A 250,628-nucleotide genomic window follows, 5' to 3' on the forward strand; every position below is an offset into this window, starting at 1 on the left:
GACTCTTAGATTGCACAAATGACCCCTAGCGTATTATTCTACAATAATACGTGGTTTGTTATTTGTCATAACATGAACCGCTAACAGAAGGTCTCTATGACCGCCAGCTAAAAAAGCATCGTCTGAACGACAAAAATTGTTAAAGTGGATATTTAAATTGTCTTTCCATTACGACAGAAAACTACCTTCTTAGTTCCCTCGGTTTATTAGATAACAGCCAAATAATTTTGAAAATCCGTAATATTCATGATTCAATATCTCGACAATGAGCGCTTGAAATCACATTTTTCTTTTCTTTATTTTCAACGTTAAATTCTGTAAAATATAGTTTTCCAAGAAAGTTTTTGTTTATTGCTACAGTAGTCAGTCACCTTAAAATATGAAATTTGTATATTGTGTTGTTCAGTTATTTGTTGTTCTCTCATTGATTTGTTGGATCTCAATATACCTGTTAAAAAAGCACCGTCTCAGACGATATTTCTCTTCAAGTTTTAAGTGTGCATTTCCAAATATTTGACAGAACGCATGTTTTTTTTACGCACGTGTCTATTGTGTTTAGGTTAGATATTAATTAATCGTTACAGTGTACCTGTTATAAAAAATTATTAAACTAATTAATAATTCATGAGGAAAACACAACAGAAATCACGACCGTGAAGAGTTTTGTAAATCAGATACAGAATCCTGTTCATTTGCATAAACTTTAAGATGGATTTTCTTGGGCAAATTCACTTTTATCTTGAAAATTTTAGCGAAACACAAAGGAACTAACCTAGACGTTTGATAAGTAATCTACAGTATGAGTGTCCGTGTTGTATCCAATATACAAACTCGAGGCGTAGCCGAGAGTTTGTATATCGGATACAACACGGCCACTCATACTGTATATATTACTTAAAGAGTTTTCCATCTTGTTTATCGCGAACGTGAAAGTTAACGTCAAATGACGAGATAATTTTTTTTATGATGGGTAAAAGGGAATCCCAAAAATCTCGAAGTTATACGAAAGATTATTTGTTTTTGATGAGTGTGTTTGCAAAAGGTCAATAAAAGTGAAATACGGAAACAGGGTCTTATCTGCCCATTGCGGGGAAAAAAGTAATGCCAAATCTGTCTAAAAAGGCAGAGTGTAAACTACAAGAAGGAAAAATATATTGCCTTCTCTTTTTATTACAGCTATATAGGACTTTATGTCCGTCTAACTTACGCACGACTCTTTAAGCATATTTTTCAATAAATAATTTTGTTAGAATTATTATAAAATACAAGAATTAAAATCATTATTGATTTCTTAGCGTAATAGTCCCCTTCACGGTTCCCTGCGCCATATTGAAAGGTAGCCGGGCCTTTATATATATATATATACCTATATATATTTCAGTTATTTGTTTTCGCGTGAGTATAAAACAAGGGTTTCATCTTGCCTGTAAATCAAAAATCGCCCTGAAAAATCTTCGAATTTTTAAAACGATTTTTTTTTCGACTCTCCATTGCGACAAAAAACCATCTGCTTCAGTTATCGTATAGACTTGCCTAGATCCCTGTGGTTATTGGTTCATAGACAATTTTTTTTCGAAATATCAAGTACATTCCTTCCTACACAAAACCTAACAAGCGAAATTCTAATTTGACCTGCGAGTTAGCCGTGCCCTGGCTTTGATCAGCAGAGACGCTGTTTCAGGGTATTGATAAAATTTGAGTTTTTTTTTTTTTTGTACAAATGATTAATTTTTGGTTTTGATTAGAATGCATTGCGAATTCACAAAAATTAGATAGTGTACTGACCGCCCAGTACTGACCGGAAGATTAATTGAAACAAGACAATAAACATGCTTGACATTGATCAATTTATTCAATAATTATGAACTTCTTTATTTAATAGAGGTTTTGCACCATTACGTGACGGTAGCCATGTTAGATGGCAGGAACAATACAATCGTTTTACATGAGAAAGAATTCAGTTCCCGAGAGCACAGAGATTTTATTGTTCTCCCATCTAACCATAGGCACCGGCACATGATGGTGCAAAACCTCTATACCAAGCATATCCGGCGATTATAGGTTGGAGCGTTACAAGTATTAGTTTCAACACGGGACCACACTGTTAGTCCAATATTACTTCTCTGCTCCAGAGATAGCAAGTTTTAACACGGGAGCACATTGTTAGACTAGTTCAATGTTCCTTCTTTACTCCAAAGATAGCATTTGTTTAGTGGATTCATTGGGCTGTTTTTCTTGCACTTGAATGTATTGGCGAACTCACATGAATTTGCCAACGGACCAATAACCCTGGTGAAGAAGAGAACATGTGTCTTTTAAATAGGACTCTTTTTTAGCAAGCTGGTGCTGCTTAATAGGACGGATGGTCGCCTTCGAGGTTCATTGCACTATTAATTCCCCCAACACATGACAGTAAATACAAAAACAATAGTGTGTGGAATAATGGCGTATAGCATAGATACTGTACTCCAGTAAAGGTCATGTACAAACATTTAGATCCACTGCCTGGCAACGAGAGATCCGAATCCAAGTCCAATCCAATCCCGGCCCAAACAACGGTTTCGGCAGCGCGAGGTCACATGTAAAAGGTCCTTATTATATTTAGGGTTACCATTGTAGTGACGTTCAAACAGGGGGCACAAGTATAGTTCTGTGAGTCTATGGGGCAAAGGATGACCTGAATAGTGTGCTTCCTTACCCATCCTTTTATTTTACATCATTAATTTAAATAGTTGGATTTACATTATTTATTAGTCAAAACTGTCCTCTATATGCAGTATTCTGTATAGGTGATCACGAATTACGACAAAAGCTGATAAACTGTCACATATAGCTACGAAATTCTCTTCAAATATGGTACTCTATCTCACTTAAGTTATTTTAAGACCCTGTGTGTTTATCTAGCCGAGGCTTGAGCCACAACCTCACGAACAAAAGTACGATGCTCAACCAATAGTGCAAACCGAGCGGAGGTAAATTTACTGATTATTCAAATAATGAACAGACCTGAATTTGTCATCTGGATGAGATCCACTAAGACTCATCTGTTCTCTGCGTGTAAGGGTAGATGAACTACATCTGTTCTGAATAAAGCAATATAAAAATGGGCAAGTCATTGAGTATCTTCTAATACTAGTCTCAGAAAAGTACTGATAAAGAAATGAAGCCTGTACATTAAAGAGGGTCGAAAATAAAAGTAGAAAAACCTTTATGAACTCATGTCCTCAAAGAGAGAGTGCTGCCATAGGTACCGACAGAGAAGTACTCTTTAAATACTCCCCTTCACAGTTCCATCTTGAAAGGTAACCGTGCCTTTGCATCGAAGCGAGACGAACGGTGAGCTTGTAATGATAGAGACTTTTTTTAAACAACTTGAACAATTATTTACATGTGTCTATCATTGCAAGCTCACCGTTCGTCTCGCTTCGATCACAGGCACGGTTACCTTTCAAAATGGCGCAGGGAACTGTGAAGGGGAGTATTGAACAATGTTGTATTTACAAACAGGAATACGCTTTACTAACCTGAGCAAATCCAATGTAGAAGAGCTGCTCATTAGTGAAATTCAGTCCTGGTAGCAGCCATGCCTCACTGGGATTTTGCTTTACCCAGTTGTAATAATCCTGAATAATATATACCAATTAAAAACGGGTACGAACAAAACCCACTAAAGGCAGAAAAATGAATTACCACATCTACAAAAGAACATTTATTCATCATACTTGTTGTAAAATATGGCAAGATTTTTATGACCTTTCTCACGTGGTAAGTAAGTATGGATTTTTTAACCGTTAAAATCGAGGCCGATACTTATCAGGGGCTCATCGTAAGTTGCTCGGCGCAGAAAACTGGGGTTAAAGGAGTATTTCGTGATCACTGACCCCGTGCGTCCCTGCTCCCCGAACAAGGGACGCATGATGTTCTATTTCAACACTTTATATTGTTATTAAACAAATTCATTTGTCTTACCTTGAGTGCTATCTTTAAAGCACCGTTGTCTGTAACAGTTTCATCAGCTGTATCTTTTACCCTGATCTAACAACAAAATATTTATTGTTATCATGGTTACAAATACATATTATTACTTAAAAGATTGATGGCTAGCTGGTTTAAATGTCTCGATTAATTCTTACACATCATTTTCCTAAAATACTGTACACGGAGTGTTTTATTTTCTACTACCTATAGACCCCTTCTTCCAGCGCTTTGGAATGCAGCTCAACCTGGGGGACAAAACAATAAGTTCCAATTCTAGGATTTTTTTTGTCCCCTAGATGGAGTTGCTTTGACGTCACCATGCAAGGGGTCTATAGGCACCAAATTCTAAAACGGACTCCAGCGACGAGTAATAGATTGCTTTCAAAATATGGCTTACTGCTCTAAATATTATCGTTTAATCCCTATTTTCCTATGTACATCATTATTTAAAGGTTAGAGACACAACTCGTTTGAAATCTTCCATTAACTCTTACAGGCCATTTTCCTAATATCTTGTACGCGGAGTATTGCTCTTCGTAGCATTTCACTCTTTTATTAAACCCTTTAAGAGATTTTCTTGACCACCAGTTTCTAGTTTTTCCTTCCTGGTCATAGGGTCTACCTGTGGGGAAAAAAATGAAAAAATTCATGATCTCTACTTTGAAAACAGCTATTTGTAAAACTTTACCTGTCGGATTTAAAATCCATTTTCAAGCTAAAAAATAAATAAATAAAAATAAATAAAAATTAAATTCCGATTTTTCGTACAGAGGAAATGAATTTGTATGGCAAATTTGAAGGTAATCGTATTGTTAACGTTCGTTGTACACCTATTTTGTTTGGATGTTTTTTTCTACAAAAACAAATTAAATTATCCGTGGAGAATAATTGCATGCTTTTGATTAGTTTTAATCGAGAATGTTTTAATTGGGGTCGACGATGAAAGACTTACCGGCAGGGCTAAAACCATGCATGATTTCGTGAGCAACAACTGAACCTAAGTTGCCCAAGTTGTAAGCTCTGTAATAATAATGATAATATTTCAATCTTTAAACTAAATATTAACTAAATTAAGCTGAAATTGTATTAAAGAAAAAGTATATAGTTAAGTTCCTTTGGCTGTGATGAAATTTATTATTCTTAAAAATTGACTTTGGACGGTAGATTAGATGACTTTATAGAGCTACTGTTACTGTTTTAAAGCCTTGCTAATCGATTTCACCTTGAAGTCCCAAAGATCATTCCAAGTTGTGAAGTTTGTAAAGACTTCCGGAACCACTTTTCAATCAGCGCTTAACAAGGGCGGATCCAGAAAAAAAATTAGGGGGGGGGGGACTAATTAAGTTTCTTCCGCCAACACAACAGAAAACAATATAAAAAGCATCGTTTTTTTTTCTGCTGAAGGGGGGGCTTCAGCCCTCCTTTGCCCTCCCCTGGATCCGCCCTTGCTTAAAAGTAATTCAATTCTCATTGTCTGCACAAAGTAATGGTAAAACGCTAGGGCGAGGGTTTGAATTGAAATTCAAGACCGAGGACCGAGTTACCTTACCTTAGGAACTTATTAGGAAAGAAGAATGGCGGCTGAAGAATAACTGCTGGGAGAGCTTTATTGAGCAAAAAAAGAAAATATTTCAGTGTAAATTCAATTTTTAAAAATTAGATTAGATATTACTCACTCAATGTATTTGTCAATATATCGTATTGGGCATTGTTGTTGAGAGGAGATGCACGCCATCTGAAAAAATGTTATCACAAAGCATATTTTTGGCAATCCCCAAATCTTTATGAACAACTAAAAAAAAAAAATACTCGTATATTTATATTTCACATAATGTATATAACATAGTCATTTGCCTCTATTGGAATTTAAAATTGCTTGTAAACAATGTTAAAAGCTGATGCACCTCCAGTTTTCTAAATTAAAAACCATGCATCCTTCGGCCACCCTCCCATCATCCCACGCGGTATTATATGATCTGTCCTTAATAAGCTGTTGTACTTACATCGTAAGATCTATAGGCTTCATGAATTTTTTGAGCATTTGTTGACGTTCTTGCTTTAAGATAGACACTTTGTTTTTGAAATATGTTCCTCTTGTGATTTTTAGCTGGCAAAGGAAAAAGGTGTCTCTATTGACTCTTCATATAAGATGGACACTTTGGTTTTTGAAATATGTTTACCTTCTGATTTTTTTTTTCTGTAAAGGAAAATGGTTTGATGCGCTGCGTGGTGCCGGATCCTCTTCTAGCTCACGGCTGGACGCGTGCGTTTGAGATGGTGATTTTTAGCCAATCAAATATAATCATACCACTTAGATTCGAGTGTGAGGTTCACGATTGGCTAATATTCTAGCTTGCATTTTTGAGGGAGAAATAGACTTTCCACTTAAAAAATCCGTGAAAGGATTTTTTGAACATAAGTGCAAACCAAACAAATAACTTTAAAATGGTAGCTACAGTTGCTAAAACAATAATTTTAGTAAACTTTAAACTTTAATCCGAGCTCAGACTGAATTCAAATCCGCAACGTTCGTTTCATTAATGAAAGCTTCAAAGCAGGATGGAAATCAAACTTCGAATAATGAAATGGAACCTTGATAGGAACGCATGAGCTGGTTTGACTGTGTGTAAGAGAGAAAAGCCATTAAAGCACGCGTTCGTTCGGTTCAATCCAAGAGAATAAAATGTACTTACACCTCTGTACTTTTCGAATATCTTAGAGAGTTTTTTGCTGTCCATCATGTAAGCAGGAAAGCCGATCTTTGCTTTCACGGCGTCAATCTGTAAACGAAAAATGCACGGATCCTCACAGATTGAGCCCTGAAACAACCCATGGTGGAGCGATCTCAGTCAGGACACGGCTTCTCACAGAAACCTGAACTGACAATCTCAGGACTGATTTAAGTGAGGGCATGGCCAGGAGGGAGGGGGCGTCTCTATCGTTTCTGGCCTCGCTGGTCTGGACAGCGTTGTTCTCATAAATTTAGCACGACACTACTATAGCGTTCGTTGTCTTTCAAACCCCAAAAACTTTGAAGGTATCGATATGGAGTTTCAGAAGACAAATGTTCTATTTTGAGGTTGATTTTGATGCTATTTTAAAAATAAGACATTGAAGCTAGACGGCCATTCACAATAGTCCCCTTCACAGTTCCCTGCGCCATCTTGAAAGGTTACCGTGCCTTTGCATTGAAGCGAGACGAACGGTGAGCTTGCAATGATAGATACCTTTATTTAACACCTTGGGCAATTATTAACAGGTCCCTATCATTGCAAGCTCACCGTTCGTCTCGCTACGATGCAAAGGCACGGCTACCTTTCAAGATGGCGCAGGGAACTGTGAAGGGGACTATTGTACAGAGTGCTGAAGACATCTTTCTTAGTTTATGCTCCTAAATCATCGAAGATATCTGTAGAATAACTCGTAAAACATTCTACAATAAGTAAACTTTGTGTTGATGCTAAAACAAGACAGATAATCCTCGTAATAAGAGTATTTTGACCCTTTAAATTCCGGGCAACATTTTGAAAATCAGAGAGCTGGAACTGAGAGACATCATAAACATAAACAACACTGTTCCAGCAATTTTCCCTAGAGACGGCCCCCTCCTTCCGGTGACTGGCTACTGTGCACACAGATCATTGTTCCACTTCATACGGTATTACGTTACTTACCTTTTGCAATACTTCACTTCTAGTGCCATTATCTAGCCATGTAAGTGAGTTGACGTTATCTTTAAAAGCTTGAATCGCTCCACTAAAGATCCTTTTAGTCTTTATACATAAAATGTAGTATTTTAGACATGACTAAATAAAACGAGTCAGAATGAGTTATGAGTCTAAGGCTCATCTGCGTGGTATAAAAAATTGCTTAGCATATATGGTTTTAAAACAAATCCAAAAAATAGGCGCTCAATAAGCGCATGTGGTTTCTGCCATAAGAAATTATTGTCATACAGGAAAGGAATGGAAGTTGGTAGCTGACTATTGAGATATATGAAGGATATATAGGTAAATGAAATAGCGGTGTTGCTGAAAAAAATATAAATGTTGAAAGTAAAGGTTTCAGTATAGGTCTTTATTAAATGTTGATATTGATTAATTTGGGCTTCCTGTGTTATGCCGATTCATTTTGTGCAACTGTTGCGTGACAAATTGGCGATCATATTTTGAGGAACGTTTTTCCGGGACGTTTTCCTCGTTTTCTCGATGAAAAAGCCACAATGTTCTCCCAGACTTAGACCAATTTTCCCTTGAGGTCTCTTCTACTTCATATGGGAATCTGTTTTGGCGATTAACAGGTATAAGTTATGAAAATATGTGCTTTAGTTATTTACTTGATAGTTTATACGTGTCAAAGCAGCTTGATCTGGGGGACAAGACAAAATAATTTCAATTTCCTGAGAATTGGAACCTATTGTTTTGTCCCCAGATTGAGCTGCATTCCAAAGTGCTGCACAGGTCTATATCATCGCGGCTTTTATTATTACTCTTCTGTGCAATGTGCTAGAATGCTAATCACTTACCATTCTAGTTTTACTTGTAAGTTGTGCATAGTGTTCCTTAATATATGCAACTGCTATTACATCACCAAAAGATTTTTCAGTTTGACCAACACATTTTTTCGAAAGCTCTTCGTCAGATGTAGTACCCGTTGTTGCTTGATTGTACTCTAGCTGAGCCTTCCTGAAACTAGCAGAAAGCCAGTTGACTTCGGTTCTTATCACGAACCATACCATATAATTGGCCAGTACCCTGAAAACAAAACAAAACGAGATGAATCAAGCTACTTTCATGTCACTGCTTCAAATAAGATAGTAATAATAATTCAAAATTTCGGGGCGGATTCAGATTTTTATCGAGGGGGTTTCCATTGTCATTAGTCTGTAATTAGCTCGGTGTCGTATGTGAGTTGAGTTGTTTGTTGGTTCTCTCCTGTGCTTTGAGGGTTTTTCTCCGCGTTCTCCGGTTTTCCTCCCTCCGCAAAAGCCAATTTCTAAATTCCAATTCTATCTTGGGCTTTTACCTAACATGGATCTGAGGGTTCCGTTCGTGATTGTCCCACTCTGTGATCACAGCCAAAACTGGTAGATTAGATTAACGTCATCATGGCCCGAAACCCTGTATTTTATAACGCATCGTATTTCTCAATTAAGCCTCCGAGGGCTTATTATTTTTAAATGCCTTTGAACAACAGGTAGTTCATTAGAAGGAGGTCTTAATTAGAGGCTTTTTTTATAAAAAATATTATTCATAATCCCAACAGGGAAAACGCAGACTTTCAGAGGACTGCCAAGGGAAAAGCTCAAAGGACCAAAATGTTTCTTAGGGTTCTTAGAGATTAGGGCATACTTTAGATAAATGAGGCTAATTTTGGCGCTTCAGTTTGGGAGCTTATCAGATGAGGAGGGGGGGAGGGGGGGGGGGGGCTTATTAGAGGTTTGGGGCTTAATAGAAAAAAGACGGCATGAATGTTGGTTGTTATTATTCTCTTTGGGGATACAGTACAACCCTGTATTGGGCTCTAATTCTATCAACATTATGGAGCGTACCTCTTAGGTGTTTTCTGTACTATTTTCATAGCCTTCTTTAGGTAGGACAGCGCAGGCCCATAAATTAGCTCGCTTTCATTAATCGTAGATGATGATGGTGATGCATACAGAACATTAAAGTAATTAATCCAGTCGAACTAAAAGAAATTATAAAATAACTGTTCTAATTCTAGTGTTCTGATTGGTTGGCATAGTATGTGGTAGTATGACGTATGTATGAAAACGGTGGTCCACTTTAGCTCGATCACGTTTTCCCATTTCAGTCCACATGCCGGCATCGTTTTACTTTACCCAGAAATAAAGAAAAATCAAGATTTTTTATCCGGAGCTAAGATTTTTTCCAGGTTCTTAAATTTAAATTTATTATTCGAAATTTCAGTAACTTTCCGGATATTGTTTTTAGAGCTCTTCAAAAAAACCTTAAACTTTTTCATTATTTGGATAGGTTGTATTTACGACAAAGCAGACTTCAGTTATTAGGAATAGAGGCCAGGACTAAACCACAAATTACCTCAGGCACTTCTCGTTGAAGTTCAATAAGAGTTATATTGTTGTTAAGGAATTTGTCTATTTCTCCACTTGTTAAAGATACCTAAAAACATAAGACAAAATATGAGTGTAAATTCGACTAGAAACCTACACAATTTTGCACCTTTCTGCTTCAACCATAAAGATGAGGTATTAATGATCATAAAAACGTCACTCACGTCTGCAAGCTGGGCTTCAAAACTAATCAACTCGTCTACTTTCTTGGCTGTGGTGTTGACGTTACCACCCAACAAATCCACCACATCAATGATCAGCTCTCTGTATGCTGACATTGCCTAGAAAGAAATATTCCGTAAAAATTGATTGTAGAAAATGAAGGAGAAGTAACACATTTTGTTATCACATTAACAAGAAAAGTATTTTACCTTTGATGATAGATTAAGGTATTCTTCTTTCTTTAGGGCTGGTCCAGCTTGAAGAATCTACGGGATCAGAGGAATAAACTACTAATCAATCATTAATTAAACTATTTACAAGAAAAAGAAAACAATATAGCAGCACGATTGAGGACGTTTACGGATACAATCTTTGAAATTTTCAGCTTTTATATTCATTTTGGTTAGCAGTAAAAGGTTATAGACATTTGATATTCCAACTCATAAATACGATACTTACAGCGAGAGCTTTCTTAGTTTTATTGTTTTCGTCTGGTATGCCTCCCGTCAAAAACAGAGGCCCGTCCTTGATAATTTTATGAATAGAAAGAAGGGTTTTGTTAAAATCCCACGTATCCTCGTCCCAGTCTCCACTCATGTCCCAGCCTCCCAACTCTCTAATACGTTCCCTCAGAGGTGCGGCACCAAGATTGTCAATGGCCTTTAAGTTCATGCATGACTTGTACAAATCGGATGGCATTTTCTGTATTGTTTTACTTATTCCGCTGACTTCTTTCGTTGAGTTTTCTAATTTCAATTTTTTGTATTCGTTCATTTTCAAATGTGCCACATCAAAAAGAGACAAATAAGAGTAGCCGCTTGGTAATGGGTTGATAAACGACCAGCTCCCACAAGCGTACTCATAAAAGTCATCGCAAGGGTGTACATTCAGGTTCATCGAACTTTTGATTAGTTTGGCTGCCTTAATACATTCCGTGGTGTTACAAACCCTGCTAGATTGGGTGCTAGTTTGGCCTGTTGTCTTGACATATCTTGGTGATCGATTCTTGTTGAAACCTCGATCACGAGTACCCATCTGGTTCTGACTTGCTGCTACGTGGATCATGGATATCACCAGTAAGACTGCTAAGAAACGGGGACCATGGATTAACGACCATCTCTTGTTTTCTTGTCTCCCACCGCTGCCACCATTCGTCATTCTTCCCATCACGAATACACAATTTTTTGCTGCGTGTCTGTTATGATAGTTGCTGTTCTCATCAAAGAGTATTACCAGAACTGTAGGCTGTTTGATCTAGTTGATGTTTAAATAAGCCTTTTTTAATTAATTACGTCTTTTTCTCTACCGGTAAAACAAACCTGTCTTATTCTACCTGTTCTTAAGTACTTTTCATTTTTCTCGAATTCGATCATTCGAAGTAACTTGTCATAGTATCTTTTGATTGTTGTATTCTAATCTATGAAACGGCACTACATTTTGGTTTAGTTCTTGATTTTTCTTGGCGTAAATCCTTCATTAACCCTTCCTGGCCACTTATTTGTTTCATGCACATTTAATGGGGCTTTTGGATTTTGAGAAACTCAGTAGGATGTAACCTATCAAAATGTAATATGATTTGATAACTTTCTTTAATAATTTTAATAATATATGAGCTACATTGCTGTTTTTCGTGTGTAGTGTTCGTTCTGACAAATCTGAACTTTCAAGAAATTAATACCAGTATCAGTAAAATCAATATAATTGTAGTGTCAGTACAAATGCAGTGTTACGTATTCCTTAGTTGAGAAAAGGAAGGAGGACGACTCAATAAATGTCTTTCTGTAAGGAAGGGGCCGGCTTAGAGAGATTGGGATCTTAAAAGAGGATTTGTGTTTTTGAAAATCTCCTGTATACCAGTGATGCCATTATTTATCTTTTTGATTTTTTTATTGCATAGAAAACTTAAACAGTTTTATTAACACTCACTTGATTCCTCAATGAATTATATTAAAACCAAAATTTTTTGAATGATCAAATAACTAAATTTTTTTCAAAATTTTCTCCCTGATTTAATTGATATAAAACGTTTGAGTTATTGTTCGTTACGTGAGACCAACACAAGGCTAAGATCTCATCGATCCTACCTGTTAATCCTCAGTAACAATATAGTCTAAGTACTAGACATGGTGTCCAAATTTCTTCTTCATATGTAAAGCACCTTGTTCCCTGTCTTTGACTTGTATTCACTGTCAGTTATGTTACACTTTAATTTCCCTTTAAGTATACCTGTTAACAAAACGCACTTCAAGGTTTCACAACAACGTTTCGTGAAAATATTGTTTGTCTTTCCTTCGACACATAAAACTTCAGCTGTTCCAAAACGACCATATTAGATCATTGTCTATTAGTTTTAAATGATCAAAATACGCCTCACGCTACACTACTTACAAAATACATTTCATAAAGTTTCCTTCTTGCTTGAGATTGAAATAAACTGTTTCAGTTATCTGTCATTGCTTGAGGTAAACATAATTATCTCATCAGTCTTACTATAAAAAGCATCGTCTTGGCGACAAATCTTCTTGATATATATTTCTAAGTACTTATACAGTATGAGTGGCCGTGTTGTATCAGATATACAAACTCGAGGCGTAGCCTAGCGTTTGTATATCGGATACAACACTGAAACGAATACTGTAGATTGCTTGTCAAACGTCTAGGTTAGTTCCTTTGTGTTTCACTAACATTTTCAAAATTAAAAGTGAACCTGGCCAAGAAAATCCAACTTAAAGTTTATGCAAATGAACACAATTTTGTATCAGATTTACAACACTCTTCACGGTCGTGATTTCTGTTGTGTTTTCTTCATGAAGTATTTTAAAATGAGTTTGACAATAGAAAACTATCATCTGTCCTGGGCGAGCCTAGATCCATCGGTTCCATATATTAGATCATAGCCAAACATTTGGAAAATCAAATAGACAATTCAAAAAACTTTCTAGCATTGAGTTAGTTAGATGTTGTTTCGGTGAGATAACAGAAAGATATCATTTAGTTTTTCTGGAATTGATGAAGGGACTGGAAACGAGTGTAAAAATATAAATTTAATTAAAAAAACAAACCCCATCAAATGAACTATCATACTAAAGTCATCAATCTTATCGATTTTTAAAATGTTTGGGCAATTACTGATCATTTCTTAATTAGATTAATAGCGGAGTTGATAATTTTTTAAATATATTTACATGTTGAGGTTGATTCAGATAAGGAATAGTAATAATAATAATAATAATAATGATAATAATAATAATAATGATAATAATAATAATAATGATAATAATAATAATAATGATAATAATAATAATAATAATAATATTAATAATTTCAAATATTGATACTAAATAGATAACAATCTTTTTTAAAAAAACCTAAAAAACATAGATTATAAACATCACGATAATAATGATATTAAAAGTCCTAGTGCTAAAAGTTAGCGCGGCAATTATCGAGTTCAAAGTCAGTTTCTTGTACACGATAATATTCAAAGCAAATGAGGGAAAATATGAAATTGGTAAGGATTAATTTGAAGGTAACGCGGGGAATGGCCATGGTACGTGTGGAGGGGCGGTGTTGATATGATGTACCAGAAAATAATTTGCTTGAAAGTTTGTATGATGAGCTCATGTGTGTAGGTAGAACCGAAAGTGTATGGGTGTTAGACTTAGCGCCCTATCTTGGACCTATCGTCAGGGGCGAAGATGCAAGATAGCGCGAAGGAAATCGATTCTTAGGCCCAAGAGCTTTACCCTACACGTTGCATAAATACAAAATAAAGGAAGTAAGGGACGTCTAGCCAATTGCGAAAGGGGTAATTTAGAGGATCAGCAGTTTTGGTAATGTTGGCAGTGATATTCGACTGTAGGAGTACCTCGTGTGTTGAACGGCTTGTGGAGATGCACTTGGTAATGGTGGTTGTGATAGAGAAGGTGAAGAGAACCAATTCGTAGAAGTTCTGGAGAATTATTGGTGCAGTGCTTGTGTACTATTACAATGACGAAAGGCGTGGATCTTGTGTATAACTGATGGAGATAGCAGTTATATTGAATATTTGGTATAGCAATGGGTGGCGTTCGCGGCTAACGCGTCGTCTTTCACCGCTGTGAGTCCAACGGGTCGGGTCGCTGGTTCGAGCCCTGCGGTCGCCACATTTGAATTGAATTTGTTTGATGTGTTGTTCGAATTCTCACCTATGCTACGAGGGTTTTATCCGGGTTCTCCGGTTTCCTCCCTCCGTAAAAATCAACATGTGAGTTGAGCGTTGTGTGAATTAGAACATTGAATGTAGTGGTAGTACGTCCCAAGGGCCACTTTCCCTTTGGGTTGTTCTGATCAACCATGAGAACGACGTCGTCTACAGCTAGGTTTCTTCGCTTGTCCATCCACTTGCTGCGAGTATTCAAGATAGTCAAATACTCCTTCATTCATCTTCTCCACGCTTGAGCCGTTAAGTCCTGGATGAAACGCCACCGTTTCCTTAGGTTAAACGCCAACTCCTCTGTTCCTTGAGGGGCAAGTTCACCTCCCGCTTGACCGTTAATGAAGTGGTTGGGGGTAAGTGAAGGTTCATCACTCGGATCATTACTTGGATACGTCAGCGGACGCGCATTCATCAGACCTTCAACTTCAACAATCGCTGTGTGTAGCTCTTCATCAGTTATCCCAGCGTTTCCCAGAATAGGCTTCAAAGAGCTCTTGGCTGACTTTATCAAGGCTTCGAACACTCCGCCATGGTGAGATCCTGTAGGTGGGTTGAATCTCCATTTTATCCACTCGTTGGTGGCTTTGTCTGTGATCTTCTGTTGGTCTAGCTCTGCTACAAGTTGACGTAGTTCGTTGTCAGCAGCAGTGAAATTTGTGCCATTATCACTTATCATTTCCTCGGGCTTGCCTCGTCTCGCTATCATTCTTGACAGAGCGTTCAGGAAGCTGTCCGTATCGAGACTATAAGCTATTTCTAAATGAACTGCACGTGTAGCAGCACAAGTAAAAAGGCACAAGTATCTCTTTGCGGTAACTCTTCGGGTAAGTTTGGTCACTAATGGTCCTGCATAGTCAACACAACGACGTGCAAAACATCTCATCGAGACTCGCAGTCTAGCTTTTGGCAACGGTGCCATAATCTGCTGGCCTGTTCGTTTCCTTCTTATTTTGCAGAGATTACACTCGCGTTCTGATCTTTTCACTTCTTCTCTCCCATTCACCACCCAGTACTTTTGTCGAAGCTCTGCAAACACACAGTTAACACCTCTGCTGTGGTTCCCTCTTCTGTGGACGTGGGAAACGATGAGCTGACTGACAGGATGTCCTTTCGGTAGGATAGCAGGATGTTTCGTGTCGTATGGTAACTGAGCCTTCTCAAGCCTTCCGCCGACTCTGATGATATTCTCTTGGTCCAGAAATGGTGTGAGTTTATTGATATAACTACGCTTTGGGACGTCCTTTCCTTTCTTAAGAGCATCTAGTTCTTCTGAATATCCTTCTGCTTGTGCCTGTCGAAGCCAGTACTTCTCTGCTGAGCGCTAACTCTTCCTTCTCTAAGCTGCACGCTACTGGGACGTCCTGCGGTGCCTTGACTTTACATCTTGTTGGTCCGGGGTGACGCCTCTCTTTTGGAACGTTGAATCCAGCACATCGTCCTTATACATCTTGGATAGCACAACAGCTGCTGCTAGCGGGAATTCCATTTTGAACCTTTCAGCGTGACTTCGCACCACTAGCTGTGCAAGATATGGCGATGCACGATCTCCAAACGTTAACCTCACAGCTTAATTCGTGGACATCAATAGGTCTAGTTTGGTCTAGGTAACTCCAAAGAAATCGGTGAAATCGACGTTCCTGATCTGCTAATACTAGTTGTGAGAACATCTCCTTGATGTCAGCGACTATTGCTACTGTGCTTTCTCGAAAACAAAGCAATATCTCCATCACATCTTTCTGAAGCTTTGGCCCTGTTAGCATTGCGTCATTCAAGGACGTTGCTTGTTCCCTTGCTGCAGAATCAAATATTATGCGCACCTTTGTCGTCTGTTTGTCTTCCCGAATCACCGGGAAGTGAGGAAGGTACCAGGCTGGTCCCACTCCCTGAGACTGAAAAACGAGCTTCCTAACGTATCCTTTCTCGATGTTAGCGTTCATAACTTCCTTGTATCGTTCAGCTACTTCTGGTACTTTTAACAATTTCTTCTCTAACGCAACAAGTCTCTCTTCAGCTCTCATACGATTGCCAGGTAAACTAGGTGTAGCCTCCTTCCAAGGGATAGCTATCTCATAACGATCACCGTAATACTTCAATGACTTTTGTGCCTTTTTTACAGCCAATATCTCTTGTTCGTTCAGCTCCTCTACTTCCTTGGATTGGACTCCGAGCAGATCATCTTCCCATATTCGGCGTAAGTCTTCATATAGACAGACATTCGCAGTCACTTGGGCTCTGTAGGATCTTGCGTATGCGGTATGTTCCTGGCTTTGAACTTCTGGCAGTCTACCTACACATGTCCATCCTAGCGGCGTTTTTCTTGCCGCAGGATGACCTGGCTCACCGATCCTTTCTTCCAGCGATAGAGTTAACTCTGCGTTGTCAGCCCCTATCAGCCCCTATCACGACGTTTCTTCCTGGTAACTTTGGGAAGGAAATATCTCTCAGATGATCCCACTTCTCATTGTGGCGATTCCACTCTGGTATTTGGAGTCCCTTACACATCTCTTTCAGGGTCCATGCGCAAATGGTAGCCTTCTTTTATTCATCTACGCTCTCGATGTCGACAGTAACTTCATGACCTTTTAAGTCAACGTCAGTATCGGTTAGAGTTGATATCTTTAAACGCTTTTCTTTAGTCTGTAATCCGAGCGCAACAGCAACGTCGTAGCGTAGATAAGTGGTGTCTGATCCGTCGTCCAGAAACGCATTCACTTGCATTCTTCTTCCATCGTTGCCGTGAAGCCACACAGGGACGGTACGCAGCAGCAACGCACCAGGCGCTGTGGAGTTCTTTTCGGTGGTGTACTTGGACGTGTAGCCTTGCTTTTGCTCAACCTTCGTTCCTGTTTCCGGTTCTTGCGGTTTCTCAAAATGCAAGTGAAAATGATGGGTGCCTTGACAGCCATTCAAATTACAACTGGTCTTACTCCTACAGTCCTTTCCTCTATGGCCAGTATTTAAGCAGCGGTAACAAAGGTTCAACTCCGAGATTCGTTGTTTCAAATTATTCAGGACAGTTCGGCTTCCATATTGCTCGATCAAATTTCTTGCTTTGTTGCTTTTTCGAGTAATTCCACCTTTCAACGTAGCTCTTCTCTTCTTCAGACGATTTAATTTCTCAGACGACTGTGAATCCATCACTAGATCCGGCTCGAAGGACCAAAGATGATTGACAAACAAACGACGACTCTCCTCCCTCTCCAGGCTTTTCTCTACCTACAAAACACAGGGTTCCCTATTCGGAATCTTATACGCACAAACAGTTTCCTTTTAGGCTGTACAGGTTACGTTGTGCGCCCTATACAGGTCATAGACTTTTTGCATCTATACGTTAGTACTGCACATAATAATATTAATATTAATAATAATAATGTGCAAACTTTATTATATTTTCCAAATTCAATCGTTCTCGCTATATATAGGCAATTTACAATCAGCTACTTGAATCTTTTACACATAAGTAAATGAAAAATACTAAAAGCATTAATTATACATTTTTCAAAAATAATAATGATAATAATAATAATAATATATAATAATAATATATAATAATAATAATATATAATAATAATAATATATAATAATAATAATATATAATAATAATAATGATAATAATAATGATAATAATGATAATATTAATAATAATAATAATATTGAAGGGGTTTTTACTGATTCACAGATCACGTGTTTCATAGTCAATTGTTATTGGTCGGTGAAACAATTAGCGGCGGCGTGTTGACCTGAGGGGGGAGGGTACGATGAGGCTTTTGCAACGACAGTAAAAATCCGTTGCAAGACTTCTGGCCGAGAGCACTGGCGAACTAAAGATAGCCTTGGCAAAAAGTTGCTTTAAAAATGGATAGCGTTTAATATAGCTGAATGGAGGTCAATGGTTTGGATGTATGAGGTGTCGGACTAAGGCTCTGTAAAGGAATTGTTGGCACATTTTGAGGGTTCGAGCGGGCTTCATGAGTGTGCAACCTTTCCTTATCAGTAAAGTACGTGGAATATTCCACTAAGAAACTCGCTCAATATTGATGCAAATGGCTTGAAACTTCACAGAGACCAAAAAGAAAACATAAGACGCAAGGTAAGAACTTTATTTGTATGAGTTTTTGAATTTTATTTTTTACTGTACTTTACGATAAATCCACACTAATATAGCCAGCTTGGGCTACCTGTGAGCCAAACTTTTCCCTGCTAGCAGAGCCTATTTTCTTTTGTTTTGGTTGAGAGAGAAAAATAGACTCTGCCGATGTAGGACGTTATTTCTGTCGCGCATGCGTGGCGTAACTTAGCAACGCTGTCGTGATTTTGACAGCCGCTCTCGTCAAACAATGTTTGGCGCCACGGTGTGTTACATTTGCTCATGCGCACTACATGTAATCGGTTGAAACCGGTTTTAAAACTGGTTTTGTTCGTCCACGATCGTGGACGGCGGTGTATCAAAGGAAACGTTCTACATCGGCAGTCTCCTTCCTCCCAGTCTGAAAGAAGGGAGAGAAAGAGAAGAGAGGCTCTGCTAGCAGGGAAGCCAAACGTGAGCTCAAAACAAATACGCTATGAGCTTTTTATGTAAAGAGAATCAATAGTTATATTCATTACCTTTAAATTTAAAGAAAGGTAGACCAGTTAGTTGTCCTTTAGTCTGATCAGAATGCTTGCAATTTTTACCAAATTTTCACCAATTTGACGTCATCAGCGTGCTCCAAACGATTGCTAAATACATTCTTCTTCAAAGATGCACAAACAATCAGAGCGCGCGTTATATCTTAGTTGTATATGTTGTAAACCAAAATATTATTACCGAAAAATCGAATTTTATGCGTCAACTACCACAGCGATTAGCTTTTGGCGATCAACGCAAACCATAGTTATTAAAAGTGATGCAAACGGTCATCAAATTGTGAGTTCTTCCCGGAGATACTCCCTCGCTTTTGCCGCGGCTTTCAAAGTCTACAACGCTGTCCTCCCCCGAGAAGCAACAAAATTCGAACCATAAAACACCACGACGCTGGGCAACTTTTACTTCGTATTTCTTCTATGTGATCATTCACTCGATCGAAGACTACGGCACTTCGAAATTTTATATATAGTGATATAGACCCTCAGGATCTAAGTCATACATAATAGCATGAACTAAATCCCTGGGAACGTTCAAGTTATGCTCTTGTCTTACTTTCTTTTGCATGGTCCTGTGTCCCAGCAGTAGTTTTCCAGGGCCGTGTAACTCCTGTTGAACTGCGTTCCTCACTTTGTCAACAGACACGTTCTTATCGCTGTAAAAAATTTCGAATTGCCGTAGTCTTCGTTCGAGTGATCGGATACTCCAACTATAAAGGGGGTAGTCTCTTATCATAAAGCTGAGAATTTCCTCTCTGGTCACTCATTTGTGTGACATATTTTCTCAGATCTTCTTCAAGATCAGAATCGTCTTTCCAAGCTTCCTTGCGAAAGGAAAACATCTTGGAAAACACCGGAGCCCCAACTGCATAGGATCATATCACATTGCATCATGGGATACTGTGGCAGCCATAGGCCATTGTCAAATTCATTTTAATTCCGCTTTTATTTGAACTATTTGAATCTCTATTTTTATTTCAATTTAACAACATATTCAGCTTTGATTTTCTTTTCATTAAACCTTGTATTTTGTTTTCATTTTGATTTTGTTTTATATTGAATTTATGAAGAATTTATAAATTGTTTCAATTCACTTTGCTTTTCAAACTGATTTCATTGTATTTTATATATCTTAGGTGAAAAATTCATGTGGCAGCTATCGGCCACCATATTGCTGTCCTTCTCGTTGAAGAGTATTACCAGAACTGTTATGCTGTCTGATCCACTTTGCGTTCCGACAAAGGAAGCTTATTCATTAATTACGTAATGTTCTTTACCTGTAAATCAGACGCGTAGCATATCGGAAATACCCGTTGTTGTCTTATTGAACACAAGACTAGCGTCTGGTTTATCATTTCTTTGACCGTTCTTCTTATCATGGTATAGTTTATGTAAATTATACTTGACTGTTATTCATTTTCAAGCCGCAATACTTTCGTTACGGTTGTAACTATTGCGGACCATTACAACTACCGACAAGGTTACGTATCCCACTTGATTCAAAGTATTTCGTGATATTTCATTGTATACCAGTCATGCGATTATTTTAGTCTTGTCATCTGTCATCTTCCGTCTGTCATTTTGTGATTTAAATGCACCGCTTGTACTGCTTCATTGGAGCTCGATAGCATAAGAATAGGTTAAACGTAATTTGAGGACTCTAAATGTAGCAAAAACTAAAGAACGTGTCAGTTACGTCTAGAACTACTTGTAGTAAGGCACCACCCATAAAAATAAGTGGTATTGAGCAAATATCGTCTTTGGAATTGTTAGGTGTGACTTTCCCTGAAAAATCTATTCTTATAATTGGAATTTGCATTTTCAAATTTTAATAAGGCAACTAAAAGAATATCCGAATGTAAGAATATAAAGCTAATGGATATGTCCCACACATGATTTACCACATGATCTACACGTAATCTATCTTTATAGACAGTAGTTGCTTTTTTACGCAACTTGGTTTTCAACTCTATATAGTTTGTTTGCAATATTTTAATAATATTTTATAATTCAGATATTTTGAGCACATGCAATAAAACCATGAAATAAAAATATATTTGATAATGAAAAAAAGGACCTATTTAGTGACTATAATAGTTGCTATCACTAGACTATTCTAGAATATTGGAGGTTTTGCGCCATCACGTGTGGGCAGCCATGTTAGATGGCAGAAACAAGACAATCATTTTGCATGAGAAAGAATCCGATTCCCAAGAGCAAAGGGATTTTATTGTTCTGTCATCTAGCCACAGGCAGTCCAAGCTGTATCATGGGCTTGGACACGCGATGGTCAAAATACACAAGATACCGTTTGTGTCTTTTGTGTTATGAAAGTTATGGTGGAGTGATAGCAACTATTAGTCACTCCTAAACGTCTACTATTTGTCAGTATCAACTTTGTTTTTATTTTATGCTGTTACTGCATGCGCTCTATTTATTATTTTACTATTTACTAATTGTAGGAATTTTAGGTTATATTGATGTATATTGTAAACTTTATTAAAAGTTGATAAATATTCTAAATCGGCTCGAACCTTCAGGAATTGCAGCCGTCAACGAAATATGTGTAAAAATTAATTTCCGTCACGTGATACACAAGCATTGACATTATTTAACAGCTGGAACCCTATAGAAAGACGGCAAAGGTCTCTTGAGTAAAATCTTGTAAACCATTGGTCTCGTTTAACATATCAAGCTCATGTTTCTGTGTCAAAACTTGATTAGCGAAAGTAAAAAACTATTTTTGGAAAAGTGCTAAATATGTTTAATGAAGATAAACGTGTTGTTTACCAAGGACACTTTAATCATTTATCATGTCTTGTATTATTAATTAATTGGCTTTAAGAAGTTTTATCACGGAGACGGTGCCCTTTTAACAGGTAGAATAGAATTCTTGTGGTAGCCTTAGGCAACGACAAATGACTGAATTGATGTTTATCAAATTGAAAAATAAATCGTTCAAAACTATTTGATCTATTAATAAACCTAAGAAAGAAATCTAGGACATAGGGGAAAATAATGACGTATTACAAAATGACAGATGGAAAGTGACAGACTAAAATGATCGCATGACTGGTAATTGAGATGTTCTCATAAATAGTTTGAATCAAGAGGAATACGTAACCTTGTCGTTACATGGCCAGCAATGGTTACAATGGGAGCAATAAATATTGCTTAACAATTACATCGGACTAAAATACACAAACCCCTTTACATGTAGAGAAAAGTCCAAGAATAGAAATCGAAAGTTAGTGTTTAATAAGACAGCAGCAGGTAATTCCAACAAAGAAAACACAAATCGAAAACTGAAATCAATGGAATTTGAAAAAATGAAGAGTTCGTAAAAAATATTTTGAACAGGCAGATACGTGTCTGATTTACGGGTAGAAAACATCACGTAACTAAGAAATTGCTATGTTTATATAAGCTCAACTTAATCGGGCAGCCTGCAGTTCTGGTAACACACACTGATGAGAAGGGCAGCTATTATCATAACAGACACGCTGCAGCAATCAGTTTAGTCGTGATGGGAAGAATGATGAATAGTGGCAGCGGTGGGAGACAAGAAAACAAGCGATGGTCGTTAATCCAACATCCTCGTTTCTTGACAATCTTACTGATGATATCCATGATCCACGTAGCAGCAAGTCAGAACAAGATGAGTACTCTTGATCAAGGTTTGAACAAGATTCGATCACCAAGATATGTCAAGACAGCAGGCAAAACCAACACCCAATCTAGCAGGGTTTGTAACACCACGGAATGTATTAAGGCAGCCAAACGAATCAAAAGTTCGATGAATCTGACGGTAGACCCTTGTGATGACTTCTATGGGTACGCTTGTGGGAAATGGCTGTTGAACAATCGTTTACCGTCTTATTTTAGCCATGTTAAATCATATTCTGATTACAACCTGGCGACGTATAAGAGATTTGAACAAATGAAGAGGATATTAGAAAATGAATTTGAAGTCAGAGGAGCGAGCAATGAAGTACAAGAAATGCCATTAAATTTGTATAAATCCTGCATGAACTTAACGACCATTGACAACCTCGATGGCGCACCTCTGAGGGAACGTATTAGGGAGTTGGGAGGTTGGAGCTTGACTGGAGACTTCGACGAGGATACGTGGGAATTTAACAAAACCCTTATTTCTATTCATAAAATGGTCAATAAAGGGCCATTGTTTACAGTGAGCCTAGTACCAAACAGACACGATAGGACGAAGAAAGTTATCCAAGTAAGTACCTTATCATGAGTACCTTATCTATCTCTATCTCTATCTCAATCTCTATCTCTATCTCTATCTCTATCTCTATCTCTATCTCAATCTCTATCTCTATCTCTATCTCAATCTCTATCTCTATCTCTATCTCTATCTCTATCTCTATCTCTATCTCTATCTCTATCTCTATCTCTATCTCTATCTCTATCTCTATCTCTATCTCTATCTCTATCTCTATCTCTATCTCTATCTCTATCTCTATCTCTATCTCTATCTCTATCTCTATCTCTATCTCTATCTCTATCTCTATCTCTATCTCTATCTCTATCTCTATCTCTATCTCTAGCTCTCTATCTCTATCTCTATCTCTATCTCTATCTCTATCTCTATCTCCTATCTCTATCTCTATCTTCTATCTCTATCTCTATCTCTATCTCTATCTCTATCTCGATCTCTTCTCTATCTCTATCTCTATCTCTATCTCTATCTCTATCTCTATCTCTATCTCTATCTCTATCTCTATCTCTATCTCTATCTCTATCTCTATCTCTATCTCTATCTCTATCTCCTATCTCTATCTCTTATCTCTATCTCTATCTCTATCCTATCTCATCTTATCTCTATCTCTATCTCTATCTTATCTCTATCTCCTATCTCTATCTCTATCTCTATCATCTATCCTATCCTAATCTCTATCTCTCTCTATCTCTTCTCTACTATCTCTTCTATCTCTATCTCTATCTCTATCTATCTCTATCTCTATCTCTATCTCTTATCCTCTATCTCTATCTCTCCTCTATCTCTATCTCTATCTCTAAGGGCCGGTTTGGACGGTACGATTTTCGCCTACAACTATCGTATACAACACGCTCGCGCCATCCCACAACTCGAGTCGTAGCGTGTAAATCAAGCCTACAACTCGCCTGCGACAGACGCGAGCGTGTTGTATACAATGGTTGTAGGCGAAAATCGTACCGTCTAAATCGGCCCTTAACCAACTACACCATCGGGACGCTGGAAACGCAGTTGAACTAGAAAGTGATTTGTTGGTACCGTGAGTTTTCTCAGGCTTTTCTCTCTTTCAGATTTACATCTAGAGAAGGCCCATAACTTCTCATGCATTAGCCTGCGTTGCCAGCGTTCTGCGGGTTTATAGCGCCGGCAACGCCTGGGCTACTATTCTATCAATTTCTTCCTAAGAATATACATGTATACGGAAGTAAATAATCTAATGATTGCTCTCAAACTGTAGATTGATCGAGCCAGACCATCCATACCAATCGAGGAATATCAAAAACCAAGATCAAAGGTACATACTCAAGTTTAAAATAAATATGATTTACGTTTGTAATATACTAAAATGTTAATTAGGTTCTTTCCTTTGCTATGAACATTTCTTACTTATGAATATTTTCTTTCTAGAAATTATCAGAATTAAGACATCTAATCATTTTTACCGTGACTGTTGTGCTGGGTGCTGATACCAATACCACTATCGCAAAAGTAGACGAGATGTTACGTTTTGAAGGCCAACTTGCAAACGTAAGAGCCGTTGTTTTGTGATGACTTAATCCATTGTCTTTCTGGTTGAGTCAAAATAGCCACAAAAATTGCTTATGTTCCTAGTTCAAACCCAGCTTACATTTTATGATTTTCCTATTATCTTTCTGGTTAAAAAAAAAACAAAAAAAAAACAAAACAAAAAAACAAAACAAAAACAAAAACAAAAACAAAAACAAAAAAAACAAAACAACAACAACAAAAAACAAAAAACAAAAAACAACAACAACAAAAAAAGGCATATCATTGGTTTAAGTTTATTTCTAATGGAAGTTGTGTTCATGTATATCTTCTGTTTCATGCTTGATAGGTATCTTTACTGGACGACTTATTTCAACCAGGCCCCGTTTTTAACACCAGTCTTCTATATTTTCAGCATATGGTGCCTCAGGTAAGATAACTAAGGTTAATTTAGAACAAACTGTTGTTTGCTTAATTGTTTGTGAATAAATAGCCTCTTCAGGTGACATAGATGTCTCAGCAATGAATTGGCACTCAAAACAGTTACCGATCTTTTGTGCTTATTGACGTCTTTTTGTCTGCAGAGTCAAAAGACATTGTTAAAAAATGTCTAACCCGAACGATAAAACTAATGAAAACAGAAATGGCCCATTTTGTGGACTCTGCTTCTTTTTCGCCTGAGTTCAAAGGGTTTCTGGTTTTGATTTGATTATTTCATAATATATGTCAGCTTAAAAAAATGGAACGCTTTAAAAATATTTTACCGTTAAATGTTCTTCATATCTATATTCTTCGTTAAATGTTCTAAATTCAGTAAACAAAGTATATATTTTTATTTATTATTTAATCATTTATTTATTTATGCAATGTTTTCAAAATTAAAAACCTGAGCTCTTAACAGAAACAAGTTCGAAGACTAATTTTTATGAATTACTCCGCGGATACAAACTGTTTTCTAACTCTTCCAACTAGTTATGGTAAATCGCTAAATTATCAAGCCCTATCACTACGTACAAAAAAAGTTTCAAAAAAATGCACTAGAAATTTCGTTGCCGAGCCAGAAATGTCAAAAGAACTTTTTCTGAAAAACTCATGCATTCATTATTTCGTTGCTTGGTGCTTCAAACCCACCTTTAACTTTGCTAATATATTCCACCACAAAATTTGATAGCACACGGAATCATATAGAGGTTTTTTATTGCCTCCTCCACAAACAATAAGCCGAATTGATTAAATAATAAATGAAAAAGGAATGTTTTGCTCAAGAAAGTGGACGTTTGTGGGGAGGAAACATTGCATCAAAGACACTTAAACGTCTGCGTAGGAGGCTATTGATGGTTTTCAACCATGCCCAAGAGAATTAAATAACAAAAGACACGGCGGCCATGTTGGAGGATATAACAAAATAATTCATTGACAATTTTTTGTTAAAGTCCTCCAACATGGCGACGTGAAAACCATCAATTGTAAAGACAGTAATGACGCTATAATACAAATGCTTACTGTATTTCAGCTTCATAATAATAACATCATTTTGTGTGTATTTTTTTAGTTCGACTGGATTGGTTACTTCAACGAACTGTTTAAACCATTGTGGATTCCTAAATCAGAAATACTCTACCCGAAAACACTTGTCTACCTAAGAAGAGCGTTGAGAATAATACAGAACACGCCAAAAAGGTAGAGTACACAACAAGTTCTATTTATGATAATAACACAAGGTTTGCAACTGCAGCCTGATTGCAGACTATCAGTAAGTTTCTATTTTGTTTTCAGCGTACTAGCCAATTATATGGTATGGTACGTCTTAAGAAGCGAGGTCAAGTGGCTTTCGGTAAAATACTATGAAGCAATGAAGGGTATTAAAGTGCCAAAACAGATTCGTTTCCATTCTTGTGTTTATTCATCTGAGACGTCTTTTGGTGATTTGCTAATGGTTGCATACATCAACGACAACCATACACAACTTGTAAGGTCGAAAAACATGGTAAGTGGTTATATAAAATTCTGGTAGAATTCTGAAAGTAAATGCAATGAAATCGAATAGTTCCCACCGCCATTTTAAAGCACCTCATGAGTAAACACGTAAAGGTCATTTATGACTTTATTTTTGGATTCCTGATTTCATTATTCGATTTGAACATCAAGTAGCCTTTATAACAACTACGAGAAATATCATATTTCTTATTTTCCTACGTCCAATTATTAAAGTTAATATTCATTTAAATATGCGTTGTGGTTTTAGCTTAATTAATTTTTCGCGTGATTGATTTTTCCGACACGTATTTTTCGCGTCCATTTATTAATTTCGCCTTGTTAATGTCGTGAAATTAATGTCTCGAAAATTTCATGTACTGAATGAGGTATTAAAACAACTAGAGAAAATAGTCAAAATTCGGAGCTAATATACAATTCTTTTTACGAAAATAAATAAACTATAAAACAAGTAGATACAATTTTTTAAATAAAAGTTGAATCTGACCTTATAAAAATCAGAAATTTATGAAAAAAATATGTGTAATTTATTAAAAAGAGATTTCTTTTGTAAATTTTAGAATGCCTCTAAAGAGATCAAATCAGTTATTTAGCACTCATCGGAGAACATCTTTAAATTTTTATGATCATTTTGTTAATGCTGCAGTACGTATTAAGACATAATTATTGCTACAAGCCTTTTCCCTACCAATTCTCAACTATATATTCATTTCATTTTGCAAATGAGTTTCGAGCCGACCGTTGAGCTCTTGAGCCACCTTTCAAGTTTCAAGTTCATTAAAACATATCATTAGTTAAATTTTTCATTTCATCTTCGATGAGAGATTGAATTTGATAGACAAATGTAACTATAAAACTGGTTAAAATCCTGACTCGGGTCCTGACTTTAATGTTAGTTTGACTCGCATCTTGTTGCACATGTCGTCCTACTAAATGTCTTTGATTCAGTGGAAAAGGGAATTACAATTTTTTTTTTTGCTACAGACTTTCTTTCTCGTAGTAAATGTATAGGTAACTTTATTTGTGTTTCTTTGTAATGTCAGTAAATTAAATCGAGCATCTTGATCTGCGAAGTAAAAAGTCTCATTTAAGTAGCTTACAATGCCTTTAATACCTTCTAGGACCTCTAGGAAACTGTTTTCCACGTTTAAAAAGCCTTGTTTATTCCATTTACGTTCTCAAAATGGCGAAATAAACTGTAAATATTGATATGCACTATTTTAAAGGCAAAGATCATGGCAAACGAAGAAATTCAAGCTTTTGGAGAAAACGTCAAAGAACTGACTTGGTTAGATAATGCCGCTAAAAGTGAAGCAATTCAAAAGGTAGGTAACAAAAGCCAAACCTATATTCAACACTTAAATTAATGGATGATGATTTGAACATATTAAATGTGCATTTTCTTCCATCTCCTCACCCCCCCCCCCCCCCCCCACCATGATGCTGATGATCATGACATCATCACTTTGTTGTCTCATTCCTCCTCCTCGCGCTGTGAGCTAGACGTTTCCTGCCGCATATGAGACCAGATCGAACCAGATCCTGAGTTCCAGTGTTCGATAAAACTCAATTCTTTTAATTGTTTATTTTTTCTTTCTTTTTACAGATTAATGCCATGGCTATCCATGTCGCCTTTCCAGATTATATGTTGAACAGCACAAAACTCGCTATCTTATTCGAAAAGTACAGAGGCGTAAGTACATATTGAATAACAAGATAATTTCATGAGATATGATTGGTCGATTTGCGGTCCACAACTTATACGCTACGTACAGTAAAATGAAACGGTTAGCCGTCTGATGATCTTTTTTTTAAAAAAAATGAAAAATATTTATAAAAAATATTTCAGGATAAAAATTTGAAAACGAATCATAAGGCCTTGATAAATTTTGAGTAGCTCACAAGAAGCGCAGTAAGGAAGTACTTGATTTTCATTTCAGTTGAGTATTTTGAAGTCTTGTTAAAAGCGTTTATAATGTTGACAATTTGACGACTGCGTTTTCTTCTGAAGTTCACATTGAGTTGGTTGAGGCCATCGCTTGCTAGTTATGCATTTTTTGCTTTACAATTACATGTTTTGCAGGAAAAAAGCCCCATTTTTGGTAAGAGTTTTTTCCCCAAAAAAACTTTAAACTAGCTAAATTTATTCAAAATGAATCTACAACCTCTCTTTCTGGGCAAACCAAACCTGGATATTTGCCATATAATAACTATATTATTTTGGAACGTGCTCTATGCGCTTGGTCCATAAGGCAGCAATGTAATATAATTAGTTTACAAGGTAGCGTACCTGTAGGATAATTATAATTCTCTGAATATAATGCGCAGCACCAGAGATGCATTTTTCGATATTTTTCGCGACAGTCACACTACACCAGCTACGAACTTATTTCCAGGATACAGAATATATGCTTTTCGGTGCCTTGCCTCCAAGATTTGAGCACATACTTGGTAGCCCTTGGAAAGCAGCCATGACTCTCGAGTATTGTGTTGAGAGACGTTATGCGACTAGGCAGATACATTCATTAATAATGAATCCCGCAGTGTCGAGGATTATACGAAGGAAAACTCGGCTCATAACTTACGGTACAGACCTCGCACTCGGTTACTAAGAGCTATATATTGGTGTTATTGTGGTATATAATCAATCAAACACTCAATAGAGACGACATCTTCCATTACCAGCTAAACATCACAGCAGAAACCTATTACAAAAACAAAGTGTCCATCAAGAAACGACTCAGGCAACACGAAATCAAAGACTTCAGAAAGCCCATAGATAGTGCATTGTAAGTAAAACCGGGTAAATATCTAAAACGTAGGTATTCAGTATCCAGAGTAACCTGCGTGTGTTATCACAGCCTATATATTTTAGACTATGATGGGCTGATATCCGAATGTATCTTAAGGTGAACGAACTTTAAACTTTAACTTTAATTGTTTCGAAATTGCACTCACCCCTAACTCATTACTTTTCTTACTTGTTCTTCATAAAGGTAATATAGTTATATGCTATAATATTCTAAAAATATTATATGATTTGAGGTTAGCTGAGCGTATACTGCTACTGCTACTGCTACTGCTACTGCTACTGCTACTGCTACTGCTACTGCTACTGCTACTGCTACTGCTTGTGCTAATGCTACTGCTACTGCTACTGCTACTGCTACTGCTACTGCTACTGCTACTGCTACTGCTACTGCTACTGCTACTGCTACTGCTACTGCTACTGCTACTGCTACTGCTACTGCTACTGCTACTGCTACTGCTACTGCTACTGCTACTGCTACTGCTACTGCTACTGCTACTGCTGATCATGATCATGATCATCTACAAGTGAGCTTGAAGGCCAGGAGTAGCATTACAGTAGCCAATCACAATGTAGGGCAGCAAATACGTGCACATCTACGTGCACATCTTCGCAGAAAATGGAAAAAGGGAAGGGGCTTTCATTTCTTTTTTTTCTCCCCCCCCCCCCCCCCCACAAATTGAAAGGATGTTTTAAGTAATAAATGGATGCTAACAAAGCCGTACTTTTTTTCTATTCCATTTTGCATGTTTATGTGTTTGAGCTGGTTCATACATACCAAAAGCACGTTCCGTGAAAACGTTTCTACTTTTTTTTTTCCAGATGGAAATTTCCTCCTCCCCAAGCACTTACCTGGTACTTTGTCGACAGCAATTCATTATGTAATTATTTTTTAAAATAAAAACCTATCAACCATTAAATGTCATCAAATATTTTAATTTCTTTACCAAAAAATCATTATGTATTACACTTTAAAAAACCGTTTACATCATTCTAAATTTATATTGAAATATCCACTGATCAAGTATTTTTTTAAATGAAGATGTTTCAGAAGAATATGTTCGCCCACCACTCTTCTATCATAACGAATTTCTAAGGCAAGTAGCAAGTTTAATTCTTATATTATTTGAAATACAAGATGCTATTAAAATGTAATCTATGTAATCTTAGCATTCGCACCCACTCTTTCCGTTTGTTACTTTGATCTTGTTTTTTGTGATCAATACAACAAACGGCAAGAGTGTACGGGGGCAACTTTGACGCACTGGAGTAGAGTGAAATTTAAACTGCATCCGGTTTCTTAAAAAAATCTTAGATTATACATGTGCGCGCGATATTAAGAAATTTCTCTTTCTTATTTATGCTCTCTTGTTAAATATGCATAGTAGTTTTGTACATTTATTGCTTGCATGATAAAATACTGCATTAAATCACAGATAATGCGAACACATTAGACACTGGTTTTAATTAGGCTAGGTGTCTCTGTGCTTATAAGAGACACTTTTGTAGAGATGTTCCGGTGCAATCTCAGATTTCCTTCAGTGGAAAGACGTTCGACTTGAACACTTTATGAATTTAGTATTCATTATAAAATTATGAGCGTTCTATGTTAGGAATCCAAGTATTATCGTTCCACATGCTCTTACATAGTCCAGAATGCAAAGTCTCTAAGAATAATAATCGTTTGTAGAAGTCTTTTCCTTTTCTATTACCAGCAAGTGTTCGTTAGCGCACGTTCTGATTCTATCAACTTGAGCAAAATAAATAAATAAAATGAGCAGGTCCTACGTACAAACACTATTGCACCCTTGTATGTTGAATTTAACAATAGATGTTAATCTGCAATGTTTCTTATATACACACAGAGCTTATAACTTTGGGATATTTGGTTCTACTGCTGGTCACTTGGCGACGAAAGCTCTTAGCGCAGATGGTAAGTCAATTGAAAGTCAATTGAATAGATACTGTTGCTTTAAAAAAAATGTTTAGGAATTTTATTTTCAATATTTCTCATCAGGACATAAACATATGGTTGGATTATTTTACAACATTGCCAAACAAAGAACAAATCTCACAAAACCTACTATATTTTACAATTATTTTGTTGTGTTCCTGAGAAGAACGTTTGGCATCGGAATAGAATAGAAAAGTTGTATACCAATGTAAACATATTGAAATATGCGACACGAGACCTTGATCTCATTTATAGCGGAGCTCCCACTCGGGCCGAGGGCCCACGCGAGCGGAACACCATATATAACGAAAAATGGTAGCCCACCGAGTTGATTTTTCATGGCTTTCATACGTACGTACATACGTCCGTGTACCCAACACAGGGATCCCGCTTGATGTGTTTAATGCTGGATGGAATATAAAACGGAGTGCATATTACAACAAATATTCGCCCTTTATTCATCTTAATAAATCTTTTCGGTTGTCTTTGACCAACTATCGTATGTTTTTTTCTTCAAGAAAAATTCAACTTCGTTCGCCTCCTATCCCGGGGTCCCATCGGCAAACCAAAGAAGACTTTCATTCAATTGGTGTTAGTGTTGCTGTAGGGGACAATCGTTGTGTATGTGTGTGTGTGTAGCACCGGCCTTAGCACCAAATTATCTAAAATAAATAAAAAATTATTATATATCTTTCATGGTGTTGAGTTGTGTACAAAATTCCTAGGCGGGAGATTATCCTTGCGCAAATAAAACGATGTAATGCATTTCACTGCATGGTTTTTATTATGAGAGACATTATCTTCATCTCGAATAAAACATAATTGAAGATTTCCCCCCAAATTTCTTTTTCGCCTTTCAGATTCATTCAAATTGGGCTCAAAAGTGACTTGCATATAGGGAGTTCCGCTTTCAGGGAGTGCCTAAATATATATGTATATATATTTAGTAACCACATAATAAAACAAAGTTTTTTTTAAAGATGTATAGATTACTAAAGGTAGAGATTTAATAATGTGATGCATGTCTTTGTTTCACAGGTAAATATTTTGACAAGGATAGAAAAAGAAGAAATTGGTGGTCACAACAATCGCATCAAGAATTTGATGAAAGACTACGTTGCTACGTAAAGCAATACTCCGCGTACAAGACATTAGGAAAATGGCCAGTAAGAATTAATGGAAGAATTCACACGAGTTGTACCTCAAACCTATGAATAATAATGTGTATCGACAGTCTTGCTAACTATTATATGTTATGTTATTAGATCAACGGGGAAAAAACAGTTAACGAGAATATTGCAGACAACGACGGTCTAAAATTAACTATCAAGGTATATATTGCAAATGCATTTGTTGTAAAACAGAATCCATCGAAGAAATAGGCGTTTCTAGTCGGGAAACGATGTAGTCCTCCTCGCAACCGCTATTAGTGTCATCACGCAGAGAAAGCGTGTTGCGCAAAAACACTGATAGCGGCTGCGAGGGAGACTAGGGATGAGAGCGCAGACAAGGCAATATGACCAATTTTCTTCGCCCCAGTTTTTTGTGTAAAACTCAAGGGCACTGGGGCACTTGAATATTTTGGAATTTTCTAAATATTTTTTCGGTTTATCATATCAATTGTTTTATATAATATTTGTTTACTTATCTTGAATTGTCCTGCCAATCGGTTGAAGTTCGGAGACAAAATCTCGTGACTTCTTCAAGTAATTCTTTTAAGTGACGTCCACCAAAACTCCATTTTTTGTTTGTGATGGATGTCAAGTGGAAAAATGCACCCCCTTTATATATTAAGATGTGCCTTGTACCCTTGTTCAAAACAAGTCATTTATTTAATGAAAACCACGAACAATGTTTTATCTTGTAATATTATTTTGGTTAAAATGTTAACCCAGCAATTTGTACTGGTTTGTAATTAGTAAATATTTTTCAGGCGTATTACAACTGGGCAAAGCGAAATCCCAATGAAATGTGGCTGCTACCTGGACTGAATTTCACCAATGAACAGCTGGTTTACATTGGATTTGCTCAGGTTAGTGACACATTGCCATTTTTGGACATGGGCCCTACTCATTTTATTCAATTTAACAGATCAAAAACATTTTTCCGTGTTTGGTACTCTGATCAAAACACGCGGGATGTTGAGAGAATACGAGAGGAGCGTAGGAAACCACGACGCGTAGCGGAGTGGTTTCCAGCTTCTCGAGTGTTCTCCCAACATCCCAAGTGTTTTGATCAGAGTATCATACACGGAAAACTGTTTTTGATCTGTTTTATAAAATGACAAACGCGAGAAAAGATGGAAGAAACCCAAAGCCTACGTAAATCTCCCTACGTGCCGTCGCGATAGATTAAAATCTGACAGTTGCGATACTCGCACGCGCTAAAATGACGATAGCGTGTTTTGATACTCTCATCAAACATGTTTTTCGACCAATCATAGCGCGCGTAGTATCCCAATAAATCGTTATAAATATGGCACGGTTAGTGTGAATATCGGCCCTAGCATGAAAGTTTTTTTTGCTGTGGCTTCCGGTATCTTCTTTTGAACTAAAATGTCTGTTTTCACCTCTGATTAACTTTTTTTCTCTTTGTGGGACACGAGTTAATAACATCGCCCCCTTAATTTGTTTAAAAAAACACATTTTTGTTACTAGTACAGTAGTTAAACGATACATTTGATTTGTCCAATATTTTATTTTAATTGCCACACAAGGGTCATTGTGGTTACACCCCCCCTCAAGATCAATACCATAGGAAGGACTCGAGACATGGAGATAGAAAGTTCAGGTTTGTTAATTATTAGTAAAACAGAAAAGGAATTAAGAAATTCAGAGCAAAAAACAAAACAAAACAAAACAAAACAAAACAAAACAAAACAAAACAAAACAAAACAAAACAAAACAAAACAAAACAAAACAAAACAAAACAAACAAAACAAAACAAAACAAAACAAAACAAACAAAACAAAACAAAACAAAACAAAACAAAACAAAACAAAACAAAACAAACAAAACAAAACAAAACAAAACAAAACAAAACAAAACAAACAAAACAAAACAAAACAAAACAAAACAAAACAAAACAAAACAAAACAAAACAAACAAACAAACAAAACAAAACAAAACAAAACAAAACAAAACAAAACAAAACAAAACAAAACAAAACAAAACAAAACAAACAAAACAAAACAAACAAAACAAACAAAACAAAACAAAACAAACAAACAAAACAAACAAACAAAACAAAACAAAACAAAACAAAACAAAACAAAACCAAAAACCAAAAACCAAAAACCAAAAACGAAACGAAACGAAACGAAAACGAAAACGAAAACATAAACATAAACAAACAAAAATTTAAAGAATGCACACTTTCAACAATACAAATACTGACTTTGAAATTTCACTGACTCTCAACAGAGCAAATGAATATTCTGCACGAGATTGAGACCAATCCTGGCCGACAGTGAACTCGAAACTGTCGTATTACATCCGTTTACTGACAACTTTGGATCAAATAAGAAAAAATAGAGCATGCAAAGCTTATAAAGCACGCGGGAATTGGCAAAATACGTGTAGCGGAGTAAAATAAAAATTTTTTAACTTTTATGAAATACAAAATTAGCAACCATTATTTTGGAATAGAAAGAGAATGTGCATGCTTTGTACTCCCATAAAACAAACGTTCCCACCCATTCAGAAAGCGAGACTCACAACAAATATCTTACAACACATTATCTTGAACGTTTACTCATGTTTACAGGGTTATTGGAACGTTGGCAAATTCTATTGAGTTCGCCAATGCATTCAACTGCAAAATAAACAGCACGATGAATCCAATCAAGAAATGTCATCTCTATAGTAAAGATGGACCATTGGACTAACAGTACGGTCTCTTGTTAAAGCTACCGTCGATTGTTAAGGCGTTCCAACCTGTAATCGCCGGATATGCTTTGTATCAAACACAGAAGAGTCCATGATGATTGAATAAAAAGATGAACGTCTTCAAAACCTGCCTATTGTATTGTTTCTATTGACCTATCAATTACATTTATCTCTTGGTGTTTTCGGTATACAAGAGAAAATGAACAAAGAGAAGGAATCCCCCGTGACCCCATCATGTGCACACTTTGATACTATTTTTAGAATCATTGATGCTATTTTTAACACGTTACCATACCCGCGCGATAATCATGCTTGCGTTTAACGCCTCGTTTTGCAAGACTGGAAGCCGCCTACCCTCAAGAAATCAACCAATCAGGTTCTTCGCTCAAAATACCTCCAAGCTAAAAATAGCATCAAACTGTGCACATGATGGTTACAAGGGTATATACGTATGATTCCTTCTCTTAGTTCACATTCTCTTGCGGTATATCTATATTATAATACGCTATCAAGTCCCCCGTCTGTACTGAAACATTTCGCTATATGGTTCTTCACTATCCAACCGTTCATACCAATGCCTGTTTATATCAGTAACATGTAATATTGTGGTGCCTGCTTGACATCGTGAGTGAGCGATCGATCGAAAGACACGTAAGCTCAAGTATAGCTTAGATGAATTGGAACAAAGTTATTTTGAAGATGGTGTAAAGGCCAGGCTACCAAGTTACTTTTCCTCCAACCGCTTAACTTAGAGTAAAAACCCATGCTTCACTTTGTTCCAATTCATCTCAGGTGTAATGTATAAAATTTCTTGGTCGAGCAAATTTGGTGTGCAAGTAGTACTGTTTTACTGTTGCCACGTGCACCATAAAAGATGTACGCATGCTAAGCATTGACCATTACTTAATCTATAAAGGCATTTCAACGAGATACCCTCGTTCGATAACCAATACAGCAGTTATAGTTATTTAGAGCTTCAAAGTTAACCTACTCTTAAAACGTAAGAAAAACTCTTTAGATATTCTAATATTTTCCATATATATTTAAGAAATAAAACAGCTTTTTCCGTGCTCTGTGCAGTAATAAAGCACGCAGGAAGTGAAGTAAGCACGAAAGAAGTGTAAGGAGAAGCACAGGGTGATCTTTTTTTGACATTCATGCTCCAGATTAATTAGTGTCCACTTTGCTACTGTCTTGAATACCAGAACAACCAGCTTCAATTTCATCCTCCTCATTGACGCTTCAAACGCGTTCAATGCCTTGAATAGAGCTGTTGCTCTGCATAATATCAGAGTACTCTGCCCCACCATAGCAACCTACGCAATAAACACATACTGAGAACCAGCGCGACTATTCATCACCGGAGGAAGAGAATTGAATTCAGCAGAAGGTACCACGCAAGGTGACCCTCTGGCCATGGGCCTCTACGCAATCAGCCTTCAGCCATTGATCATGCATCTACAAGGGCGGATTCAAGGGGGGAGGGGGTTGGTCAAAGGGGGACTGAACCCCCCTTCAGCAAAAAAAAAAAAAAAAAAAAAAAAAAAGCACAAAACAAAACTGAAGAAATAGATGCTTTTTTATTGTTTTCCGTTGTATTTTTCCTCAACTAGCCCCCCCCCCCCCTAAAATTTTGGCTGCATCCGCCCTCGATCTAAATATCTCTAGCTCTGTGCAACAATGTTGGTTTGCTGATGATGCGAGTGGAGCTGGGCCGCGGTGGTGGGATGCATTGACTGAGGCTGGACCGCAGACTTAGGATACTATCCTGATGCAAAGAAATGCTGGTTGATCATAAAACTAAGACAAATAATGTATGTTGTTTTTGGGTAAAAAGCTATAGTTTCTCGACGTTTTGTTGATCAACATATTGTTAAGTTTCTTACAGAAAGAGCTTTCTTGGTTATATCCTTGCTGTCCTCTACTACTTCCAAAAAAAGCAGGCCCTCCATAGGCAGCTTTATGAATAGAAAGAAGGGTCTTCTCAAAATCCCACATATCTTCGTTCCAGTTTCCAATCATATTCCATCCTCCTAATTCCACAATACGTTCCCTCAAAGGTGCGTCACCAAGATTTTCAATGGCCGTTAAGTTTATGCACGATTTATACAAATCTGATGGCATATCCTCTACTTCTCTGCTCATTCCGTTGACTTCTTTTTTTTATTGATATATTTTTTTATTTTTTATTTTTGCTGAGCCTGTGGGCACAGTACATTTGTTTTTGGTGAGTTAGGTATGATCGGAATTTAGTGTTACGAATGCCATTGGTGGACCTCGTCATGATTGACATTGGTGAAACACGAGGTGAAAATGCACGTTGAGATCTGTATGATCGGGACACGGAGGAGGTGAAGAGGTTGAACATATGTGGTTTTCGTGGTAAGAGTGCCTTAATCCAACTTACTTTAAACTTAATTTGGTAGTATTCTAATCAGATAATTAGAAGCTGGAGCTAAATTAGAAACTTTAAGTGCGATTTTTGTTTTTTGATACAACTCGAATTAGTTACGTAAACAAAAGATTGTAAATGGACAGGACAGGAATTGCTACTGCGTCATTGATGTAAAATAGTACTCGCACGAGTTTTATATTATTTTATTAGCAAGAAAAATGATATTTGGTTTGATTAGCAAAACATATTTATTTATAGTCGAATATTTTTATGACAAAAACGTATTTCATGCCGTAAGCTTGAATGGGGGCGGGCCAGGAATTTCTACTGCGTCATTGATCTAAAATAGTACTACTATTGGTATTTACTAAAACAAGGAACGACCTAAAACCACCTGAAACCACCTAAAACGACCTGAAACGACCTGAAACGACCTGAAACCATCTTGAAACCACCTGAAACCAGCCAAAACATTGAATCTCCATCGAGTTTGTCGTCCAGTTTGTGTATTTTATTGACTTTTATCGATCGAATCAGTTGATCATAGCTAGGAACAGTTGATCATAGGTAGGGACGGTTGATCATAGCTAGGAACAGGTAATCATAGCAAGGGAGAGGTGAAGTATAAGTGTGGAATACTTCTATGGGAGACTATACGTATGAGCGACTATATGACATTCTACTATGAAGTACATCCCTTCCAAGGAAAACAAACACTTAATCGATCGATAAAAGTCAATAAAATACACAAACTGGACGACAAACTCGATGGAGATTCAATGTTTTGGCTGGTTTCAGGTGGTTTCAAGATGGTTTCAGGTCGTTTCAGGTGGTTTCAGGTCGTTTTAGGTGGTTTCAGGTGGTTTCAGGCCGTTCCTTGTTTTAGTAGCAGTACCCGCACGAGTTATATGTTATTACCCGCACGAGTTATGTTATATCAGCAATATACCTCAAAGGCTATTCAATATTTTGCCCTTTTACAAAGGCTGCTTGGTTCGGATGAATTAATTCTGGTAGTAATTTCATCATTCTTTCACTGAGTGCTTTACTACATACCTTTACGTCAACGTTTATGAGACTAATTGGACGCCAGTTTTCTATAAATCTCAGAACATCTTTGTCAGGTTTTTCTAATAGCGTCACGATTACTTGTCTTTGAGTTGTAGTTAAGAAGCCTTTTTCAAAACTATAATTAAAAGAATTTACCATTTCCTGGCCCAGTTCTTTCCAAAAACATATATAAAATTCCTTTGGTAGTCCATTATTGCCAGGAGTTTTATTGTTTGCCATTTTTTTTCAAACTTTCATAACATTCTCCTGTTGTTAGATAACCTTCTACTTTTTTTCTATCTTCCTCATTTAATGTCTTTGTTGTTTTAACACTATCTATAAAATCAAAACATTCCTTCTCAGTAAACCTGTTTTTCCTTTCGTAAATTTTTTGATAAAAAACTCTTAATTTTTCTAGTATAATCTTTTCACTAGATACTTCTTCTCCATCATCTATCATTTTACGTATATGTGTCTTCGATTTCCTATGCTTTTCTAAGTTCAGGAAAAATTTGTTACTCTTTTCACCTTGCTCAAACCAAGTCACTTTTGATCTTATAATTAACCCCTCCGGGATATAATTGCTGTAATCATTTATTTGATTTTTAATATTTTCATATTCCCTTACTAATGTTTCATTCTTAAACCAATTTTCTTTCTTTTCGATTTGTTCTATTTGCGTGCACTTCTAAGTCCTTGTACTCTGATCGCAGACATTTTGTTTTAGCTTTTGAAAAAGCAATTGAAACTTTTCTAACTTCATACTTTATTAACTCCCATCTCAGGTTGGGGTTCGTATAATACTATTTTCAAACATATCCTGTTTAGTTTTAAGTATAACATCCTTGACTTTCTTTACATAATTTTCATCATTTAGTAAAGACGTATTCATTTTCCAGAAAGATGGTCCATATCTAGTTTCAGGCAATGATGATAATTTCATGAATAGTGTTGAGTAATCAGTTGCTGGAGCAATAGTTTTTTTTATTTTTTCTACTGATGGTTGAAGATAGTCCGAAATAAAAAAATAATCTAATCTACGATACAATCTCTGCTGTTTATGTGTAGCTGTACCCTGTGCATGACCACTCCAAGTGAATCGTTTTGCTTCAGGATTTCTTAACCGCCAAATATCATATAAATCAAGACTTTGTTTTACTGTTTGCAAGTGTTCAATAGATCGATTTTTCAATTTCGGATTCCCACCGACCGTTTCTAATTTTAATTCAATTACGAAATTAAAATCACCTCCCCAAACAATCGCTATATTACTATCTAATTCGAATTTTTCGAGTTTTTCCACAATAGGTCAGGTCAGGTTTTCGAACTTGCTACTGGTACCATGTAACCCAGTACTACCTGCCACATGGACGGGTCGTCGGCGTCTAAACCGGCTCCCCCACTGGCTATCCAGTGAGGAGGGTGGCTTGACACCCAGCAGGATTAAAAATAAGACCTGTCAAAGGGTGGAGGAGCTCGTAGGAGCCAACAGCCATCAAGCAAACGTCTTCTCGGACGTAAAACCGGAGGTCCCGTCTGCTTGCACTTGACCCTCGATAAAGTGGACGTAAAAGATCCTGTTGTATTTTTCGCAAGAGTAGGGGATTGTTACCCGATACAACAGTCTGACCTTTAGCCGTGGTTTCGTCGTGCGTGTGTGTTTATTTGTTTTATTTTCGTATCATTTATTTATTTATATTTTTTCCCTGTGGTATGGGTTGTGTAGCGGCAGCCACAGGCGCCAAGCAAAGCTCACAGCCTACCACAGTAATTTGTGGTTTTTCTTTTTGTTTAAAGCGCCTAGAGCAGATTTGGATAGGCGCTATATAAATATTATTATGTTTTTAAATAGACCGACTTGTTCTTTCTCTATGTTTGGAAAATATGAGTTTATTAATAAAAACTCTTGTCCTTGTATTATGATTTTTAAAATGATAAAACGTCCTTCACTATCTATCTCCCTTTCTATGATATTATAATCTATTTTTGACCCCAGTAAGATAGCCACACCTTTGCTATGGCGAGATCCGTGTGAAAATACTATTTCTCCATTATAGCGATTTTTCCATTGGCATTCAATTTCTACTGAACTATACGTTTCCTTGATAAGATATATACCATTTTCACCTCCATGAGTCTTTAGCCAATTAAAGATTTTTTTGCACTTTTTAGGGTCTCCAATTCCACGGACATTAAGTGATATCATATTACAGTTAATGCCTGTGTGCATCATCCTCCTTTTTTAAGAATAAGACCCTAATGTATAACAACATATAACAATGTATAACAATTATTCTATCATATATACACTCCTTTCTACCACTTCTTTCTCTTTTACTCCGACGAAGGACTAGCGTCCGAAACGTCAGTAAGTTTTTTCATCTTTTCACGGTGTATAATTTACCTTTTCATCATTACTATAACAATAGCAAGATACGAGAAGACAAAATAAAAGTAGCCGTATTGTTTGGTACAAAAAAGATTGAAAATCCAATTTGAAAAACTATCAACAACACTAACACGTAATACACATACAAAACAAAACGAATCAATAAAACACTTAACAAACATATTGTCAAAACTATCAAAGGACCAGCGAGATAAAGCCAAAAATTCCAGGTCTACTTCTGCATATTTAAATTTTTGGAGTAAGACAGATTCGGTTGACTTCTATAGTTCCATTTTCTAAGATACCTTTTTTATATTCATCTGTTTTCAACTGGACTTTATGAAGGACATGATAATAAGTATAGTCTGGTGGTAAGAGATTTTTCTTGACCATAGCCCACAAGCGTACTCATAAAAGTCATCGCAAGGGTGCATATTCAGGTTCATCGAACTTTTGATTTGTTCGGCTGCCTCAATACATTCCTTGGTGTAACAAACCCTGCTAGAATGAGTGGTGGTTTTGCCTGCTGTCTTGGCATGTCTTTAGGATCAAATCTTGTTCAAACCTTGATCAAGAGTACTCATCTTGTTCTGACTTGCTGATACGTGGATCATGGATATCATCAGTAAGATTGTCAAGAAAGGAGGACCATGGATTAACGACCATCTCTTGTTTTCTTGTCTCCCACCGCTGCCACCATTCATCCCTCTCGGAGCTAACTTAAGAATGCGTTCTTAAACCCTCGTTCTTCGTACTTGACAATATCTAGAGACACTTTTATTGGTTATTTCCTATGCATCTGCTTCTGTGGTCATCATTACGTGGGGTTCATTGAATGAAACAATAATTCGCCACCAGCATTAAAATATTTCCTTCAGCGACCGAACGTTAACTCAGACTTTTTAATTGTTTATTATTTTAGTCATGTTTATTTTACTCTATTTTGTGTTTTGAATGAAGCACCGTAGCTCTAATATATTATCAACTGATTCATTTACTATTGATTTATGAACTATTACGAATAAATTTTGATATAAGAAATGTTATAAAATCCAACTGTAGTAGGTGTACAATTTTTCATAAACCTGTAAGTCAATACAGTCAACTCACGTCTTGCGGACACATCGCCGTACAGTACCGACTGAGTAAGGTGATAATAATCCCTTCTGAGTTTAAAAAACAAAAATAAACACGAGCTGAACATAAGAAATTTAATTAAGGCAACAAATTTGAGGTCATCATCTAAACGTTTGCCGGTTTCTCCGACATTGGGTTTTTGACATTCAAAGATAATCATAAATCCTGATTTCAAATATTGTAATTTTCATTTTACAATGCATAATGTAAACACCTTATACTAACTTTTCTGGCAGATTTTGTAGACCAAAATTTGTACCAGTTGTACAAGCTAAACACCTGTCAAAAAACGTTGTCGGTTTCTGAAATCGGACAAAATCTTAGACGAGTATAACGTTACATATTGTAAATTATAAAATAACTAAGATATAACGCGCGCTCTGATTGGTCAATTACCGTTTTATATAACTCAGCATAGATCGTGAGGAAATGACGTCTGCAACGCAAGGGATGTTTTATTATTTCTTTTGAGTTAATCGTTAGTTATATCTTAGTTGCCTACGGCTCGTGCTTCTCCTAGCACTTCTCTCGGACTCACGCAATTTCCCGCGTGTTTGTATATAACTCAACATAGCACGCGCGCTCGTTTTTTTTTTCTTCATGATTCACATTTTCATTTCAGATTGGAATATGTAACGTGACTTAGAGTTAGAGATGTGGTTTTCCGTGTTTTAGCCAGAAAACACAAAAGCAAGCAAGTATGGTTTAGTCTTTGATTAAGATATTGAATCGACGTTTTTTTGAAATAGATGTATACCTGTACGTCGACTTACTTGTGTTAACTGTTGTGTTTTGGTTAAATTCGAAACCGCTGTTTCAATGTAAATGAGTTTACAAAGGAATCTGTTGGTTTTAGTGAATAAAGCCTCTGAGTAAAGCTACCGATGCCAAATTCATTTAAACTGACTATTTATTCATCTGCAGTCGTCGTTATATTTATAGGACTAGCTACTATTATACGGTGGGTTTTATTTTTCACAAAGCGGAGTGAAACAACGTGGCACCAACTTAGTTTTTAAGTCTATATTTTAAATTTCTTCATTTTATATTTATTTTGTTATATTATATATTATTATATAAAATAAAGCTATTGATATTTATCATATAATTATCCATGAAATACCTATCGTTCTCCTTTTCGAAAAACTGATATTTTCACATGTGAAAATAACATGTTATTTTCAAATGTGAAAATATCGTTACCATGTGTATTTAAGCTATTAGTTTATAAATAAAAACTCTTTTTTGATAATAAAAAGCTTGTTAAGTTGATTTTATGGAAAATTATATAATAAACAGAATATTACATGGGCGCTTGGAGATGCGAAATTTATCTTCTCGTGTTGAAAATCTCTCACTTGTTCGCTGCGCTCACTCGTGAGAGATCTTTTCGACACTCGAAGATAAAATTCGTATCTCCGCGCGCCCATGTAATATCCTCTATTTATTATATAAAATAAAGCTATTGATATTGATATTGATATTTATTCAATATTTTCCAAAAGATTGTTTATATATATTTTTATTATATTTGAAATGAAGTAGGCGTTTTCGTTTTGCTTCATGCTTAGAAGGCTCCAGGTCAAAATAAGGAAATAGTTCTCTTGAAAAAATAACAACCCATATCAGAAAAAATCCGTTCCGTTCGAAAGTTTTAACATAAGGCATGCGACTAGAACGACCCTTTTTGATTCCAAAGTGCACATTTCTTCAAAGGCATTATTGGACGTTTTTCTCACACTTGAACGCGTTGGCAACTCCCAAACTAACACTCACAAACTAACTCAAGAATGGGTTTAGAATGGACTGATCAACGCGTGATCATAATGAAGACGAACACAAAACAGGTACATCTGAAGATTTTCGATAAAACGATTCTTGTCTCATAAATAGATATGTGATATTATTATTCAAATTGTTAATTTTTTTCCGCCGTTTTGATTGGACTACGAATAATAGTCTTGTCAACATAGCAGGCTCGCTTCCCTGAACTGTAAGAAAATGACTTGGCACGTTTGATAGACAGCAAACAAGCCAAAACACAACAATACCACACACACACACACAAAGCATGTACAAAAAAAAAAAAAAAAAAATCCCAATAATCGAAAATATTTATAGTTATATATATATATATATATATATGGACAATATTTAAGCAGAGATGCCCAGTTCGGCATAGCTGGATTATATGGGGCATATATATATATATATATATATATATATATACATATACATATACATATACATATACATGTACATGTACATGTACATGTACATGTACATGTACATATACATATACATATATATATATATATTGAAACAGAAAATGTTTGCGTTTACAACATATATGTGTATTTTGTTTGTCCCACTGTTCTGCTTGTTTTAAAATTGAAAACAATAGACATTAGCACAGGTAACCCGGTAATAACCCGAGTTAGGAGAGAAATGAGGGTTTAAAATAATACTACTAAATTATAGCAAAAAAGGCAAACGTTCGAGCAAGGTTTAAATTTTCATGTTGTAATGTCATACTTTCTGACAATGAACACTCGGATTTCAATAATTTGTAGAATGGTATAAAAATATTTGTGAAATTCAATTCAAACTCCAAAAATGCTTAGCGCCAGTTATTTTGTCAGCTTATGCCTCACGCGCCGCGTTCACCGTTCAGCTGGTAATTATGAAGACGTAAGTCTCTTTCCGCCAAGGACATTATTTAACATTTACTTTACGAACTCTATTCTTACATGAGCTAATCACTTTCGAATGTTTACCTCACAAGAATGGATGCAAACTCACAAGAATTAATGTACATATCACCCTATGAACCCGGGGGGGGGGGGGGGGGGGTACTCCCCTATATTTGCTATACGGGTATGTGCCGCCCTATACACCTATGCCGCCCTTCCACCTGGAAGTCTTTGAAACAACTTTTTAATGTAGGCAAAGCAAAAAATGCAAACTCCTGTCGAGCAAACGAAAAGGACTTATTTAATCACTTCAAGACGCTTAATAGCTCCCAGACATCTGCAGTAAATACTACGGAGACCTTAGAACAGTCGCAAAGTCAAGGGGAATTAGATTTTTCCATTACAGATCAAGAAGTATATGAAGTTCTAAGTAACCTAAAGAAACATAAAGCTCCCGGCCCTGATAATATTCCAAATGAGCTATTGATAACGGGAAAGGAAGCACTAAAAGGACACCTAACGGTAATTTTCAATAAAATCCTAGACAACGGAAAGTTTCCCTCTTCATGGAATCTAGGATATATTGTTCCATTGCATAAAAAGGACGATCCAACGAAAGCTGAAAATTACCGTGGAATAACACTCCTTTCTGCAATTGGCAAAGATTTTACGGCAATACTTAACAAACGGCTCTATGATTACCTAACTACGAATAATATAATTAAACAGGAACAGGGTGGGTTTAGAAAAAAGCACGGAACAACAGATAGTATTTTTATTCTGAAATCCGTAATCGATAAATATGTTAAAAGTAAGCCACGGAAGAAAAATAATTTCCTTTTTTCCTGCTTTGTAGATTTTCAAAAAGCGTTTGACTGCATCCCAAGGAAAAAATTAATGGCAAAACTTGAAAATGTTGGTATAAATGGAAATTTTCTAAGAGTGATACAATCGATGTACTCCACTGATCAATCAGCAATCAAAGTAAATGGACACATTTCTCCGACATTTTCCTGTTATATGGGTGTTAAACAAGGCTGTATGCTGAGACCTACGTTATTTAATTTATATCTTCACGATCTGCCTGACTCATTAAATTCGTGTAACAACAATGATGTAATGTTGAATGGCAAACCGATTAGTACTCTTTTATATGCAGATGACCTGGTTCTGTTCTCTAAATCTGCTAAAGGGCTTCAGAAATATCTCGACAAGCTAGAGGCATTTTGTGAACAATCAGGCTTAACAGTTAATATAACAAAGACAAAAGTGATGGTTTTCAATAATACAGGGAAGACAATGAATAACTTCCAATTCTATTTGAACAAATCTAAACTAGAAAACGTTAAATCATATAAATATTTAGGATTAAATTTTACAACCTTTGGAAACTTTAAGTTTGCAAAACAAGAATTAAAAAAAGCTGCATTAAAGGCACTATTTCAGATGAAAAAACAAATGGGTGAATTTTTCACATCCAATATCAAATTAACTATAAAACTGTTTGACTCGCTTGTTACACCAATACTTCTATACGCAAGTGAGATATGGGGTATCGAAACATTAAGCACCAAAGACCAAGAGCCCATGGAACTTGTTCATTTGAAATTTTGCAAAATGCTCCTCAAGGTGACAAAGAATGCTAGTAACCTTGCATGCAGAGCTGAGTTAGGAAGGTTTCCGCTAAAATGCAAAGCATGCAGTAAAAGCTTTAAATTCTGGCATAAAATTATAAAGTCGGAACTACACCCAAAAAAACTTTCAGCCGAAGTCTACCAAGATATTAAAAAATGAAACTAAAAAAGCCTTTTGGAGCATAAAAATTAAAACTACTTTAGAACAACTCGGATTGGGGATAATTTGGATGAAACAAAATGAACTTTCTCCAAGATGGTATGAATATGGAAAAATAATAACCCAAAGAATATATGACATTGAGAGGCAAATTTTATGGAGTAATCTCCACAATGATGAAAGGAAAGACGACAGACATAAAAATAAACTCAGAGTCTTTCGTCAGTTCAAAACGGATTATAACTTTGAAGAATATTTAAGTCAAGTCACCAATATTAAGCACAGAGTGGCGCTTACAAAATTAAGAATTAGTAACCATAAGCTTGAAGTAGAAACGGGGAGGTATAAGAGGCCTTATCTCATTTACGATGAAAGGATTTGCCCAGTGTGTAAGTCGGGAGTAGAAAACGAAAAACACTTTCTAGTTTGGTGTCCACTATATGACTCTCATAGAAACGACTTAAGAGAGTTCATAGAAAAAAACACCAGCATTAATTTCAACAATATGAGCGCTGACAGTCGTTTTATGTTCTTAATCAATTCAAAATCAGCGTCTCTACAAAGAGCCATATCAGCATACATTCATCAATGTATGCTGATACGTGAAAATGAATTAAGAAAATTACTTAATACATAGTATATATATATACCTATAATATATTTGGAATCAAACACTCATGTACTATTAGTATAAGGTGCCAAATAAAATTGTATTGTATATTGTATTGTAGGGTATGGTTTTTCGGCTTTTGGGTCTGAGGTAGGGTATCATTTTTTGACATTCTGTCTGGGATAGGGTATTATTTTTGTCTGGGATAGGGTTAAGATTTGGTCGTTTTTGTCTGGCGAATAGGCTACGCTTTCTGCCGGCACAAAAACAATAAAAACGTTAGTAAATATTGATTGCAATCTATTGAATAACCGTCTTTTCCGTCTTTTAGTCTGGGATAGGGTGTACAATTCTTAGTTTTAGTCTGGGGTAGGGTGTACAATTCTTAGTTTTAGTCTGGGGTAGGGTATGTAAAATCGAAATTTTAGGTCTGGGATAGGGTCAGAGTTTTGAGGTCCTGGCGGCACACCCCTACCCAAGTTGGGGTGGTAGTACCCCCCCCCTCCGGGCCTATGAATTCCAAGATAAAATATCGGGAAGTCAATTAAAACAACTCTATTTTTGACACTGATCATTTTATTCAATAATAATCATGCATGAACGTCTGTGTTTAATATGTTAATAATTGCGGTTAGTTTTATTAACAAGTAACCCTTCTGTTAGAACAACGGTCCTTCTTTACTCCAGAGATAGCATTTCTTGACTGGATTCATTGGGCTGTTTATTTTGCACTTGAATGCATTGGCGAACTCGCACGAATTTGCCAACGTACCAATAATTCTGCCAAGAATGAACAAATGGTCATGAAAACATACTGTTGATGCCAGTTGTCAGTAGGGTAAATTTGAGTTAATGAGCAAACCTGAATTTCTCGTCTGCATGACTTGCATCTAGACTATTGAAATGTCGCGTTTCAAGGGTAGCGGAACTACAAAATGTCTGCGTAAAGCAATAAAAAAGAGAAAATCAGTGAGACACAGAATCATACATAAAACAATACGCTGCCGCCAATCAGATAATAGAAAGGTACCGACCAATTTATTTGATTGACAGAAGTGTATTGCCCAATTTCCCTGTCGCGGCTGTTGTCTCGATCAGCACGTAGCAGTGAAAAGAGTGGTAAGATGTTTATTGATATATATATATATATATATATATATTTGTTTGAGAAGAAAAAGTCAAGACAACATTTTTCCCGACAAGCCTGTTTCGTGAATTGCTTCACTCTTCAGGGGATTTAAATCCCCTGAAGAGTGAAGCAATTCACGAAACAGGCTTGTCGGGAAAAATGTTGTCTTGACTTTTTCTTCTCAAACAAATATTCTGCTCTACTTCTATCGATGTATTGAGCACTATTTTACGGAAAATTGATTCACAGATTTCTTATATATATATATATATATATATATATATATATATAGTAAAGATTGGATTAAAGACGAGACATGTTCACTGTAACTCCGAGTTTCGTGCTTACGCACTCATCAGACAGACTTTAATGAAACATATTCCTATTACTGTGATATTTATATACAAGAGGTGTAATGATTATTTACAAAAGAAGATATAACTAGCTAAAAACTAGTGTGAGCTGCGTCGGTGTTTCTAATGAAACAGTAATGATGAAAAGGTAAATTATACACCGTGAAAAGATGAAAAAACTTACTTTTTTCATCTTTTCACGGTGTATAATTTACCTTTTCATCATTACTATTTACAAAAGAAGTATTGTTCGGAAAGGAGTTAATTAGCTAGGCCTGGATTTCTATTGTTCATCAGATAGAACTTGTTTTCATGTCGGCATTTGGAGATCAATTCGGATCGCTTGTTTAAAAGAGTGTCGCTGTTTGCTTTGATGATAAGTAGCTTTTCTGTTAAGCACAGGTCACACCTCTTAGAAATGTTGCTGTATGGTCTGGCTGAAGTGATGATTGTCCATTCTATGTTGTAGTCTTTGTTGTTATCTTTAAGGTCCCAGATGTATTTAGAAAGTTCGGTGCTTTTAGCGTATTTTCTATTTCGCAGAGATAGTTTGTGCTGAGTGTATCGTTGTTTGAATGTTCCTTCTGTCAGGCCAATGTAGTTTTTCCCAGTAGTGTCCTCGTTTGTTGTGACATGAGCGTTGTAGATGATGCTGGAGGAGAGGCAGTTGTTGTTTAGAGGGCATTGATCTTTTTTACGGCAGTTGCTACGGCAACTGAAAAAGCTACTTATCATCAAAGCAAACAGCGACACTCTTTTAAACAAGCGATCCGAATTGATCTCCAAATGCCGACATGAAAACAAGTTCTATCTGATGAACAATAGAAATCCAGGCCTAGCTAATTAACTCCTTTCCGAACAATACTTCTTTTGTAAATAATCATTACACCTCTTGTATATAAATATCACAGTAATAGGAATATGTTTCATTAAAGTCTGTCTGATGAGTGCGTAAGCACGAAACTCGGAGTTACAGTGAACATGTCTCGTCTTTAATCCAATCTTTACTATATATCTATTGCTCTGCATCCCTACGCATCGAGCACTGTTTCAACAGTATAGACCACATTACATACTTTGTTTATATATATATATATATATATATATATATATATATATATATATATATAGCATATACCAACTTGCGTACTTCCTAAGAACGCGCGCTTATTGGTCAATTGGAGGTGAATATTTTACGATATTCACCTCTGAATCTCGGAATATTGAGTCTGCAACAAAATGTCATCTGCCGGCAATCGTGAAAAATGAAAGTAAATGCCATTCCTATCAATACTAAAAAGGCAACGAAGTATGGCCTAAAAGTTTTGCAAAACGTTTCGCGTGAATTTATCACGCAAACTAAAAGATTCTGTTTGTTTGTTTTTATTGAATTATTGTATATAAAAATAAGTTACTCTGTACACAAGTTGGTATATGCTAAAACAATTATTCGCTTCAGGCTCAGTGAACATGGAGAATATTTACCTCGCCCCTCGAAGACTCGCGTCTCGGTAAATATTCCCTGATATTCAGTTCGCCTTCGGCGAATAATTGCTAAATATTGTATTTCAACTGCACTATTGAATGACTATTCTTTGACTAGTTTATTTTTACTCCCCTACCAGCCAGCCCATGGAGGGTCAGAAAAAATACCTCTGCTTGCTTTGTAGACAAACCGAAAGGGGCACTAGGACGAAAATCGCTCCCAAATTTAAAGTCTTTCATTCGAGCTGGAACCTTGCTGAAATAATCTTGAAAACATTAATAACTCGCTGAAACATCTTTCTTATATTCGAAAGGAAAGGGACAACATTTTAGGACAGTTTTATTTTTGGAGCAATATTCGTCAAGTGACCAACAACTGGAAAAAAAAAACGATGAATCTACAAGTATTCTTCAAGAATAGACGTATTTAAGAGCAGTTTTTTTCTAAGAAAATCGACAGTTTGGAGCAGTGGAAAAGTTTTTTTCGACTTCTCTCAGGAGTTGCATTGTGTTGTATTGATTTGCGAATCCATGAGTTAGAAATAAAACGAACTGCAAAAAAGTGAAAAGTCAACGGAAAAAACGTTGACACTTACCTGAGCAAATCCTATGTAAAAGAGCTGTTCGTTGGTAAAATTCAGTCCTGGTAGCCGCCACGTGTCGAATCCAGTAGCGTGTCGATCTGCCCAATCGTAATACAACTGAAATTGGGGAAAAAGGGGAAAAAATGCACCACAAAGTTTATCCTACCTTCTGTAAAAATTGTAATAAAGTAAGATACTTTTTTTTAAAGTGGCATCGAAGCCATTTACAGTCAAACCACCTCAATTCAAAAGCCAAGCATATACGCAGCTGGAATGGAAGAGCAACTTTTTGTGCAAGAAATATGTGATATTAATGACTTACCTTCTGTTTCTGCTATAAAGAGCCTGCGAGCCAAGTTAGTCGAATTTTTGAACTATTATTGTTTTTTTTGGATATTGAAGATTCGTTTCCAATAACAAATGTTCGATTTAAATAATGAAATCAAACTGAATCCAAAAATAAAGTAAAATATTTGCAAACATATCAGAGGTTTCTAGCGAAACTCGTATATTGGAGGACTGAGTCGAAACCTGAATATCATGTATTTAAAGCGACACCATGAATATCTCAATTTCCCGCAAGTTATTTTTCAGTATTCATTAGTGCTGCACTTGTCGAGGCTAACCTGTAATATAAAACTAACAAAACCGTCCTTGTTTTAATTTTATACGAAGCTACTGAAAAAATTAACTTAAAGGTATAAAAAAAGGTATAAAACTTTTGGGGAAGTTAAGATTTTTTAGCCGGTCTCCCCAGTCCCTTTACTCAATATGAAACTCAGTACACATTCTTCTCCACATGTCCCCACGCCCCCAACATGTAACGGATACATGTCCTATCTTTTGAGTAGATGAAATTATCCAACTAACCGCAAATACTTTTGTAATACCTTTAGCGCTATTTTTAAAGAGCCGTCGTCGGCGACATTCTCTTCAGCTGTATCTTTTCCATTAATCTAATAATATAACATTTATTATCATTGTTAACCATGGTTATTAATTAGGCAAATACTAATGCTCACGCTCACGCTCACGCTCACGCTCACGCTCACGCTCACGCTCACCCTGATGCTGATGCTGATGCTGATGCTAGAGTGCAAACAATCCGTGAAACACTAATTACTAAATAGTACAAAAGAGTGCTAATTAAACAATAGAAAACAATGGAATTTGTATGAAATTGTGCTATTTAGTATTACTAAAGTTTCACGGATTTGCTTTGAGTTAAAATTAAGAGAAAAACCAATACCAGCACTAGAAAGAGCACCTTTACTTTAGTATAATCATCATCATCATCTGATCATCAAAAGTGTCATCATCATCATTATCATCAACATAATCATCACCATTATCATCATCAGCATCATTATCATCACCATAATCATCATCATCATCATCATCATCGTCTGATTCAACTAGCTATTCGTTAAAGCCCAGCTCGTGTGAATTCGTTCATAATCCTTACCGGCCATTTTCCTAATATCTTGTACGCGGAAAATTGTGTTTCGTAGCAATCTACTCTTTTATAAAATTCTTGAACCGATTTTTTTGACCACCAATTTCTAGTTTTTCCATCCTTGTCGAAGGATCTACCTGCATGAAAAAACACACAGCATCATTATCTCCACCAAGATGAAATATATATTTAAACCATAAATACAACGGTACATTAAGTCATACAGTCGTAAATTTGGGTGCGACTTGCACCCCCACCCTCCCTCTCTCACTTTCTTTTCTCTCTTCCAATCTCTTTTTGGTAGACAAACCGATAACGCCCCTTTTTCCTAATAGTGCGATTCTAAACGTTTCTCCCAGAAAAATAACAATAACAAAATAAATCATCTTTTGGTGTTGCAAATTGTGCGTTCTGTTTGGCAATGTTATGGGGAGAAGAAAGGCCCTGCATAAGATTACTCTTTTCTGATTGTACCTGATCATTGAACTGTTGTTCTGATATTACTGTTGCTAAAAGGTTTCCAAAGCGACGACAGTGCCCTGTTAAATCGAATCAGTTTCAAGACTTACCGAGTTTACCAAAACCATGCATCACTTCGTGTGCAATAACCGAACCAAAGCTGCCTAAGCTATAAGCTCTGTAAGAATATAGACAATTATTAGTTTTGAAATGGTGGCTTAATGAAGTTTTTTATTTGTGCTGGGTGCGCCAGTAAATGCTTGATTGCTTTCCGAAAATTTAACATGTAATTTAATTCACTTTTTTTTCCAGCTTTACGCTCGCGGTCTTTACAGACTGTGGTGAAATGGCCACATAAGAATGGTAGACAATCAGATTTTACTACTGTTTTCATTCCTATGCGCTGATCAATACAATAATCGCGAAAGGGAAATGGGACAATGCACTGTCGTCAATCAAAGTATCATTGATTTTTTTCCCCTAATGTCAATCTCAATTAAAATATGTTTATCTCTCCAATCCGTTTCAATTCGTAGTGAGTTAAGGTGACTGCCTACTTTTGGAAATTGATTTAAACTTTTTTTTAAATTTCGATTTTCCGAATTGAAATTTAATGCTGATTCCAAATCTGGAAAGAAAAATAGGGTGTCCCGAGCTCGTTTTCGAGATGATCAGTATTTAATGAAAGCCTAGGCACGAGCTTTTGGAATAAAAATTGCGCCACCGGAAGTGATTAGAAAAAAATTAAGATCGATCCATAAGATAATAGTTATTTGCAGACTATATGATTTGCACGAATGAAGGCTAGTCAATCATTCTACAATAATATATGGATATTTTCGACAAAAAGACAAAGAGATACATTGATACATTCATATTTTGTAGTTTCGGTGCTCTTAAAAAATCTCATAAAGTTCGAACAAAAATCCCTACAAAAATCTATTTTTTCATGAGTTGTGATTTAAACTTTTCCTAAAATGTTGATATAACCTAGATTTTTTAGGAGTTTTTTCGAATGATATATTAAAAAATAGAGAGTCCCGTGCAAAGTTTGAGGGTTTTGCCCTGTTGAAGCTCAAAACGCGTATGGTTCTTCAATAAAATCTTGTAGATTTTCAGCGGTTTTTGAGCGCGCGCACATCGTGGGCTCAAATCGAACGTTCAAAAGTAGGCAGCCACCTTAAGGCTATTTAGGTAATATAAGGCTAAGACATAAGGTAGTCTTTTTAAGGCGATATATGTAACAAAAGAATGTTGGAGTCTAGGGCGATCAGGGCGATATAAGCCGCGATCTTATTCGGCGATCTAACGCAGGATAAGAATCCAGGGTAGCATTACACATATATAAAATAAACATAAAGACACATGAATACAGAAAAGGTTTTATTTCATTTATATTTTCTTAGCTAACCTTAGCAATTCGTCAGGAAAGAAGATTGGTGGCTGAAGAATGGCTGCTGGAATTGCTTTATTCAACAAAGACACGACATTAATCAGTGGATCTTGAAAAGTTACTTTAGATGTAAACTTTATTTAACTGGTGTATATTACTTACAGACTATATTTAACGATAAATCGTAAGCTGCATTTCCGTCAAGAGGAGACATAAACCATCTAAAAAAAATATCATGCATTTATTTTATACATAACCAGTGTACGATGCAAAGTACATTATCTTTCCCTCTAGTACCTCGATAGCATTAATAGTATAACATAAACTGATACATCTTATAAGAGGTGGGGATTAGATGATTCGAAAATCCATTCAATTTGAAACTCTTTAGTCAATTTAATCAAATTAGTCAAATACCGCCCTGCTTTGATATCAAAGATTGTCCCATTAGTTTGGTTGAACAATGTTTCGAAACAAAACACTAAGAGGGATTAAGTAGGGTTAAATAGAATAAACATAACTAGCGAAATATTTATCGGAAATACTCGATCGTGAAGCGAACCCTTATTTCTTAGCTGAGCAATATTTGCAAGACATTCGTAATCGTGTCGTAATAGCTTGGAGAATTTTCGATAGTTATCGGAAAGAGTTCAAATTTTTTGTCTCCTCCCCTCTAGAGTTCTTTTCGGTCTCCAAAAGCATTTCCTCTAGGGTAATAGAGTGTCAAAAATTCAATGTCGCAAATACCAATTGTACAGTAAAGAATGTAATTGTCAAAATACAGAACCGCTTCTGCCACCTGTCATTGACCTACACTGGGACAAAATGAATCAAAATAATTTCATACGAAATCGACGCTAACCCTTTAAAACAGAGATGATATTCTTCCGAAATATGTCAATAGCTTTTGTACTCACATTGAATTGTCTAAGGGCTTTCTGAAGTCCGCAAGCATTCGATGCTGGCTGTGCTTGAAGATAGATATTTTGTTTTTGAAATATGTTTGAATTTCGATGGTTTGCTAGAAATAGAAGATGGGTCTCTACTGAGTCTTTAATTGATAAACCACCACAACTACACCAAGGTCATGTACTTACGCCTCTGTACTTTTCGAATAACTTAGCGATTTTTGTGCTGTTCAACATGTAATCAGGAAAGCCAACAAAGATACCCATGGCGTCAGCCTGTAAAACAGGAAAAAACTTGAATTGTATTAAACCCTGAAATGATATATGTTGGGAAAAGGCTAGCTCACAGATCGAAAAGGGAGAGAGTGAAAAAGTGGTGATTTATCGATCATTATCAGTGCGAGTGGTCAAGGTTAACTATGGTGTGGTATGGGAGAACAAATTTGAAATAAAATGTTTTTTTTTTATTTCGCTATGAGGCATGTAACAACCGAGCTGGGCCTAGGGAAGGCACACGCATTATCTAATTAAAAACAACATTTGATTTCAAGGTAGACTTTAACGGTAAATTGCCCCTTTTTCAAACCCCGTGGTGGACACACATTAATGTCATTGCTCAGCTAAAAGCACTTTCCAATCACACACGCGAAATCGAATTTGCAGTCGCAACGAACTTCAAATTGTTGGAAGTCAATCAGCTGTAGTGCGTTTACACAACATTTCAACAACAAGTCTTCTTTAACTTGAAACTTCATATTTTTCACAATGTCATGGAAATACTTTGATTGAAGTCCACCAAAGCCCTATTTATTGAGACAGAATGACATGATTTTGCGCATAGGATTGGGAAGCGTTGTAAGCCGGATCTTTAAGTGACCTACCTTTTCAAGTACTGCTCGTTTAGTGGCGTTATCTAACCAGGTCACACTGGAAATGACGTTTTCTTTAAATGCTTGAATCGTGTCATTAAACATTTCTTTCGCCTTTAACATAAAATAGTCGAAATATATAATATAATAGCGAGCCTTTTGCCCGCGCGAGCGGAGCACCATACAAAAACTTGTAACCCATCGAGTTGAATTTTCATTGCTTGATGACGTCACTTCCATCCGTTCGTACGTTCGTACGTCCGTGTATATGCCAACAGACTCCCGCCGCTTCATTCAAAACAAAACTCGTGAATGCACAGAAAACGTTATATAAACATCGCTTTGGAGTTTTGGACAAATTTTGGACAAAGAAAAAACAGCATAAAGCATTTCTATGTATTCAAATATGGATTAGAAGTGTTCTTCAATTTTTCCTTTTAGTTTGCCTCCCATCTGGTCCTATCAGCAAATTAAATTAATTGTGCTTTTAATAGTTCTAATATTTTTTAAAAGATAATGTATTTAAATGTTGAATAAAATATAACAAGTTTTGACACGGGAAAACGTGTCAAATGTGCTGTGCACATTGGGTACTTTGAATAGAGTACAAGACTATTTGGGATTTAGTCATTGTAAGACAAAAGAAAGTCCGTGGATTCGGTTTGAATATTTTTTACGGTCAAATTGAACCAGCATAAACGAGTCTTGTTCGCAAACCCCAAAGCAAGCCTCCGTCTCTCTGAGAACCAGTGTTATGGTGGCTCCATCGGCTCAAAAACACCACACAAAACATTATTGAACAGAAGATTCTCCATCTACAGAAAAAGTTTGGTCTCCAAAAAAATTTACCTCAGAATACCCTGCGAGCAGAGTCTCCTTTACCTTCCCCCGAGTGAGAGAAAGGAAAGAAGACCCTTTCCTTTCTCTCACTCGGGGGAAGGTAAAGGAGACTTTGCTCGCAGGGTAACCTCAGAATGGAAATAGTACGAAAAACGTATCTCTTTCCCTACACTTCTGCCCAAACAATATGGCGTCGGAAACCGTGAAAGGAATTATAAATAAACTAATATAAAACTCGTGTGAGTACTCTTTTATGTAAATTACGACGCAGTAAATTCCTCGTCCACCCACTCGTTGAAGGTTTCGGCATGAAAATCCCTTTTTCACAAAAATATTCGACTAGAAATAGATACGTTTAGCTAACCAAAACAAAAATTATTGCTTTAGTTAATACAATAACATATAACTCGTGCGGGTACTGTTACTAAAACAAGGAACGGCCTGAAACCACCTGAAACCACCTAAAACGACCTGAAACGACCTGAAACGACCTGAAACGACCTGAAACGACCTGAAACGACCTGAAACCATCTTGAAACCACCTGAAACCAGCCGAAACATTGAATCTCCATCGAGTTTGTCGTCCAGTTTGTGTATTTTATTGACTTTTATCGATCGATCAAGTGTTTGTTTTCCTTGGAAGGGATGTATTTCATGGTAGAATGTTATATAGTCGCTACGTATACTCTCCCATAGAAGTATTCCACACTTATACCTCACCTCTCCCTCGCTACGATTACCTGTTCCTAGCTATGATCAACCGTCCCTACCTATGATCAACTGTTCCTAGCTATGATCAACTGTCACTAGCTATGATCAACTATCCCTAGCTTTTTTCACCATTCTCTACTAATGGTTTCCTGTACCTATATATAGATTAACTTCCCCTTGTATAGTTTAATGAACTTAAAAACTTGCAGGCAACATGGCTGAATTACGTTATGGAGGGGCTTATCCAGGATCTGTCATGTGGGGGGGGGGGGGGGGGGGGGGTGGGCGTGGGGGTCACAACATACCAAATTGTCACTATGACATCATATCACATACTGCATCAACGGTCAGATGATTTATCTTTGGCTTTGAAAATGGGGTCACAGGCACCCCTGAACCCCCTAGATACGCCAATGTTAAGTTAAACAAATTTACACGTTAAAGTAAAAAAATGTTCAAATTGTAATCATAGCTAGGGACAGTTGATGACAGCTAGGGATAGTTGAAAATAGCTAGGGACAGTTGATGACAGCTAGGAGCAGTTGAAAATAGCAAAAGATAGTTGAAAATAGCTAGGGATAGTTGATCATAGCTAAGGGATAGTTGATCATAGCTAGTGACAGTTGATCATAGCTAGGAACAGTTGATCATAGGTAGGGACGGTTGATCATAGCTAGGAACAGGTAATCATAGCAAGGGAAAAGTGAGGTATAAGTGTGGAATACTTCTATGGGAGACTATACGTATGAGCGACTATATGACATTCTACCATGAAGTACATCCCTTCCAAGGAAAACAAACACTCGATCGATCGATAACAGTCAATAAAATACACAAACTGGACGACAAACTCGATGGAGATTCAATGTTTTGGCTGGTTTCAGGTGGTTTCAAGATGGTTTCAGGTCGTTTCAGGTCGTTTTAGGTGGTTTCAGGTCGTTTTAGGTCGTTCCTTGTTTTAATAAATACCAATAGTACTATTTTAGATCAATGACGCAGTAGAAATTCCTTGCCCGCCCCCAATCAAGCTTACGGCATGAAATACGTTTTTGTCATGAAAATATTCGACTAGAAATAAATATGTTTTGCTAATCAAACCTAATATCATTTTTCTTGCTAATAAAATAATATAAAACTCGTGCGAGTACTATTTTACATCAATGACGCAGTAGAAATTCCTGGCCTGTCCATTTACAATCTTTTGTTTACGTAACTAATTCGAGTTGTATCAAAAAACAAAAATCGCACTTAAAGTTTCTAATTTAGCTCCAGTATATAATTATCTGCTTAGAACTACCAAATTAAGTTTAAAGTAAGTTGGATTAATGCACTCTTACCACGAAAACCACATATGTTCAACCTCTTTCACCTCCTCCGTGTCCCGATCTTACAGATCTCAACATGCATTTTCACCTCGTGTTTCACCAATGTCAATCATGACGAGGTCCACCAATGGCATTCGTAACACTAAATTCCGATCATACCTAACTCACCAAAAACAAATGTACTGTGCCCATAGGCACAGCACAAAAACAGGAATACATATTACAGCATCACCAAGAATTCGCCATTTATATACAGTAGTATAGGGAATGGGGGTTCCAGCGCAATCTCAACACGGGCAAGACCCGTGTCAAAAATCCACCTACGGAAACAACCCACTCCAAGTGTGGTTGGGGGCAACAGCGCAAATATGTTAGTCTATATATGGAGTGCGAAGAATGTAAGAGAACTTTTAAGAAAGAAGCGGATTTGAAAAAGCATTTGAAAATGAAGACGAAGTGTATGAGCAGTTATGATTGTGGATGTGGTAAGAAGTTTGAGACTAAGGTTAAATTGTTTTGGCATTGTCAGGACTGTGAGTACGACTACGACGACCTAAAAAGTGCTTGGTATTAGGTATAAAATATTTCCTATTATATAGATGGAATCCCAAAGCAACTTCAGCACGGTGTCAATACCCGGTAACGGTGAGATTGACGTTAGACAGTTTTGGCGTCAGTCAGAAAGGAAGGTTAAAAGGACTCTCCGAAAAGGTATAGAAGAATTAGGAGCCCTGAAAGCGAGCATAATGGTAGAAGTAAGTTTGTCAAAAGACGAGGTAATGACGACAGCAATGTTGCGATCAAAGTCGTTAGTGATATTAGAATCCACGAATCTGGATAGGTCACTCAGTGAAGCCTTAGAAGCAATAATGGAGTCGCTGTCTAACTACACGAAAGAAGGATCGGGTTGGACAGTAGAGGAGGTTGAAGGAATAGAGATAAGTATAGCCAGGTACGTACCCATACGAGGGGGGAGTTACGTACCGCTACCAACGTGGGTAGAAAGGAAGAAGGCTATTGTAAACGTGAAGAATGAAGACAATCGATGCTTTATGTGGGCAATCAGGTCTGCACTGTATCCAGCAGAGAAGGATCCCTGTAGGACAAGTAAGTATCCCACAGATGATTTAGAGTGGGATGGTGTGGAATTTCCCATGCAGTTGATAGACATCCCCATATTTGAGGAAATAAACGATCTAGCAATTAACGTTTACGGAGTCAGAGAGCAGACGATAGTACCGTTAGTTCTGTCAAAAAGTAAAGGAGAGCGCGTACATTTATTCTACCACGGCGGACACTACTCATGGGTTAAACACATTAGCAGACTATTCTACAGACATACTAAGCACAAAGGCAAAAAGTACTTCTGTGACTGCTGCTTGCTGTCATTTACATCCTTAAATACCCTAAAGAAACACGATGAGATCTGCCGCGGAGTCGAAGAAGTGGCGCAACGGATCCAGATGCCCACCAACAAAGAGCTTTCATACGCAGACCATCAAAAGCAGATGCAAGTGCCTTACGTGATATATGCAGACTTCGAAGCGTTGATAACTAAGGAAGAGCAGAAACGTGGCGCCACGAATAAGGTAGGATTACACGAGATCTGCTCCTTTGGTTACATAGTAGTCAGATCAGACGGTAAAGCAAACCCTCCTGTAATTTACCGAGGCAAGAACGCAGCTAATAAGTTCCTAGAAGCATTGCGAGAAGAGGAGGGGGAGATAAGAGAACAATTAAGACGTCCAAAGAAGATGGAATTTACCAAAGAGAACCAGGAGGCTTTTACCAAGGCAAAGAAATGCCACATTTGCCAACATACGCTTCTTCAGTTTGGAAGACGGGCTAAGAAAGCGTGGGACGAAGATGGAAAGTATTTAGGAGAAGCTCATTTTAAATGCGGGAAGTATGCTAAGAAGGGTGAGAAGCCGGGAAAGCCTTCCACGCATTGCATTCACTGCCACAAAGCATTCGTTGAGGATTTCTATGTGGATAAGGTTAGAGATCACTGCCACATCACGGGTAAATACAGAGGAGCGGCTCATTGGAAATGCAACATAAACTTCAAAGTAGATCCAGAAATGGAAATACCCGTATTCTTTCATAATTTAAGGGGTTACGACAGTCACTTACTCTTACAAGGAACAGACGGCTCCGAAGTAAAGTGCATACCCAACAACAAAGAAAGGTACATGTCCGTAACTGTGGGCAAGCTGAAGTTCTTAGACTCGCAGCAGTTCATGGCGGACTCCTTAGCAAACTTGGTTAAATACAACACGGAGTTCCCCATTTCCAGTCAATACGGCGCGGAAAGGAAAGGAGTCTACCCATACGAATACATGGACTCCTGGGAGCGATTCGAAGAGCCCCTACCACCCAAAGAGAGATTCTACAGCACCCTAAACGAGTCCGGTATAAAGGACGAGGAGTACCAGCATGCGTTAGATGTGTGGGAAAAGTACTCCTGTGAGAATATGGGAGAATACCACGACATCTACCTACGTTCAGACGTAGTGCTGCTCGCAGATGTTTTCCAAAGCTTTCGAAAGATGGCAATGGAATACTACGGGTTGGATCCCGCTAATTTCTACACGGCTCCTGGGCTTAGTTGGAGTGCGCTGCTAAAGAAGACAAACGCGCAACTGGATCTCCTAACGGAATACGACATGTACCGCTTCATGGAAGACGGTATCCGCGGCGGTGTTTGCGGACCCAGCAGACGTTACGCCCGCGCAAACAATCCCACGGTGGAGTACGACCCGGAGAAGCCAACCACATACATTTTCTACTTAGACGCAAACAACCTCTACGGTTGGGCAATGTCACAGTACTTACCTGTACGCGACTTCGAATGGGATCCAGTGAAGCCGATAGACTTCTACATGCAGGTAGGAAAGGAGGAAGACAAGGGTTACGTTTTAGAAGTGGATCTGGAGTACCCAGAGCGCCTGCACGACGAACACAATGAGTTCCCCTTAGCACCAGAAGCGATAGAGATACCATTTAAGCAGCTAAGTCCGTTGCAGAGGGAAATGTGCCCTGGTTACAAACCGTACAGGAAACTAACTATGAACCTGATGGATAAGAAGAAGTATGTGGTGCATTACCGCAACCTGCAGTTCTATGTGCGCCACGGCTTACGCGTGAAGAAGATCCATCGCGTTTTGAAGTTCACGCAGGAACCCTGGATGCACCCCTACATTGACTTTAACACACAAAAGCGTACGCAGGCAAAGAATGACTTCGAAAAGAACCTGTTTAAACTAATGAACAATAGCGTATTTGGTAAAACAATGGAGAACATCCGCAAGCACGTAAGCATAAAGATAGCCAGCACCAGAGAGGAAGCATAAGCATACGTATCACAGCCTGGATTCGTTAGATACGTAGAAATGTTAAACTTCTACGTGATTCACATGAAGAAAGCGAATCTATTCCTGAATAAACCCGTATACACGGGGTTTACAGTGTTAGACCTATCAAAGCTGCTCATGTATGAGTTTTACTACGACAAGCTAAAACCGAAATATGGTGATAAGTGCCGCCTCTTATACACCGACACCGATTCCTTGATACTAGAGGTGCAGACGGAAGACATTTACGAAGACTGTGTTCCCGACATCGATGAATACGACACCAGCGATTACCCACGCGACCACTTCCTTTACTCCCCTAAAAACAAGAAAGTAATCGGGAAAATGAAGGATGAGATGAAAGGAAAACCCATCGTGGAATACGTGGGCCTGAAACCCAAGATGTACAGCGTGCTAAAGCTGGACGGTGTAGAAAAGAAAGCTAAAGGCGTAAAAAAATATGTGGTTAAGAAGGACATTACGCACGAGTCCTACTTAAAGGTCCTGCGTACGCGTAAGGAACAGCGACATAAAATGAACAGCCTGCGCAGCTACGGACATCAAATACATAACGTCACGCAGGAGAAGGTGTCACTGTCTGCATTTGACGGCAAGAGGTGGATGTGTGATGATGGTATCCATACGATAGCATTCGGACATCACACGATAAGCAGTTCTTCTTTGACGAACCCACGCGTGGGACCATCATGAAGATAATACAAGATGGGCTGACCCTTCTTAGCTATCGCACTTCGGATCTGGTAAGTTTCCAAAGACCAATTAGGATCCGTAGCTCTTTTGGATCCTCCTTCTAATTCACCCGGCTCATAGAGATATCGAACCGTGACATCGCCTAATTTCTTTTCCTGGGGGAAGACCGCCCTCGAACTTCTGACGAAGGACTTGTGTTCCACGTGTTTCTTTTTTATGGCATCCTTGGGTTTTATTCCCGTAGCCCTGGCCGCCTCGTTGTTCAAAGCCGCGACGACCTGGGGGAGCCTCTGAGTCCATTCCCTGTTGCGTTTGGAGGGATCTTCCAGCTCTTTCCAATACTGGTACCCAAAGAGACGCTCGGCCAAGGTCTTATTGAATCTTTCGACGATGCTCTGACCCCTGTGGTACTCTGCTTTAGCTCTTCTAATCTTAGTGTTGTGGTCTTTCAGGGTCTTGGTAACCACGCCCATAAACTCCGTCCCCGCATCCACTTGCAGCAGCTTAGGCCATTTCAAGACGCGCTTATAAACCCTACCTAGGGCTTCTGCGACTTCCCCAGAATCCTTGCTGGTTATAGGTTCGGCGTCCTTGTATCTGCTTGCGATATCGACTACGGTCAAAGCGTACCTATAGGTCTTTTTTCTCACCTTGTCGTGCGGTAAGAAGAGCAAATCCGCCTGATGAACTTCATTGGGGGCATTTACGGTGAAGCTGGGCCTGGGAATGTACTTAGGCACGGGAAGATAAACCTGCCAGAGGGTTTGTTTTCTTAACCAGTTCTTAGCCGTTTCGTCTGATACCCTGGCCGCGGTCGCGAGTTTCTTGATAGCTGACGCTCCTCTCCAATAGCCTTCCGGCCCATAGTAAATCCTTTTAAGTTTGTCCTCTACGCGGCCCATTATATGAATTCCAAAACAAGATTGATCTTACGTCCGTTAAAATCCACCGTCTTTCCGTCCACTTTAATGGTGATGTTTATGCTTTCTACCAAATTAGACAAGTCATAGCTCAAAGAAATGGGAGTGTATTCCACTGGGTCAAATGGATTACCTTGGGGCAGAAACTTGGACATAAGAGAAGACTTTTCTCCATTGTTGTAACTATGAACCAAGTCGCAATAGACTTCATAAGAGGATGCGACTTTCCATTTCACATCGTATGTACTGCCGCTATTTATCGTGGTACTAGTAAGGCCCAGGAGTTCTACCAATGAACTGCCCTTTAAATTAGCGCTTCCACTATTTTTCTTGAATTTCATTTCATGGGGTAATCCTGTGGTAAGAGTATATCCATGCTTTGCTAGCTCCTTAGCCAGTGTTATAGGGGTGTAATGGGAATCTGGTATTTTTGGTTTGGTGCCGGAAGTTCCGATGACAAAGCCATTAATTAAATTATACCAAGAATTATACAAAGAGCAACTAACCAACCGAACCTTACGGGCTTTGATGGGGGGATTCAGATAAGTAGTAAAGTTATTCTTGTCGCTTTCCAAAAAGACGATCATATATTACAGGGGACAAGTCCCCTTCGTTAGAGTAGATACGCCAAGGCCACGCCTCCCGCCAGCCCTGCGACTCCTACGAAGACCAACTCACTATCTTTTTGTTTCTTAGAAGGCTGGTAGTAATTCTTGAACTGAGGCTTTCTTAACCTAAAGTCGGGGTGTGCTTGCGCATAAAGTTTGAAGGCGTAGTCTGTATTTTCAAAGTTCTTGTCTGCCTGCATTTTGTCTTGGTAGTTCTTGTCCAACCAATCCCTGTAAGCTTGTCTTTTTTCATTCCAAGCTGCCACGTCTCGCTGATATTTCTCCAGCGCTAAGTCGTGTCTCTTCCTTTCGGCGGCTAAATCTCCGCTGCGATCACCTCTAACTAATCTATCCAAATACTGACCACCATAATTAGCTCCAGTGAATGCTAAGGCTGCAATAACTCCACCTACGACCACGCTAGCCATTTATACATTAGGGATGTACTTTTCCTTCCGTAGGTAATCCTTTACCATGATAGCCCCGCCAACGGCAGCGGTCATCTTAGCAAAATTAGCGAAGCTCTTGCTTGGGTCTTCAGTAAAGTCTTCTTTGAGCACTTTCTTACCTACCCAACCAATACCCGCAACGATGGAAGTAATGATAGCTGCTTCTTCAACAGTTTTCAACAACGCGGTTGACATTATATTACAAAGCGAGAAGGAAAATCTAGGTCGCCGCGGGTGATAAATCTACTCCATTTCAGGGATCTTACTTTTTCTAACAGCCGGTTCCACAGGTGCGCGATACGTTGGTGGTTCTACCTTTTTCGTTGCCCGCCATTGTAAGTAGAGGCTGCCTGCTGCTATAGCGACTCCTAACGCGCCAATGACGTATCCCGGATTAATAAAGGATTCCTCTTCCTCCACCTTTTCTTCTTTTTTGGCTTTGTTCTTTTTATTCATCTCCGCGAGCTTCTTTCCGGCAGCGACTCTGCCCGGAGATTTAGCCTTGGTAATCTTGGTATCTTCTACGGGAGCCTTTTCTGGTTGTTCTTCGGTGTCACTCATCTTATATTAAGGGACTTGAAGGACTTGACAAGTAACTTGATGACGACTTGACAATGACTTGACAATGACTTGACTAAGTACTTGAGGTGACTTGACAATGACTTGACTAAGTACTTGAGGTGACTTGACAACGACTTGACTAAGTACTTGAGGTGACTTGACAACGACTTGACTAGGTACTTGAGGCGACTTGATCAGGTACCTCAGTAAGTGCTGCCTGGAAGACCTTTTCGACTTCTCTGTCCTTCTTGAAGTCCTTCCAAGATACCAGTACCTCCTTCAAGTCGACATGCTGAGCTACGTGAAGTGCCGCAGAGGCGACTGCCATTAACTTACCGCACTTCAAAGACAACCACCCGCAGGTTATCTTAAGTTCTTGGGCGATGACATAGTCCTCGCTAATGTCCTTCCGCAGTTGCTCCACGTCGTCTATAGGCAGTGCAAGTCCAAGCAATTTAGTTGCAAGTCGGATAGCGGAGTCTGCGACGGCGTCTGTGGTCTTACTTGCAAGGGCAGCCTCGTACCTTTTATGGAACTTTTTGACTTCCTCTTCCGACAGCTTATTAACCTGCTCATGGGTAAGTTCCTTACCTATCATTTCTTTACACTTCCCAGAAGACACAAGAATGTTAAGTTGTTCCTTGAGGTTACTTTCATCTAACTGTGTGGGGACTTCATCTATCAACTGCTCAATGTCCATATATATTAAAGATCGCAGATCTTTACCTCATACGGAAACCTCAAAGAGAATATCATCTTGGAATGTTGGTGCGTTTTTAAATGCCGCATGTATTCGTGTAACTGTTCAGTAGTATAGGGAATGGGGGTTCCAGCGCAATCTCAACACGGGCAAGACCCGTGTCAAAAATCCACCTACGGAAACAACCCACTCCAAGTGTGGTTGGGGGCAACAGCGCAAATATGTTAGTCTATATATGGAGTGCGAAGATTGTAAAGAGTTTGTTTATGATTTCTGTGTAAAGTGCTTGAAACCCAAGTTTGTACCTACTAAACCAAATAAGTATATTTGTTGTGGTAAGAAAATGCAAATAGAAGACGACACGTCAGCACAGTGTTACGAGTGCGGTAAAAATATTCGTAATGCCGTGCCTTGTGCTACCAGGGAACAATATTATTCCAACGGAGGTCGTAAGAAGACGCCATACAAAAGAATAAAATACTTTAGGGACTGGATGAGTCATATCCAAGGTTATCGACCGGTATATTTAGACAACGAAGTAAAGAAGAAAATCATAGACCATTTAGAAGAGCCAACCCCACAAAGTCTACGGAAGACATTGAAAAAATTAAAACTAGGGAAATATTACAAAGCTATTCCCTATCTTTTGTCTGAAATTACCGGTAAGTCTATTCCCGAGGTTTCTGATATGACAAAAGCCGAGTGGATGTTTTGTCGGCTGAATAAGGATATTCCTTATTATCCTGATGTAATTTACGAAATATTTTACAAAATAGACCCCAACCACCCCCTGTTAGGATGGATTCCGAGAAAATAAAAATGCAAAACTGGCGTTTATTTTGCCAGAAACCCCACTGGGGAATGCATCGCGCAGAACACCAAGCTATCCCCAGTGGGGTTTTTTGCATTTTGGGCTTACGGGGCTTATTTCATCCCGCGCCAGAGGCCCTCTAGTACGTACACATATATCTTTCTTACGACCCACCAGAGGGTGAACTCCGGACAGCGTCCCGAGACACCCCCTGACTTTTCCAACTTTTCCTCACGAAACCCCCCATCGCGGGGTTGAATCGCACTTTCTACCCCTCCCCCCACGGTTGCTGTGAGTGTGGGGAGGCTTTTTTTCCACTCACAGCAACCGGTCCAAATGCGTCTACAGCGAGGCTCGAACTCGGGACTTTAGGCCTCCCCAGCTCCAAAGTCCCACGATCACGAGCGAACGCCAGACACATCTGGACGCTTATGTATGTGAAAATTATTATATTTAATCTGCATAATTTCTAGACTGACGTTCGATATGTAAATAGAATCCCGTCACGCTCTTTTCGAAGCAGATGTTTACTGAGCAAGCTTTCTTTGAAGCTCTTCTTTCGCTTCTTGATAGATCTTTTTGCGAGATTCCTCGGAAAGATCTCTTACGACTGTTTTTTTATTCCTTATGTCAGTCTTTAATTTCTCGTACTTTTCCTCTTCGGCTAAGATAAGCGAGAATTCTACGTCGTCTATCTTTCTGTCACGCAAAGCCTTTGAGACAAGGTCAGTGATCGTATTTACTTTAGCCCTTGACAGAGCTATTGTCGTATCGTGTTTTGATATTTTGCTTGACAACTGTTTCATGATGCCCGTAGCAACAGCCGAGATAATACCACAGGCTGCCCCAACGCCGGCCAAAGGAACTCCAACGATTATTCCCGGCCCAGTAAGCGAAGTAGCAACGCCAGAGCCCGTTAACACAACAGATATGGATCCTGAAGTTATCGCAATCTTATGTAGCGTACTCCGGGCTCTAACGTACTTTTTTCTAACTTTTTCATAGTGTTTTGCCTGCCCTTCCAAGTAAGCCAGGATTAAGTTCGCTTTATTCAGACGAAAGTTTTCGGCGTTTAGTTCATTAGGTGTAGTATAGGGAACATCTGGGTACAACTGAGGTGCTGATGGTATAACATCCATTATATATACTAATGTACGACGCTTTTGGGAATGATATTGAGGAGCAGCCACATCATGACAACCGGGATTACTGGAATTGGAGAGCATTTAGGAAGATGTTTCCACATGCAGACCCTAGTAAGTTCGAAAGAAGACCCGATGGGATTTACTATAACGGCTCCAGAATGTACAGCAATGCAGACTTGGAGCAAGTAGGTGATCAGGTGCAGCGATTGACGATTGTACGCCCCGTTCATAAAGAAAGGCCACCAAAACCCGAGCATAAAGCACCTAATTTTCCTAGAAACTTATTGTTAACCACGGAAGATTACCCATTTTACGATGCTGAAGGTGGTGTAAACAACTTCGAAAAGCTGGTAACGCACCTGAAGATTTCAGTGGGTAAACAATCATTTAACGTAATACTAAGAAATATCTATAAGAATACGATGTTGAAGCATACGTTGGGTAAAGAGGCCAGGGAATGGTTAGCAGGGCCCAATATGCGGTATTGGCCGCAGCAGTTAGACTTTGCTATTTGGGCTGCCACTAAAGGTTGTGGTGTTGCCGCGGACATGTTTCACATTCCAATTATGCAGTTTCACGTTGCCTTTACGGTAAGGAGGTTGTTGAAGGAGCTTAACGCACCCCTACCAGGAGATGGAGCATTTAATCCAATGAATAACCGATATGACGCCGCAGCCCTGGAAAGGTTAATTAATGAGTTCAAACCACAGCAAAAAGACTTTCGTTATAAGGAGGGTAAGACGCATGGGCTGGGTATAGTTTACGTTTGGGGTGCCAATGGTGAGAAGCCGGCTGACTACGGACATCAGGAATACCCAAGTAATGAGTTAGAGTTCGGTGATATGGGCGGCGATAAGGGTAATAATTCATTAATTACTAGAATTCAAATAAACTACCCCGGCACTTGGGATCCGTTCGTGTTAATGAAAGGAAAAGGTTTAAGGAACCTAGCCAGGATTAACCGTAGCATTGAAGCATTCGTGTACTGCATCCTGGGAGCGCAGGTAAATACCCGCAACCCCATTGTTGGATCCCAAGGCGCTTCACAGGAAACGCAACAAGAATTCCTAACTTTATTTGAGTCTGCAATAATAGAGAACAACATATCCAAGTCGGTGCAGAGATATCAATTAGCGGTGCAGCAGTCTAAAGTGCGACTGGATTACGCTTTGTCGCCTGGTTGTTGGTTAATGCCAAGTAATTTAGTTATTAACGCCAATTCCGTTGTGGGTTATAACAACAAGCTGCAGCGAGCTACTAAGGATATGAAGTTTGGGGTGAACGACGTGAACTCTGACACTCTTAGGAACATTCCTCACTTCGTAGAGAAGCCAAAAAAGTCACACGAAGCGAAGCTACCCGTAGTTAAGAAACCATCGAAGAAGGCCCATGTTATGCCTACGATACCCGAGGAATACGACCATAACTTACTAAAAGCCAGCTTAGCAGCCGCGGGTGTTGGTCTGAGTTATTATATATGGCGATGAACAACCCCTACGTAGCTGGAGTAGATTGTGTTTATACGACTTACACAGGTGAGAAAAAATACACCCAAGCATCTTGGGTTGATGTCACGGGCATGTCCGTAGACCTGAACTATTCAGGAAAGAAGTTAATCCTTTGTAGCATTTGCCTTGGCTCCGCGAGTCATGCTAACATTGGGTTTCGATTTTGTGATGTTAACGGCGCACTACGGCCAATGCGCGCGAAGACGAACAACAGGGAGCCAGCACACTTTTCCGCAGAACCACCGACGAGTAGCGCTGAAAATTTATCGGTTTGGACTTTACACATGGTTGCCGATTGCCATGGGGAGGTAAAGCTGCAGATACGCGTAGACGACACCGGGAGCGTTTGCATAAATAGCATAGAAGATCAGAGAAATAAGGCTTATAATCACATGACAATTAGCACTCTTACGGTGCTTAGCCTTTAAATATATGAATCCACATTTAAGCGAAATGCGTTACCTCCACTACCTAGGGTCAGAGAGTTACAACAAACATGAGTGGTTCGATGTGGGGATGTGGGCTGAAGTTGGAGGTCCTGCGTTAGTCGTTTGCACCGTTAACGTCGGTACGTTGGTAAGCGCAAACGTGGGGTTTAGGCTTGTTGATGAGAATAACGAGCCTTTAACTCCCTATCGAACTTCCTCGAGCAATAGGAGAGTAGCTCACTTTTCGATGGAGCCAAACAAGTTTAGCGGTGAAAACCTAACACCAGTTACGTTTCACGTGGTAGTTAACTGTAAGTATGCTAAGCTGCAGGTGTTTCCTGACGACGTTACCAGCGACGGATCAAACTTTGGTTATGTAGTGATAAATGGTGTGTATAAAAACGACGATGCCGCCTGGAACCACAAACCCATTAGCACCATGAGCGTGCTGCCGTTAGTCCCGCATTATCGAGGCGGCGCGAATACTATCTTTACTTATCCCAAGCCGAGAACACCTCGGGTACCCGACAAGGATAAGCCCCCAGTAACGTACCCAGATAAGGTTAACCCTGAATCTTCTTCAGGAGTACCACTCCAATAGCGACGACCAAGATCCAAACGTTATTCCCCACGAACTTTAGCAGTTCTCCGCCGGCCCTAAGTGCCAAGGAAACAACCGAACCCAGCAGCCCAGGAAGACCGGCTGCCATCTTTTTTCCCAAGCCCGTTAGTCCATTGCCTAATTTCTTTACGCCCGCGCCTGTAGCCTTAAGCGCGGATAGGATAACTCCTACTACGCTCGAAATAGCGACCGCAAACGCCAGCGGAATACCATACTTCAAAAGGGCTCTTTTTATTTTTTCCTTGGTAGTAAGCCCCAGCTCCTTTTCCAGGTTTTCCTTTTGAGCCCGCAATTCCGCAAGGCGTATTTCAAGGGCCTCCACCTCCTTTTGAGCTGCTTCCCTCTCCTCTTCGGGGCGAGTTTGGTCATCGATTATTTCCTGCTGCCGCTCTATTTGCCCCTCCAGGTCTTCAATAGCCTGATCTCTTTGCCGGATTTGTTCTTCCTTAGTGTTGATTTCGGCAACCAACTGCCGCCGTTCCTCTAAAGAGCCGGTTATGATGATATGCAAGTTTTTAGCTTCCTCTTTTGTCAGGTCTAGCTCCTGTGAGGCGAGGTCGAAAGCCCTTTGGGCTTGGTCTCTATCGCGTAGGGCATTGTCTCTTTGTCCTCTAATTTCTATTATTCTTTGGGTTTTGTCGTTAAGTTCTCTCTTTTGAGCATCGAGAAGTAGTCGGTTTTGCCTCATGTATTCTGCCTCCCTTTCTTCCAACGTTTCTTGCAGTTCCTCGACGCGTTTTTCTAACGCAACCCTTTCATTTATGTTTTCCAATCTTTCTAACATGCTTCTAGTGGCACGCTGGAAGCCTTTTAATCTTGCTACGTCACCCCTAACTTCACCATTGTCGCCGAAAAGGGGCTGCGGTTTTGTCCAGCGGTCTTTATCAGGAAATCTCAGGTCTTGAACGCTTATGAGGACTTTGTTTCCGCGTTCTGTGAGCCTTACGTCGTCAGCATCGAAGTGGGAATAGCGCTGCGTTAGCTCTTGCGTTGCCCACTCTACAGTTTCCCGCGCGGCTGCCCCAGGCTGCTCTATGTTTTGAAGCTCCAAGTACTCAGGGACGGGGCTGCCGTGGTTTTTTGATTGCCACATGCGATTCAAGGCGGCCTTGAAGCTTTTCCATCTATTACCATACTTGTTTTCTAGAGCCATATCGTAGATTAGGGGGTCGGTTTCCGCGCCTTTAGTCCATGCGTCGTATTCTTCGTCGTTAATGTCTACTTGACCTTCTTCGGTGGTGGGGCCAAAATCCGTTCCTTCTACTTCCATTATATATGATAAGCTCAAAGTTAAACCCCAACATATTACCTAAGCAGGTTGGCGGACTGAAAGCAGAACGCACCTTTCACCGGGTCACCTTTACCCCCAGCAGCGCTAGACCTGGGGAAACCCTGTACGTAGGCGTACCCCGCCTAACGGATAACCTAGTGTTGGTTCCTGGCACCCTAGCGCTAAGGTTTGACCTAGCGGTGCAGCCAAGCACTACGGATGAAAGGTGTTGCGTCAATAACGTCGGCCGTAACCTCGTCTCTAAGATGAGAATCAAGTTTGCCGGGGAATCACTTTTGGATCTAAATAGGTACGATCTGTATACCACCTATAAGGACCTATGGTTGACAGCCTTCGACCGCGCGCAAAGGATAGAACAAGGAATTGGTAGTCTTATCCTGCGTAAAGTCCGCACGCCTGTTAAGACACAGCCCACGGACTCCAGCGGAGAAACCGCAGTAGCAGATGCGAAGCGAATAAAGACGGCCTATGGTAGTAAGTATATCATCCCGTTGGACTTCGAAGTGATTACGAGTCATGGCGCGTATTACCCGAGGCAGTTAAGTGAGTTACAGTTCGAAGTAACCTTGGCCGATACGACCAACATCCTTGGAGAGATGTCCACCGCAATTAGTGGAGCCGTTCACCCATACTCTATTACCAACTTAGAGCTACAATACGAAACGGTATACAGTGAAGAGCTGGCCCGTAGCGCCGGCATGGAATACAGCTCCGGAAAGGCGTTCCTTTACGACCACGTAGTGATGTATAAGACATTTAGCTTCTTGGATAAGACGGATGAGGTTATCAATCAAAGCATTAACCTCCCCCGAAGAAGTCTCACGGGGTTAATGCTGGTGTTTGCTAAGCCCTATGAGGCTGGTAAGCGCGACTCCGAGGCCTTTCACAACCCCAACATTACTAACGTCGGCGTGAATATTAACGGCGTTCCAAACAAGGTCTACTCCCAGGGGATAAGGCCCGCAGACGTGTACAGAGAGGCCATGCGTAAGTTTGGTGACCAAATTAGCCCTGAGGAATTCTTCAATGATAAGTATGCGCTGTGGATTGACATGCGCACCATTAACGACGAAGATCTACATGGCCAGGGTTTACGGTTGGTAAATACGCAGGATGGCATAACATTGGAGATCAAACGCACCAAGAACACCAGTGCCGGCGACAGCGATAAAATAAACTGCTACGTCTTCGTCGTGTCTGACGCGCAACTGAGTGTAGAAATGAATCAGCTAAAAAGCGTTGCCTACTAGGCTCGCGAAAGGATAAAAAAAAAATATCCCTTACGTATAATATGCTCCGCGTATTCGAAAACAACGAAACTAAACTGCAATGCATAGTGCAAGGCGATAAGCTGTACTTTAAAGCAAAGGAGGTAGCAAAGGCATTAGGTTACGCAGACACCAAAGATGCTATTAAAGTCCACGTGCGGGATAAGCATAAGAAGAGGCTTAGCGAATTTAGAATAGAGGTGAATCGCCTCCCTTCTGGTTCGCACCCACAATCCCTGTACGTGACGGAGTCTGGTTTGTATCAATTGATATTCAGCTCCAAACTGTCAACGGCAGAGGCATTTCAAGATTGGGTCTTCGAGGATGTCCTACCAACGTTAAGGAAGACAGGAAAGTACTCGTTGGATGGTCCAAACAAGTTAGTCTTCAAGATCGAGAACGAGTTCGACCTGCACAAGAAAGTCGTAGATTACATGCGTCGGTTTCACCCTACGCTGTTATTAGCACCTGGACTCGGGGAATTGCAAGATACCACCAGTAAAAGGATAACGTGCTGGCAAAAGGGCTACCAGGCAGGTCAACCCGACATCCTAATTCTTAACTCCCATAAAAAATACAATGGGTTATGTCTGGAACTGAAGACGCCAAAGGGTAACGGCGTATTGTCCGACAAGCAAAAAGCGGTATTGACGCAATATGAAATGAATGGTTATCTTACGATGGTAAGCAACGAGTACGATCTGATCTGCAGGGAAATCGACCGTTACGTCGACGGCATTCGCATACCTTGTCCTGACTGCGTTAAGGCTTTCAAGTCACAGGAGACGCTACAAACGCACCGAAAGATATTTCATAAATATAATGATAGTTGAACAAACTTACTGGCGCGAATTAATACAAGGCATTTCATACAAAATAAAAAATTACGTCGTCTTCGAGGACATTAACCGCTTAAGGTTAGTCCTCTTAGACGGCAGCCAAGAGTACAGTTTATGGGCTCCTGACTGCGTACGGTACGTACTGCAAGGCGAAGAGTACACTCACATACGTAGCTATGGTAAAGTCAACGGCCGATGGAAGTTCGACGTTGAAAGAAAGGCGGAGGCTAATCCATTGTGTGATTAGTCATCCTCATGGGCTTCTAGGTATTGGTCTGCTACGTCGGACCTCATTTTTTCCGACATGAAATCAATCGATATCGTAATCAAGGCTCCTCCTGTGAACGCTGCGATGTAAGGTAACATCATATATTAGACCATTCTTTTCGTATTGCAAGGTAATGGTCTAAAGGCTTGGGACCTTCGTACAGGCAACACCAAATATGTTGACCGCTGCGTTGACAACCACATTTATCGCAGATGCCGTCCCAGTGTTCTCGGTTCTCCCATCTTACTCCTTCGTAGTCGTCAAAGCATACGAAATCTTGGTCTATTTCTTTTTTACGCAGCACTAAAGCCCGGCTGGTTTCAAGGGGGCAACATCGCTCTGCTAAATCGCCGTGGGTCTCGCAGACCACATCTGTGAGGTCATAGCGACGGCAGCGGTACTTATGCCAGTTTTCTTCGAAGAGGGGTTCATCGCATCGGCGGCAATGACCTTTAAGGCAGACTCTATGCTCGCGGTGATATCGTAGGGTCTGTACTGTGGACAGTTCCTTACCGCAGTCACCGCAAACAGTGCTGATGGTCTTCTGACAGACTTTCTTGGAAAGATGGTATTGCAGTCGCTGCTTGCTACTAAAAGCTCTATCACATTGCACGCACTTCATTATATATACCTTATTTTTTATTGTTAAATTGTTAAACCCTGTAAGAGGGTTTTAGGATAAGGTCTATTATTTCTTGTTATTTTGTTAAGCCCCCATTAAAAGATGAGGTATCATTCTTTCTCATCGTTGAAACCAGCAAAAAGATAATCATGTTAACCATTCTTCGATTACGATGATTTAACAAAATAACAATAAAAAATAGGTCCTTACTTGAGACCTCTTTGCAGCATTTAACAAAATAACAATAAAAAAGAAAGACCTATGCTAATTCCCCTTGCCGGGGCTTAGTAAGATCTTCTTTGCGACCTCTTACTCTTCTCGAGCGTCGTCTAAAGTCCTTTGTGCTTTAGTATCCGCGGGACACCAATGTCCAACGAAGTCTTCTTCAGAGAATACCTTATTACAGTGACGGCAGGTGTATTTTTTACACGGTTTGGGTATCGGTGTTTTGGGGGGGATTATGCAGTCAGCAGGTAGTTCGCACGTAATGCAGTCCATATATCTATGGGGGATATCGAATGAAGTCCTTAATGGACTCCTTAGCCCACGTCGCCATTGTCAAAAGCGCACCAAACCGTTCCGCGCGCTTCAGACCACACATTTCATCGTACAATTCCTGTACGCGCTCTTTTAACCGGTCTATCTCCTCCCTTTGCATTTCTATGGTGTCTTTTTTTATCCTTTGCGTCGGCGATGATCTTTTGCACTGCTTCCACTGGTTCCATCTATATATGAACCCAGATCACATGCCTTGTAACGCTCTGATAGTAGGACCCACCGGCTGCGGAAAGACCCAGTTCGTGGTAGAGCAGCTATTAGGACCCTTTAGATACCGCTTCGACTACATAGTGCTGCTTTGTCCCACCTACGTGAATAACCGCACCTGGGCGGGTATAGGAGTGAAAGATGACGACTTCTTCGTAGATATTTTAGACCCTAACGAGTTATCCAGCCATTTGAAGTTCTGGCACAAGCAATTCCCTAAAGATACGCAGACACTCCTCATACTGGATGACATTGCCTGTGGGGACGACGTAAAAAGGCGCACCTCCGAATTAGTGAAGCTCGCCTTCAGCGGTAGACACGACAATATCAGCGTTTGGTTGCTCTCCCAGCAGCTTACCAGCGTCTCTAAGCCCTTTAGGGAAAACATAGGCTCTCTCGTAGTATTTTATACTCCGAGCAAGTCTGACCTGGAAACCATTTTAAGCGACTACGGCGGTGAGATAAGCAAGGAACAGCTGCACGAATACATGCGGCATTTAAAAACGCACCAACATTCCAAGATGATCTTCTCTTTGAGGTTTCCGTATGACGTTGGAATCTATGATTCCTAATGTATATGGACATTGAGCAGTTGATAGATGAAGTCCCCACACAGTTAGATGAAAGTAACCTCAAGGAACAACTTAACATCCTTGTGTCTTCTGGGAAGTGCAAAGAAATGATTGGTAAGGAACTTACCCATGAGCAGGTTAATAAGTTGTCAGAAGAGGAGGTTAAGAAGTTCCATAAGAGGTACGAGGCTGCCCTCGCAAGTAAGACCACGGACGCCGTAGCAGACTCCGCTATCCGACTTGCGACTAAATTGCTTGGACTTGCACTGCCCATAGACGACGTGGAGCAACTACAGAAGGACATAAGAGATGACTATGTCATCGCCCAAGAACTTAAGATAACCTGTGGGTGGTTGTCTTTGAAGTGCGGTAAGTTAATGGCAGTCGCCTCTGCGGCTTTGCACGTGGCTCAGCACGTCGACTTGAAGGAAGTACTAGGTTCCTTAGGAACATCTTGGAAGGACTTCAAGAAGGACAGAGAAGTCGAAAAGGTATTCAAGGTGGCACTTGCTGAGGTACCTAGTCAAGTACCTGCAAGTGACTTATCAAGTACTTAGTCAAGTCGTTCGCGGGAATTACCCAGGTCGCCTCAAGTACCTAGTTAAGTACTTATCAATTCCTTCAAGTCCTTAGATATAAATGAGTGAAGCTGAATCGAAGGCGGAGGAAACCCCTCAAGTAGAGGAGCAACGAATCACCAAGGCTAAATCTCCAGGCAGAGTTGCTGCCGGTAAGAAGCTCGCGGAGATGAACAGGAAGAACAAAGCAAAGAAAGAAGAAAAGGTGGAGGAAGAGGAATCCTTCATTAATCCTGGGTACGTCATTGGCGCGTTAGGAGTCGCTATAGCAGCAGGCAGCTTTTACTTACAATGGCGGGTAACGAAAAAGGTAGAACCACCAACGTATCACACACCTGTGGAGGTTAGAAAAAGTAAGATCCCTGAAATGGAGTAATAACCTTCTCGCTTTGTAATATAATGTCAACCGCGTTGTTGAAAACTGTTGAAGAAGCAGCTATCATTACTTCCATCGTTGCGGGTATTGGTTGGGTAGGTAAGAAAGTGCTCAAAGAAGACTTTACTGAAGACCCAAGCAAGAGCTTCGCTAATTTTGCTAAGATGACCGCTGCCGTTGGCGGGGCTATCATGCTAAAGGATTACCTACGAAAGGAAAAGTACCTGCCTACGGCGTAATATATAATGGCTAGCTTAGTCGCAGGTGGAGTCATTGCAGCTTTAGCATTCACTGGAGCTAATTATGGCGGTCAATATTTAGATAGATTAGTTAGAGGCGACAAAAGCGGAGATTTAGCCGCTGAGAGGAAGAGACACGACTTAGCGCTGGAGAAATATCAAAGGGACGTGGCGGCTTGGAATGAAAAAAGGCAAGCTTACAGGGATTGGTTGGACAAGAACTACCAAGACAAAATGCAGGCGGATAAGAACTTTGAAAATACAGACTACGCCTTTAAGCTCTATGCACAAGCACACCCCGCGGCATTAACGGGGTTGAGAAAGCCTCAGTTTAAGAATTACTACCAGCCTTCTAAGAAACAAAAAGATAGCGAGTTGGTATTCGTGGGAGTTGCAGGGCTGGCGGGAGGCGTAGCCTTGGCGTATCTGCTCTAACGAAGGGGACTTGTCCCCTGTAATATATGATCGTCTTTTTGGAAAGCGACAAGAATAACTTTACCACTTATCTGAATCCCCCCATCAAAGCCTGTAAGGTTCGGCTGGTTAGTTGCTCTTTGTATAATTCTTGGTATAATTTAATTAATGGCTTTGTCATCGGAACTTCCGGCACCAAACCAAAAATACCAGATTCCCATTACACCCCAATAACACTGGCTAAGGAGCTAGCGAAGCATGGATACACTCTTACCACAGGATTGCCCCATGAAATGACATTCAAGAAAAATAATGGGAGCGCTAATTTAAAGGACAGTTCATTGGTAGAACTCCTGGGCCTTACTAGTACCACAATAAATAGCGGCAATACATATGATGTGAAATGGAAAGTCGCATCCTCTTACGAAGTCTATTGCGACTTGGTTCATAGTTACAACAATGGAGAAAAGTCTTCTCTTATGTCCAAGTTTCTGCCCCAAGGTAATCCATTTGACCCAGTAGAATACACTCCCATTTCTTTGAGCTATGACTTGTCTAATTTGGTAGAAAGCATAAACATCACCATTAAAGTGGACGGAAAGACGGTGGATTTTAACGGACGTAAGATCAATCTTGTTTTGGAATTCATATAATGGGCCGCGTAGAGGACAAACTTAAAAGGATTTACTATGGGCCGGAAGGCTATTGGAGAGGAGCGTCAGCTATCAAGAAACTCGCGACCGCGGCCAGGGTATCAGACGAAACGGCTAAGAACTGGTTGAAAAAACAAACCCTCTGGCAGGTTTATCTTCCCGTGCCTAAGTACATTCCCAGGCCCAGCTTCACCGTAAATACCCCCAATGAAGTTCATCAGGCGGATTTGCTTTTCTTGCCGCACGATAAGGTGAGAAAGAAGACCTATAGGTACGCTTTGACCGTAGTTGATATCGCAAGCAGATATAAGGACGCCGAACCTATAACCAGCAAGGATTCTGGGGAAGTCGCAGAAGCCCTAGGTAGGGTTTATAAGCGCGTCTTGAAATGGCCTAAGCTGCTGCAAGTGGATGCGGGGACGGAGTTTATGGGCGTGGTTACCAAGACCCTGAAAGACCACGACACTAAAATTAGAAGAGCTAAAGCAGAGTACCACAGGGGTCAAAGCATTGTCGAAAGATTCAATAAGACCCTGGCCGAGCGTCTCTTTGGATACCAGTATTGGAAAGAGCTGGAAGATCCCTCCAAACGCAATAGGGAATGGGCTCAGAGGCTCCCCCAGGTCGTCGCAGCTTCGAACAACGAGGCGGCCAGGGCTACGGGAATGAAACCCAGGGATGCCATAAAAAAGAAACACGTGGAACACAAGTCCTTCATCAGAAGTTCGAGGGCGGTCTTCCCCCAGGAAAAGAAATTAGGTAATGTCACGGTTCGATATCTCTATGAGCCGGGTGAATTAGAAGGAGGATCCAAAAGAGCTACGGATCCTAATTGGTCTTTGGAAACTTACCAGATCCGAAGTGCGATAGCTAAGAAGGGTCAGCCCATCTTGTATTATCTTCATGATGGTCCCACGCGTGGGTTCGTCAAAGAAGAACTGCTTATCGTGTGATGTCCGAATGCTATCGTATGCACTCCGTCATCACACATCCATCGCTTACCGTCAAATGCAGACAGCGACACCTTCTCCTGCGTGACGTTATGTATCTGATGACCATAGCTGCGCAGGCTGTTCATCTTATGCCGCTGTTCCTTCCGTGTTCGTAATACGTTGAGGTAGGACTCGTGCGTAATGTCCTTCTTAACCACGTACTTTTTTACGCCTTTAGCTTTCTTTTCTACACCGTCTAACTTTAGCACGCTGTACATCTTTGGTTTCAGACCCACGTATTCCACGATGGGTTTTCCTAACATTTCGTCTTTCATCTTCCCAATTACCTTCTTATTCTTCGCAGAGTAAAGGAAGTGCTCCTTCGGGTAACCGCTGGTGTCGTACTCGTCTATGTCGGGGAGGCAGTCTTTGTAAACGTCTTCCGTTTGCACTTCTAGAATTAGGGAGTCGGTGTCTGTGTACAGGAGGCGACAGCGGTCTCCGTACTTTGGCTTAAGCTTATCGTAGTAGAACTCGTACATAAGCAGCTTCGATAGATCCAGCACCGTAAAGCCTGTGTAAACGGGCTTGTTTAGTAAGAGGTTTGCCCTTTTCATGTGAATCACGTAGAAGTTCAGCATTTCTACGTATCTAACGAAGCCTGGCTGTGACACGTATGCTTCTGCTTCCTCTTTGGTGCTGACTATTTTTACGCTTACGCGCTTGCGGATGTTCTCCATTGTCTTTCCGAACACGCTGTTGTTCATCAGTTTGAAGAGGTTTTTCTCGAAGTCATTTTTCGCTGCGGTACGCTTTTGCGTGTTAAAGTCAATGTAGGGGCGCATCCAGGGTTCCTGCGTGAATTTTAGGACTCTGTGGATCTTCTCTACGCGCATTCCGTGTCGCACGTAGAACTGCAGGTTGCGGTAATGTACCACATACTTCTTCTTATCCATCAGGTTCATAGTTAGTTTCCTGTACGGTTTGTAACCAGGGCACATTTGCTTTTGCAGCGGACTTAGCTGCTTAAATGGTATCTCTATCGCTTCTGGTGCTAAGGGGAACTCATTGTGTTCGTCGTGCAGGCGCTCTGGGTACTCCAGATCCACTTCTAAAACGTAACCCTTGTCTTCCTCCTTTCCTACCTGCATGTAGAAGTCTATCGGCTTCACTGGATCCCATTCGAAGTCTCTCACAGGTAGGTACTGTGACATTGCCCAACCATAAAGGTTATTCGCATCCAGGTAGTAAATGTATGTGGTTGGTTTCTCTGGGTCGTGCTCTACTAAGGGGTTGTTTGCGCGGGCGTAACGTCGGCTGGGCCCGCATACGCCGCCGCGGATACCGTCTTCCATAAAGCGGTACATGTCGTATTCCGTTAGGAGATCCAACTGCGCATTTGTCTTCTTTAACAAAGCACTCCAGCTGAGCCCAGGAGCCGTGTAGAAATTAGCGGGATCCAATCCGTAATATTCCATGGCCATCTTTCTGAAGCTTTGGAAAACATCTGCAAGCAGCACTACGTCAGACCTTAGGTAGATGTCGTGGTAGTCCCCCATGTTCTCACAGGAGTACTTTTCCCACACGTCTAACGCATGCTGGTACTCCTCATCCTTTATGCCGGACTCGTTTAGGGTGCTGTAGAAGCGATCTTTGGGTGGTAGGGGTTCTTCGAATCGATCCCAGGAGTCCATGTACTCGTATGGGTACACTCCTTTCCTTTCCGCGCCGTATTGGCTGGAAATGGGAAAGTTGGTGTTATACTTTACGAGGTTTGCTAAGGAGTCCGCCATAAACTGCTGCGAATCTAAGAACTTTAGCTTACCCACAGTTACGGACATGTAGCGCTCTTTGTTATTGGGTATGCATTTGACGTCGGAGCCGTCTGTTCCTTGTAGTAGCAAATGGGAGTCGTAACCGCGGAGGTTGTGAAAGAACACCGGAATCTCCATGTCTGGATTTACTTTGAAGTTTATATTGCATTTCCAATGAGCCGCTCCTCTGTATTTACCCGTGATGTGGCAGTGATCCCTAACCTTATCCACATAGAAATCCTCAACAAATGCTTTGTGGCAGTGAATGCAGTGCGTGGAGGGCTTTCCCGGCTTCTCACCTTTCTTAGCATACTTCCCGCATTTAAAATGAGCTTCTCCTAGATACTTTCCATCTTCATCCCACGCTTTCTTGGCTCGTCTTCCAAACTGAAGAAGCGTATGTTGACAAATGTGGCATTTTTTTGCCTTGTTAAAAGCCTCCTGGTTCTCTTTGGTAAATTCCATCTTCTTTGGACATCTTAATTGTTCTCTAATCTCTCCCTCCTCTTCTCGCAATGCTTCTAGAAACTCATTAGCTGCGTTCTTACCTCGGTAAATCACAGGAGGGTTTGCTTTACCGTCTGATCTGACTACTATGTAACCAAAGGAGCAGATCTCGTGTAATCCTACCTTATTCGTGGCGCCACGTTTCTGCTCTTCCTTAGTTATCAACGCTTCGAAGTCTGCATATATCACGTAAGGCACTTGCATCTGCTTTTGATGGTCTGCGTATGAAAGCTCTTTGTTGGTGGGCATCTGGATCCGTTGTGCCACTTCTTCGACTCCGCGGCAGATCTCATCGTGTTTCTTTAGGGTATTTAAGGATGTAAATGACAGCAAGCAGCAGTCACAGAAGTACTTTTTGCCTTTGTGCTTAGTATGTCTGTAGAATAGTCTGCTAATGTGTTTAACCCATGAGTAGTGTCCGCCGTGGTAGAATAAATGTACGCGCTCTCCTTTACTTTTTGACAGAACTAACGGTACTATCGTCTGCTCTCTGACTCCGTAAACGTTAATTGCTAGATCGTTTATTTCCTCAAATATGGGGATGTCTATCAACTGCATGGGAAATTCCACACCATCCCACTCTAAATCATCTGTGGGATACTTACTTGTCCTACAGGGATCCTTCTCTGCTGGATACAGTGCAGACCTGATTGCCCACATAAAGCATCGATTGTCTTCATTCTTCACGTTTACAATAGCCTTCTTCCTTTCTACCCACGTTGGTAGCGGTACGTAACTCCCCCCTCGTATGGGTACGTACCTGGCCATACTTATCTCTATTCCTTCAACCTCCTCTACTGTCCAACCCGATCCTTCTTTCGTGTAGTTAGACAGCGACTCCATTATTGCTTCTAAGGCTTCACTGAGTGACCTATCCAGATTCGTGGATTCTAATATCACTAACGACTTTGATCGCAACATTGCTGTCGTCATTACCTCGTCTTTTGACAAACTTACTTCTACCATTATGCTCGCTTTCAGGGCTCCTAATTCTTCTATACCTTTTCGGAGAGTCCTTTTAACCTTCCTTTCTGACTGACGCCAAAACTGTCTAACGTCAATCTCACCGTTACCGGGTATTGACACCGTGCTGAAGTTGCTTTGGGATTCCATCTATATAATAGGAAATATTTTATACCTAATACCAAGCACTTTTTAAGTCGTCGTAGTCGTACTCACAGTCCTGACAATGCCAAAACAATTTAACCTTAGTCTCAAACTTCTTACCACATCCACAATCATAACTGCTCATACACTTCGTCTTCATTTTCAAATGCTTTTTCAAATCCGCTTCTTTCTTAAAAGTTCTCTTACATTCTTCGCACTCCATATATAGACTAACATATTTGCGCTGTTGCCCCCAACCACACTTGGAGTGGGTTGTTTCCGTAGGTGGATTTTTGACACGGGTCTTGCCCGTGTTGAGATTGCGCTGGAACCCCCATTCCCTATACTACTCTGTTCCTTGGATATCTCACCGCCGTAGTCGCTTAAGATGGTTTCCAGGTCTGACTTACTTGGAGTATAAAATACGACCAGGGAGCCTATGTTTTCCCTAAAGGGCTTAGAGACACTGGTAAGCTGCTGGGAAAGCAACCAAACGCTGATATTGTCGTGTCTGCCGCTGAAAGCGAGCTTCACTAATTCGGAGGTGCGCTTTTTTACGTCGTCCCCGCAGGCAATGTCATCCAATATGAGGAGCGTCTGCGTATCTTTAGGGAATTGCTTATGCCAGAACTTCAAATGGCTGGATAACTCGTTAGGGTCTAAGATATCTACAAAGAAGTCGTCATCTTTCACTCCTATGCCCGTCCAGGTGCGGTTATTCACGTAGGTGGGGCATAATAGCACGATGTAGTCGAAGCGGTATCTAAAGGGTCCTAATAGCTGCTCCACGACGAACTGGGTCTTTCCGCAGCCGGTGGGTCCTACTATCAGAGCATTGCAGGGAATATGGTTCGGATCCATTATATATACGATGGACCCAGTGGAAGCAGTAAGAAGGATTACCGCCGACGCAAAGGATAAAAGAGACACCATAGAAATGCAAAGGGAAGAGATAGACCGGTTAAAAGAGCGCGTACAGGAATTGTACGATGAAATGTGTGGTCTGAAGCGTGCAGAACGGTTTGGCGCGCTTTTGACAATGGCGGGCTGGGCTAAGGAGTCCATTAAGGACTTCATTCGATATCCCCCATAGATATATGGACTGCATTACGTGCGAACTACCTGCTGACTGCATCATCGTTACCCCTCCGACGCCTCGTAAGAAACACAGCTGCTGTCACTGTAATAAGGTATTCTCTGAAGAAGACTTCGTTGGACATTGGTGTCCCGCGGATACTAAAGCACAAAGGACTTTAGACGACGTTCGAGAAGAGTAAGAGGTCGCAAAGAAGATCTTACTAAGCCCCAGCAAGAGGAATTAGCATAGGTCTTTCTTTTTTTTATCGTTATTTTGTTAAATGCTGCAAAGAGGTCTCAAGTAAGGGTCTATATTTTATTTTTATTTTTTTAAATCATCACGATCGAAGAATGGTTAACATGATTATCTTTTTGCTGGTTTCAACAATGAGAAAGAATGATACCTCATCTTTTAATGGGGGCTTAACAAAATAACAATAAAAGATAGACCCTTACTTGAGACCTCTTTGCAGCATTTAACAAAATAACAATAAAAAATAAGGTGTATATAATGGAGTGCATGCGATGTGATAAATCTTTCAGCAGTAAGCAGCGACTGCAATACCATCTTTCCAAGAAAGTCTGTCAGAAGACCGTAAGTACCCTTTGCGGTGACTGCGGTAAGGAACTGTCCACTGTACAGACCCTACGATATCACCGCGAGAACAGAGTCTGCCTCAAAGACCGTTGTCTCCGTTGCGATGAACCTCACTTCGAGGAGAACTGGCATAAATACCGCTGCCGGCGTTACCACCTCGAAGAAGTCGTCTGTGAAACCCACGGCGATTTAGCCGAACGTTGTTGTCCCCACGAAACCTCCCGGGCGCTCACGCGACGTAAGAAGGAAATAGACCAAGATTTCGTATGCTTTGACGACTACGAAGGAGTAAAATGGGAGAACCGAGAACACTGGGACGGCATCTGCGATAAATGTGGCTGTCAACGCAGCGGTCAACATATTTGGTGCTGCCTGTACGACGGACCACGTCCTTTAGACCATTACCTGGCGGTACGAAAGGCTTGGAAAAATGAGAAAGATATATGATTCCTCAAATCGCAGCGTTCATAGGAGGAGCCTTGATTACGATATCGATTGATTTCATGTCAGAAAAAATGAGGTCCGTCGAAGCAGACCAATATCTAATCAATCACATAATGGATTAGCTTCCGGGCGACGTTCGATGTCAAACTTCCATCGACCGTTAACCTTACCATAGGTACGCAGGTGTGTATATTCTTCACCTTGCAGTACGTACCTTACACAGTCAGGTGCCCAAAGACTGTACTCTTGGCTACCGTCTAAGAGGACCAACCTTAAACGGTTAATGTCCTCGAAGACGACGTAATTTTTTATTTCGTATGAAATGCCATGTAGCAAGTCGCGCCAGTGAGTTTGTTCAAGAATCATTATATCTATGAAATATCTTTTGGTGCGTTCGTAAGTTCTCATGCGATTTGAAAGCCTTAACACACCAAGGACAAGGTATGCGAATGCCGTCGACGTAACGGTCGATTTCCCTGCAGATCAGATCGTAATCGTTGCTTACCATCGTTAAGTATCCATTCATTTCATATTGCGCCAATACCGCTTTTTGTTTGTCGGACAATACGCCGTTACCCTTTGGCGTCTTCAGTTCCAGACAGAACCCATTGTATTTCTTATGGGAGTTAAGGATTAGGATGTCGGGTTGACCTGCCTGGTAGCCCTTTTGCCAGCACTTTATCCTTTTACTGGTGGTATCTTGCAATTCCCCGAGTCCAGGTGCTAGTATCAGCGTAGGGTGAAACCGGCGTATCTTATCGATGACCTTCTTATGTAAGTCAAACTCATCCTCGATCTTGAAGGTCACCTTATTTGGGCCATCCAACGAATACTTCTCCGTCTTCCTTAACGTAGGTAGGACGTCTTCGAAGACCCAATCTTGGAACGACTCTGCCGTTGGCAGTTTGGAGCTGAATATCAATTGATACAAACCAGACTCCGTCACATACAGGGATTGCGGGTGCGAACCAGAAGGGAGGCGATTCACCTCCAACTCGTTAAGTCTCTTCTTATGCTTGTCCCGCACGTGGGCTTTAATAGCATCTTTGGTGTCTGCATAACCTAATGCCTTTGCTACCTCCTTTGCTTTAAAGTACAGCTTATCGCCTTGCACTATGCATTGCAGTTTAGTTTCGTTGTTTTCGAATACGCGGAGCATATTATACGTAAGGAATATTTTTTATCCTTTCGCTTGGCTCAAGGAACGCGAGCCTAGTAGGCAACGCTTTTTAGCTGATTCATTTCTACACTCAGTTGCGCGTCTGAGACTACGAAGATATATGCGTTGATCTTAGTAGCGTCGCTGGCGTCTTTGGTGCGCTTGATCTCCAACGTAATGCCGTCCTGGGTATTTACCAGCCGCAATCCCTGTCCATGTAGGTCTTCGTCGTTCGTCGTGCGCATGTCGATCCACAGCGCGTACTTATCCTTAAAGAATTTCTTTGGGTCAATTTGGTCGCCAAACTTACGTGCGACTTCCCGGTACATATCCGCGGGCTTTATCCCTTGTGAGTAAACCTTATTAGGCACTCCGTTGATGCTAACACCTACGTTGGTAATGTTAGGATTAAAGAACGCCTCGGAGTCACGCAATCCTGCCGTGTATGTCTTTGCGAACAGCAACATTATCCCTGTAAGGCTGCGCCTGGGAAGGTTAATGCTTTGGTTGATGACCTCTTCGACGTTATTTGTAAAGCTGAACGTCTTGTACATCACGACGTGATCGTAAAGGAAAGCCTTCCCGGAGCTGTATTCCATACCGGCGCTACGTGCTAAGTCTTCGCTGTATACCGTTTCATACTGCAGCTCTAAGTTAGTAACGGAGTATGGGTGGACGGCTGAGGAACTTACGTCCTTTCCCTGTAGGATGTTCGTAGTGTCTGCTAGGGTTACTTCGAACTGTAGTTCGCTTAGCTGCCTTGGGTAGTATGCGCCGTGGTTCGTGATAACTTCGAAATCTAATGGAACGACATATTTAGTACCATAAGCCGTCTTTATTTCGTCTTCTCCTGAGGCGCCAGAGGTTGCGCTTCTTACCTTGCGTATAGCATCACTGGCGATTCCCTGCTCTATCCTTTGCGCGCGGTCAAATGCAGTCAACCATAAGTCTTTGTACGTGGTATACAGATCGTACCTATTTAAGTCCAAAAGGGATTCCCCTGCGAACTTCACCCGCATCTTTGAGACAATGTTGCGGCCAAGGTCGTTGACAACGTGACGCGCGTCCGCAGTGCTTGGTTGTATTGCTAGGTCGAACCTTAAAGCCAAGGTGCCAGGAACTAAGACTAGGTTATCCGTTAGGCGGGGTACGCCTACGTACAGGGTTTCCCCTGGCTTAGCGCTGCTGGGCGTAAAGGTGGCCCGGTGAAAGGTGCGTTCTGCTTTCAGTCCGCCAACCTGCTTAGGTAATATGTTGGGGTTTAACTTTGAGCTTATCATATATAATGGAAGTAGAAGGTGATTTTGATCCCCTTACCGAAGAAGGTCAAGTCGACATTAACGACGAAGAATACGACGCATGGACTAAAGGCGCGGAAACCGACTCCCTAATCTACGACATGGCTCTAGAAAACACGTACGGTAGTAGATGGAGAAGGTTTAAGGCGGCCTTAAAGGACAAGTGGCAATCAAGGAACCCAGGCAAACCCATTCCAGAGTACTTGGAACTTCAAAACATAGAGCAGCCTCAGGCCGCAGCGCGGGAAACCGTAGAGTGGGCAACGCAAGAGCTAACGCAGCGCTATTCCCGTTTCGATGCTGACGACGTAAGGCTCACAGAACGCGGAAACAAAGTCCTCATAAGCGTCCAAGACCTGAGATTTCCTGATAAAGACCGCTGGACAAAACCGCAGCCCCTCTTTGACGAAAATGGCGGAGTTAGGGGTGACGTAGCAAGATTAAAAGGCTTCCAGCGTGCCACTAGAAGCATGTTAGAAAGATTGGAAACCCTAAATGAAAAGGTTGCGTTAGAAAAACGTGTCGAGGATCTGCAAGAAGCGTTGGAAGAAAGGGAGGCAGAATACATGAGGCAAAACCGACTACTTCTCGATGCTCAAAAGAGAGAAGTTGATGACAAAACCCAAAGAATAATAGAAATTAGAGGACAAAGAGACAATGCCCTACGCGATAGAGACCAAGCCCAAAGGGCTTTCGACCTCACCTTACAGGAGTTAGACCTGACAAAAGAGGAAGCTAAAAACCTACATATCACCATATCCGGCTCTTTGGAGGAACGGCGGCAGTTGGTTACCGAAATCAACACTAAAGAGGAGCAAATCCGGCAAAGAGATCAGGCCATCGAAGACCTGGAGGGGCAAATAGAGCGGCAGCAGGAAATAATTAATGACCAAACTCGTCCCGAAGAGGAAAGGGAGGCAGCACAAAGGGAATTAGAAGCCCTTCAGGAAAGAGTCGCGGAATTACAGGCGCAAAAGGAAAACCTGGAAAAAGAGTTGGGGCTTACCACCAAGGAAAAAGTAAAAAGAGCCCTTTTAAAGTATGGTCTTCCGCTGGCATTCGCGATCGCTATTTCAAGCGTAGTAGGAGTTATCCTATCCGCTCTTAAGGCTACAGGCGCGGGCGTAAAGAAATTAGGCAATGGGCTGACGGACTTGGGGAAAAAGATGGCAGCCGGTCTTCCTGGGCTGCTTGGTAGTGTTCTTGGTCTGGCACTTAGGGCCGGCGGAGAACTGTTAAAGTTTGTAGGGAATAACATCTGGATCTTGGTCGTCGCTATTGGGGTGGTCCTCCTGAAGAAGATGAAGGCTTGATCTTATCCTTCTCATCGGGCGGTGCCCTGCTTTGAGGATAATGAAAGACAGTATTAGCACCGCCCTGGTAATTTGGAACCAACGGCAACACACTCATGGTAGAAATGGGCTTATGACTCCAGGCTGCATTAGCGGGCCTGCGACCTATGCGATTTATCCCAAACTTGCCGTCATCAGAAGTGACTTGCAACTTAGCATATTTACAATTGGCTAGCATATGAAAAGTCACTGGCGTTAGGTCTTCAGTGGATCCAGTGTAGGGCTCCATCGAAAAATGGGTAACTTTCCTGGTGTTCGTTGAAGTTCGATAAGGAAGCAGGGGCTTATTATTCTCATCGATAAGCCTAAACCCCACATTCGCATGCGTATTTGCATTAATGCTAATAGTGCAAATGACCAATGCAGTGCCCCCAACCTCAACCCACAGTCCAACGTCATGCCAAGCGCCGTTGTCATATCCCTCTTCATCTAAGCGGTGGGTATAACGCGTTTCCCTCACGTATGGATTCATATATTACAGGGAACAAGTTCCCTTCTAGAGGCTCATTACCGTCAAAGTGCTGATGGTCATGTGGTTATAGACAGTATTCCTTTGATTTTCTATGCTATTTATGCAAACACTCCCGGTGTCATCTACTCTTATCTGCAGCTTTACCTTCCCGTGGCAATCAGCAACCATGTGGAAAGTCCAAACGGAAAGATTCTCAGAGCTATTCGTTGGCGGCTCTACTGAGAAATGCGTAGGCTCCCTGTTGTTTGTCTTCGCGCGCATGGGCTGTAATACTCCATTGTCGTCACAGAAACGAAATCCTACATTCGCACTGCTAACGGCCCCCAAAGAAATGCTGCATAATATCAATTTCTTTCCTGAGTAATTCAAATTCACGGACATGCCCGTGACATCAACCCAAGATGCCTGGGTGTATTTTTTCTCACCTGTGTAAGTCGTATAAACACAATCTACTCCAGTTACGTAGGGGTTGTTCATCGCCATATATAATAGCTTAGACCAACACTTGCAGCTGCTACGCCGGCCTTTAGTAAGTTATGGTCATATTCCTCCTCCTTTTTAGGCGCCCGGTGTGGTTCTTTCTTAGGTAACGCCTTCTTTGGTGCGGGCTTTTCTACGTGCTCCTTCTTAGACTTCTCCACGAAATGGGGAATGCCCCTGGTAGTATCCAAGTTCACGTCGTTCGCCCCAAACTTCATGTCCTCAGTTGCTGTCTTAAGCTTATTATTGTAGCCTACGACGGAATTGGTGTTGAGGACCAAATTACTGGGCATTAGCAACACTCCCGGGGCTACGGCATAATCCAACCTCAACCCGGAGCTATCCACGTCTAATTGAAAACGATGCGAACTCTTATCGATATCGCCCTCTATAATCGCAGTTTCGAATAAAGTTAAGGCTTCGGCCCGCGTATTTTTCGAGGTGCCTGCATCTCCAATTATGCTCGACCTGGTATTTACTTGCGCCCCCAAAACAACGCGTACGTAAGCTTCTATGCTGCGATCCAGGCGGCCCCGACCGGCTTTCGTTAATCCTTTTCCTTTCATTAATACGAACGGATCCCAGGTACCTGGGTAGTTTGTTTGAATTCTAGTAATCAATGAATTATTACCCTTATCACCACCCATATCACCGAACTCTAACTCATTACTTGGGTATTCCTGATGTCCGTAGTCAGCCGGCTTCTCACCATTGGCACCCCAAACATAAACAATGCCAAGCCCATGCGTCTTACCCTCCTTATAACGAAAATCTTTTTGCTGTGGTTTGAACTCATTAATTAACCTTTCCAGGGCTGCGGCGTCATATCGGTTATTCATTGGATTAAATGCCTTATCTCCCGGTAGGGGTACGTTAAGCTCCTTCAACAACCTCCTTACCGTAAAGGCAACGTGAAACTGCATAATTGGAATGTGAAACATGTCCGCGGCAACACCACAACCTTTAGTGGCAGCCCAAATAGCAAAGTCTAACTGCTGCGGCCAATACCGCATATTGGGCCCTGCTAACCATTCCCTGGCCTCTTTACCCGACGTATGCTTCAACATCGTATTCTTATAGATATTTCTTAGTATTACGTTAAATGATTGTTTACCCACTGAAATCTTCAGGTGCGTTACCAGCTTTTCGAAGTTGTTTACACCACCTTCAGCATCGTAAAATGGGTAATCTTCCGTGGTTAACAATAAGTTTCTAGGAAAATTAGGTGCTTTATGCTCGGGTTTTGGTGGTTTATGAACGGGGCGTACAATCGTCAATCGCTGCACCTGATCACCTACTTGCTCCAAGTCTGCATTGCTGTACATCCTGGAGCCGTTATAGTAAATCCCATCGGGTCTTCTTTCGAACTTACTGGGGTCTGCATGTGGAAACATCTTCCTAAATGCTCTCCAATTCCAGTAATCCCGGTTGTCGTGATGTGGCTGCTCCTCAATATCATTCCCAAAAGCGTCGTACATTAGTATATATAATGGATGTTATACCATCAGCACCTCCACTTTATCCTGAACTTCCTAAGGAACCTAACGAATTAAACGCTGAAAACTTTCGTCTGAATAAAGCGAACTTAATCCTGGCTTACTTGGAAGGGCAGACAAAACACTATGAAAAAGTTAGAAAAAAGTACGTCAGAGCCCGGAGTACGCTACATAAGATTGCGATAACTTCAGGGTCCATATCTGTTGTGTTAACGGGCTCCGGCGTTGCTACTTCGCTTACTGGACCGGGAATAATTGTTGGAGTTCCTTTGGCCGGCGTTGGGGCAGCCTGTGGTATTATCTCGGCTGTTGCTACGGGCATTATGAAACAGTTGTCAAGCAAAATATCAAAACACGACACGACAATAGCTCTGTCAAGGGCTAAAGTAAATACGATCACTGACCTTGTCTCAAAGGCTTTGCGTGACAGAAAGATAGACGACGTAGAATTCTCGCTTATCTTAGCCGAAGAGGAAAAGTACGAGAAATTAAAGACTGACATAAGGAATAAAAAAACAGTCGTAAGAGATCTTTCCGAGGAATCTCGCAAAAAGATCTATCAAGAAGCGAAAGAAGAGCTTCAAAGAAAGCTTGCTCAGTAAACATCTGCTTCGAAAAGAGCGTGACGGGATTCTATTTACATATCGAACGTCAGTCTAGAAATTATGCAGATTAAATATAATAATTTTCACATACATAAGCGTCCAGATGTGTCTGGCGTTCGCTCGTGATCGTGGGACTTTGGAGCTGGGGAGGCCTAAAGTCCCGAGTTCGAGCCTCGCTGTAGACGCATTTGGACCGGTTGCTGTGAGTGAAAAAAAAGCCTCCCCACACTCACAGCAACCGTGGGGGGAGGGGTAGAAAGTGCGATTCAACCCCGCGATGGGGGGTTTCGTGAGGAAAAGTTGGAAAAGTCAGGGGGTGTCTCGGGACGCTGTCCGGAGTTCACCCTCTGGTGAGTCGTAAGAAAGATATATGTGTATGTACTAGAGGGCCTCTGGCGCGGGATGAAATAAGCCCCGTAAGCCCAAAATGCAAAAAACCCCACTGGGGATAGCTTGGTGTTCTGCGCGATGCATTCCCCAGTGGGGTTTCTGGCAAAATAAACGCCAGTTTTGCATTTTTATTTTCTCGGAATCCATCCTAACAGGGGGTGGTTGGGGTCTATTTTGTAAAATATTTCGTAAATTACGTCAGGGTAATAAGGAATATCCTTATTCAGCTGACAAAACATCCACTCGGCTTTTGCCATATCAGAAACCTCGGGAATAGACTTACCGGTAATTTCAGACAAAAGATAGGGAATAGCTTTGTAATATTTTCCTAGTTTTAATTTTTTCAGCGTTTTCCGTAGACTTTGTGGGGTTGGCTCTTCTAAATGGTCTATGATTTTCTTCTTTACTTCGTTGTCTAAATATACCGGTCGATAACCTTGGATATGACTCATCCAGTCTCGGAAGTATTTTATTCTTTTGTATGGGGTCTTCTTACGACCTCCATTGGCGTAATATTGCTCTTTGGTAGCATTTGGTACGGCATTACGAATATTCTTACCACATTCGTAACACTGTGCTGACGTGTCGTCTTCTATTTGCATTTTCTTGTCACAACAAATATACTTATTTGGTTTAGTAGGTACAAACTTGGGTTTCAAGCACTTTACACAGAAATCATAAACAAACTCTTTACAATCTTCGCACTCCATATATAGACTAACATATTTGCGCTGTTGCCCCCAACCACACTTGGAGTGGGTTGTTTCCGTAGGTGGATTTTTGACACGGGTCTTGCCCGTGTTGAGATTGCGCTGGAACCCCCATTCCCTATACTACTATATACCTTTTCCAGCCAGCACGATCAGACAAAATGAGCTTATATTTGAATGTAGGCTTACATTTTTCGGAAACTTTAGCCTCTAGTTTGTCGACTGGAAACTGGAAAATATTGTTACTAGATGTGAACTCGTTTTACTTATTTCAACCCGGGACTTTCAAGCGAACTAAAAAAACAATGTGTTTTTAAATATACCATTTGCTTAATGGAATCAGTTCATAATAAAAAAACAGTCCTAACCAAAACGGAAACGGGAATCGATGGAGCTAATCTGTTGTTCGAAGACTTTTCAAAGCATTTGTAGTACAGTAGGTAGACAGGAATGGGTTACACTATGGCGCGGATTAAAAGTGTGGGGGAAAAATGTATAAGGTCTATATCTATTCGAGTATCTTAAAATAAAAAGAAAAAAGAAAAAGAATTTCGATAAAAATGTTTAGCTATACATTTCAGGTCACCCATCCAAGTACTAATCACGCTCAAACATGCTTGACTCAGTGTCTTGGTAGTCCAAGTTTTTTCCACTGGGGCACGATTTCACGAAATTAACACAACAATAACCATGAAAACAATGCACCAAGTAGACTAGATTATTTTCCACTTCAAATCAACGTGCCAGTGCGTGGCAGAGTGCAAGGGATTAGCTGTAGATATGGTCTGGGGGCCGGCTAGTCTCTCCCCTGATGCTTCGGCTAGAACACTATCCTGCGTAATCCGTACACCCAAGGGCAGAGGGACTTAATTGCCGTCATGTCCGAAGTCCATACGATGACCCAGCGGATGTCTAGGGGTATGGCATGAAGGCACTAGTTTTTTTCTTCTGGTATTTTGGAATTAATTATCTAATTAAAGTTGGTGGAAACGAGTTCGATTCCCTTCGTATTAAGAGTACTTTTTTTCTTTTTCTTCTTCGTTTCCTCTATCCTTTTTTTAAAGTTTATTTATTATTTTTGATGAGCGGCTTTTATCAACTCAAGAAACTGAGGATTCCTTTTTCTTTTTCTTTAGAAAGCCAATGTTTACTCCCCCCTAACATTCACCATTATGAAACAGTTTTAACTGTTTAAAAGCAATAAAAGCAATCTTCATTTTAAAAGATTGAGCTGCTGAGCTTTCCTGCTTTAAAACTTTCAGGGAACAGTCGACTGACAACAGCTTTTACTCGACTTGGATTCTCAGAACTTGGTTATGACACCAGTATATTACAATTAGGATGAAGATGCAGGCCGTGAAAAAACATGACAATGCACCGCGTATAGATTAATTTCTACTTCAAATCGCGGTTTACTACAGCTTACACAATATTTTTTTGTTGTAGGACAATCTAAGCTGTAAAAACTAGTAGGGCATAATGGCTGTCCTATTCAATATATTTTAATCTCCTTGAATTGACTTCTAGCCACTTACCATGCTTATTGGCCTTGTGAAACGTGTATGATATTCATTAACATATGCAACTGCAATCACATCTGAAAAAGAGCCATCCACTTCACCGACACACTTTTTCCAACGTTCTTGTTCAGATGTAGTACCAACTGTTACTTGATTGTATTTGAAAGTCGCGTTCCTAAACGGCGCAGAAAGCCACTTGACCTCTGTTCGTATCACGTACCATATCATATAATTGGCCAGTACACTAAAAATAAATAAATGAAAAATAGAAAAATAAGAAGGAGGATCGTGTCATAATTTTCTTATGGGATCGCATGACTAATAGTCACGCGAGGAAAGCATCAAACATTTTTTTCCTGATAAAAGAATCCTTTAATTCGATGTATGCATTTTTTGTAAAAAAAACTAAATAAATATCACTTACGTACTTACTTTCAACTACTGATTTTATTGGAATAGGTTCTATACTGATTTGATAATTGTGTTATGTTCTATTGATGGTTTTCACAGCCGCCATGTTGGCTGAATTTAACAAAAGATTCATCATTAGGCTCTTGTTATATCATCCAACATGGCCGCCGTGTCTTTTGTTATTTCATTCTCTTGGGAATGATTGAAAACCAGTAATATTATTATAGAACATGTTTGCACTCTACCTCTTTGACGTGTTCTGTACTATTTTCATAGCCTTCTTTAGGTAGGACAGCGAAGGCACGAAAATTAGCTCAGTTTTATTCATCGTAGATGATGATGGTGCAATCATGCTATTCAGGTAATCATTCCAATGAAACTAATATAAAGTAAAACGCAATTTAGTGATGAAATCCATTCAAAGGCAATAGACATTTTTATTATAACGTCATGGTGTTAACACGAGCAGAAGATTGCGCACCTTTTTATTTTAATTACCAGCAGCTGCCTTACTATTCTCATGAGGGAAGAACAATTGAATTCGAAAAAAATTTGCTAGTTGGCATTGAGATTACAGTACTTATAGTACACTCAACAAAATTACTCGACTCTGATTGGTCGAGAGGAGTACAATTATAGCGTTAATTGTACTCCGTAGGAGTACCGAATTAAGTCGCTATGGCAACACGGCCAAAACGATGTCAAAACAATTATTTTCTATCATTTTGTACTTAAAAAGCATAAATAAAATTTTAAAGCCGTAAGAACTAATCTTTTTTATGCATTTCAGTTGCACGATGGACTGGAAATCGGCCGCCAAATAGTGAGACAAAGATGAACGGCGTCGCTTCGCATTTTTTACTGAAATTTTGTTGAGTGAACTATAAACAAAAAATCGCACGATCTTAAATTGTACTCGAGATCGTGCGATTTCTTATACTTATTTATGCTAACGTCAAATTCAACTTTTTTTGCTTGGGTATGGCATTTCCTGCCCAATTTATAACAAAGTAATTTGTATAATAATTTCTTTGTTTGTGTATCCATATTGTATCGACATTCATAAGTCTTGCCATGTGAACCTGTTAAACAAATGAAAGATACTCTAGGGAATAGAAGGTGGTCGACTGAGGGGGAAAATACAACCAGAAAAAAAACTAGAGCAGAACGAAGTCTGTTTTTTAACTGCACATCAAGGGTTGGACGCGCAAAGACGGATAAGATTCATTCTTTTTCCGAAACCACGATTCGCAATGTGATTGGCTAATCGTTTTCATTTATATCACCTGCTAAATGGCAGATCCGTGTGTAACAACAGCATTAATATTGATAGAAATGAAGGGTTTAGTCACAAATTACCTCAGGCACTTCTTGTTGAAGTTGTTCAAGAGTTACATTTATTGACAAAGATTCTTGTATTTCTGCTACAGTTTGGGATACCTAACATGCAAAACAATATAAGGGTAAATAAATTCGACAAAAATCTTAAAACTATTTTAGGCCTTCTTTTGCTTGCACCGTATAATATAAAGTTAAGACATGGAAATAAAATGTTACTTACGTTTGCAAGTTTGGCTTCAAAATCAATGATCTCGTCTGCTTTTTTAGCAGTAGTGTTGGCATCACCCCCCAACAAAACTACCACATCAATGATCAGCTGCTTGTATGCTAAAATTTCCTAGAAAAAGAAATATCCCAACATTGATTGTGGAAAATGTAAAAAGAAGTACCTCATTTTTGTTATCACATTATAAAAAAGAATACTGTTATATTTCATGTGGTTACTTACCTTTGATGATAGATTCAGATATTCTTCTTTCCCTAGGGCTGGTCCCGCTTGATCAATCTACAACAGAACAATAAACTGCCAATCAATCATTAATTAAATCAGTTACACAAGAAAAACACTAAAGAATACAGTTGCCGCATAAAGCACGTTTACAATTGTTTAGTTTTGTTGTTAACGTTCAACGTATTGATAAGGTACTTACAGAGAGAGATTTCTTGGTTATATCCTTGCCATCGGGTACTATTGCCACCGAAAACACCGGCCCTCCATAGGCAGCTTTATGAATAGAAAGAAGGGTCTTCTCAAAATCCCACATATCTTCGTTCCAGTTTCCAATCATATTCCAACCTCCTAATTCCACAATACGTTCCCTCAAAGGTGCGTCACCAAGATTTTCAATGGCCGTTAAGTTTATGCACGATTTATACAAATCTGATGGCATATCCTTTACTTCTCTGCTCATTCCGTTGACTTCTATAGTTCCATTTTCTAATATACTTTTTTTATATTCCTCTGTTTTCAAATATATCTTATTTAAAACATCATAATATGTATAGCCTGGCGGCAAAATATTGTTCTTAGGCCATAGCCCACAAGCGTACCCATGAAAGTCATCACAAGGGTCTACAGAAGTGTTCATCGAACTTTTGATTTGTTCGGCTGCCTCAATAAATTCCTTGGTGTAACAAACCCTGCTAGATTGGGTGTTTGTTTTGCCTGCTGTCTTGACATATCTTGGGGATCGAATCTTGTTCAAACCTTGATCAAGAGTATTCATCTTGTTCTGACTTGCTGCTACATGAATCATGGATATCATCAGTAAGAATTCCAAGAGACGAGGACCATGGATTAACGACCATCTCTTGTTTTCTTGTCTCCCACCGCTGCCACCATTCATCATTCTTCCCATCACGAATACACTGATTTTTGCTACTTACTTACTAGCTATCTCTCTCGACGAGGAGTGTTGTCAGGAGTGTGAGACCGTTCGATCGGCTTGTCTTTTTCTACCGGTAAATCAGACGTGTATATATCTACCTGTTAAAAAAAGTTTTTTGGCCTGCTCCTTTAACTGTCTAGCGTATCACATTAATGCCAAGTTGTCGGAGGTTTTTTTAATTTTCGTTGATGGAATGAACTACTGTTGTATCTAATCTCTGAACAACACAGGTTTTGTAGAACAATAATTTACCAGAATGAAGTTGTACAATCTACAACTCTGTAACAATATATACTTCTTTTTTCGAGAAAACGTTGTCGATTCGGAAATTATCTGAAATCTGAGAATAACGTTGCAAATTGTAACAATACAATACAATACAATACGATAACTTTATTTAACGTGGTCGAAAATACACTTAGCTCAATATATAGGATATTTTGCTAATTTTCAGGTACTGCCACAAAATATAATATAATAAATTAAGAAAAATTAAGTTAAAATTATGATATAATATAAATATGATAAAATATATCTATATATAAATATGCAATATAGTACTAATAAGAAATATAAAATACAATTTATTTACAATGTCTTAAAATAAAGTATTAGTAATTATGTCTGTGAGTTATACAAGGTTTCTAGTTCCAATGTTCTTAATTCTCTAAGGAAGCTTTTTATGTTCACTTCTCGTCTCATGCTATCTTGTAGACTGTTCCATATTTTGGGAGCAATATACCGCCATGACTTAAGGCCCTGCTTTGTAGAATTGATTTTTGGCAGTTTTAGAATGTTCGTTCCTCTTAGACTGTAACTTGTACTTAGGTGTTGCAGCAGTTCCTTTATGGATTCTGGGCTGTTGTAAAACATCCACAATTTCATTTAAAGTTGTAATATGCATGTAGCATGACTTTGGGTTTTTCGTATTTTAGCCAGAATACCACATTAAAGTACAAACAATATGTTTAGTCCTAGATTTAAATCTCGGTCCTTCAAAATTTTTTGAAATAGGCATACGTGTTTTACGCGTGTTTACTGCGGTGTTTTGGTTAAACCATTTATCGCTGTTTCAATGACTTTACAGGGATTCTGGTGGTTTTAGTGAATGAAGTGACTTGGTAAAACTACCGGTGCCAAGTGCATGTAAACTAAATATTTATTCATTTTGGCAGTCGTTTTATTTGGGCCATGACATACGTTACTTTTTGTGCTGGGCCTATGGGCACAGTACATTTGTTTTTGGTGAGTTAGGTATGATCGGAATTTAGTGTTACGAATGCCATTGGTGGACCTCGTCATGATTGACATTGGTGAAACACGAGGTGAAATTGCACGTTGAGATCTGTAAGATCGGGACACGGAGGAGGTGAAAGAGGTTGAACATATGTGGTTTTCGTGGTAAGAGTGCCTTAATCCAACTTACTTTAAACTTCATTTGGTAGTATTCTAAGCAGATAATTAGAAACTGGAGCTAAATTAGAAACTTTAAGTGCGATTTTTGTTTTTTGATACAACTCGAATTAGTTACGTAAACAAGATTGTAAATGGACAGGACAGGAATTTCTACTGCGTCATTGATGTAAAATAGTACTCGCACGAGTTTTATATTATTTTATTAGCAAGAAAAATGATATTTGGTTTGATTAGCAAAACATATTTATTTCTAGTCGAATATTTTTATGACAAAAACGTATTTCATGCCGTAAGCTTGAATGGGGGCGGGCCAGGAATTTCTACTGCGTCATTGATCTAAAATAGTACTACTATTGGTATTTACTAAAACAAGGAGCGACCTAAAACCACCTGAAACCACCCGAAACCACCTAAAACGACCTGAAACGACCTGAAACGACCTGAAACCATCTTGAAACCACCTGAAATCAGCCAAAACATTGTATCTCCATCGAGTTTGTCGTCCAGTTTGTGTATTTTATTGACTTTTATCGATCGATCGAATGTTTGTTTTCCTTGGAAGGAATGTACTTCATGGTAAAATGTCATATAGTCGCTCATACGTATAGTCTCCCATAGAAGTATTCCACACTTATACCTCACCTCTCCCTTGCTATGATTACCTGTTCCTAGCTATGATCAACCGTCCCTACCTATGATCAACTGTTCCTAGCTATGATCAACTGTCACTAGCTATGATCAAATATCCCTAGCTAGGTGGTTTCAAGATGGTTTCAGGTCGTTTCAGGTCGTTTCAGGTCGTTTCAGGTCGTTTCAGGTCGTTTCAGGTCGTTTCAGGTCGTTTTAGGTGGTTTCAGGTGGTTTCAGGCCGTTCCTTGTTTTAGTAACAGTACCCGCACGAGTTATATGTTATTGTATTAACTAAAGTAATGATTTTTGTTTTGGTTAGCTAAACGTATCTATTTCTAGTCGAATATTTTTATGAAAAAGGGATTTTCATGCCGAAACCTTCAACGAGTGGGTGGACGAGGAATTTACTGCGTCGTAATTTACATAAAAGAGTACTCACACGAGTTTTATATTAGTTTATTTATAATTCCTTTCACGGTTTCCGACGCCATATTGTTTGGGGGGCAAATTTACTAAGAAGCGTAGGGAAAGAGATACGTTTTTCGTAATATTTCCATTCTGAGGTTACCCTGCGAGCAAAGTCTCCTTTACCTTCCCCCGAGTGAGAGAAAGGAAAGGGTCTTCTTTCCTTTCTCTCACTCGGGGGAAGGTAAAGGAGACTCTGCTCGCAGGGTATTCTGAGGTAAATTTTTTTGGAGACCAAACTTTTTCTGTAGATGGAGAATCTTCTGTTCAATAATGTTTTGTGTGGTGTTTTTGAGCCGATGGAGCCACCATAACACTGGTTCTCAGAGAGACGGAGGCTTGCTTTGGGATTTGCGACCAAGACTCGTTTATGCTGGTTCAATTTGACCGTAAAAAAAATATTCAAACCGAATCCACGGACTTTCTTTTGTCTTACAATGACTAAATCCCAAATAGTCTTGTACTCTATTCAAAGTATCTAATGTGCCCAGCACATTTGACACGTTTTCCCGTGTCAAAACTTGTCATGATTTATTTTTTCGCCAAACGGAATGAGGTAACGGGACAACAAGTTAGTTTTAAGTCTTTATTTTATATTTCTATATTTTACATTTAATGGAATCAGTTATAGGTTATATTTATTTAATTCATTTAGAAGATTTATTTAAATATATTTTTATTATTATGTAAAATGATGTAGGAGTGTCTTTTTGAGGTAGCCTCCAGGTCAAAATTAGGATATACATTCTATTGAAACAATAACAGCTAATATTAGAAAGATCCGTTCCGTTTGAAAGTTTTGGAAAAGGACATGTGACTAGAACAACGACCCTTTTTGATTCCAAAGTGCACATTTCTCCAAAGGATTCATTGGACTGTTTTTCTTGCACTTGAACGCGTTGGCAAACTCGCAAGAGTTAACTAATGTACCGATCACCCTGTGAAGATAATGAAGAAGAACAACGATAAGAGGTACTACTGAAGTCGTTCGGTAAGATGGTACTTGCCGGCTCATAGATAAATGTAAGTAATATTATCATTCAAATTATGCTTTTAGCCGTTTCTTGATTAGCCTACAAATACAAATAATAGTCTGCTCATTCGCATGATGATGCGGTCTTTTTGCTCAAAAGATTTGAATAGGCATTTCCGATTTAGCGGCATATGAGCGGAATAGGCATATACTAGCGGAATAAGCATTAACCAGCGGAATAAGGCTAGAATCATCGTTATGACCAGAAAATTCAATAAGATAATGAAACAGCTTTCAGTATACCTGTTTTATTTAACTTAAGGTATTGCACAATTATAATCGTTAACACTACCTGTTTTATTAGCTTAACTGACGAGCAGTGTGCTCGAGAATAAGATCTCGTCCCGTTGAAACGCAGTTATATAAAAAAGTTGCGTTCATAATATACTAATGTAAATGCTCGCCCTTAAATTTATAAAAGAACTAAGAATGCTAGCATATAATGTAGAATATCACGACGGTTATTATTTTCGAGAAGTTTTCCTTCTGCATGGACACGTACGTATTGCTAACATATAGTTGATATGTGGATGCCTACTGAGATTGTTCACTGCCTGTAAACACGCACTTGCTTCCCAACTCTGTACCCCCTCTGCGGGGAAAAACATGATTTTATTCAAGTTCTCTGTTAGTTCTTCTACAGTGGAAATGGCTGTGCACATAACCAATGCGTTGAAATTCAGAACAAAACAAGATATTTGAGAGATTCAGTAAGAATCTCGTGTTTTCGACAAACATTTGTGCTACGCAAACGAAAAAAAAGTAAAAAGAAGTTGAAAAGCTTTTCAAGAAGCAATAGATATATAATAAAATAACCTTTGTCTTTGGTGAAAAGGTTTGTAAAAGGTACTAGTTAAATTACAGGGAAAGAACAAAAACGTGCCCATGCCGGCCAGGCTCTGCGGTAAGAAAAAACGTGATGTTTAATGTCTATTTACTAATAACGTGAACAGAACTTATAAAGCATATAAGGTGCTAGTCTTCATCTGACAAAGAATCTGTCACGTCAAGACCATGAACTGCCCTCCAGCTTTTTAATGCTTTCTGGTGCTCTCGTGCAGCACTTTGGGCCGCATCAAGAACGGCGGGGATTGCTTCGAGTAAGCTGTCCAGTTTTTTCTCTCTGGTGACCTGGGAGTTCCTAGATGACTTCAGCTTTTTACTTGACTTTGAGCTTTCCTTAAGAGGTCTTTTCCTGAAAGGATAATAGCAAAGTTAACGAGGTTTTATTATCAAATAGGTATGAGCAACGTTAAAAGTAATTCTGTCTGCTTATAAATTACCTGTCTTCCATCCTCTCGCTTTCTCTTGTTTTCTTGATTCGTGTAAGGATGTCAGCAGGGTCGTCATTTGGTTCGTTCTTTTCTGCATCTAACACATACTTTGTTTCGCGGTCATTGATAGCTCTGCAAATGTCTTCAACTTCTTCAGTATCTTTATTACAAGTTTATTCCACACTGGATGCGGACGAGTATTCTTCATCAATTATTTTATTTGACGTGCTTGCTTCACTGGCATTCCTACCAGGAAATAAAAGAATCATCGCACTCCATATAATACCGTTATTGAGAGTCCTTTCTTCTTTGGTCAACAGCATTCTTACCATGAAGGAAGAGCGTTGTTACGCAGTTAAGTAGCTCTCTTCCTTAATTGCTCCTCCAACACTTTGTTGGAATTTCTTTTAGCCAAATACTGATCACCTGCTTCTCCCAAAACCTCAACATGCCTTCTCATAAAACTCAAAACACTTTTCCACTCTCTTCCACATGTTTGCACAGCTTGAAGAAGAGTATCTTCCACTTGAGTGTAGTTTTTCCTTGGTTTTCTTTGCTTGTTGTTGTCCATCGCGCCTTTCTCGCAGGATTAAGAAAAGTGAAAAGAGCCCTAAAAATTTGCATACATAGGCACGTGCACACGTGCACTGGTCGTAATGTTTTTTTTAAATATTTTTGTTTGGTTTCGTGACTGCGAACGGAAAAGTTGCATATACATTTAATACACTACCTGTTCGCGTCAGTCAACAATGGATGTCCCACCTTTCCCAATGTTTATTGTAGTAACCCTGCTGTGTATCTTTGCAGCTATAAAATTGAGTCCTCAAAGACCAAAACGTTTGGTCCCTTTATTTCCTATGCATGTAAAAGGGAACCTGCTCATCACACTTGTTGCGCTTGTCTCTACGGCACCAACAGGGGCTAATCTCCTAGCCCGACTTTTTGGCAATCAGCTGCTTAACCATCGTAACATGTGGCAGAGATGTTTATTGTTTAGCACGAAGAAATCCACACATGGTACATGACCGGGGAAACACCAGAATACTTTGATGCTATTGTACGAAGAATTGGTATAGAAGTTACCCGTCCGAGACACACACCTCGGGTGCCAACTACAGGTAGAAGAAGATCTTGTAATCTTGACGTCAGCAACAGAGTTCTACTGGTGATTATGTGGTTGAGACAATACCTAAAACTTCATGTTCTGGCATTTATTTTCGGAACCAGTAAGAGTACAGCTGCTGATGCTGCAGATGGTTTGAATTTACTCCTTGTAGCTGGGTAAGTTTGCTATATAGTAGCGTTGTCACGTTGTGCATAAGTATTTCGATCTAGCTGCTATTTTACTGCATATATAAACAAACACAAACATAAGCAAAATTTAGTACTACACGTATTCATAGTTAACAAACGTCTTGCAGATTTCCGGGGCACATGAACGATGCGGAGTCATACAGACGACTTCTTGCTATAGGCCATGGAAGAAGAAGGAATCTACCACGACGAGCAAGGCTGCTAGCTGATGGGGGATACGCTAACGCCCCACCTCTTATCACTCCAAGGCGTATTGCTTACAACAGACGACAACAGAATGCCAACAGAGCGCTAAGGTCGCTTCGTATCCGCGTAGAGCACGCCATTGGATTCCCGGCTGAAAATTTACTCAGCGACCTCGGATATTTTTCGACACATGAGGCCATTTCAACCCTTTGTAATAGCAACTAGTGGTGCTCTTGCTAATCGAAGGAAAAGAATTCTAAAAACACTGTAGTGTTATATATGTTCTTTTTGATATACTTTTCGGAAAAGTAAAACAAACTGGCGTAACACATTTATATTAGTGAGAGCAGAAAAATTCCTAGCTTGATATTGTAAACAAATCTCAAGATATGTTGATAATAACTAGCGCTTACTAGTCAGTTGTGACTGTTTTGGTGCGTTGAATATAACAGGTGTATAAGAAAGTTCAAAAGTATATCACGTTTGGGACATTAGTTCTTCGTAGTAAGAGGATTAAATATTAAGGACCATAGTAGTAAGACGAAGGAGTAACGTCTGTAACAATAGTTACAGACAACTTTCGCAGTTGTTATTTACCTAATAATACATTGTACTAGCTGAGAAAACAGTAAGATAAGGAGTTTTGAAAATTCTATTGGTTAAATCTGGAATAAAATGATGATAGCTCTTTTTAATTTATGCTATTCCGGTCGGATTATAGAATGCGGAATATACTTTCCCTATGCCGCTAAATCGGAAATGTCTAATTTAGTACAAGAAATACCTTTAGGTTTTAGAGATTCTTTACAATAAATCCCTAAAACCTACACGTACTTCTTTTACTAAATTCAAATCTTTTGAGGCAGGGCTTTTGTCTTTTATCTACTTTCAAGATCTCGATTTTTGTGGTTTATAGGCCTCCTCCGTCAAGTCGTAATAAACCTGCAATCCAAATGTTTTTTATGCTTCCCTGAGCTGTAAAAAAATTAATTCTCACATTTTATAGACAGCAAAAAAAAGCCGAAACACAACGACACACACAAACAAACGATTACAAAAAATATATCCCAATGACCGAATATTAGCTTGGTTATCACAATACCTGCCTTCGGCATCGAAAAATAATTGCTTGCTTACTAAGAAATCACGATATTATGCTCAACCAATAATCGCTTATTTGCCCAAGTTTTACCTGCATAAAACGCTTGCGCTTACTCTACAGATATCTGTAGAAAGTTCTATCAGTGGTCATAAACAATATTACCAATATAACCAATCGGTCGGATGATACCACCCAAACCTGGACACTTGGTCATAGCAATGGTTAAAATTCCATAAAAACGTATTGATACTTAAATATCTTTTTGATAAATAAATAAATATATATATATATACTTGAGTTGATCATATCTTGACCATAAACTTTTTCAAACAGGTTCAAAAGTACCTATATTCAACTACTTGGGAACGCATATATTTTTAATAATATTCAATCAGCTTACTGCTAATGTTATGTATAATTTGATTTCGATATTTATACAGTTAATGCACTGAAGGATTATTCACGAAGTCAATATTTCATTTAGAGAGATAAAATATGTAATTCATTTTACTCTTTATTTGAGTTGATTATATGGACTTGACCAACCAAACTTTTTTCAATTCAGGTTCAAAGTGACCTATGTTTATTAAATGGGAACGTCGACATTTTAAAGAATATTCAGCTTACCTGATGTCATGCGTTGGATATATATGATTTTGGAACATGTATCTGGCGTAGTTAGGAATGAAGTTAGTACAGTAGCTCTGTAAATACAATTAAGGCAAACTGATTTAAAGCCTGGTTCACATATGATCGCAGACGATTGCAGACGATCGCACTCGATCGCTGGCGATCGAGTGCGATTATATGTGAACAGCTCTGCGATCGTCTGCGATCGCAGGAATAGAATCTGGTTCTATTCCTGCGATCGGTTGCGATCGGTTGCGATCGTTTGCGATCGTTTGCGATTATATGTGAACAGAATTCTGCGATCGTGAGATTGGAAGGTGTCCCACAATGCTCAGTTTTCCATAAACCAAGTGTATATTTTTGATTTTTACAAGCGAAAAAGCATTTCTTTTTAGTTTTTTTTTCAGATATAACTGGTTCAAAAGTATCAACACACGATTATATATGCTAATTGACGTTTGTAAGCCTTATAGGCAAGTAAACAACTGTCGTTTGGGGATATATTTTAAGATTGCACGTCCTGTTCTTTATAGTGATGACTCCCCTGATGAAGTATTCACGATCATAAAGTCGAACTCTTCTTTTTTGATTTGCCAGCGATTATTTTTTCATAGTTCATGTTGAATCTGCATGGTACTTTGTTTGCGGACTCAGGTGTCAACAAACCGCCGGCGATCGGCTGCGATCATATGTGAACGTTCGATTTGAGATCCTCGGTTGAGTGGATTCTGCGATCGAGCGATCGAGAGCGATCGTCTGCGATCGTCTGCGATCGTCTGCGATCGTCTGCGATCGTCTGCGATCGTCTGCGATCGTCTGCGATCATATGTGAACCAGGCTTAAGGTACAGGAGGGGATTTGGACCTCTATAAATGTTACCTTAAATTTTGCACGGACTTTACAAAATTTTGTCAAAAAGGTATAGCTTTTCTAAAATCTAAATAAACGTAGTTTTCGAAAACGTATTTACAATAGCCCCCTTCACAGTTCCCTGCGCCATCTTGAAAGGTAGCCGTGCTTTTGCATCGAAGCGAGACGAACTGTGAGCTTGCAATTATAGTGACAATTGTTCATATGTCTCTATCATTGCAAGCTCACCATTCATCTCCCTTTGATACAAAGGCACGGCTACCTTAACTTTCAAGATGGCGCAGGGAACTACTGTGAAACGGCTATCGTCTGTTTCACAAAAAGAGTCATTGGGTTTGAAGTGAAATGTACCGCACTTAATAAGCCTGAAACGAGATGACGTTTTACCCCCAACTCTATACCGTAATAGTTTTTAAAATTCTTTCATATTAAAATGTTTGATTTCTTAGAGAATACAGGAACAATATTCATAATTAAAGAACAAAAGCAGTGTGAAAAGGATTATGGTCTAGAAACGGGGGTAAAACGTCACCTTGCTTCAGGCTTATTTAAAGGTTTCCGCAGGACCAGAATTTCGGATATGTCAGTCATGAATACATTAGCATGTTTGCACATAATGGCTGGCTGGCCTTGCTCCTCACTGAACAAGCGCTCGAGCGAGGAGCCCATTTACATTCATAGATATACTCTTGTACCAGACTCAACTTTTTTTTCTTTAGTGAAATGAGTAGGTACATCTCGCGTCGTTAAAATTAATGTTAGGAAATTGATGTCAGTAAACTATTATAGGATATACGTAACAAAAAAAATTTTTTGTCTAACCTGACCAAATCCAATGTAGAAGAGCTGTTCATTGGTGAAATTCAGTCCTGGTAGCAGCCATTTTTCACTGGGATTTAGCTTTGCCCAATTGTGATATGCCTAATAAAAAAATGCAAAAAAGAGCAACACTATACATTTAGCATTTTTACTTGGCCCGGGAAACGACAGCTGACTAAAACGACTGACCGATACAACAGGGGGAAAATGCCTGACCTACAGGTTTATTGATGGTTTTCAACCATTCCCAAGGGAATTAAATGACAAAAGACACGGCGGCCATGTTGGAGGATATAGCAAAAGAATTCATTGACAATTTTTTGTTAAAGTCCTCCAACATGGCCGACGTGAAAACCATCAATTAGTATCATGAATCTGATACAGAATATTAATAGCTCTGTTTTAGTATTCTGTATCAGTATTCTGTATCCTGTACGGATTACTAGTTATAGCTAAGCTGTATGGGTTTACATTGCTCTCATGTGACGCTAGTCGTGCGATTTCATTGGGTCTCATCCTAGTGAATTATAATGAATTTGATAATGATGCAAAGCTTTACGAATAACAAAGAAAACCGAATTAAATTTGAGCTAAATGACAAGACGTTTTTTTTAAAGGACTTTGATTTATTCCATGAACGGTGATCACTATATTACAAAGCAATAGAATGGCTGGAGGGTGATTAGTCGAATTCAGTTCACGAAAGCAGGGAAGCTTTGTAATCCCGACGCCATATTTAATACGGTATTTTCAAGAGAAAATAAACTAGGAAAAAGAATCTCTCGTATTGAGGCTTGGTTTGAGGTTGTATTTACTCAATAAAATATCTATCTATCTGTTACCATGATAGGCACCTTTGAATGCTATATTTTTAATTTAAAATTTTCTTAAACATTTATTTTGTCAATCTTTCGTCCCCCACGATCATCTTCAGGGCTGAAATAAACAAGAGGGGATTTTTTTCAAACGTGAGCAAACAAAGTAGAGCGCACACAGTACGTGCAGTACGCTAGTGCAAAACAAAACAAAAAACAGAACGAATGTTTCTCAGTAAAAAGAGCGTCAATGATTTTAAAACATAGCATCAAAAAGTGCTTATGAAAAGGGTTTTAGTTCATTTTCTCCTAATGTATTCTGTTACAGTTATTCATTGAAGTATTCATTTCCTTTCAGTTTGTTTTTTAAATAGTTTTCCAACCTTGAGAGCCGCTTTCAAGCCGTTGACGTCTGAAAGGTTTTCGTCAAGAGTCTTAGTGCCGTTGACCTACGAAAAAATCGATGAGTATAGAAGGGGGCTTCCTGTAACACTAGTCCAGTTGTTGGAAACATATTAATGTAATGGTAAGTGAGTGTATTAGTGGAACATCATTGGTGAATAGTTTATGTAAGAATTGAATTGTGAGCACTCCCCCCCCCCCCCCCCCCCCTTTTACAGGCTCCGTGAGTAACGAATCTACTGGGATCGGAAGGGGTACACGCGTCAACCAAACAAAAAAGGCGGGAAAACTTGAATAAGAGGTTCTTCAGTAAAAGAAAAGAAAAAAAAAAAAAAAAAAAAAAAAAAAAGAAAGAAAAAGAAAACCAAATCCTATAAAAATGGGCAAAAATGAATAAACTTGAAAGAAGAACCCATGCATTTTTTTGTAGCTTTCTTATTGAAAGATTATGCGGCTTCTCTAACCAAAACCTTCAGTAAGGGCTTAGGCGTTATAAATCCCTTTTTAGAAGATTAGCGGTCTTCTACATTAATTTATCATCTTACTTGAAATCCTGATACATAATACTGTGAGTACTGTTTTTCAAAGCACGGAAGTCGATCATGAAATCTAGTAATTGCTTGGTTTGTCCAAAGCTGACCTTTTACTTCTCCATCCTTGTTGAACTTCCAACCTAAAAGCACATAACAACACTCAGGGATATTGCAATGAGTATTTATGACTTTATAGGTACTAAAATGTACCAATGCAAAATGCACTAAAACAACTACTAGTTCCAGCTGAATGCTGATAAATGTAAAGAGATGGTATTCGACTTCCAGAAAGTCAAGCACCAGATGACTGTCAACTCTAGCTTGATCTTGACCTTGTTATTTCAGACTGCTTTTTGCAAACAAACATGAGAGATGATTACTATGAAGTGTAGGCACTGAGGGTGGTTACTGCCTGGTTTTATTTGCGTCCTCAGTGGTTCTTTTATGTCCCTCTGATATTGGTTCAGTTAGTAATGATAAAGTGTGGAGAGACGGGACCGTCATTTAAAGTGGTCATCCGAGACACTTATAGTCTAGCATCTTGTTGCAAGTAATTACGAAGGCAGCACTTTCTCCTCAGTTATTTTAAGACCCTGAGTGTTATAATCAACTATCAATACTTATTATATAACTCATAATCTAATAAATCATCCTCAATCCGGATTTAGATCTCTCCATTCTACGGTTACGGCTCTTCTTGATTTAACCATACTTAATAAGAGCGGAATGGTTGGGAAACCTATGGTTCATTGTTATATATAGACCCTGAGTGTTATAATCAACTATCAATACTTATTATATAACTCATAATCTAATAAATCATCCTCAATCCGGATTTAGATCTCTCCATTCTACGGTTACGGCTCTTCTTGATTTAACCATACTTAATAAGAGCGGAATGGTTGGGAAACCTATGGTTCATTGTTATATGACGTTGACCGTGCACAAAAGGAAAAGCTGCTCCTTTTGTTCACAGTATTAGGGAATTTAGAAGTTTTTCTGCCTAAAAAAACCGTTATTGGATAGTTGTTATTTGTTTATTAATCCTATGTGATTAATATTAACTGTTTATTGAAAGGGAAATGATTTATCATCTAGTAACTTAACTGTACCTGCGCGGAAATATTTATCAGCATGGTTTGTCAGTGGTCAAAGAATGAAATTGTCACTTTCAAAATGTTAATGCATGAAAATAACAAGGAAATGAGTATTTTTATCCATACTTGCTTTTGTTCATTTTACACGGTCAGTATCACGTGATGGTACGATTCAACATCAAAGGCAAAACAATAGCTTTGTTCTATGGAGTTTCCAAACCATTCCACTCCATTAACTATGATTTAACAAACGAACTGTGCTTTTAAACATCGATAGAAATTCATAGAAGTTTTTAAAATCTAAAAAAAAAAAAAAACATACTTTCTTTGGTCTACACAAGAAGGCAATCGCCTGGTTTACTTCCTATTTAAACGACAGATCTCAATCATGTTGCGTTGATGGTATTTTTTTCAGATATAATGCCCATTCGCTGTGGAATTGATCAAGGTATCACTCTTAACCCACTTCTATTTATCTTGTATGTTAACGACCTCTCACAATGTTTAGACCACAATAAAGCGAGAATTATTCTACGTCACCACATTTAGGGATCATGTGAGATAGCAACGCGCCAGCGCAAATTCAGTGCACGTTCAGCTCGTTAGCAACAACTGTTTCGTGTGTTTTATTCACTCGGTAAAAATATTCACGCGAGTAAAGTGCTCGTAGTACAAATACAAAAACAGTCAGAAGCACACTTCTTCACGGACTATTTGTTAGACATATTTTGTCAATAATCTAGAGAATCTCGTGGAGGTTCAGTGATATCTCGTTCACTCAGTACGTCGCGCTGCCGTGGCTGGAACTCGTATATGCAAAATTGGCAGATATTGCTAAAACTGCAGCAAAAGTCCCTTTACAAAAGCCGAAGGCTAAAGACTAAAAAGCTAACACAAGCCGGGAAAACAAGTTCTCAGGCCAGAAAAAATGACAGCATCTGAAGGAACCAGTGGTACGAAAAAGAACAACACTGTGAATGACACTAAGCTCAACATCAACAAAGATGGCACAATCAAAGTGAATTTCTTGGCTTAAATATTAACTCTGTCACTATCACTGCTGGAGTACAACGTGTGAAACTGAAATGAAACACAAGTGAAATAACTTTGAAATATTTCACAGGGTCTTCTTCATGTGAAAAAAAGTTGTGAAAACTGTGTGAAATGGGCATATCCTTTTCACACCCTAAAACATGTGAAAATATGATGTGAAAAACAAGTGAAAAGTATGAAATGTGTTTTTGTCACTCGGTAAAGATCTATATGTTAAGTGTATGCTACATCGAGTGTATAAGCAGATTAAAAAATCTGCCTCAGTTCTGCCTCTGGTTCGAGTCACGCGAGAACCCAACTGAGGCAAATTTTTTAATCTGCTTATACACTCGATGTAGCATACACTTAACATATAAGTGAAAAGTATTCAAAAGTTTTGGAATACCAAATGATTTCACATGCAAAAGCATGCAAAAGCATGTGAAATATCCATTATTCCTTAAAAACATGTGAAAACAACCTATGGAGTTTTTTTAAGTATGTAAAATAAATACGGCCTTATTAATTGGAAATTGAGGCTTATTTAAAAGCTAGCCTGCTTAATAATTAGTTAAAAATGATCAAACTAGAAACTTACATCTTACGCCATAACCATGTGCAATCTCATGTCCAATTGTAGAACCAATAGCTCCGAAGTTCAGCGCTCTATGAACAAAAACAGCAGATAAATAACAAACAGTTTTTAAAAGCAATTTTTGAAACTATGATGAGGAGCGGAAAAAGTGGAAGGAGGAAGAAAAAGAGGAAGAGGAGCATATTTGATACTTATTCAGCAAAAAAGCTTTTTATGAATCTATGAGTTGACCGCTGATGTCCGGCAGCGAAATATAATTCTTTAATTGACTAAGTCCGAATTTGAGCTATTTTCAAAGGATTAAAGCCTCTTTCATATTGCAACTATTAAATAACAATACGGCAAACATCATTTTGTTTTTTGTTGGTTAGAACCATTTATTTAAGAGATAAAAATTCTCGCGGCTGTTAGGCGGCAGAAACCGGCACACGTAACCCAGGCTATCCACTTTTATAAGAAAATGTATGTAGTAAATAAATTTTGCTGAAATTTGTAAGTGTCGCTAAGATTTTGGGAATAAGACTTCAAGTTTATAAAAATTAAAAAAAAAAAAAAATACAGAACTGTACTTACGTACCGTCTTGCCTTAATTTTTTCCGCAGCGTTTTAAGCGGAAGGGGCACCTAAAATCGCTAAAAATAAGACGAAAAGTACACCCGGTTTTTTTTTTTTTTTTTTTTTGATAAAAGTTTTATTTCCAAAATCTTAGCGAAATCTACAACATTTCAGCAAAAATATATTTACTATATACATTTTCTTATGAAAGTGGGTTACCTGTGTAGAACGTGACTACCTACAAAGTTTTGAACATTCGAATACATATTTCTTTCGCTTTTAACTACCACGTTGTGTAAAAAAAATCTTAAATTCAAGGTACAATGCTTATAACAACCGCATTATCAGTGGTTGCCATTATCAGTGGTCAGTAGTTGCCAACAGCAAGAAGTTCAAAATAGATTAATTTTGAATTTTGAATTTTGATATGAGGAGGATGATTATGGTTGCGAGAAAGAGAAGGAAATGAAGACGGATAACACTGAATTATTATACTAAAAGTACCTCGCTTCATCAACAGGATAGTAAAAGGGTGGACTGATTAGTAGCAAGCCGAGAGCTATAGTTATAACAATAAATAAATAAATAAATAAATAAATAAATAAATAAATAAATAAATAAATAAATAAATAAATAAATAAATAAATAAATAAATAAATAAATAAATAAATAAATAAATAAATAAATAAATAAATAAATAAATAAATAAATAAATAAATAAATAAATAAATAAATAAATGAATAAATAAATAAATAAATAAATAAATAAATAAATAAATGAATAAAGAAAGAAAGAAAGAAAGAAAGAAAGAAAGAAAGAAATTTGATATATTAACATTTTTAAGGTTCAAAGTATATTGCCCGGTTAAGGATGATCACGTGATAACGAGACAGTAATAACATTATACTAATATTATTATTATTTAAAAAACCTCATTAATAATTCATGAAGGAAACACACTACAAATCATGACCGTGAAGGAGGTTTTATATCTGACATAGATTCGTCTTCATTTGCATAAACTTTAACTTGGATTTTCTCTATCAAACTTGGCTCATTTCGTAAAGAATTCAGTACAATATGAGAACATACATCATGAGTTTTTTAAGCCGTCAATAAACTCGCAGATCGTGTTTTATCAAGTCTAAAAACACTCGGCTACACCTCGTGTTTTAAAATCCTGATAAAACACTTCTGCTCGTTTATTAAACACTATACTTATTATATCCACGTTGTTATCATTGCCAAATCCTGTAATCTCATTGGTTAAAAAATGATGCGATTTATGATGGTAATTGAACTGAGTGGAGGGCAATTTGGACCAAAATCATACGAGTGATTACAAAATTGCACGACCGCGTAGTTGGAGTGCAATTTGTTAAGCACAAGTATGATTTTGGTCCAAAATTGTACGACACGAAGTTCAGTTACAACTTAATCATATCCTTTTTGTAATCATACACAAGAATAAGACACAATAAAGAGTGCAAGATCAGCAAATCATTAAATATTCATAAATAATGCTAATCATTATCTTCTCTGATTGGCTGAATATAAGAATTCTGTTCTGTGATTGGTTCTTTCAAAAAGATGCGATTAAAAGCTCAAAAGGATGCGATTAAGAGTTCCTAATGATGCGATTTGGGAATTAATCGCACTCCTTTGAACCCATCATTGCAGGACTTGGTAGTGATTACAAAAAGGATATGATTAAAGCATTAATTGCACTATTTCTGCAATTTGCACTATTTTTTCTCATCATCTGAATTGAGCCGATGACAAAACAGACATTTAAACTTTCTGACCAATCATGTCAAGGAAACAAGGAACCATTTGAATGTTGAACTCAGCACCTTTAATGATGAAAACAACTGTGGGAAAGAGCCGCCATTGCTGGGGAAAAAAGCTTTTAAAGATTTTTGGAGCCATTTTTAGCGTAAAAAGTCGTACAAATCATGTATAAATACCTGCTGAACAAGTGAAATTATCGGAAGCATAATTTTAAAGAAACTGCTACAGTAAGTTGGTAGTAGTATTTTAATGAAAAACCGTCAGAAAATGATCAAATGCCCGTAGCAGGGGTAAAGTTATTGGGGAGGGGGGCTCGTTTTGCCACGCCCCACATGACCGTATTAACTTTTATCAAATTTACAAAACAGCATAAATAATTAATAATAATAATTCTTTATTTTATGGGCAAAAGACCTCCAGCATCAAACATGTGAATATCTCTATTCGATAATATCATGTCAGCGTATGTACAAACAAAGAATAGAAATTCAACATATGTATATGAAGCACACAGCTGACTTTAAATAAAAAGAACCAGTTACCTTTAATTAAGTCTGAGGTGATTTAATAAAAGAAGCCGAAAATATAATGGACAAAGTTCAGACACGAATTTCTAAGGCCCTGGCTAAACGAGGAGACATGTTTCCTTAAATGTTTCCAAAGGTGGCAAAACTGTCAGGAAACATCGGGAAACATATTTGCTCAATATCGGTTAGCGCATGCGCACTTTCAAGATAGAGCTAGCGTTGCTAAGTAACGAACTTTTAGAATGTTGACTTTCGTGGCTAAACGAGGAAACATTGGGAAACATTGTTCTCATGCGTCTTGGAAGCATGACATGTTTCTGCCGCACAGCAGAAACATTTTTGCCTCTTGGAAGCAAAATTTGTTGCATGCAACAATGTTTCGCATGTGGCTAAACTTGGAATCATCGGGGAACATGCGCGCGGGAAACATGTTTCTGGAAACTTGTTTCCTCGTTTAGCCAAAGCCTAAATGCAAATTATATGAAGCACTTGAGAGGTTTCTTTCAAGTAAGTGCTTTTCCGCATGTCTTGTTTTGAGTTTTCATCATTGACAAATGCCAACTATGTGAACTTTTTTCGGAAAAATGAGTCGCCTCTATCAATTTTAAGATAATAGTGTTTGAAATTTATTTGGAAGTTTACTTAAAAAACAAACTGTGAAATTATTGGGGGGGGGGGGCAGGCCCCCCTGGCCCCTCCCCCCGCTACGGGCCTGAAGGGCACATCTAGTTGTGGATTCTTGTAGATTGTTTATTTAAAGTTGTTTGCATTTCATTTTACTGTGAAACTCAGGCGGAAATCATCGCCCCTAAAAGAACGTTTCTTATAAAGAAGAAGATTTTCTGAACTTTGTGGATTTTCAAAGGACATATGAAGGCCTAAACAAACTTCATTTGAACTTCGTTTGAAAACAAAACGAACATAAATTAACAAAGAACTGTAAGTGAGCATTTGCTCTTTGGGAAATCATTTTTGCCGGGACAAGTTGTTCTGCTTTAAAATGAAAGTAGAATCAACAATTAGGCAAAATTCAGTTTTGTGCTTTAGGAAAATTATGAAATATATTGATAAAAAGAAAAAGATCAGTAGCAACTATCACTTTTTTTTAGTTATAAATTGTACAAATAAACTTCTTAACAATGCACCTCCACATAATATTTTTAGTTCAAAGCAAAAATAATCCTTCGTACTGTGATGATTAGGTTTGAAAATAAGAATTATTTGCTCGTTAGTTCAATGTCATGTATACAGTCAATTCAAAAATGTTGTCGTCGAGCAACTCAAGCCTACGCGACTGGACCGAAAGGAACTATGGGTAGTAATCATTGAAGCCGAGTTGACTGCATAATTTTATCTGACTAGTTATGCCTGGTTTACAGCACGAAAGTTCGTAGGCGAGCGGGAAGTGTTGAAGGAGACGTTTTTTTAATGCCTTCATATTTTCGAAATTGTGAACTGAATCATAACTGCTTTGTTCTTCTTTCCCTAAACCCAAAGACATGCATTTGATGGATTGTTTCTAGCCATTATTATCTTATTACTAGCAGGAACAATTAATTCAGAACGAATATTTAAACGTCTTCAGTGATTTTTACCCATATTTCTTTCGGTCCAGTCGCGTAGGCTTGAGCCAGTCGACGACAACGTTTTTTGAATTGACTGTAGGCATGTTTTGACCGACTGCTTCTCTGTCGGCATGCGTTAGTCAGAGAGAATGCTGTTTAGCTGGCATTTACCAGAAAATATTGCAAAATGGATATAATCAATTGGTAACAGAACTTCGTGTCGTGCCATTTTGGTCTGAGTTCAAACTTGTGATTAACAAATTGCTCTTGCGCTGCACCGGCGGTCGTGCAATGTTGTACTGAATCACTGGTATGATTTCAGACCTAACAACATGACCATCGAAAATCTTCGATTCTGATTATTGGTGCTAGTCGGTATTTTTTTCCAAATCACAGTGCAAAAACGTGAAAACACAGTGCAAAAAGTTGAAATCACATGCTAAAAAAAAGCTAAAAAAAGCTATTTACATTTACAACCAATGTCTTTTATCATCATTATTATTGGTAGTATTTTTAACAACAAAAAAAAGCAGCAAATTTCCCTTCATCATACGAACGCCATGAATTGAGAATTTGTATTTGATTTTAAAAAAATTGATAGTCATACTATTAATGGTCATACTTATCCCATGAAGCTTAATTTTTAATTAATTTTTAATCTTCACTCGTGCTGATTTTTTTAAAATTGCACTCGAAACCATTCGATTTCCTATACGAATTGCACCCCACTCATAATTGATAATAATAATACTGATAATAATAATAATAATAATAATAATAATGATAATAATAATAATAATAATAATGGTTCATTAGAAGTTCATCCACGAGTGGCTCTTCGCCTTCTAAAACATATATGGAAAACTAAATTGTGGTTAATAAATAAACTATATACACATAAATCTCTAAATACAAATACAAATACATACATATACACACACGTAGTACATATACGTATGTATCAGTAAAACGAGAACTAATTTTATAAATATTTACATATACTACAAAAAATCCCCAAATTCAATGCCGTCGTGGTTTTGTGTGCCCGCCACGCAACGACTTGAAATCTAGTCAAACATTTAACGTATGTACGTATGTACTTACATAACATATTCGTATAAGGGTTGCTTTCACCACTAACGCTTTGTGCGTATATTAAGTTCCACCTGAAAGATATATATAGTTTGTAGGGATGTAGGTAGAATAAAGATAATTAATAAATAATAGCCAGAAATAGGTGTGAATCATGCATTAAAAATTGATAAATAAATCTGCGTTGAAGGTAAGTACCCTTTTTAACCGACAAGAATCACTGCCGCGTGCCCATGGGAACCGAATTACTAAGGGAATGTGTACGATTGCTAATGCCCTTCAAGTGGTTGTGCGATTATAATTAAATTCTACCATATGAGAACAAAACCACGTGATCGTTAAGGTTGGGAGAAAGGCCCTGATCAAGACTAGTGACAGACTTACTCTCCTTTATCCATGGGTTTTTGGAATTTTGCTAACATATCTTTTTGCTTGACCTTCATGATGGTTATTTTGTTGCTGAGTAGTGTATCGTTCCTGATGTTCAGCTGTTGGTTTATAGATAGTAGAAACTTTATTAAATAGCCAAACAAGGTGATCTTATTTTAAAGTTACTATTATCAAATTTTTATATTTGAATTTCTACTTTTTTTTTTCTTTTCTTACAGCCGAGCTCCCGCGCGGGTTTTTATAGAATATGTTTACGAGTTATTCTACGAATACCTTTAAGAAAGGGTATGGTTTTAAGAGCTGGAACTTGAAAGAATGCCGCGTAAAGTTTCGAATGGACGTCGAGCTTCGAAGGTTAAGTTTAAGAAGAAAAACATCCAAAATCAACCCCAAAAAATGAGGTTCAATAAAGATGATGTCAATGACAATCAATGCCATGTTTCTTTCCCTTCCAAGCCTTGTTGGGGCCCGTGATACGAAGTACACCACTGCAGTTGTTGTGATAAAAGGCTTTTCAGCAGGTGATCTCAATAAAATAGAAATTAAATAAAAAATCTAGTTTTCTTGTTAAATTATGAGCATACGACCGGAAACAATAGAGACATCACATCCCTCCTGGTTTAAAATTATTCTTCAGCCTTCAAAAAAAATCGTGCTAACATTTCTCTGATGTTCTGCCAAACCCCGTTTATAACTCTACATAGCACATGCGCATGCGCGCGCGTTTTCTACTTCTTCATTACACATAAAGAGAAAATATTTTTCAATAATAATGAGTAATAATGGCAAAAAGCGCCAAAAACTAGACTTTCATATGAGTTTTGATACCAATTTTCGTTTTGGGTTAATACTCAAAACCTTTTTTAAACAGTTAGAAACTGATGTACTACGATAAAATGCCTTTTTGAAGCGGTATTTTCAATTGTAAAAAGATGTTTTGTTGCATTTGTGTTAGAATGTTGCTTTGTCAGGCTTTTTCATAGAAAATATATGGGAAATAAGCAAATGAAGACCTAAGCCTTATTTTCGAATAAAATTTTTGCTTTGGGTTAACACTTTGATTCCACTTTTATTAGTCATCTCCACTTCCAAACAAGTTAAACTTTCTGATTAACAAGATTTTAGCCTCGTACAACAGCCTTCTTCAAGAAAATAGTTTTTGGCGCTCACTGCTTGAATACGATCGAAAGAATTCTCTCTTAATAGTTTATTTCATGCCCCTGTCTTTCTAGTTAGAATATGATAAATGAATATTACTTACATTCTTGTATTTTTTAAATTTCTTGCTAACTTCTACAGGGTCCAGGAGATATTTGGGGAAGCCAACCTCACTTTTCATCCCATTTACCTACATAATTTAAAGATATCAGTTTAAGAGGCAATGTCCACAAGAATCAAACAAACGCTAACGGTGGCAAGGTTCAAAAAATCAAATTCGTTCTTCTTTTGAAATTAGATAGGCCATTATTAGATATGAATCCCTGGGTAGTTAGTTTTTGAAAATAGTATTTTATTTTCGAGAAAACGGCCACAAAAGATGCTCGACCGCAGCCCAATCAACAGACGCTCAAGAGGAGTGAAAATGGCCAAACTTTGAACAGAGCGCGCTTAAAAAATAAACCATCATTCGTTCATTGGACTGGGTTTCAAGCTATTGGGAAAGGGACGAATTTCTGGCGAGGGAAAATAGGAGGCCTTTGTTTACGTATGCTAATTAGTTGCCTCAAAAGAAAAAAAGATTTAACTTTCTACAAGATCTACTCTCGTTGAAATCATATTTATGCTGCATGTTGGGGAAGAATACATCTTTCCAAAACTGAAAAAAATTGCTTTGGAGAAAATAATTCTGACTGCATAGAAAACTGTTGAATTTGGTTGAAATACCTCATGCGAAAATCACGCATCCCGAATCAACGCAGGACTAAGGATTTTCGTAAAGATTGCCATGGAATTTAACCCAAGAACTAAGGAATTATTGTTCGTGCCATTTTTTGAAAGTTCAGTGTGGTTTGATAAATTTAAGCTCCATTAGAAAGATTTTGGAATTGTCGGTTAGATTAGCAAAAAATGCGATCTTTGGTGATTGCGTGACCAAGGTTCCACTTTTTAAAAGTCTGATAACTGTAACTGATTCACGCTAAAAATGAATTATTACTCGTGCCCAGGCTCTGCCGGCACGAGCTTTAAATGCAACGCGTATAGTTTTTTTGTTCTTCGTCCAAGTCGAGAGGCTTAGTCTCCCTCCCCTTCTCAAAGAGCCAGGCTGCACAGGCTAGAAGTCTTCAGTTGACTCGTTATTCTCAGCTCTTGAACTTTGACAATATGGATATTCTTATAGCCTATATTCATATTAACCTTTTTTGGCTTCAAAGTCTACTCAAAAAACATTGGTACATAGTAATATTTATTTTAAGATCCTATTTGATTAAAGAAGCAAAATAAATAATTTGCTACGCACATTCCAGGGTTTCATCGTTGCCGTTCCGAAGCCTTATGATCTCTTTTAATTTTTCTTCAAAAAAATATGGTAATTCATTTAAAAATATTGAATAAATTATAAAATTATAAAATGTAAAGCAATTATGAGAGAGGGTTTGAGCAAATATTAGCCTGAAATTGGATGTTCCAGATTGAGTCATTCGATGACTTTGATGAGTATGGCATAAACCGTAACATAAGGGATCATTTAATATACAACATTGCACTCGTTCTGGAATACAGTATTTTAAAAGCATCACCCTTTTACTCGTGACTCACGTAAAGGCTCTTACAAACTTGTTTTCAAAAAATGTCCAGCGTTCAATATTAAAAGTTGCCACAAAATAACTCAAATCCCTTATGTTACGTCATAGTCATTAACATATTGGGAATATAAACCTTCGTATCTCAAAGACCCGACATTCAAATGACGAATTATTTTCACAATCAACTATTCACTATTTAAAGAATCAATTCTGAAAATATTGTGTAAAGGCTTATAAGCACTTTAAGCGAGGATCCTGAAAAATTGCTCATTGACCTACGGTACGGACCTCGCACGCGGTTACTAAGAGGTATAGGTTATTCGACATATCCATCTAATATGGCATCTCTTGACAGATACCTTGTCCATTATTGCTCTTTTGGTGTGATCATCAACCCATGTAAGAGAGTTCACATTCTCCTTGAAAGCATCTCGTATCTCATTCACCATGACTTCAATCTTAAAAACACAAACAATACTTTAAAAATCAAGGAATGAACCTCGATTTAAATTGTTGAAAATCTAAAGTATGGAACACCACCACTGTTATATACTGATTTTCCTTCATCATCGATATCGATCATAGCTAACCTCATGGTCATCGCCAGGAGAGGGCATGGAAGAGATTACATTTGGATTTTACAGGACCTTATCTAAACAAGATGTTCTTCGTAGTTGTCGACGCTTACTCTATACGGATGCACCGAATATAACGACAGATGCACCAGATATATTGAAAAAGTAGCCGATTATCATAACGCTTTATAATATAAGACAGTGGTGGCGTTACTCTTTCGTGTTTTCTTATCTAGTAGTATACACTCAATTGAAGAATTGTTGTCGGGTTCAGAAACATAGATCATAAAAGCTGAGACCGAAATGGCACATGGGAAATGACATAATTATATTATAATTTATTCATTTGCGCCATCCATGCATGGTCGGTTTACAATGCCAAACGTGTATTAAAAACAGTGGATGATGCCACGGGTCGCCGGGTCACAGCATGCATCTAATTAACGTACTTCCCATGTGCCATTTCGGTCTCAGCTTCTATGTTCTATAATTCTGAACCCGACAACGATTCTTCAATTGAGTTTATACAGCAATTTCAAAGAAAGGTTGGATATTGAATACTGCGTTCTGAATAGTGCATTCCAAGACCAAAAGGCATTGTGGATCTCAATTAACTCTCTACATGTAGTTAGTATATTGTTTCAGATGGAATACACTAAAAATAGAATAAATAATTATCATGAATCCTACATTAGACAATGTCACTATGACCTATAATGCACTTCGGTCTTGGAATGCTTAAATCAGTACTGTATGCAGTATTCAGTATTCAACCTTTTTTGAAATAGCCGTATATAAACTTACCGGTTTGATAATATTCAAATTGTTGGTAAAGTTATCTGCTAAAAATCCAGCACCTATTATGTCTCTTGTAAAATATGTGTTTATATCATCAATACATTTCGCCCAACGTTCGTTCCAAGTATTCCTTTGATATTGTTCATATTGACGTCTATAGAACGATGACATGTAAGGGATCTCGTCCTTAATCACGTACCATACCAAATAATTGGATAACACACTGAAAGACAAAATATATTTGTATGCATTACATTAGATTTTTGGTGCAGGAAAAATAGAATATTGTATCAGAACAAGGGGCCATTTTGCTGCGCATGCGCGCCATACCTGAGCTCATGTGTACTGTACAGAGCTTCGATCATGTTATAAATTTGCTCAAAGATCTGCTTTTTCGTCTTCTGAAACGATTAGATATAGGCTCAGACATTAAGCCTGACATCGAATATGTATCATTTGTGCGATTCAAGTGAATATCAACGTATAAAGTCTTCGCAAAACATGATTGCAAAGAGCCGCCATGCGAGCTACCTCAAAAATGGCGACTGTTGTGATATACTTAGCTATTGGTTTACTGAAGAAATAAGACTATTTGATGACAGATTCGCTATAAAGTTGAGTGTTATGCTATTTCTATTTTATTACGATATCATATGTAGAAATCGCATTCAATGACATGCGAAAATATTCGCCTTTCTTTCATATCATATATTAATGATTCGAGCTTTTCGGCGTTGTTCTCCTTGAATATTTGTAAAAGTATTGAAAATACCACTGTACTGCAAACAAAAATGATAACATCTATATGTGTGTTTATTGTGTTTGCTTACGTATCTTTGATTGGAAAATTCGGGAAGTTATATTTTTTTGCCCATCAAAGTTGTAAAATTTGTTTGCATAGTCATTTATAAATTGGTCAAAACTTTTGTAATTTCAAATGCTCGAGCCGAAATAATGCATATTTTAGTTCCATGTATCCTTATTGGAAAGGGATTCTCGATATCCCAGTAATCGAACAATTTTCTTGGGTAAGAAAGTATCAAATGCAGTATACTTATGTTTATCTGTTTATCTTTATTCTCGAGTACTTTTCTGATTTGTGAGAGAAACTACCACACAAAATTCATTTGATGTGATGTCTTTATTATCTGTGCTTTCGACCTATCGTGTTTGATTAGTAAGAAAAGTTGGGGGAAATAGAGCAATTATCAATTATCTGCAAGGGCATAGTCTTGCTTTGCCTATGAATAAATTATATGTTTAGAGCTATTATTCAAAAATTGTTTCTTTGAGAAAATTTTTTAGCCGATTTTACATGTAGCTGATTAGTTTCAAATAATTGTGAAAATTATAAGAAAGAGAAAGAAATAAATCAAACACCGAGACATCTTGCTACAAGCTAGATGCGTGGGTACCCTGTGTTGAGCCTGCATTACTATCTCATAGCACAGCAGTTCTCGCATGGTCATGCAAAATGGCCCCTTGTTTCATATCAGAGTTACGCTCTATTACCAAGCAATTGTTTCAAATCGCGGTATTTAAGCCAATTCAATGAAATGAATAGAAAACTGACACAAATGCAACAATAAACCAAAATCGTTGCGTTACAATGTTTTCCCATTTCAGACCACGTGTCATTCACAAGAGAGAAAAAATTCGTTTGTTCGTATCCATATTCATGTGCCTTCTCAAATGAAACCGAGTGCAACCGTTAAACAAAGAAATGACACTCATTATTTTGTAGTTTTAACATTCTAATAACATACCTCTTGGATGTATTGTTAACTAATTCCATGGCACCTTTTAGGTATGGCAGCCTAGACACTTCGAAAGTTTCCGTTTTAGGAAGGTGTTTCGGAGCAAACATTCCTTGTAGATGGTTGTACCAGTTGAACTAAAAAAATATATGTAATATTAAATTAATTACGTACGCACGATTCTATGATTTCTCATTGAACCAAACATTTTAGCCGAGTACGCATCACTGATAGGAATCGATAATGATGGCTTGAAGTTCCCCGCGTGCACTAGCTAATCTCCACACGCATGCGCACTTCCTAGGTCTCGGGGTCCACTACCTTGTGAATAGAGTTTATTTTTTTATTGCCTGCCCTGAGTTGAGTGTTTTTGTTTATTTTTGGGTCCAGTATTTTCTACCAAACAGGCACAAAATTCAGTGACTTTTATGGACTTCGAGAAATTATGAGGTAAGTATCACGTCAGAAGTCGTTACCATTGTAAACAAATGAATGATATCTAATAAAGGTTTGTGTTTTATACTTTCAGTCATGGAGAGAATATCCAATAAATACAGTTTTAGATAATATTTGCAACTTAATGACGTCATATTTTGTCATGATACACAATTTCCACGATTTGATTACTTTTCAATTTATGATTAGTCTTGTCCCGGACTAATTTTTTGACAAACAAGCTCACTATTAAATATATGTGACTCAATAAGATCATAATGATATTTCTGACGCAAATCGAATGGAATCGGAACAATCTTTTAATCATTCTTGGTAATATCCATGCAGTCATACTACTTGAAGAAAAGTAATGATTGTATATTATATCTGACTCCTTACCGTAGGCATTTCTCTTTGTAGATCCGCGGCAGTCATCCTGTTAAATGTGGTTCGGATTATGTCTCGTGGGGGTAAACCCAACTAATAATATATAAAGAGAAAAAAATTATGCTTTAGATTATAAGAATGCAAATCTTCAAAAGTATATCACGTTTCCTTGCCCGCGCGCGAGAGGGTTCTAGTCGCTTAATAACTGAACGTTTTGTTGTTGTTGTTGTTGTTGTTGTTGTTGTTTTTCCCTCTCTCTCTCTCTCTTTTAGCTCTCTTTTGTATCTAGAACTAATACTTAAAATTCCAAGACTTCAAAGTAGTGATTCCTAATCTCGTAATTATTATTATTATTATCATCATCATCATCATCATCATCATCATTATTATTATTATTATTATTGTTATTGTTATTGTTATTATTATTATTATTTTATTTTTATTATTTTTATTAATTTTTTATTAATTTTTTGTTTTAGTTGTGGAAAACAATTTTGTCAAAATGAAATAAAATTAAAAAAGCTTATAACTATTTTGATAAGAATTTGACCATGATCGTTAAAAAAGCGTTTTTTTAAATAAAAAAAACGATATCGAAGTTTAAAAAATATTTGATGCAATTGCTGGTGTTGTTTTCATTTCACATAATATTCTGATTCACAAAATTCGAAAATACCTAGGAAATGGATGCCCCCTATCAAATTTCGGAACTACTTTTCGCATTATATGACACCACCGTTCCAGAAGAATTAATGAAATAGGCCATTAAAAAAAATTACTATGATAGAACGAGTGGCATTATGCCACTTTCAGCAAATGCAAGTGGAAAGGTATTTTTCATAGATTTTTTCAAGAACTAAGGCGGTCCGGTATTAATAACACACCTACAAAAAGTGCGTTGATTATAATACATAAATTGGTGAAAATCTTTGGTTATCATTTATACTGTGCGTGCAAAAGACTAAGAGAAAACGGAGCCGAGAGCCGATCAAGCAGTTATAAACGAGTGTTTCTGTAATATAAATTTATGGTGGCATGGGTGCTCGCCTCTCACTGGGGAGATCCGGACTAGAGCACCGGCTCAGACAGGATCATATGTGAGTAGAGTTTGTTTGATGTTTGCCGCGAGGTTTTCTCCGGGTTCTCCGGTTTCCTCTCTCCGTAAAAATCAACATGTGAGTTGAGTAATTGTAGTGTTGTAAATATAGAATGTAGTGGTAGTGCGTGTGGAGGAATCGAACCTCAAGGAGGAGCCCCGTACGGGGGCTAAAAAAAAAAGTTGTAAAAAAAATTTAAACACATTTGGAATCATGAAGGATTTTCCATTATGACTTACCTTTGCAAGTTTGGCTTCGAAATCAACCAACTCCTGTACTTTCCCATCAAGATTGGTACGTCCTCCCAGAAAGAATGCTATGTGACGGATCAGACTTCGATAGGCATCAACCTGACAATAATAAAAATCATGTAAAAATCACGGGTAATAACAAAATTGAAAGCGAAAAACACAATAGTAATCAATACCTTTGGTGGTGAGTAAGATCCCTTGAATGGCGCCTCATCAATCTATAGATTCAAAAAAGTAAAATTGTAAGCTTGATTTATATGTATTTGAAAAGGGAATATCAACTATTAGCAGAATTAAATGGATTTAATAATACTAACTTTATTTTGATTCGTACAATAGATATATCAAATGCAAATGTCAAATGGAACAACAAAACAAGAAAATGTCCAATTTTATCGTAAGGTAGAAGACATCTCTCTTTGAGTTTACCTCAAAAACAAATCTGCTACTGTCGGCAGCAGCATCGTAGAAGGCTTTCACTTCGAATAATGGCCCTTTGGATATATAGTTACGATGAATTGCTAGAAGAGCCTTCGCAAAATCCCAGTTGTTCTCGTCCCACTGTCCATTTTCCTCTACCAAACTCCATCCTCCGAATTCTCGGATGAGTTGCTTTAATGGTGCATCACCCTCCTTGTCAATGGCTTTCAAGTTCATACACGATTTGTAGATGTCCGAAGGTATTTGCATTACTTCATCGCTTACCCCGTTGAGTTTGGCTAGCCCTTTTATCAGTTTTTCTTTTAGATACCTTCGAAACCACCAACCTCTTTTTCTATACGTATTAGTGACCCATTTTCCATTCAATGGATTTTGTTCCCGAAAACGGCCACAAACAAACTCATAAAAGTTATCACACGGGTCCACGCTCGGGTTCATAACTCTTCTGATTTGATTGGCAACATCAACACATTCTGTGGTGTTACAAATCCTGCTAGATTGAGTTTTGGTTTTGCCTGCTGTCTTGACACTACTTGGTGATCGAATCTTGTTCAAACCTTGATCAAGAGTACTCATCTTGTTCTGACTTGCTGCTACGTGGATCATGGATATTATCAGTAGCATTGTCAAGAAACGAGGACCATGGATTAACGACCATATCTTATTTTCTTGTCTCCCACCGCTGCCACCATTCATCATTCTTACCATCACGACTACAATGTCCCTTTCGGAGCTAACTTAAGAATGAGTTCTTAAACCCTCGTTCTTCTTACTTGACAATAGCCCCCTTCCTGAGCCAGAGACACTTTATTGGTTATTTTCTATGCAAGCTTTGAGCCTGTGATCATCATTACGTGGGGTTCATTGAATGAAAAAATAATTTGCCACCAGCATTAAAATATTGCCGTTAGCGACCGAACTTAACTCAGACTTTTTAATTGTTTATTATTTTAGTCATGTTTATTTTACTCTATTTTGTGTTTTGAATGAAGCATAGTAGCTCTAATACATTATCAACTGATTCATTTACTATTGGTTTATGAACTATCATGAATAAATTTTGATATAAGAAATGTTATAAAATCCACCTGTAGTAGGTGTACATTTTTTTATAAACCTGTAAGTCAATACAGTCAACTCACGTCTTGCGGACACATCGCGATTGCTTGTGGTAAAATATTGGGTGACATTTTCCCCTAATTTTTGAAACTCGGTCCCAAAACCAAATTTACTTTATCACAATAAACAGTGGCATTTCAATTTTGGTCTGCTATCTAGAAATGTTAAAAATATATATTTTCTTAGTATTTCTCAGATTTTCATTTCTACATGACACTAAAATAACAGCTCAATCACAGCATGAACCAAAATGCTATTGTAAGGCTACTGACCAGTGCCGGCGATATTGACCAGATACCCTTTTTGACTTGACAGCTTTGACTCCACCACCAATCAAAGTCCAAAAGTAGATGTGTTCACGACGTGATACAAGGCTGCGGGGGTGTTTTTTTACTTTAATAGACCGTTTCCTCAAGGCCGCGTGCGCATCCAACTTGACGGTCCACAAAACTGAAAAACGAAAAGTCAGTAAAATTGAGAAGACAGTTTTATATTCAAAGAGGAGAATAGTTAATTTTATGAATTCTTATCGAAAAAAGATTTCATAGCAATGCATGATAATACTCGTGTTCTGGTATCGTGGCACGTCAAGTTCCTTAAATTTGGATGCACACGCAACCTTGAGATAACGGTCCATTGCTGAATAGCTGTCTTGTAGCCGGTTAGCGGTTGCAGTATAAAATTCTTTTTTTATTTTTTAAATCATAAAAGTTAGGATCTTGTTTAGGTCTTCGTTTGTTCTTTTGTTAGTTTAGCGTTTTTCTGGTAAATGAACAGAAATGAACTAACAACGCTGGAAACACTGACAAATGAAGAAAACCCTGCTTATCCAGACATCACAAGCACATATATTCGTTTTGGTTGACTTGAAGCTTTTTTGTAAAGTTATTCTTCCGCTAGATTCCTTTCTTTAAGGTTGACTTAAATTCAAGACATGTGTGAATACAATCTAGTATTAACCAGGCAAGTAGGAACAAGAAAATCATTTTTTCATTGGTAGCATTTCGTAGCCTCCTCCCAAGGCTACTCGCTAAGGTTTTTTGGGTTAACTCTCAGCCAACAAAGGAATATATCCCAGTATAGGAAAAGAGAAAGGAGAGAGAAAAGAGACGCCTGCAGAGAAGGCCAGCATTATTCTAACCATAATAGTATTGGTTAATGTAAACAATTTACTTGGATTATAACAAGCAAAATATATTTAGCAATTATTCGCCGAAGGCGAAGTGAATATCGGGACTCGCGTCTCGGTAAATATTCTCCATATTCACTGAGACTGAGGCGAATAATTGTTTTAGCATATACCAACTTGTGTACAAATTTTAAAATTGGTAGAAACGATAACGACTCGGTGAACATGCAATTTCAAAATTTTGTAAAAAAATTCGGCCATCTTTATTGCTGACAATAAGGTCGGGGTCCTCGGCACAAGGAAAATCCTCTGACACTTTTTAGCGGAGCTCCCGTTGGCCCTCGCGAGCGGACGCGAGCGGAGCACCATACTTACTCATCGAGTTGATTTTTCATGGCTTGGCTGACGTCACCTCAGTCGGTCCGTACATACGTCCGTGTACACAACACAGGAATCCCGCTTGATTTCAAACAAAACTACTCGGAAATGCGGCTTTCGCAAATGCAAGAAAACTTCTCTTTGGGGCAATTTATAGTCCAACAACAACTTTAAAAAACTTCCATGTAGTCAAAGGTGGATCAAGAAGTATTCTTTAAGAATACAGGTGTGTTTTTTAGCAAACAATCGCATATTTTTACAAATCAAAGACTTTCTCTCAAAACTTTTAATATATCTATAGATAAGCTTAATTTATTTTAATATTGAACTGAAATATAAAACAAATTTTCAAGAATTTGTTTTTTTAATCAATTATGGTGTGTTTTTCGTTCAATAAAAAAATATCAGGGATCATATGCCATAATTTTTGATATATTTTAGATATGCATGTATATATGCACAAAAGGGTCAAAGTTTATGCAAACTGCAGTATATATATAAATATTCCTAACCAAAATATATACATAATATTTCGTATCTGCTATTTTTAGAGCGTGAATATGTCAAACACTGCGCGAATTCTTGATAGAGTAATGCAACGCAAACAGGTAATTTAGTTATGCTTCGCTAGATGATTTGAATTATCAGATTATTAGGTGTTCATATTATTCGTTGTTTTCATTGTTTATATGACAGCCGTATAACATTGAATGAGCAAAGAGTAAGGTTCAAGCAGAAAGTGACCCGGAGGAAGTAGAGGGAAAATAATATATAGCTAAAAGTGGGGATCTTTCAAGTTTTCCTCGGTGGAAGTTATATATATCCAACAATTAAATCAAAGTACCTCGGATGCTAATTAAAAGACGACCACAGTAACCCATTCATAATTAAGCGATATAATTAGGAGAAAACAGCAACATATAGAATTCGAATTAAAATTTCATTCTAGAACCACCAAAAAAAACTGGAAACAATGCATGTGCAACAGGTATAAAAGAGTTTGATCGATGTAACTATTGGCCTTACTGGTAGTAATCAATAATGAGATGTCGATATAAAACCAAGGAGGAAAGGTTTCATGAGCTATTATCGTCTATAGGTAAGTAGAAGACGAAAGACAAAAGAAGACACCAAACCACCATGGAGATTTTGCTAGTTTTACTGGCAATTGTCGCCATACATCCTCAAATCAGTGACACAAGGCATGTGCGCCAAAATGACGGTAATAGAGTATGTCAGACCCAAGAATGCAAGGACGCGGCCGAGTACATTAAGAATTCTATGGATTCCACAGTAGACCCTTGTGACGACTTTTACGATTATGCCTGTGGCGGATAGATGAAAAAAAATCCCATCCCTACTGGATTTTCTTATTTTGGTACCTTTAATGCCCTTGCAAAGAAGAATGAAGAATACCTAAAAGATATAATGGACGAAGGAATAAGCGGTATTGAAGGAGCGAGCGAAAAGTTGATGAAAATCCCAACAGACATATACAAGTCTTGCATGAATACTGAGGCCATCGAGAAAGTGGGGGATGCACCTTTAAAGAAAGTTCTCTCAAAAATAGGCGGTTGGCCAAAACCTGAAGACTGGGATGAGGAACGCTGGGAATTCAAGGAAGCACTTCAGTTTATTCACAGGAAATACTCGTCTGCTGCAGGACCACTGTTTTATGTGGATGTGGTGACTAACCCCCAAAAAAATGATGAGAATGCCATAGAAGTTAGTGCATTGAAATAATTCTAGTATCAAAAAATGGAATTATTAGATATTATATTAAATATTATTAAATGTGTGTCGTTGTAATTCGTAGATTTCTCAGTCGCTTGGAAAGATTCTTGATAAAGAAGTTTATCTTAACAACCCCGAGGTAGATATATATGCTTTAGTTGTATTTTATTTCATTTTTATAAGTTATTACATACATAATTACGAGATTTAATCGGTACAAACCTGCTTAATATATTTTCTTTCAGCTTCAGTTTTAATTTTAAGTGATGATAATTGCGTCTTTGAATCTTTTAGCTAGTTGATGCGCTCAAGAAATACATCATTAAAGTCGGAAAACTTTTGACTGGAAAAGACATTTCGGAGGACGCACAGGGAATTATTGATTTTCTTACCAAACTTGCAGAGGTAAGTAGATCTGAAGTAACCAGTAAGATATACAGATGGGTCTGATGATAGCTGGGATTCGCTTTTTTGAATGGGCTGGGAAAATGAAATTCTATGCACTGCGAATTTGATTTACAAGCAAAAAATACGGCCAAGAATTATGAATGGGAAACGGAGATTTGAGCAAAACATAGGCTGTTGCTATTGGATTTGGGCCCCTTCAGGACCCTCTATATAATAAAAAGAAGTTGTACAACTCCTTACCGGAGCTCAAACGATATAAGCATACCACAGGCAGCCTAAACAAGGTTCCTGCGTATAGTTTTTAAGGGAATGTTTGGGAATCATGATAAAGATATGACAATAAAACGTTTCAATCTCTAATATTATTTTAAAACTTGCTTTAGTTATTTCTTGTATATTGTTCTGTCTTCTGACGAAGTTTCAGCGCGATTTGAGGCCGTTTAGTGCCAAGTTTATCATGTCAAAACCTGTCAAGAAAAAGGCAATGTTTGGCAATTTTGTTCAAGATATTGTAGCTTCATTGCATGAAATACCTAAGTTAATTTATATTAGCAATAGTAAAAGATGAGGACTGAAGAGAAAAAACCTTTTTATGAAACAGTGCACGTGGTCACACAGGGTGGCTCTCTACTTCAACTAGTCCTGTTCGGGTGTTATGATCTTGTCCCGTCTTGTTTTATCTATCTGTAGATTGCAGTTCCCCTAGCCGAGCATAACTGGGAATTCACAGTAACCCTCGAGGAGCTTAAAGAGGAAGCGCCTGAGGTATGAATCATATTGAAAAATTAGTTTTCGAAGTAAAATTCGATTATGATTTATTTCCTCATCCCATCGTTTTCTAGTACGACTGGGAAGACCATCTCAATGCGATATTTGCCCCAACGAAAATGGCAGAGGACGAGCTCCTAGTGATACCGGGACTTCCGTTCATGAAGAAAGTTGGAAAACTTATCAAGGAAACGCCAAAGAGGTACTTAAATTATTACGTTACGTTACGTTACGCCATGCTGAGTTCCGAACACTTGCGCATACCTTAAAGTACGATACGATTTTTGTTGGATTGCATTACGTTATGTAGTGATGTGATGCGTTACTTTACGTTACGCTACACTTCGAAAGAGTGATTTTATAAGGGCACCTTCTTGAAGAAGTAAGCAGACATTTGTGGGAAGGGAAACTTTGCGTAACAAACACTAAAAACGTGTGCGTATGAGGCTACTGACTTTCTGAAGTGAATGGTTGAATGTTGAAATAGTTTCTTCATTCGAGTGTTGCTTCTATGAGTTATATAACGAATACTAAATAGGAGGACCTTATGAGAGATAAAGGTGAATCCAAGTTTATATGAAGGCTTAGGACTCATCGACGACCTACTTAATCTCGTCAACTAGTGCCGCTTTCTTGAGTTGGATATTTCTTGAGTTGGGTATGTTGTCTTCAACTTGTTGGAGCCTTTTTTGGACTCACTGCGCATAGCATTGATGTACAAATCTCACTGCGCATGTCATTGATGTTCAAACGTCTATCAAAATATAAAAGTCTATGATAGCGACTTATATGGGCGCTCTAATTCAACCAAAACTTTTTGAAGTTTTTGAAGTAGTTCAATAAACTCGCAGATCGCGTTTTATAGGGTCCAAACAGTACATCAGTGCAAACATATAAACAGTTAGCGAAAACAAATATACACATGACTGAAGACTTTGCAATTCCTTATTAAAAAGTTCCTGTATTTCTCAGGCTTTTACTGAATTCCCTACAACGAGGAGATGCCTTTTACTTTAATATACATTTTTTAATGGAATGAAAATTAACACTTGCCTTGTTATATCAGAGTACTGGCAAACTTCCTTGGATGGAGGCTTATTGAAGATGAGCCGTACTATCTATCAAAGGCCTACAGGGACGCACGCCAAGAGTTTGATAATGCCAAAGAAGGCACAGAAGGCTCAAAGGAACGGTGGAGAACATGTGTGGTGCATACAGATAAATTTGTAGGGGACATTTTAGGTGCTCCATATATAAAGAAGCATTTTGATCGAGGAACAAGAGATTTGGTGAGCAGACAAATTCTCTAGCCTATTTAATGGGACCAAGTAAGCCAATCAGGATATGGAGTAAAAACTGAAATCAGGAAAGTGCAAATTACAATTCCCATTACAATGTTACGTTGCTTGCAGATTTTGGTTTCGTTCCTTGCTCTTGATTGGCTTATGATCAGAATGATTGGAATGCTTTGTTCTATGTTTGATTGGTTAATTTGTAAGAGTAGTCCAAGTTTGCGTGATCCGTACAGTAACAATTATTGAATACCAAGAAATCAACTGATGATATATCTCATGCAGCCATAGTGTGCATCATTAAACAAGTAGATTTCCTAACTGGGCTCGTTTGACAGGCAGTGAAGATGATCGATAGAGTTCGCGAAGCATTTAAAGAAAACGTAGATTCCCTTCCCTGGATGGACCAGAAGACAAAAACAGCTGTGGCTGAAAAGGTATGTGAAGGTGTCCCCGTGATTATTAGGAATATTATCATCAATCAAATATCTTAATATTATCCTTATCATAAACATCATCGTCAACATCACCATTAACATCATAATAATCACCATCACAATTAACCGCCATAACCATCACCATCACCATTAACACCATAATCAGCATCACACCATTAACACTATTATCATCACCATCTCAACCATCATCACTATCATCACCATCATCATCATATCCATGCAATAATGCCATGGATTTATATCTTTTCTCGATTTAGCAGTCTTCTATATATAACGCTTTCCATATTTCTTTAAGGTTGACAAAATGAAGGTAGCACTTGGATACCCTGACTATTACATTGACGGCAAGAAATTACCTGAAAAATTTTCGCATTACAAAAACGTATGTTATGTTTCTACTGACTTGCTTCCCTTTAGTATCTTGTATTATTTTGTTTAGCTGTAACTCTTATTACCTTCAGTTTCAATGCTGTACTTCCAGTGATGAATAATGAATATTCAAAAAAACATGGCTGTAATGTATATTCAAAAAGGTTTGAAATCTGTATATTAAATTTTAAAAATTGCATCCAATTAAAGTATTCAATTCCGCCCAAAGCGTCTCCTTGTCCACACGCTCACACGTTAAATACAACAAAATGTCAGCTCAAAGGTCAGTCGCTCAGCCTTGCTCAAAGTCGTATCACACAACAAATATTTGAATACCGCCTCTCCCTTTCCCGCGCTCCATGAAATAGAAACAGCGCTGTATTTCATGATGTTGCTGATGTTATATATCCTTACAGGTGGTGATCAGGGATAATAAGTTCTTCCAGAACAGGTGGAATCTCATGAAAATGTTTCACAAAAAAATGATAAGAAAACTTCGATTACCAGTGGACAAAGAACTGTGAGTGGAGTAGAATTGAAACAGATTATATAGAATAAACAACCTTCTCTCTCATTTTTTATGTAGGACAAGGCCGTCATTAGTATTTATCGTAAATTGTTTCTCCTCTTGTTAAATTTAAGCTTTACCTTTTCTGAAATTTTAGTTGGAGAATGAATCCCCAGATCGTGAACGCCATGAATGATTTTTCTAACAACATGATTGGTAAGTAGCTTGAAGATGCATGCATTTCTTAATCTAGTCCGCGGAAACCTTTTAATTTTCACAAACTTTAAATATAGAAGTCTAAAACAACCACTGGACTAACCAAGGTTAGATCCATTCAACTGGAATTTAGCTCGTTAGATTTTGTGAAGGGAGAATCTGGAATAAAAGATCTCGAATCAAAAGGAGATACACAACAAACTCGACTGCGAGTATCATGTAATGGCGAGTACAGAAATCGAACCCGCGACAAGTCAAAGGCAAGTAGTGCACGAACACTTTGCCATACTTGATTCCTTGGGATGTAATGATGCCTTTTAATGAACAATTATGTAGTTCATCGAAATAAGATAAAAAGAAGTTTGCAAAACGCCAGGCAGGAAATATTTTACTAACTTCTTGCTATTATTACTTTAATCCTAGTTTTCCCAGCAGGAATTCTGCAGAAACCCTTTTTCTATGGTAATGGAATCCCTTGGTAAGTAGTAGTAACAGTACTAGTGCAGTTTTCGTATGACTGTGAAAAATTCACGGCACGAACACGGCCATGACACGGCAAGGGGTACGCCAGACCAATCACATTGCACGAGAATTTACTCTCCATCCAATCAAATACCCGGAACACGGCATAAACATGGCGCGGACACGGTCTCGCCAAGATCACGGCACTTTTAGACCATGCGTGAAAAAAATTCAGCCAATACGCTTACGGCACTGAGCTTTTCACAGTCATACGAAAACTGCTCTAATAGTAGTGGTAGTGGTAGTGCTAGTGCTAGTGCTAGTGCTAGTGGTAGTGGTAGTGCTAGTGCTAGTGCTAGTGCTAGTGCTAGTGGTAGTGGTAGTGGTAGTGGTAGTGGTAGTGTAGTGCTAGTGCTAGTGCTAGTGCTAGTGCTAGTGCTAGTGCTAGTGCTAGTGCTAGTGCTAGTGCTAGTGCTAGTGCTAGTGCTAGTGCTAGTGCTAGTGCTAGTGCTAGTGCTAGTGCTAGTGCTAGTGCTAGTGCTAGTGCTAGTGCTAGTGCTAGTGCTAGTGCTAGTGCTGCGGTGGTAGTGGTAGTGGTAGCGGTAGTGGTAGTGGACGAGAATCACTGATTTACATATGGTGTGGTCATTATATTTACAGTGCCTTATCTTATGGTGGTATTGGAGCTGTTATTGCGCATGAAATAACACATGGCTTTGACGATGATGGTAAGTATGAAGTATCTTTACATTTAATTTCTAACTAATAGAATATAGATTTAAAAAGGCATACTCACATACCGTTGGCCTTTTGTGTAGACCTTGATTTGCAAAACTTAGAATCATGTGATTAGGACGGCGTACGGTTCCCCGTATTTGATTGGATCGTAGATGGTGCCGTCGTGGTTTGATTCATATTCATATAAGTTATTTTAGTGATACGTAATATTTTACCTTTAACATGCTATACTCTGAACCGTTCTTTTAACAATTGAGTATTGCAATTCTTTTCTCAAGGCATGTATTATAACAAAAATGGAGAAGTTCTGGATACACCATGGTGGACAAATAAATCAATCTCCGAATTTAAAACCAGAATGGGATGTCTTGAAGACCAATACTCAGACTATAAAGTCGGAGGAAAATATCCGGTGAGATGTTAGCTCGATGACATGATAATCAGCTGAATAGAAAGTCAAATCTAGTGCTATGGGATTCCTGGGTATCTCAAAGTTATTCTACGGAGCTGTTTTTAATTTTCTGGCTGTTGCCCTGAATTTCCTGCTGCATGTTTCTGCTGAATTTTCTAAAGATCGTAATGAAACACCGACAACTCAATTAACCTTAACCTTAGCGGTACTGATCGATCCTTGAGTAGCACATTTTTCTTTTAGTGCGACCACTTTGAAATGTACGTTATTAATAAAAATGAAACCACCACCAGATTGGTTGACCTAACAATAGAAAACGATAGAAGAATAGAAAAGAATAGAAAATAATGAAAAAAGCTTTGTTATCGTCAACCAACATGGCGGCTATGACGTAACATGCACTCCAAGTATAATTTGTGGTCCTTCTTCAACAGATCAATGGCAAACTCACCCTGGGTGAAAATATTGCTGATAATGGAGGGTTTATGGCCACTTCCAAGGTATTTGCTTATATATATGTAAATATAACAATAAGTATTTACTATTTAATATGATTTTTAAAATATTAATGAATCAGTCATTGGGAACTCCATTTGTTTTTGTTTTTGTTTTATTTGTCTTCAATTACATTACTTTTTGGTGGAATTTCAAGAGATTTCCTAAGCTTTCCGCCATATTGAAAGAATAGCGACCCTAACTGACAGTCAGGGGGATTCAGCGCGAGTCCCACTATAGTTACCAGGTTTTTAAAGGCACATTCAGATTGTCTCTAGAGTATGACAGTGCCTTTCATTACTACGCCATGACTACGATACATTTGGCGGAAGCTCAAAACGTACATTTTAGTTTCCGTCAATCAAACTTAGGACAACAACCGATTGTTGATTGGATAGCGCTATCCGATTGATAAATCCTACTTAAATATGATTGTACTATGACTTTCGCAGGCCTACTATGGATGGTTAAAGGAGAATAGCAATAATCTTGTGAAACTACCAGGATTAGATTTAACTAACGAACAGCTACTTTATGTAGGTCTGGGCCAGGTAAGAATGATTATGGTATTAAAGATTAATAATAGTAATTAGGGACGTGCAGTAATAGGTACGTAAACCCTCCCTTCCAATTTATAGAATATAGAATATTCAATATGCAATTGAAAGATTTTCTTGTAAGGATTTGTATGAAAAAGTACGTTGGACAGTAAGCTCATGCCGTCCCTTGCACCTTTTATTCAATAATCAGCCCTTCAGTACGAGGCCTTGGGTCCCTCTCTCCTTAATTGCCCTATTTCACTATGACGTCACATCAAAACAATCTGTTGTTTAAACGCAAAGGATCATGGTCGTCGGAGGGGTCAAATCAACGCGAATTCACCCAAAATTGTTCTTAAACCAGTATCAATCCACGAAGAGAAGTAGAATAGCCAGCAAATGCTCAGAATATTTTTAGTACATATTAACACATATTATACATATATCTGAAAACCAGGCCATTTTAGATTAAACTGTTTCGCTAGGAGCAAATTTTGTTGAATTTTCTATTGGATTTGGCGATTCTAGCCCCCACATAAACAAGCAGTGACGTCATAGTGAAAAAGGGCAATTAGCCAAGTAGTAAACGTTCTGCCGAAGTAGTAAGCTCAAGAAATGGAAAGAGCTCTTCGAGCACCAATATGAGTAGGCGAAGGTTCAGTTAAAAATGTATTAAAGTAGGTTAATATAAACTGAATTGAATATCCGTTAGGACTTATAGTATTCAGTACGAACTCTCTGTCAGTAACTAACCGATCAATATCTATTTAATTACAGACGTTTTGTCAGAACAAGAAACCAGAGAAGCAATACCAGGACACGCTTGAGGACTTTCACACAGAAAACAAATTTAGGTATGCCTTTCCTCGGTTACTTGTTTATAGCTAATTTAATTTTGTTCAGTTTGTGTAAAACATAATTCGTTATTTTCCAGGGTTATTGGGATTCTTTCCAACTCTCATGAGTTTGCCAAGGCGTTCAAGTGTAAAAAGAACAGCCCAATGAATCCTGAAAAAAATGTGCGATATGGAACAAGGATGGACCGCTTGACATATAATAAAATGGATCCCTGTGGAGAAGGATATATTTTATATCATTTTGTGGTGCAAACGCCCCACCAACAGCCCCAATTTTATCGTGATATCAAAAGGAGAAGATGCGTAGGTTGAGAATGTCACTGAACTATGATAACTTCAATACATTCGGTACATGAATTAATCAGCGTTATCCTCAAATAAACGAGCATTTAAAGAATTTGTGAAAATATTATTTGATCTTTATATTGTTCAAAATTTCTCGGAAAGTAACTCCATTCTTATCCATGATTAGAAATGATCGAGCTTAGAGGAGGAAGGGCGTTTCTCGCGGGCACGTAGTTGAAACAGGAACCTCAAACCCCGATTTTTGCTCCGATTCTTCCCCAAACCCACAAAAACGCCCAGTTTGCAGGCTAGTTTACCATGTGCTATTTCCTTCTTGTTCTCGGTTATTCTTCTGTTTCATCATCGGTTACAAAGGTTTACAAACTGTGACACCTCCGTGGCTTTGCAGCAATCTTTCATTTTTCTTATGTAGTCAACAACCACACATAGACAATGCCAAAAATTATTCCCAATTTCAGCATAACTCCTTTATTTAAAAAAATGTATATATATATAAAAAAAAGCATTTATATTTTGTTTACTTTATCATTATCCTGATTTTGTTTCAATACTTTTATCCTGTTTGATGTTATCTTTTTTATTTCATTTATTCCTCCTTTATCTACTGGTTTTAGTTTACATTAACTTGAAGATTTATCGGATGAGATATCATGACTGACGGGGGGATGTAATTGTGCGGCAAGGCCCCTGGATTTCTTTGATTTTTATGGTAATTGTCCAACCTTCCTCAGTCGACTGGATGAGAAAGTTTATGAGATTATCAGACCAAATAAATAAATTAATAAAATAATAAAATAATAATAATTAAAAAAACAAAAATCTAGGAAATCGATTAAGCGTAGAGTAAATTCTAGTGTTAACCAGCCAAACATCCATCAATGCCTTGAATCACACCAGGTTATTTCACAGGTAGAGAAAAGGTATGACATAAACAGCTCAATGGCAATAAGATTTGTTTCCTTTGACAAAATAAATGCCACAACAAAACTTAGAAAAAATACGGTACTGGAATTAAACTACCGTTTGGTGAATTTGACATATATTATATTAATTACTAATGATGGTTGACATGAATTTTGTGAAGAAATAAATGAGAGAGATCTAGAAATAAATAGATAAAGAAAGAAAGAAAGTTTACATGTAAACGGAAAGGAGTTCACCAGTGAAGATAAGGGATCATTCAAGATTATTAACCGTGAAGTCAGTCATGGTTCAAATATATATTCAAGAATTTAATTAGAGTTCATCTGATACCAATAAAGACATAACACCAGCAATACATCAAAAATGAATAAAATAAAACAACACCAGATCAAATTCGAATTAAAATTTCATCCTAGATCAATAAAGAACTAGAAACAACGCATGCGCAACAGGTAACCCGTTTTTACACTTTAGAGAATCCGACACAACCCTTTGAAGAGAAGACGAAAGAGAAGAAGAGAAGAAGATAATAACAAGTAACAAAAATGTGGAGCGCCAGGGTCTTGCTACTTTTACTAGCTTTGCTAGTTGCACAGCTTCAAATCAGCGATACAAGGCATGTAAGCCAGAATGACGGCAAGAGAGTATGTCAGGACCAAGAATGCAAGGGCGCGGCAGAGTACATCAAGAGTTCCATGGATTCCACAGTAGACCCTTGTGACGACTTTTACAATTATGCCTGTGGCGGATGGATGGGAAAAAATCCCACACCGGCTAGATCTATCTCGCATTCAATTTTCAATGAACTAATAAAACTGAATTAGCAATATTTAAGAAAAATCTTAGAAGATGGAATAAGTGGTATCAAGGGAGCAAGCAAACAAGCAAAAAGTTAATGCGAATGCCCTCTGATATATACAATTCTTGTATGACTGAATTCTAAAGCCATTCAGAAAGTTGGCAACGCTCCTTGAAGAAGTTCATCCGAGATATAGGTGGTTGGTCAATGGGGGATGACAGTACGAACTGGGACGAGGAAAACTGCATGGGACTTTAAAGAGGCTCTTAAAAATGTTCACAGGAAATGCACGTCTGCAAATGGACCTTTATTTAGTGTGACAGTTCAAGCGGATACCAAGGACAGTGACAAGAATGCTTTAATGGTAAGTGCATATTATACTACTAACTCTACAATTATAGTAGTCATTACAATCGATGCTTTATAAATCAATAAACTTACCAATCGGGTGAAGCACGGGTAGTGTTATGGGATGGACCGCTCTCGGTACGAGCTACGGGATCTTTATTCCACTTTCTCTTCACTCTGACTAAAACTAATTACATGAGCTCTATTTGTAATAACTTCATGACAGGTGTCATTCTACAATCAATATGATATTATCGCTGTGTCTTGATTGTCTAATGGAAGTAGTAAATTCCTAAGTGTGATATCTTATTAAACAATAATACGAGTGAAAATCATAGAACTAAACATAGCTTAAACTAAAGATATTATATGAGTATATGGTAAATGTATCGAAAGGTCTACGAGGAATAATTATATCATAAGATTTAACAGAATAGTGCTAAAATAACTAAGCAAAGGGGTAAAGAGTGTTTAGGGTGTAACCAGAGGTGTACATGCTAATGGGAGGAGCTAAGTGGTTTACTTGTAAATTCAAAGCATACCATCATCTAAACTTGTGCGTGATGGTAGCCTTACTGAAATCTTATATCGATATTTTCAATAACTAATTGATCGTTCTTTATCTTGTTTTCATACGATAAGAAATAGTAATTAGAAAACTGATGTCTAGCTTAGTCTGTAAAAACATTAATTTTCTCTCTCATAACAGTAGTGTGCGATCAAGAGAAAATAAACATAAAAATGAACCTGTTGGTTTTCACTTTGTAAGATAATGCTAAAATGCGCCGCTTCTCCGGCTGCTATGGCCATGAACTCCAACCCTCGGAATCGCCGTCATATGTGAGTAGAGTTGCTTGTTTGTCAGTCATGCTTTCCTTTGTTTCGAGGGCTTTTTCCAGTCCGGTTTTTTCCGGTTTTTCTTCCTCTCCAAAAATCAATTGAGGGCTGCAGGTTAGTCACTGGCTTTAAGTGCAATCCTTGTATAATTATAAGGACCTCAAGGACGATTGCATTGATATATTTTCTACTGTTTTCAAACTCTATAGTTTATGCAAGCAGGACCGAGTATAGCAAAGGAAACCTATACCGATAATCCTGACGTATGCCTAAAACATTAACAGAATTGTATGTTTGAATTCATTGCAGATATTTCTTTGTTAAGTGATTCCTTTTTTCGAAGACTGTCGAAGCTTTCAAGACATATCTGATTGATGTAGCAAAGCTCGTTGGTGGAGGAGAAGGTATTGCCATGAAAGCACAAGAAGTTTTTGACTTTGAGACCGAGCTGGCAGAAGCGAGTTGATTGCTGTTAGTGTGGAATGGTTGCCACAAGCACCACATCTCCCCTAGACGTTTGTTCAAAATCATCATTTCCCTAAAAAAGAACAAAATTATTTGATTTTTCCCTGACCTTTTCCTATAGTCTCATCGGTATTCATAAGTGAAACAACCCGTATGAGCGTATTTGGTGCTTGTATCACTAATTTGAACAATTCGGCTATTTTTGTTCATTATCTTCCGGACTATATTAGGTATATTTGAAGAAAAGGAAAACCTCACGTGTATGCATTACACTAAGGACCTGGGCCCGGTTGCATAAAGCTCTCTTAAGATAAGTCGACACTTTTCGTGAGGAAGACCATCAGATAGGTGAAGGAAGAAGCCCAAGAGGTAGGTATAAGGTTGGCTGACTTTTCTACGTAAATAAACGAATTTAACAAAATATATTTCCCACCATTTCTTAGTTTGACTGGCTGAGGCACCTACAAGCAGACCTTGCACCAGTGGAAATAAACGAATCTGAAGAAATTCGTGTGCCGGCAATAGATTACTTGAAAAAGGTTTTCAAGATAGTCAAAAGGACACCAAAGAGGTAAATGTCTTTTGAAAGATAATGAGCCACTTAGCTTGAGTAACAACAAACTAACTTATAATTGCATTTCTGAAAAGACATTATTCACAAAATGCATCTTCTAAGGCATTGTTCAATTTAAACAAAATTATATTTCATGCACTAACAAAAATTGATTTCCGAGAATCTTCTGAGTTCTATGCACTGAAAAGCTGAGGCGTAGTCCTGAAAAACATGTATTTCAAAGGAGAAAGTAAAGTTTTTATCTCAAGACCCTGGTGGCCCTGTGCCCTAATAATTATGAATCAGATTTTTGAATCAGGTCTTACAGAAAGGTTGGTGGAATTTTTTGAAACAATAAAAGTCGCTTATCAAAAATAAGATCTGAGGCTCAGGAAATTAATACGGTGGGAATCGAACCCGCGTTCTCAACTTTAATTAGATAATTAATTCCAAAATACAGAAGAAGAAAAAATAGTGCCTTCATGCCATACCCCGAGACTGATCCGCTGGGTCATCGTATGGACTTCGGACATGACGGCAATTAAGTCCCTCTGCCCTTGGGTGTACGGATTGCGCAGGATAGTGTTCTAGCCGAAGCATCAGGGGAGAGACTAGCCGGCCCCAGACCATATCTACACAGAAAACAAATTCAGGTTAGTGTTCTTTGGTATTCCATAAATTTGCGAAGAATTCCTTTTGCGCATGCTTACCAGCTTCAGGCCCAAATTCAGGTTTGTTCTTTGGTATCCGATATCCATGGAGCAAGTTAAGTTCCCAATTTGAAGTTAAAAAGCCTGATTTTTAAAAAATTTTCTCTCTCTGTTTTGGCTGATTATAGGCTCAGCAGATCTTGTCAGTAAAAATGGCACCACTGATTACACTTGTTAGCCAATGAGAAGAGCAGCTTACCATATTGAACTGCTCATCATCATTTTTAATTCTTAGAGTAAATAGAATCTTTCAAAACTCTCCCGACGCATTTAACCGTAAAAGAAACAGCCCGATGGATCCAGAGTAGAAATGTGCGATCTGGAGTAAACAAGGATCCTTGAAATATAATCACCAAAATGATTGGATACAGAACATGATGGGATACCTGTGGAAAGGTCAAACAGCCAACATAACGGATTTGCCATTTAGTTTCTGGATATTGTTGCCGAGTTGCATGCTGATAACGCGTGATTGCTGGTTTGCAATGTTTCCCAAGAGATTGAAATAACAAAAGACACGGCGGCCATGTTGGATGATATAACCAAACAGACTAATTACGAATATTTTCGTTGGATTCATCCAAAATGGCGGCTGTAAAAACCATCAACACGGGAAACATGTGAGTCAGTCAATTTAATTGAATGCATGTATAAATTATTTGAGTCGCAAAACTAAAGAAAAGCATAGAAAAATATATTTGGCTCCAAGTTTCATTTCATCTTTTCTATGATTGAAAAGAACAAAACTTAACTTCATATAGTGACGACAAATTTAGAAATATTGGTTTGCTCAATTAGCCTTCAGGACACACTACATCAGTGGCAGACCTTGAGACCCATGTTATATCGATTAATTCATAGCATTTCCATTAGGAGGCCAGTGGCCGTAGGCAAGAGAATATGAACTAGTTCCGTCATTTTTTCTTGCCGTAGGTCATGGCACTACAGTATTTCAACATCTGTCTAATATATTGAAAACACTGCAAATTATCCCCAAAGCACGTTGGATCCTTGGAGCTAAAAGTCACATCATGGATGATTCCTGTTCGCACGTCAAGCAGTATGTGCAGATGAATATACTTCCTGTTTTTAGCACGTACGAAACTCAGAGACCGACTTCACTGTTCAACCAGTAGTGCTGACCGTCATGTGCGACAGGATTCAGCAAAGCCGATACGCAAACAGCATCTCGTCTATTAGTTTATCTATACAAAGCGCTGAACTACAGATCTTACACCGGAAAATTACGCCCGAGCTCGCAAACAACTTTGCTATCGGTCAGGATACTTAGGTAAAACCGTCTTCATTATCCTAAGAATCAATTGTCGAAAAAAATTACTAAAATGTGGAGAACGAACCACCCAGGGGATCGGTGGAATACAGAGGTCACAAGGTGGTTTAAATCCAAGGACACCCTAAAGCGGGCCAATAATACCAAGTATTCGACAGAAGGTCCATTTTGGTGTAATTTAGTCAGAAAATATTTCGATTGCGACGACCCACGCAGTCTGATGTGCTGTCATATATTCTACGTGTCAGTTGATTTGATGAGAATAGGCCCTCGCGGGTCGAGTCTAGGCCATGTGCTATGCCTAACTTGCCGTTCGACTATTTTTTGATAAATAAGAGAATCATTCTGGTATAATTAAGCACTGCTGATTTAATTAGACTAATCGATTAGCCGCAATCATCGAAGAGTGGATGGTTGGTTGATAACCAATAAATTATGGCCATTTTGAGAGTAAATATTCTTGGAGTTTCACTTGACGAGATATTCAAAAAAAAAAAAAAAAAAAAAAATCCAGCATTCATTCCACAAAATTGTTTGTCGTATATTTTTTTATGCTGTTATGGGGACAACAAATCAACTCCTAAATTCCAATGCACGATCATGGAACAAGGGTCGCAGGTTTGTTAGCCACCTGGGCTACCAAGGCTGCGTTCATAATGTATGGCAGAGGAGGGGCCCATCCCCCCTTTTTCCTACCAAAATTTTCCCGATCCCCCCTCAATTTCACCTGCACCCCCCCCCCCCCCCCCCATCCCTCTGCCATACATTATGAACGCAGCCCAAGGTTTTTTTTACTTTAAACTTACCGAATTTGGATAAAAGTTGGACGGCTGACAACTGAAATAACAATTAGAACATAGCCTTTTTTCAGACGACACTCCCAAATATAGAGTCATAGTCGTAGTGAAATAGTGAACATTGCATCTCTTAAAGATGATACTGAGTGTACGTATGCATACGTACACGCCTCGTTAATGTAATCATTACCGGTTATACGGTTTAGCAGAGCGCTGATTGAGCGTCTAACAATTCCGCTGTCCGTGACGTGCAAACTTTATTATGGAGCGACTAATCACAATAATATCAAAATTTACCCGTCGGACTGATGGCCACAAGCACCATTCCAGGTGGTGATTCATTGGATATTGAACGATCACTCAAGAGGGTGTAAAGCTGCGTTCTAATCATTCAGGATCCTAAAACCATTACATTACGCATAGAGCGAAAGTTAATGTTAGCAGTTGACGTCATTTAAATAAGCTAGTTACTTCCGGTTTGAATTATGACATTTTAATAATTGGCAAGATTATATAAAAGATTCAGTAGAGGTACATCCTCTTGTTGTTAGATCAAGAGTGAAAAAGAGATATCCTCTAAAGAAGATTATTATGTTTTTAGTGTTTTTGTAAAAGTAGGAGTCATGAGCATTTGTAAAAGAAGTGACGTAACTCGTTACCTTGGGAATGATTCATTGACCTGTAAAATGGAACTTGCTACATGGATATGTTTCAGCAGGTCTGAGCTCAGCTAGTATCCCTTCAAAAATAACTAGTAGCTCTTGTTCAACAGGAAAAGTTAAGCTTCTAAGCATTTTTCTAATCAAGATTTCTTAATACCACTGAACCAAGAGTCAGGAAGAAATCGACTAATTCTTTTTAAAAGCTCATTGCTTGCTTTTCATTGGCGGATCCTGGATTTTTCAAAACGGGTTCCAGATTTTCCGCTTCTTTGCTTTTACTACATAAGTGCTCTTCGTTTGAATACAAATTATAAAACTTGTCTCACCTTATTTAATTTTATTATATAATTACCAATGAATTATCAGAAATATCTATCTTTCTCTATTTCGAAAAATTGATATTTTCACATCTGAAAATAACATGATATTTTCACGTGTGAAAATAACACCATTGCGATGGCTATTCAAAAATACGCTACGCTCACTCGTGAGAGATCTTTTCAACACTCGAAGAAGATAAAATTCGTATATACTCGTTTGACATACGGCCTCACGCAATTACGGAAAAACAAACTCGTGCAAATTAATTCCAAATTGAACTCGAAATCATCTTATTACTTATACTAATCAGTCAATCGTAAGAAAAACGGTGAAAAAAACAAAAACAAAAACGGGTGCAGCGGACCCCTTCGCACTACCCCTAGATCCGCCACTGCTTTTCCTTAAGATAGTTTTAGATCAATACATGCATATGTGCTAAAAAGTAAGTTCAATTTCCTCATTATGAAGAGTAAAGATTGCCCATACAAAACCTCCTCCAAAGGTCATAACTAGAAATTCAAAACGTCTGATTAGTTGAACTGATTAATTGAAGAGAGGCATTTCATTCCTTGAACTTTGTAGCCAAGAAAAAGAGGATGAAATATTCCTTATAGGGTTGGTCCTACTTGGCTGATCTGATCATGACTTGATAGGCGACCCTTCATATCGCTAACAGCATTGTTACAACCATTTCGACCAATCAAAAGCTACTCTTAAGTCAGCTGGTAGCTATCATCCAATCAAAATCTATATCCGGCCTTGTCTTATGATTAACTTCCGTGTTCTTCTCGAGCTCAGTCGACTGGTTGGTTCAAGTAAGGATACAAGCAATAGTACGATGAATCATACTTAATTGTATGTAGCTCCGTCCAGTAGATCGTAATTCAATCAATTCTACAATTAATGGATGATACAAAAGTTATATATGCTGGGTATTTGAAGAAGTCGCCTCCCGAGCGACGCCTTTGGCGAACGGTAAGCAGACATGAAGTATTCGCAGGGGCCGATTCTGTTGCGTTTTATAAGTTGAATCTATGTCTCTGAACTTGATTCAGTTTTCAATTTATGAAGATTTCTCGCTTTTAGTAGCTAATAATCAAAATTTTATTGATGTATGAATTAGTTTAAAACTCTTTTGAAACCTTTGGAGTCGATTTCCGTTGCGAAATACATAATTAATTGTGACATTCCTTCACTGTCCTCACGAACACGACCTTCGTCCTTTCAAAATAATCTAAGGCAAAATATACACCTTATGTCCTTTAAAATTCCCTTCAGAACTGTAATAGAAGAGATAAATACTGTTTAAAAACTTACTTACCGGGGCCCCCAAACACATTTTCATCAAAGTGGACAAAGAACAAAAAATGTACGGTTTTTCAGTAAATATGGTTTGTGATTATTGTTTACTGAAACCAAGTCACTTTCGTATTTTGAATATTCAGAGTCCAAAAGCTTTTTGATCATTTGCTGTTTCATTTTCATCATTTCCTATTTAATAAACCAATCAAACGAGTGCCAAAAATAGAAATTTTGAAAATCTGTTTTCTTATGAGTTTTTGAATTCCAATATTGTCGTTCTTAGCTGTAGATCTCTAAATTATTATAGTTCTCGAGTAAATATGAAAAGATCGAATCTTATTTTGAACAGAGAGTAATTTGTCTGTGGTAGCATGTAACTATCGGACTACTCAGATTTTGTTATTAACTTTCTTATAGGATACTTTCATAACATTTTCCATCCTCGTGTTTCGCTTTTGTAAACTATTCAAAATAGCCCTGTTATGAAGGTTGGCAATCTGCTCGAGTTTCTTAAGCTGAGAAATACATTTTGTAATCCATCTGTCAAAGTTATTGATTTGTTATTGTTAGAAGTTACAACCCAGCCATGATTGCAAAGCCGGTAACATCACAGAACTGGAAATCAAATTCTAGATGTTATTTGAAAGTAAACATTCGAGATCTTCCTGTGTACATGGGTGAATCCCCAGCAAATGAGAACCTTTCACTATTTTCATCACTTCCCTATACACAGACTTCAACTGCTTTGGAATTTTCCTTGTTAAAATGTTGAAATCTTTTAAATAATGTATTTAGGACAAAAATTCAAAAAGTTTGATTTCTATTAAATTGTATCGTTAGTTTATATATGTAAAACATTTTCACGAATATCATGTAATGACACCGGTTTAACCTCCAGCACCGTCTTAAAGTGTCACAATCTGATCTAACATGTTGTGGCAAAACAAAAAAGTAATATACTTGACTTATTAATTTTTTTTCTTTCAGTGGCACAAACGGTATTTTGTACTCAAATCCAACAAAACCTTAACATACTATCCAAATGAAAAAGACACCAGGCCAGTTAAAGATCCTGTGGATTTACGCCAATGTCTAAGCATTGAAGCTAACCTTCGGCACAACAACAAAAGCTTTAAATATGTTTTTAGTATCAATACAACAAACAGGGTATACTACCTAGTGGCAGAGTCACAAAATGAAATGGAAAAATGGGTCAACCTGTTGTGCAAGGAGTGTGGATTTGAAAAACAAGATGACAAATCATCGCCAGGTTAGAAAGAAAATAAGATAGAATATTTAATTTTGCATTATAAAGGAACCAATCAGAATTCTGTGGCACATCATTTCCTTGGAGATACAAGGAAGTATTTCTGGAGGATTTGTGATGTTAATTAGGTTAATATATAACTAAACATTTCCTCAAAACTCACAAAACCAGGAGGAAGGGTAGAAAAGAAATGAAAATACTGATACATATTTCTTTTATTTAATATAGGTACACACACTCATACACACGCACACACACACACACATACATAAGTATTTTCTTGCTAGACTTTGAGCAGCAAGGTTAATATTCCATATATTCACTGGGCCTAAGGAGAAGAATTGTTATAACAAGTATAATTTCGGATTTGAGTATCAGAGAAAAGTCAAAATTGAGGATTTAAAAAACATTTTAGTATTTACTTCTGCCTTGGCAAACTTTGGGAAGCCTTCATAGTCACTGCACATGCATGCTTGAGCAGTAAATTAGTCTCATAATCACTGGTCCCTTGATCAATCACAGTATAGTATATACATGCATATAATGCAAACTGAGAAAATGCAGTAATGTAATAATTCAGATTACTTCCTTTTGAAGTCTGTTTGTTTTTTATTTGCAGACTTTCTGCTTAAAAAATCTTCTCCAAAACAAACAAAGAGTCATGTGCAAACTGTATATCCCAGTCCACTGACCCCCTCACCTCCAGCCACCTGTCCTCTCTCTCAATCCATGCCAATGTTGACCAAGTGCAGGGCTGTCAGTGACCCTCCAGATTCTGCAGAAATCATTAAAAGAGCCGAAGAACAATATAAGACTGCGACTTTGGAACGGCGGCGATCTACTGGTGTTCCTTCTAGAGAACACTTGACTCTACCTGTGCGTGGACCAGATTTAAGTAGAGTGCCTGAATGTTATGATACAGTACCACCACCTAAGCCCACTTATTCAAGTAGAGACCTAGCTTCTCCCCAAAGACCTCCAAAAAGGAGAGATTATAGTGAAGTAGATGGAGGGTACACTAGTCTGGCACAGCCATCACCAAGATCCCCTGTAGATAGTTATGACATTGTACCACCTCGTCGGCGTTCAACCTGTTCCACAGACTATGATATTGTTCCTAAACCACGGCCTGCATCACAAGCAACTGATGATGAAAGTCTCTATGACATACCTCCATTATTGAGAAATTCGAATGTTAGCAACTATGACTTCGTTCCACCACCTAGACCTGCGAGTGAAAATGATCCAAGCCAACTTTATGACTATGTTCCCAACCATAACCCTGAAGAAATGTATGATTCACTTCCTCCTAGACATATGAACTGTGAAGATGAAACATATGACGTCCCTCCAAGAGAAGCTTATGATATCGTTCCTCCTCCAAGACCAACAACACAATTAATCGATACAGCTGATTGTTATGACACACTGCCCCCAGCAGGTCAAGACAATGAAATTTATGATACTCCCCCAGCATTTTCTGCCAGAAATAATCAAGAAGTCAGTCATTCACCTCCACCAAGACCACCCAAACCTTCAGGTAATGTGCAAGCACAGGATATATATGATGTCGTACCTTGTCCACAAAATTTGGGTCCAGTCACTGAAAATAGAGACTCTGGTTTATATTCAGATGACGTTTATGATGTGCCCCCCAAGCTGAATACACCTGATCAAGAAAGTGATATATATGACATTCCACCCAAGCCAAGTGACAGTGATATATATGACATTTTACCAAGTAGATCAGAGACTGATGACATTTATGATGTCCCACCAACACAAGGTTAGTTTTGTCATAGGTTATATTCCATTAAAGAACTTTTTCCATTTCACCCAGCTACAATTTAAGATTTTTTTAGAGGGAAAAATGCAGATTGAGAGCTCAAAGCAAAACCCTCAAAAAATAAGGAGAAAAGTGACAGGTAACTTACTAATCATTAAGCCAGGTAATTAGTACTGGTAATTATTGATAAAGGCAGGCAAGGGGCAGATCCAGCTAAAAATATAATCAGGGCTTTACTAAATTTTGCAAACGACACTAAAGAAGTTGGGAAAAAGTATTTAAGTATATGCTTTCCATTCCACTTCAAGAAACATAACCAATGTTCTGAAATTCATAATGTTTATAAGTCAGTGTACAGTAGAACTGATTCAAGGATCCTACAGAAATAGAATATCACATCTCGTTCATGAATATAGTGTACACATAAAGGGGTGTTTTTTAACAAATCAAAGTATTTAGATTGTAAATAACCTAATTAAGAAAGTTCATAGAACAATGGAAAATGGTAAATAGTATTTTTCAACACTGAAAAAAATTTTTTTTTCCATATTTAGCTGCCTTATCCCCACCATCAGTTGACCGATCCAGCAAACCTCCTTCAGTGGATCGTAGTAATAAACCTGAAGACCATGACTACACGAATATGGCACCTCCAGTTAACCGAAAAATCAAACCACCAGTCTCTAACCATGATATTTGTGGGCAGCATTCCTATGTGAACTTACTTCCACCCGTTCAAAGAGCTGGTTCGTTTAGCAAGAATCAGTCATTACCAGAAACTTTCGATGTTCCAAATATGCCAATAAGGAACCAAAAAGATGTTGAGTATTATAACATGCAACCATACAGATCAGATGAAACAAGGTGTTACAGCTTTTCTAAAGATAAGGTTCGTAAGATGAGTGATAGAGAGGCATACGAGGAAATGGAGCCAGTCAAAACATCCAACCGAGAGTCAGGAGTGCACAGTAATTCTTCATCTTCTGAAGATGGAGAGGAAGACTGCTACATGGTGATGTCTTCTCCAGGTCAAAATGTAAGTCATCACTTAAATAAACTTTCGTCTTAATATTGAAATATAAGTCATATAAGTCATAATGACTAAATGCAATGATATGCCAACATAGACTTTCAGAAAAAAAAACTGTTTAGAAATAGTCACCACTATCAGAAAGAGCAAGCCAAAGAATATATATTATGAAAAAAAGATATTGCTATAAATAGAATATTTCTAGTGAAGTTTTTCATAATTAAAATTACAAAGATTGTAAGCGTTCATTCAAATGAGGACTGACTGGCTATAGCCTCGTTTTTATTCTTTTTTTACATCTATTAATTCTTAATAACTTCTTAAAAATTTCATAATATTTTCACCACCTTTTCTAGCTTTGTTAAAATTATTATGTTCTATAATTTTAATTAAGTGATTAAGTATTAATATATGGCATTATTGCATCCAGTGCATGTAGGCATGGGGTGTAGGAGAATATTTCGTTTGTGATGGCGAAAATGCTTGTTAGTAGACCAAATAGATCACTAATTACTCACTTGAATCTCTCAATCCATCTTCTTTATTGTTTTGTAAGTCTCCAATAACTAAACATGAATTCAATAGTCTTTTTACCTCCTTTTCTTTGATGAAAGTTGCCATCTTTGTTATTGATGAGCCTGCAATATCTTATTTAAGGAAAGACCGTAGATATGTCATTACCACAGGGAGCCTATTTTCTGTTGTATTCTCCTTTTTTAGTAAAAAGAGAATACAACAGAAACTGGGTTCCCTGTTTTGGTGACGTATTTGTAGTTTTTCATAATAAGATATAGACATAAATTGTAAGACGTAAATATTATTGTAACCAATGAGCACATATATTCACTACTATTATGTTCACTTTGCCTTCAGCGAATAATTGTTAAATAGCGGGCTCATAAGAAAGACAAAGATGGCAGTTAGATTGATTTGATTAAAGAAAACTAAGGAGATAAAAAGACCATTTAATTCATGTCTATTCATCAAAGACAAACGTAACATTCAATAAAATATGGATAGACAGATCCAAGTGAATAATTAGTGATCTATTTGGTGACTAATAACAAGCATTTTCCCCGTTACAAACCAAATATCCTCCTACAGCCCATGATTTACGTCTGGCACTTGGCATGTACAGTGAAGGAAAGAAAGAGAAACTGAAACCTCATTCATTCATTCATTCGTTCATTCATTCTTTCAATACTATTTACTGTATACTGGGAGACACAGATCAAATTTAGTGAAAGAATAAGAAGATTAATCCTTCATCTAAGTATAAAATTTATTTTTTAAATTAAATATCCTATTTGTCTTTCAGGCTAAATCATCTCAAAGGTCTGCCAGCCTGCAATACTGTGAAGTTCAAATTGTTGAAGGTCAAAGTAAATGCCAAATGCCAGTTTCAAAGCGCGGTGCTGACTCCCATTATACTACAATCAACGAGGAATCTACCAAAGCTTTCCTACAAACATGCAGACAACATGAACTAAGCCAAAAGAAATAGTGTAAAGCAGAAAGATTATTTAAACATGCAGTCGAAGTAGTGAGGAACAAATAGCTCTGGTTAGACCTTTTTAATTCATATATTTTATGGTACAAAGTGATGAAGGTTTTTGATGAATCTCATTATCAGGTGCAATCCTAAATTAGCAAGGAGAAAGGGTTAAAATGGGAAAAGGGGTAGAATGCTAACAAAAATTGAAAGGATGAAGAAAAAGCACATAAAATATGGAGAGTTACATAGCCTTTAAAGGAAAATCTGTCCTTCCTCCTTCCAGCTAATTTTTGGCCACTCTGACACTTCAACTTCAGTGTTTAGTCAAGATTTTCTATCTTCATTCCAAGAGTAATAAGCATAAGTTTGTTATTATTAATTAGGAAACTGGTTTTGACATAAGTAAAGTCACAGGCATAAACAATAAAGTAGTACATTACAGATAAAAACAAAAATGTAAATATCATCAATATTCAAAATAATTTTTAAAAGTAGCATACGAAATCCTTACAGTCAAATCAGGTTTTTTAAATACATTTTTGAGCTTGAAAAATGTTTAAACATTTTCGGGTGCCTAATTTGGACCTTCAATTTAGCCAGTGTGCGGGTGATGAACAAACACTCGGTGCTCAAAACTGAATAACATTCAAAACTTTGCACAGAACGCTATATTTTTCTTAAATAGATTTCAACTGGTAAAAAGCAAACTTGTGTCAAAGTTCTTTTTTTAAACATACGTTTTTCAGTAGAACTTACAGACTGAAATGCGTCCTGTGCTTTTGTTTTTGTTTGAGTACGGTTTTTGTTTCATTAATGCTTAATTTTATTCTCAAAATTTTCTTCAAATCTTTAAGTTAGGTATCGAAAATAATGTTTAAAGAAAAAAAGGCTCTGAAAAAATAACTTCCATTGCTTTCATTTTTAGTTTCGAAAACTTTAGTCAAGATGGTAGCTCGGGAAACCGAAATCTTTTACCGTATGAGATAGCTAGTCGGTAATACGACTTAATTGTGACAAATAAAGCTATAAACCTTAAGCAGAGTAAGATAAAGATATGTAAATAGGCACAATTTAACTATAAGCACAAAAGGCTTTTGGAAAGAAACTCTTACATTGTCAGACATTTTGTAACCAGATATCTTGTTTGTTGTTTTTCTTTTTTTCCCAAATGAACTCAATTTAAAAAAAGTCGATAAACTATATACAGATAATCCAGGTTTTTCTTAGTTTTATGGAAAATTTTAAAGTAGAATAGAAGATGTACATGAAAAAATGATTAATTAAAATATATCTTAACTGTAATCTGGGAGCCTGTGAAAGATTTTTCCCCCGAGGTTTAAATTTTCTTTTCAACACTCAGGCCTTACATTCACTATTATTTCAGTGCTTCTTGAATCCCAACTTACTCAAAATCAGTTATTCGTAAATAGTATATTCATAGCTTACCTTAAAACTTCGATAAAAACTGATAATTATAGAGACTGAGCCCCGTCTCTCTCTTACTCGAGTACGCCATCTTGTCTTGCATGCTATCTGACAGCGCCCGTCCAACACCGCGCGCGCGCCAATTCAACGCTAAAAGAGACCAAGACATTGAGTTGACAAGACAAGAGTTGTTACTAACTGCTTTGGGAAAGTTTTTTCACATTGTTACCAAAAAAATAATTAAAAAAGGCTGGAATATTGCATCATCCCATTTTGCACGAACAAAATACCACAGACAAAACATATTGTCATTGAAACACTAATGTCAATCTTTGCTGCATAATTTATTTCTTTTTTATGAAATCAAGTATACAAGTTAGTAATAAAACCTGATAGGACGTAGAAATTACACTCGTATGGATATCAATACCAAGAGTATACGACACAGACTGAAATTCCAGTCAAACCCCAGTGTTAACATACGACTGAAATATGGCAACCAATTTGAATAATTATTATTTTTTAAATAGGGCTGACTAGCCTCTCTTACATGACTGTGTAAAAGCTTTTGTTTTCCCACTAATTAACACGAGGCTAGTCAGCCCAGAACAGTTATAAAGTAATTCCAATTGTTTGTCATTCATGATCTTAGTTTTTCAATTAAAAATATCCCAAAAGCGTCTATTTTTTGTGTGACAACAGCTTAAAATATAACAGTCAAAAGACAGGTTTGAAACGGCACTGTCTACATTAAGAAACTTTGGTATGGTCTTGTTTTTTTCTCAAATGCTGAAATATCCCAAAAGCGTCTATTTGTTCGTGTGACAACAGTCATAATGAAAATGGGATAAAATACAACAGTCAAAAGACAGGTTTGAAACGTCACTGTCTACATGGAAGTACAATAGCTTGAACAATATCATAGAAAACCTCTAGAAATGAGGTCAATAAATATTATAATTCGTCAATCTAAAATTTCTAAACTAAATTCATTATATGGACACAACAGAAAAACGTTTGCAGATGCATTTGTTTCCAAAGATCATTGGTCAAGCGACTCATTTTCATGAAAGGACAAAATGTTTTAGCAATACATCAATACCATATTGAAGAACGTTAGAACGTTGAGAGTAACATCTGCAGGTTTCTACAATAGAAGAAATGTCTATCTACAGCTAAATTTCCTACACTTACTTGTACCATGAGCAAACGTTTTTCTCTGGTCTGTTATTCAAAAATGCCAAAGTATATCTCCTTGATTTTATCAAGAACATTTAGGAATACATCATTTGACAAGGAATAATGTATCTACATTCCTTTGAAAGCTTCAATAAAAATTGTAATATTTTATTTATTTGCCTTATTTTGGAGTTGTTGTCAAGAGGAAAAGGCAGAAAGAAGTGCCCTGCATGCTGTGTCATGATTGCAAAAGACAACAAGCCCAATGGCAATTATTACTGTTACCACTATAAGAATCAAGAGAATTCCAAGGATTCCACCATCATCCTCAACTGCAAGAGAATATATAAGATATGATTAAAGTGCATTAAGACATAAAATATACTGCTAACAGTCCCTTTTTTGCCTCTTAATTCAGATGAGTCAAGTTGTTTTTTTCTGTTTTGGTCATGTGAGGAGTGGGGCTATGCTGCAGCCATTTTGTCTGCTGATGCCATGTCAACATGAAGATTGACCTGTGCAAAACTCATGCAGCTTTCCAATCTGTCAGTGTTTTTCATTATGTCTACCAAACAAACAAAGCTGCTTTTCAAAATAATTTTTCAAGTCGAATTTTGTACATTTGATTCCTTTGGGGTGGGGGGTTAGTATTTCAGAAGAGAAAACTATTGCTTTTTTGATGTGTGCACCCACCTTTGGAGATCATGGCTATGCCCCTCTGCAACCATAGTATATTTAATACACTAATAATATACATTTCATACCTATTTGGGCTGGTTCTTGTGGTGGTCTTGTCTCCATGAATTCTTCTTGAGCTGTAAGAAAAAGTACTCTTATTAAACAAACATAAAGCCATGAAAGTGGTACAGAATACAATTAATAAAAGTCATGCAGGATCTCAAAAAAATAGGTAAGCTTTTGATATTTTGAGGCACATTGACACACTTTAGTATTATTTCTTTGTTTATAGACTGTGTTCGACCCTCAATAGAATAAACACTACATATATTTGAATCTTAACATAATTCATAGTACTAATGTGTACTAAACAACACTGCATGGTGACAGAATAGACAAGCAATAGACATTGCACTATTAAGTGCAAAATTACTAAAAATCCATACCTTTAAGATCTCTGTTCATCTCTTCGGCCATTACTCGTTTTTGTCTCTCCATTGCCTCATAAGCTTCTCTTTTTTGCTGCCTCTCTTGCTGTTTGAGCCTTCGGCGTAACTCCTTTTCCTTCTTCTCTTCCAAAGCCTTATTCTCTTTCAGCTCTGTCAGTGTCGGAAATGAACAAGAGTTACTTATTAAAAGTTACTCCTTGAACGGAATAACAAAGACAAGAGAGGAGGATGAAGAGGCTAACTCGGGAGTCCAAGGAAACACCCTCACCCCCTCAAAATGTAATATTGAAATTGTAGGTCTCGGCGATGCATTTCCAGTGCTGGGGTGTTTCAAGGGGGGCAATATTGCAACATATTTATTGCATTAAAGACATGTCAAAGCTTTAGGCAGCTCCTAACAAAAAAATCTTTTTTTTTTGGAGGGACTGAGCCCAACCCCTCTACCTCTGCAGAATGTGGAACTTTAGTTACACATTTTTTCAATTATTATAATTTTACTGTGCGGACACACTAACCAGGACCTCTTGAATGAAACTGACCAATCACAGATAACAGTAAACTAAATAGAAATTGAACTTATAACAGTGTTAGCCAATCAGATTATCAAGTTCTCGAACTCTTATTACATCAATGTGCTATCAGATTGGCCGGTTAAAAATATTGAACTAAATGGCACAATGTGATTGGTTATTCATACTTATTTATCATAGTGGTCCCGGTTGGAGTATCCGCACAGTAAGACGAGAATTCCTAATAACAGATCTTTTTTTTGTAATTATTTGTCATCATTTTATTAAGTTATGTTGGTGCATGCTCATGAAAACCATTTCAAGTCTTCTTAAATAATCAACATCATTATTTAAGTTATATTATTGAATTATTCACCCAAGACAATATGTTTCAATACTCTTCTTAACCAAAGATCAGCTGATTGATAACCCACAGGCAAGCAACAAATGTAGTTCAAGAGGCAATCAAAACCATCCATCATACCTCTTTCTTTTTGTAGCTGAAGCTGTCGTTCTCTTTCTTCAACTGATTCTTTCATCTTCAAATGTCGTAGCATCTAAAGAAGAATTCACGTTTACTTATTAATTACATATATTATATGACTATCTATGCAAATTTTAAAAATGTTATGATTTCGTTCCTGTTTTTTTAATAAACTAAGAAGTGCAGTCAACTTTCGTTATGACTGTGGAACCTGTAAGCACCATATTGCTTAGTGTCCATTTTTTTTAATGAGAGTCTGCATTAGGCTAGTGAGAGTTGATAATGATTATTCCTTTGTCAGTATTTTTCCAAGGGAGGTTTGCTCCTGTCCACTATAGAGAGTTTTCCATAGTATCAGGGCTATGCATGAGGTGACTGACTAATTACAGGGCTTTTGGAGTAGTTGATCACAATTCTTAAGTAGCTCACTGTGATCCAATAGATTAAAGAAATCAAAAAAAAGGAAAAGTAGCAAGCAGTAAACTTTGAAGTAACTGCCAGAGCTCCGGTGCAGCCAATGGCTTATTCTGAAAGCCCTGAGTATAGTACACAAAGCAGTTGCTAAAGATAATAAGAGAATCAAGGGTGGTATTAGCTTCCTCAGCAGCTATGTAACTTCTTCCCAGGGCTCCCTTTGACTTAGACCTTGTAGAGCACAGGGGGACTGTAAATGACCTTGAGAGGACTGAGGACATCCACGAGGGAACTGAGAATGACTCATTTTCTTTTCCAGACCTAAACATCCTAGTATTCTTGAAAACTGTTAAACTTCATCTTTTACTGAATTTGCACAATATGCTAGTTAATTCAATCATGCATATACTGACCTGGTTTCCAAGAGCCTATAATTTGGTAATGAGTAGGTACTGGAAATTATGAGAATGAGGGTGACTATAATGGGACTCTAACTAACACAGGAAGTCAACTCAAAAAGATGTATGTAGAGGAGGCTAGTTAGGTCTGACATAGTGGGAGTACACTTGCCTTCCACTTCTGAGCAGCTCTCTGAGAGAGTCCCATCATCTTACACGAGGCAAAGGGGGGATGTGAGGTATTTAATTTCTTCTTTGAAAAGGGCTGGGCTTATTAGAGAGAGGAGGGAAGGGAGGGAAAGGAGGGAAATATGGTATTATTCTGCTCTCTGCAAACAATATATATTACTCACATTCCTTGCACACTGTTTACAGTTCTTAGGCTCTAAGCAATCTCCAACTACATCTGGCAGAAGGGTCTGAATTGGGTTTCCTTTGAGATCCAACCATTGTAGCTCTTTTAGATTACAAAAGCTTGTCGGCAGACTTTTCAACTCATTTTCTGACAGGTCAATTTTTCTGAGGTTTCCAAGAGCCCCAAAGTCGATTGGTAATTCTGTTAATCCATTGTTACTTAAGTCTAGCTCAACAAGGTGCCTTAGGGTGCAAAATGAATCCTGCGATCAAAATACAAATTCAAAATCTTAAAAACCTTAAAAATGAGACTCATTTACATTAAGGTTGGGTGAAACTACAGCTAAGTAACTTGATCTTGGATTTTCTGTGCCAAAAAAAACAAACAAAAGGCCCATCCTTAGTACTAGAGTCACCCTATGTTTTTTTTGTTAACTGGCTAATTTATACTCTACGTGTAGTTCATACACTACGTGTAGTTCATACTGTATATCAAAAACAGCCTGATAAGGATGCAGGCCATTATATGTTTATTAATTTGCATTAACTAAGCCAAATCATGAGTTTTAATTTTTATTAATAGACCTCTTTGGCTTGGGGTAATGTTTTCCCATTTCATACCACGTGTCATTCCCTGGAGAATAAGATTCTTTGTTTTAGTTGTATCCATATTCATGTGTCTTCTCATGTGCAACCGAGCGCAAACCTTAAACAAAGAAATGATACTCTAGTAGGGAATGACATGTGGACTGAAATGGGAAAACATTACATCAGAGCCGAAGAGGTCTATTCACAATATGATTATACTTAACATTTTGACTCCTGGGCATTTTTGGAGTTTTTTAAGTTTTTTCTGAACCTAATCATTCTCCAAGCCCTGGCAAAACCATATTTGAAGTTCTGGTGACATTGTCAGCATTTTATATGCAATTAAGGTACAAAGTTTTAATTAAGAAACGAAGAAACAGCAGCTTGATTTGGAGGTATTTCGAAAAATGAAGATTAGTCCATCAATTGAGTGGAGGGCATCATGAAACCCTTGAAGAACTGAGATTATGCAAGGGATTTTAGTGCCAAAAGTTCAAATATTCATGAATGTGCTTGGTACATTTGCGAATTTTTGGCAAGATTATCCTGTAAGCTCGTAAACAGATTGACGCCCAGGACCTACTTTGCCTTTTCTTGAATATTTGACGCATAGAGAATGCTATGAGGAGCTGATATTTCATTGGTAGGACCTAGTGACAAAGTACCTCCAGAAAAACAGCCATTGCTCGCCATGTAGAAAGAATTGACCAAGAGTCAGGTCCAAACTTAGCTTTGTAGCATTATTTTTGAGTTTAAAAAAAAAATTGAAGTAAAATTTATTTGATGATAAAGAGTAGTTTAAGATTTAGAAAATGGCGTCAAAAATAGTTAGAATTTGTGACATTTTCTCCAGATTTTTTGGTTTGAGAAGTTTTTTCTGATTAGTAGTAAAGAATTTAGCTTAGCTGTTTTCAAGTAACGGGCATTTTTTTACAGGCAGTTTTGGCTGTCGTAGGAGACAAAGGGTTATATATTAATAATGTGTTTTTTAATGATTTATTATGCTTTGCAATAAATGCCTGTTATAGTCAATCATGGCACATTGACACATATATATATATTTTTTTATATACTTTATATATGGTAAAACTATAAGACCAGATATCAAATCAAAGATTTTCTTTTTAACACCTTTGGTAGACAACCTCCAGGAAATAGCTAATGTGTACGAGCATGAATCTCTACCACAAAGCATGATGGGAAACTGAGTACTACACAAATCAATCAATAGAATTATCAGAAAAACATTACTCTCTTCATTATTTTCGTCTGTTGAAATACTTACAGTTTCATAGAAAATGTTAAAGGAAAAATTGTCAGAGGGATTTTAAGAGGAGCTGAAAAACCATAAGCACTTTGTTTCCCATCATGATTTGTGCTTGTGCACATTGGCTATTGATCCTGATCCTGGAAGGGGGTGGGGTGGGTTAAGTTAGTGAAATAATGGGTCCAGTGTTCAACCCTAAAGTGCTACTCATAGACATATAAATCCTTAATTTATTTTATTCCTATGAAGCCCAAACGGTGGCTAATGTGCTTATTTCACATTACTTGTTACTATAATTTATATTTTGGGGTGTTTGGGTATTTCTTTCTCGGCTTTACTACTGATATTTTGATCATAAACTACAAAGAAATGTATGCAGCGATGTTCGATGTTGAGTCTATGACGTCACAGACTCCAAAAAATAATCGTAAAAATATCATACTTTCATCCTGAATATCGAGAAAACACTTCATACAGTGATTATTGGACTTTTAAAGAGTATTCTTAGGAAGTTTCAGCTGAATCCAAGTTTGAGCGATTTTTGTCAGAGTAGCACTTTAACTTATTTCAACACTGGCCCTGGGCTAGTAGAGCTGAAAAGTTAAATTACTACAATAGAGGTTTATCACTGCAGCCATGTTTATGTTCAGGAACAATGCAACATTTTTGCATGACAAGAGAATCTATTTCCCAAAAGGGAAAATTTCTATATGTTTTGCCCTCAAACTTGGCTTCTATATAATTATGACATCACATGAAAAACCTCTATATATAGCTAAGAGTTCTTTATCAATAAACTGTTACAAATTACTGAACAGCTATTGGCTAGTGCTTGTAAAGTTTTACTAAGACCAGAGTCAAATTGTACTAAGCCAAAAAAAGTGGGCTTCCACTAGGTTGTGCACTGAGCTGGGTCTGATAATCATAATACATGACCAGGTAGACATTACACTGAGGCCCCGTCCACACTATGTCGGATAAATTTGAATGTGAATTTTTATTTATTTGGTTAGGCTTACCATCCACACTAGTCAGGGCGAATCTGGAACAATTCTTCACCGAAAACGTTTTTTTTTTCGAATACGGTCTCCAGAGTGGAAAAATTTGAAAACAGCCAGTTAGCCATATTAGTGTGGATTTTTTCAGATAGGATGACATCATAATTGTCATGGGAACATGGTGGGAAGGCTAAAAATTCACCGCAGGCTCAATTTCAGCTTCGACGCACATGCTCAGATGTGCAATGAAGCGTTTTTGCCGCCTCTGATAGGACAAGTGTGGACGCAAAACATTTTATTCGTTTTCGGATTCAAATTTATCCGACATAGTGTGGGCGGGGCCTGAGTATTTATTAAAATAACATTCAAAATTTGGAAATCCTGGGGTACTTCAAAAATTATCTCCATTGGTAAAAATCAAGTGGCAATCCTTTGGAGAGGCAAGAAGGAGAAAAATAGATATTCTCATGTGGGAGGCCTTATAGGGCAAATGACTGAATAATCGTTATTAAGGTGAATACCTTATAAATTTATATGCTTGCAAGCTTTAATGGGACTAAATTTCATTCATATCCTGGTTGATCGTGATAGGATCAATTAATGACGGCCAAATGGTCTAACTAATTGATATCATTTTAATAATTTTGAAAACGCCAAAGAAAAATTAACACAAAGCTGAATGGAGGGCAAACAGTTTTTTCAATAATTCAATATTCTATTAACCATTGTATACCTCCATTAACTTACCGGTAAAGTAGTGAGTCTATTACGGGATAAATCTAAAACTGTGGCTTTAGGCAGGGCCACCTGTGACAAGAGAAATACATATATATATATGTATTAAGATTACCAAGGAAAAACACAACTGCGATAAAACTACTGATCGAGCAATCAGACAACAAGTGTCTGTAATAATTAAGCTTATCAGGAAATAACCTCATGTATTTGCTTCTTTAACTAAATAAAATAACGAGGCTCTTATAATATTTTTGGAACAAACCCGTACGAAAGGTTGAATATCAAATATTCAAGTATAGAATTTTCTTATAGGAGAAAACTCACTCATATAATATATTTGTAGTACGTACTGTAGTTCCTGGGTTATTCGATCAGTAGTAAATCTACACTTTTAAAATCGCGTTCGTCAAAGTATTACACTCCTAAATGTCAAGCAGCTTTCATCTACTATCGACATTAAAAGATCAGATAAAAACAAAAGCCCCAAGGTTCTAAAAAATCCACGTGAACAAGTAGAATTTCATTAAATTTTGCAATAATCGATCAATATGAAAAACGTAAATATAAAAGTGGTGCTCAGCTGATGAAAGACTGAGTCCCTAAAACCTTACCAATTCTCTAACTGGAACCTTAGTAAGTTGGCACATACTTAGGTCTAGTTCGTTGCCATCTATTTTGTCTCTGATCTCGTCTTTTGAGAATTTCCGAGCCATTTTTTGAGGTTTTTTAGAGCAGTAGTTTTCCCAAGTGCTGGCTAGGTACTCGTCCCGTTTGAGCTTGCGATGATTCAGCGGTTACCTACTAGTTCATAGTCCACCGCGAATCCTCAGTCACGAAATATGCGATAGCGTGATTCAGCGTGACATCTTTCAGTATTTTGCAATTAATTTTTCTTTTGATTTATCTCTGCCTCCTAAGATTCTACGTTGAAATATAGCTTCAAGAGTTGTTTTCTTTTTTTCAAATATAGAAAAAAACATTGTCCTTTCAGTTTCTTTCAATATTTTTTTCGTGCGAAAACTTGCGTGACAATCCAGCTTTAAACTGCCGACAGCCCCCACATATAAAAGTTGAAATAAGAAAGAAACAAATTAGAAAGTAAAAAGCAAACAAAACAAAGAAGAATAGTCACAAAATAGAAATATTGCATTGATTCGGTGGTGACCGAAAAGCTGTCAGTTGACATTTATTTTCGCTCGCAATCAATTAGATTTTATTTCAGCTTCAGAACAGTCATTGACTTAACAAAAGTGGAAATTTCAAGTACTACTTTAAGAATTTATTACGCCTTACGTCTTAAAGCTTTTGTAGCGCTCCGGTAGGCTTTGACTGGCCCCATCTACAAAGATAAAAGACGCGGAAGAGCTGCTAAAAGCTTTATTTATCACCCATAACTGCTACGCTTGTTTCTAGCATCCTAATATTGACGTATATCGAGACGATAATTAAAATACAAAATGAAAAATTTAGTTGTCCATTTTCCCTTAAAAGCAAAAAGCTTTAAATATCTATTTTAAAGTAAAGCTGCGTTCAGCAACGAGACAAAAATGGAGCTAAAATGGACTAAATTTCTCTAATGAACGCGCCATAATGAGTTACGTGGGACTGGCCCCACCGATTATGAAATCATTACAAAAACAACCATTCGAAATTAGACCCTAAAATATCATTATTATTTTTCATAGCGTCATAAGTCGCATAAGGTCTAAGTCCGTCAACCATGACACTAGATAGAATAATCTCACTGGGTAAACCGGAATTTCATTTTGAGGGATAAAATATGAGATGGTTAGCATTTATTAATTATCAAGATAGGTTTCAAAGCATTATTCATTCATAGAGGAACAGCTACAGTAGTGATTTGGGTGTAGAAATCCAGTGACATACGTCCTCCAAATCGACCATTGCCGCTTTGTTTATGCCCCCCTTGGAGCATGCTGGGACAGTTTAGCAGCCAGCTGTTGATCCATACGATTCTAAACATTGAAAATATAAAACAATTCATTTGTCAGCTGAACGAAAGACTCAAGATAAGCTTATCCATCAAGTTGAGAACCTGAAACCAAAGATTAGTTTGAAGAATGGTCAAAGAAAAAGGTTGAAGTTTTTTAATTCCTTTCACATTCTGAGTTCTCTTCTCTTCTCTTCTCTTCTCTTCTCTTCTCTTCTCTTCTCTTCTCTTCTCTTCTCTTCTCTTCTCTTCTTTTCTCTTCTCTTCTCTTCCTTTCTATCTTTTTTTCTTTTCTTATCATCTTAATTTCAGTTCTCACTTTCAGTTCCCATGTTTCTCAATTCTCTCTCCTCACAGTTTCTCACTTTCCTTCTCTTCATGTATCGCTTTCTTTAATAATTGGGAATAACGAGTCAGAGTCAACGATTTTATGTCCACTAAGAAAAAATATCATTGAATTTTACCCTGCGTCTATGAGTTTGGCCATGCGGTGAGTCCGTGCTCCATCTTTACTCCATATAGAGGCTGACAGACCATACGGTGTGCTGTTTGCTCCCTTCGCTGCTTCATTCTCGGTGTTAAAGGGAATTATTCGTATCTAAATCCAAAAACATAACCAAGAACGACAAGATGTTATTTTCATATATCATGATCTACTTATGATACATAGTCGTGATACTTATTCTGAGAACTGTGCGCAAAGCCAATCAAATTTAAGTCAACTCCTTTTATTTAGTGACTGAAAACAGGCTGCTGTTAGCATCAATGCGTGCAATACATCTGTCATAATACTCTGTTAAAGTATTCACAATACCTATTAGATATTGGACACACACGAATCAATCTTAGTTGAACAGTTCCGTCGATACTAAGGACCTTGAATACCGTGAGGTATATTTGCATGTATAATAATCCTATCAGTGGTTATTGTAAAATAAATTATTGGTCCTACATCAATTTTTAAGAGTGTGTGCGCAATACTTTCTAACAGAAAAACAATGCAGAAACAGTGTCTCGCGACAGACAGATTGTATCCTTTTATTATACACATATATACGAGTATCCCACAGTTTCCTTCTTACCACTGGACCTTGAACCTCCATTACATTTATTTGATTGTTCGTCGCATTTTTAAATCCTATAAACATTAAATTATAAAGGAATTTTAAAACAAAGTTTAAGGCAAAAAACAATTAATTAGTAGAATCAATGCAATTATTCACATTATGCATATTTTTGAAGTATTCATAGCCACAGAAATTTAAAGGTTTTATTAGCATGGAAGTATTTTCTTCCTATTGCTTTATAGTTAACATAATTCATTTTCAGAGCTCCGCCAAGTGTCTTATTTGGTCATCAAATGGAGAACGCGTAAGATATCTTTTGTGCATGTATGCATGAAGCATATCCATTTTCAAAATTGCGAAATACATATCAGTAATTATTGTTCCTCTAAATGTAATATCAAAAACAGTGTTTGGTCGTCTGTTTGGTGAAACAGTGTTCTCCTGGCAAAAAGTAAGAGGGATCACGTGATTTTGTTGGATAGAAATTGAACATTTTGAAACTCAAACGTAGAAGAGAATCGATTGTGTTTATCACGGAAGAGACGCTTACAAAGTACGACCACGTACCACGTACCACCTACCATGCACCAGGCACAATGCACCATAGTGCAAGTCATACGCACAACGTACTACCGCCAACTAACATGCACCATGCTTGCACCACGCTTGCAACAAGTACGCACAACGCACCACATACCACCCATTATACCCTCGCACCAAGCATTACGTACGCACTACGCAACACCTACCATGCACCGCACAACGCATTACTGCGCACAGTGCAACACGCACCATCACCACGCACAATCCACCGTGCACCACTACTTCCACGCACTATACATCACTGCGCACAATGCACCACGTATTCACAAAGTAATACGTACCATCTACTATACACCAAGAATAATGCCCCATTGCACCTCGTACACCATGCGCTACATACCCACGACGCACCACTTACCACGCACCACGAATCAACTTTTATGCACGATACAACATTCACCACGTACCATGCACCAACATCCACTACCTACTTCCTATCATATGCAACGCGCAAATGCACGATGCACAATGCACTCGATACAAGCAATTTTTGTAAGAGGTTATTAGAAAAAGAGCTATTAAATATAAATACCCCCAAGAATCGTAGGCTCCAGAAAGTACCCCTTTTCTAGTTTGCTGTCAAGTTTAGGAACTTTTCCACCATAAAGTAGCGTCGCCCCATCGTTTATTGCCCCTTGAATACAGGACAGCACCATCTGATGATGCTCCTTACTAATTAATGGTCCCATCTGAAATTAGAAACGAGATAGTAATTGAGGATTAAAATCAGGAAGGGGAGGGCTGGAAAAGCGGAAGGGAATGAATTTTGGGGCCTCTAAAATAGTTGCGTAATGACTGGGGGAAAAAAAAGAAGAAGAAGAAAAAAAAAAAAAACAGAACAAGAGGAGACCGTAAGTAATCTGCAGAGTATCAAAGTATAACAACGTGTCCAACAGACGTACCATAATTAGCGGTACATGACATGTATGGAATGATGAAACTTATAATTCTTGATATCAACTATTAAACATTGAGTAGCACTAGATTTTGTTTCACGAGAGGCCATCACTGTCTATATAGAAGCGACCAAATATAATTTTCAACTTTTTGTTATTAGACCCCTATGCTTTAATTGTAACGTAATTCCGTTTCATGTCAGCCGTAACTCTTGCTTGTTTCATACTTATTTTTATCGGTAGCGCTTAAGAGAAATAATTTAAAAAGCTGCAATTTTATTTGCAAAAAATGAAAAAATAAATAAATAAATAAAAGAAGTCTAGAAAATGTTAATTCGATTATAGACACTTCCCTTCTCCCTATCCCCTATCGTCCCGCACGCCGTGCCCGCCCCGCCCCGCCCCGCCCCGCCCCGCCCCTCCTGGCTAAGTCGCGTTATCTTTAAATTGTTAATCTCCATGGCAATGTGTTATAATATATCTTTTTTAGTTTTCAAGAATCAAAATCTTTACCTGAACATTTGCATCCTGTGGGTTCCCTATCCTGATCTTCTTGGCTGCAGCAACAACTCGCTCAGTGAACTTTTCGATGATTGATGAATGAACAAAGACTCGGTTGACTGAATGAGGATGCTGACCAACCATACACAGAAAACTGCGTCAAGGAAGAAATACGATAAACATAACACAACAGGTAGCCCATTTTAACCACAGGTAGCCCAAGCTATATGTTTAACCAGGCTTGCTATAGCCCTTTTTACCTTATGCGCAATGTTTTCCCATTTCAGACCACGTTTCATTCTCTTAAGATTAAGATTCTTCTCCTGCGATCTTTAGGGCATGACAACGTGATCCGAATTGGGAAAACATTACTACCAAGGTACGAGCTAGGGTCTATAAACTATCTAGTTACAAATTGAAGAAGTTAAAATCGCAATTAGTATTATATCAGAAATACAACTCTATAACTTGTGATCTTCCGCACGAATACTAAGCACCAAGTCTTACTATAAGCAAAAAAAGTAAAATATATATCCTGATAACTAATATTTCACTACAGGTTTTATTCATGACTAAAGGCACGCATTTACAGTGTGTGATTTTACATTCCCATCTAGATTAATATGACTGATAGACTCGACTGACCTCGCTCTGATGACAGCAGGCACAACATAATTAAGATCTGCATCATCGCAAACGATCATGGGATGGCAGTTGCCAAGTTCAAATGAAAGACGCTTTAGGTGAGTAGCACTTTCTGAACAAATGCTGAAAGCTGTCTTCTCACTACCCACCTGATGGAAGAATGTGTTATTAGAGTTTTGAATTTTCAACCGTCGAAGTTTATTGATTTATCAAACGCTTTCTGGGTTTATCACAGTCACGGCATAACTAGCTCACAGAACGAACTATGAACACTCTCAACGCTGGTCTAAGCTTCTGCGGGGCACTGAGTAAACGGGATTTGGCGTCAAAGATAACTGATAAGATAAGATAAGATCACTAAACTGCTCAAGAAAGAATTATCACACAATACTCACGAAGGCAACGCCGTTCACGTTCGTGTGTTCGACCAATGCTCGACCTATGACGTCACCTTTGCCATACACGATGTTGACAACTCCTTTGGGTATGCCTAACGGTACAAAGCAAGCAAGTTATGATCATTATTGACTACCCAGCCATATAATAATACGATCAAAGGGTCGTAGACAGAGAGGAATATGATACTCCAGTCTTATAGTGAATAACCAATTTAACAATATTGATTTATCTAATCACAAACCCAGACTTTTTTTGGCTTGTTGTTTGCATGGTGTGATTTTTGCGTAACCCGTCCTATATCACTACACTATGCTAAACCCTATGGCATTCTTGTTTTGTTCGTAACTTTTAATTCAAATCATGTCATCAGGCCAAGCCCGGCCAGACACCTAGAAACAATTTCGCTTCCAATTTTAATAGGGAGGCAAATCGCACTTAATGAATAGCCAGGTGCAAGAGAGCATAAAAACGTATTTACGCTCTCTTGCCAGGAGCGCTAGCCAAGATGGCGCATTGTGTATATAAAAATATTATATATTTAAATATATGGGATCAGTTAAGATGGCTGACGACTTTGGAAAACATAAACAGAATATTGAAAATTGAAACTCTTTTCACCTGAAATTTAATGCTGATTCCAAATATGAAAAGAAAAAGGAAGTGTCCAGAGCTTGTTTTTGAGTTAATCAGCCAACGCGCGAATTTTGGAAGCAAAATTGCGCCACCGGAAGTGATCAGGAAAAAATTACGATTCATCGGATAATTGTTATTTGCAGACTCTTAAATTGCACGAATGACAACTAGTGTATTATTCTACAAAAATATATGGATATCTTTGACAAAACGGCAAAGAAATATATCGGTTTGTCATATTTTGTCCTTTCAGTGCTCTCAAAAAAGTCGAACAAAAACCCCTACAAAAATCTATTTTGTCATGTGTTAGAAAAATCAACTTTTTTCTTTAAAAAAATGATATAACCTTTTAGATTAATTTTTAGACGTTTTTTGGAATAAGTCCATAAAAAGTATAGAGTCCTGTACAAAATTTGAGGGTTTTGCCCTCTTGAAGCTCAAAAAGTGTATGATTCTTCAATAAAATCTGCTCAAGATTATTCAGCGGTTTTATTCAACGTTCGAAATTAAGTAGTCAGCCACTTTAAACAGTCGGGCATTTCCACAGAGTGGCTATTTATTTGCGCGGCATCAAAGTGCAAATGGAACTTAGTTGACTTTTGCCGATGGAGGAAAACCGGAGAACCGAGAAAAAACCCTAAAAAACCTAAACGTCTTTTCGGACCCCGTAATACTTTTTTGCACATATACCTGCTTCTTTAATACATTTAGCGAGGACGTGCACACAGAGTGGAGCCAAGGAAGAAGGTTTGATGATCACACAGTTACCACACGCGAGTGCTGGTACCAAGTGCGTGAGAATCGTGTGTATAGAACACGCCCAACTAGTGATTATGGCTACCACGCCCAAGGGATGTCGGGTGCTGTAGCTCAAAATACCTGAAATTCGAAATATTCCAGCTTAAGTACTGCCATCGTTTGGGTTGCCTGTGGTTACAGAAAATCCCAACTAGATTCACGTGACTTTGGGAGCTTATAGCGCTTCGCAATCGTGCAATTTACCGTCACGACATTATTGGGAAACAAACAAACAAACAAACAAACAAACAAACAAACAAACAAACAATTCGAGGGCACATCAATCTTTACTAGTGGAATGATAATGTTGCATCGTCTCTTTATTGCAACGACGGATCAACTAACAAATTTATAATTTAACCTCGCTAACCTTCACAGGTTGATTGTTCGACCGTATTCATAGCCTGGCCAGCAAGAAGTCTCGCCATATTTGCCTCGTTTGCATATTCATCACTGGTATTGTTTTTGGCATGCTGAGCAGTCTTTCCTTGATCTAGCATTTCGGCGCGGCAGAAGTCTTCGCTTCGTTTCTCCAACAAATCGGCGACTCGAATGAGAAATTGACATCGGTCTCGCTACGTACAGGGAATTCACAATAAAAAAGCGTTACTTGTTGAATATGAGATATGCTTCCCATGATCTTCAGCGGTCTCGGCTTTGTAGGTTTTTGATGACTAACTTTATTGATATATTGAAGAATATTAGACCTTGGCGGTAGAATTAAGATCCTAAGAGGTGAAAGCTAACAAAACCGATTATGAAGTTGTTCAAGTTCACAGTAGGGGATGGAGGAGGTCGGGAGTTGCGCAATCGTGCTGTAGGGCCAAAACATTACAACATTTGTTCATGGCAAGAGCTTTTGTTTCTCAAACGGAAAAAAAAAAACATATTGTTTTGTTCTTTCAAGATATTAATCTTCAGTAACAGCTGCACACACTTGCAAACTCCTTGATTCTAGCTGCTTCCTAGTGTTATCTTGAAAGACAATGTATTTAAATTATTATTTCAACACGACTTTTATTAGTTATAATTCATTATGCATGTGTCTTTGGAAATATTCAAGAGAAAACTAAAAACATTTTCGTTCAATTTGTAACTTTAATCTTTTTTTTTTCACTTGACACTACGTGGTATTTGTAAAGCGCATTGAGAGTCTATGATGCGCTATATAAGAACATATTTATTATTATTATGCATATTAACATTTACGAGAATATGATGACGATGTATAATTAAATAACAGGACTATAAGGCTTTCGAAATGATAATTATATAATAATTGTTGCTTCATCAATTTTTCAAATTTTGTACCCGCTCAAAATTGGCCGAGTTTTTAGTCGTTCTTACACCATATTTATATTTTTTCGTTTACCTTGGGCACAGCAGACCACGAGAAGAGCGCTGCATTAGCAGCCTTCACAGCGTTTTCGACATCTTTTTTCGAAGATGATGGAAAAGCACACACGATAATAATAGTTATATAATTATTGTTGCTTCATCAATTTGGCAAATTTTCTACCCGCTCAAGATTGGCCTAGTTTTTAATCGTCCTTATTTACACCATATTTATATTTTTTCGTTTACCTTGGGCACAGTAGACCACGAGAAGAGCGCTGCATTAGCAGCCTTCACAGCGTTTTCGACATCTTTTTTCGAAGATGATGGAAAAGCACAAACGACATCCCCAGTTGAGGGGTTGATATCGTTTGTCGTCTGACCATCTTCTGAAGGCACGAAGTCACCATTGATGAAATTGTGGATTGGCTTGTCAGGCCTGATAATTGAATGATTAATAATTAACGTAAAAATAATATCAATAAATATTTAATAATCGATCAATGACTTACTCTAGTAAATATTCCACTATATCCGCAGAATAACTCTATTTACCAAAGAAAATTATTGAATTTTAATTGCTAATAGTTATATTATTTCCAGTGACTGATTCACCTTTATTAATATTTTCATATTCTAGATCCTATTTGTATCTAAATCAGTCTTTAAAACACTCTGTTTTCTTGTAAAACTGTCACAACCGTTTGCCCTGATGAAGAGCAAGATGCTCGAAAGCTTGGCTTGACTTATAATTAAAAACCTGATGAATCATAACTATTATGAATCTTAACTCGGCTTACAAACACTTATTGGACTCTGTTTACAGTTTACCATTCCGCTCGATGTCAACGACTGGATTGCATGAGAACTAACGCAAATGCATTAGCTTTCTCCTTTTTTTACTAGAAGGAAAGATGGCGGACTATTCTCGGGAATCCAGGTGTAAAACTCTGTCCCTCGTTTCTCGCTTAACCCCCCTCCCCCCGTGCCTCCGAGGATGGTTTGGACCTGGACAGAAGGATAGAGCTGTTTCAACTGAAAAATTCTCTTTACCTAAAGAAGCAAGACGTCTAAAGAAAGTGTTTTATTCGTTCATGAGAGGACGGTATTTTTAGCTTTTCGCGTCTAGGTTTTATTCAATTTCGATTTTAGTGTTATTGCATTTGTTACCTAGCAACCTAACAACCTAGCATTACCTAGCAACCTGTATCATAAAATTGATTATTGGCAGTTTACTGAAAAACAGATTACACCTTATTCGATATTGATCGATACTATGAAAGAGATCCATCAGACAGGTATAAGTACTGCCATTCTAACCGATACGACTGCTACTGCTACTGCTCTGCTGCGGTTTTCGTATGACTTGCAAAACACACAGTACTGACTTACAGCACGTACAATGGTACAACATGCCGTAAAGTATTTTTGAAATGGCTTTCCGCGTTGTCTTCAAGTACTTCATCCAATCACAGCGCGTGCTTCTTGACACTTCTCGAGTGATCTGCCAATCTCCAGGTGCCTTATAACTCCACACAGCACAGCAAGAAGCAAGTTTTCATTATTTCTTTTATAAAATACCAATTACGTTAGTGACGAAACTGAAAGTACGCGAGCATGCTGCGTGCTCTCATAAAGCACGCGCTCCCAACCAATCAGAACGCGAGATTTAGAACAGTTATTTTATAATTCTCGCCTTGATTTTATCTCGTGAAATGCCTACTTCGTGTTGTGCTACTGTTTCTAATACCAGAAAGATTTTTTGCCTCAATCACCGAAACCTTATCTCGGTTTTACAGTTAGATAAATGTTAATTTTCAGCTACTATATTGGGTAGTTCAGTGCATGCATTAGTGCTTGAAGCGACAGGTGAGCTGGAGAGTCTAACCAGATCGATGTGAATAAACGATAAAGGTCAAAAGTGAAACAAGCTAAACACTGTTAAATGCAATACCGATAAACTTATAGGATTCCATATTCTTAGATTCAATAAATAACTTCTCTTCTGGTTAAGGATGATGCTAGAAATACAAGGAGATTTGCTGTTGTAATGACGTTGAAACACAATTGCGGTTTCTGATATTTTTCAATTACTATTGACATCAGTTCATTCGTTGATCGCACTGACGAGTACCCTCATAAATTCATAAATTTGAAGTCTTACGAGTAAGAGCATACGTTTCAGTAAATTAATATCACAGATAATCATTTTGTGCCGGATTTGTTGTTTTATTTTTTATTCCCAAGGGGCTAGTCATGCAATTTTGAATGACTCTACCTAAGAGTTAGCATACAGGAACTGGCTAAAAGTAATACATGCCCAACACAGCGAAATTTTATGTCCAAAAATTAAATCTTCGCTTTTTCATAGGTAATTGAAAATGAAAATTTCTTAACTTTTAGTTCAGTAAATAAGACAATATTATTGAGGATTTCCTGTTTAGTCTTTATTTATTCACTGGCAGTATCGAGACTTCACGCTTCCCCACCCAATAAACTAAAGTTAAAATTTTTATTTTATAATATTCATTCCATTTGAGACGATAAATATTAAGATTATTGAACTACATACTAACCTCAAAAGATTCCCAACTTGCTGTAAAAACATTCTGTGAACTAACTTCGTAAACAGCTGAAGTTCGCTTCGTAGTCTATGCTGATTTGCATGCAAAGGTAACGGCTGACTTCAGCCCTAAGTATTTATTCCATCCGCAGAAAAAAAAAAAAACACAGCATAATTTGTTAGCCGAGTGCCTTCATGCATAAATGACAAAGGTAAGCCTGATTAAAAAGTCAAAATCTAGTTCAATTACAGATAAACAGGTAGACGCCATAAGGTCGAAGCAGTTGCCATAGTAATATATTTTAATAGCCGAGAAAGGATTTAACTTAGCGCTAAAGAATCGCCTTATGCTAGTTTACTTATTGTTGACCAACAGGTGGGTTTCGACTCATAAGATCAATTATATAATTCAAATGAGTTTGCTTTTAATATTAATATTCGCCTTGACCTACTGACTAAATTGTCAAGAAAGCTAAATAATATATAACAATAAATATACAATTTTCCATGATGGTTAAGCAGTTAAAGTGACTTTTTACCTGACAAGTAATCCCTATCCTGAAACAATGCCCAATAAATGATGAACAAATGTCGAAAATTTTGAAAAATAGAAATAAAAAAGGAATATATTATGTTTAGATTTTGACGAGTTGTTCAAGAGTGATATGTTTGCAATCAATTATTAAGATTCACGTGGCCGTTATTTAGACTTGAATCAATATTACGACACTCCGGGCCTCGGTCATAAAAACTTCTATAATAGTTTCTGCATATATCTTCTGTGCAACAAGAACCATTGCAAAAAGAATTTTTTTAAAACTATTTTGCGTTGGCTTCACCTTTGTGATTCCAACTTTAGGAAAATGAAATACGAAATTCGGGAAAATGTCAGGAAAAATTATCATGCATTACTGAATGAATACTGAATTGTGATGATTAATATTGATAGTTTTTCTGTGTTAATAGACGACTTGCACAGGTTACGTGACCCTACCTCCCTTAAAACGAGGAGTTGTGTGAAAACGAACTTTAGAAAAGAAAAGAGCAGCTCAGCAAGTTTCAGCTCATAATGTTGACTATAGGATAAATGGCATTAAATATAAAATCAAATATTTTATAAAAATTCACATGGAAAAAAGTTGCCATTCAGCATATTTTCCCATACAAATCTTTATAAAATATTTATTTAATGCCATTTCTCCTTTTTCGCTTGTTATAAGCTAAACCTCTGCTACCCCTTTCTAATAATAATAATAATAATAATAATAATAATAATAATAATAATAATGTCTTTATTAAAGAAATGATAAAATACATATCATTAACGTGATTACAATCATAAAACTAAAAAACTGATTAAAAGATACTAATTACTAAAGATTATTCTATTTACAAATGAGTTTTTAAAACGTTGAGAATTAACTCTAGGTCTAATAAAATATGATTTCCTTAAATTATATTTGGACGTTTGTATTTTAGGCGCTATGCTATGCAAAGGATGGTCACTACTAACCGATTTCTTATATAGCCTTGTGTCAAATTTATTTAAAAGATCCTGGATATTATAATGGTATGTTGTATAATTTCGTTTGTAACAGCGATCTAAAACGTTTTGTACGGTGGTAAGCTCCGGAGGTGATGCTCCATAAACACTAAGACCATAAATTAGTTTTGATATAACAATTGTTGAAAATAAATGGTCAACTTCTTTTTGTGTATATCCTTCCTTCCTAAGGGATCTTATAACAAATAAAGATTTGTTTATAGCTGTAATGGTATCTTTTACATGAAGGTCAAATCTACTATCGCTTTGGAAAGTAATACCTAAGATTTTAAGACTGCTACACTGAGGAATATTAGAAATAGGCTAAAAACTAAATTGGTCCATTCCTTTCTTAGTAAAAATTATTTCTTTGCACTTAGTAGGATTGCATGACATACTATTATTTGAGGACCATAACATGAAAGAATTACCATAACTGACTGAATTATCAGTTAGATTTCCATTAACACAGAAAACAGGAGATACAATAGTACTATCGTCTGCATATTTGATTAGCACTTCCTCATCAGGACCGGAGGAATAAATCTAATATCGAGTTGCTCTTTTTATTTCTGGTGTTTATTTTGACACAGCTGCTGGTTTTAAGGGAGGTAGGACACGTGCAAGTCGTCTATTGTAATTCGATAGACTTATATACCGCAGTCCAATATCGCATCTTCATTTAAGAAGTGGGATAAACTGAAGAATTGTTGGATGGACAGAGAAATTCACTTATCTACGCGCATGAAGTTCCTTTACCTCGTGTCAGATCACGTATATTGTATGGCATTTAGGCATGTCATCTGTCCGCCTCAGAACTACAAAAGGTTGAGAGTGTGTGAAATAATTTTCTAAGGAAGATTGTATCGGGCGGCTATGCAAGGAAAAATTTTCCTCCTCGTAACAAGCAAAATAAGGGTGTCGACCCAGCTACCTTATTCTTGTCAAGAACATGGATGTTGTTCGTAGTCGACGAAACCATTTCCATGTCGGGACGACCTATCGCCTTTTGCGATGACAACGTTTTTCGAAATAGGTGTACATAAGACACAAACAACTGCACCGAGAGAAAACAACAGTTTTGTTACAAAAAAACTGGGTCGAGTTGGCATTGCAATACATTGTGGGGCTGTTTTAGGGGATAAAATAGACGACAGATCAGGATTTTACCCCTGGGTTCTTAAGGATGGAGGTACTTGGACAACGCATGATGAATCAGAGAACAAGCGTAGACGTCAATGACTGGACAAATGCAAGCATGATAGCATATGCATACAAACCTATTTCAGAAATCGTTGACGCACCAAAAGCCTCAAGCAACAAGCCAAGACCGCAGAGAACGCCGGTACTTTTAGCTGTAATTAGTTTATTCATGGTGCATTTTCATTTATTCACTTCGCAAATTGCTCCAAGCAAGGCTGCTTGAGATAATAATTAGTGGAGAGCTATAGCCACTTGCATGAACCATGAATAAATCAATTATAATTAAAAGTACCGACATTCTTTGGAGCCTTGGCTTGTTACTTGAGGCTCTTGGTGCGACAACGATTTTCGAAATAGGTGTATATAACAGTGTCGCTTCATCTGGATATAAGGATGTACTTGAGGCTTTCTGATAATAACACCTACTGTTTGATCTTATTTACATTTGCTATGGGTCACCCCTAGTACTGAGGGTCCTGAAATGGTGGTGCCTGTCCCACTTCCCATCCATTTTTCCTTACAAATCTCATTTCCTAGTGTTCATATGCTTCGAAATGTGTCAATCACAAATACAAGTAGTTATCAATTTGTTAATATATTTTTTCTCAAACCAATTTATATTTACAAAAAATACCAGGAAACAGATAAAAGATTACAGCAAACTCAATACTTTTCAACAGAAATATTTCAATATTCTGAGGATGAGAGACTCAAGTAATCTAAAATAGACACAAAACGATCTACTCTTCTTCATCTTCACCATCTGCAAGGGAAAAAATAATTTAGTTATCCTGTGTTGGGAGAGAAAGGATAAAATTTATCTTTTTCAAAATAAAAGCTGTTTAGACGTACACTGTACTCATGATAGGGCAAGTGCTTGGCATACTGTGTTTCAGTTATATATTTTACAGTCAAACTACCTCAAGCGTGAACACATAGAGGTCATTAATGACTTTATTTTTGGATTCTTGATTTCATTATTCGATTCGAAGATTCATTAATGAAAACGAATCTTCAATATTCAAAAAATATTAATAATTTGAAAATTCGATTAACTTGGCTTGTAGGCTCTTGTTTATAGCGCAAACAGAAGGTAAGTTATTAATATTACATATTCCTTGCACAAAAAGTTGTTTTTGCTTTTCAGTTGCATATATGCTTGGCTTTTGTATATGCCAGGCTTTGAAGATTCGTTTTCAATAGTGAATGTTCGAATCGAATAATGAAATCAAGAATCCAAAAATAAAGTCATAAATGACCTCTACGTGTTCATGCTTGAGGTAGTTTGACTGTAATCCATAATAGTTCCTTTCACAGTTTCCTGTGTCATCTTGGAAGGTAGCCTTGCCTTTAAGCATCACATCGAGGACTACCTTTCAAGATGCGCAGGGAACTATGAAGGGGACAATTGTTCATTTTGGATACAATTTACTACTGTTTTCATTGGTAAGTGCTGACATGGAAATTGGGCAATACAATGTGGTCAATCACCCAAAGTATGTACTTGACAATTTATTTGATTCATGGTAGTCTCATGTCTGATTTCCCTGTCATGCCTGTTGTCGCAATCAGCGCATTGGAATGAAAACAGTACTAACAGATGCTCTACATTCTATACTTTGGTATCCATAATACTATGTGGCTTTGTGGGGCAACCAGAGCAAAAAAATGCACTTATTTTACTGAAGGCTGATCATGCAGTGTTCAAAACATAGAACTAAGATTAAAGCTGAGACTGAAAGGGTACATGGGAAGTATGTTCATGAGATGTATTTAGTGATATAACTTGTGAAATGTTCATTAATAAGCCAGTTTGTAGTTTAAGAATTGTTTCCAGTGCACATGCGATTTTATCCTGAATTTCTTTTCTCACCTTCTTTTGTGTAAACTTCCTTTTGTTCTTAATTAAACATATAATAAATAAATCTAATAAATCTAATATCTAATAAAAAGAATCCAAGAAACTTGGGATAAAATCGCATGCACACTGGAACTTAACTTCTACATGTACATGTATGTTTTATGTTTTGAACCGACAATGATTTTGTTGAATATGCACTGTACACATCACATTACACTCACTTTCTTCATTCTCCTCTTCAGCTTCTTCTTCTGTTTCCTCATTTCCTGTCATGATTCATAAAACAATAAATAACCCCATTCGTTTAGAAACATCAAAGAACCTATTCTTCATTACTTACCACCTAAAAGTTCTTTTTCTCTAGCATATCGTTCAGCTAATAATTGTCCTTTGGGATACCAAGGGGCATTCTTATGTTTCTTAATCATCTCTTTATATCTGTCTTCTGCCGTCTCTTCAAATCTATGTCCTAGATACCCTAGATACACGCCTATACTGGTACAGATGACATGGAGACTAGGCTCTGGAAGACAAAAAGAAAATGTTGTGACACAAATTGACCCTAAAGAATGCAAATGGCCTTCCACCAATATTACACTATTTCACTATGACATCACAGCTTGTTTATGAGGGGGATAGAAGGGTATAAAAGACAATTACAATTAAGTCTAATTTTAATCTACAGCGGAATCGATTGCTCTGATGTGACTGGTCTTCAAACATTTTATAAACCAGTGTTTATTCTAGTCCCCCAAAGGCTTCAATAGTACTTCACCTTTCACTGCCATTAATTTCAACGCTATTACCTTAAAGACCTCGATTAGCTCATGAAGCCATAGTCAGTTTTGTCGTTTAAGTGGAATATTAAAATGCAGATTGTAAGATAGGAATCAGCACTTACTCCAAATTTTATACATTGTCACTTATCCTTAATGTTAAGTTCAATACCAAAGGGCAGCATAGTGGACTTGCATTTATTTATTGCAGAGGTCATTAAAGTGATCTTCTCCCCTCAAACAATGAACTTAATCTAGAATTTTATCAAATGTATAGCAAAAAATCTTAGGTTGGATTTTTTCATGCAGAGTTTAGCTTACTCTTTTTCTTATTAATGAATCCAATCAAATTATAGAAATAACGTGAATTTCCCTTTTACAAATGCACAAGTGCATAAACGTAACACAACGACCCCTCACAAACTTTGAAACTTGTTAGCAAAGCCTAAAGCACATCAATTTTTGCACAAGATTGCCCCAGTAAACAAGACTCACTTCTCCACATTGGTAGTCTTCTAACAACATTGCTATAGCAGGCTGTAAAGAGTCCACCAGCTCCAAAGAATATAATAGTTCTGATCATTCTGCTAGAAATCCAAGATGGCCGACCTCGCGGATAAACCACAGGGAACCCAATACATAATAAGCATGCGCACCTTGTTTTGAAGGTAACCGCTGACTAACAGAATTGTTTTGCTGGAGGTCACAGAGTTGAGAGGAGAGGGGAAATGCAGAAAGTCTTGGCAGGAAATTTAATAAAATAATTAAAAAATTACCGAGAGGGAAAAAGATATCATAAAAAGGCCAAAATAGCCTATGTTGGCCTCTTCACGAGGAGTTATTTTTTCTCTCGGTTAATTTTTTTGTTTTTATGTCCTGCCAAAATTTGGCTGCCTTTGTGTCTATACTAGGGGAGACGTGGTTCCGGCGCAGAGCATGACGTATTTTTGTTCCAAATAACTGATTCCTTCATGATTGAAAATATGAATTTTAAAAGCTGTGTTATTGCAAAACCCCGATATGATTGACAACTGGCTCATGGTGTAACTATGACAACCGAATAAGCAGAAAGTCATTCAACTAGACTGACAGACCGCTAATCGAAACTCACTCGGAATTGAATCAAGCTGGCCTAAAACTAAAAACCTAGAATAGACGAACTATATGCGACTAAATAGGAATTTTTCTATCCATAATCACTCCATTCCTGCGCGGACCTGGGTTCTAGTACCCTATACATTCCCTTAAAAATTGTGAAATTGTCTTTGTAATCTTCAAGAACCCTAAAACCTATTTCGGATTGATTTAGGGACTGACTAAAGAGGTCCAAATAATTTTTTGTTCATTCATTTTTACAAAGTCTTATATTTGTAAATTTTGAAACAAAACCCATCAGGTCGGGCAATAAAATTGTTTGCATGTTTCGCCAAAACGCTTATAATTTTACCTCAACATTTGCATGAAATTACGAAATATTTTGTCAGATTATAGAAAGGTAGTCAAAGTAACTTGATATTGTTTGGAGAAATTTTCAAAACAATATGCCAATGAACGGTAAAGCCACCTGTCAAGCTCACTAGATCTGTCAACGTGTTGTGTGACTCGCCTTGACCATCAACGAATAGTCTTCTGAGAATCCAAATCGTGACGTCGACCTTGTTCATAGCTAGCTCTCCTACTTCATGTTGTGATCTGTCTCGACATGACTTGGTCTTTAATGCCTTTCAACGCTATATTTTATCTTGCAGTTATGTTCTTGAACTTTCCGCTCAATACAAGCGGAAAGACGTTGCCTGTGGTCCTCAATACATGGCAATTTACTGATGCTTCTGATAAAGGTACCGTCAGTTCTATCATTCAAAATGAGGCTTCCTACACGGCTTTAAGGTTTTCGTTTTGGTTTTAACTGCTCTAGTGTTTAAGCAAAAATTAGAAGTATATTTCTTGTGCTGGTGAACGGAGTTTAATATATATCTCGCGGTTAAAAAAAAAATAAGCAAAAATAGCATACTGCGCGTGACTTAACGATCTTTCATGTGGTCTTCCATTCTATATTATAGAATGGAAAACCTTGGTTATATATTATTGTAGATCGAAGCTGTCGACACCGCGTTTGAAACTAAATTTAGCCGGTGGCTATCCGATTAAAGTACTTGTCGGTTATAGACTAGCTGCATGAACGCATTGTGACTGATTTCAACCGGCCGTAACTCATTGTATTCAACCACATTTGTAGTTCATTCGGTCATTCAGACTGGGTACGGTCGCTTAGTACTAAACCTAAATTTAGGAAGCGCTCTAACATCTGTAAATAAATAAAGGTTCGTTACCCTTTGAATAGCATGGTAAGACTTAAAACCAGTAATCCTTCCTTAAATTTACTTGATTTCCCCTATTCTTACAGCGTACTCCGTCATGCAAGCAGGGAAGTCTGCACTAGATGCAGTGGTAGCTGGTATCACCGTGTGCGAGATGAAACCATGTGCTGTGAACCCTTTAAACCCAAATGTTGGATTTGGCGGGAAGTGGGTATATGTAAAAAATAGTGATAAAACACGCGTCACTATACACTGAATCAAATATTGCGACTCATTTGAATAGCTGTTGTTCTGGACTGACTAGCCTCGTGTTTTAAATGTTTTGTCATTCATTCTATTACATCAGTTATCGTTTATTCATAACGAAACATTCCTATATATTTTATGCTTTTGCAACTTATTTTCAAAATCACATTTGACCATGCAGACTTTAATAACTATCTGCCCGTGGTTGGGTTGAATAGAGGGTAGTACATACGTTATACTTCGCGTTTCGTTCGTGAAAAAATGATACTGGCAGCTCAGAATTCACAGCGTGACATTTACGCTCAGCATGATTACATTACAGTCTTATGATCTCATGTGAACTCACGCTACCCTGGGTGCCAGAGGCGGTGTGGCGCTAAGCCTCTAGCACCCAGGGTAAACTCACGCTGAACTGTCCATGAAACCTTTGACAGCTCATTCTGGGCCACATGCCTAGTACTCTTCTACCGGATGTTTCGCAAATCGCATCTGCTACCTCACTCTCCACGTGCCTTTGACCCAGCCAAACAGCTGACTAAAACTGACTTTAAATTTCACGACTGGGCATACTAATCACCATAAGATGGAGTATAAAACTATCCAGTTTCGAGAACGGGTAGTGGAGATCGGCATGATTACATTACAGTTTTATGATCTCATGTCTAACTCACGCTGAAAAAGAATCGTAAAAATGTTTTTGTACAGGTATTTTGATAATGTTTTTTCTCTTTTAGGCCAAACGAGGAAGGAGAAACCACACTCGATGCCATGATCATGGACGGGTAAATAGATAGATGTATACGTTATTGGTATACATAAATGATTATAAGTCACCAAAACTATTGATGTCATCAATTAGCATACTGGTCATATGGCAAAGAGCGGTAATATTCCTCTCTCAATCTAGGAGTAAAGATCCCCTAGGCCTCAGGGGGTTCATAATCCCCCCAAGGTAATTATTCCCAGAATTGAGTCTTTTTAAAATTTATTTTTATTTAATTCTATTCTATTTTATTTTATTCAAGTAAATTTGCTTAAAGGCTAGGACCCTAGCCTCCTTCGCAGCCGTTCTTAGGGTTGCAAAAGGAGGCTACTAGGACCCCGGCATATAATGCATTTCCTCTCCGTTCACTCTGTAGGCTGAAAGACAGTTAGTAGCTATGGCGCAAACTCTGCCTAGTTAATGCGCACTACTACCCAATGCGGTTTAATGCTGTTTTAGTCACGCATATTTATTGTTCCATGATCTCAGATTAACGCATTCAAGTGCGGGTGTTGGTTGCCTCAAGAGAATCAAGAATGCGATAGGAGTAGCAAGAGCTGTCATGAACTACACCAAACATTCCCTTTTGGTCGGAGATGATGGTAAACGAAAAATATAACTTTTGAAATAACTGAAAATTATTTTTAAATAGACAAAATTATATTTACTGGTAATCAAAAGTGCAACAATACAGTCTTACAGTTTCTGTCTAATTCAAGAAAGGTAAAAACTGAGTCAGAATTTGGAGGGGGAAATATATGCTGATTCATGCACTTTTCGTTACAATTTCGGTTTCTTATCTGGCCTTCTAGGGGTCGCATGCGCAGCCAAACGAAACAATGTTTGCTGGTTTTTTTGTTTTTTTTTTGTTTTTTTTTTGTTTTTGGTTTTCATGTTTCTTGGGGATTTGGTGATGAATGCTCAACTCTGTACAAAAACATCCGTGAACTAAAGTCGTTCTTTTTTGTTATTGTTTTAGCAACAAAGTTTGCAAAACTCTTTGGGTTTCCAGAAGAAGATCTTCACACCAATAACTCTTAGTAAGTATCCTGAAGCATATCAACTGTGACGCCATAATCTGTTGTTGCCTCCTCCACGTAGTGACAATAGAGGTGCGGTAATACGCCAGCGAGATAGCACGTGACGTAAAAAATTGCTGCATTGCCAGTTGCAAAGAAAATTACCACTCCGCGCGCAACAAATTTGTCTCAACATCTCGTCTCACCAAAAGCTTTAGCATAGCGTCTCGTCCGTCCACACTAAACCATCAAAAACGCAGATGCGATCGGAAACGACGCAATTTCATATAACCCAAGGAATCAAGAGCTACTAATAAACTCGGATAGGATCGATACCTTGTCCGAACTTGTCCTAATGCCGGCAGTGACACGACATGTTCTGCACCTTATTTTATTTATTACCGCTTCATGTGACCATCACATACTTGCGCAATGAGTGAGCCAATGACAACAGGCGAATCGTTGCTTTTCTTGCAGTAAAACCTGGCTCAACTGGAAAGCCAAGAACTGCCAACCAAACTTTTGGAAACCGGTAATGTTTGCATTAATGATAGCTTTTAGATATGGCTATAAGCATATGAAACTAAAAGTAGTTGGATCTTTTGTAGAACATCCCAGGAGCAAATGAAAGCTGTGGCCCCTACAATATTCCTCAACGGAAGAGGAGGTGAATACAAATAACTTTTTGATATTGCTTGCTATTTCTAGATTTATAGTACACTCAACAAAATTACTCGACTCTGATTGGTCGAGAGGAGTACAATTATAGCGTTAATTGTACTCCGTAGGAATACCGAATTAAGTCGCTATGGCAACACGGCCAAAACAATGTCAAAACAATTATTTTCTATCATTTTGTACTTAAAAACATATAAATAAAATTTTAAAGCCGTAAGAACTAATCTTTTTTATGCATTTCAGTTGCGCGATGGACTGACAATCGGCCGCCTAATAGACAAAGATGAACGGCGTCGCTTCGCATTTTTTACTGAAATTTTGTTGAGTGAATTATAAACAAAAAATCGCACGATCTTCTCGTACAATTTGGAATTAATAGACACTCGTAATGTTTTGAAAGTTCTTTAATTGCACTCGCCTAAAGGCTCGTGCAATTACAAGAACTTTCAAAACATTATACTCGTCTCTATTAATTTCCAAATTGTACTCGAGATCGTGCGATTTCCTATATTAACTGTGAGCGCCCAAGCCTTTTTCATGCGATGTTGTCGATACGCGTAATCTGCAAACTAAGCCAATATAAATATGTCTCCGTGTTGGTGAAAGAGAGAGTCGCCGAAATAGACCTTTTTACGAGTACAGCGGCCATCTTAAATATTATTGTTTTAATTATACGATATTATGGGATGCCGAGGGGGCAGCAATTGGAAAAATGATGAACTGCACAGCTGTCAGGGTGTCTTTTTTCCCCATAAACGTTAATATACGCTTTTCGATGAGAAGCACATCACACCCAAAATGCAATTGAATTTGCTGCTAGGTATTAATATTCCAGGGAAAAATGCGAAACATAACACGAATTAAGTTTTGAATTATATGTTTGTAAATTAACTTAACCCCGCCACTCTTATCCATGCTAATAAATGTTCTACGTTTAACCTCTTTGTTTCCCATGCATAATTCAAAGTGGCCCGCCACATCAGTAAAACTGTCTATTAGGACAATATGCACCAATCATGATTGACTTTGATGTCTTCAGTAATGAGTGATATTTCTGTCGGCAGATCTGCTCGTTTGGGTATCATAGGCGAATCCAATCATGACACTATTGGTAAGATTAGGAATATATGGTCGTGCTACATATAAACTGTTCATGCCATTTTTATTTATCTGTTTTTCTTCTTAGTCCATTTAAAATTTGTTATTGTTGTTGTTGTTGTTTTAGTACACTGTGTGGGAAAATTACACCATAGCACAGCCGAACACAATGACTTAATGAATAATTATTGGACGAGGTTGAGAACCGACTCCGAAGGCAGAGACAAATAATTGCTTGCGAGACACTAACAAATCACTGTATTTTGTGATGACCGAGCTCAATTTTTGTTTTATCATTCAACGACCACGATCACATTTCACACTAAACATTCAAATTATGTTTACTGTTTTCTTTTCACGTTTTGGCTGTTTTACAGGGAAGCGAGCCATTTCGACAAATGCATCGTTGCTGCGCATAAGCAGAGTATTATTTGTAGCCAATCTCGTACCCAGAGCCTGCGTTTCTTCTGACATGCAGCTCAGAACGAGGGCTCTGGCATAATCGAATAATCGAGACCGGGATTTCTTGCACTTCCGGTATGAGAGGCCAGGACATGTGTTTGAAGACTTACCGAAAAGAAAAAAATATATATATGTTCCCGATTTTTGATTTTTATCGGAAGTGAGCACAAAACTCTGTTTGAAAGCATGCTTTTCATGGATTATATTTCACTTCCGGAAAATTGCGCATGCCAAAAAATGATTATGCCGCCCTAGTTCTTCGATGCAGGCCAGAAAAAATGCAGGCTCTAGGTACGAGACTGATTTGCAGCAAAAACGGCTTTGCATCATAATGCGCATAAGCAAAGTTGTTTACAGGTAGTTGTTCGTAGTTGTCTCATCCAATCAAAACGACGGAGAAAATAATTTGAATTATACTTGCAGGAATGGTAGCTATTGACTCAAATGGTAATTTAGCAGCAGGCACGTCGACCAATGGACTAGGCTTCAAAATAGCTGGGTATGGAAAGGAAGGCTTATACTAATATATATAATGATTGAAATTAAACCGTAGTTTGCTCACATTCGGCTAAAGACTCAAGCCTAGGGTGGGTTAGGATGCCTTTCACCTCTGGTCACGACGGAGGTATGGGGTTCAAATCGCAGTCGCCCCTTGTGAGCTGAGTTGGTTGGTTTTCTTTCTGATTCAGAATTTTCAGGTTCTCCGGTTTTACCTGCCAGAAGCGCCTTCAGATAGATCCCGTTCAGTTGCGCCACTGTTGTGCTTGCGGTAGTTAATAGCCATAACATGTTTTCCCCTATTGAATGGTAGTTAGAACGACACACAAAGCTTTCATCTCGTCATGCATTATGATTCAGCCATTTTGCGGTCCTTTCCTTCCTCTCGATACTTTTTCAGACTCTAACCAAGTTGATTCCATTCTTTATTCGATGTAGTCGTGTCGGTGACTCACCCGTCGCTGGTGCTGGTTCATACGCAGATAATGAAGTTGGCGCTGCAGCTGCCACTGGAAATGGTGACGTCATGACCCGCTTTCTTCCCACGTGAGTAGAATTCTTCATTTTATGATAATTTTTGCACAAGGCTACATAAAAACTTACATGCCAAACGCCAGAATTACATACTGTTGCAGGCAATCGATGCTGCGAGCCATGTCAAACGACGTAATTTGTCACAGGCAATGTTGCTTAAGTAGAGAACGATTCTCCTTCAGTATCACTGCCTGCAAATTGCATCGCGTGTCCGCGCCTTTAGTTCAAAATGTTATTTCATATTATGTTTTATGCAGGTATCAGGCAGTGGAGTTCATGAGACAGGGTCACAGTCCTTCTAAAGCAGCCCAACTGGCTCTATTAAGAATAGCTAAACGCTACAAAGATTTTACTGGTTCCATCATTGCTGTTAATAAGAAAGGAGAATACGGTACGTTAAACACACGGCATGACCTCTTAACCTTTTCAACCTTGATTTCTGCAGAGAATAAGTGAGTACTCACAAACTCATGGGCTGACAAGCAAGAGAAAAACTTCTGGCAAGAGTTGCGCTTTAGCCCTTTTAAACGTTTGACAAGAAAACAAAATTCGAAAACGAAAATTCAAAGTAATTTTATTTCTGGTGGCTTTGTTTGTTTTCTAATGGGGAATAAAAGTTACATGAAATTAAAAAAATCTACAACGTTAATTCTCGAGGAGAAGCGTTATATATTTAAGGAATCAGTATAAAATGCTCGCGCATGTTTCTCAGAGCTGTAGGGAATGAGTGAAGCAAGCTTAGGAATACGAGGCGTAGTCAAGTGTTTTTCTTGCTTCTCCAGTGCTCTACATTTCCAGAATGTTTATATCACAGTACAGAGATAAAATCACCCGTTTTATATTGCTTTTGTAAAATATTTTTGAATGCTTTGGCGAGAGCGTGTCTCTGTCAACTAAAATAAACACGATAGCCAACCATTGAGCGCGCCCGTTGTATCTCAAATATTTAATAATTTTTATCACTATTACTTTTTGTTTTTAGGAGTTGCATCGTACGAATGGACGATTTTTAAATACTCTGTACGTCACCCTGGACTCACAAAGTCAGAAGTCATCTCTGATGCTCCTTTTGACCCCTCGAAAGTGAAAGAAACTCCATGTACTGCAGTTAATACGAACAAAGGCAATACAATACTGCCGTATCCGTATTTTATCCTCTTTATTGCAGTACTTGTTATGCAAAACTGAATGTTGTTGAATTTTTATCTTGTTTTGTACTTATTTTGATTTTTTGTTTTGTCTTTATTAATAAATGCTCATTGTACTTATGAAAAAAAGCTACATTTACATTTACCAAATTACAAGCACGCCCTCTTAGCTTCGAGCAGTGACTAATTCAGCGGGTAGATTGTTACTAACCTAATAAGTCATTTTCCCATTTTATACCAGTGTCAATGTTCATTCCCTCGAGTTATATTTGTTATTTTCCTATACCAGTAATGAGAAAATCATTTAATCTGAAGGATGAAAAACAAATAATTTTATTATCAATGGAATGACACGTGGCCTGAAATGGGAAAGCATTACTTCCACTTGAATTGAGTTTATTTGATCAAGGTATCATTGCTTGAAGGTGAGTAAAGGGCTCTCAAGAGATCACCCAATATTTCCTCTTCTTTCTGTCGTTTTTACTTTTTTACAACATGAAAATATGTATCGTTAACTTGAAATCTAAAATTATCTTTTCATAAAATGTTCTAGATTCTCCTTATCAGGGCTCAGACTTAACCTTTTTGTCCACTAGCAAATAGCCTGCATAGGGGCGCGCACTTTGGGGAGGGAGGAGATGAGGAGGAAAGGAAGTCAAGTCAGAGCAGTTACTATCACCCTTGCTTCCATTCTCGTTTCCCTTCAATGAAGGTACCTTGTCATCCTCCCCTTGGAGATGTATGACAGATGAAACCCAAGAGAGAGCAGAAAATGACCTGGGCTTGCAGTTTGCTGTCCTCTTTGCTACCCAGACATGTTTGAATCTGCAACTCATAAATTTACAAATTAAAGCCTTTCAGCTTTCAGTTATATACCTTGCATTGTTTTACAGTTAACCATCAATGCCTTGGCACTTTAAAAATAGTAGTGTTGTGCATTATAATGAATGGCTTGTTTTCAAAGAGGTTTCACAGGGACAACTGTCACTTTACCACCAAGTTTAGGACTAACAACAGAGTATTTGAAGAAAGTCCAGCCATGAGCAGCACCTCCTGAAACAATACCAACATCAAAGTGAAATCATTAAATTTCGTCAATTTTGTTGTTTTCTCATGGGAATAAAAAGAAATGTTGAAGGGGTTATTGATTTTTGTTGGTTTCTGATTGGCTTCACTACCCAAAGTTGGAATGCATTGTTTTCCTTCTACATATTAATTGATCTACACTGTCTAAAAATGGTCCTAGTTTTATTAGTCTCACAGTAACAGCTTTTTTATGCAATGAAAAAATCGTATGATAGATTCTTGAATGAAGCAAAACATCATTTGACAGACTGGACCTTAGTTCTTACCATATTCACCAGCCTTATTAACAGCCACAAGTCCACCATTGAACTTAGGATAATACTTGGCTATTCTAGACATAGCTAATTCTGCTGCTTGAGTGGGAGATTTGCCTTGTCTCATGTATTCTACTGCCACTAAACTATGTGCAATAAACAATAATGAAACATATATTAATACTATTAAGTAAAATATTGACATAAAGTAAATGGAAGAAATAAGGTATACATCCAAATGTCAAATAAAAGTGCTACAGTAGCTCCATTTCAAAAATCTAGTTTGCCACTTTGCTTTTTTGAAGTGTCAAAAACATTTTATGCTAGGCAATTTGAGTGGTAGTAGATGATTTCTCATATGTGCGAGTGCTTTTATAAATATCACAGGCCCAAACGTGAAAGCAAGGCATTTTCAGGCAGCAGTTTCCATTTAAGAAACCTATGGAAACCATAACCTAATAGGCGATTTCTAAAAGCCTTAAAAAAAGTTTTGCCTGAAGTGGGCTATAGTTTTTTCAAAGAGCTATAATCCTGCTCCAGAACTAAAAGAAACTTAGATATATTCTTGTATTAACATGATTTCAAATTTTTGTATGTTTTTTTTCATAAGTGTAAAATCTTGCCCAAAAATGCCTTTCAGTTTTGAATCTGAGCATGCAATAACTGTTGAAAGCAGTTGTGCGATTATCCTGGAAATGGTCTATTAATAATTGTCACTAAAACAAACCTGCTGCGATATTGCTGCAAATTAATTCTGATGTACAAAAACTAAGAATTCATTTTCCAGAGGGATACCTTGGCAGGAATCTCATCATGATATCACCATCTCCAGTAGCAGCAGCACCTCCTACATCATTATCTACATATGCCCCAGCACCAGGGATGGGTGAATCTCCAACACGACTACAAGCAAAGAATACTTTCACATGATAATCATTGGTGAAGCAAAGGACAAAAGTAGGGAGAGGAATAGAAGGAAGAATGGGATTAGGTGGGAAGGATGAGTGAATAACTGGATGGATTGAGTAGAAGGATAGTGAGAATGAGAGGGGCAAAGCAAGCAGGGTTGGGTAACAAGGATGGATGAATGGATAGATGGATGGATGGATGGAGGGAAAGAGGGAGGGAAGGAGGGAGGGAGGGAAAGAGGAAGGGAGGAAGGGAGGGGGGAGGAAGGGAGGGAGGAAGGGAGGGAGGAAAGGAGGGAGGGAGGACTGATGGATGTTATTAAATGGATGGTAGAGAGGAAAGAAAGGAAATGAGAATAATATATCAAGGGCCTACCCAGGTACTTTGTGGCTAGCTCCATTAGTAGACGTTCCACCTGCCATATTTCCATCTGCATCAATTACAACCATTCCTACAAATTGTTAATCACATAATATATTCTAATACATAATTTTTTTCAATCGCACTATAAAATATCCCAGCCTAGATCTCATCAAAATGTCCGTCCATAATGAGGGCTTTAATTCTAATAGCAGAAATTTGTGAAATTAATAATAAAAATACATTTAAACTATACCTATTGTGTCATGATTATTCTCATCAATATCATGGTTAGTTTTGTCCAAGTTTTGTACCCTGAAGAAAGAATTACACTGAGTTAATATAATATTATTATAAGCTAGATATAATAATTGGCAGGAGTGTAATTTTTTTAAATACGTACCTCTTCTCTTTAACTGGCTTGTATGGTCCACATGATTTAATGGGATCTGGGACAACATTCTGTTACACAAAGCATAGTAGTGTATCTATAATTATAAAGTTTGCTATATGATGATTTAATAAGACTTTATAAATTTGAGTTACGGATTAAATATCTGACATGTGTAAACTTACTTGTCTAAAGTTTGGTTGACAGTTTTTCTTTTTCCAGCTTTTCCAAAGGTCTCTAAATAAAATAGGACATTAGTATTATAGTGTCATTCAATACAAATACAAGAATCCCTTGCACACTTCCTTTTAATTGTTAAGTTAAATAGCACCAAATGCAGCAAATGCCAAAAAGCAAGAAAAATAATCTGCCATGACTCTTGTTCCTAAGCTTGCTCTATAGCTCACAGTACAGAGACATGTGCATATTGCATTTTATATTCCTTAAATGAAAATAATTTATTAACACCTTGCTGATCATGATGAAATGCTTGAACTTAATCTTATAGACTAATGGTCATTTGTTTGTTTGTACATTGCAGTGCTATTTTCAAATATTTATTTATATATATATTTTTTGATGATTGGGCTACCTATAGATTTTAGACTTACATTGAGTTATTGGTGCTCAGGCTCTCCTCTTTAAACCCCATATCTTTGGCAAACTTGGTTGCTGTAATGAAACACAATCAGTGCTTGAATTAATTCATATACATGATGTATGAAAAAACCTTTAATTCTCTGATTCTGAATTTGTCTTTAAAGTGCTACTATGACGAAAATCGCTCAAACTTGGATTCAGTTTAAACTTCCTAAGAATACTCTTTAAAGGTCCAATAATCACTGTATGAAGTGTTTTCTCGATATTCAGGACGAAAGTATGATATTTTTACGATTATTTTTTGGAGTCTGTGACGTCATACACTCAACATCGAACATCGCTCCATACATTTCTTTGTAGTTTATGATCAAAATATCAGTAGTAAAGGGAGAAAGAAATACCCAAACACCCCAAAATATTAATTATAGTCCCAAGTAATGTGAAATAAACACATTAGCTACCCTTTGGGCTTCATAGGAATAAAATAAATTAAGGATTTATATACAAAGAAATATATGTAGCAATGTTTGATGTTGAGTGTATGACGTCACAGACTCCAAAAAATAATCGTAAAAATATCATACTTTCGTACTGAATATCGAGAAAACACTTCATACAGTGATTATTGGACCTTTAAAGAGTATTTTTAGGAAGTTTCAGCTGAATCCAAGTTTGAGCAATTTTCGTCATAGTAGCACTTTAATATTTGCTCAGCCATAGCCTTGATGATGTACATGCAAGTAATTGTTCTTTTCTTTATTCATTAAGGTCCATATATTGTATGGTAACAAAAAAAGTTCATTAAAGTTCCATGGGTTTTGTTCAAATGGCATAATATTTTAACACACTAACTGAGATTAAGGCTGAGCGAAAGAAAGCTCAGAACTAGAGCTTGATGAGTTTTACATAACAATTAAAATTAATAAAAACATAGCTAACCATCTTCTCCTACAAGAAATGTTTCTTTTGTATATTTCATTACACTGCGTGCTACTCCAATAGCATTCTTGATATCCTTTAAGCAACCAACGGCACCAACATCATGCGTGACACTTTAATGAATGAAAATAAATGGTATCAAAGACCTTTTTAAATTGAAATAAAGCAAGATTCTTAAATGATGATTTATTTTTTTCAAAGAAAAAAAAATTAACCAAGAGAGCATAAATAAGAGAGGGAAACTTCTTAATGTGGGGCACGCCTTGTAAATTTCCAGTTGGGCTATTTTTTTAGTAACCATGCAGATGCAGTTGAAATTTTGCCTAACCCTACTCCCCAGCTAGCACACGCGTGCTCTCTTTCCATTTGTTGTTTCGGTCACTAAAAACGACTAAAAATGAGATCAAAACAACCAAACTAAAATAGAGTAGGCGTGCACTAGCTGACCCATGGGAGTAGGGTGAGACAAAATTTCAACTGCAATGGTTACTAAAAATAACCCAACTGGGAATTTACATGGGACGTGCCAGGATAAAAAATATTTCCCTCCCTTATTTCTGCTCTCTTCATTTAACACATTTGCCTAAAGATTTTAAAGTATTTTACCCATCCATGATCATTGCATCTAGTGTTGTCTCACCATCTTCATTAGGGCTGCAGCATAATTTAACATACTCAAATCAATGGTATTTTAGTTAAGTATTTCCTGTTGTTAATTCATAATCTCATTTCAATATATAGTGGCTTATATTTATCCTAATGCATTCATAATTATACAATGTACAGGTGAGTAACCTTCCTCCATAGCCCACTGTCCCATCACATTGTTCAACTTCACATTCTGTACAGCCAGCCTCTACAGCATCTAGGGAAGATGATCCCTTAGTATTTATAACCTCCCATGCTAAAAAAGACAAAAACAAATTGGTACGATACGTTGTTAGGCCATCACATACATATATTCTTATATGCTAACACGTCCAGCAAGATACTTAAAATTGAACTCTCATCAATATATGAATATAATTCCTCAAACTGCATGATCAATTGACTTTCTGCTAAAGCAAGTTTACTCTTATTTCTTAATAGATATAATTCAAGTTTTTGTACTATATTTGGAGGTATTTCATGGTCTTACCCTTCAATGTTGCGTTTGTGAATGGTGGTCCCCATGTGTTGATTACTATCGGTAAAGATTCTGAAAAAACTGCATCATTAACTTTAAAAATCACTAAACTCCAAAAACAAATACTGAAGACTATAGACTTCATAATAATGGAGAACTAAAATTCAAATATTAAATATTTTTGATCTAGACAACGAGAAAGCAAAGAGAAACGAAAAATGCACTTTCGTTTCAACAGGAAAACAGATATCCGCCAGGCGTTCCACGTTCTTCTCTACCGTCATTTGAAAGTCCTGGCGACTAGTGTTAAAACTCAGGAAAACCATGGTGTCAAAAGGAAATGTATGGGGATTCTTCAAAAGTTTCAATAAAATCATTTAAACGTGAAATAAAGCCTTGAAATTTTACCCGATCATTGAATAAATAGCACTTCTTTCGCTCTGTGTGGTTTTAAGGATTTTCCCCATACATTTCCTTATGACTTGACACCACAGAAACCAAGCTTGGGCTACCTGTGGAAAAGCCAACGACTTACGAGAGTAGTTTCAGAACTTCAGAAATATTCGAATTATTAAAAATGGAATCAAGTAAATTTTTCCACAGTTTGCCCAAGCTCTGATTTTGTGGGGTTTTTACTAATAGTTTGTAATGTGGAATATTTTTGAAAATACTGAAATAAATGCTACTAACTTTTCAGGATATCTTGTTCTGTGCTATATGTTGGTCTGTACTAATTTCTAGCCGATTTGGAGATCGCATTTGCTACATTTGCCACTTAGAACCGGAACTGCCAAAAAGTCTTTTTATTAAAAAAGGGTGCATTTTATATAATAAATTTATTTCCTAGAAATTATACACTTACCTTATATATAATATTTTGTAAATAGTATTTTAACTATAGTCATGTAGATTTTTAACGTACTATGGGCCGTTTTGCGGTTTGGGAGTCGTCTTCGGTGCGTCTTCTTCCTTTGTTACTAGGGAGGGCGGGGGATTCGGGATGGTGTCGCGTGCGCGCTGGAAGTGATTCTCAAGCCGTAATGTGGCTTATATATATTTACACATATTTATAGTATTTAACTCATATATCTATTTGTATTTATCTATTTCACTTATCAGTATTTGTATTTATTTGTACTTGTATTTTATGCCAGGGCTTCCATTGATAGCAGAGCTTTTTAATAGTAATAATGAAGGGACTACCCTGGCTTTATTTATTTTTAAGTAAAGGTTTCATTCATTCATTCATTCGCTCGAATGTTATTAGTGGGGAAGAGATTGGGGAAGAGTTGATAATGGTTGTTGAGAGGTACTGGGTCAGTTTAGGCCAAGCCGGATGAAATTTAGCCAACACAAATACAGAGGTCGTGCCCCACCAATTATCCGCATTGCATTCATCAATGAACTCCTAGGTTTCTGTTCATTATCACTAATCCAGTGACTAAACGGCCACCTTATTATAGTTAGATCCAAGTCTATCCATCAAAACAATAAATGAAGTTCCACACCATTACTTCTCTTCTCTTTGCCCCACAGCTATTTTTTCAACTAACGCACATCAAACGTTTGTTCTAATAAGTTGACAAAGTTTGGAATCTTTGTCGTTACGTTCCTTACAAACCATAAATAAGCGTGACTGACTGACTTGACTGACTAAAGACAAATAATATGCCACTAGCAGATGAGAAATTGTCAGACAAGTTAATAAGAAGTTATCGAACGATTTCTGGTGAGTTTTGAAGCAAAGACAAAGAATTTTCAGCGGAAGATTAAATGTTTTCTCGGTCAATTGATTGTCTTTGTAGGACCTTTACGTCATAAGTCGTCTAACACGTAAATGGCAAAACGCTTGACCGGTCGATATGACAGATCAAAGTCTTTGTTTAATTTACCTTTCTAGAACTGTAAAGAAAATAAATTCTCAAATGACTATAAAAGGCAGAATTAAGACAACTTCTGTAATTTTTTCTGGCTTTTGGGGGTACGCTGAAACTCTTACTCCGAAACGGGATTAGGAAGTTTTTCCTCTATTATTCGTGAAGTTTAGAACATACTCTATTTCTAACTATATTAAAAAGAAATATTTAATTATTTAAAAGGTATGTCATAAACTGTACTGGAAGGAATAGATAATATATGACATATTTTATAGTTTTTTGACTCCACTGAACAAACACGTTAGTTCGGGATGGTGGCTGTGGTGGGACACGTGCATCTAATGTGACCCCGAAATAACCAGAAAATTTCATGTTAAATCAAGAAATGTGAAGATTTCGTGTTTCTTTTTATTTAGAAAACTGGAAAAAACGGAATGAAATAGTGAAAAAAACTTTTGGTAGCGGGATAGCGTGTTGCTAGCCGCAGTTTATATTGCCATATATGGCGTTTTTCACACAATAGAAGTACAATGGGAAGCTTTCCATGACAGATATGCAAGCATACGACACGGCTTAGAGATTTGACTGTCTTCTTTCGCTCCCTTGCCTTTAATATATTCAACAAATTGGATAACCATGAGTTATAACTATTAAGTCAATAATTTGTCTACATTTTTACAAGGTTGGTTTTATAGACTCCTTCAAAATGAGGGCAACGAACACTGCGATAGCCGAGGACAGTAGTAGGTTGTCTTAACTTAAAGTAAGTTAACTTAAAGTAAGTTCAACTAATATCATTTTTACATTTGAACAGCTTCATTTAAACTTAGAAATGCTATCCATGGATTATTAATTGAAGCCTTACAGTTGGTATTGAAGGGAAAATCCCTTAGGATTATTAAACTCAACTGTTGTTGAAATGTTAAGAAGTTTAGAAGGCCGAATTTAAGCTAAACTCTCAATGAAGGCAATTTTTTGGTGATTGTTTTCATCGTAAACAAATCACGAATCTTCGAGATGCTGTTACACCCTTCGATTACGTTAATTTTCATTCAAAGACAATGTGAGTAGACGAGAGTTTGTATATTTTATAGGTCACAAAATAATAATCCAGGTTGTGCGTCGTTGATCAACTTATGGAGTCCCAAATAACCACGATCAAATCGCGAATTGTTTACATTCATTTACTGATTTTTTATTATTGCGACCTTATTTCTCGTGATCGCATCATTTTCCCAGTAGCAGGTTCGAATACACTGCATTTTCAAAATAAAACTTTTACAAATTTGTACAATTTGCTTGTACAGATGGTTGTCCTGCATATCGTGTTTCGATCTCAAGTATAAAAGTTCGTGTTCCCGACGTCTAGAAACCCCTTCTTTAATATTGTCAAGTGGTTTAATCTTAAACAAGTCAGCTTAATATTCTACTAAAATTGCTCCGAACGAAAGTATATTTCTCCCCCAACTACATGACCTACTAAGGTTTTCCACAGTTTTCAGATTTTACAGCTTTATTTACTTAACTATGCTATCTAGTGCCATTGTTTCTTTGTCCTTTTTCTCTTGAAGTGTGTTAACATCGTAAAATTTAAAAAAATATATTAAAGTTTGAAGATTTAATTTTGATTGCAGGGTTTCTAAAGTAGCGCTCTAAATCGAAGAATAAAGGTTGTTTGATTACAAAAATATGGCTGAAAAAAAAGCTGGCATGAGGTCCTCGTTATCTGCTGATGGTGAGCTATTATTGATATTACCGTGTTTATATTTTTAGCTTTGCATTTCTATTATATATAAGTTATTTAGCACTTTTTTTGATTTTACACTGGTGTTAATGAAAACAACCCAAACAAAGAATGTGCTATAATTTGTATTATGCATGTCTTTGTTATGGTTGTATTCATGATGTATCTTTTGTTATACCATAGCTTCTACCATAATAGAAATGCATCTATTTAGTTGAAGCTCTTGGCAAACTAACTCTGTACACTAAAACTGCAGTTTTTTGATGGGGTCCAATTATCATGCCTTACTAGCTATACCTATAGCTATAGCTCTTGGAGAAACAGCCAAAAATAATATTGTTTATTTAATGGCCTTGATATATGTGACCTAGGCATACTACTGTAAGCAAGATGCAAACAAACAGTATAGACCCATTTGCAGCATGTCGCAATTCAGCTCAAATATTGGAGAACATAAAAATAGGTTTTCAATTTGCATGAAATTGCAATTATTTTGTTTTGTCAAAAATTGAGCTGCATTAACGCCCCATGCAAGGGGCGTTTATTTATCATACCAGACTCGATTTGCTAGGGATCATTTGAACTCTATTATTTCTAACTTATTGCATATATAATTCTATCATCATTTTGCAATCTGCAATATGTACTTTGTATAAGAAGTATACATGTATGCATTTAATATGCATTGCTGTCAAATTTAGCTTTACCCATTAACTGCTGCACAACGCTGTTCTATGAACACAACTCAGACATCTAGGACATTTGTTTTGTCTTGAATGAAAATTTAACAGGGGTGGATTATTGAGTGCAATGATTTTCTATTCCTACACAGAGTTTTCACTGAGATATATGAGATATAATTTTTAAGGGATCAAATTTTTCTTTCAGAGAATATGCCCCCTTTAGCTGTATTTCCTAGAAACTTGCACCTGCATAGCACATTATTTTGTTTCAGGATGAAATCCTGGCGTATGTGTTTACAAAAATCTACAACTTTATAGTGTGAATTATTTACTATCTATTAAACGATAATTTAATTGTTAATAATATATCGTAACCTAGAACACAGCTTCTAGCAATAATTACTGAATCCAATGCACTCCTTGTGGAATATTTTTAATGCAATTCAATTTATGGCATATGTGTATACAAAAATCTACCACTTTATATAGTGTGAATTATTTACTAGCTATTGTACAATAATTTAATTGTTAAATATTATAATAATATATCGTAACCTAGAACACAGCTTCTAGCAATAATTACTGAATCCAATGCACTCCTTGTGGAATATTCTTAATGCAACTCAATTTAGAGCATTTAAACAAAATTTTACTCCAATGAGAATTAAGATTCTTTGTATTGTCCTCTAAATTATGCTGCTCTAGGGATTGCTGCAAGCTAGGGAGGATCTATTAATATTTTTTGTCTTGTCTTTTTGTGGGATATTTTTAATGCAACTCAATTTAGAGGATTTGAACAAAATTTTACTCCCACGAGAATTAAGATTCTTTGTATTGTCCTCTAAATTATGCTGCTCTAGGGATTGCTGCAAGCTAGGGAGGATTTATGAATAATTTTTGTCTCTTTATTAATTATTTGTTCCCAATGATTCTTAATCTTAATCCATATCTTAAATCAAATCTTATATGCTAGCCAATAAAGGTAATAATGAGGGATAGGTATTAGATCATATCTCAGTAATCAAATACCTTGTTTATGTCCTTAAACCATCACCATCACCCTCATAATAACCCTTAACATAATGGTTATACTTTCAAAGTTTTGGAGCTCATGCCAATGTAGCTATATAATCTGTCACATCAAAGTGATATCAAATGTCAAGATTTATACAGCTGCAAGGAAAGTTACTTTTCAAAATCATCTCTTAAGTAAATATTCAGTTGACAATTTAGGAATAAAAACTAAAAAGCTCTTTGATTTATTCACTGTATTTTTAAATGAATGACAAGTATTAAATTTTAATAGCCTTTTAATAGCTCTTTCCTTTCATTGTGTCAGTGCTTTCAGTTAATTTCCTTAAGATTTTGCCGTCCTTGTATTATTAATGAATATTAATAAATATTTTCATGTGATTACTATTCCATGTGTTTGCCTTCCTCTTATGTTACCTCTCATAATGGCTCAGTGGATATTCATTCAAAAGTCCTAGAAAAATATCACCTAGGCTAGCAAAGTTCACCATTTGTTTCAAAGAGCTGTAATCTAAACAAAATGCTATTGCTCTTTAGGATTTAGTTTTAATACATTAATCTTTCAAAAACATAAGCGAACAAATGGTGCACTTCTATTGATATTTGTACAAGATTTGTACAAGTTTTATAAGAATAAAGAACAGCCTCAAATAAATCTGTAAATGCATGCAGGACAAAAGCTAGCTGAGAGATTTGTCATTTGGAAAAAATTTTCTAAATCATTGAAAAATAATTATCTGGTAACCAAAACAAGAAAAACTCGTTTAAAGTGCATTTTTCAATGACACGTTTCTGAAACCTCAATTTTTTTCCGTGCTTGCAGCAATCAAAAGTTTACCAACTCATCAGACGTTTGTTAATATTTGAAGCAAAACATGGGAAAATATATCACAGTTATAAAGAATACTTGTTAGAAAAAATATTTACCATTTTGTTGTGTCATTAAAAATGAGCATTTAAATGGTGGAAATAGCAGTTTTAATAAATTCATATCTTTAGATTTTATAGTCCAAACCAAGAGTTCTTTTAAAATGTTAAATTGCCTTGTGTAAGCTCAACTTTCAAAAAAAAAGTTTTTAATTTTTAAATCAGGAAAAGTAAAAATATAGGATTGTGAAGAACATGGTGCAGTGTTTCATGGCAAAGTAACAATTCTTTGGAATTGAAATAGAAACATTATTTACACAAATTATGGAGATTTCATGTGTCTAATAAATGCCTAATGCAAGTAACATATACTGAAATTTGAATTATTTATTTAATTTATTTTCACTTATTTTTCAGATGTGGGAAAAGCCTTCAAGAAACCTGGTAAAATATCAGCTGATTTCTTGGCACAGTTCGAATCTGACACTGCACTATCTGGTAGTAATAGTTCGCTTCAATTTCCTCATGCGACGCCAGGACATGGGTTAAGTTCTGACATGGCTTCAACATCAGCCTCACATGAACATCTAGCTCCTGCAAGAAGACCAAATGTAAGAATCTCAGAACCACCTCATAGCAGTAATGAAGAAATAGCTACTGGGATAGAGCATGATGCAGAATATGATGAGAAACCTGAGAAAAAGAGAAAATCTATATGGAAATGGGGTCCTTTGAAAAAAGTTAGAAAATTCTTCAGTCGTAAGAAAAATTCCAGGAGAGCTAAATCATGTGAGGACTTGCCTGTTTCCAGTAGATTGACAGTAGATAAGTCTCGCAGGCATCGCACCACCTCAACCCCAATGCATCATAATGCAGATGTGCATGATAAATCATCACCAGTCGTGCGAACAAGGAGTATGCCACCCCAGGTTAGTGTCTTAATACATTTTATGCATTGTTTCCCAAAAATACCATGCTTGTGATAGTACTTTTTTTAGCCAAAAGGTGTGGAATTTATTGTGTTATTACCATATATCTTTCTTAACTTTGCATTGCTAGAGACAAATATATCTTTGGTTCACCTATACCCCCCCCCCCCCCCCCTCACCCAACCTCTCCAGGTTGCCCCAGAAATGCAGGAAATGGTTATTATTATCATAGGGTTTAATGGTTTTCCAGAAAAGAAAATTATTTATAGTTGAATGATGGATAATGCCAGGATTAACTACAAAAACGATTTTACTACATACTGAATTGATGTGGTATATGATGAAATGCAATTTATTGCCAAGAGAAAATCACACCCATACATACACAATATTTGAACCAAGAATTAAGGCTATATACCTTAATTAGCAGGGAGATATAGAAATATAGATAAGTTATGGTGCTTCGGAACGAGGTTATTCCGGCAAAAGCCCTTGGAATTAAATTCAGAAAAATTAATTTCCGACCTCGCTGGGAATGGAACCCAGCGAGGTCGGAAATTAATTTTTCTGAATTTAACTCCAAGGGCTTTCGCCAGAATTAACCTCATTCCCAAGCACTATAACTTATCTATATTTCTATATCTTCATGTATTTTCATAAGTGCTATGCGGTCCACATATTCTCATAATTAGCAGGGGTTAATCAGGCGGTTGGTCAGTCGCCATTGATGATGACTGGCCAAATTAGTTTTAGCTCGGCCATACCTTGTTTCTGGCTAAATGTTACAGGTTGAAATGACTGGCAATTCAAAATTTTGACCCAAAAAAATCCATTTCTTAAAAAATCATCTAATTGGATTAAACTCTCTATATGGTGGGCAGAAAGCCTGACAGGGGTGCAACCTACTTGATTAGTCTGTTAGCTGAAATATAGAAATTTAGAAGTTGATTTTTGCGAAGGTAGGAGAAACCAGAAAAACCAGACAGAATCCTCCAAGCACAGGAGAGAACCAACAAACAAATTACTGATACCAGGAATCAACCGGGGAGGGGGGGGGGTACTTTTGCCCGTTTAGGGTAGGGATGTGCCGCTGAGCCCTCTGAACCCTGACCCTGTTCCAGAGTAAAATCACTGAAATTCATACCCTGTTCCAGAAAGGAGAGAGCGTAATTTCATATACCCTGTTCCAGAGCGAGCTCGATTTTATATACTCTGTTCCAGAGTAGAATCGCTGAAAACCATACCCTGTTTGGCGGCACGTACCCGTATAGCGAAGATAGGGGAGTACCCCCCCAGGGGGAATCAAACCCAGGTAGCCTTGGTGAGAGGCAAGCCCTCTCACCTCTATGATACCCAATGCTTCTGGCTGGGCAATTGCTATACGATCGGCTTATTCATGTAGTGGAATAATAATTCAAATAGATTTGTTAGATGAAATACTTTAGGGGCCAGATTTTGTCAATTAAAAAAGGTTTTCTAAAATATTCACATTTACCAGTTTTTACTTCTATCTAAAACCTCTTCATTTAAGTTATATTTCTCATGTAAAATTGTTCAGAAACGTTTTCAAAACATAATTAGTATTCTTATAATCAGTGCAAGCATGAATATTTGTGGTTAAAAATTAAACGACTCTGACCACAAAATAAAGTCAACTTAAGTGACTAATATTCATGAGCAGCCAATTCTGGCATGTTTCGTACAGTTGGTTTATTCTTGACTTGTACATGGTTTTCAACACTAGAAATGAAGTTTCACTGCAGTAAGTTTTTCCTTCCCTTTCTATCCTTTTCATTATTTTCTATCATTTCTTTTGTATTCTTTCACAATATTCCATTTCATTCCTTTTCACTTTATTTCATTCCATCTTTTTCCATTTCATTTATTTCCTTTCTTATTCCTTTTGGGTTATTAATTTTTGTTTTATGTTCGATAATTCCATTCTTTTTCAGTTTTCTATTCTCCTTCCGTTAATTTTTTCTCTCTCGCATTTTTGACGCTAGCTATTCTCGTAGCCAGACCCTTCTCACCAAAAAATCAGATTCGATTTTTTCATAATTTTTTAAATTGAATTTCGATTTTTCGGTTAGAAAGCTGAGAAAAATTTGGATACAGGAATGGACGCTAGCTTGGTTGTTTTTCTTTCTTTTTAATATTTTCTTTCAACTCGTTTCATGTTTATTTAATTAATATTTGGCCAACTCTTGACTCCTAAGACTGCATTCATAATGTATGGCAGAGGGGATGGGGGGGGGGGGGGGGAGGGCAGGTGAAAATTGAAATGTCCAGAATAATTCTTGACACCCCCCTTAAAGTCTTGCAAAAAAATACGATCCACCCTAAGCAAGGCTTGTAGCATCTTCCAAAAATTGCGCTTCCCCCCATTTTTCTGATAAAAATTGGCCCATACCCCCCTTTTTCCTACCAAAACTTTTCCAATCCCCCCTCAATTTCACCTGCCCCCCCCCCCCCCCCCCCCCCGCCATACATTATGAACGTAGCCTAAACATTCCAATTGCTATAACGTCTTGATAAGAATACCAGTAAAATTTACTGTTGTGGTAACAGGCTGAAACGTTGATGCATATGATTTTTTTAAGCACATAATGTCCTCGTCCATTCACGTTAATATATTTGTTAAACCTCGCATAATTTTCATTCTATAATAAACGACTCAACATTTTAATAGACTGAATATCCAACGCATACAAAATGCTGTTAAAATAATCGTTGAAAAAACAACGTAATTTTTGTTTTTCTGAAGTAATGTATTTTGTTTTAGTCCTGGTAGAAAAGAAATGATTTCAGTGGTCGTTTATCAGCATCTGTCTGTTATGGAAATATAAATGAAGTGTAAAAGTTTATCACCAAATAGAAAACCAGAGGGATCTCTGCTTGATGAATACCAATGAACGTTCATCCCAGCAACTTGTAAACAAGAATATTATTGTTATTCATCATGAATACTCAACACGTACGAATAGACTTCTTGTAGTTTGAACCAAGTTTGGCTCGCCTAAGACGTGAAAAAATATCCAAAATAAGCGTTCATAAAGAATTACAGACTTTGTGAAAGGATTTCGAATTTTCTACTCTGAACAGAAGCTGAGTAAACTTGAAACTTATAAACTTGAAACGGTTTTGAATTCCTTGCATAATGGCGGCAAGATTTCTTGGTTTGTGCTCACTAAGTCGCCATAGTTATGATGTTAATACAAAGTCAAGGGTAAGTTTTATGGAAATTTTATAGCACAAAAACCTATATCAGGGTATGTATTATTTTCAGAGATACTTCGTTACATAAGCCCTCGAACAAACCCAAAGATGCCGCAACCGTTTTGTTTTTATTTCTATCACTTAACCTTTGTAGGTCGATGTGAGTTTGACTTCGATAACTTGAATGTTAAAACTTGTAAAGTTCTACGAAATTACTGAATAACGAAGATTTATCTTCGTTTTCGTGATCTTTTAAGCTTTTTTCATTAGCATCCACTGTTTTATTCATAACTTTCATGAATAACTTAATATAACACATAATTTTCATCCGATTTCCCCATTTCAGTTTTCTCAATCCATTTTTATTTTCTCGCTACATGTTTTTTCATATAGATGCAGACGCAGCTCAGTTGGTTAGAGCGCGCTCTTCTCGACTTCTCTCAGTTTTGTGTAGCTTTAATACCCCTAAAAAGAGCACTGATAGCCTGAGAGGGTAAAGTCACACCTTTGAGCACTTTATTCAAAAATTACTTCCATTCCCTCCGTTATCGAAGTAAAATATATTACCTTTACCTTTTCTCCCCTTTTTTCCGGAGTTTCCCTACTTCCATGGCTTTCTTGGCAAAGTTAGTTGTTACAGTAAAAAAAATAGTTCGGCAGCATCTGAAGAGATTTAACTTATTCCTTTAAATATACACAATAGACACTGCGATAATTTCGAGTAAATAAAATTTATATACGAAAAATGTACCCCATCCCCCCCCTCTTCCCACCCCCCTCCCCCCGCTTCCCCCTCCGCTTCCCCCTCCCCCTTTCGAGCCGCGATTCTAGCGGTGGTTAACCAAGGCATTTGGGAAAGAAGGATGTTATTAGTTGTTTATTCATTCAGGAGTTGCTCATATTATCATTTGTTGGAGAAGTGAAATCCTTCGACTAAAACTTCTGAATATCTTTTATCTATAAGGCTAAGAAGACAATCACATGGGTAGGGAAGGGGGTAGACTTTCTCTTGCAGTGCTCTAGAAATTCGCTTCGCTCGAATAAAAAAGTTCTCGGGAGATAAGAGAGGTCAACTTTGGCCAAGTCTAGGGATGGGGTACGGAGCAAAACTATTAAATGTAGAAGCTTAATGGTTCGGTATTTGGGCAGTGAAATGTGAACCAAACGAAACTAAGTCCTTATGTCCTGTTCTCTTTCAGAGCCCTAATACAGTACTTCGGGAAGCCAAGAAACGTCAGGCAATCAGTCATGAAGAAATCCGTGAGGCAGAGAGATCACCAAAACCAGTGTCCAAGACATACTCCTTACCCACCTTACATGGCCCTGGAATTCGTTCACAAAGAGACTTGTACACTGATGAAGGTATGGTTTTCTTTACCCGTGCAAATTGTGACGTGACATGCAACACGCGGAAGTTAACCAAACACGGAGAAAACGTAGAGGAAAGAAGACTTAACCCTAAATATTTCTATCGTCATGCACACCCTTCACAATGTACGCTGTTGTTAACGAACCTTTGTTGTTCTTTCTTGTAGCTGCTGTTAGCTTTGAAAGTGATCCTAATGCCTCATCCATTGAGGGACTCCAGGCAGCACATGACAAAATCAAAGCAGCTCCTAAGAAACGAAGACCCCCAACGCGTGGGAGGTCCCGGACATCATCTCTAGGGGTCGGAGACACACCTGTAACCCAAGACCCAAAGGCACACAAACGGTCTAGGACGGACCCAAAAGACCTAACCAGAGAAAGAACCAGCAGCGGGAACCGGCTTGATTCAAGCTCACTGTCAGATATTTTGAACAATACTATATTTGAGACTTCAGAATTGGGCGAGGAGGAAGAAGGACAGGCCGTGACCTCCCAACCGGAGACTTCCCAAAGAGACAAGGAGCAACAAGACTCAGTCATAGATGATGTTATGTCAAGGGTTAATAATGTCCTTGCTCAAACCAGTGGCCCATCGAGGTTGTCCCAGAGTGGTTCCCCTTCTACTAAACTTCGAGCTGCAAAAGTAGACTTGAAGAATACAGCGGAAACGACGGAGAAAAAGAAATTATCTGTTTCAGAGAAAAGAAAAAGCCTTCCAAACAGAAAAACAGTTGACAATGAAGGATCTGATTTGGACAGAACATTGAAAGGAATGTTGGAGGAAAGAGAGTTAACTATGGCAGAGAAACGAAGGAGTTTTCCAGGGAAGACAATAGTGGAAGAAGGAGTTAAGAAAAAAGAGCTTACTGTGGCAGAAAAGAGAAGAAGTTTCACAGACAAGTTTACAGATGAAAAGCCGAAAAAGCTAGAGTCGAGCAAGACACCGAAAGAAAGTTTTGAAAAAAAGGAATTAACTGCACAAGAAAAAAGGAAAAGTTTTACAGAGCAAAAATCTCAAGAATCGACAGGGAAGAGAGAAAAGAGCGTCAGTAGCTTCCCAAAGAAGGAAAGTGTATCAAGCTTTGCTGATTCCATTCGAAGCTCTCGCGCTGAGACAGAGATCGTCATGGCAGAAAATACTTGCCAGCTTGAGAGTGAAGTCACTTTTGAAGACTTCGAGTTCGACAAGTTACTAGACAATGAACCGACCACTTCCAAACAGTCCACTGACGACAGTAAAAAAGAAAGCGAAGGTAGTCCCAAAAAGCAGGAGCAGCAGCAGAAGGATAGCATCAAACCGGCTGTACCTTTTAAACGCGGCAAATCATGGTCCAATAATTACAAACCGAAACTTCAAGAATTTCCATTCAAGCTAGATAGTACGGAACCTAGCCCGGTGAAAAAGGAAGCCCAAACAAATGTTTTAACTGAAAAACCAGAATTGGTTCAACAAGAGCAAGTAATTCGAAAGAAAGAGAACAAGTCTGACACTTCAGAGAAATCTATTCCGTCTCAGTTTAGCAGAACTAAATCCTGGTCTTATGGTACTAAACCAGGAGATGTTCGCAAGGCCAATGCGAAGGAAAATCAAGCCCCAGCTGTAGAGAACGAGAAAGATGAGCCGGCATGGGTAGCTAGTGCTAAGCAGAAGTCAAGAAGAATGTCTCAGTTGTTACTAGACGACGAAACCTCGGAAAACCAGGTAATTGATACGACTTAATAGTAGCTTATCCTGCGATTAGTTATCTGCATGGCTGCTGCATAGTCTCAGTATGTAGAAATGCAGAAATGTGGAAGCAAATTCTAAATGTGGAATCTGATACACCAGTTCTATGTTGCTCAGGGTTAGCCCCGAGTTTGTGCAGAAAACTCATGTGTTCCAGTGAAGTTTCGAGGAATTTGAAAGTGTTCATATTGTTCAAGTTGTGCATTCTTTACTTTACCGTTGGTATTTGTGAACACGAGGCTGGGCCTGAGTAAATGAATCTGTATCAAGGAACACAGCGGAAATTTGGAACTCCAAAAGAGTCTATTGCGAATTGTTAATTGGAATGAGCAACCTTTCTCCACCCTCCATACCCCACCCATACTGCATCGGAGAGAGTTTTCTCATGGTAACTTCTTCCCTGATTTCTTCCACTCGTAGCTCAATAACTTCGTTACATCAGGAAAATTTTTTAATTAATTTATTGTCTCGATTTAGTTAGGCTCCTTCCGCACTGTTCCCCCCACATCCCCACACATCCAATGACCCCTCGCCCCATTTCCACATCATCCTGGGATCCCTACTATTTTGCAACATGACTTCATCTCGTAGCTATAATGCCTCTGTTGCAAAGGCAAAGTTCCCTGATAATTAGTCACATTCTTCTATTTTGTAGACACCAACCCTCGTTAAACCGAATAAAAACAGCATTAACAAACCTCCAGATTCGAAGCCTCAGACCTCACCAAAACCAACAATAAAGGCACAAGCCAAACCAGACTCGATGTTTGAAAAACAACCTTTTAAAGCGCCTGTCAGGCCTTCTAAACCACCAGTTGCTACAAAAGAACAAGTTAAACCCTCGACTCACGAAAATCCTCACAAACCATTTGTTATTGTCAAAGACAAGGGACCACTGAAAGCAAGCAATTTATATGGAAGAAGCTCGGCAACGTTACCGGCGAGAACAGATAAGAATATTACGGGACAAAATGCAATGGGCAAGAATAATACTAGACAGTCATTGAATTTGTCCTCCAATGAAACAGCCGCAAATAAAAAGCCATTTGGCGGAATAAAAATCGATAAGTGTATCATCTGTGGAACTAAAGTTTACCAGATGGAGAAATGTAAGTTTGACGACAGTGTGTTACATCGGGACTGTATGAAGTGCTCTGTGTGTAAGAGGCATTTGACGGTGGGGAATTTCGTTATGGCTGAGAGCAAGATTTATTGCAAACCTCATAGCCTCATAGTAACTGTCGGCTCTACGTGAAGTCAGATGTGTGCTACACTAGGGTTCATGCATCGTGCTCTTTATTACTTTAAGCTAAGACGATAATACCTCCTCGGTCGCACATGCATCAGACTGCTTTAAAGAACATTAGGTTTTTGTAAACTAACGTTTGTATATGGCAAATTTCAAAAGTTCCTTGGGATAACGACCCAACGGCGGGTCATTGAACGAAACAGTTCCATTTTACTAGTAGTCGAATTCTGTGTAGTGTTTGCAGTGCCCTCATTATTCTCCTGTACAACTGTTTCATTTGGACCACGGCATCCCACGTGTAGACCCCTCCCTTGCATTCCAGAGGAATGGGAGGAAAAAATCAGGGACCGTCTTGGCTCTGGCTGTAACCTACAACAAAAGGCGAATCTTGGATTTTAAAATTGGATTCAATCTTTGGCAAGTATTTTAGTCCCTCGTGGCAGCAGATAATCTAACCCGACAAGAGACTAAACAAAAAGTTAACATTAAAACTTTGTGTAAAGTTAACGACATAGAGTTTGGATTTCAGGTACTTAGCTAGCCGATATGGCTACTGCTTAAGATAGACAGGAACGAATGAATGCGAACGATGCTATGGATTCATTATGCATTTGCATGTGAATAATATACTCAACGTTCCACATTGCGCGTACCTATACACGGTATTCAACTGGTACAGCGTATGTTGCAAAACACGTCAGCGACAGCTAAAATATTAAAACCAACACCGGAGCCGACAGATGCAGGGAAAATCACAAAAACCCTAGTGTGATGAATGCACATACAGGGCCTACAGCACTTGGGTTTACAAAAGACAACGTGATATTTGTTCACAGGCACAATCACGTGTACTACCACGATCCATTTTGTACCTACGTAAGTTGAGATGCAGTTGCCATGGTAATTTGGTAAGGGGAAAAAGGTAGATGTGTTTGTTACGTTCATTAAATCATAGTCACCAGCAGTAATAAAAATATTTTTTTTAATCCCAGCTCTAAAAAAATATTTTATTTTTCTAATTAGCTTATCAATTACATTGCGATATTGATTCGATTTAAAGATAAATCATGAAAATAAATCGATTTTGAATCTAGAGATTAAGAAATTAAATCAAGGGAAAAAGACATACGGTAAAATAGGTTAGGTATAGAGTCGGTTCACAGTCGTTTTCAATCGGACAAGGCCAACGTGGCATATCCGCCAATCAAAAATGCGCTTATAATTGGATAGATTGGAGAATGATTTGCGTATACTTAGGAAAACTTTTGGAATCAACGTCTTGTTGGTCGCGTGTGATTATCGATCTTGTCATGCGCCAGGGTTAAAGCCTTTTTTCCAATACTAGTTCGGGGGGAAACTGGAGAAAAAGTAGTCTTTATTGAAACTAAGGATGAGAAAAAAAAAATGAAAAAAATGTTTTAAGATGGCAGTTTTGGTGGATCTTTTCCAGGCTTGTACTTAGAGGGCTGGTCAGTATTAGCGGTGCCATGCATTTTGGCAACCTTCAAGTTATGTAGAAAACATATTTCATTCGGTTACACATCTCACTGCATTGGTTAACGTGACTTTTTTTAACGTGAATTTCCTTAAACCTTACTGACTGAACAGCCCGCCTTATACAAGAGGAAGAAGGAGTACGTCTAGGACCCGTAACTTAGCGCGATCACGTGTCACCAGCCATGTTGGATGACAAGAACAACTGAGAAAAAATGAATATTATTGTTCTGTTATCCAACATGGCGGCCTCCAGGTGGTGGTGTAACCACCCAGTGACATAGTAAATTAATTGACCAGTAGCTATTTCAATAGGCTGATTAACTACATGCATGTATTTGTAGAGAAGACGTGAAAAACTTGTAATAAGCAAAATAGTATAGAAAGAAGAAATTGACTTTAATTGTTGATGATGAAGTTTTCGAAAATAAAAAAAAATAAAATGTACGTGCCTTCATTACGGCATCATGTCGTCCATGGACATCTTCCCTTGTCCTGTTGTCGTTTTCTTTGTTATTGTTGTTGTTTTATGTGTGTGAGTTTTGTTTGTTTGCGTTTTTTTTTCTAATCGAGTTCTTTGAGTTAGTCTACGCAATACATAGTAGTACACACTAACTAATTGCACAACTTTGTTTCACGGGCCAGATAAAATGACTCTAACAGTGATTCTATACTTGGCCCATGAAACAAAGTTGTATGTTTAGTGACTAAAAATCAAAATAAAACATAAAACAAGAGAAAACAATGGCATTAGGGTCTACTAGAGTGATGTTAGAGTGAAGACATTTAACCCAGTCAACGTTGCACACATATGTATAGTTAGCAGACAAGAATTCCATTGTTCTATTTTGTATTACTTTGACTGTTAGTCACTAATAATACAAATTTGTTTCACGAACCAGATAAAATCGCTCTATATACTATGCATCATATTTACTATTTTTTTCATGGTCCAAGTAAAATCACCTTAGTACTACTAGAGGCGGATCCAGGATTGTTTTGAAAGGGGAGGGGGAGGGGGAGGGGGGGTCCAAACCTTATGCAATAAGTGACATTTTTGACGTCATACATACACCATACCAGTCGTAACACATACACATATGTTGCTACTAGTATAAAACGAATGAGTCGGGACTTTCAATAGAAAAGGTTTACGATATCATAGTGTAAAGATTTTCTGCAATATGGCGTATGCTAAACAAGGCGAAAACAACGAATTTTAAAGGGTGCGAATCCGAACCCAATGGACCCCACTAGCTTTTCATCTCCATCGACTATCATGTATGAGAACACGAGGTGAAATGCGGTGTGAACACTATGGACTGAGAAAGTGGACTGAAATTGAATGTTCTGGCACAATTGGTTGAAAAAAAGTCGTTTATTAAGAATGGTTGTTTAATAAAAAAAGATACTCTACTGATCCATGATGATCAGGATTCTACTGAAACATGAAAAGAGTACAGGAGGAGAAAGCTGGACTACACTTACATGGATTTCTCAGTTAAAATTCTACTGCTATTCACCAAAGTCACCACCTACTGTCCTATACTAAATGCATGCAGTTTGTACTACATGCATCCGTTACGTTCATTCAGGTGGAATGTCTCTTCTGATTCCGTTTTTCCGCTTGTTCCAAGCGTATTCGTACTTTGCCAGATACTTGTCTTCACACTTGTATACAAACGACCTTGATTTAGAGATGTTTTGGACTCGAACTGAAATTCTATATCCAAGTTTCAGTGCCCTGTCGATGAGCCGCTCCAAATGAGAGCCACCATTACAGTATTCACGAATACGTTTGCTTAAGGAGCCGGGGCCATCTCTATGAGCTGCACCAACATAAACCACTTGTTTTTTCTTCCCCTTTGAGACTCGAAGCTCGTAGATCCCATCATCGTACGGGCTCTTTTTGAATCGCGTCAATATCGTCCTGACAATAACGCCATAGTGGCCCTTTTTACGCCGCTTGTACCTTGGTGAGTTAATGGATGTGCCAGGTTTAAGTGCTGGGTGCCAGCGACTCCATTTCGAATCTGTCAGCCGTGACACACGTCGCACATTTTCCCTCAATGGTTTGCTTGTTTTCATTACTAACTAAAACATAACAAAAATATATAATCAACTCATTAATTGCTGTCACTGAGGGCATGCCGTCAGATGTTCAAGGAGATACGGGATATACTTGACCATAAACTGTTAGAGGAGTAAAGGATACCGAAAAAATATATACATCAGTAATAAAATAAGACGCATTACCATTCGAAGCAGGCGACTGTGAAAATATTCTCATACAATACACCATTTTTATATATTTACATATTTACTGGTGGTTTCGCACTGTTTGAAAGACATGCTTGCCATTCTAACAGTCAAAATCACATAAATATTGTAATATAGTTCGAAAACACGAAAAATATCAATAACTTCTAGTTCATCCGTGGGGCTTTTCAGGACTAAGTGATACTTATTATAAGCCATAATAATGGCCATGTTTCGTATGTCAGCACGCTTATCTTGATTGTATAGTAATCATATACTTCCTTATCAATGTTCCATCACAGTCCCTGTCGATCACATATTGATGCTTACCTGCAAACAAAGCCTTTCCACGTTTGGACTTTTTACAAAAGTGCAGTAACAGTTGTTAGACTATCAACATTCAAGCCAGCTTGCACTGCTTTCGCGCCGATTTCATAAGACATCAACCGAAAAAAATCCCCTATCACGTGATCTAGCACTTTCTTGGAATCGCGTTAGGGAAACGAGCTGCGGATGTAATCGATTTACTTCCGCTTCTTTCTGTGATAGCAGTTCGTGTTTCTTTTCGCTCAACTGCTGGGGGCAAATTACTTGATTCTGATTGGTAGTACGGTGGCCCATAACTGTCACGGCAAATCAAAATTCACACGGCACTACACTTGAAAATATTCATGGCAAAATGACCAATTGTCCCGGCACTACACAATATTTCACGGCAAAATAACAATTTGTCACGGCACTACACAATATTTCACGGCAAAATAACAAATTGTCACGGCACTACACAATATTTCACGGCAAAGTAACAAATTGTCACGGCACTACACAATATTTCACGGCAAAATAACCAGTTGTCACGGCACTACACAATACTTCACGGCAAAATAACAAATTGTCACGGCACTACACAATATTTCACGGCAAAATAACCAGTTGTCACGGCACTACACAATATTTCACGGCAAAATAACAAATTGTCACGGCACTACACAATATTTCACGGCAAAATAACCAGTTGTCACGGCACTACACAATATTTCACGGCAAAATAACAAATTGTCACGGCACTACACAATATTTCACGGCAAAATAACCAGTTGTCACGGCACTACACAATATTTCACGGCAAAATAACAAGTTGTCACGGCACTACACAATATTTCACGGCAAAATAACCAGTTGTCACGGCACTACACAATATTTCACGGCAAAATAACCAGTTGTCACGGCACTACACAATATTTCACGGCAAAATAACAAATTGTCACGGCACTACACAATATTTCACGGCAAAATAACAAATTGTCACGGCACTACACAATATTTCACGGCAAAATACACAAAGCCGCGGCACAACACAGAATTGAATCCTTGAAGAGTAACACAGGGAACCCAATGTTTAAGATGACAGGGGGTACAATATTGTCGACAAAATCTTCCTCACCCCTGTACCCCACAGTGAAGCGTGATGGAATGGCGCCATTTTGTACTATTTGTGGCAATGAATTACAAGAGAAAGATCGTTTTTGCACACGCAAAAACCGGGACCTACAGTTTGGCTCTATTTTAGACAAATACTGGACCTTTTCTTTAAAAAAAACATTAGATTTACATGAATATTTAATTAGAAATTGCTCTTCCATTCATTTGCAGCACTTAAATAAACCTTTAGAACCGTAAAAAGCAGTCGAGATATCGTTTTCACTTGTACTGACTGTACTCGTCTGCCAACGAGAAGCTCACGTGACTGCAATGTTTACATCGAAGTAGAAAACAATAGAAACGTGACGTGACACCGCTCTCCAGATCTGGAGCGAATCCCGGACTGATAATTCGCAGACCGTCTTAACCCTTTGACCCCTAGGCATTTTTGGAGTTTTTTAGTGTTTTTCTACCTAATCGTTCTCCAAGCCCTAGCAAAACCACATTTGGGGTTTTGATGAACATTGTCTGTGTTTTATGCAAATGAGGTACAAAGTTCACCAGTGGCGTGATATTCCAGGGAAGAAACGTTTCTTGTACGCAAGCAACGAAACCTTCATTTGGAGGGGTTTGCCTAAAACGTGAATTTTGGAACCCCATCCGGAACGGAATACTAAAACCTAAAATCACCCAAAAAAACTTTGTATTTCATGAGCAAATAAATATTTTCTACTTTTAATGCTTTAAAGTTAATGGTGTAGCGGTAATACGATGAGAATTTTATTGATTAGCATATACCAACTTGTGTACTTCTTAAGAACGCGAGCGCTCATTGGTTAATTGGAGGTGGATATTGTACGATATTCACCTCTGAATCTCGGAATATTGAGTCGGCAACAAAATGGCATCTGCCGGCAATTGTTTTGAGGAAATTGAAAAAAATGAAAGTAGATGCCATTCCAGATATCAGTGAATATGGAGAATATTTACCTCGCCGCTCGAAGACTCGTGTCTCGGTAAATATTTCCCGATAATCACTTACCTCGAATGGTGGAACCGGAGCGTTGTTGGGATAACCACCTTACGGCGGGTCATTGAATGAAACACTTCCATTTTACTAGTAGTCGAATTCCGTGTAGTGTTTGCAGTGCCCTCATTATTCTCCTGTACAACTGTTTTCATTTGGACCACGGCATCCCACGTGTAGACCCCTCCCTTGCATTCCAGAGGAATGGGAGGAAAAAATCAGGGACCGTCTTGGCTCTGGCTGTAACCTACAACAAAAGGCGAATCTTGGATTTTAAAATTGGATTCAATCTTTGGCAAGTATTTTAGTCTCTCGTGGCAGCAGATAGTCTAACCCGACAAGAGACTAAACAAAAAGTTAACATTAAAACTTTGTGTAAAGTTAACGACATAGAGTTTGGAGTTCAGGTACTTAGCTAGCCGATATGGCTACTGCTTAAGATAGACAGGAACGAACGAATGCGAACGATACTATGGATTCATTATGCATTTGCATGTGAATAATATACTCAACGTTCCACATTGCGCGTACCTATACACGGTATTCAATTGGTACAGCGTATGTTGCAAAACACGTCAGCGACAGCTAAAATATTAAAACCAACACCGGAGCCGACAGATGCAGGGAAAATCACAAAACCCCTAGTGTGATGAATGCACATACAGGGCCTACAGCACTTGGGTTTACAAAAGACAACGGCATATTTGTTCACAGGCACAACCACGTGTACTACCACGATCCATGTTGTACCTACGTAAGTTGAGATGCAGTTGCCATGGTAATTTGGGGGGAAAAAGGTAGATGCAAAGGAGAAAAAGTAATCTTTATTGAAACTAAGGATGAAGAAAGGGGGAAAAAATGAAAAATATGTTTTAAGATGGCAGGTTTGGTGGATCGTTTCCAGGCTTGTACTGAGAGGGCTGGTCAGTATTAGCGGTGCCATGCATTTTGGCAACCTTCAAGTTATGTAGAAAACATGTCTCATTCGGTTGCACATCTCACTGCATTGGTTAATGTGACTTTTTTAACGTGTATTTCTCTAAACCTTACTGACTGAACAGCCCGTCTTACAAGAGGAAGAAGGAGTACGTCTAGGACCCGTAACTTAGCACGATCACGTGTCACCAGCTATGTTGGATAACAAGGACAACTAAGAATGTTCTGTCATCCAACATGGCGGCCGCCAGGTGTTGGCGCAACCACCTAATAACATAGTAAATAAATTGATCAGAACTTGACTAATAACTAAATGCATAACTGCATGTATTTGTAGAGAAGAGACTTGAAAATTTGTTATAAACAAAGTAGTATAGAAAAAAGAAATTGACTTTAATTGTTGATAATGACATTTATAAAAATAAAGAAATGACCTTATTGTGTTTATTGGGTTTATTACAGCATCATCACATCGTCCATGGACATCTTTGATCGTCTTGGTTTGTGTGTGCGTCTGTTTCTTTTTTTTTTTTTTTTTATTTACTTTGTTCTATCAGGGTTGGGTTAGTCTATTTTCTGACAAAGTAGAACTTGATATATTACCAGTCCCCCTTGAAATAAAGTTGTAGAATTAGTGACTAACAGTCCAAGTAAAACAAAGAAAACAATGGAATTAGTGTATACCACAATGTATTGTTCTTGCTATTTTTCACAGCGGGGCAAGTATTGTAAAAATCCCCTAGAGTGATTTGATTTGGCCCGTGAAATGAAGTTGTATAATCAGTTAGTAACATACAGTCCCAAATAAAACAAAAAGAAACGATGGAATTAGTGTATACTTCTTTGTATTATGCTTGTTATTTTTCACGGGTCAAGTAAAACCTCTCTAGCCCACCTTTTCCTCGCTATCGACTATCATGCTGCATGCAGTCAAGGTTGCATCGCAACTAGCTGTACAACACGCAACAAGTTGAACGCAAGGGTTGTTGTTTGGCCCTGAGTTTTAAACAATCCGGTCGTTTTATCCAAAATTGTCGTTTATTACCATAAAAAAATTACTTTTATAATCATGCACATGCACAAGCTGAAACAGTCCATATATAACCACCATTTCAGTGGCTTAGCTAACGTGAGTCAAGGTTCGTACAACTTTCAGAAGGTCAAATTCAAGTTTTTTTTTCAAGGACAGAAATTATGTATTTTACATTTCAAGACGAACCCCAAGAGTGAGACTTGATACTTCCTGAGGTATCTAGTTGTTCGGAGGAACGTTTCCTCTGATGCGGCCGTTGTTAATCTCATTCCATGCGTAATCATACTTATCCAAGTATTTCTCTTCACATTCTTGCACATCATCTTCTGATCCAGGGATGTTTTGGACCCGAACTTGTAACGTATACCCAAGTCTCATGGCCCTGTTGATGAGCTCACTCTTATGTGAACCATCCCTACAGTATTCACGAATACGTTGGTTCATGGAGCCGGGGCCATCTCTGTGAGCCATACCAATATATACCACTGGTTTTCTATTTCCCCTTACGACACGAAGCTCGTAGATACCATCATCGTATGAGAGGAATCTCTCCCTTATCTTGCTGTAAATAAAGCCGTAGTGGCCCTCGTCACGTCGCTCGTAGTTTTTTGAACCATATGCCTTAGGTACAAGAGCGACGTACCAGGAACTCCAGCAAGAATCTGTCAGCGATTCCACCCTTTTCACATCTTCTCTCTTCTCTCTTCTGGACATTACTAAAAAAATCCCAAAATCAATTATTCTAAACCTTTTTATATTACATGCTTATTGATGTGGCTGACGGCATGTACATTGATCAGGTGTCCAGGGGGTACGGGAGGTTTGTTACAAAACTACATTAGACGACGAATACAAAAAGAAATATAGTCGACAGTGAATTAATACCTGTGTCAGATATTCATTCGTACAATACAAGATTTTCATCTAACAATAATTTCTATAAAAAATGAGTAAGAACAAATTATGGTAAATTTACATTTAATTTTAGTTTTTCTAAAATCTGGGAAACAATACCCAAATCAATCAAAAGTCTTCCTTATTCATCCTTCAAACAGATGTATAAGGAATTCTTACTCAAAAACCCAATAACAATTATATAATATATGATTATTTCATTTATCTTCTTTTTTTTTTCTATTTTCGCTATGGTTGAAATTTATACTGTTGAATTCAATATTATAGTATTATTATAATATTATAGCCTTGTAGTTTTGTTGTTTTTTTTTCTTTTTCTCCTTTTTTCTTCTTTGACCCTAGATGAAAATTACGACAGAGCCACCTAGAAAGCTTTAGCTCCTGTCGTACACTTACACGGCTATTATATGTTAAGTAAAAATTGTAAATATTATTCAAGCTATATATATATTTGTATTCTATTATGTAAAATAAAAAATAAAAAAACACTGTAAATAAATTGAAATTGAAATTGAAATTGAAATTATGTTCCGTGTAACACTCCAAAGAGAGTTTTTCAATTTAGTTGGCGTGAATTGGACATATGAAATTTGCCTGATTCTTGAATTTTCATTTTTTATGATCATGTCAAAATTCGAATATTATCTCATCAATGTCAATTTTCAATTTTCGAATTCAAAAATCAAAAATCAAAATGAATATTTGAAATGACTTTTCGAAATTTTGATTTTGTACTCTGAAAACGAACTTTGGAAAAATATCCTGTAGACAGGGGGAGGTGAGGGTAGGTGGGTCCACTAACAACAACAATAATAATAAAATACATAGAGGGAGGGGAGGCACCAAGAAGGGTATTACTAAAACGAGTAACGCAGCAACGAGTAACGAGTAAACAGAGAAACCAGAAAACGAGTAACATGAAAATTACTTATGAATAAAACAATTTAATACACTGGGATTCAGGAGACCCAAAGGGAATATTCCGTGGCCTGAGCTGTTGAGGCACAACCGCTTTCATCATCTTACAAATTGCTCGAAAATTTCTTCCATGGTTTTCTCTCAAGGTTTACTGTTATGTTGCCTACGGCAGTATTAATTCTACCTAGCCTGACATTATAGACAAACAGTAGCGAGAATTAAACGAGAAAATATTGAGCCTAATGATGCAGAGCGTTTTATTGTGTTTTATAGAAATAGCAGTTGTAAACCAAAGTCAAAACCTGGTTCTGACAAAGAGAGATAAACGAATAAATCAAAGTTAAAAGGAGTCCCTGGAACATGCGGTGAACACTAGGTACAACTCTCATTCTCCATCACACTACAATTACTAGAACCTAAGAGAAAGTAATCGATTCTTCTAGACAACTACAAAGATATAAATTGCACTCGTTGAAGCCATCCGTTTGATCGATCTTTCTTCCAGTCTTTTTGCGAGACACAAATGACAGCATTTGTGCAAAAAAGCTAGACTACTAATACAGGGAGCCCAACTAGATTGGTACTGTATTTTAAACAATTCAAAACTTATAAAACACAACAGAGAATACAAAATATGATTAATTATTGTACATAATTATTTATTTCAGATTTTTCAATGTATAAAAAAATTCATGTTACTCGTTTTCTGGTTTCTCTGTTTACTCGTTACTCGTTACTCCTTACTACGTTACTCGTTAGTAACACCCTTCTTGGTGCCTCCCTTCCCTCTATGTTTATTATTATTATTGTTGTTGTTAGAGTGCTTTTAGTCTCACTGTGGAATAGGTGACGTCAACTAATTAATTAGAAACCTAAATTTGAAACTACGAGTAAACAGCTACTGAGATCAGGGGGAGAAAAAATGATACAAATGAATGTCTATTCACTCATTCTCTAGTAAAACAACCCCCCGGATTAGCATGACCCTTATTTGGCCCGCTTCTACTATTTAAGGTGACGTCAACTAAATAGTTATAAAAGTTAGATACATTTATCTAACTATTCAACAGTGTGACTAAAAGCACTCTATGACATGCCTCGTTCTATATAAAAGTAGTGAAATACAGATTCTTCGATCGTTATCATAACATGCCTCGTTCTATAAGTGAAATACAGACTGAGCAATCGTTATTACGACTTGTTTATTTAAATAAAATTCACATTGATTATATATATAAGGACCGATAGATCAAGTTTCAGATTTTAAATTGGGTAAAGACAAGTGTTAGTGCGCATTTACTGGTGGTTAAAATCTAAGTTTGGGAGACATGATTGCGATTCTAATTAACACTCAAAATCACTTATTGTAATAGTTCGAAAACACGAAAAAAATCCACAACTTTTAGTTCATCTCTGGGGCTTTTTAGACCTAAGTGATACTTATTATAGGCAATAATGGCCATGTTTAGTATTATGTCAGCACGCTTATCTTGATCGTATAGTAATCATATACTTCCTTATCAATGTTCCATCACAGTCCCTGTCGATCACATACGATACGATCACATACGATTTGCTTACCTGCAAACAAACCTTTCCACGTTTGGACTTTTAACGCTTAAAAACGTTTTTCTTCTCACAAAAGTGCAGTAACGGTTGCTAGACTATCAACATTCAAGCCAGCTTGCACTGCTTTCGCGCCGATTTCATAAGACATCAACCGAAAAAAATCCCCTATCACGTGATCTGGCACTTTCTTGGAATCGCGTTAGAGGAACGAGCTGCGGATGTAATCGATTTACTTCCGCTTCTTTCTGCGTTAGCAGTTCGTGTTTCTTTTCGCTCGACTGCTGGGAGCAAATTACTTGATTCTGATTGGTAGTACGGTGGCCCATAACTGTCACGGCAAATCAAAATTCACACGGCACTACCACAAATATTCACGGCAAAATGACCAATTGTCACGGCACTACACAATATTTCACGGCAAAATAACCAGTTGTCACGGCACTACACAATATTTCACGGCAAAATAACCGGTTGTCACGGCACTACACAATATTTCACGGCAAAATAACCAGTTGTCACGGCACTACACAATATTTCACGGCAAAATAACAAATTGTCACGCCACTACACAATTTTTCACACAGCAAAATACACAAAGCCGCGGCACAACACAGAATTGAATCCTTGAAGAGTAACACAGGGAACCCAATGTTTGAGATGACAGGGGGTACAATATTGTCGACAAAATGTTCCTCACCCCTGTACCCCACAGTGAAGCGTGATGGAATGGCGCCTATTTTGTACTATTTGTGGCAATGAATTACAAGAGAAAGATCGTTTTTGCACACGCAAAAACCGGGACCTACAGTTTGGCTCTATTTTAGACAAATACTGGACCTTTTTTTAAAAAAACATTAGATTTACATGAATATTTAATTAGAAATTGCTCTTCCATTCATTTGCAGCACTTAAATAAACCTTTAGAACCGTAAAAAGCAGTCGAGATATCGTTTTCACTTGTACTGACTGTACTCGTTCGCCAACGAGAAGCTCACGTGACTGCAATGTTTACATCGAAGTAGAAAACAATAGAAACGTGACGTGACACCGCTCTCCAGATCTGGAGCGAATCCCGGACTGATAATTCGCAGACCGTCTTAACCCTTTGACCCCTAGGCATTTTTGGAGTTTTTTAGTGTTTTTCTACCTAATCGTTCTCCAAGCCCTAGCAAAACCACATTTGGGGTTTTGATGAACATTGTCTGTGTTTTATGCAAATGAGGTACAAAGTTCACCAGTGGCGTGATATTCCAGGGAAGAAACGTTTCTTGTACGCAAGCAACGAAACCTTCATTTGGAGGGGTTTGCCTAAAACGTGAATTTTGGAACCCCATCCGGAACGGAATACTAAAACCTAAAATCACCCAAAAAAAACTTTGTATTTCATGAGCAAATAAATATTTTCTACTTTTAATGCTTTAAAGTTAATGGTGTAGCGGTAATACGATGAGAATTTTATTGATTAGCATATACCAACTTGTGTACTTCTTAAGAACGCGCGCGCTCATTGGTTAATTGGAGGTGGATATTGTACGATATTCACCTCTGAATCTCGGAATATTGAGTCGGCAACAAAATGGCATCTGCCGGCAATTGTTTTGAGGAAATTGAAAAAAATGAAAGTAGATGCCATTCCAGATATCAGTGAATATGGAGAATATTTACCTCGCCGCTCGAAGACTCGTGTCTCGGTAAATATTCCCCGATAATCATACCTCGAATGGTGGAACCGGAGCGTTGTTGGAATAACGACCTAAGGGCGGGTCAGTCGAACGAAACAGTTCCATTTTACTAGTAGTCGAATTTCGTGTAGTGTTTGCAGTGCCCTCATTATTCTCCTGTACAACTGTTTTCATTTGGACCACGGCATCCCACGTGTAGACCCCTCCCTTGCATTCCAGAGGAATGGGAGGAAAAAATCAGGGACCGTCTTGGGTCTGGCTGTAACTGACAACAAAAGGCGAATCTTGGATTTTAAGATTGGATTCAATCTTTGGTAAGTATTTTAGTCTCTCGTGGCAGCAGATAGTCTAACCCGACAAGAGACTAAACGAAAAGTTAACACTATTAAAATTTTGTGTAAAGTTAACGACATAGAGTTTGGATTTCAGGTACTTAGCTAGCCGATATGGCTACTGCTTACTGATAGACAGGAACGAATGAATGCGAACAAGGGTACTATGGATTCATTATGCATTTACATGTGAATAATGCGTATACTCGCAGCACTCAACGTTTAACAACGGACACGGGAGACAGATGAGGGAAAATTACAAAACCCCTAGTGTGATGAATGCACATACAGGGCCTACAGCACTTGGGTTTACAAAAGACAACGGCATATTTGTTCACAGGCACAACCACGTGTACTACCACGATATCCATGTTCTACCTATAAGTCGAGATGCAGTTGCCATGATAATTTGGGGGGAAAAAGGTAGATGCAAAGGAGAAAAAGTAATCTTTATTGAAACTAAGGATGAAGAAAGGGGGAAAAAATGAAAAATATGTTTTAAGATGGCAGGTTTGGTGGATCGTTTCCAGGCTTGTACTGAGAGGGCTGGTCAGTATTAGCGGTGCCATGCATTTTGGCAACCTTCAAGTTATGTAGAAAACATGTCTCATTCGGTTGCACATCTCACTGCATTGGTTAATGTGACTTTTTTAACGTGTATTTCTCTAAACCTTACTGACTGAACAGCCCGTCTTACAAGAGGAAGAAGGAGTACGTCTAGGACCCGTAACTTAGCACGATCACGTGTCACCAGCTATGTTGGATAACAAGGACAACTAAGAATGTTCTGTCATCCAACATGGCGGCCGCCAGGTGTTGGCGCAACCACCTAATAACATAGTAAATAAATTGATCAGAACTTGACTAATAACTAAATGCATAACTGCATGTATTTGTAGAGAAGAGACTTGAAAATTTGTTATAAACAAAGTAGTATAGAAAAAAGAAATTGACTTTAATTGTTGATAATGACATTTATAAAAATAAAGAAATGACCTTATTGTGTTTATTGGGTTTATTACAGCATCATCACATCGTCCATGGACATCTTTGATCGTCTTGATTTGTGTGTGCGTCTGTTTTTGTTTTTTGTTTTTTTTGTTTTTTTGTTTTCTATCAGGGTTGGGTTAGTCTATTTTCTGACAAAGTAAACCCTTGATATATTACCGGTCCCCCTTGAAATAAAGTTGTTGAATTATTAGTGACTAACAGTCCAAGTAAGACAAAGAAAATGGAATTAGTGTATACCACAATGTATTGTTCTTGCTATTTTTCACAGCGGGGCGAGTATTGTAAAAATCCCCTAGAGTGATTTGATTTGGCCCGTGAAATAAAGTTGTATAATCAGTTAGTAACATACAGTCCCAAGTAAAACAAAAAGAAACGATGGAATATGTGTCTACTATTTTGTATTATGCTTGTTATTTTTCACGGGTCAAGTAAAACCTCTCTAGCCCACCTTTTCCTCTCTATCGACCATCATCGGCATGCTGCATGCAGTCAAGGTTTAAGAACACGCGGTGCATTTCAACTAGCTGCACAAGCACGCAACATGTTGAACGCATGGGTTGTTGCTTGGCCCTGAGTTTCAAACAATCCGGTCATTTTATTCAAAATTGTCGTTTATTACCACAAAAAAATTACTTTTATAACCATGCACATGCACAAGCTGAAACAGTCCATATATAACCGCCATTTCAGTGGCCTAGCTAACATGAGTCAAGGTTAACGTTCGTTTTTTTCAAGGACAGAAATTATGTATTTTACATCTAGGACATCTAGGACTTTTCAAGACTATACGAACCCCCAGAGTGAGACTTGATACTTCCTTTAGTTAAAATTATACTGCTATCGTATACTACATGCTGTTTGCCAGTTAATCTTTTGTAGCTGTATCTAGTTGTTCATGGTGAAGGAACGTTTCCTCTGATGCGGCCGTTGTTAATCTCATTCCATGCGTAATCATACGCATCCAAATATTTCTTTTCACACTCTCGCACATGATATGCTGATCCAGGGATGTTTTGGACCCGAACTTGTAACGTATACCCAAGTCTCATGGCCCTGTTGATGAGATCACCCTTATGTGAACCGTCCCTACAGTATTCAAGAATACGTTGGTTCATGGAGCCGGGGCCATCTCTGTGAGCCATACCAATATATACCACTGGTTTTCTATTTCCCCTTACGACACGAAGCTCGTAGATACCATCATCGTATGAGAGGAATCTCTCCCTTATCTTGCTGTAAATAAAGCCGTAGTGGCCCTCGTCACGTCGCTCGTAGTTTTGTGCATTACGTCTGGGTGCTCGAGGTACCAGAGCGGTGTACCAGGAACTCCAGCGAGAATTTGTCAGCTGTGCGACTCGTCTCACATCTTCTCTCTTGATTCTTTCGAAACCTTTATTATTTAAATACGGGATATTTGTTACAAAACTACATTAGACGGGAATACAAAAAATATATATATAGTCGTAGGGATATCAAAAGGTGATGACAAGCTCTTTCCATCCAGCACATCGAAATAGTTTCCAGATCCTTATTTTAAAAAATTTCTCGTTCATTCTGTTTCATTTCATTTTCTCATCATTTATCCAAGGGCGCTAGGACAGACGGATTGGGTTATGTATCGGTGTGTTTGTTTTACTTATTCGTAGATACTAAATAGAGTTCACTGATATATGTTTGTTTCTAAATAGATAATAAATAGGGCTCACTTCTTTCCAACCAACGGTCTTTCTGGTTTGAATCAGCTGAACGCTCCGAGTATTTACCGCTGCACTACTATCTGTGCCAAGCAGCGCCGCCGTCGCTTCGTTAGCGATTTACTTTTTTTCATAGGTTAATCAAATTTACCTTCAGTACAGTAAAATAGACCATGGTAGGAAAGCAAGAGCGGTTCTTTTGTGCTCTCGTCTGCTCGGATAATCCAATTATTTTGGCAGTACATAGGGCACTTGTAAAAGGTGACCATGGACTGGACTGACAAAACATGGACTCACAAAACATGGACTCACAAAACATGGACTCACAAAACATGGACTCACAAAGCATGGACTCACAAAACATCGGGGGGGGGGGGGGGGGGTTACCACCACCCCAACTTGGGTAGGGGTGTGCCGCCAGGACCTCAAAACCCTGACGATATTCCAGACCTAAAATTTTGATTTTACATACCCTACCCCAGACTAAAACTAAGAATTGTATTGTACACCCTACCCAGACTAAAAGACGGAAAAGACGGTTATTCAATAGATTGCAACAAGGGAATATTAAGTTAAATTCATATTCTCTTGATTGCAATCAATATTTACTAACGTTCTTATTGTTTTTGTGCCGGAAGAAAGCGTAGCCCAGACTAAAACGACCAAATCGTAACCCTATCCCAGACTATGTTTTGTCAGTCCATGTTTTGTGAGTCCATGTTTTGTCAGTCCATGTTTTGTCAGTCCATGTTTTGTGAATCCATGTTTTGTCAGTCCATGTTTTGTTAGTCCATATTTTGTGAGTCTATGTTTTGTCAGTCCATGTTTTGTGAGTCCTTGCTGTGTGAGTCCATGTTTTGTGAGTCTATGTTTTGTCAGTCCATGTTTTGTCAGTCCATGTTTTGTCAGTCCATGTTTTGTCAGTCTATGTTTTGTCAGTCCATGTTTTGTCAGTCAATGTTTTGTCAGTCCATGTTTTGTCAGTCCATGTTTTGTCAGTATGTTTTGTCAGTCCATGTTTTGCCAGTCCATAATTTGTCAGTCCATGTTTTGTCAGTCTATGTTTTGTCAGTCCATGTTTTGTCAGTCAATGTTTTGTGAGTCTATGTTTTGTAAGTCAATGTTTTGCCAGTCCATGTTTTGTCAGTATGTTTTGTCAGTCCATGTTTTGCCAGTCCATAATTTGTCAGTCCATGTTTTGTCAGTCCAAGTTTTGTCAGTCCATGTTTTGTCAGTCCAATCCAGTCAACCTTAACAAGGCTCGTTCTTCGTAATACGACCCTAACTATCGCGATGACAGACCCGTCCTCGAGGTCAAATATTTCTCTGGAAAGCCAGACATTAGGTAAGGGAATATCTTTAGGCGAGGCATTTGGTTTATTGATTTTGAAAACATTTCAAGGAATTCAGTACTGTATGGTAAATGTTGGCTGCACGACAACATTTGCTTTCAAATTGAAACAGATTACTGATAATTTGATTCATTCAAAACGATATACCAATCAGTTAGATACATTTTATATATAATTTTACTGAAACATTGTGCTCTTGCGGATTCATATCGAGGAAAAAAGACGATCAGACGCATTCAGTGCAACTACTAACTAGATTAGAATTCGAGCCTAGCAGAATACAATAGAAAATATGAACCCCTTCTGGCTAGATCAAACACATATTATATATATTTGTAAATATATGTATATATATCATTTATACTCTTTAATAAATATATACCAGGAAACATTTTTCAGAGCGACCCGCTCGAATTCTAAACTTATTTCTTGGAAGTGGCGTAGTGCTCTGATGTAGCATATTAAATTACCTATTCTGTTCAATAGATTTCTATTCTTAATAGTCAGTGACATGCGTAAGCTATTATATATTGTCTTTTTTTCTGGAGTCTTTGGAGTCCATTGAATGCAGTCACTGCATGTCACTGTAGGCCAAGCTCAGCATATGCTATTTCTGAAACCGTTAAAAAGTACGTCCTTATATATTGCACTAGGCTAATTGCACGCGAAAGCGTAAAAAAAAAAAGTTTTTTTTTTTTTTGTGGGCAAACAAACTTATGAGACTAAATGAATATGACTCACTTTTACCCGCACTACATCCAATATACTATACGTACAACTCGCCACGGAAATGTTGTTTTCTTTTTAACGGAGGGAGGGACTGGAAAATCCGAAGAAAAATTAAACCCTCGTGGCAAGAGAAAACATGTTTCGAAACTTTAGAAATAAAAGATGTAAAAGACAAACATTTTACCCGCCACACTGACTAGGTAGTTTCAGTTTACTTATAACAGCAAGTAATTTATCAGCATTAAAAAGAGTTGAAAAATCCTCTTGTATTGCGTCATGCTCATATTGAATCTCTCCTCTCTCTCCGCTCTCTCTCTCTTTTCTGATTAGGTAGTATGCTATAAATGACTAATTTCCTACCAGCCATAAAAGGCTTCAAAGCCGGTTCATCTTCCGGACAATTTTAAACTGAAATTGCAACTGCACATAACATGACTTCAACATAATTGGAAGTAAATTTAACGATTCATTTAAACTTTAACTCACTCATACCGCGTCAAAAACACTAGGATATTAGGATATTTCTGAATTTAGCACATGTAGTAGCTCTTAAAACATTTAGGCTGTTAACGCTGTATGTCGAATTGTTATCTTTGAGTCGTATTTGCCGTTACAATCCCATTTTCTAACAGTGGTTTTTCTCATTATTGTCCTCCAATTTAGTTCTAATGCAGCTGATTAATGTTAAATAATTAAGGCAAAATGTTTTCAACTCACTTCCTTTTACATTCAGCGATAAAACGAGCAAGATCACACCAAATGTGAATGCCTTCATCTTCGGGTACTATTTGTGTTTAATCAGTCTTGATGCGTCTCCAGAAAATGTACAAAAATCCAGCTGGGTGGTGGTTTTATACAACGCCAAGGTCACCTGATGCAAGCCGGTCCCTTTTTCCCGAGAAATATTTGACTTCTACGAATTAGAGTGCATTCAGTCAATCTGTTGAATAGGGTGAGTTGACGTCACCTGAATTTGATAAGTTAGTTACTATTTTAGGTGACCTCACATAAATTTGAAACTACGAGTAAACAGCTACTGTGATCAGGGGGAGAAATGATGATACAAATGAATGTCTATTCACTCATTCTCTGGTAAAACAACCCCCCGGATTAGCATGATCGGTATTTGGCGCTCTTTTACTATTTGCCTAAAAAAAGGCGGATTTCGGAATCCGGAATAATCGCACGGAATACTAAAACCCGGAATCACCAAAAAAACACCTTTTTTTTAAATCCCAGCTTTAAATCCAAGCTCTAAAAAAAATAATTTTATTTTTCTAATTAGCTTATCAATTACATTGCGATATTGATTCGATTTAAAGATGAATCATGAAAATAAATCGATTTGGAATCTAGAGATTAAGAAATTAAATCAAGGGAAAAAGACATACGGTAAAATAGGTTAGGTATAGAGTCAGTTCACAGTCGTTTTCAATCGGACAAGGCCAACGTGGCATATCCGTCAATCAAAAATGCGCTTATAATTGGATAGATTGGAGAATGATTTGCGTATTCTTAGGAAAACGTTCGGACTCGACGTCTTGTTGGTCTCGTATGATTATCGATCTTGTCATGCGCCAGGGTAGTAAAGCCTTTTTTTCCAATACTAGTTCGGGGGAAAACTGGAAAAAAAGTACTCTTTATTGAAACTAAGGATGAGAAAAAGAAAAAAAAAAAGAAAAATATTATTTAAGATGGCAGGTTTGGTGGATGTTTTCCAGGCTTGTACTGAGAGGGCTGGTCAGTATTAGCGGTACCATGCATTTTGGCAACCTTCAAGTTATGTAGAAAACATATTTCATTCGGTTGCACATCTCACTGCATTGGTTAACGTGACTTTTTTTAACGTGTATTTCTCTAAACCTTACTGACTGAACAGCCCGCCTTATACAAGAGGAAGAAGGAGTACGTCTAGGACCCGTAACTTAGCACGATCACGTGTCACCAGCCATGTTGGATGACAAGAACAACCGAGAATGTTCTGTCATCCAACATGGCGGCCGCCAGGTGTTAGCGCAACCACCTAATAACATAGTAAATCAATTGATCAGAACTTGACTAATAACTAAATGCATAACTGCATGTATTTGTAGAGAAGAGACTTGAAAACTTGTAATAAACAAAATAGTATAGAAAAAAGAAATAAGCTTTAATTGTTGATAATGACATTTATAAATATAAAGAAATGACCTTATTGTGTTTATTGGGTTCATTACAGCATCATCACATCGTCCATGGACATCTTTGATCGTCTTGGTTTGTGTGTGCGTCTGTTTCTTTTTTTTCTATCAGGGTTGGGTTAGTCTATTTTCTGACAGAGTAAACCTTTGATATATTACCAGTCCCCCTTGAAATAAAGTTGTATAATTAGTGACTAACAGTCCAAGTAAAACAAAGAAAACAATGGAATTAGTGTCTACCACAATTATACTTGCTATTTTCACGGGTCAAGTAAAACTTCTTTAGTTCCCTTTCCTCTCTATCGAGTATCATGCCGCATGCAGTCAATTGCCTATAAAAGGAGCTATATCCGACTTCATTGCGCTTTTGAAAATTTCTTTTAATTGATATTTGCGCACTATAAATTAATAAATTATTATTATATTAAAGACTCTGTCGCTAGAAAATGGTTTTTACAGCCGCATTTTACTGTGCACGGCCCCAAAAAGTTTTACAAAGCTTATGAAACCCGTGGCAGCAAACCTCTGAAAGAAAGCTATCCGCATGGTAATGTATCTGGAGGATTTTCTACTCTTGAACAAAGTACTCTACTAGTATCATAGTGAATCTCCCCTAATCCTTCGGGTTCACCATAAACATGGACAGATGGAAAAATCCACTATGAGCCCTACACAGGAAATAACGTTCCTGGGCCTGGTCATCACTTCAATAAGCATGACGATATCCCTGCCTCCAGAGAAAGTACATAAAATTATGAATGGTTATTCAACCATTCTTCAAGACGTGCAACGTTTCCACTCCGAAGACATTCATCCAGAAGTTGCCAAGCTACTCATCTCAGCGACTCGCCCCTCCACACGCTGTACATAGCGGCCCGAAGATATAATTCATATTATTTGAACAGACAAAGTGAGAAATATACCCTATATCCTACCCTGACGTTTCAATCAGTACCTCTCAGCACTGCGTCAAAAAGCCAGCGATGCACCATGGGTCCTTGACGTTAATTTATAGGCGCACAAGGGGTAATGGGTAGGGAGACATTTTTCTTTCTTCTTAGGATAGCCTATTGGATCCTAACCTAGTATAACTCTCATTTATCCGCCAGATGGCGCTATCCAGGCTTCGTACAACCGTGCCCAAAGCCTTGTTTAGATGGTAGTGAAATTTCTACAGCTTGTCCTTTCCGAACTTTGCGTGTTTTGTGAGGTGTACTTAAAGAGGCTCTTCCCGCTAGAGATAATTAATTTAAAACCAACCACGCCCATTTTATTATTGTTTGATGTCGGGTTTGACTGAATTTCGATGGAAAATCTGAAAAAATATTCAATATTTATTAATAAGCTTAGAACCTTTTTCGTTACTATTTCACAATGCAATGTCCTTCATTAATAGCCACGCACTTAATGCTTTCTTATTTCTTTCTGCCGAATTACGATTATTTAATACATAAAAACCATCCTATACTACGTGCATACATTCACTTTCATTGTACATACAGTTTGTACGTATGGCAGTGTATTGATCACTTCATCCCCGAGCTGGAACGTTTCTTCTAATGTTACCGTTGTTCCTCTGATTCCATGCATAGTTGTACTCTTTCAGGTATTTGTTTTCAGAATCCCATACAAACTCTTTTGATCCACGGAGGTTTTTGGCCCGCACTAACATCGTATATCCATCTTTTATTGCCTTGTTGATTAGCGCACTCTTATGAGAGCCATTCCTGCAGTATTCCTCAATACGTTCGTTTATCGAACCGGGGCCATCTCGATGAGCACTACCAATATATACCACTTGTATTTTCTCTCCCTTTAGTGAGAAACCAAGCTCGTAGATACCATCATCGTAATTTTCGCGGAATCGCCCCCTTATGTTGCTGTAAATAGAACCGTTGTGGCCCCTTGCACGTGGCTCGTAGTCTGTTGAATTGTGTGCTTCAGGTACAAGAGCGGTATACCAGTCACTCCAGCAAGGTGCCAGCGGGAATACTCGTGCAACCTTTTCTCTGAATGGTTTTCTCGGCATTGCTAAAATAAAAAAAATTAAATTAAATAAACACAATTATTAAGTGTCTAGTCGTTCTAGCGCTTTTCGCAGTAATTGGGGACACTTTTCACTCACACACACTACACAACGCTCAACTCATATGTTGATTTTTACGGAGGGAGGGGATTCGTACTTAATTACAATTACAATGATATCATATATATATATATGTATAATTAACCTATTTACAGGATGCGAGGTACTTGACCCAAACAATTACACGGATAGTGTAAAGAATATAATCATTTTAGGATATGAAAAGGATCGAGAAGACACTGAAATAAGTTTACTCATACAACTCTCTATTTATTTGGACGCCATTTTTTCTGTCAACGAATGTTATGTTACCAAACGAAACTTAGCCTTGGAATTACTACTAATGATTATGTGCTCTTCCCATCTATATAACAGACAAAACTCTCGTTCAGGGTTTCCCAGAGCCTCCGATTTTCGCTATGAGGAGGCTAGCGCTCTGGGTATGAGAATGGGAAAAGGCCTAAAATACGTGACGACTAGGCACGAGTCTGAAATATTAAGATTTTTAAAGACATTTTAAAAATCCTAATTTGTAAGCCTCGCCGGGTGCAATTCGTCACGTATTTTAGCCTCATCCCATTCTCGTGGTTCGAACCTAGGACTCGCCATCAAATGCAACTAAGTTGCTTGTTGGTTCTTCCCCGTGCTTCGAGGTGTTTCTGCGGGTTTTTTCGGCTTTTCTTCCCCAGAAAAAATCAAATCCTAAATTACTAACTGAAATTGTTTTAGCCGAGACTTCAACAGGTTTTGTAATCACAGTAAGTTGTTTTCGTTAGGTACATCAATAATGACACAAAAGATGTTTGGTTTGGTTTAAATTATTGTTTAAATCTCCCAGGAAAGTTTTCATGTGCAGTTGATTCATTTCTTGAAATTTGCTTCGCATTTTTAAGACATTTATTCGAAGTGATTATCCTCAATGATTTTTTTTTGCAATTTTGCATCATTTATATGTATCAAAAGAGAAACTAACAATATTGCGAATAGTCCCTTTCACAGTTCCCTGCGTCATCTTGAAAGGTAGCCGTGCCTTTGCATCGAAGAGAGAAGAACGGTGAGCTAAACCTTACAAACCTTATATCTAAAAATTTCGAAAATTATGTTTGTGAATACATTTTGCCTAATAGCAGTGCACCTTATTGCAATATTTGTCAAAAATATTCTGGCAACATTTTAGCCCTACGACATTTTGTTCCTCTTCCAACATTTTAAACAATAGAACTGTCATCAGATTGTATCAATAATATAGTCTTTCCATGAAACATGGAAATGTTATTGTTCGAAGTTTCCATGGTCATTTTACTGTTGCTATAAAAGAAAAATTTGATTGGTTATATATTGATGATTTTTGTCTCAGTAAGGCAGTATGCTACTTTATATGATCTCTCTTGAATATTCTACTGGATGGTGTTTTGCTATATTTCAGAAGATTGGACTTCTCCAGATCAACGGTCATTCCACAGATTCTGATACACAATGTTTGCCCAATAAAGAAAGGTCCCAAACCAATTTAAGATCTAATGGCAAATATATATAGTACTCGAACAGAAGTGAAAATACCCAAAACACAGACAAAAGCCCACAACGTATCTAAAAGAGCAGAATACATGAGTGCCTATAGAAACAAAAGAAAAGCAAATCAAATTGAAACAGATAGGGGAAAACAAAAATCTTATATAAGGGGATACAGTGTGTGGCCCAGTATCCTGCCACTTCATCTAAAAATCACCGTAACCCGACCAAATTATGAATCAATTATCCTCCAACATAATAAGAACAAATTTGTCATTTGTATCCTTTTTCCTTGGTTTGCATCGCAGTTTTAACGAAGTGGTTTGGAGATCCAGTATCCTGCCACTGCCAATAACCGTGTGTCAGGGGAGAAAGCGTTGCGTGACGACACTGAAAGCGGCTGTGGGGGAGACTAATAACCGTGCGGTTTATTGAGATCCCTGCGTCATTTAGGTGCTAAATAGCAAAAAAGGCACTTTCTGATAGTTTCTTATTTTACTTTAAAAGTTGCAAAACAAGTTAGATATCATTCATCGCCTTGAGAAATAATTCCAAATGGCTCTCCTACTTTCGATCGTCATACAAAATTTTGACGTTATAAGATCCGCTTATTGATATTACAATCTAAGACACAAACAAATAGATACCAGTTAAAAAAAGTTATTATCAATTTGATACTCCTAATTGATCATTTCTAATTTTAAAGTTATAAATTTATGAAATTAAGGCCCCGTCCACACGTGTCCGCAAATTTTCGTATCCGTATCCCGAAAATTTTTGAAAACGGTCTCCAGAGTGGAAATTTTCGAATACGCTCCGAATACGGATACGTGTGGACGGTCGTATCCGCAAATTTTCGAATACACTGACCTAAACAACTATCCGTCAAGGGGACTAGGCACTAGCGTGTATCAGGGCGGATCAAGAAAATTTAGGATACGTGTGGACAGTGAATACGATTCGAAAACGATTCGAATACGCTGCGTGTGGACGCGAACATTTTCGTATCCGCAAAAAAAAATTTGCGGATACAAAAATTTGGGGCTACGTGTGGACGGGGACTTTTTTTTTTTTTTTTTTGACTCCGATGAAGGACTAACGTCCGAAACGTCAGTTTCATTTTTACATACCATACGGTGTTACAAATTATCTATCTATCAACTTATTTATCTATCTATTACTGCATTCTCGACTTTCACATCCCCATAATCCTTTGCGTCTTTGGGGGTAACCAGAGGGTAAAATCCCACTTATTTTGCTGAAGGCTGGTCAGACAATGTTGAAAATACCTTGTTTGGTATCCAAAGATAAACTGAAGAAGTAAAAAACAGAAAAAGATAGAAGCTTGAAGACGTTTAAGGTAAATTTTTAAAAAAAATTTTAAGTCAATACATTTTCTGTAAGACCAAAACTCTTGATGATCTGTACACGCAAAAATAACTTGGAATAAACTGATCATCAGTATTGTACAGATAAAAGCAGGTATAGTATAAATGCAATTAGGAAACCTTTCAATTTGGGGCAGTTTTTTGATTGGTTGCCCCCAAAAGACATTTGGATTGTGACGGATTGTGACGTGTCGACAACGGATCGTCTTGACCTTTGGCGATCCGTCTCACTGGATTTCATGAAGTCTCGCTCTATAAATCAAATACACACCTATGGTTCGTTATTATGACATGCCTCGTTCTATATGAAGTCAAATACAGACTGATCGATCGTCATTATGACATGCCTCGTTCTATCAAGTGAAACAGGCTGATCGATCGTTATTATGATATGCCTCGTTCTATCAAGTGAAACATGCTGATCGATCGTTATTATAAAGTGAAATTCGTCGTTTGCAACCAAGTGGTTTTTTTGTTGTCGACAACGTGTATTTTGCTGGTGCCAGAACACTTTTACTGGGTTTATGGTTCACCACTAGTATATCTATGAGCAAAGAATTGGAGTATTAGAGCATTTCTGAAACGAGCTATGGTCGAGTTCCGTATTTTTAGTGTAAATAAATGGCGAAAACTCGCTGGTGGACTAGTTTGGTCCACCAGGATGGCAGCCGAAATAAAAAAAGTATTTCATGCAGAGCAATTTATCAGACTCACTTTTAAGACATACATAAATCGAATTTAAAAACATTTAGAACACTAAAAATGTTTCAACGACTTTTGCAAATCCGTAAGCAGTAAGGTCAGAATTATGTGAAGAAAATCAAATTTGCACAACCTGAAAACAAAACGGTGAAACGATCTGAACTTCTCTAAACTTAGGCATCATATAGTTCTCTAAAACATATCAAAGAATGAAATCTATAGCATTCGATATATATAATTTAAGTTGCTATTTTCTTGGTCTGTGACGTCACTTGCAAAGGAAGAATAGACTGATCGATCGTTATATATTATGACCGTGCCTCGTTCTGTAAAGTGAAAAACAGACTTATCGATCGTTATTACGACTTGTTTTCCGAAATAAAATTAACATTGGTTATATATAAGCACCGATAAATCAAGTTTCAGATTTTAGATTGGGCAAAGAACCGAGTGTTGGCGCGCATTTGCTGTGGGTTAAGATCGCAGTTTGATAGACACGATTGCGATTCAAACACTTAAAATCACCGGCTTTACTATTGTAATAGTTAGAAAACGCGAAAAATATCTACAACTTTCAGTTCATCCGTGGGGCGGCTTTTTAGAAGCTAAGTAATACTTATTTACGATAGGCCATAATGGCCATGCTTAGTATGTCCGAGCATCAGCACGCTTTGATCGTATAGTAATCATATACTTTCTTATCAACGTTCTATTCCAGTCCGTGCCGATCACGGCATATGCATGCTTACCTGTTAGTGATGAAAAAGCTTTCCACGTTCGGACTTTTAGCGCTTAAAAATGCTTTTCTTTCTATAGAAGTGCGGTTATCATACAGTCAAGCCAGTTTGCACTACTTTCGCGCCGATTTTATAAAGACACCAACCGAAAAAAATTCCCTATCACGTGATCTGGCACTTTCTTGAGCCCCGGATGTAATCGATTCACTTCCGCTTTTTTCTGTAATACCAGTTGGTGTTTCCTTTCACTCGACTACGGCGCCAAATTACTGGTCAGATGTCGCTTCGAGAAATCTAAACCTTCGAGCGACTAATAGAATCTTGCGTTCAATGAAGAACTTTTCTGACAAATAAAAAGTTTTAGTTACAAAGAAGAAATCTAGTCGAGTTTTTCATAGTTATTTATAAATATCAACTATCACTCACCAAAAAAATCTTACGAGTCAAACTTTTACTCTTCGAGCAAGAGCGGGGATAAAAATAAGCCTTCCTTTCTCATAGCTTTCGATTTGTTACACAACGCCAGGAGTCCGTTCGCTACTTTACAACGAAGCTAAAATAACTCCACTAGATTGCTTGTTTCGTAACTGAAACTCTTCCTTGACATAAATATCCTCCAAAACATTTCCTAAGAAAAGAGCGAAAGCAAGAAACCTATTTGATATAACAGATTACAGCGATTACACTCCCATTGCGCCAAATGCGCTTTGAAATTTCTTTCTCTAAAAAAACATTCAAATAATAACAAATTACTTAAAATTACTGATAATAAACGATCAAAAATGTTATAGAGGAGGTTTACAGGCATCTTGAAATAAATTATGTCTTGAGAAAGAGTTAAAAATAAAGCCTTGTGAATAACAAAGAAAACCGTGTCAATTGAGAAATAAATGCAGTTATCTACCGCTGAAAGAGCATCAGCTTGACTGGTGCTTACACTGGGACTGAATGACAGGTAGATCTGGGTGTCATCAGCATCAGCATCAGTATCAGCCAGATGGCAGATGCGAATTAAGAATCTCAAACAGCTAACTCGTGTAGATTAAGAAGAGGAGGGGACCAAGACATGATCCCTTTGGTACACCATACAGTAAGGAAAACGTCTGAGAGAAAGTGCCGCGAACCAAGAGAGGGCAGTTCCATGAATGCCAATCACCGTTTCAAGCTTCTCAAGAAGTGTAGAGTGGTCAACGGTGTCGAAAGCGGCACTAAGTTCCAGTGAAGTTTCTGTCGAGTGAAATTTACGTCATGTGGTCAGAAATTTGCTTAGCAACTACCTTCTCTGTTAGTTTTGACACAAATTGAAGATTGCTTATAGGGCGGAAGTTCTTCAAGATCTTAGGGTCCATTCTAGACTTCTTTAGCAAAGGACGAACAAGAGCACACTTCCCAGACTCTGCAAAAACTCCCGATTGTAATGAAAGGTTGATCATCTTCATCTTCATCTTTAGGGCTCCTTTTGATATCAGATTGCATTTTGTATATCTGACTGGATAACCCTGTGTAAATAAAGGTTTCTATCTATCTAATAGGCAACAGCGTTCCAAACAAACAGGAAGATGCGGTGAGGATTTAAGCGGATCTAATAAGCAGCAGTTCTTGTTGAATGAAACGATAAGATCTTTCATATCCTCTTCAGAGAGACAAGCAAACTGAGAGAGACCAGCACCGGTGAAACAGTGTGTGGACCAAGGAGAAGACGCGGAGCTAGTAGAACTGTAAGTGTCAAGTTCACTCCTGATATGGTAGAAATTTTAAGAACAAAGTGTTCACCCCTTTCTTGAGCCAGCGTGAGTGGATCAGTATGAGGTGGAAGAATGCTGCGCTGTCGGTGTGCAGGTTGAGAAGAATCGTTACAAGCCTTGAACAGCTTCGCTTGGTCATGGGAGATTTCTGAAATAAAGCCGTTAGAATAATAGGTTTGGCGTGAATTGTCCATCAGGGAAATCAAGCAATTTCTCTTCGATTTAAACAAGCAGAAATCAGAATGAAGTTTCGAGGATCTCCAACGCCATTTGGTGCCACTTGCATCCAGTAAGAACACAGGACACGAAGAAAGAGTGTACTGAAGGTGATTTCATTAACTCATGAAAGAGAGTAATTGTTCTGAGAGCGACGCCGGCGCGGCTTGGCACCGATTCAAAAATGCGAGTAAAAATCTATCGATTGTTTGTTTGTAATAATAATAATAAACTTTATTACAGTCTCAAAGCTTCTAGCTTGACACACGTACCTTGCTAATCGTTGTTGCTGTTGCTCACTAGTTGTTTGTCATCGAGTTACGCACAGATGTCTGTGGGTGTGGCCTTTAAAATATGGGTGTGTCGGAGCGCGTAACTCGAAAAATGTTTAGCTCGAAGTGCGTAACTCGAAAATTGTAACTCGAGTTTTTCCTTCCCTCCCTTTATATATACGATTAGTGAACTCTATTTAGGATCTATTATACCACAGGCTTACCACCCTAAGAATTACTAGTGTGAGGTTTCTTGGGTTTGGGATCCCTGTGGCACCGAGATAGTTGTTAATGGGTAGACGAATTAAAAAAAAAAAAACAAATTATCTTGAAATAAAGTTTAATAGTTTATTACCTGTCTTGAAGTGGGGCTTTTTTCCCTGCAAAAAAACTCAAAAACGCTTAGTGTTTAGGGCTGAAATGTTCGACGGTTAATTCGACTCGGTCTACCTTGTCAAGAAATGAGACATTCTCTAAGTCCTCACCGGAAAGACGAATAGATTTAATTTCAACGTCTGAGATCCCCATTCAATCAAGAATCTTTTTAATCTTTAGCAAATCCGCTTTCCAAGCCCTACCCTTTCGGCTGTACAAAATGAAAACTTTCTTGCAGCTGATTGACGGCAATATTATATAACTTTATTCACTATATAAACTGAAACTGATAGAAAAAATCTGGGTTAATATCTTACACTTTACGACAAGACAAAAAAGTGCTCGATGTAATTCCCATCCATACTGAGTAGGAAAGAATCCATGCGATACCGCTGAAGAGACTGGATTCCTCATTATTCACCTGCGGTATGTAGCCAATGAGCGTTTTCTTCCACAAGTTTTCGCGCGCAAATACGTGCACACTTCCGTACACGCATCAAATATTGTGCTCAGAAGTGCAAATTTCAATTGGCTCATAGTTTATTATTAACTATGATTGGCTCTAACAACACGAGACAATGCGCCAAGATTGGAAACTACAAATGCTTTGACAACCATTCTTAGGTCGTTTGCAAAGCCACGCGTTAGTACAAGAAGGGCGAAGCATATACTATAGTTTATCGTTTGGTTTAGATCATAGATAATACTTAACATAGCATTCTTGCGCTAATCGCAAGATCCATACAACAGTTATTAAATATGTGTAAAATATAAATATATATATACAGCCAAATATAGAAGAAAATAATCTATTAAGTACTAGAGTAATTTTCAAAAACCCATGAAACAAATACCATTAGTTAGTGGGTAATAGTGAAATGACAACAAAGCAATGACATAATAGTCAACTAATTCGTATTAGGCTTATGTGTAATTCACGGGTTTATGAATACCACTCTAAAGCATTAATGTTTATGATAAACATTTCTTCCTTCATATCAATTCATTTCTGTACAAAGTCCTACAATGCCAGGCTTATGAGTAGATTTAGTAATTGCTCGCGTTCACTCGGGCTTCTGTAAATCCTGCTCTGAATTCCCAGTGCAAGTAGGGCATCGTTGGAGTCCATTTTCGTTACACACTGTACACTTCAATACGCTAATTTCCCGCGAGATTCGCGTCTTTCTTGAGGTTTTGCTACCTTTACATGAAGTGCAGTTGACGTACTCGTAACCTCCACACGTCTCACACACAGAACCGTTCAACTTCTGCAAGAAAGATAGGAAAAATAAGGACCTGAAATATATCCTAAAAAAATAAAAATAAAGTTCTGTACAGAATGTTTGTATTTTTTTCCCTTCGTTTGCTTGTTCATTCGATTTGTTGATTTGTTGTTGGAGACTGTGGATAATATCATCGTATCTGTTGTTTTGTTAAACAAGCTGACATGATACTTGCAAAGAATTTTCGTACGGGTATGTTTCGACAATGGTGCCCCTATAATCTTCAGTGCACCACAAAAGAGAATTAAATGGAGTAGAAAAGGACTTATGATTTTTTTTAAATCGGCTTGTGGCATCAAACTCACATGTATGTATCCGTGATAGATACGACAATGAGATAGTGATCACCCAGAAACTGAAATTTGAATTCGTGTAAAGAGGTTTTGAGGATATACCTAATGGGACTTCGGGATAAAGTAGGCTGGAGGCGTCCTCCTAGAGCCTCTTCAGACGGAAATGTACAAGGTACGCCTAAAAAACACCTAAAAAACACCTAACAAACCTTACCTCAAAGTCTGACAGTAGACTTTTTAACTGCCCTAATTCGTTGATTTCTGTGATTTCCTCTGTTCCCTTAAAAATGAAATTAAATAAAGATCATCTATAAATATTTGAAACCAGCTGCTGAAAGGTTTCGGAATATCGACGATTTATTATTGTTCTATTTTTCCAAGAAAATCAATTTTTTTGAAATATTTTAAATTAAAAAACATTATTACAGTGCAGCAGTCTGAAGACGCAAAGCATTGGCAGATGAACGTGCAAGGGATTGAAGGGGCAACGCCATGGAATTGCTAGAGGAACACACAAAACATTATTACAGTGCAGCAGTCTGAAGACGCAAAGCATTGGCAGATGAACGTGCAAGGGATTGACAGGGCAACGCCATGGAATTGCTAGAGGAAAATACAAGGGACTTGCAGAGGAACAAGCAAGGGATTTGCAGAGGAACACGCAAGGGATTCGCAGAGGAACAAGCAAGGGAATCGCAGAGAAACAAGCAAGGGATTCGTAGAGGAACAAGCAAGGGATTCGCAGAGAAATAAGCAAGGGATTCGCAGGGGAACGGGCAAGGGATTCGCAGAGGAACACGCAAGGGATTCGCAGAGGAACAAGCAAGGGATTCGCAGAGGAACAAGCAAGGGATTCGCAGAGGAACACGCAAGGGATTCGCAGGGGAACAAGCAAGGGATTCGCAGAGGAACAAGCAAGGGATTCGTAGAGGAACAAGCAAGGGATTCGTAGAGGAACAAGCAAGGGATTCACAGAGGAACAAGCAAGGGATTCGCAGAGGAACAAGCAAGGGATTCGTAGAGGAACAAGCAAGGGATTCGCAGAGGAACAAGCAAGGGATTCGCAGAGGAACAAGCAAGGGATTCGTAGAGGAACAAGCAAGGGATTCGCAGAGAAACAAGCAAGGGATTCGCAGAGGAACAAGCAAGGGATTCGCAGGGAAACAAGCAAGGGATTCGCAGAGGAACAAGCAAGGGATTCGCAGAGGAACAAGCAAGGGATTCGCAGAGGAACAAGCAAGGGATTCGCAGAGGAACAAGCAAGGGATTCGCAGAGGAACAAGCAAGGGATTCGCAGAGGAACAAGCAAGGGATTCGCAGAGGAACAAGCAAGGGATTCGCAGAGGAACAAGCAAGGGATTCGCAGTGGAACAAGCAAGGGATTCGCAGAGGAACAAGCAAAGGATTCGCAGAGGAACAAGCAAGGGATTCGCAGGGGAACGGGCAAGGGATTCGCAGAGGAACACGCAAGGGATTCGCAGAGGAACAAGCAAGGGATTCGCAGTGGAACAAGCAAGGGATTCGCAGTGGAACAAGCAAGGGATTCGTAGAGGAACAAGCAAGGGATTCGCAGAGGAATACGCAAGGGATTCGCAGGGGAACGGGCAAGGGATTCGTAGAGGAACACGCAAGGGATTCGCAGAGGAACAAGCAAGGGATTCGCAGAGGAACAAGCAAGGGATTCGCAGGGGAACAAGCAAGGGATTCGCAGTGGAACAAGCAAGGGATTCGCAGAGGAACACGCAAGGGATTCGCAGAGGAACAAGCAAGGGATTCGCAGTGGAACAAGCAAGGGATTCGCAGTGGAACAAGCAAGGGATTCGCAGTGGAACAAGCAAGGGATTCGCAGAGGAACAAGCAAGGGATTCGTAGAGGAACAAGCAAGGGATTCGTAGAGGAACACGCAAGGGATTCGCAGAGGAACAAGCAAGGGATTCGCAGAGGAACAAGCAAGGGATTCGTAGAGGAACACGCAAGGGATTCGCAGGGGAACGGGCAAATTAAGGCATTAGCAGAGGAGGTTTTATGGATTTGCATTGCAAAAAAAAAACATAATAACAAAAACTACTTTGTACTCGAGCAAATGAAACATCGCCTTTACAAACCAATTTCCACGAGTAATCTCTCTAATTAACGCCTTCCACTTACAACTCAAAAATTGCAATCATAATTTCCAAAGTAAAATTATTTACATATTCTAAGCCGGGGCATTACAAGGTTATAAAGCATTTGATGGTTTTCAACCATTCCCAAGAGAATTAAATAACAAAAGACACGGCGGCCATGTTGGAGTACATAACAAAAGAATTCATTGGCAATAAGCCTGAAGCGAGATGACGTTTTACCCCCGTCTCTAGACCATAATCCTTTTCACATTGCTTTTGTTCTTAACCAAAGGGCGCAATAACTTTGTAAAACAGAAACAAGCGCTACTTAAGCCAAATGGCAAAACCGAAAATGTAAAATATCGGCGCACACCGCCTTCAAACACCCATGAAAATCCTAGATACTGCTGATGATCTTCGCAGATTTCTACATGATGGTATCCGGATTTTAAATCCCAAGTGAAAAACCAGTAGCCTTCTCCAACGACTTGAGAAAGAGAGCGCAAATCCTCATATTTAAATTTGGGCTTAACCAAAAATTGATTGACATGCCTGAGGTCTATTACTAAACGAAGCTTTTTACCTTCAGCAACGGTCAATGGATTAACACAAAATGGTGGAGACTCGTGCTCAAAAATACACTCATTTTGTAACAACTCAGAAATCGCCTCAGCAACAAAATCCTTCTGTGTCAGGGCTGATAAATTATTGCGCAAAAAACAACGCGAAGGATATGCAGCAAAAGGCAATCTGTATCCCTGCTTTATCATGCTTAAAACAAAATCAGAAGCATTCAAGACATTGGACCAAAATTCCACGGCGCCTCTAATGCGGCCTTTAACCTTACTACTCCCACTACCAGCGGTAAATTCGCCGGATTGTAAATTACTCAAATCAATGATTGGGCCATACTCAACTTCATCATCAATTCCAAGGTCATCAGCACCGGCTAGTCATTTGGAGCTTCCGGCTTTGGATGTTGAAGCAGAAGAGGAAGACGAAGTGGAAGTCTTTGTACAAAATGCACTCAGGTGACCAAATTCTCCGCACTAAAAAACAAAGCGGAAAAAACAAAATTAAAAACGACTTAGAATTGAACTTAAAATAAATTTAGTGAAGTGAGTCGTCGCTTACGTTTCGACCCGAAGGACGAACACTAAAACAATCACGCTATTTATACAATCAGCGTAATATACACTATTGTACTCACGCTATTGTACTACATCATTGTACTTACGCTAATACACACACTTGATAAATTCCTTACGAAACGTGCAGAAAATAAATAACAGCTAAACTGCGTACCGCAGTTATTTAATTATTATTGTCAAAGACAAGGGACCACTGAAAGCAAGCAATTTATATGGAAGAAGCTCGGCAACGTTACCGGCGAGAACAGACAAGAATATTACGGGACAAAATGCTATGGGCAAGACAAATACTAGACAGTCATTGAATTTGTCCTCCAATGAAACAGTCGCAAATAAAAAGCCATTTGGCGGAATAAAAATCGATAAGTGTATCATCTGTGGAACTACAGTTTACCAGATGGAGAAATGTAAGTTTGACGACAGTGTGTTACATCGGGACTGTATGAAGTGCTCTGTGTGTAAGAGGCATTTGACGGTGGGGAATTTCGTTATGGCTGAGAGCAAGATTTATTGCAAACCTCATAGCCTCATAGTAACTGTCGGCTCTACGTGAAGTCAGATGTGTGCTACACTAGGGTTCATGCATCGTGCTCTTTATTACTTTAAGCTAAGACGATAATACCTCCTCGGTCGCACATGCATCAGACTGCTTTAAAGAACATTAGGTTTTTGTAAACTAACGTTTGTATATGGCAAATTTCAAAAGTTCGTTGGGATAACGACCCAACGGCGGGTCATTGAACGAAACAGTTCCATTTTACTAGTAGTCGAATTCTGTGTAGTGTTTGCAGTGCACTCATTATTCTCCTGTACAACTGTTTCATTTGGACCACGGCATCCCACGTGTAGACCCCTCCCTTGCATTCCAGAGGAATGGGAGGAAAAAATCAGGGACCGTCTTGGCTGTAACTGACAACAAAAGTCGAATCTTAGATTTTAAAATTGGATTCAATCTTTGGCAAGTATTTTAGTCTCTCGTGGCAGCAGATAGTCTAACCCGACAAGAGACTAAACAAAAAGTTAACATTAAAACTTTGTGTAAAGTTAACGACATAGAGTTTGGATTTCAGGTACTTAGCTAGCCGATATGGCTACTGCTTAAGATAGACAGGAACGAATGAATGCGAACGATGCTATGGATTCATTATGCATTTGCATGTGAATAATATACTCAACGTTCCACATTGCGCGTACCTATACACGGTATTCAACTGGTACACCGTATGTTGCAAAACACGTTAGCGACAGCTAAAATATTAAAACCAACACCGGAGCCGACAGATGCAGGGAAAATCACAAAAACCCTAGTGTGATGAATGCACATACAGGGCCTACAGCACTTGGGTTTACAAAAGACAACGTGATATTTGTTCACAGGCACAATCACGTGTACTACCACGATCCATGTTGTACCTACGTAAGTTGAGATGCAGTTGCCATGGTAATTTGGTAAGGGGAAAAAGGTAGATGTGTTTGTTACGTTCATTAAATCATAGTCACCAGCAGTAATAAAAATATATTTTTTAATCCCAGCTCTAAAAAAATATTTTATTTTTCTAATTAGCTTATCAATTACATTGCGATATTGATTCGATTTAAAGATAAATCATGAAAATAAATCGATTTTGAATCTAGAGATTAAGAAATTAAATCAAGGGAAAAAGACATACGGTAAAATAGGTTAGGTATAGAGTCGGTTCACAGTCGTTTTCAATCGGACAAGGTCAACGTGGCATATCCGCCAATCAAAAATGCGCTTATAATTGGATAGATTGGAGAATGATTTGCGTATACTTAAGAAAACTTTTGGAATCAACGTCTTGTTGGTCGCGTGTGATTATCGATCTTGTCATGCGCCAGGGTTAAAGCCTTTTTTCCAATACTAGTTCGGGGGGAAACTGGAGAAAAAGTAGTCTTTATTGAAACTAAGGATGAGAAAAAAAAAAATGAAAAAAATGTTTTAAGATGGCAGTTTTGGTGGATCTTTTCCAGGCTTGTACTTAGAGGGCTGGTCAGTATTAGCGGTGCCATGCATTTTGGCAACCTTCAAGTTATGTAGAAAACATATTTCATTCGGTTACACATCTCACTGCATTGGTTAACGTGACTTTTTTTAACGTGAATTTCCTTAAACCTTACTGACTGAACAGCCCGCCTTATACAAGAGGAAGAAGGAGTACGTCTAGGACCCGTAACTTAGCGCGATCACGTGTCAACAGCCATGTTGGATGACAAGAACAACTGAGAAAAAATGAATATTATTGTTCTGTTATCCAACATGGCGGCCTCCAGGTGGTGGTGTAACCACCCAGTGACATAGTAAATTAATTGACCAGTAGCTATTTCAATAGGCTGATTAACTACATGCATGTATTTGTAGAGAAGACGTGAAAAACTTGTAATAAGCAAAATAGTATAGAAAGAAGAAATTGACTTTAATTGTTGATGATGAAGTTTTCGAAAATAAAAAAAATAAAATGTACGTGCCTTCATTACGGCATCATGTCGTCCATGGACATCTTCCCTTGTCCTGTTGTCGTTTTCTTTGTTATTGTTGTTGTTTTATGTGTGTGAGTTTTGTTTGTGTGTTTTTTTTTTCTAATCGAGTTCTTTGAGTTAGTCTACGCAATACATAGTAGTACACACTAACTAATTGCACAACTTTGTTTCACGGGCCAGATAAAATGACTCTAACAGTGATTCTATACTTGGCCCATGAAACAAAGTTGTATGTTTAGTGACTAAAAATCAAAATAAAACATAAAACAAGAGAAAACAATGGCATTTGGGTCTACTAGAGTGATGTTAGAGTGAAGACATTTAACCCAGTCAACGTTGCACACATATGTATAGTTAGCAGACAAGAATTCCATTGTTCTATTTTGTATTACTTTGACTGTTAGTCACTAATAATACAAATTTGTTTCACGGACCAGATAAAATCGCTCTATATACTATGCATCATATTTACTATTTTTTTCATGGTCCAAGTAAAATCACCTTAGTACTACTAGAGGCGGATCCAGGATTGTTTTGAAAGGGGAGGGGGAGGGGGAGGGGGGGTCCAAACCTTATGCAATAAGTGACATTTTTGACGTCATACATACACCATACCAGTCGTAACACATACACATATGTTGCTACTAGTATAAAACGAATGAGTCGGGACTTTCAATAGAAAAGGTTTACGATATCATAGTGTAAAGATTTTCTGCAATATGGCGTATGCTAAACAAGGCGAAAACAACGAATTTTAAAGGGTGCGAATCCGAACCCAATGGACCCCACTAGCTTTTCATCTCCATCGACTATCATGTATGAGAACACGAGGTGAAATGCGGTGTGAACACTATGGACTGAGAAAGTGGACTGAAATTGAATGTTCTGGCACAATTGGTTGAAAAAAAGTCGTTTATTAAGAATGGTTGTTTAATAAAAAAAGATACTCTACTGATCCATGATGATCAGGATTCTACTGAAACATGAAAAGAGTACAGGAGGAGAAAGCTGGACTACACTTACATGGATTTCTCAGTTAAAATTCTACTGCTATTCACCAAAGTCACCACCTACTGTCCTATACTAAATGCATGCAGTTTGTACTACATGCATCCGTTACGTTCATTCAGGTGGAATGTCTCTTCTGATTCCGTTTTTCCGCTTGTTCCAAGCGTATTCGTACTTTGCCAGATACTTGTCTTCACACTTGTATACAAACGACCTTGATTTAGAGATGTTTTGGACTCGAACTGAAATTCTATATCCAAGTTTCAGTGCCCTGTCGATGAGCCGCTCCAAATGAGAGCCACCATTACAGTATTCACGAATACGTTTGCTTAAGGAGCCGGGGCCATCTCTATGAGCTGCACCAACATAAACCACTTGTTTTTTCTTCCCCTTTGAGACTCGAAGCTCGTAGATCCCATCATCGTACGGGCTCTTTTTGAATCGCGTCAATATCGTCCTGACAATAACGCCATAGTGGCCCTTTTTACGCCGCTTGTACCTTGGTGAGTTAATGGATGTGCCAGGTTTAAGTGCTGGGTGCCAGCGACTCCATTTCGAATCTGTCAGCCGTGACACACGTCGCACATTTTCCCTCAATGGTTTGCTTGTTTTCATTACTAACTAAAACATAACAAAAATATAAAATCAACTCATTAATTGCTGTCACTGAGGGCATGCCGTCAGATGTTCAAGGGGATACGGGATATACTTGACCATAAACTGTTAGAGGGGTAAAGGATACCGAAAAAATATATATCAGTAATAAAATAAGACGCGTTACCATTCGAAGCAGGCGACTGTGAAAATATTCTCATACAATACACCGTTTTTATATATTTACATATTTACTGGTGGTTTCGCACTGTTTGAAAGACATGCTTGCCATTCTAACAGTCAAAATCACATAAATATTGTAATATAGTTCGAAAACACGAAAAATATCAATAACTTCTAGTTCATCCGTGGGGCTTTTCAGGACTAAGTGATACTTATTATAAGCCATAATAATGGCCATGCTTAGTATGTCAGCACGCTTATCTTGATCGTATAGTAATCATATACTTCCTTATCAATGTTCCATCACAGTCCCTGTCGATCACATATTGATGCTTACCTGCAAACAAAGCTTTCCACGTTTGGACTTTTTACAAAAGTGCAGTAACAGTTGTTAGACTATCAACATTCAAGCCAGTTTGCACTGCTTTCGCGCCGATTTTATAAGACATCAACCGAAAAAAATCCCCTATCACGTGATCTAGCACTTTCTTGGAATCGCGTTAGGGGAACGAGCTGCGGATGTAATCGATTTACTTCCGCTTCTTTCTGCGTTAGCAGTTCGTGTTTCTTTTCGCTCGACTGCTGGGGGCAAATTACTTGATTCTGATTGGTAGTACGGTGGCCCATAACTGTCACGGCAAATCAAAATTCACACGGCACTACACTTGAAAATATTCACGGCGAAATGACCAATTGTCCCGGCACTACACAATATTTCACGGCAAAATAACCAGTTGTCATGGCACTACACAATATTTCACGGCAAAATAACAAGTTGTCACGGCACTACACAATATTTCACGGCAAAATAACCAGTTGTCACGGCACTACACAATATTTCACGGCAAAATAACCAGTTGTCACGGCACTACACAATATTTCACGGCAAAATAACCAGTTGTCACGGCACTACACAATATTTCACGGCAAAATAACAAATTGTCACGGCACTACACAATATTTCACGGCAAAATAACAAATTGTCACGGCACTACACAATATTTCACGGCAAAATACACAAAGCCACGGCACAACACAGAATTGAATCCTTGAAGAGTAACACAGGGAACCCAATGTTTAAGATGACAGGGGGTGCAATATTGTCGACAAAATCTTCCTCACCCCTGTAGCCCCCAGTGAAGCAGTGAAGTACTATTTGTGGCAATGAATTACAAGAGAAAGATCGTTTTTGCACACGCAAAAACCGGGACCTACATTTGGCTCTATTTTAGACAAATACTGGACCTTTTTTTATTAAAAAAAAACATTAGATTTACATGAATATTTAATTAAAAATTGCTCTTACATTCATGTGCAGCACTTAAATAAACCTTCAGAACCGTAAAAAGCAGTCGAGATATCGTTTTCACGTGTACTGACTGTACTCGTCCGCCAACGAGAAGCTCACGTGACTGCAATGTTTACATCGAAGTAGAAAACAATAGAAACGTGACGTGACACCGCTCTCCAGATCTGGAGCGAATCCCGGACTGATAATTCGCAGACCGTCTTAACCCTTTGACCCCTAAGCATTTTTGGAGTTTTTTAGTGTTTATCTACCTAATCGTTCTCCAAGCCCTAGCAAAACCACATTTGGGGTTTTGATGAACATTGTCTGTGTTTTATGCAAATGAGGTACAAAGTTCACCAGTGGCGTGATATTCCAGGGAAGAAACGTTTCTTGTACGCAAGCAACGAAACCTTCATTTGGAGGGGTTTGCCTAAAACGTGAATTTTGGAACCCGATCCGGAACGGAATACTAAAACCTAAAATCACCCCAAAAAAACTTTGTATTTCATGAGCAAATAAATATTTTCTACTTTTAATGCTTTAAAGTTAATGGTGTAGCGGTAATACGATGAGAATTTTATTGATTAGCATATACCAACTTGTGTACTTCCTAAGAACGCGCGCGCTCATTGGTTAATTGGAGGTGGATATTGTACGATATTCACCTCTGAATCTCGGAATAGTGAGTCGGCAACAAAATGGCATCTGCCGGCAATTGTTTTGAGGAAATTGAAAAAAATGAAAGTAGATGCCATTCCAGATATCAGTGAATATGGAGAATATTTACCTCGCCGCTCGAAGACTCGTGTCTCGGTAAATATTTCCCGATAATCACTTACCTCGAATGGTGGAACCGGAGCGTTGTTGGGATAACCACCTTACGGCGGGTCATTGAATGAAACACTTCCATTTTACTAGTAGTCGAATTCCGTGTAGTGTTTGCAGTGCCCTCATTATTCTCCTGTACAACTGTTTCATTTGGACCACGGCATCCCACGTGTAGACCCCTCCCTTGCATTCCAGAGGAATGGGAGGAAAAATCAGGGACCTTCTTGGCTCTGTCTGTAACCTACAACAAAAGGCGAATCTTGGATTTTAAAATTGGATTCAATCTTTGGCAAGTATTTTAGTCTCTCGTGGCAGCAGATAGTCTAACCCGACAAGAGACTAAACAAAAAGTTAACATTAAAACTTTGTGTAAAGTTAACGACATAGAGTTTGGAGTTCAGGTACTTAGCTAGCCGATATGGCTACTGCTTAAGATAGACAGGAACGAACGAATGCGAACGATACTATGGATTCATTATGCATTTGCATGTGAATAATATACTCAACGTTCCACATTGCGCGTACCTATACACGGTATTCAATTGGTACACCGTATGTTGCAAAACACGTTAGCGACAGCTAAAATATTAAAACCAACACCGGAGCCGACAGATGAGGGAAAATCACAAAACCCCTAGTGTGATGAATGCACATACAGGGCCTACAGCACTTGGGTTTACAAAAGACAACGTGATATTTGTTCACAGGCACAATCACGTGTACTACCACGATCCATGTTGTACCTACGTAAGTTGAGATGCAGTTGCCATGGTAATTTGGTAAGGGGAAAAAGGTAGATGCAAAGGAGAAAAAGTAATCTTTATTGAAACTAAGGATGAAGAAAGGGGAAAAAAATGAAAAATATGTTTTAAGATGGCAGTTTTGGTGGATCGTTTCCAGGCTTGTACTGAGAGGGCTGGTCAGTATTAGCGGTGCCATGCATTTTGGCAACCTTCAAGTTATGTAGAAAACATGTCTCATTCGGTTGCACATCTCACTGCATTGGTTAATGTGACTTTTTTAACGTGTATTTCTCTAAACCTTACTGACTGAACAGCCCGTCTTACAAGAGGAAGAAGGAGTACGTCTAGGACCCGTAACTTAGCACGATCACGTGTCACCAGCTATGTTGGATGACAAGAACAACTGAGAATGTTCTGTCATCCAACATGGGGGCCGCCAGGTGTTGGCGCAACCACCTAATAACATA

The 250,628-nt window shown here is 38.0% G+C and overlaps 20 protein-coding genes and 2 long non-coding RNA genes across 29 annotated transcripts; 7 read left to right on the forward strand and 15 right to left on the reverse strand.

The window, feature by feature from the left end:
- Positions 1–1,890: 1,890 nt before the first annotated feature.
- On the reverse strand, positions 1,891–4,628 carry LOC148905971 (endothelin-converting enzyme 1-like). The gene is made up of 5 exons (XM_089038948.1): positions 4,473–4,628; positions 3,970–4,035; positions 3,525–3,623; positions 3,007–3,083; positions 1,891–2,289 (listed from the first exon to the last, which is right to left on the reverse strand). Exons 1-5 carry the CDS (start codon positions 4,626–4,628, stop codon positions 2,169–2,171), a joined length of 519 nt encoding a protein of 172 aa, XP_088895074.1. The 3' UTR covers positions 1,891–2,168.
- A 2,733-nt stretch (positions 4,629–7,361) lies between these two features.
- On the reverse strand, positions 7,362–11,392 carry LOC116293351 (endothelin-converting enzyme 1-like). Its single transcript, XM_089038950.1, has 8 exons — positions 10,694–11,392; positions 10,444–10,500; positions 10,237–10,353; positions 10,041–10,121; positions 9,530–9,666; positions 8,504–8,732; positions 7,653–7,751; positions 7,362–7,523 (listed from the first exon to the last, which is right to left on the reverse strand). Exons 1-8 carry the CDS (start codon positions 11,390–11,392, stop codon positions 7,362–7,364), a joined length of 1,581 nt encoding a protein of 526 aa, XP_088895076.1.
- A 3,263-nt stretch (positions 11,393–14,655) lies between these two features.
- On the reverse strand, positions 14,656–15,918 carry LOC116293341 (uncharacterized). The gene is made up of 2 exons (XM_031700763.1): positions 15,814–15,918; positions 14,656–15,723 (listed from the first exon to the last, which is right to left on the reverse strand). The coding sequence occupies exons 1-2, from the start codon at positions 15,916–15,918 to the stop codon at positions 14,656–14,658; spliced, it is 1,173 nt and encodes a 390-aa protein (XP_031556623.1).
- A 10-nt stretch (positions 15,919–15,928) lies between these two features.
- Positions 15,929–17,570, reverse strand: LOC148905972 (uncharacterized). Its single transcript, XM_089038951.1, has 2 exons — positions 16,983–17,570; positions 15,929–16,828 (listed from the first exon to the last, which is right to left on the reverse strand). The coding sequence occupies exons 1-2, from the start codon at positions 17,568–17,570 to the stop codon at positions 15,929–15,931; spliced, it is 1,488 nt and encodes a 495-aa protein (XP_088895077.1).
- Positions 17,571–22,489: 4,919 nt separating this feature from the next.
- On the forward strand, positions 22,490–35,572 carry LOC116290222 (endothelin-converting enzyme 1). The gene is made up of 17 exons (XM_089039050.1): positions 22,490–23,295; positions 24,533–24,589; positions 24,703–24,822; positions 25,151–25,231; positions 26,354–26,481; positions 26,578–26,788; positions 28,023–28,121; positions 28,403–28,489; positions 29,482–29,585; positions 30,428–30,486; positions 30,648–30,702; positions 31,471–31,538; positions 32,598–32,725; positions 32,825–32,890; positions 33,493–33,591; positions 34,276–34,349; positions 35,325–35,572. The coding sequence occupies exons 1-17, from the start codon at positions 22,582–22,584 to the stop codon at positions 35,443–35,445; spliced, it is 2,271 nt and encodes a 756-aa protein (XP_088895176.1). The 5' UTR covers positions 22,490–22,581; the 3' UTR covers positions 35,446–35,572.
- Positions 35,573–48,072: 12,500 nt separating this feature from the next.
- On the reverse strand, positions 48,073–97,879 carry LOC116300271 (endothelin-converting enzyme 1). The gene is made up of 17 exons (XM_089039049.1): positions 97,091–97,879; positions 96,889–96,945; positions 96,661–96,777; positions 96,459–96,539; positions 95,345–95,478; positions 94,704–94,932; positions 56,163–56,264; positions 55,471–55,557; positions 55,291–55,394; positions 54,536–54,594; positions 54,392–54,446; positions 53,091–53,158; positions 52,531–52,658; positions 51,956–52,021; positions 51,078–51,182; positions 48,377–48,453; positions 48,073–48,294 (listed from the first exon to the last, which is right to left on the reverse strand). Exons 1-17 carry the CDS (start codon positions 97,796–97,798, stop codon positions 48,174–48,176), a joined length of 2,298 nt encoding a protein of 765 aa, XP_088895175.1. The 5' UTR covers positions 97,799–97,879; the 3' UTR covers positions 48,073–48,173.
- Positions 97,880–100,911: 3,032 nt separating this feature from the next.
- Positions 100,912–127,328, reverse strand: LOC116300266 (endothelin-converting enzyme homolog). Its single transcript, XM_089039169.1, has 17 exons — positions 126,436–127,328; positions 126,183–126,224; positions 125,995–126,105; positions 124,671–124,751; positions 123,846–123,973; positions 122,086–122,302; positions 121,066–121,164; positions 119,224–119,310; positions 117,957–118,060; positions 117,585–117,646; positions 113,101–113,155; positions 112,045–112,112; positions 109,330–109,457; positions 108,766–108,831; positions 107,571–107,669; positions 105,876–105,952; positions 100,912–101,277 (listed from the first exon to the last, which is right to left on the reverse strand). Exons 1-17 carry the CDS (start codon positions 127,153–127,155, stop codon positions 101,157–101,159), a joined length of 2,265 nt encoding a protein of 754 aa, XP_088895295.1. The 5' UTR covers positions 127,156–127,328; the 3' UTR covers positions 100,912–101,156.
- On the forward strand, positions 101,241–118,516 carry LOC148905973 (uncharacterized). Its single transcript, XR_016121561.1, has 3 exons — positions 101,241–101,362; positions 108,741–108,908; positions 118,181–118,516. It is a non-coding gene; the product is annotated as an uncharacterized LOC148905973 (long non-coding RNA).
- Positions 103,668–104,841, forward strand: LOC148905974 (uncharacterized). The gene is made up of 2 exons (XM_089039170.1): positions 103,668–103,927; positions 104,068–104,841. Exons 1-2 carry the CDS (start codon positions 103,668–103,670, stop codon positions 104,369–104,371), a joined length of 564 nt encoding a protein of 187 aa, XP_088895296.1. The 3' UTR covers positions 104,372–104,841.
- A 3,173-nt stretch (positions 127,329–130,501) lies between the features above and the next one.
- Positions 130,502–138,641, forward strand: LOC116300265 (endothelin-converting enzyme 2-like). The gene is made up of 17 exons (XM_089038952.1): positions 130,502–130,798; positions 130,890–130,946; positions 131,102–131,212; positions 131,906–131,980; positions 132,058–132,185; positions 133,050–133,272; positions 133,614–133,712; positions 134,029–134,115; positions 134,519–134,622; positions 134,768–134,826; positions 135,250–135,304; positions 135,949–136,016; positions 136,305–136,438; positions 136,873–136,938; positions 137,386–137,484; positions 138,250–138,326; positions 138,407–138,641. Exons 1-17 carry the CDS (start codon positions 130,502–130,504, stop codon positions 138,639–138,641), a joined length of 1,974 nt encoding a protein of 657 aa, XP_088895078.1.
- Positions 138,642–140,655: 2,014 nt separating this feature from the next.
- On the reverse strand, positions 140,656–147,752 carry LOC148905975 (uncharacterized). Its single transcript, XR_016121499.1, has 2 exons — positions 147,664–147,752; positions 140,656–142,081 (listed from the first exon to the last, which is right to left on the reverse strand). It is a non-coding gene; the product is annotated as an uncharacterized LOC148905975 (long non-coding RNA).
- LOC116300273 (uncharacterized) lies at positions 147,120–154,524 on the forward strand. 2 transcript variants are annotated; one of them, XM_031709111.2, is made up of 6 exons: positions 147,120–147,317; positions 148,632–148,914; positions 149,531–150,451; positions 150,545–150,697; positions 151,252–151,733; positions 153,046–154,524. In XM_031709111.2, exons 1-6 carry the CDS (start codon positions 147,246–147,248, stop codon positions 153,229–153,231), a joined length of 2,097 nt encoding a protein of 698 aa, XP_031564971.1. In that variant the 5' UTR covers positions 147,120–147,245; the 3' UTR covers positions 153,232–154,524. The 2 variants fall into 2 exon arrangements, with proteins under 2 accessions (XP_031564971.1, XP_031564970.1); XM_031709110.2 differs by having other exon boundaries at positions 149,531–150,697.
- Positions 154,525–154,974: 450 nt separating this feature from the next.
- LOC116300275 (leucine-rich repeat-containing protein 59) lies at positions 154,975–163,718 on the reverse strand. The gene is made up of 7 exons (XM_031709112.2): positions 163,315–163,718; positions 162,713–162,772; positions 159,112–159,375; positions 157,947–158,019; positions 156,951–157,103; positions 156,591–156,641; positions 154,975–156,158 (listed from the first exon to the last, which is right to left on the reverse strand). Exons 1-7 carry the CDS (start codon positions 163,414–163,416, stop codon positions 156,025–156,027), a joined length of 837 nt encoding a protein of 278 aa, XP_031564972.2. The 5' UTR covers positions 163,417–163,718; the 3' UTR covers positions 154,975–156,024.
- Positions 163,719–163,847: 129 nt separating this feature from the next.
- On the reverse strand, positions 163,848–174,242 carry LOC116300270 (2-aminomuconic semialdehyde dehydrogenase). The gene is made up of 11 exons (XM_089038676.1): positions 174,108–174,242; positions 171,781–171,970; positions 170,567–170,771; positions 170,089–170,277; positions 168,762–168,856; positions 168,367–168,515; positions 167,734–167,875; positions 166,857–167,013; positions 165,737–165,792; positions 165,119–165,252; positions 163,848–164,679 (listed from the first exon to the last, which is right to left on the reverse strand). The coding sequence occupies exons 1-11, from the start codon at positions 174,137–174,139 to the stop codon at positions 164,538–164,540; spliced, it is 1,491 nt and encodes a 496-aa protein (XP_088894802.1). The 5' UTR covers positions 174,140–174,242; the 3' UTR covers positions 163,848–164,537.
- A 3,177-nt stretch (positions 174,243–177,419) lies between these two features.
- Positions 177,420–180,098, reverse strand: LOC116300264 (uncharacterized). Its single transcript, XM_031709093.2, has 4 exons — positions 179,973–180,098; positions 179,042–179,224; positions 178,923–178,967; positions 177,420–177,603 (listed from the first exon to the last, which is right to left on the reverse strand). The coding sequence occupies exons 1-4, from the start codon at positions 180,058–180,060 to the stop codon at positions 177,581–177,583; spliced, it is 339 nt and encodes a 112-aa protein (XP_031564953.1). The 5' UTR covers positions 180,061–180,098; the 3' UTR covers positions 177,420–177,580.
- Positions 180,099–181,131: 1,033 nt separating this feature from the next.
- LOC116300268 (N(4)-(Beta-N-acetylglucosaminyl)-L-asparaginase) lies at positions 181,132–189,112 on the forward strand. 3 transcript variants are annotated; one of them, XM_031709100.1, is made up of 13 exons: positions 181,132–181,315; positions 181,882–182,002; positions 182,776–182,823; positions 182,901–182,993; positions 183,294–183,406; positions 183,784–183,844; positions 184,301–184,355; positions 184,432–184,490; positions 185,566–185,612; positions 186,485–186,560; positions 186,998–187,105; positions 187,351–187,484; positions 188,076–189,112. In XM_031709100.1, the coding sequence occupies exons 1-13, from the start codon at positions 181,180–181,182 to the stop codon at positions 188,279–188,281; spliced, it is 1,257 nt and encodes a 418-aa protein (XP_031564960.1). In that variant the 5' UTR covers positions 181,132–181,179; the 3' UTR covers positions 188,282–189,112. The 3 variants fall into 3 exon arrangements, with proteins under 3 accessions (XP_031564960.1, XP_031564961.1, XP_031564962.1); XM_031709101.1 differs by having other exon boundaries at positions 182,949–182,993; XM_031709102.1 differs by lacking the exon at positions 182,901–182,993.
- Positions 187,651–194,136, reverse strand: LOC116300269 (N(4)-(Beta-N-acetylglucosaminyl)-L-asparaginase). 2 transcript variants are annotated; one of them, XM_031709103.2, is made up of 12 exons: positions 193,919–194,136; positions 193,576–193,684; positions 193,387–193,434; positions 192,781–192,893; positions 191,853–191,913; positions 191,427–191,478; positions 191,254–191,312; positions 191,107–191,165; positions 190,866–190,941; positions 190,377–190,484; positions 189,594–189,727; positions 187,651–189,294 (listed from the first exon to the last, which is right to left on the reverse strand). In XM_031709103.2, exons 1-12 carry the CDS (start codon positions 194,049–194,051, stop codon positions 189,200–189,202), a joined length of 1,047 nt encoding a protein of 348 aa, XP_031564963.1. In that variant the 5' UTR covers positions 194,052–194,136; the 3' UTR covers positions 187,651–189,199. The 2 variants fall into 2 exon arrangements, with proteins under 2 accessions (XP_031564963.1, XP_031564965.1); XM_031709105.2 differs by lacking the exon at positions 193,387–193,434.
- A 2,057-nt stretch (positions 194,137–196,193) lies between these two features.
- LOC116300267 (uncharacterized) lies at positions 196,194–210,548 on the forward strand. Of its 3 annotated transcripts, none has more exons than XM_031709098.2 (6): positions 196,194–196,561; positions 197,418–197,518; positions 200,527–201,038; positions 205,454–205,616; positions 205,790–207,324; positions 208,004–210,548. In XM_031709098.2, the coding sequence occupies exons 2-6, from the start codon at positions 197,473–197,475 to the stop codon at positions 208,601–208,603; spliced, it is 2,856 nt and encodes a 951-aa protein (XP_031564958.1). In that variant the 5' UTR covers positions 196,194–196,561; positions 197,418–197,472; the 3' UTR covers positions 208,604–210,548. The 3 variants fall into 3 exon arrangements, with proteins under 3 accessions (XP_031564958.1, XP_031564957.1, XP_031564959.1); XM_031709097.2 differs by having other exon boundaries at positions 196,194–196,546; XM_031709099.2 differs by lacking the exons at positions 196,194–196,561; positions 197,418–197,518; positions 200,527–201,038 and adding an exon at positions 203,921–204,264.
- Positions 210,549–211,450: 902 nt separating this feature from the next.
- On the reverse strand, positions 211,451–220,358 carry LOC116300272 (uncharacterized). 2 transcript variants are annotated; one of them, XM_031709109.2, is made up of 2 exons: positions 220,183–220,330; positions 211,451–212,185 (listed from the first exon to the last, which is right to left on the reverse strand). In XM_031709109.2, exon 2 carries the CDS (start codon positions 212,177–212,179, stop codon positions 211,679–211,681), a length of 501 nt encoding a protein of 166 aa, XP_031564969.1. In that variant the 5' UTR covers positions 212,180–212,185; positions 220,183–220,330; the 3' UTR covers positions 211,451–211,678. The 2 variants fall into 2 exon arrangements, with proteins under 2 accessions (XP_031564969.1, XP_088895607.1); XM_089039481.1 differs by lacking the exon at positions 211,451–212,185 and adding an exon at positions 216,755–217,484 and having other exon boundaries at positions 220,183–220,358.
- Positions 220,359–223,788: 3,430 nt separating this feature from the next.
- LOC116300277 (uncharacterized) lies at positions 223,789–227,851 on the reverse strand. The gene is made up of 2 exons (XM_089038541.1): positions 227,688–227,851; positions 223,789–224,585 (listed from the first exon to the last, which is right to left on the reverse strand). The coding sequence occupies exons 1-2, from the start codon at positions 227,743–227,745 to the stop codon at positions 224,089–224,091; spliced, it is 555 nt and encodes a 184-aa protein (XP_088894667.1). The 5' UTR covers positions 227,746–227,851; the 3' UTR covers positions 223,789–224,088.
- A 2,615-nt stretch (positions 227,852–230,466) lies between these two features.
- LOC116300276 (uncharacterized) lies at positions 230,467–235,803 on the reverse strand. The gene is made up of 2 exons (XM_031709113.2): positions 235,588–235,803; positions 230,467–231,181 (listed from the first exon to the last, which is right to left on the reverse strand). The coding sequence occupies exon 2, from the start codon at positions 231,177–231,179 to the stop codon at positions 230,682–230,684; it is 498 nt and encodes a 165-aa protein (XP_031564973.1). The 5' UTR covers positions 231,180–231,181; positions 235,588–235,803; the 3' UTR covers positions 230,467–230,681.
- Positions 235,804–246,408: 10,605 nt separating this feature from the next.
- Positions 246,409–247,794, reverse strand: LOC148905976 (uncharacterized). Its single transcript, XM_089038558.1, has 2 exons — positions 247,637–247,794; positions 246,409–247,143 (listed from the first exon to the last, which is right to left on the reverse strand). Exon 2 carries the CDS (start codon positions 247,135–247,137, stop codon positions 246,637–246,639), a length of 501 nt encoding a protein of 166 aa, XP_088894684.1. The 5' UTR covers positions 247,138–247,143; positions 247,637–247,794; the 3' UTR covers positions 246,409–246,636.
- Between the last annotated feature and the right edge of the window lie 2,834 nt (positions 247,795–250,628).

The sequence above is a fragment of the Actinia tenebrosa genome, unplaced genomic scaffold (genome assembly GCF_029948245.1).
Source record: "Actinia tenebrosa isolate PJP-AT-01 unplaced genomic scaffold, QUT_ActTen_1.0 PGA_scaffold6__47_contigs__length_16458017, whole genome shotgun sequence".
Taxonomy (NCBI): Eukaryota; Metazoa; Cnidaria; class Anthozoa; order Actiniaria; family Actiniidae; genus Actinia; species Actinia tenebrosa.

Bases quoted from the DNA above. Each gene is read 5' to 3' on its own strand.
- LOC148905971 (XM_089038948.1), bottom strand. From the start codon at position 4,628: ATGAATTTTTTCATTTTTTTCCCCACAGGTAGACCCTATGACCAGGAA. The intron at 4,036-4,472 runs GTAAGAGTTAAT...TTTTGTTGTTAG, and splicing joins AGATATTAGGAAAATGGCCT to ATCAGGGTAAAAGATACAGC. The intron at 2,290-3,006 runs GTCTGTTCATTA...CTTCTTCACCAG, and splicing joins CATCCAGATGACAAATTCAG to GGTTATTGGTCCGTTGGCAA.
- LOC116293351 (XM_089038950.1), bottom strand. From the start codon at position 11,392: ATGACGAATGGTGGCAGCGGTGGGAGACAAGAAAACAAGAGATGGTCG. The intron at 9,667-10,040 runs GTAATTTGTGGT...AATTTCTTTTAG, and splicing joins TTCAACGAGAAGTGCCTGAG to TTCGACTGGATTAATTACTT. The intron at 8,733-9,529 runs GTACGCTCCATA...TTTTGTTTTCAG, and splicing joins GTACAGAAAACACCTAAGAG to GGTACTGGCCAATTATATGG.
- LOC116293341 (XM_031700763.1), bottom strand. From the start codon at position 15,918: ATGGAATTCCCGCTAGCAGCAGCTGTTGTGCTATCCAAGATGTATAAG. The intron at 15,724-15,813 runs GTAAAGTCAAGG...TGGCTTCGACAG, and splicing joins TCACCCCGGACCAACAAGAT to GCACAAGCAGAAGGATATTC.
- LOC148905972 (XM_089038951.1), bottom strand. From the start codon at position 17,570: ATGGATTCACAGTCGTCTGAGAAATTAAATCGTCTGAAGAAGAGAAGA. The intron at 16,829-16,982 runs GTAGATGAATAA...ACGTCGTGATAG, and splicing joins TTACTGTCGACATCGAGAGC to GGGCTGATAGGGGCTGACAA.
- LOC116290222 (XM_089039050.1), top strand. From the start codon at position 22,582: ATGGGAAGAATGATGAATAGTGGCAGCGGTGGGAGACAAGAAAACAAG. The intron at 24,823-25,150 runs GTAAGAGCCGTT...CATGCTTGATAG, and splicing joins TTGAAGGCCAACTTGCAAAC to GTATCTTTACTGGACGACTT. The intron at 26,789-28,022 runs GTAAGTGGTTAT...ACTATTTTAAAG, and splicing joins TTGTAAGGTCGAAAAACATG to GCAAAGATCATGGCAAACGA.
- LOC116300271 (XM_089039049.1), bottom strand. From the start codon at position 97,798: ATGGGAAGAATGATGAATGGTGGCAGCGGTGGGAGACAAGAAAACAAG. The intron at 52,022-52,530 runs GTAAGGATTATG...TTATATTATTAG, and splicing joins AGATATTAGGAAAATGGCCG to ATTAATGGAAAAGATACAGC. The intron at 48,454-51,077 runs GTAAGTGTCAAC...TGCTTTACGCAG, and splicing joins TTTACATAGGATTTGCTCAG to ACATTTTGTAGTTCCGCTAC.
- LOC148905974 (XM_089039170.1), top strand. From the start codon at position 103,668: ATGACCGGGGAAACACCAGAATACTTTGATGCTATTGTACGAAGAATT. The intron at 103,928-104,067 runs GTAAGTTTGCTA...AACGTCTTGCAG, and splicing joins AATTTACTCCTTGTAGCTGG to ATTTCCGGGGCACATGAACG.
- LOC116300266 (XM_089039169.1), bottom strand. From the start codon at position 127,155: ATGGTAAGAATGATGAATGGTGGCAGCGGTGGGAGACAAGAAAATAAG. The intron at 126,225-126,435 runs GTAAACTCAAAG...TTGAATCTATAG, and splicing joins GTAGCAGATTTGTTTTTGAG to ATTGATGAGGCGCCATTCAA. The intron at 117,647-117,956 runs GTAAGTCTGTCA...TATATCTTTCAG, and splicing joins AAACCCATGGATAAAGGAGA to GTGGAACTTAATATACGCAC.
- LOC116300265 (XM_089038952.1), top strand. From the start codon at position 130,502: ATGGACGAAGGAATAAGCGGTATTGAAGGAGCGAGCGAAAAGTTGATG. The intron at 130,799-130,889 runs GTTAGTGCATTG...TGTAATTCGTAG, and splicing joins ATGATGAGAATGCCATAGAA to ATTTCTCAGTCGCTTGGAAA. The intron at 132,186-133,049 runs GTACTTAAATTA...TTGTTATATCAG, and splicing joins ATCAAGGAAACGCCAAAGAG to AGTACTGGCAAACTTCCTTG.
- LOC116300273 (XM_031709110.2), top strand. From the start codon at position 147,246: ATGGATGATACAAAAGTTATATATGCTGGGTATTTGAAGAAGTCGCCT. The intron at 147,318-148,631 runs GTAAGCAGACAT...TTTTTCTTTCAG, and splicing joins AGCGACGCCTTTGGCGAACG to TGGCACAAACGGTATTTTGT. The intron at 151,734-153,045 runs GTAAGTCATCAC...TTTGTCTTTCAG, and splicing joins TGTCTTCTCCAGGTCAAAAT to GCTAAATCATCTCAAAGGTC.
- LOC116300275 (XM_031709112.2), bottom strand. From the start codon at position 163,416: ATGGCTCGGAAATTCTCAAAAGACGAGATCAGAGACAAAATAGATGGC. The intron at 159,376-162,712 runs GTAAGTTAATGG...TTTTGATCGCAG, and splicing joins ATAGACTCACTACTTTACCG to GATTCATTTTGCACCCTAAG. The intron at 157,104-157,946 runs GTATGATGGATG...CGACACTGACAG, and splicing joins TCAGCTACAAAAAGAAAGAG to AGCTGAAAGAGAATAAGGCT.
- LOC116300270 (XM_089038676.1), bottom strand. From the start codon at position 174,139: ATGTTTTTACAGCAAGTTGGGAATCTTTTGAG. The intron at 168,516-168,761 runs GTGAGTATTGTG...TTCTTCCATCAG, and splicing joins ACGTGAACGGCGTTGCCTTC to GTGGGTAGTGAGAAGACAGC. The intron at 165,793-166,856 runs GTATTTATATTT...TAATGTTTATAG, and splicing joins GGAGCCTACGATTCTTGGGG to GATTTAAAAATGCGACGAAC.
- LOC116300264 (XM_031709093.2), bottom strand. From the start codon at position 180,060: ATGATCAGAACTATTATATTCTTTGGAGCTGGTGGACTCTTTACAGCC. The intron at 179,225-179,972 runs GTGAGTCTTGTT...TTTGTCTTCCAG, and splicing joins AAGACTACCAATGTGGAGAA to AGCCTAGTCTCCATGTCATC. The intron at 177,604-178,922 runs GTGAGTGTAATG...TTTCCCTTGCAG, and splicing joins TGAAGAGGAGAATGAAGAAA to ATGGTGAAGATGAAGAAGAG.
- LOC116300268 (XM_031709100.1), top strand. From the start codon at position 181,180: ATGACTTGGTCTTTAATGCCTTTCAACGCTATATTTTATCTTGCAGTT. The intron at 183,407-183,783 runs GTAAACGAAAAA...TTATTGTTTTAG, and splicing joins CCTTTTGGTCGGAGATGATG to CAACAAAGTTTGCAAAACTC. The intron at 186,561-186,997 runs GTATGGAAAGGA...TATTCGATGTAG, and splicing joins CTAGGCTTCAAAATAGCTGG to TCGTGTCGGTGACTCACCCG.
- LOC116300269 (XM_031709103.2), bottom strand. From the start codon at position 194,051: ATGAAGTCTATAGTCTTCAGTATTTGTTTTTGGAGTTTAGTGATTTTT. The intron at 191,479-191,852 runs GTAAGTCTAAAA...TATTTTATTTAG, and splicing joins CTGAGCACCAATAACTCAAT to AGACCTTTGGAAAAGCTGGA. The intron at 189,295-189,593 runs GTAAGAACTAAG...GTATTGTTTCAG, and splicing joins TAATAAGGCTGGTGAATATG to GAGGTGCTGCTCATGGCTGG.
- LOC116300267 (XM_031709098.2), top strand. From the start codon at position 197,473: ATGGCTGAAAAAAAAGCTGGCATGAGGTCCTCGTTATCTGCTGATG. The intron at 201,039-205,453 runs GTTAGTGTCTTA...GTTCTCTTTCAG, and splicing joins CAAGGAGTATGCCACCCCAG to AGCCCTAATACAGTACTTCG. The intron at 207,325-208,003 runs GTAATTGATACG...TCTATTTTGTAG, and splicing joins ACGAAACCTCGGAAAACCAG to ACACCAACCCTCGTTAAACC.
- LOC116300272 (XM_031709109.2), bottom strand. From the start codon at position 212,179: ATGAAAACAAGCAAACCATTGAGGGAAAATGTGCGACGTGTGTCACGG.
- LOC116300277 (XM_089038541.1), bottom strand. From the start codon at position 227,745: ATGAAGGCATTCACATTTGGTGTGATCTTGCTCGTTTTATCGCTGAAT. The intron at 224,586-227,687 runs GTGAGTTGAAAA...TAAATAATAAAG, and splicing joins ATCGCTGAATGTAAAAGGAA to GTTTCGAAAGAATCAAGAGA.
- LOC116300276 (XM_031709113.2), bottom strand. From the start codon at position 231,179: ATGCCGAGAAAACCATTCAGAGAAAAGGTTGCACGAGTATTCCCGCTG.
- LOC148905976 (XM_089038558.1), bottom strand. From the start codon at position 247,137: ATGAAAACAAGCAAACCATTGAGGGAAAATGTGCGACGTGTGTCACGG.